This window comes from Staurois parvus, unplaced genomic scaffold (assembly GCF_062004578.1).
Source record: "Staurois parvus isolate SC_StPar_1 unplaced genomic scaffold, SC_StPar_1.0 ptg000541l, whole genome shotgun sequence".
Lineage (NCBI taxonomy): Eukaryota > Metazoa > Chordata > Amphibia > Anura > Ranidae > Staurois > Staurois parvus.
This window is the reverse complement of record NW_028318337.1, coordinates 1,373,732-1,625,786: the sequence shown is the minus strand read 5'-3', so window position 1 is coordinate 1,625,786 and position 252,055 is coordinate 1,373,732. Positions and strand designations below refer to the sequence as shown.

The following is a 252,055-nucleotide window of genomic DNA, read 5'->3' as shown; positions in this document are numbered from 1 at the left end:
GTGAGGAGTTAAACAGCATAGCAGTGGTCCATGTGAAAGATGGTGAAGCTGAAAGGGCGCCTATAAGAGTGGTGGTAACTCCTGAGGAGACTGGGTGCGATCCTTGTATCAAGCAAAGAAAAGAGGAGTTGTGTGACCCTCCAGAGTGATCGAGTGCCAATAGACCCTATAATTAGGGGTTCTATACATCTAGTAAGTGCATTGTGTGGGTGGTGGTATTGTGTGGTAGATATGAAGGTCACTTACAAGAGGCAGATTTACCAGTGGGTGTTGATTGCGGAGGGATGGTGGAACCCTCCATATTTGAACAACTGCACAAATATGGAGACAGAGCACTTTGCAGCACTGAACACTATTGATTCTTACATGTGGAGGAAGATTTAACAAACTGTGTTGGCAGGAACCTCCAAATGTGATTAGTTGCATAAATAAGCACATTGAGTGCTTTGTTTTACATTGCGCATGTCATATATTTTCCCAGATTAAGTATATATATGCTTATAGCACTGTATTTTTACTAAATTAAATGGTGGGTCATTAATGGACTAGCTACAGCTGCCTAAAAGGGGATGCCACAGTGCGGATCTGCATGTATACATTTGCTTCCTCCGGTTTACGGTGGGTGAGCTCCATTACCAATGTATGGCTCTTCTATTTGGTCTGGCATTGGCGGTAATATTTGGCCCTACTGCTACTCTGTGAATCTCGATCATAGGTTATCTGGATGATTTGGTCCTACAGGTAGAGACTTGGAATGTAGTGTTGAAATCACAATCTGTTAGCTGGAGTTCGCATGTATTCTTGATCTGCACAAAAATCGGTCTTGCACCCATCCTCATTTCCTTCTGGTGGTGCATGAATGTTCTGGGCCTTATGATCACCTACTTTGAAGTGGTCCCTTATGTACAACATCATACTAGAACTGTGCTGTGGGAGATCCTAGACAAATAGAATAAAGCTCAGGTGTCTATGGACAGGTAATTTCTTCTGTATCATCCAACAAGAGCATCATTAAACTGGTGGATTCACTCCCCTTTTATTCTTTCTGAAAAGTTCTTTCTTCCCCTGTCTTAGAAGATCACCACCAAGCCAATCTGTTCAGCTGGGGGGAGTGAGGGGTCATCTGTTGGTTCAGGGTCAGTGGTCAGGCCTGGTTCAAAAACCGCATCCTTTCGATCAACTTGTGCCATGGCATCTTCCACTATGCCTGGACTTCCTTTCTCAAAGGCCAATCTTTTACCCTGCTTTACAGTCACTTCAGCAAGGTGCTGAAAGACAAGGTAAATTCTGCGGTTAACTCCGCTATGGTTCAGGCTCCACTTCCCATTTCATGTATTATTGTAATTGGAAGGCTTATTTCATCTGATGCAAATCTTTAGATTTTCACCCTTTTAGATTTTCTCTTGCTTGCATTATGGTTTTCCTTCAATGGGTCGTTGACCAAAAAATGGCCCTAAGTAAGTACGGTTAAGGGTCAGATTTCCACCCTTGCCATACTCTTCCAACGTCCCCTGGATTCTTGCTCCTTGGTTTGTACCTTCAACCAGGGGGTTATACAGGTTGTTCCTCCTATAAGATCTCTGCTGATGCCATGGGATTTAAATTTAGTTCTGTCAGCCTTTCAAAAGCTTCCCTTTGAAAACATTGGGGAAATTCCTCTGCTGAGTCTTTCACACAAGGTAGTCTTCCTGATGTCCATCACTTCTGTGGGCAGGGTATTTGAACTGGTACCTTTTTCTTGTAAATAACCTTTTTAGTCATACAAAAGGATAAAATGGTTCTTTATCCTTGATTTTCTTTCCTACTGAGGCTTGTGTCAGCGTTTTACTTGAATGAGGATATTGTTCTGCAGTCCCTCTGTCCTACCTCCCACCCCAAGCATGTAACACTTCATTAGTTGGATGTAGTTCAGGTTGGTAAGGTCTATCTGAATTCTACTGCCTCTTTTCGGAAGACAGATTCCCTGTTTGTTGTCACAGAAGGTAGTCGAAGGGAGCAGGCTGTCTTCACATCTACCAATTTTAGGTGGATTTATCAGACTGTGGTTCAGGCTTATCCCATTTCAGGTTGGGGACTCGTTATTGCTCTTTCTACCTGGGTTCTAAGCGCCTTCTGGGCCTTTCATCATTGTGCCTTGGTCTCAGGTTTTAAGGCGGCTGCCTAGTCATCTGCTCACACTTTCATCAAGTGCTTTCAAATTGACATTGCTGCTTCTGTTGATGCTAGTTATGATTGTAAAGCAACAGTTAGGATTTACTGGGGTGTGGCTCTATGTTTTGTTTGGGCCTCTGTTTGAGCCCACCATCTTGCTCCTCACACTGCTTTGGGACGTCTCTATGGTCAAAAGAGCAAATTGGGAATTCCCTTCTTTTTACAAACAAAAAGACACACCATACTGTCAAGTCTATAAATAAACATTTTAGACAGCACTGCAAAATTAGAGCAGTACTTCAGAAATATTGGTATCTACTAACCATTGATCCTCCAAATTTGTCAAATCAACACCAAATATTCGGCTTCATTCACTAAAGCAGATCGCATGTAGTATTTAGGCGTCTGGACTAATTTTCAGAAAATATCGCATGCGAAACGGTCAATTCACTATGCTGTTTTGCGGTATTTACTCAAATCGTTTGGTACATACTGCATAAAAATGGGTTAAAGTCAATTCATAGAAGGAAATAATTAAATGCATGCTGTAATTAGGTAATGGTCCACGTATGTGGTATTTAAAGTGTTACTAAACCCAGGACCCTGCATTCAGTATATCTGGTCTCCCACAGTACACAGAGCATGGAAATGCAATAATTTTAGTAAATATAAACTGCTAAATACCTTTTCTCATCAGCAGTATATATCAGTCTTGCGACTTCTATCAGTGTCAAGCTGAGCGCTGGTTAAAGCTTATAGGAGTATTCATTCTCCTCTGACTAACCTATGAGGCTGCATAACCCCTGACCCTCTGTCTGGACAGGGCTCATTTCAAGGTCCTGGAGTGGCCTAGCCAGTCTCCAGATCTCAGCTATCTATATAGCTATCTATAATAGGGTAATTCTTCCCAATGACCACAAGTGTAAGGAGCATTCTTCACACTGACCATCACTAATGTATAATGAGTTGTAGTCATTTTTTAGCAGGGGTTCCCGGAGACTGGAAAGTTATTTCAAGAGTTCCTCAGTGTTGAAGAGGTTGAGAAAGGCTGCCTGAAAGTGTAACTAAAGGCAAAACCTTTTCATTTTGGATAGAGTAATGGGAGGGCTAAAACCACTTGTCAAGTTTTGTTTTTTTTTTGTCATCTGTGTCCCATTGGGGAAATTTACCTAGACTTCCTGTCCCTTTGCCAAAACAGGACGTTCCTGCAAATTAAGGGATCCCCCAGGTCACCAGAGCTAGTGCCCCCAGTAGAAAATGTCCCCTCTATTAATTTTCTGGAAACACCCAAAATTTGTGATTTTAATTTCACTTTCAATAATAATGGTAAACAGGACAAATAGAGATGGTGAGTCTCCCTAATAGGAATAGACAGCAATATAAACCAAATAGGTGTCCAGTACCTCTACATCATATCCAAAACAAAATAAGTTTTTCCTTTAGTAAATACAAAATATCTTTCTAAATTTTAAATATTGAATAAAAACCGTATAACACTAACATATATAAAATACCCTTCCTTCACCAATAAAAAGACAGAATGTTGTAGAAGAGCATTTATATACGTGGGTGATTTTTTTTTATACTATTTTCATTCAATATTTGACATTTTGTATTTGCTTAATTTACGGTACCTGTTTTTGATACACCACCTGTGTCCTGTGAAAGCAGCTTCCCTGACTGGTGTTCTTGTCACTTTTTTTTTTCTTTTGTATTGATACATATGCTGCAGGGACTGCACTGACTTGGCATATTTCTATGGTTTAAAACCAATTTTACCTCTTAATTAGCAATAAAAACTGATAGGGGTTCTAATTCTTTTCCACTGTATCTATCCCACTGGACATCGCATGAGATGAAATACCACATGGTTTCTGGAGATAAATACTGCATATAAAAACACCAAGTGGTATTTTACCGCATTTCTTAAAGTGGTAGATACTATTGCATGAAAGGAGCCCATTGTCTTTTGTAGAGGGTAATCACTGAATGACAGATTGGTGCATAGCCACTTTTAAGGGGTTCAAATGAATAGGGGGGATATGGGGAATGGATACCCAAAGAGGACCGATGAGGTAAGTGTCCCTAATGTAAATATATTAATACAGGAAAAAATATAATCTTACCCACTAAGCTGAAATTCATCCAGAGGCAATTTTGTAAACGGCACCACAGGGGGTTGTTTACCTCTTAAGCTCGGAGTATGGAGCCTGATATGTAGATAAGACCGAGTTTAATGTTGAATCCATGACCACATTGATGCAACTGAGATAGGGGGTAGCTCAAATTTAGATGTGTTGTGAATTTTCCAGGCACACTCAGAAGGTGACATCAATGAGGACTGTGCTTTGAGGCAGTTCAGGAAGCTTTATATTGTTTCCATCTCCTGTCACCACCATTGCCCCTTTTCTGTCCTTTAGCTTGCTTTGGACAGAATCCCACAAGATCCCAGAGGAAAATACTAGGATAAGAAAATTCTCCAGGAGGGAAACCAGGTAGAATCCCTGGGAGCAACTAGTCCCCCTGGTTTGAAATAATCCACCACTTTCAAATCCTCTTTACATTTCATATAGTTTTTTGAGCTATACTCATATTAATTTATGTTTACATTGTATTGTTATAATTTTTTTTATGTATGGCGTACATTGAGACAGTTCTCAATCATCTGACATTGGAAGTAAGGTGCTTTGGATGAGCTGCTGGTATTGGGGTTCTGAGTTTACCGGTATTTAAGAACACATGACTGAAGGTTTTGTTCTAGGCCTAATTTATGTTACTGCAGCTTTACAGCCTGCTATTGCGGCTGTTGGCATGTGCCAAAGCCTTCAGATCTGGGGTCGTCACATGAGGGATTCTGCTACTGGAGATACCGTATCAAGCAAAACCTGGAGGGTATCTGCATGCTCTTGGATTTTCAGTGGATGCTTTATAGGACTACATAAAGCAACTTTTGCATTTCGGGGGTCTTGTGTATACATACTGTATGTGCAGGATCTTATTTATGGCTGAAGTCGGTCAGCAGAATTATCCTGCTCGAAACATGTGGAACGGATTGCTTTTTGAGGGAGAACGTTTGTTTCTTCCTGCTTGGATGATTCAATTCAGTAGGTGGATGTGGGTGAGACTACTCTGTTGTGGTTTACAAAAGAAGGCTGAGCCTATAGTTCAAAAACCTGATGCTATTTCTACTTCAAAATCTCACAACTACAAGCTGGGATGCTGGAGCTTTCCCCTCTGCACTTTCTGCTTTCATACTTTCTCTTGAATCCATGGGAAATATTTATTCTTCTGCAAGCTTTACCTTCAGGAGTACTCATTCCAGAGGATTCTACTTTTCCACTTAATTTGTGGCCCTGCAGTCAAGCCTTTCTAGAACTCTTAAGCCCTTTATACACAGGCCGAATATCGACCAAAATTAGCTGGTACGGGTAGAACAAAATCGGCCAAGTTTCGGCCCGTGAGTGCAGCTGCCCATCTAACAGATGCCAATCTCATGACTGGCTTCTGTCGAACAAGCATGTTGAGAAACCTAGCAGCCGACCAGCATCTGATCAGCACTTGCAGTCAATGTCTGTGAGCACTGACTGTTGTGTTCTGGCAGGGGAGGGGTGCAGTCCCAGTCCCCCTGTCACAACAGAATAGCTCAGTGGGAGAGGTCGCTGTACTATCACTTGTGTTAGTACAGTGATTTTTTTTTTTTCATTCAGCCTGCTGGAAAATAAATAAAAAAAAAAAACAAAAAAAACACCCAGAGTGTACTAAGCTTGTTCATCAAGGTTTTGGGAGCTACTGCAAACTGGGGTAACCCTACAATAGGATACCTGGACGCCTTGCTTCTGAGGGTGCAATCTGCTTCTCTTCTGGAGACCAATGTGTCCCACAAGGTACATGTAAGGAGATATATCTTTAAACTGGCATCCATTTTATAGAATACCTCCATGTTAAAGATGTAACCGCTCAAGTTTCATTTCTCAGGAGTTGCTTTCATTTCTGTGTAAACAGATTTTCCTTATGTGGTACACCTCTGCTATTGCAAGTTCTGCTCTTCAGGTAACTATAAGAGTTTAATGCTTTTTTAGTTGAGTTTTGTAAACACCTCTGTGTCAATAGCTTCATTACACCGGATCCAGTGGTGAGAGAAATGAGGACAGATTGGCTACATAGACAGATACTGATCCTATCAGTACAGGCTCAAGAGTTTCAGATGGGTTGTGTAGTCAGATGTCAACCTTGGCCCAACCCAGGGGTTTGAATATTTAGGCCTGACCCTGGCTGCCATCCAAGCAAGATTTATCCTCTCTCTAGACAAAGGCCTTGCTCAGATCTGTCAGATCCCTCATTTCAATTTATTGAGGGTTGTGGGAAATATGGTAGCCTACATTGCGACTGTTAACTTTGCCCATTTTCATTCTGGGTTCCTTCAAGGGCATGTCTTAGTGGCATGGAATAGGATGACTCAGTTGTTGGATTCTGCAATGTCATTGAACCCCAGCATGAGACTCATCAGATGCTGAAAATAGGAAATTGTTCCTCTTTCGCCTGGAGGGTCCTGACAGCAGACACGAGTCTGTTGGGTTGGAGTGGACACTTTCTCAATGCAGGAAAATTGGTCAACACAGAAGAGGTCATTACCTATTAACATCTTGAAACTGAAGGTGATTCACCTTGCCCTGCTACATGGGTCAGTGCAGCTGTAAAACTTTACTGTTAGGGTCCTGGGTGCCATTGCCAGGCGGTCATGTATGTACTTCATCCAGGAGTCACCACGAGCTGGGCTGCTTTTAACCCAGAGGCGCATGAGGAACTGTCACCGATGGAGTACTCCAGATGTGGATAGGCATCCAGGTTCACTTTGAAACTGGACTGGTTTGTCTCCAGGACCAGGGTCCTCAAGCATTTGCCTTGGATGCTATGGTGACTCCATTGGACCTGTTCTCCCTAATTCAGGCTTTCCTGTTTGTTTGCTTTGCAGTATATGAGGTACTAATTCTAGTGTTTCTGACTGACTCAGTCTGGACAAGGAAAACTTGGTACTTTACATTATGAAAACGTTGCCAGACAACCCTATGGGATCTTCCAAGGTTGAAACCAAGGTCTTAAGAGTCAGGGGAGTCTCCGATTTGGTAAATCCTGCTCTACTACAGGCTTGATAAGCGATTTCAAAGATTTACTGCAGAACATAAAAATTTTCATTTTCTTGGTGTGAGACTATAGGATTCCTCCAAGTATGTCATTGGACACATCCTAGTTTTTTTTTTCCCATTATGGAATTGTCCTGGGATTCCAGAGCAAGGGTCAAATTATGTCTTTGGAGGTCCATTGTCTTAATCATACAGTACAGTACACATGCATAGTATTCATTTACAATGGGTTATAGGCTCATACTTTCAGGTGATTGGACACTGGCAGGCTCTTAAAGACATGTTACTGCTGTGTTCCCACTATAACTCTACGCACTCCGGGGCTGCTAAGGTGGTACAGGAGGGACAGCTATACAAGTAAAAAAAATTAAATCACAAGCACTTTGCTCTCTGATGAGCAGTCAGCATTTGGATCACTTTTCAGAGAGCATAGGACAGGCTGTGAGAAGGCATGTTTATTTTGCAGCAGGACAACGACCCCAAGCCAATGTCATTAAGAACTATCTTCAGTGTAAAAGTGATTGTTTGGCCCCTACAGGGCCCTAATCTCAACATCATGTCTGGGATTACATGAAGAGACAGAAGGATTTGAGGCAGCCTACATTTACAGAAATCATTGGTTAGTTCTCCAAGATGTTTGAAACAACCTACCTGACAAGTTCCTTCAAAAACTGTGCGCAAGTGTACCTAGAAGAAATTATGCGGTTTTGAAGGCAGAGTGGTCACACCAAATATTGATTCGATTTGGATTTCTCTTCTGTTCATTTACTTTCCATTTTGTTAATTTTTAAAAAATAAATAAATAAATATGAACACTTCCATTTCTAAAAGCATTCTTAAGTTACAGCATTTTTTTTCACACCTGCCGAAAAAACCTTTGGCAGAGTACTGTATATAGCCTGTGGCAGCTTTCCTTCAAGTTGTGATTCTTGTCCAGATTCTGCCTCCGGATACTCCACCTCTCAGCGTCTCTGTAGTTCAGAAAGTAGGCTTCATGAAATCTGACACACAGTTGTGCCTACTCACAGAGCATAGTGAATATGTCTCACTGAATTCAAGGTAGCAAATGTATAGAGATCTTTACCTCCAGAAAGTAAGTTTACAAACTTCAAGAGCATCCAAATTTTAAGGAGAAAGCTAAAGATAACTGAAATTAAATGTGGAAAAGAATATAATGAATTAAATATTGACCACAGCTATTCTTTAACCGCTTCCCCACTGCCCTATAGCAGATATACTGCAACAGAGCAGCAGGGGTATGCAAAATCATGTATATATACACGTAATTTTGCATTTCCGGGTAGGGGCCGTGCGCAAGCCATTCACGGCTAAGGCTCAAAATCATCGGGTCCCGGATGGTGATTACCGAGGATCTCCGATGGGGAGGAGGGCTGCTTTGTTAATTAAGAGTCCTCTTCCCTGTCGGCTCGGACACGCTGCTCTGGATGGCTGTGCACATAACTTACATAAATGCTATAACTTTCACATAAACCAATTAATTTACATGTATTGGGTTTTGTTTTTGTTTTGTTTCTTTAGCAAATACATGTAGCAAAATACATTTTGGTGTTAATTTATGATGACATTTTATTTTTTACTTGACATGTGTAAGAGGAAAAAGTCAAAAATATTGTTTTTCTCAAAATTGTCGGTCTTTTGTTTTTATAGCACAAAAAATAAAAAAACGCTCATGCAATCAAACACCACCTAAAGAAAGCTCAATTCGTGGGGAAAAAAAAAAGACGTAAATTTAATTTGGGTACAGCGTTGCATGACCACACAATTGTCAGTTAAAGGAATGCAGTGCTGTAATGCAAAAAAATGGCCTGGTCAGGAAGGGGGGTAAATCCTCAGGAGGGCAAGGGGTCAATGTGCTTGTAAAGGCTACATTTTTACCTAAAACAAAAAAGGTTTATATTTACCCGCTCTGTGCAATGGCATGGTACAGAGCAGCCCCGTACCTCCTCTTCTAGGGTCCCCTGCTGGCATTTTCTGCTCCTCTCCTGCAAGTGCCCCCAAAGCAAGGATTTTTTTTTTTTACCTTAATGTAGAGTTCACATTCAGCTAAAATGAAAAAATACCATCTTATAAGACCATACCTAATTTGGGCTAGAAAAAGAGGCTGTTGGCAGGGAATAATTCCTTAATGGATGGTGCGAGGTACCGTATATACCCAAGTATTTAATGTATGATTGGGCACATTTAATCTGAAAATGAGTCTTAAAGTGATACTAAACCCAGGACCCTGCATTCACTATATCTGGTCTCCCACAGTACACACAACATGAAAATGCAATTATTTTAGAGCAGAGCACTGGTTAAAGCTTGTAGGAGGAGTTTTCTTTCTGCTGCAGGAGGATGTGAAACCCTTGACCCTCTGTTTGCACAGTGCTGATTGGCCCTGTGATCGCATGCACTCTCGGATTCAGTCTGTATCAGGTGGTCATTTCAACAAGAGGGGCAGAAGAAAGGATCAAACAGCCTTTTTACACAATGTATATGATTAACCCCTTAGGTTCCACAGTGAGTATAACAAGCATGCTTTACTGCATATACAGACTGATTCTGCTTTCTTTGAGAATGTGCTTGGCACGAAACATGTCAGAAAGCTGCCCTCAGTATCTTTCTATCCACGTGGACCTCTTCTGTCTGGCCAACTGGCCTTTTTGCATATCCTGTGAGTTGTATTTTTTACCATTTCTTTGCATTTGAATAAAGTAATGCTGCACTTAAGATATTTTTGTCCTTTGGCTCTTTTTTGCTTGAGCCAATTTTCCCTAAGGAAATCATTGGATATTCCCCTGAGCTCTTTCTCCCTCTGGTGGTCGGTGAACACATCATAAGCCTTGGGATACCTGGTCTGAAGAGATCCAGGTTGCTGGCTCCCTCTGGTGGTCTACAATCAGAGCTCTGCCATTTGGAAATCCTGTTGAAATGCTGTGATAGATGTTGCAACTAGTCAGAACACCTGGGTCCAGATGCTTACACCTAGATCTCATCATCTACATGTTTTTTATATAGCGCTATCTGGTTAGTGCATATAATTCTCATTTCCTCACCATTGATGTCACGAATATTGTTCGTTTGCTACAAATAGACTGTCACCCATCTTCACGTTTCACTTTTGGAAATTTATTCATGAACTTATCTATGCACGGTGACTCGTAGCTGTGTGCGTTATACACTATTTTGCACACATGTAAGCCTATATGTCAATTTTGGAGTAATATACATATGTTTTTATTTTATATCATTGATAGGAGCGCTGCATGCTTGTTTTATATATAGATGTTATCCTAAGAGGTTTTACCTTTTTATGCTAAGCTGCTCCACGACACAGATCTAGCGCTCGTTTCTTTTAGATATTTGTAGACTGATTCTACTGTTGTGGGTTTAGTAACACTAGAAAGGTTAAGGAGGGTGTGCCATGGACCATTGAAATGTAATGCCTCAGACTTCTGAAGGTTTACATTAAAAGGAGGAAAGGGCAGTGTATTTATGGAATTCTGATAGTAAATTAGGTAGCAATAGGGTCAGCTACATAGTAAATTACAAAAACAGTAAGTCATCTGCACATCCTGTTACCTTATGTTGCATCAGCTTTGACCCTATGCTGTGAATACTGGCGTTAGATAAAGGAAATGAAGGGCTAGAGCTGCATAATAAAGATAGGAGGAGAAAGGGGTAGTGCAGTGATAGTGTCTTTAATTCTCTCACTGATGAGGAGTATTGTTCTACCCGTTCAAAAATTATCCCCAAAATCTGGGTACTGCAAAAAAGGTCAGCATAAAAGTCCAAGCCATGCAAACACCTTTTATGCATCAGTTAGGAGGAGGCTTGTGCTGAGTGCAATGGATAAGGCTCAGTGCTCTGGTTGTCTTTTGCTTGCCACTGGGGCACAAAATGTACCTGATCATTGTGAATACTTCTGTGAATTCGGGTATCCTTGTTGGACAATATTTTAGTAAACAGTTCAAGGTCTACATTCAGTATAAACTGCTTTTCCTCTATTTCAGAATCACTAAAATGGCTACCCTAAGAATGTTTCTTAGAAAAGGGTGACAATTGAATGCATGAACAAAGGGGTTGGCTAGAAGACCAGCAAACTTTATAAAGGACAATAAAGCCATCTGGCCGCAGGGTTTTAAGTGGTTTGAAGTCCTTTAGTACATTCAGTCATTCTTCTACTGTAATAGTTTCTTCAGAGACGATAGACCTTAGGTGTGAGTTTGGGCAAACCTGACGTGTGTGTGTGTGCGTGGACGTGTGTGTGCGTGGACGTGTGTGTGTGTGGACGTGTGTGTGTGTGGACGTGTGTGTGTGTGGACGTGTGTGTGTGTGTGGACGTGTGTGTGCGTGGACGTGTGTGTGTGTGTGGACGTGTGTGCGTGTGTGGACGTGTGTGTCGAAAGTTTGGGCACCCTGCAGAATTTATAGCATGCACTGCCCCCTTTGCCAAGCCGAGACCTGCCAGTGTCATGGATTGTTCTCAATCATCTTCTGGGAAGACCAGGTGATGTCAATCTCAAAGGTTTTAAATGCCCAGACTCATCTGACCTTGCCCCAACAATCAGCACCATTGGTTCTTCTAAGCAGTTGTCTAGAAAACTGAAAATAGTTGACGCTCACAAAGCTGGAGAAGGCTATAAGAAGATAGCAAAGCGTTTTCAGATGTCAATATCCTCTGTTCGGAATGTCATTAAGAAATGGCAGTCATCAGGAACAGTGGAAGTTAAAGCAAGATCTGGAAGACCAAGAAATATATCAGACAGAACAGCTCGCAGGATTGTGAGAAAAACAATTCAAAACCCACGTTTGACTGCACGATCCCTCCAGAAAGATCTGGCAGACACTGGAGTTGTGGTACACTATTCCACTATAAACAGATACTTGTACAAATATGGTCTTCATGGAAGAGTCATCAGAAGAAAACCTCTTCTACGTCCTCACCACAAAAATCATTCTTTTGAACTTTGCAAATGAACATATAGACAAGCCTGATGCATTTTGGAAACAAGTTCTGTGGACCGATGAGGTTAAAATGGAACTTTTTGGCCGGAATGAGCAAAGGTACGTTTGGAGAAGGGGCACAGAATTTAATGAAAAGAACCTCTGTCCAACTGTTAAGCATGGGGTTGGATCAATCATGCTTTGGGGTTCTGTTGCAGCCAGTGGCACAGGGAACATCTCACAAGTAGAAGGAAAAATGGATTCAATAAAATGTCAGCAAATTTTGGATGGTAACTTGATGCCATCTGTGAAAAAGCTGAAGTTAAAGAGAGGATGGCTTCTACAAATGGATAATGATCCTAAACACCTCGAAATCCACGGGGGATTACATCAAGAGGCGTAAACTGAAGGTTTTGCCATGACCTTCACAATCTCCTGACCTCAACATAATTGAAAATCTATGAATAGACCTTAAAAGAGCAGTGTGTGACAGACAGCCCAGAAATCTCAAAGAACTGGAAGACTTTTGTAAGGAAAAATGGGCAAAGATACCTCAAACAAGAATTGAAAGACTCTTGGCTGGCTACAAAAAGCGTTTACAAGCTGTGATACTTGCCAAAGGGGGCAGTACAAGATATTAACTCTGCAGGGTGCCCAAACTTTTGCAGACGCCATTTTTTTTTCTGTTATTTTGAAAGTGTAAATGATGGAAATAAAATCTAACTTTTGTTGACATATTATAAGAATGTCTAATCTGTAATTTGATGCCTTTTGGAGATTTTTCCATCTTTCCTTGGCTTCTTTATGCACATTAATACAAATTTTTAGCTGGGGTGCCCAAACTTTCGATCCCCACTGTGTGTGTGTGTATATATATATAATTTGTAGCTGGGAAGAGGTCAGAAAATTTTATTTTAATTGTGGCCATCTGAAAGCAGTGTATTTTCAAACGCGTATCAAATCCGGAATGAGAACAGTGGGAGGTGGAGAAGAATAACATTTCATTATTCAGACACCAAATACTGATCAGTTGTACAAAAGGTACAACACATCATGGGATTTCTAGCAGTGGATCTAGCATCACACTAAAACTGTCAACATACAAAAGTTCCCCCCAAAAGGGAGAATAATCATTAAGACATCACTCAAAGAAAGTGATCTGATTGGGATTTGAAGTAAAACTTGAATAAGGTCACCATAACCCCATCCACAGTATTCAAGAAAAAATGGCAACTCTACTCATCAGAAAGCAGTTTCTTTTTTATTCCTAATTTACTGAACGTAAAATGACAGCACACCGTTTGACTTAGTTTGTCCTATATCGAATATATATGACCCTGCTACAAAACACCAAAAGCACTGCAATTGGAGTGTCCTATGTGGGGAAAATTAAATTAAAAGGAAGAAGGGAGGCCTACAAAAAGGGGGAGAATGAGGAATTCTGAACAGCAGCAGACAACCACAAGCAGCATTGTACATCTTGTTGAAGTGGCGAGCAGCAGCAGTATACACGACTGAAAGGCCAAATACAAGTAGTGGGGTGTCACATCAGCCACAAAGAATTAGGCCATTCTATTAGGACTATGCAACAATTATGCAATTTCTACACTTCAATGACAATTCCCTGTGCCCTCCCTGAAATCATCCTGCATACGACAAACTGAAAGTCTTTCAGATTGGCCAATCAGTGATCACATGCAGAGTAGTAAGCAAGATGTCACTTCTGACATCATTGCTTACTACCTGTGAAATCTGTGAATGATCACAGAGGTACAAGGCTATTCACAACACCCTTGTACCATGTGACAAGCTGTGACCAATCGCAGCTCACACAGTAGTTCTCAATGGCTTCAAGAATGCAGCCAGAGAGGAGAAATTATTGCTTTTACAGCCTTTATATGGGTGTAAAAGCAATCAGTGTAAAAAAAAAAAAAAAAAAAAAAAAAAAATCATCACCCTCCACAAGTAGTACAGTGTCACCATGGTGACACTATGTAAAAAAAAAAAAACACAAAAAAAAAAAACAAAAAAAACACAAATATACAAAATTAAATAAAATTGTAAAAACAATGTTTAAAAATAATTTTTGGTTATAAACTAATTTGGGTTATTTATTTTTTTTACTAAAAAGGTAACGGAATAAATTTTGGCCATGATTTATGATGGAATATTATTTGCAAAATTTCAGAAAACCTTTTCCAAATTTTTTTTAACTTTTTCATTTACATAGCAAAAAAAAATAAAAATCCCAGTGGTGAATAAATACCACCAAAATAAAGCTTTATCTGTCTCAAAACAAGGCTAAAAAATTCATATGGGTACAGTGTTGCATGACACCGCAATTGTTATTCAAAGTGTGATAGCACTGAAAGCTGAAAATTGGCCTGGAAAGGAAGGGGGTAAAAGTGTCCGGAAGTTGAAGTGGTTAAAAGGGGAAAAATAAAATGGAAAAATTGCAAAAACGGTCTGGCCATCTGAGTTTAAAAGTGGAGCATGGGGTCTGGCAGCAAAAGGTTGATCTTTCCTTCCACCTCAGGCCTGTGGAGCTGCCCTCAATCTCACTATTGTTGGTAAGAGAGCTTTTATATCACCAGCTAGTGACCTATAAGAAACATAAAAAAACGAGAAGTTTCTGCTGGTTTACATGAAACGCAAGATCAATGCACAAAGGGGATCTCCTTTTTAAGAGTTCTGAGTGTTGGAACATCCAATGCTACATATGACATCTTGTAAGACAACAGGGGGGATGGGGAAACTGTTGAAAGAATGCATACATGCATGTGTGCATGCAGTAATGTGCAGTATAAGAGTAAAAGGGTCCCAAGAAAGCCACTGTATTTAAAAATGCTCAACTGCCCTGGCCTATGCACAGATTTTTTTTCAATTTTTCTTGCTAGTATAAAATCAAGGTCAAACAAGTATAAAAACAAAAACAAGACATTTACTAAAGCTTTTTTTTTTTTTTTAAACTTTTAATATCACTTTTCAAAGTGTTGAAAGCAACGATCCACAAAAATGAAGGTAAAACAGTGTTGATAGAAGATGGAAACATTTTACAAGGCATAAGGGCAAGTATCAAAATAATTACTATGCAAGAAAGAATTTGAAGAGTGTTTTTACAAACATCTGTTTTATTCTAATGTCCTCCTAAGGCAAGACGAAAAATAGACCAAATTGAGTTCTATTATACAAACTGCCAAGCACCCATATTTATATATTTATATAGAGATTTATATTATTCAATCCACACACTCATTGTTAAACAGTTTCAGAATGTCATTTTGAGCAGGTTATTAAGGCCAGTAACACAGCTATACTCTCTTAACACAGTGAGCTTTGGAATGCAGAAATCTGGCTAGCCGATAGCTTATGAAGGTTGAACCCGTATGCTCAATATGTTCATTGAAAAAAAAAATCAAAGCCATCTCCCTGGTCTTGTGCAAGGAAACAAACTTTGTAATCTTGTGTTATGAAAGATCTTTTTTTAATTTTGCAGAGTAAAGCGTTATTTTTCCTCCTTTTATATGCATGTTTTTTTTTTCTCCATTTCTCAAAAACAGTTCTTGTACAGGTGATTTCCATGGCTGATCCCAGCTGGAATATGCTCCCTCCATATGACTGCAACTGCACAGCAAAAAATCTAGCAGTGCATTTTTTTTATATTTTGGGAGGAACTTTCACCTGTATAAAAAATTATTAAGCCTGAGTGTCTGATATAAAGTGTGAAGTGGCAATGGACCCAATTTATTAAATTGTAAACGAATGCTCATTTTAAAATACTTTGGATGGCCGAAGTGCCTTGCACGTGATAAGGTATCTAATGAAAATCTAGGTTCACTTCCTGTATTGCCATATTGTAATAAATGAGACTTCCTTAGTCTCATTAATGAACATGTAAACTGGAGGGAAATGAGTTGTGTATGAGAAAAAGGATGCAGTTACACAGTGGAATAAACGGTTATCGCACTCCACATGGGAGTATTTGTGTGGTAGTGTGCTTTATACCACCTAAATTTTGAGAAAAGGACATGGTGTGTATAAGATAAATAAATGCATGCTTAAATCAGTGGTAGTACAAACAGCAAATGCATTATGCAAACTGCAGTCACACACAGCAGCCAGAATTTTATAAACACATAGGCCAATAGTTGATTTCTGACTGCTTCCTATGGATTACAGTTCTTTGCATTTAACTCGTCTTTGTGCTCCCTTACTGAACAAGCTCAAACATTAAAAATTCCTGTACCTAGCCAGCTTGCTAAATCTGAACAGAGATTTCTCTTTAACTGTTCCTGCTTGTGTTTACAGCCTAGTTTGATATATACACACATGTAAACCTCATAGATTAGACCAGGCATATGCAACATGAATCTCCAGCACTGGCATGTTAGGATTTTCACAATTGTTGGACGGTAATACTTCCACTGCAAGTCTATCTCTTCCGGGATGCAAATGCAACGGGCTGATGAAAGATTCTACAGGGTCACGGAGAACCAACTTCATAGATGTTAATAAAATTTTCATTCCTACAAATACTTATCTGTAATGTGTGGCAGCAAGTATACTGAAGGAGCAAAATGAAAGTTCATTTACAGGCATACACTTTAAAGCACCATCCTATTAGATAAAATACTATAGGAAATGTTGCCTGTCAAAAAACACTTTCATGTAGGAAGAAGCACCTTCCAAGATGAGAACAATCTTGTTTAATATTAAAATTCATTCTGATACATCTCTCTACCAGAGGCTGCATGATCAACATGCAAACATTTAAAATGTCTAAGCTGTGCTGAGAAATGAAACATTAAAAACTGTCGCATTCACTTAAAAATATGAAGAGGAAAAGGTTTGTTGCGTTAGTCTTGTAAATATGACTTTAGGCGCTGAATTAATACCAATCATGTAAAGGGCATGATACCACAACAAAACAAAAACCTGAAGACATAAATTAAGTAAAACCAAGCAGCAGGTTTGTAGTAAACAGCAAAGCAAAATGTAATGAAAGGAGAGAACCTAAATAAACTTTATAAGCTGGCTTTTGCCCTTTTTGGCAACTCCAGTTTATAAATAAATATCTGAAAAAATCAGGGCAATATTGCTTTAAGTCCCAAACAGCAGCCCTGAAGGGAAATTGTGTAGGAAAGAACAAAGGGAAGCATATGGAGACAAGACCTTTATGCTCTAAACACAAAATAATTTGTTTAATCCTAGGATGCAAATGCCAGCCTGTAGAAACTCTTATTCACTGACTAGAAGCAATGTGGAAGCTTGCTAAAACCTTTTTAAATCTACAACCAGCATTCAATAAGGCCAGAATCACATCTCTGTGGTATGTAGATGTACCAATGTTACACCACAGCTCATATCGCACCTGACCTTTTCAGGAACGCAACACACAGAAGTGCCTTACCTTGGTGTGTGTTAGATTGCCATTCAAACTTAATGGTGTGACAATGCACCAACACATGCATAGTGTAATACCGTGCGTGATACCGGAACACATTAAAAGCCTTAAAACACCTGTGCAAAAAAAAAAAATATACAAAAACCCACATTGCTCATCTCCTTCACCAATTCTAGTTGTCTGGTTGTATTTAAATTGCAGTTGAGCCATGCTTTTACTGCCTCCCAACTACTACTCCCTTTAGCTGCAAAGACAGCAACTGGGAGCGTACACATGCCGTGGCCAAGAAGCTTTGCTACACAGCCACGACAGGAAATATAGCCAGGTTCATTTCAAGGTAATGAACCGCATGCAATGCATGTGCTAGTATGGGGTTTAAGGCAGGAAGTGAGGAGGTGATACAACACCTTCTAATCACCTTTCAAGTGCTTTTTGAAGAACGATCCAAATGCAGATCTCTCTTCAAAGCCTAAAAGCAAGTGTGGACAAGCCCTAAGAGTCACCGACTTAAAACTAACACACAGATTAAAAAAGTCAGTGCTTTTGAACTGCATTAATTTTTAAGGTCCGTGCCTCCAAAAGTAATAAAGTTGGGCAGATCAGCTTGACAGCAAGATTTTCAAAGAGGCCAGCAATGGCAGTCTTCATATTCTTTCACTTTAGGTTCATTTTTTCAGTGTTGCCACTGAGCTGCATTCTCTCCTTTTTAACTCCTGCATATACTCATTAAAACTTACCTCTCCGGGACCATATTGGAAAGGACCTGGTTACATAAAGCGACTAGTTGCATGCCCCATGCAGGGCTTTCTTTTACTGGCATGGTGATGCAAAGGTGTTGCATGCATCCCTGTGCCAGCATCCCATTGCTGTCTATTGGATCACACAGCTGCTGTGTTCCAATATGACATGTACAAAGCATCTGTGTCCATTCAGCTGCATATCGCAATAGACAATAGGATGCAACACCAATACATCCCTGTTCAGGTAAAAGAAGGCCCTGCACGGGGCATGCAACTAAATCGACCCATGTGAAGGGACCCTACAGCTACTGAAGAGTGTTTGCAGAAGTATGTCAGATGCCTAAGTCCCCTGTGGTTCCATTAACCAGCCTGTGTCACTACAGGACAAACTATTAATGTAAGGGCTGGTGTGAAAACAGTTCAGGCATCTGACACCCCTGGAAAGGTGCAAAGACTCATAGTTTACTCCTTCAACATAGTACTGGAGAGGTAAATATGCTTTTTTTTTTTTACAGGGAGCCTACGGGAAAGAAAAAAAAACAAACCACATTATGGTGACAAGGGCTTCAACAAAGCGGTTTGGTGCTTGCTAAATGATTTGTAAAGGCTAGTTAAACCTGCTGCTTCTCAGACCAGCGTTCACAAGGTAAGATTAGGATTGTGTGTTTAGGGAATAACCAATTTACAGACATTAAGAGTTACATAAAAAATACTAATGAACACAGATATAAGACATTGCTAGACCATGTAAACGTGAAATGCTAAATGTTCCCCCAATAGTGGTGAAAGAAATCCTTTAAAGGACAAGTGCACTTAAAATCAAACCGTGTGTATCCTTTTAGCGCCTTTCCACTGACCTAGCCTAACCAACCCTCTCCCTCCACAGATGCATACTTACTTGGAACCTCAAAGACACGGCCTAGGGTGTTTTACATCCAGCCCTGCAAGTCTCACTCTTCTGGCTGCACTAGCACATTACAGAACACAGCTCTAAGTGTCTATTGGGCTGCACTGAACAGGCTCAATTAGGAGAGCAAGATTTATAGCTCTGGATGTAAACAAATACCAAAGCACAGTCATCGGATGAAGGAAAATATGCATCTTTGGAGAGGGAGGATGAGGTTTAGGTTAAGACAGAGGATAAGGGCACTTGATCTTAAAGTGCATGTACCCTTTAAATCAGATGGTGACCAAAAAAGAAAATAATGAACGAGCTGTCAGATATTAAACCTGGTGGAAAAAAAAAATACTTTCAAAAGAAATTAAAATGGAAATGGAACAGGAAAAGGTTTTCCAAAATAAGTTATAGCCTATTAAATATACATGTCCCAGGTTCATGGGGTCTGCATTATAGCCTGAAGACAGCGAAAATTGTACAAGTATATATTTCAATTCATCATAATTAAAAAAGGGACTTCAAAGTCAAGCTCAACTACAGTTTTCAGTTATGTGAATTACAAGACCTTGTTCTAAAGAGAGATTGTACACGTTTGGCCCCGATATAAGTTGTAATGAGATGTTTCAGATGCAAGACAGCATAACCATACTTTGATATATGTTAATATCTATATACATATAAATATGTACCTATACACAAATGTAATATACACACATTTACAATATAAGCATATGTATGCAATTTAGCTTAAATTATGCTTAAAAGAAAATCAAGTATTTGAAAAACAAAATCAGTCTTTAAATTCATAACTTACATAACCATTTTTACATCTACAAACAACTCTAGGCCCAACAGTTACTGTGCCTTAATAACCTGTAGTTAAACCATTCCTACTCCTTCATTCACACACATATAGCTGCCATATCATCTGGGAAATTGGGGAGACGGAGACCAACAACAAAAATAGGGAGGAGCGTTCAATTCTCTGAGCAGACAGACATCTGTCTTACTAGAAACGGAGGAAAATGTACTTTGGTAACATAGGTACAGAAGTCATCAATAAATTAAGCACACATTTCACCGACACAATGGATCCAAACGTTCCAGTGTGTACTGTTCAAAAAGCACCGCAACTTAACAGCACCAATTGACTGAGGCACAATCTTGTACGCATAGCACCAGTTGAATCTGCATTGAGGCATAATGACAGAAATCCTGTCATATCCCTCATGTGAATCTCAAATCCAAGTGCCAGTCCAATTTTCTGCTCATCTGTTGAGCTACGTCCTCCACAAAATTTAAAAAAACCCAAACTTACAAAAAAAAAAAAAAAATACAAAAAAATTACAAACTTCTAATATAAATAAGTGTACAGTTGTTTTTCCCGATCTTGTTGCAAGGATCTCATTCACAGTGGAATATGGGTAGGTGTGTCCTAGCGCAGAAATTGGTAAAAAGATGAAGTGATTTTAGCTTGAACCAGTGGTAGCTACAAAAGGAAGAATTGAGGGTAAAGTTGCCCTCAACTTGTGTTGAGCACCTTTTTTGTGATGGAAGGTGGACAAAACAAAAAAAAAGTACACATTAAAAAATTAGAAAAAAATTAGAATAATATAGCAGGTCTGTCTTTGCATAGGTGAATTCAAGTGAGGTAGATAATTAAATACCTGCAGAGAAGAGAAGGGGGTTAGTACACTGTCTTGCGTAACTGCATTTTATTTCCCATGCACATAACTGCATTCAACCACATCTCACCCCCCAGCAAAAAAAAAAAAAAACCCCACACACAGATACAAAATGATGGGTACAAGGGAGGACATAACAGGACATTTGAATCTATGCTCCTGTTGCATAAGGTTGGCAACCTCATTCTTTTCCACAGTGGATAAGTAATATACAGTGCCTTGAAAAATTATTCATACCCCTTGAAATTTTCCATGTCCATGTGAAATGGGCGATCAAAGGGGTAACTGTGTGCTGTGTGTTTTACTAGGGAAACATACTGCTGTGTATTTCTCTGTCGTGCAGAGAAATACACAGCAGGATGTTACTGCTGGCAGGAGAGAGACCTGTGTTTACACACAGGTTTCTCCCTGGTCAGTGATGCTAGGCGATCGCCTGGGTGCCAGCGGAGAATCGCCAGCCGGCACCCGGTGATCGTCATCTGTAGCCGCCAACAGTGGCACGGGTAGGGCAGCATGCGCCCAGTACCCGGGAATGCAAAATCACATATATGTATATATGTGACTTTGTGCAGCCCGGCCACCCTGTAGCAATACTTCTACTGTAGGGCAGTCGGGAAGCTGTTAAACTTCTCCACAACTTTACCCTGATCTGTCTGGTGTGTTCCTTGGCCTTCATGATGCTGTTCACTAATCTTCTCTAACAAACCTCTGAGGGCTTCTCTGAACAGCTGTATTTATACTGATATTAAACTACACACAGGTTAATTAGGTGACTCCTGAAGGCAATTGGTTCCACTAGATTTTAGTTATCGGTATTAGAGTAAAGGGGGCTGAATACAAACGTATGCCACACTTTTCAGATATTTATTTGTACAAAATTTTGAAAAGCATTGATCATTTTCCTTCCACTTAACTATTATCTGCCACTTTGTCTTGGTCTATCACATAAAATCCCAATAAAATACATTTACGTTTTTGGTTGTAACATGACAAAATGTGGAAAATTTCAAGGGGTATGATTACTTTTTCAAGGTTTGCTAGCTATATGTAATGTTTGAACGAAAACATAACTGGATTAAATATTTTATATATCTGTATAGAATTTATCCTGGTTATGTGATATCACCTTCAGATTCTGCCTCAATGAACAACCAGGGCAGGACAACATTCTGTGCAAGTATACTTACCCTGAAAAATAGTATGGCAAACACACACAATTTCTGTACTTACTGTAAAATCTTTTCTTGGAGTTCACTGAGGAACACAGCAGTTCATTGAGGAAAACAGTAACTTAGAAACAGGTTATATTGCCGCCTCCAGAAAGTTGGGACATCAGCAAACAAACATTGTAAGCCACCCCCTTATAACCCCTCTTCAACCTAGTATGTTTCAGAACAAACATAGGATCAGCCAAAAACACAAAGGCTGGAACCTGTCCTACACATCCCAACCCTTGGGTCAGATACTCCTTGGACACAGGATCAGCATCCCAACTGTTTAGACAAAGTGTTCTGTACATCTGTATGAACATAAGCTGCATGCAAGTCACAAGATTAGAAGTCTAACAAACTATCACAACTAAAGCACAATGCTCCAGACATTTGTTTCAGCTTCTGTATCAAATGAGAAAGTAACCCAGCAATGGAAGAATACCTTTTGAAGGAAACAACTCCTTCTGACATTGTTTAACTGATTAAAGTTACCACCAACATAGGAAGAAGGGTCACACTAGTCAATTTAAACTGGGATTTAAGAAGGAAGTCTGAAATCCTGAAAGGTGAGCACATCTTCAACCCATTTAGTGGTATTCCTGTTGAGGTGGATTAACTTGTGCATCCATGGTGGGAACAGACTGCCAATTTACAACTTCTCTCTCCAAGGGGGAACACTCCCAGACCAGGGGAGGGAACCCCTTAGGATTATGTGTGGGGACACACTGGATGCCTACAGCCATTGTTCACTTGCTGGGCTTCTCATATTTGTTTATGTGCCTTTAAGGAGGAATGGGCTCCCTCCAGACATACCTTAAATTTGAGTTAGGTGAGGCAGTGCAGCTTCCGCATATATTTGCAAATGTGTGCAATGCGCTTTTTTTTTTTGTTTGTTTTGCAGGCTAGCTGGTAACTGTGCTGGGAAATGTTCTATTTCTACTGTGCAATGGCCTACCATCTGCAACCAGAAAACCTAGTTAGACATTGGGGTGGTTGCCATTCTTGTATACCCTTCACATTGTTCCTAGTCTACACAGAGAAATGACTCAATCAGCAGGTGAAGCGCAAAGATGCTTACAGTTGTAGGAGCCCTAAAGAATCGAGGCTTGCAACAGCAGGCTCATTCACCAGACGCAGAGTAATGCACACTGCATCAATAAAGTTTCAACCTGAGTCAATTGCAGGAGCCTGCGGTGCCTCAAAAACAGCCTCTTTAGAGAGAGACTGTTGGGACGTGAATCAGAAGTCATAACATGGGCCCCAGCCCTGGCTGGATTTAAAAGCTTAGGGTAGTCACAGAGACTCTACGGGGCGTATAGAACCTCTGCAATCAGAGTGCACAAGTAGTTGAACACAGATAGAAGTCCACAGTTGACATGGAGGTTCTTTTAGACAATGGAGGGGCCTTGGCTGCTCCAGATGGAACCAACACTCCAATGATGCCATCCCTATAACAGGGGACCAAGGTTCAGGATTACAGGCGTCTGTTCCTTTTTGTAGATGAAGGTTAAAATGTCCTCAGAACCACTAGGGGAGTATGGGCTGAGGTCATCCGTGGCAGCAAGACTGTCCTATGTATCTAATTGAAAACATTTTGCGCCAGCACAGCGGCAATGCACCTAAAGTGAGACAAGGCCTCAATTACTGTCAAACCTTGGCAGGTGGTTCTGATTAGGGTTTCAGGCAGCTGGAGGCGACTAAGTCACTGTAGGCAAGAAACAGAATCACGCAGGAGATTCACATGGTGTTTCAGAAGCAGGAGCAGGAGCAGCATGGTGCTTTCTTCATGCTTGAATAGCAGGAAAGAGTGCAGAGCACAAACACACATACCTAAAGGATGACATCTATGCTCAGTCCTTTGGGCTCAACCCTGTACCATGGTAAAACTAGTGGCTGTGGTGGGAAAATTGAACAGACATCCCATGTGCAAACAGGAAGCTAGCTCCTTCACAGTGAACAGTCTTACTAAATGAGAACTAGGTTATACCTGGGGCTGTGCCATGGATCTGGACCTGGAAAGCACCATACTGCAGAACCCACTGACTGAAAGTCTCTAAGGTATGGCCTCCAAAGCTGTTGGTAAGGAGTGGTTGAATTGGATAGCTACTATCTAGAGACCATCTCAAGCAGCGGGGTAGCCAAAAAAAAAAAAAAAACACCCTTGATTAGAAGCCATCGTGGAAAAATATTCCACTAAGCCAGGGGTGGGCAACTGTGGCCCTCCAGCTGTTGTAGAATTACAAGTCCCATGAGGCATTGCAAAACTGACAGTTACAAGCATGCCTCCCAAAGGCAGAGGCATGATGGGACTTGTAGTTCACCAACAGCTGGAGGGCCACAGTTGCACACCCCTGCACTAAGCAATTGCAGGCTTGCAAAGAAAAAGGCATCCACTCTCCTAGGACCTTAGCAAACAGGCATGCTGGCTAGAGGTGCAGCTATATGGGGGCCGACTCACAATCTGTTTGCCAGTGTCCAAACCTTTTGTAGACAGCAGTATAATCCAACTTTCTGAACATCGGTGTCTCTCAATGGACAAGAAAGAAATACATAGTACCCTGATTTTACTAACACTATTCTCATCGGAAATCTTTTATTAATAACTTAATCCACCTTTGTGACCAAGTTTCAGGTTACACTGTGGCAAAGGGACTCTCAGAACCAAATGAGCACAAATAAATTTACATCACTGCACTTGTAGTCCGTTGCTTTCTTCCCTTTGCCCTATAATGGTAGGTCTGTATCTCTATACAGATCAAGGGCTAGGATGTAAACAATGCTTGTGCATTATTGCACCCGTGATGTGCTGATCATGGTTGCAGTGCTCTGCAGACATCAATACAAAAATTTAATAAATACATTTTTTTCTTTTGTTAATATGGTTGCCTTTTTGTATAGGTAGGCTATGCCTTTAAGATGTCCAATTATTTTCTGTTTCTTGAATGTTCTTTCGCATATTTACATACATTATGCCCCCCAACTGCCAGTTTCTATGCACACAAGATGTTTTGTGCATTCCTTCATTCAACAATTATGTATATAGTCACAGGCAAAATAGTTTTCTTATTAAAGGGTTAAAAGTGCAATAGTCAATGACAACTCATTTATATTTTTTATATTCAAAAAGAGGAAAAACAACACCTATGAATTTAAAGTGGCTTGCACTTTAAAGTGGAACTTTAGTCAGAATATCAAGCTAGACTGGACCTTTTTGCAGGTATAGCTATGTAAATCATTAAAAATAAGTGCCTATACTGTTTAAAATCCAGTAATGCACGGTCTTACATGGCTCTGCATTTGCTCAGCTACTCTCTATTTTTCAGCACTGTGATTTACTGCTGGCTCTGGGTTTCAGCAAAATGACAGCACTCAGCAAGAAGAAACAAACAATGCTGCAACATACAGCACATTCTAATTTTGGTGGCATAATTATTAATGTGGAAATGTATGTTCCATGCTAAAGAACATAATTTTTATCAAGTTGTTATGGGTCAAGTTCCACTTTAAAGGTGGAATTCCAGGCAAATAGCTTAGTGCATCGAACGTTTGGTACTTGACCTTTCAAAGTATTTACAGTCCTGTTAAGCCAGCCTTAAAATACCCAATGCACAGCTAGGGTCATTCTTGGCTCAGATTTAGTGCTTCCTACATCAGGTTATCTGAGGTGGTGATGCCAATTACTTGCCTTATGAATAAGCTGGAGGCATAGAGGTAACTTAGGGAGCTGCACAGATGGACCAGGAAAAAAGGCATGGTATTAGACCGGCTATGCAGTGTTGTGGTGTGTAAAACACAATGACTGGATGGAGCTGCAAATCATTTGGGAGGTAAATTTTAGGTGGGCATTTAAACTTTATATTTAGCTGTTTGCCTGAAGCTCCTCTTTATAAGATACCAATGTGCAATAATATTCAAAACTTACAACCCATCAAATACGCAGTTCCTTTCTTTCTTGCATAAGCAGTACATTTTTACTATATACTGCTGCTTAGCTGGGAAGTGTAGTTCACTCACCTCCTACTGTTCCACCAGTCACTCCAGGCGATGTGAAACTGGCCATGCCATGGGAATTAGCTAGACGGCCAACGGGGCCAGTCACATGTACAGGCATGGAGCTGAAGAGAGACTGCAGAACTGAATTGCTGGCCATTGAAGTGAGGCCACCCTGCAGTGTAAGCTGGGAGCCAGTTGTCAGGTTGCTCAAGAGATGGTGGTGTGTTTGGAGGGGTGTCGAGACAGGCCCCTTCCCATTCAGTAGGACCCCTGTTCCCTGTGACATGAATAAGTTGCTGCCTGCTCGTCCCTCCCCATCCCTTTCCCGACTGCGAGGAGCTTTGGAGCGATCAACTCTTGAACTTGGACCCCTTTCCTCTCTCTTTCCACCATCAGATGCCAACTTTTTACTCAGGAACAAGTTGCCCTCTGGTGCTCTGCCCACGTCTGCTCGGGTGTGTTCGCCAAGACTGCTAGCTGACCCTGGGCTCATACCCCCAGAACCTCGACGAGCCCCATCACCAGATGAATAATGGGAACTGCAGCGTGGGGATGAGGCAGGGCTGTCAGGGGTGCGGCTGGGAGCTGCATCAGAGATCGGGGAGAAGGTGGATTTCCATTTGCCTACACTCTCGCAAGAGGATTTTCTGCTGGGGTACGGTAGACCTAAAGTGGTGGAGGGGAAAGCAAGGATCAATATTGGGGGAAAAAGGGTTTGGTAAAAGTAAGGAGGAAAAAGAGTCAATGAAGAAAATCACAGGAATTTATTTTCAGACTTACCTCTTTCTCCTTCACTCCTTTGTGGGGAATCTTTGCTCTCAAAACATAAACCAGAGCTCTTCCTTTCTGTCCTGTTAGGAAAAAAAATTAAGGAAGTCAAGGGGAGTCAGTAACTTACAGCAATACTGTACCATACACAATTTTTTTTTCTATTCAGCTAAATAGCATTAAAGAGTTCCTTTCTCTACTAGTATTTTGGGATTTTTATTCACTGAGGTACTCTGTGTTAAGTACATTGATCCTCTAAATAGAGCACTGCCTTATGACCAGATTCATCAAGGATCTTTTCTCGATACCTATCTGAACAATACACCTGTTTGCAAAAATAAAAAAAAAACTTTGGTCTAGCAGTATGCAGCCCAATTTTTAGTTTTTTTTTTTTTTTTTTTTTTTTTTACAGAGCACCACACTGACTACAGTCCCACATCTACATTTCATGGCGGTGGCACATTTCAGCAGAAACACTGGCTTGCCAGGAAGTTTACAATGTTTTAAATATTCAACCCTGTGAAATTTAATGTATTAATATTAACTAAAAAGGGTGATTTGCAACCTCTTTATTCCCAAAAATAAAAAGCTCCTATCATGTATGGGGGTATCAACAATATGCTGTGAATTGAAAATAAAAAAAAATTCAGTTTATGTGGCTGGTTGCTCAGAATGCTGTAAACTAGTTAGGTCCTTGAGATCACAGAAATGAAACTATTCATTACTGTGTCTAAAATAGTGACTAGTCATGTTTAAAAAGTAAAAAAACGAAAGTCAGAGCTTACAAATTGGGGGAATGTGCAGCTGCTCAAAAACAATGTAGCCTTTTTTGCAGGCAAGTTGAGACTTCAAAAAGTACAGCTGGTACACTGTCAAGGATATAAAAAAGATAAAACTACAGAAGATACTAGCTGTACACCTGTGTGTCCAATGTTGTAGAAATGTACCAGCTTTGTGTGTCAAAATACTGAATAAAAAAATGTTCAAGCAACAGATACAGTCAGGTCCATAAATATTGGGACATCGACACAATTCTAACATTTTTGGCTATATACACCACCACAATGGATTTGAAATGAAACAAACAAGATGTGCTTTAACTGCAGACTGTCAGCTTTAATTTGAGGGTATTTACATCCAAATCAGGTGAACGGTGTAGGAATTACAACAGTTTTGTACCAGAGTGATGGGAAGAGAAGAGTATGGAGAAGGAAAGGAACTGCTCATGATCCTAAGCATACCACCTCATCAGTGAAGCATGGCGGTGGTAGTGTCATGGCGTGGGCATGTATGGCTGCCAATGGAACTGGTTCTCTTGTATTTATTGATGATGTGACTGCTGACAAAAGCAGCTGACAATCTGCAGTTAAAGCACATCTTGTTTGTTTCATTTCAAATACATTGTGGTGTATAGAGCCAAAAATGTTAGAATTGTGTCGATGTCCCAATATTTATGGACCTGACTGTATACAATTGTGCTTCACCACCAAGATGCTTAAGGCAACTGTGTGCTACAACAACCAGATAACCACAGCCAAACAAATAAATAAAATACAGTGAGCAATTAAGAGGTGCTACAAGTGAAAAGATAGCTGCTGCCTCGAATGTGCTAAAACTTTATAAATGCCCTCTCTTTGCAGAGGACACCAAGCTGTGCAGTGGAATAACATGTTTAAAAGATGTCTCCAATTTACAAGCCGACCTCAACGCACTGTTCGATTTGACAACTATGTGGCAAATTAAATTTATTATTGATAAATGTTAAGTTATGCACTTGGGGGCTAAAAACATGCATGCATCTTACATACTAGTGGGGTGTACAACTGGGGAAATCCATGGCGGAGAAGGATTTAGGGATTCTGGTAGGTCACAAGCTTCATAATGGCATGCAATGCCAAGCTGCAGTTTCCATAGCGAGTAAAATCCTTTCTTGTATTATAAGAGGTATGGACTGCAGGGAGAGATCATTTTGCCCCTGTAAAACTCATTAGTAAGACCTTGTCTGGAATAAGCAGTTCAGTTTTGGACACCAGTTCTTAAAAATGATATCAGGAAACTGGAAAAAATGCAGAGAAGGGCAACCAAACTGATAACAGGCATGGAGGAGCTTAGCTAAGAGGAAAGATTACAGGAACTGAATTTTTCTCATGAGAAGGAGATTAAGGGGGGATTTCAACTACATGTATAATATATGTACAGCAGGTAAAATAAGTATTGAACACATCACAATTTTTTTCAGTAAATATATTTTTCATGGACATGAAAGTTTCACATGTGAGCAACAACCCATGCAATCCATACATATAAAAAAAAAAAAAATTAAGTTCAGAAATTAAGTTATGTATAATAAAATGAAACAGGGAAAAAATATTGAACATGCTAACGAAATGTAATACTTTGTACAAAATGCTTTGTTGATAATGACAGCTTCAAGACGCCTCCTGTATGGAGAAACTAGTCACATACATTACTTAGGTGTGATTTTGGCCCATTCTTCCACACAGTCTTCAAATCTTGAAGGTTCTGTGGGCCTCTTCTATTAGCTCTGATCTTTAGTTCTTTCCATAGATTTTCTACTGGATTACAGTTAGGCGATTGGCTAGGCCATTCTAGCAGATTTATTTTCTCTCTTTGAAACCAATTGGCTTTGTGTTTGGGATCATTGTCTTGCTGAAATGTCCACCCTCGTTTCGTCTTCATCATCCTGGTAGATGGCAGCAGATTTTTATCAAGAATGTCTTGGTACATTTTTCCATTCATCCTTCCTTCAATGATATGAAGTTTACCGTATACTGAAAAAACAGTCCCACACCAGGATGTTCCCACCTCCAAACTTCACTGTTGGTATGGTGTTTTTGGGGTAATGTGCCGTGCCATGTGACCTCCAACCATGGTTGGTATTATAGCATCCAAAGAGTTAAATTTTGGTCTCATCTGACCAGTCTATATTCTCCCAGTATCTCACAGGCTAGTCTAGATGTTGTACAGAAAACTTTAAAACGAGCTTCAACATGCTTTTTCTTTAGCAATGGAGTCTTGCGTGGTGAGAAACATCTGGATTATGGCCCCAATAGTGCTCACTGGAACATTCAGAAGGTCAGAAATCCTGTAATCAATGCCATCAGTATGCTTTGCAACAATAAGGTTGTGAAGGTCTTGAGAGGTCATTGCATTTTATTACACATAACTTGATTTCTGAACTTGTTTTGATATCTTTGTATGTATGAACGGCATAGGTTGCTACAGATATGTAGGGAAAATTTCATGTCAATAGCACCTTTAGAAATATATCTACCTAGAAAAATGGTGAGGTGTTCAATAGTTATTTTACCCGCTGTATATGTTACTTGCTATATTTGAAAAGACTGTTTTATTTTGTATCCAATAAGATTTTTGTATTAATCATAGGTGTGAATGATGACTTGTGAATGATTTCTTTTCTTTGGTATATACAAAAATGAGACAAAGAAATGATTTCAGAACTTTTTCCACCTTTAATGTAACCTATAATCTTTACAACTCAGTTGAACAACAAACTGAAATCTTGTAGGTGGAGGGAAGTAAAAATAAAAAACTAAAATAATATGGTTGCATAAGTGTGCACACCCTTAAATACTTTGTTGAAGCACCTTTTGATTTTATTACAGTAGTCAGTCTTTTTGGGTATGAATATCAGCACTGCACATCTTGACTTCGCAATATTTATTTATTTCAGTATTTTAATTCAAAAAGTGAAACTCATATAGATTACACACAGTTATTAATTTCAAGCAATTCTTTCTTCTAATATTGATGACTATGGCTTACAGCTGGTGAAAAACCAAAATTCAGTATGTCAGAAATTTAGAATATTGTGAAAAAGTTCAATATTGTAGACTCATGGGGGTTTATTTACTAAAGCTGGAGAGTCCAAAATCAGACTCCCTTCTGCATAGAAACCAATCAGCTTCTAACCTCAGCTTGTTCAATGAAGCTTTGGCAATGAAACCTGGAAGCTGATTGGTTTCTATGCAGAAGGGAGTCTGATTTTGGACTCTCCAGCTTTAGTAAATAAACCCCATGGTGTCACACTCTTTATCAGTGAATTCATGCAAAACACCTGTAAAGGTTTCCTGAGCCTTTAAATGGTCTCAGTCTGGTTCAGTAGGTTAAACAATCATGGGGGAAAACTGCTGACTTGACAGTTGTCCAGAAGACAGTCATTGACACCCTTCACAAAGAAGAGTAAGTCACAAAATATCATTGCTAAAGAAGCTGGCTGTTCACAGAGTGCTGTATCCAAGTTCTGTGGAAGGAAAAGGTGCACAAGCAATAAGGATAACTGCAGCCTTGAGAGGATTGTGAAGGTCATTCAAGAATTTGGGGGAGATTCACAAGGAGTGGACTACGGCTGGCGACAGTGCTTCAAGAGCTACCACACACAGACATATCCAGGACATGGGCTACAACTGTAGCATTCCTTGTTTCAAGCCACTCCTGAACCAGAGACAACGTCAGAAGCATCTTAAAAGGGCTAAGAAGAAAAAGGACTGGACTGTTGCTCAGTGGTCCAAAGTAAATTTTGCATTTCATTTAGAAATCATGGTCCCAAGTTGCATGAGCAGGGGTGTGGAAGTTTTCTAAAAAAAAAAAAACCTACTTTTCCAGGGACTAAATCAGTGTCCCAATGTACTTGTCCCTCATGACAATCTACTTGTCCAGATAGAAAAATAAATAAATTTGAACCAAAACCGTATTTAAATCCGAGGTGCTCTTAGGAATGTCTGGGGCTTTTAAAAACGAAAGAGGGTTTATGGCGACTTACATTTTTTTCATGTTTTTAACATTGCACTGTTTATCTCCTCACCTCCCTTCCTGTCTCTAGCACTGCTCCCTGGGACTAATAGTGAGAAGAGACACCATGCAATGTAGTGAGCACCGATTGGATGCTCTTCAAGAAAGGGGGGTATCCAGCTTATCCTTTGCGCCTTTCACTGCCAGAGCCGATTTTGCATTTTTTGCACATCATTTAAGGCCTGAAGATTACACAAACCCCCAAACATAATATATTTTCTGAAAGCAGAGACCCGGAAGAGTAAGAAATAGTGGTAGTTCCAATTTTTTAAGTCATGCGATATTACCACAAAGGTCTAGGAAACAACATTTCAGTACAAAATACACTTAATTTTAAAGCACAAAAAAGCAATAAATTACCCAATTTTTTGGTAAAATATAAAAGATGAGGTTGCACTGAGCAAATAGATATCCAACAGATCAAACCTTAAATTTGAATGCACTTGTGAAATGGCGAACGTTAGTACCCTATATTTTCTATAGGGGACGCTTTTAAAGCCCCTTATAGGTCATCAGTTAAACGTTACGGAGGTGGTTTGGTGCTAGAATTACTGCTCTTATTCTGGCGTGTGCGGCGATATGCAACGTGTATTGCAATCGTCGTTTTCATGTGTAGGCGCCCCAGCATGTGCTTTTATGTTTGTACATGCGTGTATGTGGGGACCTCACATTTTTTATTTGGGGAGGGGTTCTGTGCGTGGTTTTAACTTGCATTTTTCACAATGAAAAATATATATTTTTTTTTACTGAACATTTTATCACCTATGTGATGATTTTTGGTGACAGGTTCTTTTTATTGATATATCCAGGATGCCTTCCCTATGCTCCACTGGATGTAATGCAGTGCACATCATACTGCATTACATTCTTTCCTGGCCTCAATGGCCGGGAAATCTGTCAACAGGAACCCGAAAGTGACATCAAACTCGCCTGATCTAAACCCATAGAGAATCTGTTTGGTATTGTAAAGGGGAAGATAAGAGACAGCAGATCCAACAATGCAGACAAGTTGAAAGCCACCATCAACACAACCTGAGCTTCCATAACACCTTAGCAGAGCCACAGGCCGATTGCCTCCATGCCATGCCGCATTGATGCAGTAATTCTTGCAAAAGAAGCCCTGACCAAGTTTTGAGTACATACTATACACGGACATAATTTTCAGTAAGCCAAAATTTCTGTATTAAAAAAATCCTTTTTTTCTTATTGGTCTTATGTATATTCTAAGATACTGTATTTTGGGTTTTCACTAGCTGTAAGCCATAATCATCAAAATTAACCACTTGCCCTCTTGAGGATTTACCCCCCCCCCTTCATGACCAGGCCATTTTTTGCATAATGGCACTGCGGTACTTTAACTGACAATTGCACGGTCAAGCAACGCTGCACCCAAATAAAATTTGCGTCTTTTTTTCCCCATGAATTTAGCTTTCTTTTGGTGGTATTTGATCACCTGTTTGGTTTTTTATTTTTTGCGCTATAAGCAAAAAATAATCGACAATTTTGAGACAAAAAAAAACAAAAAAGAACAATATTTTGGAATTTTTGCTATTAAACATGTCCAGTAAAAAAAAATTAAAAAAAAAGCGGACACTGTACTAATGGCACTGGGCAAAAAGGGGTTACTGTGATGGGCTATTAAAGGGTTAACTATGTGCTGGGAGTGTTTTACTAGGGGGCGGGTGTGTTCTTCACTATAAGCACACTGATCGGGATGGCAGTACTGTGCACTGCCATCCTGAGCAGTGTGCTTGAGCTGACAGGGAGGAAGATTGTTTGCAAACAAAATCTTCCTCCCCGTCAGAGATGCTCGGTAATCACTGGTTGCTGGTGGGTAATTACTGGCCGCGACCCCGTGATTGACATCCACGGCTGCAAATGGCAGCGCGGGTAGGGCTCTCACGCACCCCCTACCAGGAAATGCAAAATCACGTATATATACGTGATTCTGCACACAGGTGCTGCCCTGTGTGTTTGCATATCTGTGTTTGTCTCTCTCAATATCAAATAGTTAGTTTATATAAAATAGAATATAAACTAACTATTTGATGATATTGAGACACACACACACACACACACACAGAGAGATATGCAAACACACAGGGAGAGAGTGCAAGGCTACTCTACTGAGTTGAAGATCTTGCTGTATGCGGATGACATCCTACTACTGTCATCAACAGAGAAAGGCCTACAAGACAGCCTGGAAGTGCTAGAGAAATACAGTGCCACATGGGCACTACCTGTCAACGCAAAGAAAACAAAAATCAAGGTGTTTCAAAGGAAGAACCTTTACATTAAACAAAAGCACTCTTGATAAATCCCACAGCTATACATACTTTGGCCAAGAAATTAACTAATCAGAAATTTCAAGCCAGCCATAGAGGCCCTGAAAGACAAGGCATGCAGAGGCTTCACGCAATCAGGAGACAGCTCTACCACCTAAAACCACTGGTAAGAGTCTGGCTTAGAATATTTGATAGCGTTATCACCTCAATCATTCTTTATGGCAGTGAAGTTTGGGGTCCTGTCACCTACCCAGATCAATCCAGATGGGACTCCAGCCCCCCAAAAATATTTTATCTGGAATTCTGGAAGCGCCTCCTCAAAGTCCACCGGAGCACTCCCAACAGTGCTTGCCGGTCTGAGCTGGACAGATTACCTTTGCTTCTCACAGTACAGAAGAGGGCACTTTCATACTGGGGCCATCGACATAACAGCAGTCCTAACTCATACCACCATAGGGCCCTATTGACCAATAAGGACCATTCAGAGCCATGTGGCCTGCAACTACTCGAGGAAAGGAGAAATGAAATAGCAAACCAAGAAACTGTTTACCAATTACTGCAAATAAGACTACAAACTGGCCCTGTACTTGGAGGTGCTACAAGAAGCCAAAGACAGACAGACCCTGAGTTGGTACAAACTGAGTGCCCATGGCCTGGAAATCAAATCAGGATGGCACAAACAGACCTACAAGCCCAGAGAGAGTAGACTGTGCCAGCAATATGATCTGGAGAATGAGGACCACTTCCTGTTACAGTGCCCCAGGTACTCATAAATGAGGGACAATCCCGGACTTCACTTCTACTGAACAGAGGAGGAAACTCCAAATTCTACTGGGAGAAGAAGAGCCAATGGTGGAATTAGCTGCACAATATGTGACAGCATGCCACAGACAGAGGGACATGAAAAGAGGACTTCCCCTATCCCCCTTCCCATACAAACTGCTTTGGCAATGCTAAAATGTTATTTGATCCTGCCAATAAAGCTCATGTAAAGAGCGGGGGGGAAAAGAGAGCGGGCGAGAAAGAGAGCGGGCGAGAAAGAGAGCGGGCGAGAAAGAGAGCGGGCGAGAAAGAGAGCGGGCGAGAAAGAGCGGGCGAGAAAGAGAGCGGGCGAGAAAGAGAGCGGGCGAGAAAGAGAGCGGGCGAGAAAGAGAGCGGGCGAGAAAGAGAGCGGGCGAGAAAGAGAGCGGGCGAGAAAGAGAGCGGGCGAGAAAGAGAGCGGGCGAGAAAGAGAGCGGGCGAGAAAGAAAGAGCGAGAAACAGGGGAGCGGAAAAGAGGGAGACCAAGTGAGCAAAATCAAAAATCGCAGCTCTATGAAAACGCTTTGTTATTTCACCTGAATCGCAAGTGAATCGGACAGCAGCTGCTGACAGAATTCCACTAGAAAAGTGAACAAATTTGCACCGCTTATGTGTGACCCTAGCCTAAAAGATGCAGTGTGTATTTTAATTCAGCTTAATTAAAAAAAAAAAAGCACTGATCATGGCATTAAGCATTGCTTGTGATTATTGGGTCATTTCTAAACTGCATCCCATGAGAACATGCACCTATTATTGCTTGCAGGAGATAATCCAAAAGATTTGAAAATTGACTGCTCTGCAAATAGGTACTGATCCTTCACTCTTCCACGAGAAAAGCATCAGTCACAAATTGCAGTATATCCCGATACCAATTTGACATGATCAAGCAAACCTCTTCCTGTCTGTTTTATGGAAAACATCTCTGATCAGTGGCCAGCTATTTGAATATTAATCGCTTCCCATCTGCCCTATAGCAGAAATACTGCTACAGGGTGGCACAGGTGCACAAAATCATGTATATATACGCAATTTTGTATTTAGGGGGCGCGCGAGCCCTACCCACGCCACTATTCACGGCTGCGGCTGTCAATCACCGGGTCCCGGCCAGTGACTACTCGCCGTCGATTTCCTAAGATCTCCGATGGGGAGGAGGACTGTTTTGTTTACTAACAGTTCTCCTCCCTGTCAGCTCAGGCACACTGCTCTGGACAACAGAACAGTGTGATTACAGTGAAGCACACCGACATGGCCCCCTAGTAAAACACTCCCTGCACACAGTTAACCCTTTGATTGCCCCTTATGTTAACCCCTTCCTGCCCAGTGTCCTTCGTACAGTGTCAGTATGATTTTTTTAGCACTGATCACTGTATTGGTGTAACTGGGGATGTCAGTGACACCAAGTCAGTTCCCCCCAGTGTCAATGTCCACCGCAGCAGTCGCTGATCGCCGCCATTACAAGATAAAAAAAAAAATTCCAGTATACATACTGCCATTTGTAAATGCTATAACTTTCACCTAAACTAATTTACATGTATTGGGAATTTATTTTTAGCAACGACATGTAGCATAATACATTTTGGTGTAAATTTATGATGAAATTTGATTTTTGAAATTTTTTTTTCACTGGACATGTTTAATAGCAAAAAGTCAAAAATATTTTTTCTCAAAATTGTTGGTATTTTTTGTTTTTTTTCCCCTGTTTTTATAGTTCAAAAAATAAAATATGCACTCGCGATCAAATACCACCAAAAGAAAGCTCAACTCATGAGAAAAAAAAAAGAACGTAAATTTTATTTTGGTGCGATGTTGCATGACCGCAGAATTGTCAGTTACAGTAACAGTGCTGGAACGCAAAAAATGGCCTGGTCAGGAAGGAGGGTACTCAGGAGGGCAAGTGGTTAATGTGCAACTAAAGGCAAAGGTTTTTTTCTTTTTGGATAGAGTAAGGGAGGGTTAATAATACCTTTGATTTTGTTTGTCTTTTTAACCATCTGTGTCCATCAGGGAGATTTTCCCTTCACATCCTGTCACATAGCCAAAGCAGGAAGTGAGAACATCTCCTACCAAAGTAAAGGAACCGCAACGTGTCAACAGGGTCAAGAGAATTAATGTCCCCAATTGGAAGATTTCCCCTCTATTACCATTCTGGTGTCAACCCAAAATGTAAGATTTTCTTTTACTTTCACATTTGATGACAGTACACAGGACAAATCGAGAGGGTTGAATCTCCCTAACAGGGAGGCAGACAGCAATAAAAACTGACAGGTGTTCTAATCCCTCTCCTCAAACTCTAGAGTAGGGCAAGTACCTCACAGCTAAGCAACCATTTAAAATTATGTTCTTTTCTGATGAAGCTATATTTACCTTGAACTGTGAACCTCCTCATCAGATTCCATCTCATCTTCTGTTGTGAGAGGAGAGTAATGAACTCCGTTAGTCGGCATCAAGGGTTTCTCTTTTTTTAAAACTGGTGGTAATTCATGATCCTGGTATGGGGCAGGGGAACTTTTCAGCGAGTTTTCAGGAGATGAAATAGCAGTGATTTCCAAAGGTTGATTTATGTTATTTACCTGGAAAATAAGTAATATTTAATGACAGATAATCTAATAGTGTTAATAATTATAAATAAATGATTACCCATATACAAACATCCAAAGCACATTTACCTGTGTTTACAGTTCATCTGTTTTAGCTTTTATCTGGTAATCACTATTCTAAAACACTGACAAAATAAGTTTTTTGTACTCACTGTAAAATAATTTTCATGGAATCCACTGAGGGACACAGGAAGTCTACTACTCTTGGGTTATACTACCACCTAGAGGTGGACTGGACACTTGCAAACAAGAATAAAAAATTGTGGAACAGTCCAAAATAACCCTTCCTACCCCCAAGCATACAAGGGTGGAGTACTTTGAGCACAGATGGGAGAATCCTATTCATCACATATACCTGTCCATAAACATTTTGAGCATCCGTATAGGCAAATATAAAGTCTATGAATTAAAAGTTCAAATTATGCCAACACTATAGAGCAGCCGGTTCCAGACAAGCTAAAAGGGACTCTGTGGGCACAAGAACACAAAGGAACAGCACATCTAATGGAGGTGAAAAGGGTGGAAAAGTAAACTCCTCACAAAGATGCTTGTAGTCATGTCCAGCTGTGCAGTCCCGAGTAATCCCGTTGGGTGTCTCTGCAACCTTGTAATATGCCAGCAGCAGCACAGGTGGATTGCAGCGCTCGTGAAGGCTGAGGATGCTGTGGGTGAAGAGATGACATCCCTCCTGAGCATGCATGCTCCTTCTTTAGGCTATACTGGGGGCCATCTTGGATATGGTTTATATATCCTGGAGCTACGGAATCACTGCCCTCAAGGCACCAACATTAAAGAGACATCAAGAGGACACAAGCCTTATCATTTAAGAGGGCACAAGACAATTTCCACTTTGAAGTGAAAGACAAGATTAGGTAGGAAGGAAAGTCTGGGCTTCAGCACTAACTAGCCCTTATGTAGGAACAGAAAGGACGAAGTGCAAGTTACTCTAGTAAGAAATTACTAAACTGAATGGTTGTTTTAAACTTTTCTTTTTTAGTCTAGTATGCTGCTTTATTGTAATAGTAATCATTGTAACATACCATGATTCTCTTGTATGTATCAGTGCACATGCAAGTTACAGTGCCTCTTTGATCTTGGTGTCCTGGGCAGTGATTCCGTAGCTCCAGAATATATAAACCACATCCAAGATGGCCCCCAGTATGGCCTGAAGAAGGAGCACGCATGCTCAGGAGTGACATCATCTCTTCACCCACAGCATCCTCAGCCCTCACGAGCACAATAGGAGGCGCTGAAATCCACCAGTGCTGCCGCTGGCATATCACCAAGGTATTAGAGACACCCAGCGGGATTAGTCGGGACTGCACAGCGGGACATACATGACTACAAGCATGTATTCTCCTATCTTTGTGAGTTTACTTTTCCATGCATGCGCCGAAGGCGTGCCACTCCCTAACCCAAAAGTGATGTCATCCCTTCACCCACGGCATCCTCAGCCTTCACGAGTGGCATAGGAGGCACTGGAACCCACCAGCACTTCCGATGGCCCATCGCAAAGGTCCCAGAGACACCCTGTGGGATTACCAGGGACTGCACAGCGCAACTTACATAACTACAAGTGTGAATTCTATCTTTGCAAGTTGTTTACTTTTCCACCATTAAAGTGCTTTTAACTTGGTACACTTCGATGTGCTGTTCTCCTGTGTTCTTCTACTCCTAAGCATGCCTGTTTTGAATGAAGTCATGACTAAAGTATGATTATTAAAAGCAAAGGGGTGGAACCTGGGTCCCTCAATGCACTCCAAGAAAAGTATTTGATGGGGTAGACAAAAGGCCTATTTTCTCTCGTTCAGGAACAGAGAAAGTCATGTACTGTTGGGACGTCCAAAAAGTCCAACTAGGGGGTGGCCAAAAGCGAAGATTATGCAAAACAAGCCCCCCCCCCCTCCAAAAAAAAAAAAAAAAAGGAACTGCCAGCAGCCACCAGAAGGGCCTCATGTCTGAAAAATGGGCATCAGATTAAGTGTGAACATCTGCCTGGTAAAACTTGGAGAACATGCAAACAAAAAACCAAGTGACACCCTTGAAACTGTACCATAATGGAGAACAGCCCAAGAGGCACTTACAGATCTAGTGGGGGTGTGCCTCTACGGATTGACCTTTGATCCTCACAATCATAAGCTTGAATGGTCTGTCGGAGCCACGTAGAGATGGTGGAACAAGAGGCAGGTGTACTATTATGGGGACCATCACGAATGACAGAATCATTCTTTATGAAAGAAGCAGTGGCTAAACCGCAGCCTAAACTACATCCTGACATGTCCCAAGATGAAAGATGTCAAGTTGCACAGATCTGGAGTGAAACTGGGAAGATGAGACTGCCTTTTAATGGGTTTAATATTAGTTTTAGTTTCAGCATTAACAGACTTTACCCAAGTCTTCTTCCGCTGAGGAAAACAAGTACTCAGGGTACTGCTGGCATGTTTAAGAACATCCCTGAAGTGTTGTCCCTCTCAGGTCATGCGGAGCAGACGTTCTTTGTATGCAGGCTCTCAATTTAGCCAAAAACCCCTCCTTATATTTACTGACAGGAGACTCATACAAGAGATGAGACAGGAGATCAACAACCCATCTATGCTGTAATCTCAAGGCTGCAGGCATAGATTCCAAATGCTCTATGGCCAAAGGATAAACTGCCATATTGATCAGATCCCATGATAGCCTTAGACCAGTTAGTCAGGGTCTTCCAGATTAAGGCCATGGTCAAAGACCGGTTGAAATATAGGGCCTACCAGGTAGAACACAGCCCTAGAAAGGGCTTCCACCTGTTTGTTGGTTGAGTCCCTATAGCAGGTGCATCCTCCACAGGGATGGTAGACGTTTTGTTTAGCTGAGATACTGCATGATCCATAGAGGGACAGCCCATTTTGTAACAAATTCTACCTCAAACTAGCACAAGGCTAGCAGATGCTTCAGAGGAACAAACAGCTTGTCAGGATTATACAGCCTTCCTTAGGGGACTGGAAAACAGTGGGTACACCATAAGAATTGTGGTGGTTTTAAGAGCCCTAAGGAAACTCCAACTGAGGACAGTACTAATAGAGGTCACTTGCTGCTTCACCTGCACCACCATTTGACAGTAATGGCAGGAGACTTCAATTCCTCAAATGCAAGAACTGAAGAGACTCCACATCAAAGTCTTAGCAGCTGAAGGCTCAAAGACCACAGGCAGATCTAACAAATTATGCAGGGGAAGGCGCAGGAGCATACTTACTCATACATACTCTTGAGTCAGCAATGCAGACTATTTGGCTCAAAGTTATACATGACTCCAGTGATATCCTCCACAGATGGCGCAGAGGAGGTTGCCACACCTAACGAAGCCAAAAATTCAGATAATAGCATAGTATCTAGTAGAGGACACAATTCAAGGGTGACAACAGCGTTCAATTATTCAGTGTTAATCACCCTACACAGCTAATCCGCTGGAAATAAAGGGCATAGAGATGCCAACAACAAGGATAGCTCCCAGTAGTCGGCCCAAATGACTCACAAACCGGGAAAGTGCTCCGCGGCTAACTTTTTATCAGTGCATGAAGATCTAGAAAGCAACACATTCAAGAACCCAGTGCTCAAAGGCCTCATTCCAGGCTGGCACTGCAAGGTTGAAGAAAGGCTCATCTTGAAAGCCGCATATAGAGATCAGCCCAGCAGCGGTGCAGCATGTATCTTAATTGAAGAATAAACGGCTAGCAAAAAGATATAGAGAAAAGCTGCTCATCCTCCTAGAACAATAGAACAAAACGGAGGCAAGCTGGGAGTGGGAGGCATTTTCCTGGGCTTGCCTACAACTCTGAGTGTTCAGTCCTCCTGCAGGCAGCAGTTTAACCTGACAGTAGGAGACTTCCTGTGTCCTTCAATGGACAAAAAAAGCATTATGTATTTGAGGTTTACCCCCACTTGCTATCCAGTAAAACCAATGTCAAGGGGACACCAAGTGAAAGACAATCTTGCAAACAAAGCCCCAAATAAACAAAACAGATGTTCTAATCCTTCCCTACTTAATCCAAAACTAACAAAATTATTTTTATGTTGTTTACAGACATAAAAGGCTTTTATTTGGAACAATGTTTTAATACATACTTCGCAATCATATGGAAAAAATTCATTCGGATACACAATTATTTGTTACACAACAAACCTGTAAACTAGAGAATGTTGACTTCTAAACAGTACCCTATTTGAAAGGCTAAGTTCTCTTCTCTTTTTGGGAAAAAAAAAAAAAAAAAACCCCACATTTTTGCAGCAAAAAATGTGCATTTATTATTTTTTTTCAGAGCAGCATCAGTAGATTGTGGGTGCAATGTCAGGCTCCTACAGGCACTGCTTCCAGCTTTCCTGTCCATACCTCTGTACAGATTGTCAATTTGAACGCTGGAAGAAGTGTGAATGGACCACGAGAGCACTCAACACCATAGCTGTTCACTGAGAACTACAAGCCATCTGCCACTGCAGAAGATGGAACTTTTTCTCATGGTTTTCTCATTCACAGATTGCTGTGTGGGTGGAATTGTGCAGATTTTGAAATGTGACAGTGGGTATGGGGAGAGAATCCCCCACCCGCTGACACAGGAGTAGGAGATCAGGGGGCTGGAGCATGTTACATGTTAAACCCTAAATATGGGTGTAACGTATAACATGCTCCAAAAGGTGAACTTAGCCTTTAAAAAGGCACCATAACCAAAACATGTTTATTTAACAATATTTACCATTGAGTTTATACTCATTGGAGATCCTGAAGTATAGCCACTCAGTCCAAGAGATGATGGATGTGATCTACGTTTAGGAGAAACTACCAGGCTGTAGTTTCCTGCAGAGGACCTCTTGCGTCGGCTCCCTTTCTTTCTGCCATCCTGTCCCGGGCCACTCTCCATGCGAATAGTTGCTGTCAATGGACTATGTTTATTCGATGGTGACCTCCCTGAGGAGCTTCCACCGCTAGTTATAGTGAAAATTATTCGCCTCTTGGCCTCTACTTCTGCATCGCTGGCATAAAAGTCCCCATCCCCAGAGGTCTTACTTGGATCTGGAAACCCATGGGGACTATCAGACGTGGGATAGTGAGCAGGTGAGCGCTGAGAGGACTGCTGGTGATGTGAAGGGGTGGAACTTCTAGATCCCCCAGAGTTTGAAAGGGTGCCTGAATTAGAAGAATCATCCATGCAGTCAGTCTCTGATCCATGGCTGTTCAAAACTGGTCCATTAAGAGAGCTTGACCAGGTTGGGTAAAAGAAACCTAAAGTCAACAGAGAAAATAGTTTAAGTTGGGGGGGGGGGGAAATAAAGCAAAAAAAAAAAAGAACTTTGTACTCCATTTGCCTTTTGTAGTCATGAAAAAAATGGTTTCTGAAACAGTGTCCTGTCTATAGATTAGCACATAAAGATGCAACTGACTACAGAATATAACATCCTCTCTCAACTAGGTTCCCCCAGAGGTTGCTAAGGGTTCCTTGACCAATTTCTGACTTTTATGTGAGTAATTACGAAACACCAGTGATCTTTTTAGCCATCCATAGAGGGTGTTCCCCAAACTGATCTCAAATGTAAGCAGCTTTCTTTCCCAGTTGTCACACCTGTAATGCGACCCTTTTCAGATATTGGCCATACATTATACAATTTTCTTATTCGATTTCCTTTAGATTTACCTTCAGTTATGTAATGCAAGGGCTTGCCTGACTGCATACAAATTAAAAGTGTGTAGGCTTGACCCCATATTATATGGTTTGAGTAAATCTAAATTAAAATTGTACAAGATAATTGAATAATCTATAGCCAGCCTTACTTACCCAGTGACCACTCATATAAAAAGATATCCTTTTCCTTCTGATCACTAATCTAATAAAGCCCATCCACTCTGACCATTAATGGGAGGGAACAGCCTAATTTATCAGGTGTCACTATACTAACTTACTAATAATGGACCACTTCACTTACCACCAATACTATGGGCTATTTTTAGTTGACGATCATAGAAAGTGGGCATTTCTCCACTGACAAATGTGAATAAACACTGTAGTTTTTTTTTTGTCTGGATTTATTTTCTTCCCATTATTATTCATTTATTTTCAACATTATAACTGACTTTTTTTGTATAGAGCAGCCCTGGGTGACTAATACACCACATTCCTTATTCTTATATTGTAATTTACTGTTCCCATGTTAACGTACAGTAAGTTATAACATTATTAGCAGGCATTCCTTGGGACCTGAAAGTTATTTCAAGGGCTCAGCCAAGTTGAAAAGACTGAGAACGGCTGATACACAGGCATATGTATTAAAACCATTTCTTTAATAATTTGGTACTTGTGTACATGCACAATAGTGTGCAACAGTGCCTACTAATTGACTTAACCTTACAAAAAAAAAAAAAATGTAATCTTTAACAAGTCATTTTGCACACCTAGTAGATTTTTACAGTTGAAATCACGGGACAATATAAACAAAATGGTTTAAATGGCGCTAATGCGCCATTTAAACTGCCCTTTTATGCAGTGTGTACGACTGTACAGATTGCATTCACCCCCATCTAATTTGTAACAAACTCACACTACAGCACCTAATATGCATTACATCAGTGGAATGCTCATGGACATACACCAAAGTGTTATGGGTGGGGATAGCGCTTAGTAGACAAGTCCATTAAATTTTGAGCCCTTATCTCGTTTTCTGGCTTTTATGGCGTATTGCTGTGCAAGTTTGTAGCAGTAGCTATGTGACAAAGATATTCACAATTTCAGACTAGAAACAAAAATAAGGATTTAGAAAAATTTGCAATCTTGTAAACTGGACACACGTCAATTTTCAGGCAATTTTTAATATCTTTCAAATCACAAACAAAAAAAGGATCTGTATTAATGTAACTTATTAAAAACTTGCTATAGTAACCATGAAATGATTAAAACTGTAGGTGGCGGGTTGCCTTGATCTGTTCGGTTATTTTTGAACTCAAAAGCTTGTAGAAAGTGCTTATGAATGATCTGTAAGGTAAGCAATGAGCTTGTACTACACATCACAATCTAACTGTACGGTCACCAAATTGACCATAAACAATTTTGAATCACAAAAATAATTGAACAGATCAACACAATCTACAAACAAAATTTATGCATTACATTTTTATTAAAAGGCTTCAATTTTGTTTTCAAAATTTACTTTGAAAATGACTCAAATAACCGAGAGACTGTTGCCTGTAAGACTGGGATTCAGGATTGGGGAAAAGGACAATAAACTAGCAAAACAGCTTGTGATCTTTTAAAAAAGCAATATACTGCACATTACAATATGAATGTGTAATCTCATTTAGATTTACCGTGCGCTACAATGTGAAAACCAAATCAGATGGATAATAAATTAGAAATAGAAATCTAAAGTGGAATGACAAAAAAAAAGTGGAAAAGTCATCAGTCTCACACTGCCTACACACGTTACAATGTGTACAATGTTCTTAAGATTTACCAATAAATACAAAATGCAAAGGGCTACCTAATTAAATATAAATTGAATGGACTGCTGAGGATAGGCACTAGCATTACACAATTTTTGATAAATGTAATAGAAAATGTAGAGATTGTACAGAATATAATCTGTGGCTACCTATGGTAAGTGCTATGCAAAACAAACCGTAAACTTCAAGCTGATAAAGACAGTAACTAGAATTACAGTATATATCTGTATTTATATATCACAATTAGTAAGCAATGAATGGCTGTAAAAAGGGTTTAAACGTTAAAGAATATGCAAACCCTCACCTTGTAAAACTATTCATTTAGCCCTGGTTCACACTGATGCGGTACGGCACATTGTGTGTTGATTCGCACAGGAACTACACCATATTCCTGATCAAATGCGATTTTTATGTGGTACAAATTGAGCCATACATTTTGCATGGCTCAGACTGCATGGCATCCGCAGCGAAATAGTGCAGGACCCTTTTTTTGTCCACACCAGAATCAGATCGCATAGGTGTTCACACCCATGCTATCTGATTCTGCCCATCATACAGCGTTTTGCAAACCGATTTCAGGGTGTTGTTAACATACACACCCGCAGTGGTTCACGTGAAAGGGGTGAGACTAGGATATAGTGATGAAATCGCACGGAAACTGGTGCGCATTCCACACCGCATCAGTGTAGGGCTCCATAAACACTAGTGTTTTTTTAAACTCCTAGAAGCTGTTACTAACTTTTTTCCCCCTGCTCTTAGAAGCTAAATAGTGTTATCCTATGTATCCATGAACACTACTTTAGGCTATTAGCATTTCTTTTGAGCTTCAGCATCTAGGAGCATAAAAAAAAAAATGTTTTGTAGAGTATTTTGGAGCGTTTTTCCAGCAGAAAAAAAAATAATCCTAACAGCTTTTTTTTTTCATTTCTATGTGTACTGTAAAATTGCTAATAAAACGCTATTGCTCCTAAACGCTACTAAAAAAACGATATTACCAGCTTTTTTTCCAGCGTTTTTTGAGGGATTAAAAAAAGCTAGTGTGCATGGAGCCTTACACAGAAATGAAATGTATACATATAAAAACAAGATAAGAAAAAAAACCAAAAAACTTTCACCCTTATTGATCACAATCTGTTCTCAGCTGCATAAAGAGCTAGGGGAGGAGAAACAGCAGCACACCGGTCTTCCCAGTGAATGGCTGTGCAGGGGGAAGTGTGTCAGGACAAGCCTGATCATTGGAGGAGAGCAAACCAAGTTCCCAGAACAGCTATAGAACTGACCATTCTGTGATTAGTTTTTACTAGGCAAGCAATGTTACTGGCAGGAACACCAGGAATTTCACACAAAGGAAGCAATACAAAGAACACAGGATACTTTTTCATACACATACATGGTACATCAGAAACATCAGAAATATGAAATATTGGGTTTACATGTTCTTTAATATTTTATATTATGAACAAGTGTGAAACTTACCTGAGGTAGCCAGTGGCTTTGAGACAGCAGCATAACTGAAGCTGTTAGATGTAGCACCATATTGATTCTCCATGCTGGAGCTATCTCTGCTATTACAACCTGGACTGGGGCTGTTTCTCTAAAGACAAAGAAAGACGAAATTTAGATATATTAAATACATGCTACTGGACTTTTTCAATTAAAAAAAAAAATCTTATACTAGTCTGGTTTCATCAGAGAAACGAATGTGGTTTTGTAAATATTTTTTATATTAAGGCCATGACTATTAGAAATAAAAAAAAAAATAAACTTTTGATTTACCAGTACAGGGCAAAAGCTTCTTGGTATCATTAAACCTCGGCTATAGGAAGCTACCCTCTGGTAAAAAAAACAAAAAACACAAAAACCCCTCTATCAATCCCTGCTAGCCTCTGACCTCAGTCTTGCAGCAAGCGAGACATGTGTCCAGTCCCGTAGTGTATATTAGGAAAGAGATTTTATTAGTAAGTCAAAATGGCGTATTTCCCTGACCATACAGTATGGGACATTTTTAAACGATCCACTTAGCAATGGTGGAGTGAGATGAAAGGAGAGCCTTGCAAAAGCTTCAGAAAGCACACAGGGATTCCATGTAACAAAAAGGAAGCAATAGCGGAGGGGTAAATTCTTGTGATATGAACCAAATCCAGACATTGCAGGGAAATATCCTTAGAATGCTATGGAGCAGGACATAAAGAAGGAAGGACAATACAAACAAAACAGAACAGCCAAGGCCGAGAATTGTCCACTGACTAATGGTGCTCATGGCCAGATGTTGGCTCAGACTGGACTGGAGGGAAAACAGAATATGGCAACAAAATACTTCCTAAGCAAAATACGACTTCTAGGAGCAATGGTGGACTTTGCGCGAAGTTGACATTCTGGCCTTTATTCGGGTAAAGATGACAAAATACGAGGGGCCCCTGTCCCTCAGGACCATGGCTTCAACAGTAATGTCATTAAAGCTGGCAACAAAAAGGCAAGATAAAACATTGGACCTTGAGAAGAGAGATTTGGATTATCCAGAAGGACCCACGGAGCATCTGCCAGGAGTAAGTCAAACATCCACCTGGCCCAATTTGGTACAAAGAGGATCACCAAAATGCTCTTCATCCCGATCCTGCAAAGCAGGAGTGGTAGAAACTGGAAGGGTGGAAAGGGGTGCAGATCAGGAAAATCTGATCCCACAGAAACACCAGAGCATCCACTGGACCTGGTAACACACCTGTCCAATTTGTGCTAGAACATGGGTGCTCAACCTGCGGACCTCCAGCTGTTGTGCAACTACAAGTCCCATGAGACATTGCAAGCTGCTGACAGTTATAAGCATGATTCGCAGAGGCATGATGGGTATTGTAGTTCCGCAACATCTAAAAAAGGGCCACAGGTTGAACGCCCATGTTTTAGAACCTGGACACCAGTAGATCTACATCCTACATCTCCCATCTGTGGAAGAGCGCTTGAAATACTTCCAGATTAAGGGGCCTAACTCCAGTGCACAGGTCGGTTTAAGGCAAGACTGCAGGATCTACCACAGGAAGCACAGAATTACAAATAAAACTTTCCTCAACAGGATTCTGTTAGGCAAACCATCCCCCACCAATGAATGGACTAGCAAGGTCTTGACTGGTTTAGGGAATTTAAGTGACCCCATATTGGACACTTTAGGGTGAGCAAACTCAGGCTTCCCAAACACTAGGCAAGGATGTCCAGCACCAATAGTTGCTGCCATATCATTATTCATTTTGGGTAAAATCTCAGTAATAGGGGATTCATCCTGATCTGATGCCACACAGGGTGAGGGATCCTCTTTAATAGCTACCTCCTAAGGTACTATATCTCACTCAAGGGTAACATCAAAGAAAGATTGAAACTGAAGAAGAAGCTGGAGGGGCACAATAGTAATCTCTACTTACTATGGCCTCAATAACGCCAGAAATTCTGCCCAGGAAATCTGACATAGTGGAAGAAATTTCCTCTCTAGATAGGAAACTGGAGTGGCTGGAAGAACAGTCAAATTATCATAGGAGAGCAGGAAATTATAGCAAAGAGTACTATGACCCAAAACAGAAAAACTACTACCCCTAACAAGACTAAAAATGAGGCCTAAACTAGCAAGTCCATCTAATCCTTTTCCCTTTGCTTATGGCCCCAGAGGGGTACTCACAAACTCCGAAACAGTACTGGAGGAAGGGGAACACTGTGGTGTCACCTGTAGGTCACAGCAACCCATGTATTGTGATTCAAATCACCTAGGTGCCCATAGTGTAGAGCAGACAAGGAGATTCTGCTGGCTAGAAGTCCAAAGAGGAAGAGGCGGACATGCAAAAGTAGTAAATACCTCAGAAGCTTGGTGGCGCAGCTAGATTGTATGTGCTAGGTTGCATAGGCACGGGTGTACAAAGTGCTCCAGGGGACCTCACACAGGAGCAAAAAGCGCGACTCCTCCAAATTTGAAAAGCAAGAGCAGGTAAACTGATCCCCACCAGGAGTACCAATATTTATTCGGTGGCTTCCCTCCACCCCCAAGGGTGTTATTACTACAAGAACAGCCTGGGTTTTCAATGTTTAGAGGCCTTCTGCCATTACGCGCCATCTATGTTGTAGGAATTTGTCGTCCTCTTTGGGTATACCCCTAGAAAAGGGCTTTTCAGGGACAGGTCTTGCACCAGGCAGACCACAGGTCAAGACCTGTAAAGCACCCTGAGAATACTCCACATTTTGTTCTATCCACTGTGATCTTCAGATCTCCAATAGTGCTCAGGAAATTCTTTTGCCATGTACGAGATGTTTCTGTGCATAAAATACATACATATTAAGCCTAAAAAGTAATGAACTCGGGGAGAACAAATTACCCAAATTCTTTACCATAACTTCCCTTTGAAGTGAATTTTGATTGGATGTTACAAGTTTTACATGGCAATTTACCAAAAATTTCTGAATATGTTCCAAAAGGTTTTGATCTCCTAAAACAAGAAATGTTCAATTTATATAAGCAACTCCATCTCAAAGAAATTTACAGCTACAGATAACAAAATCAGCAACTGTGTGTGTGAAGAATTTGTTGTAATAGATCAGAGACCACTTTATGCAGATGAAACACAGTAGTGCTTTATTTTACTCTATAACACATAGAAAGTTTCAATAAAGATGCACTCTGGTGTTGGGATAGTAAATGAAAAGCTAAACCTAGCGTACATAGGCTTGTAAGATCAGCTGGAGTTAGTTTGCGCATTGTTTGCATAGTTCCTTTACAAGTCTTTGTAAAAGCATTGCAATTTATACTTCAACTACTTAAACCACCTGTTTCACATGTCCTTTACTGAACATGCAGTTTGAAGTTTTCTAAATAAACAAAATCACAGCAGTATTTAAGATGCCCATTTCAAAACTTTGATATTAAAGTTAAATAGTTGGGATATTACATGTAAATAGGCACACCTGCACATCCATTCTGTTTATAGCATGGCAATTTCCACACATTCAAGCAGGGGGTGTCACAGAATATGTGACTGGAAAAGTCATGTAAATGAAAATTATATAGGCAAACCAGCATAACAAGGCTTACACAGATGTCATTCCCAAAATGCTCCTACTTGCTGTAAAATCTTTGGAGGCTATTGAGGGGCACAGGAATTAATAAACTTTTGGATTATGCTGCCAACTGCAAGAGGTTGGGATACTGGCAACCATTCCTTGTATAACCTCTCCTCTACCCAGCATGCCTTAGGTTTTGTAAGAAAGCAATACACAGGGCCCACCAAAAAAAAAAAAAAAGCACACAGACGCACACAAAAACCCCAGAGGAAAAAGGACAGGTGTCCTTCAATGGACTTGAAGAAAAAAAAATTTTTGCGGAACGTACAAAGCAGCCCTACTGAGGGAAGGGCAACAGTCACTGACAAAACCAAGAAGGGACTTTAGATCACCTTTAACCCAGGACTTCCATAAGGATCGATACCCGAACTTGAACCAGATAAGGTGATGTTCCCTGCAAACCAGGGGAATCTGCCAACTATGGGAGGTAAGAATTTACCTGATGCTCAGACCAGGAGAGAAGACAGACAGACACTTGAAGATCAGCTAGACTACAAGCAAAAAAGTCCAAACCACATGCTCCCAAACCTTGGAATTCAGGAATGGGAGGTACCAGACCAAAAGTTATGTTTGCCTAGCCATTCTACCCATTTTGCATGAGGCATTCCAGAAAAGCAAGGATCTCAGAGAGCATTAACCCCAGGAAAAGCTAAATAATAATAAATAATAATAAATAATAATAAAGGACCGATGAGACTGATAACTCAAATAATAAACTTAAAGTCAACTTGACTGACTAATATAGGTAGAGAATGTGCAAAAAGTATACCTATGAGGGTAGACAGGAAAAAATTTATACTAAGAGCCCCAGACTAATGCATGTAAACACCAACAAGCAGAACAAGCAGAAAAACTGACTCACCTGCCACCAGGACAGAGGAACTTTGCCTAACCTGCCTAAACAGAAACACAACATGCTTCTAAGCATCATCTGATCCACCCTGAACCAGGGACGCACCCCCTGTGGTGAAGTGAGGGACAGTGACTTTAGCCAAACTAAGAGCAGAGACCTGATAAGAAACAGATCCAAAGGAAGGGATCTGGAGGAACTTCCTCACAATGCTGCAGATAAGCCACAAAAGGAGATGTACTGCAGTATTTGCAGCAGGATTCCTATGGCTGCTGTCCACTGACAATCTAGGGGAACAAAAAGGTCTTAGAGCAATGGTGTCTTTCCCTCATGCAGGAAATAAGGTGCAGTCAGATGCGCAAATATCTCTCATCCGCAGAGAACACTGGTTTAGGAGAATTAGATGGTAATAAGTCTCATCTCTGAGGGAGACTGCAGTTGAGAGCAGCACTATCAGGGTTGTCTGCAAGGGGAGTCCCATCAAACAGTTGGGGGAAGGGAAGCAGCACTCTACATGAAATCTACATCAAGGACTATGATCGTTATGACTATGCAGATGTTTTGCATTGAGTTTACATTCCCAGATAGCAAAGGTGGTCCCACTGGATTAAAGGGTGCAGACAATCTTCTAGAAGGCATCTGACTGCAAGTGTCCAAGAAGAGATGACCCTCTAAGGAAGGTCATCTAAATGCCTCACAAAGGGGATGCCAAGAAAGGCACTAGAATTGTCAAAAGGTCCAGAACTACAAGAAGCAGCAGGTGTTTCCAAAGGACACCTGGGTCATTGCTAAGGCAGCCTCAAGAGCATGTTAAGAGACCAGGTCCCTCACAGGATAAGTAAATCCAATATTACTTAGATATGTCAACTGCATCCCATGTACATAGAGTGCCCTATGCATTTCAACAGACACCAGTACTACTATATCAGACAGGTTTTGAGGCTTGGAGGGAGCCATCAATACTAAAACTTAGGACGTTTGCTCTAATAGCTCTAAAATGAGGGCCAACCCCTACAGTGAGCCAATTTAGTTATTTGTAAACAAGGATCTAAGCAGGGAATTCAACTATCAGCTGGAACCCAAAAAGCAAAGCTTCTATCCTTTTAGTGGTGTTACTGTTAACATGGATCTCAGGAGCATCCACAGGGGGCGCAGAACACTGGTTTAAAAATCCTTTATAAAAGGGGAATTGTTCTAGCACACTTTCAAGTGGGATCCTAGGAACTATCAGTTTCCAGTACACACGTAGAAATAATTCAAACAGTAGGTGTAGTGGAAACGTCTTTGCAGCTACAGAAGCACTAAAAGATCCAAGGGATAAAGCAATACCCTGCATATCCTCCTCAATTGCAGAAGGCTATGGTGACCCAAAACAGCCTTTCCTGAGATAGACCGTTGGGACTCTGAATAAGCATCAGGAGATACAGGTCCGTATTGTCAGAAGCAGTTGTGGTCAGACAAAGCTTAGAGCATGTCGGCAGACTGCTCCAGGAAAGGGGCGCAAACAGACAAAAAGGCTTCAACTCCCCAACAGAGATAAAGGAACCTCCAACGATCCTTTAAGAGGGGTCTCAAGTTCCAGATTATGGGTGTAGGGACTGAGGATTCTGGATAAAGGCACCCCGAACCAATAGGGTAATATGGGTTGGGGTCATTCATGGCAGCAGGACTGTCCTCTGTGTGTCTTTGGGAAGACATAACGCACTGTGTAGCAGCTGCTAGTGCTATTGAGGGGTTTGAATTACTGGAGCTGACCAAGTAATTGTAGGTGGGCAGTGGATCCTTACTACAGATCTAAATGATGCTTCAGAAGTATCACTGAATGAAGCCTTCTGTAAGCTGAAAGGAAAAAAAAAAAAAAAAAAGCAGAAAGCACATGCAGCAATCCACCCACTGACATCAGCGGTCCCATCTCTTTGCCTCAACCTCTACCTTTGTAAAACCGGTGGTTGCTGGAAATTTGGAAAGGCACTAAAGTCATGCAATTAGAGAGGTAGCTCTTCCAGTATCTCAGCCTTACTCTCTATGTGAGTCTTCAGGAGGTCAGGTAACACCTAGGGCTGTGTCATGGCACTGGCACCTGTAAAGTGATCTGTCCTGAAAATAAACAGTACACTAAAGTCTGGAAAGCAGCACAATGCAGAGTCAATTCCAGGATTTGGCTATGGCCTACAAAGATAATGCTAAGGAGCTAATGAAATGGATAGCAGCTACTGTAGACACTAGATCAAGCAGTGGTGTAGCAAGGTAACTTGACTGACATAAGAAGGAAAAACATACCAACTGTAGAAAAATCTTAAATAAAAGTCAAAGAAAAAAAAAAACTCCACAAATAAAAAGGATAGCAAAATTAGACTTTCTGGTAGAGCTGAAAGATGTCCAACCTACTAGGACACTAGAAAAAATTTAAGCATGCTGGGTACAGACGGGGTTATACAGGATCTGACTTAAGATTTTTCTGTTTTCAAGTGTCCCAACCTCCTGTAGGCAGAATTATAACCTAAATGTTCCTAAATTTGTACATCCCTAAATGTAGAAACCACAATGGGCTTTTAGAAAAGGTTATAAATAATACAAAAAAAAAAATTTAAATTTATGCATGCAAAAACCCAAATTGTGATCTGAAAATGAATCTTCTAAATAAATCTAAAAAGTCACTAAAAATCATCCAGTGTCCAAAAAATATTTTTCTTATGTAGTGAACTGTCCAAAGATATGCATAGTCATACACAGTTCTTCCTTGTTCCCATTCCCATATTACCTCAAAATAAAGAAATAAACAGTGCATTATCCTTATAACTTAATATGCCTACAAGATACCTCAGTGTACCCATGTGGGAAAATATATAAATAAATCAAAACACTATGTGCTACCAGTACTAAGTGACTGCAAACATGAAAATCTATCACAGCAAAAAAAAGTGAAAGTGAATGCACAAACAAAAAAAACAAAAAACCCAAACACAAGATCTCCAGTCCATCGATGTACCTTACCAAATTGACAAAAGAAACAGTACAAAACATGCTGCAAATCCTCCCTTCAATGGCAAACAAAATGGAAGATTTGAACTTATACACTCAAATAATAATGAAAAAGGTGACTTCAGTGATCCAAAACCTGCCATTCAGTGTACCTTACCAGAGGACAGGTAAACAGGGCTTACACTATACATTTTAGAAAAGGTTACCCATTTCACCATTCTGGCAGCAGAGACTGTTTACTGTAGCCATGGAACTGTTTTCTAGACTAAAGCAAATAATTACCATGCAACTGGGTAAAATCGCTAAAAATGTAATCAACAGCATAAAGCAAGCAGAAAATGTAATTGCAGGATCACCATACCTTTTCTACACGGCTGGGCAAGACAACACTAGCCAGAGGGATACTGACTGGCAATTTATTGGGTTGGACTGTGCTCAGTGGGATACTTATAGGCAAACTGGTGATTGTTTCAGGATTAGAAGGACTACGGTCTCTTGAGAGCTGAAAGAAATGCATTCAAAAGACATAAGATATGCTATTGGAAAAAAACAAAGAAACACAAAAACAGACATTACACTAAAGAACATTTGAAAAATAAACACTTGCTCATCAGAAGATTTATAAATTTTTGCTATAAATCATATCCAATAAAAAAAGTAATTCTTTATAATTTTAGGCCAAAATGTATTTCGCTACGTCTTTCGTACAAAAAAAAAGAAAAACAAAATTCCCAATAGGTGTATATTAATTGGTTTGCGTGAAATTTATAGAGGCTACAAATGATCATATATATAGTGGAGTTTTTTTTTTTGGTAATAGTAATGGTAGCAATCAGCGACTTAGAGCAGGACTGTGATAGTGCGGCAGGCATTTTGACACTGACATCACCAGTGACACTAATACAGTGATCAGTGCTAATAAAATGCACTGGCATTGTACTAATCAGGCAGAAAGGGTTAACATCTGGCGCAATTAGAGAGTTAACCGTGTGCCTAAATATGTGTAATGGGTGAAATATGTACTGTACAAAGACTGGCACATCCCTGCTGTCAGCAAAGAGATCGGTGTTGTTTACCAACACAGATCTCTCTTCTAGTACTTGCTCCGAAGATCGGGACGCACTGATCAGCATGTAAAGGAGCCAGTGACATTGTGGGTACCCCAGAAAAGCATAATTACGTATATATTCTGCGCAGCCGACCCGCTATAAAACTACTGTGCGCAGTCAGAAAACCGGTTAAACACGGAACCTTATTTTCTAAATAATCATCCTAAAGCACACTGCCTACACATACTTTATGGGCATTCAGACATTTAATTTACTTTAGGGGCTTCTAAATTCTGGGTGCACGATGAAGATGAATCAACCAACTTTCATGTTACAAAACCTCCCCCCTATTCATTACTCTATGTAACTGACAGACTGATATCTGTGAATATTAACCTCTAAGACAAAACAAGACACAATGATAATCATTGCTGCTCCTAACATCCACCTTTACCTGAAACCAATTTCTTGCTATGTCTTGTTACACACTTTGTCTTCTAGTAATCATTGCTGCTCTTAGGCTGGCCATACATTAAGCAATTTTCCTGACAGCTCCATGGAAGCATAGCTGGGTGAGGCTCCGCCCACCCAGCTGTGCTGCAATGGAGTCGGTCAGGAAAGGGAAATTATGGTAAGTATCTGTTATTCAATTTTCTTTCTTTCCTTCAACCAAAAGCAAAAAAAAGTCCAATGAAGCATTGTCCAATTTGCTCCAGCAAGAGAAAAACAAATGCTCTTTTGATTAACCAAAAAAAGGCAATCAGATTGTGGTTTAGGTGTTATACAAGGAAATAAAGGTGCATACTAACCATATTTTGCCTGCTACAAGACAAAAATGAAAAACATTTTTCTTTATACAGGTTAAATTACAAGTTATTAAGCCATTAAGATCAACACCTTGTCAGCTCCCCTCTCAACAGTTGCTTGGCCTCCATCAGTGTGATGTGATTCTCGAGGACTTAGCTGGATGCCATTTAAATTACCAGGACTTGTTGACATAAAGCTGTTCTCCTTAACCACCTCACACCTTAAAAACCAAAAACACAAATATATAATTAAACTCACTGGAAACCTTTTCAATGACAGCAATAGTCTAATAGGCTGTTATTGATTATGGGGTGGGGAGGATTTTGACTTACCTGTAAATTTTGTATCTTTCAGTTCTGTACAGGACACGGGGCAAAGTATTCCTAGACTGTGAGTTATAGGCTCATACCGTCATGGACACTTGCAGGGTTTCCATGACATGCCCCCTGGAGTACCTCACCTATAACCCTACCCAACTCAATGAGTGTTCAGTTATGTAGCAAGCAATGCAGAGTAACCAAAGCATGGAAGGCAGGGTGGTCTGTGTCCTTCACTGTACCCTAAGATTTGGGAAGTTAAAATTCCTCTCACCTTAATTGTACACTACAGGGCACAGGCTGAGTATTCATAGATCCTGGGACGTCTGAAAGCAACGTATGAGAAGGGTGGGCAACAACTAGGCAAACAGAAAAGTGCCAAAAAAACACTGAAGATCCTTTTTAAGATGCACCCATGCACTTTCTGGCGCCTTCAACTATGGGGTTCAGCAAGCTTTTGCGACCGGATTGCTGTAATGTTAGGTACAGTATGTTTCCACTACACCTAACAGCTTTTGTAGTAGTGAATAAAGTCATATAGTGTTGCGCTCCCAAACCTCCAATTAATATACTTAAATCACTCAATCTCTATCCTGACAATCATATAAAAAATATATAAATGATAAAAATATGTAAAAAATCATCAAAAAATATTTTCATCAAAAAATATTGAATTAAATTAATAAAAACCTCAATAATTAAAAATAATATCTGTGATTAAACATAAATTATAAATAATAATAATCTTATACTTATATCAATTCAAATAATCCATGTGCATAATTGAATAAAAACAACAGTGAAAAAGTAGTGAAAAAAATGTCCCATGTAATAAAAGTGACTTTGTGCTGAAAGACCTTCAATCTATATTGCTTATAAATCCGTGACTGCTTGTGAATCCTCCCAAAAGTGCAGATGTACGCTCACCTCCTTATAAGCCTGCAATTAGGCTATATATGCTTTCGGTTCTCCTCCTTTGGAACCTACTTGATTGGAACTCTTGCTTTGAGATATTAGATATCCGTAATTAACGATATGTGCTATGGGATGAATCCCTTCTCCAGAGGATACAACTCCTCTATATTCTCATCTCCATGCGACTCTCCACATAGAAAAAAGATCTCGACATGGTGTTTTATCTTTTATAAAGATCGGCTTTATTGGCTCAGAATATAGCACTCACATATGTTGTATTCAGACAATGGCAACACGAATGTGAACCGAATCCTCCGCTGACTGTCGGAGCTATGCACCCGTGGTCCGGCAAACGAACTGACTCCCTCCGAGTGACGTTAAGGTCCCACCCCCTAAATTTTGTATCTTTCAGTTCTGTACAGGAGGGGCAAAGTATTCCTAGACTGTGAGTTATAGGCTCATACCGTCATGGACACTTGCAGGGTTTCCATGACATGCCCCCTGGAGTACCTCACCTATAACCCTACCCAACTCAATGAGTGTTCAGTTATGTAGCAAGCAATGCAGAGTAACCAAAGCATGGAAGGCAGGGTGGTCTGTGTCCTTCACTGTACCCCAAGATTTGGGAAGTTAAAATTCCTCTCACCTTAATTGTACACTACAGGGCACAGGCTGAGTATTCATAGATCCTGGGACGTCTGAAAGCAACGTATGAGAAGGGTGGGCAACAACTAGGCAAACAGAAAAGTGCCAAAAAAACACTGAAGATCCTTTTTAAGATGCACCCATGCACTTTCTGGCGCCTTCAACTATGGGGTTCAGCAAGCTTTTGCGACCGGATTGCTGTAATGTTAGGTACAGTATGTTTCCACTACACCTAACAGCTTTTGTAGTAGTGCATTAAGAACACTCGCACCCAATACCCACTGTATCAGTAATATTTAGTAGCGTCCCTTACAAACCAAATATCTATTAAAGATGTGATCTTGTCTGCAGCTTAAACTACACAATAGCTATGTTATACCAGAGTTCTTAAAACCTGTCCTGGTCCAAGTAGATCTGTTTGTCAGTGTGGTTGTAAATGTACTAGCCAAACTACTAGTGCAATGATAAGACAATACTGACCTGTTGTACAGGTTTCTGGCAATCATACCTTTAAAAGAAACTTGCACTAAATCAACAAGTAGCCTGACAGTGCTGGCCTCTCCTAAAAAAAAAAAAATGCTAGTTGCCTGGTTTCAATAGCCTCTATACTTTTTGCATCACTGAGTAACAAGTATGCAAATGACTTAACTTCACTTGCTGCAGTGCCCTTTCTAAATCAATAATTATACTACTGATGCTAAACACAGCCAGGGAACCAGCACTTGCAAGTGGTAAGCAATGCCACTGGGAACTTCAATAAATGTGTACTTTAAAACCCTTTCAAATGCAGCATCAACTGATTACGGAGTAAAAACATTCATTAGAATATCCCCGTACTGGAACAAAAACATTCTACTTTGGGAATATATGAAAATACTGCAGGATCTGTAAATTTTTGTTTCATATTATTATTATACAGGATTTATATAGCGCCAACGTGTATATATAACAAACCACCCTATAACCAAGCCTAAAGTGTAACTAAAGGCAAACCTTTTCGTTTTGGATAGAGTGGAGAGGGATTAGAACACCTGTCTATTGCTGTTCGTGTCCCCGTTAGAGAGATTTCCCCTATTTGTACGGTTTACTGGTTTCACTAAAAGTGAAAGTAAAAGAAAAAAATTGAGTTGACATCAGAACACTAATAGAGGGGATATCTTCCACTGCAGACACTAGTTCTGGTGACACACTGGGATTCTCTCTTTGAGGGATTGCCTCTCACTTCCTGTTTTGGCTATGGGATAGGAAGCAATGGAACGCAGAAGGAAAACAAAGTGATGGGGGTTATGAAACCTCCCTTACTCTATCCAAAATGGAAAGAAAAACAGTTTGGCCTGTATTATTGGCACTGTTTTGTTTCCGTTCTTTATTCAAGTATATAAAATACAGTATCTAAAACAGGGATCTCCAAACTTTCTAAACAAAGGGTCAGCTTACTGTCCTTCAAACTTCAGGGGGGCCGGAATGGCAAGTGGGTGTTAAAAAAGGAAATGACAGGGCTTGTAGTCAGTGGAAGGAGTAATAGTGTCCCATCATTGGTATTGGTTGGAGGAATAGTGCCTAATTGTTTATATTAGTGGGAGGAATTGTGCCCCATCATTGGTATCAGTGTGAGGAAAAATGCCCCATTGTATAGGAAATGGTGCCTCCTTGTTGGTGTGAGTGGGAGGAATAGTACCCCGAGGGTCGGATAGAGGCACGCAAAGGGCGGCATTCGACCCACGGGTTGCAATTTGGAGACTACTGATCTAAACACACCACACTATTATTCCAAAAACATTCTTAAGACTCCTCCTAGAATCTGAAATGAACAAAACATATTAAAAGCTCCAAATATCAAACACTTGTACAGTAAACAAGATATAGTCAGAGATGGCCCTGCATGCATGTGGGGTGTAGTCTAAGTTTAGCTCTAAAATGGTCCCCTGCACACAAAGGTTTTCAAGATCTCAGACTATTATCAGGTATATACCGGTTATGTACTGAGCATTACTATTAAAAAAAAAAAAAATCTTGCCTGTAAATTAATATCTTGGAGTGTGTTATAGGTTTGTACCTTCAGGTGACTGGACATTGACAAATTTTAGAGGACACACCATTAGGCACTGGATGCCAGGGAATTATCACTGCATCTGATGCCAGTGCTAATGGATCCTTGGTCCTGGCCAGAAGTAGCTTGTTATTGAGGCTATAACTGGAGGCCAGGATTTTCATCTAACATATTAGGCTGAAAATGTTCCCCATGGTCCAGACAGTGACAGCTAAGGTAACATGTCTTCCAATTGTCCACTCCTTAGATGTGGATAGGAGGGATCTCTGGATAGTGTTTCTCCCTCCATTAAATGATCTGGTTTGTTTCCTTCAAGGATATATGACTCTTGATGCCCCCTTGTCTGATTTCAGCCTGTTTGGGTGCCTTAACAGAATGGGGGCCCAGTGTTGCAGAGCCATCCTCACTGCTCTGAGCTCCAACATGTTGATGGGGAGCTCGGTGTCCACCAATAACCATGTGCCTTGAACTGAGGTACTCCTCCAGAGCCTGAAACACTGGAATTTGTTTTGATTACCTGTCATTGATCTGGAAGGAAAGGCATCCTCGTTGTTAAGGCAAGGCTGGAGATTCACCAAGCTGGGGAATTCCTTGCTTGGCTTGACAGGGGAATGGGTTGGTTGAGAGAAGGAGCTTGCTTGCAAAAATGTTGTGTTGGAGAAATCTTGACTGAAATTGGCCAAAATGAACAGCCTCAAAAGAGGCTGTCATGAGACCAAGAACTCTATTAGAAAATTTCACAGAGGGATGACTCTTTGACCTCAAGTCTCAAAAGTGAGCTCTGAGATAAAGTAGTTTCTTCTATGGAAGGGAAGACTTTTACCTGGAATGTTATCTAGTATCAGACCCAGGTATTCCAGGCAAAGAAAAGGTTGGAGGGTGGAGTTTTGGAAGTTGATCAGCCAATCGAAAGCTTGAAGAATCTCAACTGTCCTGTGGACATTTGCAGATAGCTGGAACAGAGAAGACCACTTCAGAAGAAGGTTGTCTAGATAACCTGTGACCTGGATGCCAAGTTCTTAAGACAAGAGAAGGTTCAAGATCCTTTTTGAATAATATGAAAGCAGTGGATAAGCCAAATGGCAGTGACACAAACTGGAAGGGAGTGTCTCATCCTGCAAATCGTAGAAGGCACTGATAAAATGGATAAATGGGAATATATGGATATAAATCTTGAATGTCTACAAATCTCAGATATTCTGCAGATATCAGGAGAAGCAATAACTGACCCTGCAGATTCAATGCCAATGTTCGGAATTTGAAGTCATTTGTTGACAGACTTTAGGTCCAGGATAGGATGAATACCCACCAAAGTCCAACAGAGAAAAAAAAAGAAAATCCTCAAACATAAAATGAACTTTATGGTTTTATCAATGGCTGCCTTATAGTCTGTTACTACTGTGTTAGTGTTAAAAGAGCTCGATTATTTTAGAAATGAAAGCAATTATTGAAGGTAACATGCTACATGTAGAATACCTATATAATCGTGTATAACATACAGTACCTCTCCAACTCCTGAAGAAGTACTTATGAAACTCAGCGAGCTCAACCCCATCACCAAGCACAAACATCCGATGGCCGCACATCCAGTAAAATCACCTTCATTTCTTATTATAGCATATTCCACAAATATGACAGGGAAACAGGACTCCAGCTAATGTGTTTCACGCTCCACTAGCACTTAGTCACAGGTCAAGCAACAGTGATAGTCTATCTTTTAGATTTTGGAATACTATGATGATGTTGAGATGATGGAGGGATGTATAATATATTCCAGAACTGTGTCATCCTTTTATTTTTTGTGGATTTATAAGTTTTAACATGCTTCTAATGAAACTTGCATTTCATTAACATGTTTGACCTCTACTCAGTACCTGAAAAATCCTCAAAATTTTACTTTTTTGTATGTTTAACATACAAGGAATGATGGTATTTCCCCACTAAGGGACAAAACACACCCTTTTTTTCCCAGAAAGTTAAGATACATTCAAACAGTTTGATTATCAAAGAGTAAAGCACCTTCTGCTTAGGATTAGGACAAAGATGGCAACACAATGTCCTGATTTAGGTGGGCAAAAAAAAAAAAAAAACACACACCTTAGGCAAGAGGGTCAGGGCCTCAACACCACCTTAGCCTGGTGAAGAACCAGGAAAATGCAGCCAACTCTGAGATCTTGAAAGCTTAAGAAGTGGAAACTAACTTAGCTCTTAAGGAGCGACAAGAGTCTCTCAGGGAGATTCAAAAGGAGAAGTCTGCAATGCAGACTAGACCAATTTAAGGTCGCAGGGAAACAAGGGGTGTCACAAAGGCAGAACAATCTGTAGGACACACTGCTGACAGGATTTTATGTAAGAATGAGATGCAATAGGTCTTTGAAATAGAATGACCAACGACAAGATTTGTCCCTTGACAGTGCTTAAAGTGTTTTTATTTTTTAAAGAAAAAAACTAAACATAGAGCAGCCTGATCCTCCTCTTCTTGGGTCCTCCCTCCTGTTGGGTGCCCCCAAAGCAAGCAGAGCTTACTATGGGGCACTCACTGCTCCATTCACATATGGATCAGCAGCTCGGCCCTGCCCCCTCTCTCCTCATTGGCTCACTGGCTGTGACTGACAGCAGTGGGAGCCAATGGCTCCTGCTTCTGTCTCAGCCAATGAGAAGAGGGAGTCCCAGGACAGCCGAGACTCCAGTGCACATTGCTGGACTGAGTGGAGGCTGGGGGGGGATGCTGCCCACAGAAGGTTTTTTAACTTTGTGCATATAATGCATTAAGGTAGAAACCTTGAGCCTTTAGCACCACTTTAAAGCTAAAGATACCTTCACACCAGACTGGAGAAAGGCCAAAACATATGTCCCACAACATACTGTCAGAGATGAAACTTACGAGCCTCAAACCAAGCAAAAAAAGCCTTCCATGTATGGCAACCAGATGAGGCCATTGTTAGGCCATCAAAACTGAGTAAGTCTGTGAACCATTTTCTTTTGGCCCAATTTGGCAAGATTAGACTACCTGGAACATTTTCCTCTCTTTAGCAGATATCAATTAAGGACCTTCATCAGAAGGGAAATAAACCAGCTTGAATTGGGCAAAATGAATCACCAATGCTGAAGAGAGAATCTAGAGAATCTCTGGTCATGGCTATGAACTTCAGCTTGTGTAACCTGAAGTCCATGATATCAAACATCTGCAAAATTGTCCACTTTAGGACTGAAGACAGCCAAGAGAAATGGAATGCAAGTTACTGCCCAGGAGAGTATTAGACTTATCTTTTAGGGGAGCTTGACTTCCAGTGCCCCCCCTGATGGTTTATGAAGATTATGTGACATGACATTGTTCGACTGGACCCTAACTGGGTGACTTTGCAAAAAGGAAGTCCAGTCCATTTTTGGGAACAAAGTTCCAAAATGTTAATGGAATATGTCAACTTTTGAGAACAGGTCCCCTGCAGTCAGGAAGTAAATTTTACCCTAGCCCATAAGGCTGGCATCTGTTGGTACCATCTTCCAGGGCATGTGAAGAGACACCTTGGGACAATTCCAGGGCTGGTTTGGAGATCCACCATTTCAAGGAGAGCTTTCTTGTTTCAGGTTATATGCTGGACTGATGAGGTGTGAAGTATAACTGGGCAAAACGAACTGCATCCAAGGAGACAGTGATCAAGCCAAAACCCCCATGCAGAAGCGAACCGAGGGGTGTCGTCCTGACAAAGGACTTCATTGTGGGAAGGGGGGGGGGGGGGTTATGTAACCCTAAGAGAAGAAAGTTTATGGCATTTGGCTGTGAACAAGATTAGATACAGGTACCCCAAATGGTGAGGGCTAGATAACATACTTTGGAAAGCTGATTATCCAGCAAAATTTTTGAAGGAACTGACAACAAAATATATGGCTGAGGAGTTCTTCAACAAGAGTTTGTCCAAGCAACCTGTGACATGCATGCCCTGGGTCTTAAGAAGAGCCATAAGTGGGGCAAATACTTTCAGAAATACTTGGAATACAGAGGAAAGACTGAATGACAGTGCTACAAACTGGATGTGTTGATTTCACACAGCAAAATGCAGAAAGTGTTGATGTGAGAAGATGGGGAGGTGTTCATAGGCATCTTGTATGTCTCCTGATGGCAGACATTCCCCTTGTCTGAGAGAAGCAATAACAGATCTTGTTTATTCCATCAAGAGATTTTAAGTCCCCATTTTGCTTTGGGACTGAATAGGTCTACAATGAAAAAAACTGTTCTGCTGAATAGCTTGCACAACAACATTTTGTGCCTGAGGATGGTGCAAGAACATCATTAAACCTTCTCATGGTTTAAGGCTGACAAATTGGAACATAAAAAGCAAGGAGGGGGTAGAGATAGAAGTTATTTTGTTCCCCTTTGAAATTACAGATTGGGCCCAGAGGATTGGCATGGCTTGGATCCAGGCTTAAGGAAACACAGGCATCTTCCTACTCTGATGAGTGGGGTTGACTCCTCATTGTATGGAGGGCTTATGGGCAGGATTGGTGGACTTGGGCTCCAGAGCTTGTGGCAAAAGGAAATGTTAGGCCTTTGGTTTTAAGTTTATGAATAGGGACCCTTTCTCTCTCTGGGGAGACAGAAAGGGTCTCTTTAGCTTAGCAGAAGCAGTAACTGTAGGAGTGGGAGTCCTAAGCTTTTTCTTGGGGGATAGGAATACCTTAGCCCCAAGTGCCTTGCTTGATGGATTTAAGAGATTTTCCAAATACAGTGGAAAGAAATAGTCCTGTAAAAATGACAGGTTTTTGAGATGGAAAAAAAAAACAAATCTAGAATTGATTTATCTAGGTCTGATTTTTTTTTTTTACATCTTTAAAATGTTACCTATACTCTGTGCAATTCAATTAAAAACAAATTAAAATGGTCAGGTTGCAAAAAAAAAAAAAAAAAAAATTAAAATAATGTAGGCATAGGGATGTGGCTCTGAGAAGAATCAACCAGTCACATTCAAACGGATGTTAAATAGTAGCCAGCACACACCTGCTATCAGTGAAAGACTGACTAAGCCTAAATAAAATTCAGCTGTCTTAGTAGTATTTTTCTCACATTTACTATGTAGCTTCTTACAATAAAAGCCATGGTCTGCAAAGAGCTTAGAAAGCATCAAAAGGATCAATCTGGAGATGGTGCAAAACTATTTCCAAGGCATTAGCTATACCATGGGACACAGTGACTCACCACCAGTGAGAATGTCACAGTTGCTATTCACCATGTGTGCCGTATGAGCTGGAAGCGTGCTTTTGCAAGTGCCCAGGAAAAGCACAGGATCTCAGCTCCAGCGCTGGGGTCTATCAAGAGGGCTGCCTCTGCCGTGATGCCTCAAGAAATAGGCTGTCTGTTCTTCCCCAGCTGGCTCCCATGCAAGGCTATGCCACAGGCCCACCTCAAAATGGCCACCACTGCAGACAAGAAAATGGCTGCCGAGACTCCATTAAAATGGCTGTCAAGATCTCATTAAAATGGCTGTCCCAACTACAGGAAAATGGCCAATAAGAAACATGGTCGGCTGTACAGCTGTCTCAGACCTCCCCCCCGGGGAAAACCCCACAGTGTCAGCCTGTGCTAAACTGGAAGAGACCCCTCTGTGCCCAGGAAGTCTAAATCAGTAGGAAGGGTGAGAGGATCAGCCATCCCCCCAGGAGGGGATCAGTTGGGGGAACCCCCCCGCCCCAAAGAGCACTCATGTTCCCCTGGGTCAGGGTCTGGTAAGGATGGGGAAGGGCAGCTACTTACTAGTTCAGCAGAGCGTGTAAGTAAAGCTCCTATGACAGATCCACCTCACCACCTTAGTGGGGGGCTGTTGAAGAGGGTAAACACAAACTCCAGTACCCGATCATGTGTGTCCATGCAAGAAGTTTAACTCGCTGGCAACCCCAGGCCAAGATGGGGCATTTGCAGCCAACCCAGTGTGTAGCCAAAGGCCTGTGTGCACTTAATTGCCAGATTGGAGTGACCACTTGGATTTAAAAATATCCAGCCCAGCTGTTGATTGATTCTCTACAGAAAAGCTGAAAAAATTAAGGAAAACAAAAAAAAAAAAAAATCAGTGGGGCTTCAAGTCCCAGCAAGGAACTAGGTCCATACTCTTGAACAGTAGGCAGAAGAACTGGTGGCCTATGCAGTGAGAGGGGGTTTTATGCACAGAGAATTGCCCATAGGAGGTGCCAAGCTTATTCCTGCCTTGTGTCCTACTCCTGGTAGGAGGCATTATAAAACCCTATCAGCCATGAAAATGATGAGAAGAGAAGCTGTGTAAATCAATGAACGAAAGAGAAAGTCTTAAGACTTAGCAAGCCTTTCCCTGCCCGTAGAGGCTTGTTTAAACTGTGCTGAGTCAGGTGCTGTTCAGCAAACACATATACTGTGTCCACAGTAGAGGGCATTTAACAAAAAGCAGTAGTTTGTACTTCAAAAAAAATGTAGGCAGTTAAACTCTGTCTTACCTAGTCCACACCACTAGACACTATTCGATGTCTAGGTTTCCGAACCCCTTGAGATAGTGGTTAGACACCATGCTGATATCATTGGTTTTAGGCGTGGCACCAGGGAAGACAAGATTAGCCTCTATGCTGATGATACTTTATTATATCTGGGTGATACACAGCACTCTCTAGTTGCTCTTATGGATTTGATCTGTTCCTTTGGCAGATTCTCAGGCTTTAGAATTAACTGGGACAAGTCAGTTTTGCTTCCACTGGAGCAGGAGTTGCTCCCTACCACGTCTAAGATTCAGGTTGTTGAGTCCTTTAAGTATCTAGGTGTTTTTATTCATCCTGTGGTATCTAGATATTTTGAGTTGAATTTAGCTCCGCTGCTCACTAAATTTAAACAAAAATCTGCCTGTTGGTGTCGGCTCCCCCTCACGGTGGTTGGCCGCTCTAACTTGATTAAAATAATATGGGCCCCCTAATTACTATACATTTTGCATAACTCCCCCACTTGGATCTCTCAAAAAACTGTTTGGTATAAACAGATTGATGCCCTGTTCCGAGAACTAATCTGGAAGAAAAAATCTCCCCGAATTAAGCTTTCCAAGCTTCAGCTAGGATGGGATTCTGGTGGCTTAGCAATTCCCCATGCTAAGATGTATTTTTTGGCTGCCCAGCTTCAGCAATTTTTGGGGTGGGATACGCTTGATTTCGCTGACCCTATTCAAGCAATCTTAGTATCTGTTAGGTCTGACTACTCTCTGATTTCCCAGTTGGAGGCTGCAATGTTTCCTTCATCCCAGTGCTCTCCCACTGTCTCTATTTCATCAAGTCTAGTCTTCTGTTAATAAAGTTACTGCAGTGGGAAGGTTTTACTGATAGTACCCCATTATGAAAACTTCCACCTTTTGGTGTTAAAGTCGTTTTAGGCCCTTCAGCTAGAATTTAATATCCCGACGCAGGAGTTTTTTCAGTATTTGCAGTTGAGACATGCACTGGCTGCCCAGACTCATACCTATAAAATAGTGGAGAAAACAAAAACACCCTCCATTTTACGGATGCTCAAAATGGGTTGAGGAGGGGTTGGGAGAATGACTTGGGACCCCTGCTTGAGGAGTTGTGGGAGCGGGCGCTGCAGTCCCTCCCTCTAGTGTCATTGTCGCCAACGCAGCGTCTTACTCAACTTTTTATACTTCATAGAGTTGATCATACCCCAGCTAAATTTTATGGCTGGAATCGTAGAGATACTGATTTATGTCCTAGTTATGACAGAGGTCTGGCGGATCTTATTCATATGTTATGGAGATGTCCGAAACTTTCTAGGTATTTGCTAGACATCGTCTCCCTTATTTCCTCCATTTATCAAATTCCCTTGACCGCGGAGCCTAAACTATGCCTGCTTAATATGTTTGACGAATTTAGTATACCTACGGAGCTGATACATTGTTACTAGGTTACTCTATATAGCACAGAAATGGATATCGCCTAGCCCACCTTCTGTAATAGAGTGGAAATCTCAGGTTAACATTGTTATTTCCAGGGAAAAACTTATATTTCAACATAAAAAGATTGTATTAAAAAAATTTGAGATTATGCGGGGCCCATGGCTGGCTATACCTGGCCTGTCTCCGCTACATATGATTACTAATCAATTGTTTTCCCTATGATTATGTAAGACCCTTAATAATAGTGTACTTAAAAAATGTGGTGACTGGCGTTTATTTGTTCACATAGGGGATGGGAGCAGCTGGATACAATGGGAAGGAGATGTGATATTCGGTCAACTTGTGTTGGTTTACTTGTTGTAAGTCATATGTCCACATGGTGTGGATTTTTCACTGTATGACCATTGTTTTTGTAATACTGTAGTGTGCTGCGCATACATTGTGCGTTTGTTTTTGTGTCTGTTGTAAAAAAGAAAAATTTGTGTTCCAAACTAAAAAAAGATATGATTTAAAAAATATATATATTATGTCTAGGTTTCCCCAATCAATGGGGTCTTGGGACTGGAAACCATACAGATGGACAAGGGCCCTGAACCTGTAAAGCACCTTGAGGTCAACTATGTGCATTCCAGGATAAACGTCCAGCGCAGGATCCAGTGCCTGAGGCAACAATTACAGCCTGTCCCCATTACAAGTACAGTACAGGTCCAGGTACAGTCCCCCAAGGTACACATTGAACATAATCTGTCCAGAAACTGAAGGCGCACAGAATGGTAGGGGTTATATGGGTGCGCTGTAGGAGGGGGGGGTTTAGCTAGTTTTTTACATCAGCACTTGAAGGTAGCCTACAAATAAACCATGGTCTAATAGGAGTCCTGTACTGTATGATTAAGAAATACTACTTAAATCTTTTTTCATCCTGATGGTGACAATGATGGATCAGCCAATTTTAGTCTCAACTGGTTGGGCACGTGACAAAGTGACAATGCAGGACAGGAAATGGAAATCAGAGACCAATTGCTGTCACATAACAGGATCATTATTAGAAGGCAATATTTTAACTGAAGCAGTCATTTAGAGAGATTTAAATGACTCTTGGAATTACATTAACCACTTCAATACCGGGCACTTTTACAACCTTCCTGCCCGGGCCAATTTTTAACTTTCAGTGTTGTCACACTTTGAATGACAATTGCACTCTCATGCAACACTGTACCCATAAAAAAAAAAATTGTACCTTTTTTTCACACAAATAGAGCTTTCTTTTTGCTACTTAATCTCCACTGAGTTTATTTTTTGCTGAACAAAAAAACCCCAAAACTTTTGAAAAAAAATAAATTGCGTTTTTTCTTCATTTGTTAAAAAAGTTTGCATAAATTTCTCCATAAATTTAGGTCAAAATGTTTTCTGCTACATTTCATTTCATTGGTGAAAATACCCCAAATTAGTGTATTAGTTTGTAGGAAAGTTATAAAGTCCACAAAACATGGTATATATATCTGACAATCGATCAATCCTGATGTACTGACGACCCATCTAATTTCTTGAGGCCTGAAAATGCCAGGATAGTACAAATACCCCCCAAATTACCCATTTTTGGAAAAAATTGTCACCAGTCCAATACAGCATTATTATATAACTGGTGTGGCGGTGATCGGGGACACTGTCTGGTGACAGTATTTAAAAACAAAATAAAGATAATTTAATTTTTTTTTCACATTTTTCTATTTTTTGTTTTTATTACATTTTTTTTTTTTACAATTTTTTTTTTCAACACACTGTGACCAAAGCAATACAGTGTTGCACAGTAACATTTAACTACTCTGGGCAAGTGATCAGGATTTATTTTATTTATTTTTTTTACACACATTACGACTGCCAATACTAATGTATTTAATTGATATTTGCAATCATTGTTACTGAATTAAACTGATTCAGTCTTTTGTGATTAGCTGTGATTGGGCAAAGCTCATCACATGATACAGATGGGCTGAGATTGGCCCTGCCTGTACCATGTGACTGCTTTGACCAATCACAGCTAACAAGACCATTGTATACAATGGATGGCATGACAGGAAGCCATCCATTGTATACAATTCACATGTGATCTGCTGTGATTGGTCACAGTGGTCACATGACACTGGCAACAGGCTGGTGTAGGGAAATGTCTTCGGCTGTGTCCCGTGGACAGAGCAGGTGACAAATACTTGAGCGGTTCCGTCTGACAGGACATCATATGATGCCTAGTCAGAAGGAGGAGTGTCCCGCCCGGCCATCAATCTGTTATAGGCCGGGCAGGAAGGAGTAAGCATGTTACATACTATGAGGTTAAAGCAGAAATCAGGTTAAGCCAAAAGGTTTTACAAGCTTTTTCCCCCCTTTCATTCAATTACATTAGCAGCATCCAAAAGTCTTAGCAATCAATATTGCATAAAGGTTTTGCAAATATTTAGCACCACTGATGAAACGTTCTCAAAAATCACAGATTGATCCAGTTTTTCAAAGCACCTGAAAATATAACTCAAGATTTAACCTAGCATTTCAGAAAGGTTGATATGTGACCTGTAATGAATAACAGCATAAGCAAGTTCTGCTTATAAAAGCACTACGATCAATGAGCATAAACATACTTCAAGCAAAATTTCTACTTGAAAACAGAAGAAAAAAAAAAAAAAAGTAGTTACATAACATCACCTGTGACTGAAGTCTGCATTTCTGCAGTTAGATGTTGGCTCTTGATTTAAATGACGCCTCATAGCTATTTTAGCAGGTGAGTATCGGGTGTAATCTGGTTGGGATTGTCCAGCAGTCCTCTCTCCCTTGTGTCGTGATAAATGTGTTGGTGTATTTGAAACAATGTCAGAGTGATCCATGTGGGAAGGAGTACTCTCTTTTGAGCAAGGCCTACTTCCACCATTGCGACCTGAATGGTAAAGCTCGTAGTGCAATGCATGACCGTTTGTGGAGAGCTCTGGGCTTAAGCCATTAGGAATGGAGGTCGAATGGAGATGCACACGTGCATGTGACGCATCAGTGGAGTAGCGAGCACCAAAATTGCCCTTAGAGCGACTGTTGCTTGGCGGAGGATCATCTGGCAAAGTGGAAGACTTCAGCTGAAGCAGCTCATGTTGCCTTTGTAATTTCTCCAACTCGACAATACTAATCTAAAGAAACATAAAACAGACATATTTTACATATTTCAGATAAAACTTTGTTTTCAACCCAAGAGCAACTACATAAAGACACCACAACTTTAAAGTCTTACAGACCTATTATTTCATCTCTTCTAACTTGGGGAAGAACAGCAAAAACCAAAACCCTGTCAAACTGGTGAATCTGAGCTAAATATGGCTGCCTTACTACTTCTCTGTAGTCCATACCTACTGAAACATTTTGGCCCCTTTCACACGGGCATTCTGTGTGTCTGTATTTCATCTGTCCGTTTACGGATGAAAAATGGGTCACCCATGTATTTCTATGGACTAGACGATAATCTGTTAACGTCTGCATCAGTTAAATCCGTTTTTTTGAACGGAACAAATATTTTTCTTCCGTAAAAAAAAAAAATTGCGGCATGGACAAAAACCTGATGTGAACGAACGAAAAATGGATGCAAATGGACATATAGTCTGCATTGGTAAAGGATGAAAACCGGAAGTGAACTGATGGAAAACGGAAGAGAACTGATGAAAAATTGATGAGAACTGATCCGTTTTTTTTCTTGGAAAAAAAGTGACTAAACAGATGAAAAAAACCTGTAAAAGGGTAAGGCCCCATGTACACGGGACACGGACTGCTGGAAAACGTAGATCAAAAACCGTCTGTTTAGCGTTTTCATACTGCATTTATAAGCGTTTGGGTTTAGAAGCGTTTTTTTTAAGATAACCTCAGGAGACCTTCAAAAATGTAGTACTGAAAAACAGTAAAAAATTAACTATTTCAGACATTGTGAGAGAAATAGAGAGCAGAAGCAGAGAGAGTGGTATTTGTTGAGATTAGCGATTTTTTTTTTTTTGTGGCGTTTGGATGTGTTTCAGCTCATTTCTCTGCAGAAATTATTGCAGCATATTTTTTAACGCAAAACCTTAAAGTATGGTGTGCCAGGTCCATTTGAGTACCAGGAAAACACTTTGCATGCATTTTTCATGATGAAAAAAAGGCTCTGGACAGCATTTGGAAATGGAAGAGTTAGCTGCGTTTACAAGCATTTTGCGTTTGAAACGCTGATAAAATCTACTGCAAGTTTTCTGCGTTAAAAAAAAAATGACAACTCAACTTCCTGTAAACGCGGATGTGTACATGGACATATAGGAAAACATTAGGGAGAGTTCAGGGGCTGCTGAAAAAAAACTCTGAACAGCTCCTAAACGTGAGTTTACCAGCTGCAGTGTACATGAGCCCTAACAGTATGCATGGAAGCATATGTAAGCCTCAAACAGATAAAAGTTGCAATATTTTCACTACATGCTGCTACAATATCTACATCCTTCAGCACCACTTGTTTTGTTTTAGCATTAGGTCTGGTGCATTAGGGAGGACAAGTGCACAAAGTCTACCTCAGGCTGGTTATTCTCAGAGGCAAAAGGTAGATTATGCCCACTTGTGCTCACCTTGTGAGCAGGTCCTAACATTATTACAGGAGGAGTAGGCCTGAAGGATATAAACAATACAGCAGCACAGTACAATGGGGACATCATGCATGCCTGAGACTCCCCCCTCCCCAGCTGTGCTTTAAATTGAATACAACCATGAACTGGGCCAAAGCTCATTAAGCCCACTGTGGTTAATTTCACAGTTCACAAAATGTTTGTTGCATCATTAATAGATCTACATATATTCAAGTTGCAATAAACTCAAGATAAAAACTAAAATTTTCTATATCTTGTGTAAATCGGGCTTTCCAGACTAATTTCTCACCTGGATAAGGGAACTCTACCACATGCAACAAGCTCTTATCAAGTGTTTGAGCTTTCATTCACCCATTTTTCCCCATCCATGACCATGCTCCTCAAGGCTGCCCACATGCAAGTAGTTTGTCCTAGCCATAGAACAGCTCATCTTTCTACAAGCTCAAAAACTAAATATCCAGGGCATAGATGTTGCTGGTTTCCATCATAAGCATTGCTTGATCAGACAATTTAATAATGTTCCTGACTAACCCCATCACTTAAACCATTACAAAAAATGCACAATATATCTCTACTCCACATGGTAAATATTAAAAATACACCAAACAAAAAAGTGCACAATCCCAACACTTTAAACTATTACATAAACCCAAACTAAATGCACCTGCAGCATTACCCCACTCAATATTTCACTATATGATGAATACCAACATCAAATCACAGAGTGGTGAATGATATTGGTATTCACCATACAAAACAAAAGATTGCCTCTTTCTGGTCATAATCAGATAAATCCCAACCATCCAACTTGGTCCAATCACTTCAATGGTCCTAGGAATTAAATGGATGTGTTACTTATCTCTGTATCAACAAGGCGTGGAAAGTTTTTGAAAAACTACATGTCCAAGGGACTTAATTTTTTTTTTAGGCAGAGGTGCTTTTAGGAATTTCTAGGGCTATTAAAAACGAAAGGGGCTATATAGTGACTTTTACGGTTTTTTATTTGTTGCTAGAAAATTTCCTAGAACTCCTAAACATTTTGTTTATAGCAGAGGCCCTAAAGAATTAATTGGTGGGGTTTTTTTTTTTTTTTTTTTAATTTCACACTGCACTGCACAGCGGTTTTTCAAACACTTTTTTTTAAATACACTTTTTTGGAATTTTAATGCAAAAAAAAAAAAAAAAATACATAGCCCAATTGTTTGGTAAAATATAAAAAAGATGAGGTTATGTCAAGTACATAGATGCCAAACATGTCATGCTTTAAAATTGCACATGCCCATGCAATGGCATTAAATGGCATACATTTTACTATCCATAGGTGCCGCTTTAAAAGCTTTCACAGGTTATCACTTTAGATTCACAAAGGAGGTCTGGTGCTAGAATTACTGCCCATGATCTGATGTGCACGGTGATACCTCGTGTGTGTGTGTGTGTGTGTGTGTGTGACAATTGCTGTCTGCTTGCATGCGGGACTGATGCATGCATTCGTTTTTGCACGCAAGCACGGACAGGGGTGCTTTAACATATTTTAAATAATTTATTTTGACACTGTCGCTTTCATTTTTTTTTTTTTCAAATCGCTTTTATTGCAGTCACAAGGAAAGTAAACATCCCTTGTGCCAGCAATACAGTGATAGGTACTCTTTATGGAGAGATCTGGGGACAATAAGACCCCATATCCCTCCTCTGCCCTGAATATAATTTGATCACACCAAGATCGGTGTGATCAAATGCTTTCCATTTTAAAAAATGGCACAGTTTTCATCTTGGAAAGTGATGTATGCTCATCGCTTCCTGTTTCCTATATCATAGAAATGGACAGAGTGGTGCTGGTCTTTGTCAGTCTTTATGGTCAGCCAGCGGAAGCAGCAGCAGCAGCTGGTTGTTTGGGTGTCCTGGATTGGACAGACTGTCTCCCCTCCCACTGGATGGGACTCTGACAGTACAAGGTTGCTGATAACTGAATTATAACAAAAACACGTTTAAAAAAATTTAAACAAAATGAAAAATATATAATAATCTGAACATAATAATCAAATAATACCAACAAAAATAATAAATATAAAAAATGTAAATAAAATAAAAAATATATATCTGCAGATAACAATCAGATTACAACAGAAATAAATAAATAGAAAATAAAAATATCAAAATAAATAAAAATATATATTTTATATAAATTAAATAAAAAAATCAAAAATAATTTAATACATAAAATCTGCAAAAATCTATAATAAACAAGATTAAAAAAAAAAAGTATCTATCTATATCTATCTCTATATATATTTCCTGGACCTCTCCATGTCAGGCTACCGTGGGTCAGCTCCACCCTCTCTGACCCCTCCAGGACAACCTCTTTCCTAGCCTATAAGAGCAGCTGTCTGTGAGCTGGCTGACACTTGTGGTCCATATCTCAGCAGGTCTATGGGCTGGCTGACACTTGTGGTCCATATCTCAGCAGGTCTGTGGGCTAACTAACTGGCATCTGGGGCTGGTAATCCCCACATTCATGGCAGCTGTGTTTGTTCTGGCTACAGAGCAGGCTAGGTGGTACACCTGCCAAGATGGCAGGCGCTGAACTTCCCGGGTTGCCATAGAGCTGCTGAGACGCTCTGTGACACAGGCAGCTACTGCGTTATCTAGAGGCTCTCTCTCATGTTGCTGCTTCTACAGATGCTGCTGTGTCTCTATGAGCTTCACCTGTTTACCTAATCACTCTACTACTCCAGCCTGGTTCTTTCTGCTGCATTGTTCCCTCTTGGTCACCTCAGCTGTTTACCTTGGAAGCATGCACATGTATTAGGACTCTGAGATGTGGTTAGGTTATATTCCCCCTTAGGCTGTTAACTAAAAGCTGCAGCTTCAAGCACTGAAGATCTAATGGAGAGGTACTTTTTTCCGTTTGTTAAATATTTAAATTACTTTTTTGCTACTTTAAAAAAAAAAAAAAAAAAAAAAAAAGAGTGCTATCTGTGTACCTTTTTGGCAGAAAGAAGACTCCAGCGCGGAATAAAGCGTCTGCCAAGAGCTCGGTCCTAAACAATCCTTTCTACTGTTGTCCAGGACAAGATGCTTCACCAGAACAGTCCAGGGTGGATCAAGCATCCACCAAGTGGTCGTTCTAGGATGCCATCGCCAGTGGCCCAATGCAGTTGTACGAAAATGAGACAAGGAAAATCATATCACCAAAACGCTTCCAAGAAGAGTAAATCCTCTGGCCAGCACAGGAAAAGGTCTTCTACCTCTTCCAGAGCCTCTTCTCCAACCCACCCTGAAGTGGTGGCTTGTTGGGACTGTTCAGCTGAGGTATTGCCAGGAGAATTAGTGGGCATATCCTATCTTAGGTAGGGGGCATGTGACAAAGCTGCAGATGCGCAGCAAGTAAAATTGTACATTAGAGACACAGCAAAAAGAGTTCTTCACCCAAAAGACAAGAAAAAGAAAAGAAAGTATGTCAAAGGGATGGCAAATTATGAAATACAGTTCCCAAAGTAGTCACCTCTTTACAGAGATTGGCTAGCCACATAACACTTCCACTTGAAGGTTCGGTGACTTTTATAGATCCAATGGACCACAATATTGATACAGATCTGAAGGAAGAGGATGTAGTGTGGCAGGATTATCCTCTATGGCCCTTAAACTGTGGGTGGCAGAAATGGAGTTCCGTGGTTCAGGAGAAGTGCAATTCTTTAGGATAGCTGTGGACTTCATTGCTGAAGCGACAGTGGATCTAATCAGAATGACAGCACGTTAATGGCTCACACAGTAACACCAAAAGAGCCTTACGGCTAAAGCATCGATCTGCTGACAATGCCTCTAAACACTCGATTCGGTTTGATGGGAAGCCCCATTTTGTCAAGACCTTTAAAGCTGCCATTCCGCAGGTATCCCGTGGCCTTATCCTGCAGGAGAAGAGATGGGAACGTCAGTCCTTTCACTCTTTCAGAAGAGTTAAGTATCGTCTCAAAGAAGCCAGTGCCATTTTTCAGACATTGGAAGAATGTCAGTGCAGCATTTCCCAAGGGAGTCAAGTCCAAATCAAGCCAGCCAGTTAGGTCTTCCATCAAGGCCTTCGGAAGGAGTCTCCACCCAGCCCTCTCAAGTTGGAACAAAATCAACTCTATTCAAGGAGGTCTGGGTGGAAGAAGTGGAGAATGCTTGAATTCTGGATATCATCCGAAGTGGGTACCTGCTAGAATTTGAAAAAAGGCCCCTCAGTATTACTTCGGGGGAATTCGGGTCCCAATGTGTCCAGATAAACTGAATTGTTTGCACACATATATTAAGGAAATTGTTGACAGCTTAAGCTATTTTTTCCTTTACCAAGACAAGAATGCGACAAAAACAAGTGTTCCTCTTTGGTTCTGGTGATCAAGTCCTCAGGCTCCCTGAGACCAGTTCTATGCCTGGAATATCGGAATTCCTCTATGAAGGCCCCTCCTTCCAAGATGGATTCCTGGGAGGCCATCATTTCTGTAGTAAAAGTCAGAGATTGGATGGTCTCAGTGGGTTTGGCAGGCACCTACCTGCATGCCCCCATAGTTCTTGCTGATTATCGCTTTCTCAGGTTTGCGTACAAGGGGCACTTTTCCAGTTTGTTCCTTGTACCGCTCCCAGAACCTTAACAAGGCTGCTGTCAGCCATCATAGCTGTTATGAGACTCAGGGGTCTTCAGATATTTCATTACCTCGATGACATGCTTCTGTTGGCCCTGTCAAGTTGTCTTCTGATGGATCACGTGCGTCTATCCTGTAACACGCTCAAATGCTTTGGGTGGTTAATCAACCATCAAAAGAGTCAACTGCAATCAACACAGCTCCTGCTATATCTTTCTCCCCCGTAAGAAAGTCCAACAGATCCAGACTCGGATGAGGGGAATAATGAGCAGGCCTTGCTTACTGGCAAGACAGTACATGCAGTACCTGGACCTTCTGTTATCCACCATCCCAGTTGTTCCTTGGGTCAGATGCTGAAGAAAGAACTTTCAATTCAGTTTCCTTCACTAGTGGGATCATCATGTATTGAACCAGAAGATCCTCAACCAGGTCCGATAGCCTGTTTATTAAACTGAGGGACGGTTTTGCGCAATCGGAAGGACAGTGTACCTCTCGAGCCTCCTGAACCAGGCTGGTGGGTTGGGGGAGCCCACAGCCATGGTCACCTGGTTCAAGGTCATTAGAAGAGGCAGACTACGCAGAGTTCATATCTGCCTAGAGTTAGTAGCTTTCCCATTCACTCTGCTAGTGTTCCAGTATTTGTTACGCAGAAAAGTGGTGAAGATGTGTTTAGAAAATCGGACTACAGTGGCTTACTTTTCCTGTGAAGCGTGCACACAAACCTTGCCTCTCCTGAGAGTAGCATTGTAGCAATCGTGCACATAGCTCTTTCCTCATCCCCCCTCCCTCTCTGTTGAGTGACATGTGGTCTGTTTGATGCAAAGATCATAGGCAGCAAACTCATTGGGGAAGTCCTCGAATAGAAGAGGTGAACAAAGCGACCGTTTCCCCGTAAAAAGATCACTCAGACATGAAGAATTACCACATGCCGCCCAGCCACTGTAGAAATACGGCGGCAGGGGCAGGCAAAACCACGTTATGATAAATGAACCAGGCATACATGCAACTCAGCAAAATACAAAATGGGGAAATCCCCGCAAGGTGCTGCCATGCATGAGCTGAGTGACTAATTTTAAAAAGAGGAATTCTGACTTAAAATTTTACTAAACCCACAACAGTAAGATCACTCTGCATCTGTAAAGCATGCTTGTTATACTCTGTGGAACCTAAGGGGTTAATCCTCTGCACTGTGTAAAAATGCAGTTTGATCCTGACTTCTCTGATCCTCCCTTTCTTCCAGTGCTCCCATCTTATCTCCTGATAAGACATATCGTGTGGAGACACTGCACATGCTCAATTTGGTGCAGTGGTCCTGGGTTTAGTAACACTCACTGTAAACTGCACATCTTGAAATGCTGTACAGGCAACTTATTCAAATACCATGGCTATGGGCGACTTGTACCTTAAGGTTACTGAACACTGGCAAGCTTTTCTGTCCATGAGAGAACCTGGTTTGTTTGCTTCAAGACAGGCAGGCCCGTACCCCCTTGAGGGTTAATATATGCCACTATGGTGACAATGACTGCACCCAAATTGGGTATCCTTTTAGTAGGGGGGGCCAGAGCTGGAGGAATAACTTGACTGAGCTCCAAGATGCTGATGAGGAGTTTGGTTGCTTGTCTTGACCATGTTTCCTAAACCATCAAGGACTGGAAGACTCCTCTTAAGTCTGACAGACCTGTGTCTGTTGTAAGAACTTTCTAAATGTAGGGAAGGAAAGATTTTTCCTGGTGATTCACCAGGACCAGAAGTTCTTGTTTGGCTAGCTAGGAGCATAGATAAGTCCAGAGAAAGCCTTTCTATATGCTGATAGTGTCTTGAAAAAGTATTCATATTTCTTGAAATTTTCCACATTTTGTCATGTTACAAACAAAAACTTAAATGTATTTCATTGGGATTTTATGCAATAGACCAGCACAAGGTGGAACATAATTGTGAAGTGGAACGAAAAAGGTTTTCAACATTTTGTACAAATAAATATCTGAAAAGTGTGGTGTGCATTGTTATTCAGCCCCCTTTACTCTGATACCCCTAACTAAATTCTAGTGGAACCAATTGCCTTCAAGAGCCACCTAATTAGTAAATAGAGTCCACCTGTGTGTAATTTAACCTCAGTATAAATACAGCTGTTCTGTGAAGCCCTCAGAGGTTTGAGAACATTGGTGAACAAACAGCATCATTAAGGCCAAGGAACACACCAGACAGGTCAGGGATAAAGTTATGGAGAAGTTCACAGCAGGTTAGGTTATTAAAAAATATCCCAAGCTTTGAACATCTCACAGAGCACTGTTCAATCTATCATCCGACAATGGAAAGAGTAGGGCACAACTGCAAACATACCAAAGACATGGCCGTCCACCTAAACTGACAGGCCAGCCAAGGGCAGCATTAATCACAGAAGCAGCCAAGAGGCCCATGGTAACTCTGGAAGAGCTGCAGAGATCCACAGCTCAGGTGGGAGAATCTGTCCACAGGACAACTATTAGTCGTGCACTCCACAAATCTGGCCTTTATGGAAGAGTGGCAAGAAGAAAGCCATCGTTAAAAGAAAGCCATAAGAAGTCCTGTTTGCAGTTTGCGAGAAGCCATGTGGGGGACACAGCAAACATGGAAGAAGGTGCTCTGGTCAGATGAGACCAAAATATAACCTTTTGGCCTAAAAGTAAAATGCTATGTGTGGCGGAAAACTAATACCGCACATCACCCTGAACACACCATCCCCACCGTGAAACATGGTGGTGGGAGCTTGCTTTTCTTCAGCAGGGACAGGGAAGCTGGTCAGAGTTGATAGGAAGATGGATGGAGCCAAATACAGGGCAATCTTAGAAAAAAACTGGAAGGTAACCCTCAACCCCGGTCTCAATGACCCTAAACATACAGCCAGAGCTACAATGGAATGGTTAAGATCAACGCATATTCATGTGTTAGAATGGCCCAGTCAAAGTCCAGACCTAAATCCAATTGAAGATCTGTGGCAAGACTTGAAAATTGCTATTCACAAGCACTCTCCATCCAATCTGACAGAGCTTGAGCTATTTTGCAAAGAATTGGCAAACATTTCACTCTAGATGTGCAAAGCTGCTTGGAATGTATCCAGGATCAGAGCCAAGTATTCTAATCATACATCATAGGGGGGTTGGAGAGCAGATTTGTTGAAATTGATCACCTAGCCTGTCTTTTTGACATTAGCTGAGAGCTGCAACGTAGATGAATCCTTCAAGGAGGTGGTCATCTAGACAGGCTGTCACTTGAACGCCCTGAGTTCTGAGGAGGGCAAGTAAGGGTGCTAAGGCCTTTGTGAACACTCTGGGAGCATAGGATAGGCCGAAGGGCATTGCCACAAACTGAAGGTGTTGTCAAAGTAAGAATAGTTTACAATTGGCTCCCTTTCACCTGGTCTCTGACATAGCTACAAGTGAGGGTTTTTCCCTGTGGGGTACTCGCAGAGAAGACTATGGGAGATATGATAAGTGTGTCTGTAAGGGGTACGTAATATCCCTGCAATGAATCCTTGTGGCAAAAGGGCATGAGGGAGGGCTGAGTACCTTTATAGAGGCTCTAGGCAGAAGTGGCAATAAAGTGTGTGACTAGTGGTGTGCGCCTCTGATCATCTACCTGAGACTGAGCCATGAGTGGCTGAATTTTAGATTTTAGCTTTTAAGTTTGAAAAGTATGTACTGTCAAGTGAATTCATTCCAAACACAGCCCTGATTTTACAGCAACTATTCAAGATACAGGTTGACCCTGTCTTACCTGTCCACGACAGTGGACTGTACAGTTGCAAGAAAAAGTATGTGAACCCCTTGGGATTACGTGGAGTTTTGCATGAATTGGGCATAAAATGTGCTCTGAACGTCATCTAAGTCACAACAATAGAAGAACACAGTCTGCTGAACATAATACTACACAAACATTAGATGTTGCCATGGTTTAATTGCACATAACATGTAAACATTCACAGTGCAGGGAGGAAAAAGTATGTGAGGCCCTAGCTTAATGACTTCTCCCAGAGCTAATTGGAGCCAGGAGTGAGCCAACCTTGACTCCGATCAGTGTGATGATATTGGATGTGTTGCTGACAGCTGTCCTGCCCTTAAAAAACACACACCTGTTTTGGGTTTACTGGTTTCAAGAAGCACTGTCTGATGTGAACCATGCCTCGCAGAAAAGAGCTCTCAGAAGACCTACGATCGAGAATTGTTGACTTGCATGAAGCTGGAAAGGGTTACAAAAGTATCTCCAAAAGCCTTGATGTTCATGTGTCCACGGTAAGACAGACTGTCTACAAATGGAGAAAGTTTAGCACTGTTGCTACTCTCCCTAGGCGTGGTCGTCCTGTAAAAATGACTGCAAGAGCACAGCGCAGAATGCTGCATGAGGTAAAGAAGATTCCCAGAGTGTCAGCTAAAGACCTACAGAAATCTCTGGCACATGCTAACATTTTTGTTGACACATCTACAATAAGGAAAACATTAAACAAGAATGGAGTACATGGGAGGACACCACGGAGGAAGCCATTGCTGTCCAAAAAGAATATTGCAGCACGTTTGAAGTTTGCAAAAGAGCACCTGGATGTTCCACAGCACTACTGGCAAAATATACTGTGGACAGATGAAACCAAGATTGAGTTGTTTGGGAAGATCACACAACACTATGTGTGGAGAAAAAAAAGGCACAGCACACCAACATCAAAACCTCATCTCCACTGTAAAACATGGCGGAGGGAGCATCATGGTTTGGGGCTGCTTTGCTGCCTCAGGGCCTGGACGGATTGTTGTCATTGATGGGAAAATGAATTCCAGAGTTTATCAAGACATTTTGCAGGAAAACGTACGACCATCTGTCCGCCAACTGAAGCTCCGCAGAGGATGGGTGATGCAACAGGACAATGACCCAAAGCATACAAGTAATTCAACAAAACAATGGCTGCAACAGCACAGAATACGCCTTCTGGAGTGGCCCAGTCAGAGTCCTGACCTCAACCCGATTGAAATGCTGTGGCATGACCTTAAGAGAGCGATTTACACCAGACATTCCAAGAATATTGCTACACTGAAACAGTTTTGTGAAGAGGAGTGGTCCAAAATGACTCCAGATCGTTGTGCAGGTCTGATCTGCAACTACAGGAAACGTTTGGTTGAGGTTATTGCTGCCAAAGGAGGGTCAACCAGTTATTAAGTCCAAAGGTTCACATACTTTTTCCTCCCTGCACTGTGAATGTTTACATGTTATGTGCAATTAAACCATGGCAACATCTAATGTTTGTGTAGTATTATGTTCAGCAGACTGTGTTCTTCTATTGTTGTGACTTAGATGACGTTCAGAGCACATTTTATGCCCAAATCATGCAAAACTCCACGTAATCCCAAGGGGTTCACACACTTTTTCTTGCAACTGTATATAAAGTACAGGTGGTGTACAAGTATCGTGCAACATAAAAAATTGCAACTTCCACCTTTTTTCTACAGGGCCTCAGGTTTTGAAAATGCTGTAAATAGCAGTTTGGGATTTAACCTCCTTAGCGGTTTTCCCGAGTGTAGCTCGGGGTAAAATTTCAGCACCAAGAGCGGTAACCCCGAGCTACACTCGAGCTTACCATGCGGCGTTGCTCAGGGGGTCCCTGCAGCACTTACCTTGTCCTTCGCTCCCACGATGTGTCCCCTGCAGCGTCCCCGGCCATCTCCTCCGGCCGATGCCGGCATCCGGCTTCCGTATGCCGGTCCCTGCGACGTCGGGACGTACGGGCGCCGGAACCGACGGGAAATTTGAAATTTTTTAAAAATGTCATTTTTGCTGTCATTGCTGTTTCAATGCATTTCACATATATTTTGTCCCTACTGCTTTGTCCTGTGCCCTGCCTGCATTTTGACTGTTCTTTCTGCCTGGAAACTTAGAAAAGTCCATGGCGTCCAAAAAGCGTCCCTTTACGTCAAAAGTGGTTTTAGAACAGCGATAGTAAATCAGAACCACTTGCAGAATTGAGTGATAATGATTCGTGGGGAAATTCGTCATCAGACACTGAAAACGATTTTGCGACTTTGCTCAGCGATGTGCGAATTTGCCTCTGTATTTCAAATTTCAGTGTTTTTGGTTTGATTATATTATTGAATTAAATTTATTATATTATTTTTTATGATTATTTATTAAATTATAATTTATGATTTTGTGTTTCAAGTTTTATCATATCCGGAATGTTTACTAGACTCTTGTTCGTACAGATTTCAGTGAGTTATTCCTAAAAATTACAGCCTACAATAAAAAACTACATATTTCCATGCAAAAAAAAGGGTACTGCTTTCAGCAGAAAAAAATCGGAAAGAATCATACCGCCGAGGAGGTTAAAGTACTTTCCCAGAAAAAAAAAAGCTAATTTTAATATAAGAATTAAAAAATGACCTAGTAGAAAAATGGTTAAGCTTAGCTGTATAAACTGAACCACACAGTGAACTACGTATCCTCAAAGGCTGCTAAAATGGCATGGCCATGATGATAAAGTTGTGGTTTGGAATTTTTTTTTTTTTTTTTTTTAAACTGCTACAGTACAACCATACCTGTAATTCCAAGCAGTGCTTCTGCTTCTCAGAAATCTGGTTTTTCAGTGCCAATTTTTCCTTCATCAAATTTTCCAGGGACAGCGTATTCCAATCCAGCTTCAATTCTTCACAACGTGCCTTCAACTGAAAAATACAAAGCTACTTTAACCTCATAAAAAAATGTTTAACATTTTGGTAGGACAAGTTATCTTTTTCCTATAATTTGTTCGTAATGTAATGCCACATCTTACTCACCAGCTGCAAACTGCAATTTCTAAGTTCACCATTTTCCTGCTCTAGCTGTCGGCTCTGTTCCTTCAGTTGTATATTGTGAGCAGAAATCTCCTTTTGGGCTTGAATGAGATCACTGTAAGTAAGGGCCTTGACTCCCAGCTGCAAAGTAAAAAAGCAATGTCAAGTATGAATGAGAGAGGAGAGGCACACATCAATAGGGACCATGAGCATTTCATTGCAACACTATCTTTTTTTTTTTTTTTTTTTAATGGGGTGACATACTTCTTAACTGAGGCAAGTGTAATTTTGTAGCATGTTATTGAATATATTTCAGATACTGTTGCACTTGCTTACAGGAAACGTGCAGTGGTTTTGTAAATTCTTCCTATTTACTATGACCATTATTAAAAAATACATCCTTTTGGGCTGAACCTGGTCCAACCATGTTATCAAACAGCCTGAGCTATAGGGATGCTTGGAAGGTCAGAGAAGTCCAAAAATAGCTTTTACGCGAAAAGCAGAGATCTGTATATAATTTCAGCTTCTTAAGGGTCAGTTCAAACCACATGCAGTCCAGTGCGTTTTTTTTCTGCATCAAAAATGCATGGCTAGTAGGTCATATGGCTTCCAAAGGCATAGTTCACACCACTGCAGTTAATTCCAGTGTGTTCCAGTTTTAGAAAAATGTACATTATGCACTAAATTATACTGGAATGTGTCAAAACGCATAAAAAACTGCACTGGAACACACATGTCCTTAATAGTGCAACTTCTGATGGGATTTGAGTAGCACAGAATCTCATGACAAAGGAAATCACATTGCATTCAACGGTGCCCTGAGATTTCAGCCCCATAGTCTACGTTAAACACTCACAGACGTTGCATCAGTATTAGATAAGAAGAACCTTTGGTAGGATAAGGTTTTTTTTTGTTTTTTTTTGTTTTTTAACCCTCACCTCTCCTCCCAGGTCATCCTTTCTGCCTAAAGAAATTCTCCTTCCTAGCAGATTTCATTCACACCCAAGCATAGCAAAAACATGCATGAAAGCAATGGGTTGTATTCAGAACAAAAAAAAAAAAAAATTACTGTTTACCTAAATTGTAATGCATTTTTTGGCGCCCATGTGCAAGAGCCCTAATATTTTAATATTCATGCATCCTTAGGATATAAAAGTAATACAAAAAACAAATGGTTTATCAGTCTACAATACCTCATCCAGCTTCTGTTGAAACAGTTTTTTGATTTCTTCCTTTTGAGCTTGGCAATGTGTAAGTAGTTGTTGGGCAGTACCCATCAGCTGGGAGTTTTTCTCCTAAAAGTTTAAAAAAAAAAAAAAAAAAAAAAAAATCTGTCAGTATAGAAAAGATAGACACATTAAAAACTACTGCTTCAAAGTTTGCTAGCAGAACATGCAATGCCAGCGAAAAAAAATTATGAGCATAAAGAAAAAGTGGAGGTTCAGCTAAAGGACATACCTTTTCCTTCTGTAACAGTTGCTGCAGTCCAGCTTTGTACTGGGGAGTCTTCATGTAAGACATAAGCTGCAGGTACTGTACCCTAAATGAGTCTGTGACAGAAAAGAAATCAGTGAAGAGCTGCACATGAATATAGGTTAAACACGTTAAAAGGGTTTAACAAGCTCAGAGAAGAGCTCTCCTGTATTTAATACTTAGAAGAAGATAAACCTGTGGATTTAGAGACTACTCCTGGAGAAAGTATTTCACAAAAGGAACATACTACCCTTTATTCCAAAAGAACAGCAGTAAAACAGGTAATGAAAAAAGATGGAATGTTTGCATGACTGGAAAAAGCAGTGAAGGCTAATGATATTCAAAATAATCACAAAAGATGGCCAAAACAAAAGCATATAGTGGCAGCAAGCAATAATCTACAATACTCAGAATGCAATAAATATACCAAAAAAAAACAAAAACAAAAAAAAAACCCCCACAGGATAATAGTACAATTTCCTGGCCGCATTTTACACTGCTCCAAAATAACTAAGTATTTTGAAATCGGCCCTGCTCAGACTCAAAAATACAACAATGGTCCTGTTAATGAGGCTGCTTTAAAGACAACTTTTAGCTACTAGCAAAAAGGGTTGCCTTTCACAAATGGACCTACAAACAGCAAGACACAAAATTACAAAGAGTGGGTGGTATCCTATATTGATAAGATACTGAATTCCTAATAAACTCCTAGAAATAGAATTTTTTTTTTTTTTTTTTAAACCTACTTCTACCTTTCTCAACAATTGATACTTGCTGTCTTCATTCACTTTCTTTTTTCCTCAAAAAAAATGTCAGTGCTTAGACACATACTTAATGCTGTCAAATAACAAATCCGCTTTCAAATGGAAGAGAAACAAAGCTTCTTCAGTAATAGACTGGTTACAGGTAATGGACCAAAGACAACAAAATACATACCAGGACAGGGCAAACTATAAACCATGATAACTTACTTCCATTATTACTTAAAAAGGTAACAATGAATACAAATACAATGAATATAACAGCCCATGTGTCTCCTTCTGGCATCAGGTCTGTCAAATTCTCTTGCATCTCCAAACTCTCCTATGCTGATCCTCATTCCTTTGTTCTCTCCCTGCTCATGCCTTCCTATCTCTACCTTTTTTCGCAACATTCTTAACTCTTATTTCTCAAACAAATCAATCCCAAAGCTAAATTAACCGTTTTGGGAATAGAAAGCTAAATGTTCCTGTAAAGCAGATGACACTCCATCGTGCTATTATTAATAGAGGCATGCATTCTTGTTTTGGCTAAGTCTCTCCTAAAGCTCAAAGGTACCTTTGTTGTACATAAGATAAATGTAGGGTGCAAAAAAACCAAAAAAAAAAAAACGTCTTATGTCTGTTTAATTGTGCTACAGGCTGAAACTCCAAAACCCTATAGCAGGCTGTAAGGACCACTGCTCTTTGTGCTCTTTAGAGGTTCTGGCATGCACTCCATACCCTCATCACATTTTACAGCTACTGCATTCCCCACTACCCCATTATTCTGCATCCCCCGCCACTCCCAAACCACCACTTACATCCCCCTGTATTGCACCCTCCACATGCCCCACTACTGCACATTCTGTATCCCCCCCACTACCTTACATTCTGCACATTCCACCCTCCCATAGCCCACCTTCGGTAGTCCCATTAGACCTCACTCAGAACCCTTTGCGTACCCACTCAGATAAATCTAACAAGAGTGAGGTATTGAAGAAAGAAAAACAACCTTGAATAATTCACACAAATAAAAGCTCATTGATAGATTTTCCTACCAAGAAACCCCCAAAAAACACCAAAAGCACGAATTTGGCATCGGATTTTACAGAATACTGAAAGAATCACGACTAGTACACCAAGCTTACAGATTGTAATGTGATTATAAAAAGGACACATTTTGTAATTGTAAACAGCCATTCAGCTGCACTTTCATTATGGTCACATCATTATGCTACTGGACACTTGTAGCCTGCAAATGTTGCAGTGAGAAAAGCAGAAGGAAATGTACAAGGAAACAACTAAATTAAACAAAGGAGTGCAGGAAAATATACAACTAAAGCTATGAGTAGTACAGGGTGTAAACTATCAACTAAAAAAGCACAATACAGGATAAGGGTTCTTACAATAAATACAGGATTATTACAGAGCAATCAAAACTAAAATATGTAAAAAAAAAATAAAATATGACAAATATTTGGATAGAATATTATGAAAATTTAAAGAAATATCTAGCAGGAATATATACAGAAATATTGTAGAATATAAAAAGAAAAATTAAATGCAGAGAGAGAAGAAACCATGACAGAAAAAACTGGGAGAAAAGTAAATTAAAACAATGAGAGAACATGTGGGCAGACTCCATGGCAGTTAGCCTTTGCTCAAGCCTTGGTAAAGAAGGCTAACCACGATCACCCGAGAGGCTCCACTGCGGAATGCAGCTGCTAAACGGGGAGGTGACAGATAAGGGTGAGGCCAGAAGCTTCAGCAGCGAAAAATGCTGCTAGAGAAAGGCAGAATGTCAGACATTAAGCACATCTCTTACATTTAAAACGCCTCAGTACAACTGAACTATATATATACACAAAATGTCACTTTGCAGAAATAACACCCATCGTCACAAACCTAAGCTGCCTTATTGACAATTGTGGCAAACGTCACCCCAAGAAGTCAATGGACTCTTCCAGAAACAATTCGGTCATTGTATGGCTAGTAGAGCCATTTTGGTGCGTCAACTATTATTGTATGATACAGATTAAACACCTTTCTAAAGAGTCTTGTCACAAAATATCAGTTAATCTTCAACAATTAGAGCGGAACTAAACCCCCCTCATTTAGTGGTTTTCCAAAACAGTTAGGATCAGTTCACATATATTGCTGTGACCAGTACTAGAAGCACGCCAGTCGTCGTCATTAAGACAAACCGAAAACTTGTTTTTTATGTATCCTATCCACATGGAAATGCACCCTGAAGGTGTGGTGCAGTGATTTGCACCAATGGATTTTATCGTAGCATTCTACGTGTGATTGCATGTCACTGTACAGCTGTTTACTGCAGCCAGGACAGCTGCCACACACTAAACCACTATGGTTTAGTGTGCAGCAGCTGTACAGGGCAGTGCAAAGAGGCCAATACATTTAAAGCATGCCATGAATTATAACTGTTAAGGTTACTAGTGGGCTTATGTTAAACCTTAACTGAACTGTCAAGCCATCAAATGACTGGTGTCAGAACTGATAACATGTACAGCAACAAGGCAAGTTCAGATCAAACAGGGGCTAAGATGGCAGCTTTCTTATCTGTAAAGAATAGGAGGGTTTAGTTGCGCTTTACGTCACTTTCCAAATCTTCCTTACAGCTCACCATTTGCAATGTTGCCAATAATCAAAGCAACACAAGGAAATACCAGAGCTTACACAGAAGAATGCTGTTATCCATATTAACTACTTCTTGAAGGCATTGATCTCCACTCTAGAGCACAAGATAGCAGATTTATGCAACAAAGGCCTGTTGTAAAATTCTTACCAAGCAGCTTCTGCAGTGCTGGCGGTGTGTGAAAAGACATCAGCTGGTTGGAAGGTTGACGCTGTGCTTTCAGAGGTAGCTGATAATGGAGACTTTGAGGTGACTTGCAGGCATCTACTAGAAGACAAAAGAAAAAAAAAATCCCCACTGTATTTGTTACTGATTTAAAGTTGCATTTAGTGTACAGCAGATACATTTATCAGAATAAATATTGTTAAAAGGTACATTGAACCAAAAAAAAAAAAAAAAAAAGAAGAAAATTCATATGTTTTGACAAGTTTTTGTACCCACCGTAAAATCCCTCTCTTGAAGTCCACTGAGGGACATGCAGTCTCAAGCTGGCAGGTTATACTGCTGCCTACAGTAGGAATGGACACATGAAAAATACCATGCCTCAATTTTGCAGGAAAGGAGCAAAGAAAGCATGAAAATAAACTGAGGGGTAAAACCTGTGCCCCCCAGAGAGGAAAAAAAATTTTTTTATCAAGTAAACAATTCTATTTTCTCGCTCATCCATCGTGTTGAACTGCTTTTGGATGTTCCAGCAGTTTAAGAAGGGTGAGCAACATAACAAAAGAAACAGTGCCTTCTGGCTAGAGAAGACCAGAGAGGAGTGTCTATAATGGGTTTACATGGTGGCCTTTGAAGCACTGAGAAAACCTGATTCTGATTACACAGTCACAGGGGAATGAAAAGAAGAAGCTACATGCAAGACACCCTGTAGAAAAGGTGAAAGATCAATGGTCTCTAGAAAAAAAAAAAAAGAAAAAAAAGACAGACCAGGTAGAAGCATTGGAAGTGTTCAGATCTAAATGCTTGTTCAGACTCAGCTGCAGGATAGAGCAGATTCAATTCACAGAGAAAATCTTAGGACTCACGCCAAATGTGACTTCCATGCTCGCTAATAGCCCCTATAACCTTTCACGTTGTTTCTAGGACTGGAATCAGATACTTCAAGTGAGAAGTCTAACCCAGTGATTAATTTTAAATGTTCAGGATCCGCCTGAACAACTGCAACTCCTGGACAGTAAACGCCTATAGTCACAGCCAGTGCCAACTGGAGATTGTTTAAGTAACCCAAAGTGGGGATGTGCCAAAAGTGCAGCAGGGCTAAGATTAGGGTGAACAGCACATAAGAAGCCAAAGGGCAGGGCCACAATTGGATATTTTAGGGGCATCAAAGCAAAACATAGAAAATGTTGATGTGCTGAAAAGATTGGACATGCAGGTGCGCATCCTTGATGCCAACAGAAGTTTGAAAATTGCCCTGGTGAAGGAAGACTAAAACAGATATAGTGAAGGACAAGCACAATTCCTGCATTTAGATAAAAACAGCATTTTAAGATTCAAGTTGAGATGCATACTCTTTTGGTGTACTGGAACGATGAACAAGGTGGTTTGAAACACCTAAACCCATTCACCCCAAGAACTGAGGCAATGACCGAAAACCCAAGTTAGTTCAACGGAAATCTACTAATCTGTGAGGCGGCACTTTAAGGTTGGAGGGGAGAAAAACCAAGGAGGGTTAGGGAGAGAAAAGCCAGATTGTTGAGATGCAAGTTGTTTAGTTGCTGGTAGCATCCTAGATAGATTGTTGCTAGAATCCATCCAAAGAGGCATATACAAGAACCCTGCACAGTCCAGCACCTTGATCAAGGCAAACACACGAGTAGTGACAGAAGAAAGATGCAATAGCAAAATGAGAACGCTTTACCAGACCGTCAAGCCAGTCTGGTAAATTAAAGTTATTTATTCACATGTACTATAAGCAAGAGACCGTTTGCAATAATGGAGGAATTTCTTTCAAAGGGGGATTAGGCACCTTTCACACTGGTGCACTTTTGCCATGCTAAAACGCATCTTTCCAGAGCGACAATAGCACAGGAATAATTTTTCCGTTTACATCCTATGTAGCTGTTCACATCTGCGCATATGCTGCATTTTAAAAGTCTGCATACTGCATCTTTGGTGGATTGTGTAAAAAGCGCAAATACGCACCTTCCATAGAAAGCAATGCAAATTGCATTAAAAATAAAAAATAAAAAAAACACTTGCTGTTGCATTTTTGGCATGTTTATGGGATCTTATGTCCAGGCTGCACAGGTGCATGCTAAGAAATGTGAATGCGTTGCATTGACATTAAGCTCAACATACTAAGAGAGCTTTTGACAAATGCATACCACGATTTTAAGAGCACCCATAGGAAAAAGCCTTTAAGCAGCTCGTCATGGTCTGACTAGGTACAAAAACAAGTCCATTGATTACACCTATTCAAGAGTAGAGCTGGCCACCACAATAAGGAGAAAAATTCTCCAACTTGTGCATAAAAGTAGCATAAAGTATGCATATAATATACATCTAAAAGGATCCTGACCTAATGAGAAGTCCAGCGTACCTGTGTCAGATTTAGCAGAAGAAGGGAAAAATGTAAGTTAATGACCATATGCAGGAGCTGGTCCTCAGCAGACAGCTGCAGCAGAACAGAAGGAGTACCCTTCACACAAGATCCAAATGGGACTAAATCCTGCTTGCACAAGTATAGCAACCTCACTTCAGCTCACCAGAGATTGTAGTGAAGATCAACGGGGAAGGGGGTGGTGAACTAAGCGTGAATGTATGTGCAACCTGTAACAGGGCTTTGGCCAATACCCAGCCCTTTAAGGGGCCTATGTATAAAACATTTGTGGTGTGGATGTGACAAACCGCTGTATTTTTGGCTAATATGTACTTCCTATATTGCGGCCATTGTGTGTTTTTCCCCATAAATATATCAATCAGGGGTAAAACATTAAGGCCACTAGAATATAAGAGAAATCACAGCGATTTTCATTCTAAATGTGCAGATGTTTGTTACATCCACATAATGAAAGTTGTGTGCGTAGACTCTCTACTTCCTTAAAGAGCTGAAAGGGAATCCACCAATTGCTCAGAAGCAATGGGGTGAAGCACTTTTAACACTGTGTAGAGATGCATGGAAACAATGGCAAAAATAAATCTAGAACAGCTATTGTAAACGAACCTGGATAGACAAATAACCAATTCTCCAAAAAAATGTGACATTGGTACACCAATTGATCCTCCAAAGGGACTACTGCCATGCACTGAACGTGAAGTCGCAGGACAGTCCATTACTAAAGCCTAGGGCAGTGGTCGGCAAGCCGCGGCTCGCGAGCCACATGCGGCTCTTTACACGCTTTAATGCGGCTCTTGTGTGCCGGGCGCCCGCTCCCCTCCCTCCTCTTGGGCGGCAGGGACTCTGCAGCGTGATCCAAAAAAAAAACAGCCAGGGCAGCGCGCTCAAATGCAATGATTGGCCAGTCTCGCTGCCACTCACATCCTGATAGCCAGTGATTGGCTGTCAGGATGTGTGTAGGCGGGGCAGCGTGACGAACGTGAGAGGAGCTAGGCTCCTCTCACAGTCCGCCCTGAAGACTGGAACGGCGCGGGAACACGGCGAGAGGAACGCGCGGAGCAAAGGTAAGTGAATTGACACAGGGGGGACTTGGCTTACTACTTACTTACTACTACTATATGAGGGATGAATTAATATGGGGGATGAATTACTATAGGGGGGATGAATTACTATATGGGGGATGAATTACTATGGGGGATGAATTACTATGGGGGATGAATTACTATATGGGGGATGAATTACTATATGGGGGATGAATTACTATAAAAACTTATTGAAACTAAAAACAGTGCACCATCCTATGTATTTTCAGTTTTAAAAATGTGGCTCTCAAAATAAATTTCAATCGTGGTTTTGGCGAGATTTGGCTCAGTTGAAAAAAAAGGTTGCCCACCACTGGCCTAGGGGAATAAAAGAATACTGCCTTTTGGGGTAGCAAAGGATCGGAGTAAGTAAAACAGCTTTTAGTGGTCCCTTTAGACAAAAAGAAGCATTTAACCTCTGCAATGCAGGGGCAGTGCCAATGCAAAAGATAATTTTTCCCCTTTCTGGAGATGGGCTTTCAGGCCTCATTCACACAGACTGAGAAGCTGAAAATGTACCCAGTGTAAAATCCCTGGAATTTTCCAAAGCCAGGATGCGGCAGGTGCCTTGTACAAACTACCATACAAGGGAACGGCTGTTTGCAACTCTTGTAAACGCCAGTGCATCTGTGCATCAGGACGCCTACATACTGACAACTGTGCGGCATTGGGCAACTATGTGGCAAATGAAGTTTAATTTTGATAAATGTAAGATTATGTACTTGGGGGCTAAGAATATGCATGCATCATACATACTAGGGGGAGTACAACTGGGGGAATCAATGGTGGAGAAGGACCTGGGAGTTCTGGTAGATCACAAGCTTAATGACATGCAATGTCAAGCTGTGGTTTCTAAAGCGAGAAAAATCATCTCTTATTAAAAGAGGTATAGACTCCAGAGAGAGAGATATCATATTACCCCTGTACAAATCATTAGTAACACCTCATCTGGAATATGCAGTTCAGTTTTGGGCACCATTTCACATAAAGAACATTCGGGAACTGGAGAAAGTACAGAGAAGGACAACCAAACTGATACGAGGCATGGAAGAGCTCAGCTGTGAGGAAAGATTACAACTGAATTTATTCTCTCTTGAGAAGAGGAGATTAAGGGGGGGTATGATCAACATGTATAAATACATCAGTGGTTCATATAGTGAACTCGGTGTAGAGCTATTCACCCTGAGGTCATCACAGAGGACAAGGGGGCAAGCTACACATCTGGAGGAAAATAAATGTAATCTCCAAACACGGAAAGGTTTCTTCAGAGTGAGAGCTGTGAAAATGTGGAATAGACTCCCTCAAGAGTTGGTTCTGGCCAGCTCAGTGGATTGCTTTAACAAAAAGGCCTGGATTCTTTCTTGGACACACAGAATATAACTGGATACTAACATTTATAGGTAAGATTGATCCAGGGAATATCTGAATGCCTCTCGGGGGATCAGGAAATAATTTGTTTCCCCTGCAGGAGCAAATTGCATCATGCTTTGCTGGTTTTGTTTGCCTTCCTCTGGATCAGTTGTGGGTGTAGTATTATAACTTTTTTTTTCTTCTTTTTTTAATGGTTGAACTGTATGGACTTGTCTTTTTCCAGCCAGTCTAACTATGTAGACAGACATTCACTTGTATGACAGGCTATACGAGCCACCTGCAGCACCAGAAGCGCAGAAAATTGCCTGAAATTTACTCTAGGCATATTTTCATCCTCTCGCTTTCAAAGTGCATGATGCCTAAAAAAAAAAAATCTGTTAGTATGCCTCTGAAAGCTTTGTCACGGTTGTAAACTTACTAGAAAGACATGTTAAAGATTTTATGATAGCTGTTTAAAGTTGCTAAATGCTTGCTGTATATATTGTTCTTCAGACAAGTATCTATAAGTGGAAGCTTCTATTAAGTAGCAGCCTCCTAGTAAGAAAAATTGAAGAGTTGCTCAAAGAAGGAAAAAAAAAAAAAAAACATGTTCTACAAAATTTATAAAGCCCCCTCAACACCAATCTAGTCTAGCAGGAGTACAGTAATTCATCTACTCACCCTGAGGGCTTGACTGTGTTGGCGACTGAGGTGGAGGACCATTTTGTAGATGTAGGACTTCCAGTACAGTTGGTGATTTGGAGGATTTGCGATCACCATTAGGTTGAAGCAGCTTCTTCGGACGTCCTCTTTTCCGACCTGCCATTTTTTTGCCCTTCTTGGTCAGTCTCTTACGAGCTTTGGCAGGTGAAGTCTTTTTCACAGGAGCTGGTTTTTCCTCCTCAGTTGCAGAATCCTAAGGCGAAAATAGGGAATAAGGTTTTTCTTTTTACTACTAATGAAATTCTTCTCTTGTTAAAGTGGTTCTGGCAGGTTACAGAAATCAAGACAAAAAAGGGACATGGATATAGGATCTACAAGTTGCATTTAAGCAGTGTTTTTGAAGCCTCTTTACTTCCCTTTAATGCGTGTCATGAATATTACAATGGGCACCACACAATGCAGTACACACCTGTGCATTAGCGTTGTGTTAATTAGGCAGCTTGTTGCAGTCATGAGGCATTGCTGTTTATCGGCCACCTCCTTTAATTTCAATGGTAGCCTCCCTGTAATGAGCATTACTTCCTTCTTCATAATCAACACATATGTGAACAAGCCAAGAGCTCTCTTTTGAAGGGACCTATTGTCTTGATTTCTTTATAAGCGGACTGGCCGCAAAAGTGTCAAGCTCTGCCTAAAATACTAGTTTAGGATTTGTAAGTCACTAAGGCAGCCCATAGATGAGTCAGTTTTTTTTTTTACGTTCAACCTGAAGGTTGAAAGAAAAAAAAACAAAAAACTGGCACTATTCCCCCACACACTTGATGTGGATGGGGAAATCTTTCCATCAGAAGACACTTATCATTGTTGTAGGCTATAGCCTGCAACGCTGATCAAGCAGGGAAAATCCAACAGGGTGGTTGTACAGAAGTTGATCTGTAGAATGACTTCTGTGCAACCTCCTCAAGCATACATGGATTACAACCAGACAAATTTTGATCTATGTACAGCCAATTTAAGCAGAATCTCATTCTCATACAGCACTGACATATTACCCAGTCCTGGGAGGTATGCAGACTCAATTAAGGTGTCCATTTATGAAAGCGAAAAACCACAATCCTGATGATCGTGGTTGATCTCTTATGTGTACCAGTTCATGTAGCTGAGAGGAGGAGCGCAAGAAAGGTTTATGAAATATAAATCTCTATATAGATATAATATATACAGATAGGTAGATAGATACACACACAGCGGGTAAAATAAATATTGAACATGTCACCATTTTTCTCTGTAAATATAATTCTAAAGGTGCTATTGACATGAAATTTTCACCACATCAGTAACGATCCATACAATCCCTGCATACAAAGAAACCAACAGTGCAGAAATTAGGTTTTGTGTAATAAAATGGAATGACAGAGGAAAAAGCATTGAACACGCTAACTCAAATTTAATACTTCGTACAAAAGCCTTTGTTGGTAATGACAGCTTCAAGATGCCTCCTGTATGGAGAAATCAGTCACATGCAGTGCTCAGGTGTGATTTTGGCCCAGTCTTCCACACAGTCTTCAAATCTTGGAAAGTTCCATGGGCCTCTTCTATAAACTATGATCTTTAGTTCTTTCCATAGATTTTCTATTGGATTCAAGTCAGGTGACTGGCTGACTGGTAGATGGCAGCAGATTTTTATCAAGTATGTCTTGGTACATTTTTCCATTCATCCTTCCTTCAGTGTTATGAAGTTTGCCAGTACAGACTCACACCATGATGTTGCGACCTCCAAACTTCACTGTTGGTATGGTGATTTTGGGGTGATGTGCAGTGCCATTTGACCTTTAAACATGGTGCGTATTATGGCATTCAAAGAGTTCAATTTCAGTGTCTCTGACCAGACTATATTCTCCCACTATTTCACAGGCTTGTCTAGATGTTGTGCAGCAAAACTTTAAACAAGCTTCTACATGCTTTTTCTTCAGCAATGGAGCCTTGCGTGGAGAGCGTGCATACAGGTCATGGCGGTTGAGTGCATTACTTATTGTTTATTTTGAAACAATTGAACCTGCTAATTCCAGCTCGTTCTGAAGCTCTCCATAAGTGGTCCTTGGCTCCTGGACCACTCCTCTGTCAGAAATCTTGCGAGGAGCACCTGGTTGTGGCCTGTTTATGGTGAAGTTATGCTCTTTACGATTACAAATTATAGCCACACCAGTGCTCACTGGAACATTCAGAAATTTAGAAATCCATCTGTAACCAATGCCATCAAAATATTTTACAATAAGGTTGCGAAGGTCTTGAGAGCAATTTGCTTTTACCCATCAAGAGATGTCTCTTGTGTAACACCTTTTTATAGGCCATCAGTTAAGACTAAACCAGCTGATATTAATTAGCATTGATTTCAGCTGGTGTCTTGGCTTTTCATGCCTTTTTGCACCTCCCTTTCTTCTTGTGTTCAATACTTTTTTCCTGTGTCATTCTATTTTATTACATATAACTTAATTTCTGAACTTATTTGTTTTGGTTTCTTTTTATGTATGGATTGCATGGGTTGTTACCAACATGTGGTGAAAATTTCATGTCAATAGCCCCTTTAGAAATAGATTTACTGAGAAAAATGGTGACGTGTTCAATATTTATTTTACCCGCTGTGTGTGTATCTATCTACCTATCTGTATATATTATATCTATATAGAGATTTATATTTCATAAACCTTTCTTGCGCTCCTCCTCTCAGCTACATGAACTGGTACACATTTTGGTGTGCTTTTTTATATCCATTTTAGCCCATTTTTTGTGTGTGGATTTTGGCGTTTCTTAACACACAATTTGGCTCATCACCCCATTCATGCCTGTGCATTCCAGTGGAATCTGCAGAAACAATTGTTTTTGTGTGCATTCCAGAATGACATGCAAAACACGTCACGCACTGCAATTGTTAATGGCAAAAATGTGTGTTCAGAAAAAGCTTCAAAATACATGTTAAAATAAGTGCTAAAATGCATGTTAAAAACCACACACAAATAAAAACCTGCGTGAAAAGGCGCATTATAGAAGCACCAAAGTGCCTGTTTAAGTGGCAAAATGCACATTACATATCCCGACTAAAGGCATGCTAAAAACCCGTGTGAAATGTATGTTAAAACGGACCAAAATATGCATTTAAAGAAAGTGCCGCAAAGCACATAAAAAAAAAAAAAAAAAAAAAAAAAAACAGAACACCAAAATGCGCATTAAAAACACACCAAAATGCTTGTTTAAAAAAAAAAAAAAAAAAAAAAAAAAGCACCAGTACTTAATGCTTTTTTTTTTTTTTTAAACTTTTCCTTTGTTTTCAGTAGAAAGACATCTCTCTTCTGAGAACAGAAGTTCGAGCTTTACACACAGGTCGTTAGAGGCAATGATCTTCCTCTAAGAACTGAGCTGAGGTAAATTACCTCTGTTTAACAGACGTACACCTAAGTAATTATCCCTTGGTTTATCTAGCAACTTCGTATTCCTACTATATTCAGGCACTGAAAAATTAGCATGGTCAAATGAAGAGAAGCCAGTTAACCAATTTAAGTATTTCGCATAAAGGAGTAGGTTTGAGAATTTACCAAACCATGATACCAAAAAAATTCGCTGTAGAAACTCCAAGCAAATAGCTAGCTGCTGAAAACTTGCCCCAAAACCCCAGGACTGCTTGCCACATCAATTTTCATCCAGATACTTACACACTATATTTCATTTCTCACCTAGCCTTGAAAAATAGCCTGTTGTCTGTGCTCTAATTAGGATCAAATTTTTGGATTTCAGTTAATACAAGCAAAGGTTGTCTACCTTAATCTCCTGAATTTTTGTAGGGGTGGTTGTATTGCTCTTTCCTTCACGTTGCTGCCTTCTACGAGCTGCTTCCTGTTCCTCCTTGATAAAGAAAAATTTGTTTGTTTGTTTTATAATAACTGAAAACTCATTTACTTAAATGGCTAATGACTACAAGTCAACCCTCTGAAGAAACAGTTCACTATTTTGCTTTCTGCATAAAGTATACTGAATGAGATTTCGACTGCTACACAACATAATTACAGCAGCATACAAATAATCTCTATTCTTAAAGGGGAACTGAATTCAAGAAGCTCTGCCCAAAAAGGCAGGAAAAGGGAAAATCAATAGTCACCAGTATTTATGGTTTATTTCTGCAGCTCTTTCCCTATTACCGACTTGCAATGAATGCTATATTCGGCATGGTGTCCTTTTGTAAAGTCAGCCCTCTTGGTAGAGGAGCAGGATTTTGCTTCCTCGTGTCAGAGCCTCCAGCAAGTACACTGACAGACACAGTAGTGACATCATTGCGGTTCATCTGCTGTGCGCAAATTCTGCCATGGACTGTTAGTTCCAAGAGATTTGAAGTGAGATTTGGTCTCAGATCAATCTCCTACATACTTTCACATACCACAAGAAACACAATGCTATTCTTTAGGAGGAACTCCAGGAAAAACTAAACATTTTTTCAGGGTACAAGCTCAATATGCATTCATCTTGCAATGGTCTGAGATCAGCAAAGTGAATGATATGCACATAAAAATTAGTAAGTTTATTGAATAGGGCAATAAAGAGCTAAAATGTTGAAGTAAATAATGCTCTGTGTCACTAACAATTAGAAAGCAATAACATACTATAAGAATAATATAAGCACCATGAAACATACCCTGAGTTTTGGATTTTTCAGACTGGAAAAGTAGTTTTCAAGCTGTAAAGATGAAAATAAAAGGTTGGGACATGTTATGGCAACATTGGCAATAAAACGAAATATTAAAACAATAGAATAGAAGACAAGTGAAACTGTGAAGCGACAATTGAATGTAGGAGTTTCACAAACAGCAAGAATAATGAAATCATTTGCAACTGCCTCACATCACTGCTAACTCCTTTGTGACAAAAGATAGTTAATGCCTAGGTGCCCAGTCCAAATTTAGCTGTGTCAACTTATCTTGGTCAATAGGATATCACTGGTAGGTCTACCTTTCAATTAAATTATTTTTGAATAAAGCAAATGTATGACAGTTACACGGTTAACTAGAAGTCACTGCAACTGAACACTGCAATCTGAAAAAGAAAGTGTATTTGCAGGCTGAAGGCTTTTACTTTTATTAGCTGCTAAAGTGGTCACATGACTCGGAACCGCTATTGCTGGTTTTGGATTGCCAGTGGCGAACCCGGCTGTTGGCGACAGTTGGGATTGAGAACCAATTGTTTGCGGCTAGCTATCAAAGGGGAAAGATGTTTATTAAGGTATCCCTGCCATGGAGCATTGTGTAGAGGAACGTTGCTAAACAGACTGCAGACAAAAAACAGGATTTTTGTACTTAATGTAAAAAAAATTTTTGGAGCTCAAAAGAACCCTGGGGAACACAGGGTTAATTCTGATACAAGGAGTGGAGGGTTAATTCTGACACAGGAGGGTTATACTGCTGCCTACAGGACACTGGAGACTAGCAAACCATGCAAATAGATATAACCTCTGCCACTCCCAACTCCAGCTTTGTGGAAAAGCAGTAGTAGGGGTGGATCATAAAGACAGAAGTGAGACTTTTTTTTTTTTATAAAATGTTTATTAATTTATCAACCAAATACAAATCACAGTCACATTTCTATTAAAAAAACATCCAAACAATATCTTCCTATTAGCATAAGTTATTTAGATCCCTCCCTCTTCCCCCCCTTCCAACCCCACCCCTCCCCCTCTCTGCGTTTTCTCTCTTCTCCTTTACGCCAAACATTTCTATTATTTCTAAAATCCATTTCAAGGGGTGTTACATCCTCATATATTTCACTTTTTCTCTATACTCTTCCCATTTTTTCCACTTTGTATCTCCATCTTATCTATATGCATATAATACAATCTTTCTGTCCTGCAGATCTGATTCATTCTGCCCATCCAATCCTCCTCTGTTGGCACCTCCTTTTTTTTCCAAAACCTAGGTATCAAGCTCTTCGCTGCACTCATAGTGCCATATCCCCAAAACCTTATATAATTTCACTGGGAGCTCTGTGATATGCAGAAGACATAGCTCTGGGTCTAATCCAATATTAATTTTAGTAATTTTCCTTACTAGATAAACTATTTTCCGCCAAAACACCTGTATTCTTGGGCACTCCCACCATATATGATACCACGTGCCCACCTCTCCAACACAATAGTGAAATCTCCCCATTCAATTTATGCTCTATATTTGGTGTGATGTGCCATCTTACCAAACACTTATAATTTATTTCCACCTCCCGCATACTGATATTTTCGTGATTTAATCTAAACATTTTACTTCGCTCCTCCTCATCTATTTCCCTTCCCTCCCATATCTCTTTCCCATATCTCTATATATATTTTGTGTCAGTGTCTAATTCAATAAATATCTTATATATTTTTGCAATTCCGTGTCTCCCATCCCCCCGTGCTTCTAACAATCTTTTCAATGGATTCCACTCTTTTCTAGTTCTCATAGGCTTTGGGAGACTCTCGAAGAAATGTTTCAGTTGGTAGTATCGTAATCCGTCCATTCTATTGAAAACTTCTCCCTTTTTTTCTCCAGCTCTCTATATGATCCCAATTCCTCACCAACCATTATATCTCTCAATTGCGCCTCCTGTTTTATAATCCATTTCCCTGCGGTATTTTCCTGCCCAGGGGTAAAATATTCCGTATTCCTTAGTGGCATTAACTGTGAATTAAAAACCCATCCCTTTTGTCTGTGTAACATTTCCCAAACTCTCAAAACGTTAAAAATGTACTTACTTGTGTTAGCATCTAGTCCCCTATATTGTGCAGGCACCCATATAATCTTACTTAAATTTATTCCACTCAGTGTATTTTCAATTTTGACCCAACTTTTCTCTGGATTATGAGTCCAATCAAAGATTCTCGCAACTATCACCGCTTTATAATATCTCTTAAAATCTGGTACACCCAAACCACCTCTTTGCTTCTAGTCAACATTTCATAGCGTATTCTAGGTTTCTTATTCCTCCATATGTATCTTATTATCATTTTTTTAAGTTCTTTAAAATATGCCTCTGGAAGTTTGATTGGAATCATTTGAAATTTATATAATACTTTGGGCACAATTACCATTTTTATCACGTTTATACGACCTATCCAGGACGGGTTTCCACCTCCCACTCTCTTCAACTCCTCCTTAAGCTCGTTTATTAGTGAAATATAATTAACTTTATACAGATTTTTAATTGAGGCTGACAGTTTTATCCCTAGGTATTTTAATTCTTTATCTCTCCAAACAAATGGGAATTCGTCTTGTATTTTTTTTCACTATTTTTAAGGTTTATATTTAAGATTTTCGGTTTTTGTCAGGTTAATTTTTAAATTTGATAATTCCCCATATTCCTTCAATATTTTCCTTAAATTTGGAAGTGACATCCTAGGATTTCCAACATAGAACATCAAATCATCCGCATAAGCCGCCACCTTATGTTCTCTATCTCCTATCCATATTCCTTTTATAGCTATGTTCTTCCTTATCGTAGACAACAATGGCTCCAATGATAAAACATACAACAGTGGGGATAATGGGCAACCCTTTCTTGTAGCATTTGACATCCCGAAAAGCTCCGATCTTCCTCCATTAACCATGATAGTGGCAGTAGGCTCTCTATATAACTTTCCAATCCACTTTCTCATTCTATCTCCTAACCCCAACACCTCCAAGGTAATCCCCAACTCACTGTATCAAATGCTTTCTCGGCGTCAATTGACATCAGTACCATTGGGGTTTTCCCTTTTTTACCTTCCTGTATAAGCAACAGTGATCTCAAGCAGTTGTCTCTACCCTCTCTCCCCGGGACAAACCCCACCTGATCCCCATGTATCCACTCCAGCATCAGATCCTTCAGTCTATTTGCCAAAACCTTTGCATACAATTTAGTATCTACATTCAGCAGTGCTATTGGTCTATAACTTGCACACTGCGAGGGGTCTTTATCTTCCTTATGAATTAAAACTATATTAGCCTGTAAGGATTCTCCCCTTATTTCCATCTCATCTCCCAAAGCGTTCATATATATCTTCAATTTGGGTATTAACAGCCCTTTATATTTTTTATAATATTTTACCGTATATCCATCTGGACCCGGGCTTTTCCCCACCGCGGTACCTTTTAACGCTGTTTTTATTTCCTCTAACGTAATTTCTGCTTCTAGGGAGTTCAATTGTATTTCACTTAATTTTGGTAGACCTGCCTCTTTTAAGTATGTTCTTCTTTTTTCTCTATTTACTGTTTGTTTTTTTAATGTATCCTGGGGTGTAATATTATAGAACTCATTATAGTAATCCTTAAATACTCTAGCGATGTCTTTAGTTGAGTGCACTAGTTCACCCTTGGGATTTCGTATTTTTTCTATATAATTCCTACTTTTCTTTTTCCTTAGAGTTCTCATTAAATACTTTCCCGGCCTATCTCCCCATCTATACCTTTCACTTATTACTTTATTAAAGACTCTTCTTTTTTCCTCCTCCATTACATTCTCTAGTTCTTCTTTCTTCTTTATTATTTTCTGCATTATCTCCTTAGACATTTCCCTTTTATGAGCCTGTTCAAGATCATATATTTCACTTAGCAGTCCAATTAATCTTTTCCCTCCTTTCTTTTTTGCCCCTATTGCAATGAGTAGTCCTCTAATGTAGGCCTTGTGGGCCTCCCACACCGTTGCAACCGACACATCCTCTGTATCATTCTCCTCAAAAAATCGTTTAATTTCCATCTCGATCTTTCGAACGATCTCTTCATCCAGAAGGAGTGCCTCATTTATCCGCCATACAAAACCTCCTCTCTACCCCATCTTGACTTCATTGCAACAGGGGCATGATGTGACAGAGTATTTCCTCCAATTTTTACTTCTACTACGGACTCTATGAATCGGTGTTCTACCAATATATAATCCAATCTAGAGTAAATCTCATGTACATGTGAGAAAAAGGTATAGTCTCTATCTTTCATATTCCTGATTCTCCATATATCCACTAGTTGACATTCATGCATCAGTTTCTTTAATAATCTCAAGGACCTGCTCTCCTCCCTCCTCACATAGGAAGTAGAATCCATCCGCGGGTCCATACAGACATTAAAGTCCCCAGCTATTATCAAACAACCCCTTTTGAAGTTCATCAGTCTCTTCAATACTCCCCTCAAGAATATCTCCGGTTTCTTATTTGGGCAATATATACTAGCTATTGTACACTCAATTCCCTGCAATTTACCCCTCAAAAACAAAAACCTTCCCTCCGGATCAGTTATTCTCTTCTTAACCTCAAACCTTATATTCTTTGCGAAGCATATAGCAACACCTTTTGCTCTTTTAATTGGTGAATCCGCATAATACCATGTCGGGAAATATCTAGTCTTCAGCCTGACCTTTGACTCCATCTCTAAGTGTGTCTCCTGTAAAAATACCACCAAAGATGTTCTATGTTGTAATTCTTTAAATAACCTAAATCTCCTCCCAGGACAACACAACCCCTTTACATTATAGGTTATAAATTGGACTTCTTCCATCTTACCCTACTCCTCTCAACTCCTTCTTCCTCCTACCCTTCCTCTTTCTTTCTTCTCTTATCCCGCAGAGTGTTGCTACCCCACTACTCTTTTCCCTAACCATATCCCTCCACCCCTCTCCCGATAGCCCCCTCAACCCCTCCGCCCCCTCTCCCCCCCCTTCCCCCCTTACTAGGCCTACTATTTGCCTTCTAATCATTTGTGGCCCTAATGCCACGTTTGATTTTTAACCCTGGGGTTGGGCTCTGTCCATGTGCGGCTCACCTTCCCTCCAATGTCCCCCTGTCATTTCTCTATTTCTCCTTCTAACTAGCTGCCATTCCTCTTTTCTCATAGCACATATCCCTCCTTCTTCCTCCTCCCATCCTGGAATCTCTATTCTCTGGATATTAAGTTTATCAAAAAAGTCTCTCAGTTCCTCAGGAAATCTCAGGTATGCAGTGACTCCATTCTTCCATCCAATTAAGCATGTCGAGCTACTCCATCTATATTGTATATTCTGTTTTTTCATCTGTTCTAGTAGTGGTTTCAATGATCTTTCTCCACAATGTCTCAGCTGTCAGGTCTGCAAAAACTTGTATATTTTTTCCTCCATATAGAATACTGGTTCTTCCTTTTATCTTCTTCCATACCTCTTCTCTGTCTCCATATTTATAGAATTGTACAACTACATCTCTCGGTCTCTCTTCCACCCGATCCCGTTGGAACCTTCCTATCCTATATACACTGTCCAATTCAAATGTCTCAGTACTGGGCTTATCCATAATGGAGTTTAAAATTTTATATACTGTCCCTCTTAGATCTTCTCCTTGTGTGAGCTCCGGGACTCCTTTTATCCTAAGATTATTTTTCCTATACTTATTACCTTGTATCTCCAACTTATACTGCAGCTTTTTTTGTTCTTTCCTCATCTCCATTATCTGATTTTTTAATTCTGGAATAGCTTGAGCATGTTTAATTTTTTCTTCCGTTTCTTCTACTCTGGATAATAAATGTCCCAAATCATTCCGAATAATCCCCATCTCTTGTTTAATAGATTTTTCCAAATTTTTAAACAATTCTGCCATCTCCTTTTTATTTGGGATTTGTAGTTCTCCTTCATTTTCTCTTAGCTCTGTTCCCTCTGATATTTGTTGACTATTATTATCCAATTCCACAGAAGACCTGACGCTCTTATCCAAACTGTTTTCCATTATGCTCCTTTTATATGCCCCCTGAGATCTTTCTGGGGTCACATTTCCCTGGGATGTATATTTCCTAATCGTTCCAGATTGGGAGTGCTTGGGACCACTCCCTTTACTATTTTTACTCTTCATATTTCCTGTAGATCCAGTCCCTCTTCTTTAAGCTCTAGGGCATGTGCTATAATTAGTCCCTTGGCAAAGTTCAAGTTTCTTCCGTCCCCTTGGGAATCCCCCTTTTCCTCTATATATTCCTCCCGCTTCAACATAATCAATATACAGGATCAATATACAGTCCAGCCACTCTCACTCACCCTCCTTCCGACTGCTTTTTCAGTGAGGTGGTTTTTCAGTTTCATTATCCGCTGTTCAGGATTCACTCCTGTCTTTATTCCCTCTCTAGGGGGATTCCTCCGGGTCACTCTACTCTTCCTTCACCTGCTCTCCTTTGCAGGTAGCAGGCAGGGTGTTTCTCTGTTGAGCCGGCGTCTCCCCGACTCCTTAGGATGCCGGCCGGCTTTTTCCTTTCCTGCCCTACAGGGTCCCACTCCTAGATGTTCGCGCTCGTGGCTGTCAGTGAGAAGCCGGCGCCTCCCTCTGCCTGGGAACGCCGGCCGGCTTCTCTTCCTCCCAGTACTCCCTTGTGGGAGGTCACGTGACCGCCTTGTGGGAGGTCACGTGACCGCCTCGCGTCCTGCGGGCTCCCAGCAGCCCGCTGCCTCGGACGGGAAGCCCCAGCCGTCCCACTGCAGCGGTCCCAAGACGCTCCGTCCTCACTTCTCCGGCAGGATCCCACTCACAGGTAGGGTTTCACGGGCATCTCCAGCAGCATTCACAGGGCACATTGAGGGGAAGGTGGCTGCCTTGCGGAGAGAGCTCACATCGCTCTCTCCCCTGCCGCCATGATCAGGCTCCTCCCCTCCAACCCATGACTGACAGAAGTGAGACTTGTGTCCCCTAAAGAACTCCAGGAAAATTATTTTGTGGAAAGTACAAAGATCTGGTTTTCTTTATCATTAGGGAATACTGGGTTAATTCCAATACAAAGGGGACATCCAAAAGTCCAATTGAGGGCAGGGCAACTGAGCAAATGAAAAGCAAAAAAGGCCTGACAAACAGTGTAAATTGGAGTAGTAGCAGCTCAAAGAGTGTACCTGAAGGACCTTATATCCAAATCTGGAGTCAGAACAGGGCTGTACATACGCCTGATAGAACTTAACAAGCGTGCTAACAGAAGACCAGGTGGCAGATTTGCAATCTGAGAAACAGATGTCTAATGCTGAAAAGCCCAAGAGGCACTCACTGATCTAGTGGAGTACACCTTGACAGAAAAAGGTGGAACCTTTTTTTTTTAAAATCGGTAGCTTGGGCAGAGCTAACACAAAAATGATTTCTCTTACTAAGCTTTTCAGTGACTGAGTGCTGTATTGTACGGTAGCTGCATGTGCTACATACAGTATGCAGCGTTGTGTTCCACAGAACTACTGATAACTTCCTGTCTGCTTCCAGAACAAGCCGAATCAAGCAGACTTCTTCATATGCCTACCTTTCCAGCTCGGCCATAGAAATGTCTTGTATTCATTGATCAAAATTCAAGGCTTCCTGAGAGTGGCTGAGAAGCACTCAGCCCAACTCAACATTCATTCAGCGTCAAGACAGGATGCTGTCAGAACTGCAGCAGAACAAAGTGCAGCATTTTGTATGTATTAGATTCTACTACAGTATAATGCAGCGCTCCCAGCACCAAGACCGCGGTGTCACTGAGAGCCCCGGGTCCCGTTCTAACGATCGGGACCCGGGACTCCCGATTCCGGGTCACATGATCGCTGTGATAGCCTCTGATTGGCTATCACAGTGATCAATCACTGTGCAGCCCGGCCCCCTTGTTTTCTCTCTCTCTATGAATGGAGAAGAGAGATACATTGTATCTCTCGAACTCCTGACATAGAGAGATAAAAAAAAAGTTTGTAAAAAAAAAAAAAAAAAAAAGATAAATAAATATTAAAAAATAAAAGAAAAAAAGAAAAATACCTAGATCAAGGTTTGATCTAGTTCAGTACCAGGGTTAGTGTTTGGGTCAAGGTCAGGGTCAAAGGTCAGGATTTAAAAAAAAAATTGGTATCAGTGTCAGTTAGTGTTAATGTCAATGTCAGTGACAGTGTGTTTTATGTAAAAAAATAAAATAAAAAAAAAAGACAAAAACAAAATGCGCACTGTTGTTTCTGGACTGTACTACGGGTACAAACAACAAATAACATACACATACAGTTGCAAGAAAAAGTATGTGAACCCTTTGGGATTACGTGGAGTTTTGCATGAATTGGACATAAAATGTGCTCTGAGCGTCATCTAAGTCACAACAATAGAAGAACACAGTCTGCTGAACATAATACTACACAAACATTAGATGTTGCCATGAGTTAATTGCACATAACATGTAAACATTCACAGTGCAGGGAGGAAAAAGTATGTGAGGCCCTAGCTTAATGACTTCTCCCAGAGCTAATTGGAGCCAGGAGTGAGCAAACCTTGACTCCAATCAATGTGATGATATTGGATGTGTTGCTGACAGCTGTCCTGCCCTTAAAAAACACACACCTGTTTTGGGTTTACTGGTTTCAAGAAGCACTGTCTGATGTGAACCATGCCTCGCAGAAAAGAGCTCTCAGAAGACCTACGATCAAGAATTGTTGACTTGCATGAAGCTGGAAAGGGTTACAAAAGTATCTGCAAAAGCCTTGATGTTCATGTGTCCACGGTAAGACAGACTGTCTACAAATGGAGAACGTTTAGCACTGTTGCTACTCTCCCTAGGCGTGGTCGTCCTGTAAAAATGACTGCAAGAGCACAGCGCAGAATGCTGCATGAGGTAAAGAAGAATCCCAGAGTGTCAGCTAAAGACCTACAGAAATCTCTGGCACATGCTAACATTTTTGTTGACACATCTACAATAAGGAAAACATTAAACAAGAATGGAGTACATGGGAGGACACCACGGAGAAAGCCATTGCTGTCCAAAAAGAATATTGCAGCACGTTTGAAGTTTGCAAAAGAGAACCTGGATGTTCCACAGCACTACTGGCAAAATATACTGTGGACAGATGAAACCAAGATTGAGTTGTTTGGGAAGAACACACAACACTATGTGTGGAGAAAAAAAGGCACAGCACACCAACATCAAAACCTCATCCCCACTGTAAAACATGGCGGAGGGAGCATCATGGTTTGGGGCTGCTTTGCTGCCTCAGGGCCTGGACGGATTGTTGTCATTGATGGGAAAATGAATTCCAGAGTTTATCAAGACATTTTGCAGGAAAACGTACGACCATCTGCCCGCCAACTGAAGCACCGCAGAGGATGGGTGATGCAACAGGACAATGACCCAAAGCATACAAGTAATTCAACAAAACAATGGCTGCAACAGCACAGAATACGCCTTCTGGAGTGGCCCAGTCAGAGTCCTGACCTCAACCCGATTGAAATGCTGTGGCATGACCTTAAGAGAGCGATTCACACCAGACATTCCAAGAATATTGCTGCACTGAAACAGTTTTGTGAAGAGGAGTGGTCCAAAATTACTCCAGATCGTTGTGCAGGTCTGATCTGCAACTACAGGAAACGTTTGGTTGAGGTTTTTGCTGCCAAAGGAGGGTCAACCAGTTATTAAGTCCAAAGGTTCACATACTTTTTCCTCCCTGCACTGTGAATGTTTACATGTTATGTGCAATTAAACCATGGCAACATCTAATGTTTGTGTAGTATTATGTTCAGCAGACTGTGTTCTTATATTGTTGTGACTTAGATGACGCTCAGAGCACATTATATGCCCAATTCATGCAAAACTCCACATAATCCTAAGGGGTTCACATATTTTTCTTGCAGCTGTATATGGTATCGCTGCGATCGTCAAGAACTGGAGAATGTATTTTGGGTTGTTCTTTGGTGGTAGGTTATGGTCGTAACAAGAAACACACAGTTAAATTTAAAAAAATGATTTTTTTTACTATTTTGGCCCAGTTTTCCTTTAATAATAAAAAAAAAATTAGGAGCTATCCATGACCATTTACCACCAAATGAAAGCCCAATTTGTCCTGAAAAAAACAAGGTATAATCCACCTGGATGTACAAAGTAGTTGTGACGATATGTACGGTTTTACTAACATGTCAACGTTGCAGAATTGTGCTTAGGCATTTAGATTTGTTTTACCCTTAGGCGTGAAGGGGTTAAAAAGAAGAGGGCTAGAGGGCCCCTGGACCTGAGGACAAACCTGCTCAGCTTGTTGCTCACACAGGAAGACAGACCCAGTGCTCCCCACCTGCAACAGAGGTCCTTAAACATCTTTGTTATAAAACAGCAATGACTTTGTGGGAGAGGAGTCGTGTCAAAGCAGCGTGGAGATTTGCTAGTCTTTGTGGGATTTTGGCAGGCTTTACAATATGAAGAGGGGCAGAGATAAAGTGTGAAATTCAAGCCTTTAGCCGCTGGACACTGTCTACTTAAGCAACATAGATGCTTTTGGAGCAGGTGGTCACAAATGCCAATAGACGTCCCCCCAATTTGAGAAGTTGGGGCATCAATGCGAGGACGACTTATACGCAGGCTTTACTGATGAACTGGATCCCAGACTTAGGTTTGGGCCTAGAGATCTGGGAGAAGCGAAAGGAACCCTTCCTGCAGAGGTAGAAGACCATCCAAAACCTAGCCTCTTTTGCTGAGGCAAAAGGGTGCCTTTCCCTCCAGGACTTCCGTGATAAAATTGTCCAGAGACACCCCAAAAAAGGACACAAAATCAAAGGGCATATGCATTAAGTTTTTTTGCAGTAATGCTCAGCAGAAACCCATTCTAGATAGCAGGTGTATATGTGCGGTTTCTCATAACTGCTGATAGACGTCTTATGCTGGGGAAGGGGAACATTTTTATTTATGATTTATATTTCAATATTTTAATTGAAAATGGCATAACAGTGACAAACATACCATTGATACAGAGGTCAGTTTTCAAAATTGACACAGAAAGCCACAAAGACCTCTTAAATCAATCTACTTAATAAGAAAGAGAAGGAAAGAGGGTAAAAAAAAAACAAAAAAAAAAAAAACAGGAAAGCAGAGCAAAGAAGGAGGGTCAGCCCAGGACTTGCTAAGGGACCAATATACAGTTGTGTTCAAAATAATAGCAGTGTGTTGAAAAAAGTGAATACAGCTCAAAATCCTTCTAATAGCTTTGATTTCCATACACACAAATGCATTGGGAACACTACACATTCTATTCCAAATCAAAACATGAAGAAAAATATATCAAATTTGTGTTGTTCCTCTAAAAAAATTGAAGAAAAGTGAATATTAGACTGTTCAAAAAAATAGCAGTGTTTGTATTCTTCTTTACAAACTCAAACATTCACTATATAAACTGAAAAATGTTTGAAGATTTTGCTTTCCTTTGAATCCCTTAATGAATATTTCGTTGTATAAGCACTGTTTCTGAGAACTGCTGTACATCTGTGTTGCATGGAGTCAACCAACTTCTGGCACCTGTGAACAGGTATTCCAGCCCAGGATGATTGGACTACATTCCACAGTTCTCTATTTCTTGGTTTTGCCTCAGAAACTGCATTTTTAATGTCACCCCACAAGTTTTCTATTGGATTAAGATCCGGGGATTGGGCTGGCCACTCCATAACGTCAAGCTTGTTGGTCTGGAACCAAGATGTTGCACGTTCACTGGTGTGTTTAGGGTCGTTGTCTTGTTGGAACACCCATTTCAAGGGCATTTCCTCTTCAGCATGAGGCAACATGACCTCTTCAAGTATTCTGATGTATTCAAACTGATCCATGATCCCTGGTATGCGATAAATAGGCCCAACACCGTAGTATGAGAAACATCCCCATATCATGATGCTTGTGCAACCATGCTTCACTGTTTTCACAGTGTACTGTGGCTTGAATTCAGTGTTTGGGGGTCATCTGACAAACTGTCTCCGGCCACTAGACCCAAAAAGAACAATCTTATTTCCACAAAATGTTTTTTTTATTGCTCTAAGTGTAATATTTATTAAGAGCCATGGCTCAAATGGCTTGGAGCACATGCCAGTTTTCCACAGCCAGATTGAAGCATATATATTGGCTGCACAGACTGGTGCTGGGATACAGGCACCTTAATGTGAGTGCATTTTTGTTCATCATTTGAACCATGGATTTTAAAGCGGAGCCCCACTCAAAAGGGGAAGTTCCGCTTTAAGCCTTTGTCCCCCTGCACCCTATTTAGGATTGGCACCTTTGGGAAGCGGGGGGAGGGCTGGGAGAGTGGATACCCGAATTTGACAGGTACCCTCTCCTACTTCCACTGCAAATGCCTAAACATGTAGTCCTCGTTTATGAAACCGGAGCTTTTATTTCCTCTCTTGTGTTGCACCGCTCAGTCCATGTGCCCAGAAGTCCAGCTGCCCTAACCGCGGATGTTTGGGCTGGTTTCTTGCCAGGTCTGTGACCTCACATCCTGCCCAAAAGTCTAGGGGATAATCAAGATTTTTTTTTTTTTTTTACCAAATGTGAGACCAGCCTTTGTGCTCTTTTTGGTCAGCAGTGGCATTTGCCTTAGAAATCTCCCATGGATGCCATATTTGCCCAGTCTCTTTCTTACTGTCAAATCCTTAACACAGACCTTAACTGAGACATGTGAGGCCTGAAGTTCTTTAGATGTTGTTCTGGGTTCTTTCACGACCTCCTGGATGAGTCGTCGTCGTGCTCTTGGAGTAATTTTGGTAGGCTGGCCACTCCTGGGAAAGTTCACCCTTGTTCCACGTTTTTTCTATTTGTGGATAACTGCCTCTCACCGTGGTTTGCTGGAGTCCCATAGTCTTGGAAAAGGCTTTATGACCCTTTCCAGACTGATACATGACAATTACTTCGTTTTTCATCTGTTCTTGAATTGCTTTAGATCACAGCATGTGCCGCTTTTTGAGATCTTTTAGCTTGCTTCACTTTGTCCGACAGCTTCTATTTAAGTGATTTCTTGATTCAACAGGTCTGGCAGTAATCAGGCCTGGGTTTGGCAAGTGAAATTAACTCAGCTTTCCAAAATATGTGGTTAACAGTTCACATTTCATTCATGATATAGTAAGGGGGAGGGCAATTACTTTTTTTCACAAAGCCAGACAGGTTTGGGACAGCTTTTTTCCACTCCATAAATTAAATTGTTTAAAAACTGAATTTTTTATTTACTCGGGTTATCTTTGTGTATTAAAATTAGTTTGATGATCTGAATCATTTAAGGATGACAAATATGCACAAAAGTAAAAAACCAGGAAGGGGGTAAATACTTTTTCACAGCACTGTATACAAGACAGCTCCCTCTGTCAATCACTGTTAAGGCCGCCGGCCTTAACATGAGTCATGAGACATGAGTCCTTTACAACCAGTGACATCACTGACCCCATTCACTTACATGATCGGGAAGCCCTGCCCATGTAAGCAAAGTAGCAGGGAAAGTTTAATAAAAAATTACAGCGTGGCAGTTCCCTCTGTATTCACAGTAGGCACTTTGAGTATGGTATGAATTTTAAGGGCGTACCCCACAAAAAAAAAAGTGTGAGGTCTCTAAGAAAATCCATATCAGACCTTCAAGCCAAGTATGAAGCCTGGCTGGCCATTCAAATAATAAAAACGCTGTAAGCTTGAAATAAAAGGAACCCAAACATTTGACAAGTCCTTCATTGAAAAAAGAAAATCTCCAAATACATGTCACTCATCTATCGTCTATCATGTCGTCCAGCGATACAGATCCATCTCAGTCTCGAATGCCCAATGGGAAGAAAGAAAAAAAAAAAAAAACACACCACATCCGAGACATGGGATTTTGATGACATCCCTGACCATATATATGGTTAATGACATCACCTGGTGGACCCTGTTCCCCTTGCATACAACAGCTGTCATCCACCAGACTTGTCATTCAGCGGGTAACAAGCAAACGCACTACACAGTTACTTTTGGTAGGTTGGTGGACATTGTGACGGACATGGATCTGCCTTGCCCGCTGTCATCCTTAACCGCTGACAGTGGGAAGCGGTCATGTGTAAAATCTCTATTGTATAAGATGTTCGGTGAGTAAATTCTTGGGCTTCCAACCCTATATATTATGTAGTGGGCAAAGTGTACCAGACAGGCTAATCCCTCAAGTTGCTGCTGCCTTTACAATAGCCACTGCTCCCACTGCCTTGAAGTATGCTGTAGGACAAAGGTAGGCGGAGCTGGCATTTTTTTTTTTTTCAAATACAGCGCATGGGCAGTCTATAGCTGGGAACCATGGGAAATGCAGTGAGAAAAAAGTGGTGCATGTGACAGGGAATGAGACAAGACAAAGCAGTGTATCAGGAGTACACACAGGGCACTAATGAAGCATTTAAAATTATAGATATTAGAAAAGAAAAATAATATATGCAAACAATGGGATCCTGACAAAAGCAGAAATAGTCCTGCTTTCTTTTCAAGAGAAAAGACAAGAAAAGACATCTATTCGCCAAAAACATCAGAAAAAAAAAACAAAAAAACTGGAGCTTGATGGGAGTGGAAGGGGTTATATCTGATAACAGCTTTTTTGCTAGTAACTAATCTCCTGTTCGCAGCAGAACACTCTTGCCACAGAATTAACCCAATTGTTTCTGTGCATGTACCAAACATATAATATTGGCTACTTCAGGGGTTAAAAAAAGGCAGATGTATCTGCTCCTTGCTGTCAGCATCTTAAGGCAATATTTAATTTTTAAAGTTTTTTTAAAATAGTAGAATATATTTTAAATAAAAATAATACACTGCAACATTTATTTACTATACAAACACATGGTTCTTTCTGTCCAAGAAACACAGCAATCTGTATACTTGGAAGTGTTCACCATCACCACTGTTAGAGCCCGTGTACATGGGCTTTTTTGTGCTATAAATGCTTCTTTCAATACAAGTGAATGCAAAAGCTGCTTATAGCAATTAGGCTTGGGAGCAGCTCAGATGTAGGTCAACTACACTTGTCAAATTTTAAATTATCTCGAATGCCTCCCAAACTTATGTCGGTTGCAAGCAGACCTGTTAATGTGCTGAATCTGAAAAAAGACCCAAGCTATGCAAGAGCCTATTAGCTTAGTCAACTTTCAGGAGTTTCAATTAGTGTTCTGAGGCCACATATGCAGGTTTTTTTTTTTTTTTTTTTTTTAAATGTGTTGCAACTTGCATCTGGCAGAATATTTTAGTGTTTGTTCTAAAAGTGAAAAAAAAAATCCACTTTTTTTATTTTGGGGGGAAAAAGAAAAAAACTTGCTACTTTAGTTCTTTAAATGGATACAGTGGGGCAAAAAAGTATTTAGTCAGCCACCAATTGTGCAAGTTCTCCCACTTAAAAAGATGAGAAAGGCCTGTAAATGGCATCATAGGTAGACCTCAACTATGAGAGACAAAATGAGAAAAAAAATCCAGACAATCACATTGGCTGATTTGGAAAGAATTTATTTGCAAATTATGGTGGAAAATAAGTATTTGGTCAATATCAAAAGTTGATCTCAATACTTTGACCTCTGTCATTGCCAACAAAGGATATATAACAAACGTTTCCTGTAAGTCTTCACAACGTTGGCACACACTGTTGCTGGTATGTTGGCCCATTCCTCCATGCAGATCTCCTCTAGAGCGGTGATGTTTTGGGGCTGTCGCTGGGCAACACAGACTTTCAACTCCCTCCAAAGGTTTTCTATGGGGTTGAGATCTGGAGACTGGCTAGGCCACTCCAGGACCTTGAAATGCTTCTTACGAAGCTACTCCTTTGTTGCCCGGGCGGTATGTTTGGGATCATTGTCATGTTGGAAGACCCAGCCACATTTCATCTTCAATGCACTTGCTGATGGAAGGTGGTTTGCACTCAAAATCTCACAATACATGGCCCCATTCGTTCTGTCCTGTACACTGATCAGTCGTCCTGGTCACTTTGCGGAGAAACAGCCCCAAAGCATGATGTTGCCACCCCCATACTTCACAGTAGGTATGGTGTTCTTCGGATGCAACTCAGCATTCTCTCTCCTCCAAACACGACGAGTTGTGTTTCTACCAAACAGTTCTATTTTGGTTTCGTTTGACCATATGATATTTTCCCAATCCTCTTCTGGATCATCCAAATGCTCTCTAGCAAACTTCAGACGGGCCCGGACATGTACTGGTTTAAAGCAGGGGGACACGTCTGGCACTGTAGGATCTGAGTCCCTGGCGGCGTAGTGTGTTACTGATGGTAGTCTTCGTTACGTTGGTCCCAGCTCACCGTTCTTGTGATCAATTTGACCCCACGGGGTGAGATCTTGCGTGGAGCCCCAGATCGAGGGAGATTATCAGTGGTCTTGTATGTCTTCCATTTTCTAATTATTGCTTCCACAGTTGATTTGTTCACACCAAGCTGCTTGCCTATTGCAGATTCAGTCTTCCCAGCTTGGTGCAGGTCTACAATTTTGTTTCTGGTGTCCTTCGACAGCTCTTTGGTCTTCATCATAGTGGAGTTTGGAGTGTGACTGTTTGAGGTTGTGAACAGGTGTCTTTTATACTGATATGTTCAAACAGGTGCCATTGATACAGGTAATGAGTGCAGGACAGAGGAGCCTCTTAAAGAAGAAGGTACAGGTCTGTGAGAGCCAGAAATCTTGCTTGTTTGTAGGTGACCAAATACTTATTTTCCACCATAAATACTTTTTTGCCCCACTGTAAATCCCACCTGAAAGGCACAACAGGAAAAGTAGAATGATAAAGTAACTCACTAAAGTCCGGTCTATGGTGTGCAGGTAATAGGAAACTGGCTTCCCGGTCCAAGAGACAGAACCCTTCAATGGTGACAGTTCTACTACTCTCATTATTGTGCCGATATCTGAAAAGGGTCAAAGATGTTGTTAGGTATGGAAAACATTTTAAAAGGAAAAAAAAAAAAAAAACACATCTGCACATACTAAATACCTCAAAATTTTGGATTAGGGTCAATGACTGTCAATCTCCACCATCACTGAGGACCAAACACTAGGAAACACTACGATACAATAACTTAACTGTTGATATGCTATAGCGAGCTGGAGCTCTACACTACATCTGTGAGTCAATTTTCTCTGTTAAACTGTATGTAAAACTTGAGCACTCATGCTCAGCCTCTGCTGCAGTATACACATATCCATAGGAAGTTCATTGAAAAAGTCCACAGGATGTAGACAGCACAAAACAAAAAAGAAAAAAAAAAGAAAAGAAAAAAAAAAAAAAAACCCGCAAAATCTATTCCTTAGAGTCCAAAGAGGAACAAAGGAATACAGAATGTCAGGTTATACAGCAGCCTACAGAAGGCATATAAAAAGCAGTAGCAAGAACAAAGCACACACAGAGGGGTGGGACCTGTGTTTCTCAACAGACTCGAAGAAATCAAATTTATGGGATTTTCAAAAAAATGTTTTTCTCTCATCCACTGAGAGACACAGGAATTCAAAAAACAGTCAGTATGTCTGAAAGCAGCCCAACTGTAGGGTGGGCAACAACCATCTACAGGCACAAAAAGCAGGTACTGGGAACTGTCAACATTCAGAATAACCAGAAGGACCAACACCCAAATCTGAACCAGATAAGGAGAAGCCCCCTTATGGGTAGGAAGGGTTGTAGACTACCAAGGGAAGAACTCACAGGACTAATCTGATGCTAAAGACCAAAACAGAAGTCATCACTGCCAAAGGGGAAGGGCTCCACTTAAAGCAACACTGAACCAACAAGTGGCTGTGAAAACCAAAAAGCCTTACTTGCGCTACCAATCCTTAGGATTCAGAGAAGGAAGGTTCCATTATAGGAATGAGGTTGTATGACCAGGCAACTAATCTCACAAAGTAGATATTCCAAGAATGTGAAAACCATCACAGTAATTTATTAGCCAAAATGTCATTGCGCTTTCTCTGCAGTGTGGTCAAGAGCAGTAGAAAGACTATTAACCTGAAGAGACTGAACTTTCACACCAGTGACTTCTTGGACCATGGTGAGCATCTGGATGTCTCTCCCCAAGCCCAGGACCTAAGCAACAGAGAAAACGACTAAAAAGGACTTAGAGCCAACAACAGAAGAGACCATGTTTAGAGAGTCTCTCTCACAATGCCCTACAAATCCTTGAGGAAGGAGGAGGAAATTCACGGACAGTTAAAGGGTCCAATGGCAAAAAGGGTGTAGACCACTTTAGTGAGGATTTACGCTGAACAACCTCACCTTGATGACTGATCAAAACCAGTACTAGACACCTGCCCTATCTAAGCAAAGCCTGCAAGTGTTAAGTCCTTTAGAAAGGTTGTACCATGGGGGATTCCAAAGTACTCAAAAGATATAGAATTCTTCCAAACAGTAGTGGCAGTCCAGATGGAGAACAACTCCAGAAGCAGAGTCCTCAACTGCACAGAGTTACACTGCTGTGTGTAGTAGCACTAGAGGGAGAAGTGAGGGGCAACTTGAAGGAGGTGCTAAACAAGAGGTTAGCCTTTAGCCTAAAATGGGGGCACTGAGCACCAAACACCAGTATGGCCAACTCCCCAAGAATCAGTCTAGATGGAGAAACTGCTAGATGTCTGTAGCAAGCCACAAGCACTATGATCCAGACATCTGCTCCAGCCACTCTGAAACATGTGCTTACCCTTTTGAGGTAATCTACTAATCCCGATAAGGTTCGATAGATTAAAGTGAATCTAAAGTCAGACAAGCTAACAGCTACAGTCTGCGGTGCCTCAAAGCAGACTCTGCAGAAGATGGTGCTGGAGCATACTAAGAGCGTGAATTGGCAAAATTGACCAATAGCTAAGTGCAAACAGCTAAGAAGCCCTGAGTAGACACAGAGGTCCCTGTGGATATGGGGGAGATCCAAGCCTCACCCACACAGAACTGAGGAACACAACGCTGTATTACCATAAACGATCCCAGAACACAGGCATAGTCCCCTCTAGGGACATGTTAACACCTTGGAACTACTAGTAGAGTATACCTCTGTCTGAACTAAAAATGTTACATCTGCACAACAATAATGCAATTAGGCCCAATGCTTCAGGTACTCACAAACCAAGGCACTGTTAGGGGAACAGTGCAAATAGATTTGCAGTCTAGAACTCAGTGTAGAGTTATTCACCTTGAGGTCATCACAGAGGACATGGGAGCACTCTCTATGTCTGGAGGAAAAGAAATTTAATCTACAAATACAAAAAGGTTTCTTCACAGTAAGAGCTGTGAAAATGTGGAATAGACTCCGTCAAGAGTTGGTTCTGGTGAGCTCAGTGGATTGCTTTAAAAAAGGCCTGGATTCTTTCTTGGATACACAAAATATAAACGTGTTACTAACATTTATAGGTAAAGTTGATGCAAGGAATAACCAATTGCCTCTCAGGGGATCAGGAAGTAATTTTTTCCCCCGCAGGAACAAATTGTATCATGCTTTGCTGTTTTTTTTTTGCCTTCCTCTGGGTCAACTGTGGGTATAGAATTATACTTTTTTTTTTTTTTATTGAACTGGATGGACTTTTTTCAGCCAGACTAACTATGTAACAAAACTGACTGGAAGTCTGCTTTAAGAAAGCAAAACAAAGCCAAGCACTAACCTACATAACTCATTCATGGATAGTGCTGTGTGAAATTTATATTTAGGAGAGAGCAGTTAACAAGTAAATTACAGGTAGGTGAGCTATTCATTCACTATCCCTAAAAGAAGACAATTTAGGGGCTATGAAATATTACATGGGGTGGGTCAAATCTGCCCTAGTCTTTCTGCTAAAATTCAAGTTTATTTACATCCTAGACTTCAATTCTTCTCCTTGACCTTTATGCAGGTTGCTGGGTCATCTTTAAAGTGGAACTCCACCCAAAACAACTTGATTAAAAAATAATGTTCTTTAGCTACCAAAATTAGTGTATGCTGCATATTGCTCTAGTTTCTTCTTGCTGGAGGCTGCCATTTTGCTGAAGCCCAGAGCCCTTGAGCAGCAGTAAATCTTTAGGCTGTCAGCAGATCGGCCTCTAGTGGCTCTGATTTGCAGCACAGTACCTAAACATAGAGGGCATCTGAACATATGCAGAGCAGGTAGAGACAGTGTATTACCAGATTTTAAAAAGTTTAGGTACTTATTTTTAATGCTTTACATAACTATACCTGTAAAAGAGGCCTGAAGTGATCTAGCAGGCCTTAATTTTCTGTCTAAATTTCCACTTTAAGCACACAGTATTTTTTCAAAATAATATAAATTAAATGACTCACCACTGAGGTTTCTACTGTTAATTCGAAAGTTGAGAGGTGCAAAGGGTTTGGAGGACACAATTCTACCACCTGAAATGTAAGTATGAAAATTTAGCTTTCAAACAAGCTAAAGAAATAGTGAAGCTGTCAATTATTAAAAAGTCAAAATGTTATTTGAAAGCTCTTTCCGTCTATAAGATACACGTAAAAGTCAGTGAGATATCACATATTAGAAACTGCGTAGTCTTGCCATTTACCGTTCCTGATCTCGAAACGAGATGAACTCTGAGGAGAGTGCTATAGGTAACCACAACAGATTAACATTTGGAACGAAGACCACTTGAACGCAATATCAATGATTACCAATGATACAGGATCACCATTATTACAAACATATTTCTATTAGCTTTCTAATATACAATGTTAAATGCCATAAGGTAAGGTAATAACTTAAAATAAATAAGATAATGAAAATGTATGACTCAAAAGGAGATGAAAAAAAAAAAAAGTGAAAATGTAATGTAGTAAATCAGAATAAAAAGGTATACAGATACAAAAAACACAGAAAACATTTATAGAAAGACCTAAGGATTGCACACAGAACAGAGCCAAATGTCACTCAAGAGAGCAGTACACTAATCAAATTGTGCTCGTGTCCCCCCGTCCCCAATGCAAAAAAAAAAAAAAAAGTTTTAATCTGCCATGAAATAAAATGTTTAAGAATTTAATAAGCAGTGTTGGTTCATATATATATATATATATATATATATATATATATATATTTATTTATTTTTTTTTTTTTTTTTTTTTTTACAGCAGAATTACAAATTAAGGAAAGTTACTACTATTGTGATTGCTGTACTTTCCAACTCACATAAAAGAATATCATAACATACTTCTAGTGTATAATCTACCAGTGTGTTCAGCAAACAGTATGGCAGCAAACTGCATTATAACAAATATACTGCAAAGTGTGGTTATCCTTTCTGCCATGCCCCTCCAACCCATCCCCAAAATGTACTTGTATTCCACGGTTGCTCCTCCCTAAAACAAGGAAGTGGACTGCAGCTGTGCAGTCAATCCCTAAGAACTTCTATGAGGCCATCTCCTGAAACTGAAGATACTCCTACAAAAGTCTATGGGGTTTGACTGAAAGGCACAGCCAACGCAAAGAGGATTTAATCTGCAGCATGACAACATTGTAGTACGCTGCAGCATACAGGTGAAATTACATCTGGGGGTGGGGTGGGAAAAGGTGGACAGAAGTGAACTTTAAATACATCTTCTTCCCCACAAAGAGCATTATTACATAACACTCCAGTAAAAATTAAATTACACAGAGTGCACTTACTGACTACACTATAATGCAAACACAAAATGTGCTGTTTTTACTTAATTTCCATCACACTGCAAAGCCATAATCTTTAAAATCTGCATGCCCTACAGCTAGCTAGACAAAGACCAAAACATAGGGAAGAGGTTCTTCACTGTGAAGAGGTGTAGATCAATACATTACCTTCCTTCATGTTGGCAAATCTCTCCTTTAGCTGGTGGTCGACCTCAGGACCAAAGGCAAAATTATTCACAAAAATAACACTGCAAGATAACAGTAATGTTACTTCTGGAAATACCATGATGTTCTTGTCCAACCAACCACAGGTTCCCCGTTAAGAGTGAAAAAAGTTGCAAAGCATTTTTAAGTCAAGCACAGCTATCACCAAAGCATTATGCTAATCAGTACCTTAGTTTTGCATAGATCCCAATAATAAAATAACTTCAATTAAAAATGACAGGTTGCAAGCAAAGACAAGTGTGCTGGAGCAGTAATATATCTCAATAGTCATGCACAGTGCTATAAAAATACTTAGTCATAAAGACATTATAAATTCTCTATTTTTTAGAGCCCAAATGGAGCCTCTCAAGTTTTGGTAAGGGATAGCACCCCTATCAAACTTGCCAAGACAGGAAGTGATAGAAAAATCTGATTTATACAGTTGGGGCATAGACAAACAAAAACTTTCAGTAAAATAGGGACAGGAAACCTAAGTGAGGTTATTAAAATATGTCTTCCTGTCCTAGTGAAAACAGGCTCTTTATTTCTCCTGCGTGTTGACACAGGGACAGGAAAGTGAGTGGAAATCTCCCACACAGGGATACCCACAGCAAATAGAAAAAAAACATAACTATTATTTCTTCTCATATAGATGTCAAAATGTTTTGGCAAGAGTTGTGCCTTCAAATATATTTCTATATTATATTTACGTTTTCTACATGTAATTATCCATACTACTGAGGTTTTTGGAATTTGTGTAAACTTTACACATATCACAAATACTCAAAATCACTAAAGTGGATCTGTGCCCAGATTATGCACGCTAAAGTATTAACATCTAAAAAAAGTAGGACCGCTATGAGAGCAATTAATTTTCAAAGTTCAAAACACAGACATTGAAATCTTCGTTTTTTTTCCTATCATTGCAAATCCTGGCAGGTTAGCAACCCTCTAATGTAAACCTCTAGAGAAACAGTAAAAGTTGGCAAACACCATAAGTTTTCTTTCCCATTCAGCCCAGCAGGTTGAATAAAAAAAAAAAAAACTCAGCAACTCAAGAGGAGGTTGCTGTACTAACTATTCTAAGCACAGAGGGGAGATCGCTGTATTATTGTGTTCTTGACAGGGGGACCGCCCTCCTGCCAGGACACATCGGTCAAAGCTCTCAGCCATTGGCTGAGGATCGGATGCCAATCAGCTGCTGGTTTTGCAGCATGCTCGTTTGACAGAAACCAGTAGTGAACATCACAGAGGCAGTGGTTTCGACTAGTGATTTTCAGCTTCTAGATCTACACTGGTCCAAGCTGGACTAATGTAACTGCATAAGAAAGCCATAACTAGAATTCTTTTTTAAAGCAGCTACAGAGGTAAAGGGTGGCTTGTTTTAAAGCTCCTTTAGGCCTGGTTAAGACTAGTGGCTGAGCCACGTTTTTAGTACCCCCCCCCCCCAATCCCGAGCTACAATGGCAGTGTATAGGGGTGTTTACATACTGTGATCACGATGCTTTACATCATGACTGTGGCAAGAACTATTCAATTTATCGCATGTACATATACAGCAAATATGGAATTGCCACAAATAACCCGCAACCACGTCCAATGCATGTAGTTGTGGTGATTTTGTTCAGCACAAATTGGTTTAATATAGGAGGTGAGGTCACATCACCTGTCTCTCAATCGCCTCTGAAAAGCAATCCAAGCGCAAATTTTCAGAGGTGCATCAAATTTAGACAAACATGTAACCTAGCCTTATCAAGAACATGTAAACAGTTTAAAGTATATCTAGAACCAAAAAAAAACGTACTTTGGATAGAGTAGGGGAGGTTAAAACTCAATAGTATTTTTTTTTTTTTTTTTGCCAATTAAATGATGTCTTTAGGTATAGTTTAATATCCATAGTCTGGGTACAGATGCACTGTAAAAAAGACTAAATAGATTGAAAGCTACATAAGTACACAGGCTTGCATTAAATTCTGTCTCAAAACACTCACCATTTAAAATTAAAAGAATATACTAACATATTACAGGGGAAATTAGACACAATTAGGGCGCACGCACATTTAGGTCTTAAAAGTAACGTGGTAAATAAAGTAACATGGTAAATAGAATGTTTTACTGCACATTACAACCAGAGAAGTGAATAGCTTGCACTGCAGGCTAAGTAATTTTCAATGGCACTCCCAATCATTGTTACAGTAGTGGGCAACATGCCAGCACACCACAATTCAAAACATGGATTGTGATAGCAAATTTAAAAAAAAAAGAGTCATGTCCGGTTTCTATAATGAATTGGGCCTGCCCTAATGCAACACACATACGCTCAACAGCCCAAAGAAATCTGAACGGGCCCTTAAGACTACAACCACACAGCCGTATTAAAGTTACTGATCATAAAGGCAAGATCTCGATGGCAGAAAGATCCTGAGTAAAAGATGCAAGTGTGGTCAAATGAAGTGCATGCATTTACAAGTAATCATGGGCATGTACTTATGTGTAAATCAACTCTAAGTTTGAAAATTTAAATGACGTGTTTACGCACAGTTACATGCATATACACATTATTTACTAACTTCAGATTTGGATTGTACAGATCTGGATGCAGCGTAGCTTTATTGATCTTTATGCACAGTGTGCAGGGGCCCATAAAAAAAAAACAGTGTTCAGATCTCGGGGGGGGGGGGAAAGGGGCTGTACTGATGAAAACACCATTGTATTTATGGCCATGTGCATGAGCCCTAATAGTGTGCAATAATATAAGGACAGAAACTGCATGGCAACTAGTCACAAGCTAATCAAGTATAGCTAAATGTCCACATCCTAAAAGGTTGAAGATATACAATGCTGACATGCACCTTGTGTTGGCTATCCTTTCTCTCCACTCTTCTGACAGGAAGTCTCCACGTTCCAGCTAAATATAATAAGACAACCATCATTACTTTTCAGAAAGTCAAGATTGGAAAAAATAAAAATACAGTGGAACCATTGATAAAACCTTCTAGAATAACAAGTTTTAATGCAACATAAGCTAGTAACACAACCCATGATGTGCTATACTTTCTAAGCTGTGACCTTGCACACCTAAGCACAACCCCATGCAGTGATAAAAAGCAAGATGATAAAAAGAGTTAAGCATGTCACAAAGGCAAGTGAAATTAAAATGTATGCATTCTGTAAAAGTAAAAAAATAAATACATCTGAAATGTAGTGTATTAAATTTTCCATCTTTCAAAGAGGTATAGATGCCGATGATATCCAATACTTCCGAGTGTGCTGGATAGCGTGCCCCTTGCTGTGCTTTTTGGTTCTTCCAGCCTCCTTCTAGTATTCAGCAGTGATGCAGCAACAAGTAGAAGGAACCACAGCTCAGACTTTGTTTTTTTTCTCAAAATAAGGTCAAGTTAGAAGAAACCTGCATTGGAACTGAGACTCACCATAAATTGCCCTAAGTAAAAGTGTTACTAAACCCACAACAAATCAGTCTTTTTATGTAGTAGAGCATGCTTATTATACTCACTGTGGAACCTAACAGGTTAATCATCTGCATTGTGTAAAAAGGCTGTTTGATCCTGACTTCTCTGCCCCTCTTCTTGTTGAAATGTCCACTCTGTTAAGACAGACTGAACCCGTATCCCTTCTGCACATGCTCAGTTTAGTGTGTGTGTATTGCTAGAGAGGTTTTTTCCTGGGAGAGTGCATGTGATCAGCATAGGGCCAATCAGCACTGTCCAGACACAGGTCAGAGGTTCTACATCCTCCCAGAGCAGAAAGAAAACTCCTCCTACAAACTTTAACTCTGCTGAAGTCACAAGACTGCTCTAATTGCTGATGAGAAAAGGTATTTAGCAGCTTATATTTACTAAAATAATTGCATTTCCATGTTGTGTGCACTGTGGGAGACCAGATATAGTGAATGCACGGTCTTGGGTTTAGTAACATTTTAAAATGGATCTTTAAATCCCCCCCTGCGCAGACAGCACTTTCTCAAAATAAAATCGGTGCTTTGGTTCCTAATCGGGGTTGTCAACCAGCTCCTCCCATTGTTAGCTAACAATGCTGAACAGAGGAGACAGGGTTCTGACAGTGCACAGAGGACTGGGGTGGGGGAGAAAGGCAGCCTGCACATCTCTTGTCCCCTCTGAATGATGCCGACAGCACATCTGTAGCCCTCCTTGCAGCAACAGCACAGGCTAGAGGCTACCAAGCTTTTTCTGAGATAAACTAGTGTAGTAGCACTGAGCAGTGCTCAGCCAGGGTCCATTTTGTTCTGGGTGTGAGAGGGCAAGTTCCTATCCCACTGCTGAAACAGTGCTGAGCATTGTATGTAGATGAGGCTACATACAGTCCCATACAGTGAGAGCCACTATATGTCTTATGCAGGCCATAGACTGGTCGTTTATTGGCAGAATTTTTGTCCACACGAAAAATCAGCCGATATTTTTTTCCCAGTCTATAGCAGGCCAATGAAACAGCAAGGTGTATGCATAAAGAGAGTACATCCCATGAAAATGGTTGACTTTTTTTCAACATATGTGATCTTTATTCAAATGGTGCATACAAATAAATGTGACATTCCTGGAACAAAACTACAGTACATGGTTTATTTTTCAATTTAAATTAAGAAAATAAACAGATTTGTCATGTTGAATGATTAGAACCCCCTAGGTGATATGCAGGTGGAACCCGTTTTAATAAAAATTTCAGATACTTAGGCCTGGTGGTCTTTGCTACTGACACGTGTGTTGTCATCATGCAGTGATCAAGAGAGCTTTCAAAAGCCCTCAGAAATGAGGCTATGAATGCATAAGTTCCCTTTTTAAATATAAATAATAAATGAACATCTTTTTGCAGGTTATCCCTGATCATGCAATGCACTGCACTCATGATCAGGGATAACAGGTGTCATGCAGGACTCCTGCAGACTTGTCAGTGTATCTGTGTGCTCGTACCTTATACGAGCAGGCAGATACACACTGACAGGAAGACACAAATAACTACCAGAGTTCTCAACAGTGCCATGGTAGTTCACTGAGAACTACAAGCTGACAGCCGTAAAGGCTGTCGGGACTTGAAACTCCCCATTCACAGAATGTGACTGAATGATGTGGCCGGGTGGGTGAAGCCCCGTATGGACCCATTTTTTTCTGGGTTTTTTTTTTTTTTTTTAAACTTTTGACAGCTATCGGGGGGAGAAGAACTGAGTGCTGGTGCTACAATTACATGTTACTCCCTGAATATGGGTGTAACATGTAACATGTTTTGAAAGAAGAACTTCTCCTTTAAAAAGATTGCCAAATTTGAAATAATTCAACTTATCCAGGGTTATTGGAATACATTTCTACCAATTGGTGATAAGATCCAAGGTATCCCGATCCCTTTGGATCCCTGGTTCACATGGTTTCATTGTACAGATAAACCCACAGGCTGATATAAAAAGATCTATTACACTCCATTTGCTTAATGCAGCTAAATGGTAGACTACCTTATGACATGGAAGATCTGACAGCATATATACAAGAAACACAAACTAAGTGCAATTAGACACGAGCATGTTGGTTCTTCTTTAAGAATACTTTTATATTTAAACAGATTTAATGTCCTCATGATATCTTCTTACATGTGTTCAGTGACGATTTGTAGGTGTCTATACATTTGTGGGTAGATTCTCTCATACTTTTTTTTTCAGTCTTTGGGGTTGTTGACAGAGCAGATGAGACTTGTACATACCTATGTGTTTTGGTTGTCTTTTTTTTTTCCTCTCTTTTCTTCCTCTCCCTTCTCCCTGAGTGGGAGCATATGCTGCTCTAAAACCTGGAGCTAGCCTTCTGCACTGATGGTGTCTTTCCCATCTATTCCATATGCACAAATGCACCCCCATACCATCATAGATGCAGGCTTTTGAACTGAGTGCTGATAACAAGCAGGAAGGTTCTTATCTTCAGTCCAGAAGATACAGCATCCTTGGTTGCCAAAAAGAATGTCAAATTTCGATTTGTCTGAATAAAGAACAGTTTTCCACTTTGCAACAGACCATTTTAAATTTATCTTTGGCCCAGAGAAGGTGGCAGCATTTCTGGATCATGTTCAGATATGGCGGCTTCTTTGCATGATAGAGCTTTACCTTGCATTTTTGGATGGCATGTTCACAATGATTTTTGGAAGTATTCCTAAGACTATGCAGTGATGTCCATCACATAATCATGCCTGCTTTTAATGCAGTGCCACCTGAGGGCCTGAAGATCAAAGGCATCCAATATTACGTTTCGGCCTTTCCACTTGCACACAGAGCTTTCTCCAGATTCTCAAATGGTTTGATATTATGTACTGCAGATGATGATATATTTAAAGTCTTTCAAATTTTACATTGAGTCACATTATTTTGAAATTGTTTATCAAATGTTTCATAGACTGGTGAACCTCTGCCTATCTTTATGTCTGCAACACTTTGACTCACTAAGATGTTATTTTTAAACCAAATCATGATACTGACCTGTTGCCAATTAACCTAAATTAGTTGCCAAATATTTTTCCAGCTCTTCCTGGTTAGTACCACTTACTTTGCCAGCTTTTTGTTGCCCTATCCCAGCTTTTTTAAACATGTTGCTGCCATCAAATTCAAAATTACTTTTTTTTTTTTTAACTTAATCGTACATTTTCTCATTTAAACATTTCATGTTTTCTATGTTCTATTGTAAATAAAAATGTTTTGGTTAATTATTTCTTTTAGATTACATACAATTCAGCAGAGCAGGTTTAGGGGGTAGGAAAAAAAAAAACCAGGATCTTTATCAACAAAAATTAATTTTCATATTAAAATTGTTCATATCACCCCAAGCTCCATTTCGATAAAAACCTTTGAAAAGAGTACCACATTACATGAATGAAATTCATGTGCACTTACTGTATATTCTGAATGTTTCTTCCCATACCATTTCATCCACTTTCTAAACTCTTTATCCATTGACTAAAAAAAAAAAAAAAAACAATTTTTAGGTCACAATAAAACTGGACACAATTATCAAAAGGTCACAAACATTAACAATTGAAAATAAAAAGTTTGCAAGGTTTCAACCAGGTCTCCTTTATCAAACTTTAAAAGGATCTGTATTGTCACAGAACACTTTCTTTTTAACCACTTTCCCTCCGTCCTATAGCAGAAGTACTAGTACAGGATTTGCATTTCCAGGTAGGGCGCGTGCGTGCGGGGCCCCAGCTGGCTATTCCCGGCTGGCACTCGACAATCGTCATGTAAAGCTGACAGGGGAGAGATCTGTGTGTAAATACATGTCTCTCTCCTGTCAGCATGCTTTGTATCTCTCTGCACTGGATCGCGATGGGGCTCAGGTAAGTATTGGGGGGGCTGGAGGCACTACTGCACACAGAAAATTTTTTACCTTCATGCATAGAATGCATGAAGGTCAGAAAACCTTGAGCCTTTACAACCAATTTAAAGCTCATTTCCAGGGACAGAGTCCTGTACTTTATTTACAATTTTTACTTTTAAAGGCCAACTATAGGTTCCAAAATACTTACCTATCTGAATCATGGAGAGGAAGTTCAAAATCAGAGGAGGCACAGAGGACCATGTTAAATTAAGGTGAGCTTTTCTGGGTTTTAGGGGCAAAAGAAACACAAATACGATTGGGTGGGCACAGGTAAGGGGTAAATTGGATTTTTGTACTTGCTGTAACTTTTCTTGGAGTTCATTAAAGACAAAAGCAAACTATTATATTGCAGGTTACAAATTCTTAGCTGTTTCTCAGACGTTCAAGCTCTCCAGCACAATGTATCAGCTTACATTTACCACTGGTAGGGGCGATTGATAGATTAACCTTTATTTAATCATTTAAAACCTTTATTCAAAAAAAGGAAAAATACTGTTTGCTGTAACTGATTATAATGTTTTAGCTGGGGTTTGGCTTCAGCTTTTTATTTGTATTTAAATATGCAAATACATTTAATACTCCCATCCCCCCCCCAGAATGACAATGCAGCTGTCTGCTGTGCCCTGGGGTCATTCCTCCAGAGTGGTGTCTCACCAATACAGGTGGGATATTACTGGCTAAATCGCCAGAAGAAAACAGAGGGGAAAAAAGCCAAAGAAAAATTGATGCAGCCACCACATCTAATGACTGGTAAGCTGCAAAATAATATACATTTGTGGTTTTTGGTTTAATACTGCTTTAAAAGGAACACAGAATTCAAAGATAAAAATTCAGTTGTACTGATGCCTACAGGAAGAGACCAGCCTGATAAAATCTCATCCATTCCCAGCATACCTCAGTTTTGTAACAAGCAACATCACAAGCAAAAACTCATAACAGACAGGATCAGTCCCGTGTTTCTCAAGGTCCAAGAAATTAATTTTACGGTGAATACAAAATCCAGTTTTACATTCTGGCTCATTAAGGGACATGGAATTTAGTGACAACCAGGAAAACCAAAAGCAGTCTAACGAAGGAGCAGGCAAAACAAACAAATCTCCAAACAGACCAAACTATACATATTAGAAAAAACTGGTAACAATCAGCAGCTCAAGAGCCACCTGAAAGATCTGGCTGGCAGCAGATGAGAATCAAACATCTACCAGGTAAAACCTCAAGAACATGGGAACAAAAGACCAGGTTGCATAAAACTTAATAGGGGACTCATTCATGAAATAAAACAAGAGATAGCCACTATTCCATTTACACAATAGTGCAGAGCTGTCATCATGATCTCTAATCACTTCACAAATAGAGGATTAGTGTGTAACAGGAGTTTGCCACTGATGTGACATTGGTGGAAGCTACAGGCTGTTCCCTTATCTTTAGGTTCACATTGACAGCATCAATAAAAGCCTAAATGGTCTAAGCCTGGGGGTTTTGGTGGCTGCCAGAAACTCCTCAGGGACAACTTTATCAGGCAAGGATTTGAGAAAAACTCATCAGCAGCCAAAAGCTCAGAGGCCAAAGGCAAGTGAGGTGATATGGCAGGAGAAGGTTTACGCGTAGCCTCTGTAGTCAAAATCAGCCATCAAAATTACAATTCAGCCCATAAAATCCTGAAATAACTGGAGAAATCCTATCAGGTGAACAGAGTAGGAAGCCATGCCCAGGGGAGCCAAGGAAGAATATGAGGACAGTAATGACTCAAGTAGGAGATAACCTATCAGACTTCTGGTGTCAGGCCCTTTAGGGAGAACACTGCAGATCAGTCATAAATGTTAGTGGATGGTGAGCCAAAGCAACCTGACACAGACTGCTTCTTGTGTGTTTAGGATCTAACATGTTGCACCTCAATTAGTAACAACTTTGCTCTAATACAAGGTAAAACCTTAAGCATTCACGAACAGACTGATGGAAGCAGAAAAAAGTAGAACATCGTCATTTGTGACCAGGTCACTGACCTCAACAGCAAGGATAAATGGAGGTGAAGCAGTGGTGGGAAAGAGTCACCTCACGCTGATGGCAGGAAAAGGAACACAGAGTACCCGCATGACACTTCATCTAACATGGCACTAAAATTCTCAGTGTTAGTAATAAAGGAACCCAACAGTTTTAATAAAGTAGCTGCTGGTATTTGGGCCCACACAACCTACTAATGAAATGAGTCTTTTAAGACTGGGTCACAGCAGAGGCTGTGATCCTGATAGCAGCGCAAAGACTAGCTCAAGCAGCACGTAAATGCAAGTCTTGACTGTAAAAATAAAAAAATTAAAAAAAGCATGCTGGGGAATGGAGAGTTATAAGAGGCTTGTCACCATTTTCGTATTCCATTGTTCCAATCATCCTTTAGGTGGCAGTATATACCCACTGTAGTCAAATCCTGTGTATCAATGAACGAAACCAAAACCAGTTTTGGTTTTCTTCAACAGATAGGCTGCATCATCAACTGCTAACTTAGTAAAGATTACCAAATCACATTTGTAAATGCAGAATTAAAATATGTTCACTAATTTTCTGTAAAATATTTCACAAAAATAAACACAGAATCACAGCACACAAATACTGTTAGCAAAACGTCTACTAAATTAAAGTAAAAATATTAATAAAGGTCCAAAATGTAGAGAACAGTGATCTGAAAACAAATGAAAACCAAAGATATGGGAAATAAAAAGCAAGCGACTAACTAAAAAATCCCTTTGGGCAGATTAACAATGTTGCATTACAGTAACACCACCTGATGCACCTTTGAGCACTGTGGTGTATGAAAGGCACCCCCCAACACACCTTCACTGTAGCACACAGCAAGGCACAGCAATGTGTTGTCAAAAATGGTGCATGCACCTTTTTGTAGATTTGGTGCACAAGACAGTCAAATGAATGGATTGCCTAAACACAATGAACAACAACACGCATTAACACACCGCATGTAACGTTGCTGATAGACATTTGAAGTGATAATACCAGATGTGGCACAAGTTAAAATGAGAGTCACCCCCTTAAACTGTTAACACCTCTGTTGAATCTCACCTCAAAACAGCACAAAAACAAAAAAGTTGATTGTCCTGCACTTACGCACTGAAAAGGGAGAAAACCAAAGTCAAAGGGATACCAAAGTCAACATATGTCATAGACCTTAAACACTAGCTTCAACTATTTTGTGGCTGCAATGTCAGGCTCCTGCAGACACTTCCTCCAGCTTTCAGCCCTTACGTCTGTAAGGGATTTCAGTTAGAAAGCTGTAAGAAGCATAAATCTTCCAGTGCATCGAAGCTCATAGTTCACTTAAGAACTACAAATATGTCTGCAGTGGTGGGGGACGAGACTTGTAGTTTATTCAATCACAAATCTCTGACTAAATAGCAGGGCTGAGTGGGTGGAGACCTGCACAGTCACACAGAATTTAAATGTCACAGCAGTTGTGGGGGGAGGGGTGCTTAGGAAAATGCTATATGTGACACCCAAAGTACAGGTGTAACATGGCCTTAAAAAAACACAAGAGTGACAGCTATACTTGTAGCAAACTTGCTCATCAGAGATGGATGTGGAGTTCCTCTTTTTTATTAGAAGTATTCCTCAACCCTTTATTCCCTACCCCCTCCCTTCCTGAGAGGCACAGGGACAGATGTGTAGGTGTTAAAAGTTGCTGGCAGGCTGGAGCAGCAGGGGGCCCAGCGCTCCAAAGCCTCCCCATAGAGACAGCAGACACTCTGTCCCAAGAACCTGTGTAGGCTCACACATCATAAAACAGATAAGGCATCTTCTCCCAGGAATTGAAAGAGATTGTAACCTCATAAAACCTAACAGTTAAAGGTGACAGAATGAAATGAACATTCCTCAAGTCAGGTTTTTCCCCCTATGTTTCATGTCATGGATTATGACAGATGTTGGTTCTAGATCAGAGTTCGTCCGACTGACCCCTCCCAAAATAGCGTATTGGCCAGTATTCAGAGCCACCCCCCCCCCTGCAGGGGGACTTTAAAAGACAGGCTGGCAAGCCTAAAGAGTTAAGCTAAACACATCTCCTAAATTTTAACATCGTAACAGCAGGAGATCAAAGACCCTTACCGCTCTGCAACTTGGATCTGCTTACCTTAAGGCTTAACATGGCAAGTAACTTAACCTTTTAACTTCTTCCTGTTATCTCTTTGCTGTGCGGTTTCCTATTTTTTATATATAAATATATATATCTAGTTACATTTTCTTTGTAAATATTTTATTGCACCTGTTTGACTCTTTTAGTAATAAATCTTTCTTTCTGAAAGTGTTAAACTGTTTCTAAGCGCTTACTTGCAATTCACGAATTCCTGCCTTTTGAAGAGACGCTACTGTGTTTGTTTAATCCTCTGCCCAATCGGCCTGCAGTGACCGTATTGGACAGGCGACTTTTCAACCATTACAGTGTATATTTTATAAAGAGAGTTTCCCCTTTCTCTGTACAAAAAGTGGTGGTGGCAGTAGAGGGTTAGTTGCGTAATTAACCTGACCCAGTAACAAGCGCATTCAAGCTGCAGGCACAGATTGTAGACCATTAGCTGGACAATTGTTGTGCAGGGTGCAGCTGAGTGATGCGTTGTTACGAGTGTCACATCGCGGTTTTAGATTGACCGGTCCGGTCCTTTGGTCATGAGTTTGGTGAGAAGGTCTGGGGTCTGACGTATTACTGTTGGTCGCGGGCGTGCAATTGTTGCATGTTGAGGGTGGCGATCGGGCGACCGTGACATGTTGTTGGCAGCGTACGTGGGGTAATTGCATTAAGAGCTTCAGTGCAGTGTTAAAAATTGGCTCTGCACTGAAGGATTGTAACCTTTGTGGAAACAGTCCTTAGAAACAAGCGGTGCATATTTTACACACACACACACACACACTCGCAAAAATCTTGAAGAGTTGATTAGTGATCTAGTGGAGTATGATATCCGAGCAGATCAGAACTCGGGGGAAAATTGAACATGAAGAAGTTCCCGCTACCCACATTTCCAGTGGCTCAGAGGCGGCCTCACAGGATAGGCATACAGAGACTGACACTGGAAGATCGCCAAATGTTATCGCCACACCACCGCCTGAGCGTGCCAGCACCGGAGTGCCTGTAACCAGCAGAGACTCTCCTCAGATGAAGGAAGCCCTGAAACGTGTTATGGAGATGGATCCTATGGCATACTTGCAGTTCCTTGACCGCCAGGCTGAGAGAGCGGCAGACAGAGAAGCTGCGGAACGCCAAGCTGAGAGAGAGGCGGAGCAGAGGGAAGCTGATCATCGGCACGAGCTGGAGATTGCAAGGCTCCAGCCACAGCGACCGGGTCAGAACCTCGGGCCCTAGATCACAGGGACGCCACTCTTTCCGTCGGCGCAGCCAAGTTTCCAGTGATGGAAAAGGACAGTGACATTGACACCTACTTATTGTCGTTTGAAAAAAACGTGCCATCAGTACCATGTACCCCCAGCTCAATGGGCTCGGTACCTGACACCAGGGCTACGAGGCAAGGCCCTGGACGCGTTTGTTGAATTGCCAGAGGGGCAAGATGATGATTATGAACTTTTAAAAGATGCCATCATCCGGAAGTACCAGATGACCCCGGAAGTGTACCACAAGCGGTTCAGGTCCATGCAAAAGGGACCTGGGGACTCTTACACGGATGTGGAAAGTCGCTTACGCACCACATTCCGACAGTGGACTAAAGGACTGAAAGCGGATTCCTATGAATCTTTGGAAGATGTCATGATACGAGATCAACTCTTTCACATTTGCCCAGCAGACAGTTCGTCTTGGAGAGGGAGCCAGCATCTACTAAAGCTGCAGCAGATCTGGCAGATACCTTTGTCCACACACGGGTGCCTGACCCTCGCAAGGCTCCTCCAAACAGCTGGAAAGGGGGAAAATCGTCCCTAGCAACCTCTCCTACTTCGGTGAGTCAAGCTTCTCCTCCGCCCACACCTGCAGCGCTTGGAGCCAAGCCATTCCTGCCTGACACCCGCAGATTTTTCACCTGTGGGAAAGCCGGACATCTCAGGATGCAGTGTCCTGAGCAGAAGCAGACGACATCATCTGGCCAGCAACTCTTCTTCTGTGCTGTTCGTTCGCAGGAAGATGCGGGTAACCCCCACCAACTTGCAGCCCGTTACAGTGGGCAACCGGTCTGTAACTTGTTTCCGGGACACCGGGGCAGAAGTCACCTTGATCCGGCCAGAGCTGATTGAGCCAAGGAACCTCATCCCAGGAAAGTTCCTTACCCTCACAGGAGTTGGGGGGACCTGTTCACGCATACCCTGTGCAAAGGTATTCCTAGATTGGGGTGCGGGAAGGGGGATGAGAGAGGTGGGGGTCTCAGATGAACTGCCCACACCTGTTTTGTTGGGTGCTGCTCTAGGCACTCTTGTTTCGTATTATGCCCCTGCAGAGAAGACCTGGAAGGGCCCCCTGGAACTCTCTGGACAAGCCAAGGTACTGTGGACAGATATTGGGGTAATGTCTGGGCCACCGGTGGATGGACAGAGGGAGGGGGCTGGGAATAGAGTGGGGCTACAGGGTTCTCCCTTAGCTGGAGAACGAGAAGAAATCCCCTTGCCTGGGGAGGTATCGAACTCATGTGTCATTGATATTATAAACGTGACTGTTGATAATGGGTGTAATGACAATGGGGAGGATATTAATAATGTCAGCAACATTGATGGTAATGTCAGTCATGTCGTTGATAATCATTGTTAGCATTACCAACCATACCATCAACAGTACTGACATTATGATATTCATGATGAGACAAATTATGTATTTTCACTGTTGGGGGTCATCCACAGTGCTGTGACGGGGGCAGAGGTGCAGTCTCTGGGGGCCGAGCAAGGGGATGGTCTGGATAGGCCTGTTCCTTGCCCAGGCCCAAAAGATTGTGCCTTGATAAGTGCCCAACCGTTGGCCTTGCATTATTATTATACAATATTTATAAAGCGCCAATAGTTCGCTCAGCGCTGTACATTACAGAGGGGAACAGAACATGTGACAGAACAATACCAATACAATGCAAAACATGAGGGGATCGAGGGCCCTGCTCTTACGAGCTTACAATCTAGGACTAGGCAGCCGGCTGGGACTTGTAGTTCCACGCCTCCGGCACCACTGAAAAGGGATTCCCAACGGAGCTTCAGAAGTCCGCTAGCTGTGAGTTGCCCTGTTAAGAAGGGTACACAACAGCCGGCTGGGACTTGTAGTTCCATGCTTCAGGCAGCCCTGAAAAGCAATTCTCAAAGGAGCTTCAGAGGTGAGCTAGCTGGGACTTATAGTCCCACGAGCAAGGCAGCTCTGGAAAGCCATTTATATGGAGATTTAAGTCCAGAGCTAGGTGTGAACTCCCCTACTGGGAAGAGTCAACACAGGCCTGACAGGACTACTGGCCTAGTCACTGGGGGCTGGGAGCCTGTTATGTGATCTCATGTGTCCTGGTGTGTCAACAGGCAAACGTGTCATGGGCAGTGCCAGCATGCTTGGATTACGAGTGCAAGGGGGGTTGATGCTTGGATTACAAAGAGGGTTGCAGGGCCCAGATCCAATCACCCTTCCTTGCCACTAAGGTTCCGGAGCTGCTGGCCAGGCCTCTGATAGATGGTGTCTGGATCCAGAAGGTGCAGGCTGACTGGGCCACAGAGACCAAGGGAATGGCACAGTCGGGAATCCAGGGGTCAGCTAGAGTCTGGGCATTCCCGGTAGTCGTGGTCTTCAAGCAGGATCCGATGACCAGGCTTTTTGAGGACCTTGGACATCTGAGCGCCAGCCCTGTGGTTGTGGCCTGCCCCATGCCCAGGGGCCATGAGGTAATGGAGCATCCAGAAGGTGCCTGCTGTTTTTCCATCATGGACCTGAGCAAGGGGTATGGGCCACCTTCTCTAACGCAGCAGGCTCAGGACGATCCAGCCTTCACTACCCCATGTGGCTTGCCTGAATCCACAGGGAAAGCTAGTTGGGGTTGAGAACGCACCGACCGCCTCTCCAGCGATCAGGAATGGCCCGCAATGCGGAGTGGAACCAGGTGCAGTTGCCCACTTTAGGGGCCTCGCAGTGTTTAGCCTTGTCTGGGAAGAGCCACTTGGGCCCGTCACTAGGCAGGAACCAACCGCCCGTGCCCAGTCTGAGAGTGGAGAAGGGTAGCTGTCAGAGGGGCATGTCAGTGGTTCAGTGTGGGAACACCCCGGTAAGAAGAGACCCCCAGAGATCTGGGCAGGGGGAGACTGAGGCAGTTGAGGCCTGGTCTGCTCCCCAGGCCAAAAAGCAGGTTACGTCAGTCGTGGGTGCAGCTGGCTACGGTAAGACGCCTGGATGCGACGATCATGACTCAGCTGGACCTGTGACTGACCTAGCAGACAGGAAACTGGAGGAACTGGTGTCCTGGATGCTAGCAGGTAACGAGGACTGTCCAGCTGGGATGAAGGTACCTGTGGACACCACTGGGAGGCGAGGTCCAGAATTCACCTGTCCACACAGGAGCTACTACCTTCAGGCCAGATGTAGTCCTAAGCCTGAGGAAGAAGACAGGAGAGGGAAATCTCCTTCTCTACCTCGACAAGAAGCTACATATTAATATGTTAGCAAATGACACCCCTGAGCCGAAGTGTTTTGTTAACAGGTGGGCACCCCAGCAGTTGCCATGGGATTCGGAGAGCCACAGCCGACTGGTGCCCACCCGTGACCACTCACTTGGTCGGCCCAGCAGTGTTGCTGGGGAGAACGGCTTCCTTTTCAGACGGAATTCGGTTCTCCCGCAGTGCAGCGGTACCAGGCCGACCCAATAGGAACCTCTGGACAGAGGTCGGTTGCATCAGGAGGCGACTTGTAGTCCCCTCCCTGGCAACTACCTGAGGGGGAGGAGTAGCATTTTCATTGTAAATATTTTATTGCACCTGTTTGACTCTTTTAGTAATAAATCTTTCTTTCTGAAAGTGTTAAACTGTTTCTAAGCGCATACTTGCAATTCACGAATTCCTGCCTTTTGAAGAGACGCTACTGTGTTTGTTTAATCCTCTGCCCAATCGGCCTGCAGTGACCGTATTGGACAGGCGACTTTTCAACCATTACAGTGTATATTTTATAATGAGAGTTTCCCCTTTCTCTGTACAAAAAGTGGTGGTGGCAGTAGAGGGTTAGTTGCGTAATTAACCTGACCCAGTAACAAGCGCATTCAGGCTGCCGGTGCGTCGATTGCGTTCCATTAGCTGGACAATCATTGTGCACATCGCGGTTTTAGATCGGCCGGTCCTTTGGTCACGAGTTTGGTGAGAAGGTCTGGGGTCTGACGCCGCGAGCGTGACGGATTATTGTTGGTCGCGGTCGTGCGATTGTCGCATGTTGGTGGCGGCGATCGGGCGACCGTGACAATACTAAATTTCCTGTTTGGTATCACCAACACCTGAATTTTACTTCATACACAGGGTAGCAGGCCATCATCAGCCCACACAGAGCAATCCCAGATGCGTTATGCAGGATCAACATACTGCTTGATCTCTCCAGCTCTACTTTACCAAAACACAGAAATTTAAACTGCTCCTTGACCATACTGGAAAAACTGGAGCAGTTAAAGCATGCGGACATGTAACTGAATAGAAAGAGCAGATATTGTACCTACACACACCTTCAATTGCCAACACTATTTCAATTCTTGAACATGGTGGAAACACCCAATCTTAAACTGGCTAAATTTCCTGTTGGGCCCAAACCCACCTCTGAGTCTTCCTCCCAGACTTCCACAATGCAGCAGATGGCATTCCAGGCACTCGGGATCTGCCATGTGTCCAGACAGCTCAAAACTGCAATGGCATCCTCAATGATTGCTGACAAAACTCCAACATACAGCCTTTGCAAATAACTAACTTTTGCTCTCAGACATCTACTTTAGTAGACTGACAATACAAAGCAAATTCTCTTGCACATAGGCCTTGGTTCAGTGTAGACGCGAATAGTCACACATGGCCTTGCTGCCCTCAAGGACTGGGGATGTCCTGGATTAACTACAACAAGAAAAAGAGGACGCACCATCCTAATGCATTATCTTCAGGATTTTTATTTTAAAATAAGTAGAGTTTCTACTTACTCGCATGTAAAAGAAGCCCCCATGTCCCTGAAGGCTGGCGTGTTTCGAAGGATGTCCTTCTTCCTCGGAGCCTAGCAGCAAACGGTTTTTTAGCCAGCTTTATAATCTAATGAATCTAGGGCTCTACTCTCAGTTTCCACACTTAAGGAAGATAAACAATATACTAATTCCCTGATGGCAAAAAGTCAACATGACCTCTGTTCTTTAAGGCCTTTATGGGTCAAGTCTACGCCATGTACCAAACATGCTATGCACTGACCCAGTTACCAAAAAGCGGGCCTTGTAACTGTATTTCAGTAATGGATTGTTACTTCTGTCTCTATGGCCTTCTTAACAACTTACGTATACTGACCAAATTTCTTAGATCCTGTGGTTTTCTAAAAGCCAAGGATAATCACAACTGATTAAAGCAAAACACGGGTCAAAACTTATTTTCCCATGCAGTGGGGCTTGACTTCTTTTCTTTTGTGAACTTGGTAATAATGTTGATTCAGTGTTGCACGTTTCTCATTAGCCCATTCTACACGCAGTAAAGTGAAACAAGAAGAGAAACACAGTGCCTCTAAGTGTATAGACTGTAAGATGTTTTAATGGTAAAACATACATTTAACAACGCACATATGAATGGTGGTAAGTAGGCTCATAAAGGGTTAAAAATGCACAGCGCCTGTAGTTAGGTTCAGGAAACAATGAGCAAGGATGACGGCTGGACAGCAGGGAGCGCTGGAGAGGTGTAGGTGGAAAGCCTGATGTGCAAACCTGGCAAGTCTCTGCACTCTGGAGCAGCGGCGATGGCGTATGACATCATAAGCATGCAACACATTTCTGAGCATGCGGGGGATCCGTGGACTGGCAGGCTCATTTCTCAAGCATAAGGGGAACACTGACACACAGGTGCCTTATATTAAGCAGAGGGAGGTGTAGAACAGAATGGGAAATACATAGTAAAGGATGGGGGGGCCAAAAGGTGTCAAATAAAAACGGGAATGCAAAGCAGAGGAAACAATGAATGGGACCATGAAAACTATTTTTTTTTACGGTTTTTGGCTAGTTTTCCTTTAGTAATGAAAAAAAGAAAAAAAAAAATCAGGAGATATTCATTACCATTTACCACCACATAAAAACCCAACCTGTCCTGAAAAAGAAAAAAAAAAAAAACCAACACAAACACACTATCTATAATCCACCTGGATGCACAAAGTAGTTGTGATATGTACAGTTTTCCTAACACATGTCAAAATTGCAAAAGTGGCATTAAGATTTGTTTTACCCTTTGACGCGACCCTTAAACATTCTCTAAATCCACCCACCTTGAACATAAACTTTATCCTTTAACCTTTTACCCAAGACTTACCCCTAATCTCAGGCAAAATGGATACTATCATGACAATGCAATGTTGCATTATTAAAGGCATATACATGTTCATGAAAATACCAGATAAAATACTAGATAATAAAATTATGCAATGAGAGTCATTGGATTTTTTTTTTTTTTTTATGTGCCAGGTTTCTCATGCAAAACCTGCTTCAGAATCAAATGATTCCACATCACACACACTGCAGAATAATGGGTTATCAGACACCACATTAAATACAAACTGCTGCAAAAGATAACAAACTTACTTCTGCATATTTGGCTGGGATGTCTGCTTTTTCTATTCCATAATGATGTTTTCCTCCAGTGGCTGCAGCAACCTGCAGGACAACCTGCCCAACACCTAGATTGGAAGAAGAAGAAGAAGAAAAAAAAAAGGTTTAGCTCTATTAATGCAACAAATTAGGAAGTAACTCACAAGAGCAAGCTGAAAGGATATCAAGAATCAAAATATCCAAAATTATCCATCAAGCCTGAAGATGGAAGTATTTAAAACTACAGTATTTTTGCTGAATGCCTTTAAATTCTATAAGGGTCAATATGCTATTTAACAGGTCAAATAAATACAATATATATTTTCTTCTTTTCTATTAATGAAATAAGGAAAAAAACATGAATATTGACACTTGCCTCATAATTGTTAATGCTTCCAAATTTCATTGCTCCTCCAGCCCACATCAAAAAGGCTTGGCGCTGCCATTTTTAAAAATGACATTGGTGGCCAGCTGCTTATTAGCTTTTTGGGCCGACCTACTGATGAGTATTGTCAGATCTCATGTGTGCATTTATTTGTTTTTATGAATCTACTAATATACTTTTCTTTTTCTTTTTTAGGGAAGGGGAGGGGGTGAGGTCCACTTAAAGTGTATTTCCAGTTTTGCAGCCAAATTAGGATAACATCCACTTTGTTACTTGTATCCTCATTCACATAGTATAACTTCACTTCAGCTAATCTTTTTTTAGATGCTCATTTCTGGAAAATCCAGCAAAGAAAAAACCTACAGTTATGTTTATAGGGAGGCTGGAGATCTTCGTTTGTCAAAATGACTGTCTGTGCTGGATTATCTCTTCTCATCAGTCGTGAAATAGAATTTAACACTGTATGTCCTCACAAAGTATTACAGATTTAGAAGCAGGTCTCCTGCACTGAAGGTTAATGAGGGTCAGCTCAGTGTTGTCCCCAGTCTATGTGGGGACACAGACAACGAGACTGTATACAATTGCATGCAATCTGTCATCACTCTTCAAAAACATAGGTCAGTAATATTTAAATATTCTTTTTAACACGCGTTAAATCTACACTTTTTGCAAGAAAATTAATTAAACCTACCAGACAAATACACATTTTCTGAAAGCAGAGGCCTTGTAGAATAAAATGCTAGCTGTTGCAATTTTTATGTTTAACAACATTTGCAAAACTGATCAAAACATACGTTTGGGAAAAAATACACAAATTAATTGGCACAATATGAGACTTATGGTAAAATGTAAAAGATGGGGCTGTGTTAAAGTGTACTAAACCCACAACAGTAAAATCAGTCTGTATATGCAGTACAGCAGGCTTGTTATACTCCCTGTGGAACCTAAGGGGTTAATCCTCTGTATTGTGTAAAAAGGCAGTTTGCCCCTGATTGCTCCGATCCTCCCCTTGTTTAAGAGTCCACCTATCTCCTGATAAGACAGACTAAATGGTAGGAATTTTACACATGCTCAGTTTTGTGTGTATTGCTAGAAAGTTTTTTTTTTTTTATTGGGAGAGTGCATGTGATCAGCATAGGGCCAATCAGCACAGTCCAGACAGAGGTCAGGGGTTTTGCATCTTCCTAGAGCAGAAAGAAAAGTCCTACCAGCTTCAGCTAGTACCTGGCAGATAGAAGTCACAAGACTGCTCTAACTTCTGATGAGAAAAAGTATTTAACAGTTGATATTTACTAAAATAAATGCATCTCCATGTTCTGTGTACTGTGGGAGACCAGATATAGTGAATGCAGGGTCCTGGGTTTAGCAACACTAAGTAAAAGGGATACCAAACGTGTCAAGCTATAAAATTGCACATGCCTGTGAAAAAGTAAACAATTCCCAGAACTGTCCATATGAAGCTTTTAAATCCTTTAAATTCTAGAGCTGATCATGAATTATGACCCCAGAATTATTGCCCTCCAATGGCCGCAGCAATACCATACATGCGTGGCACAAGCACTGTTTACACATGTGGCTTTCAAGTCGATTTACCTTTGCATGTATGAATGTGGCAGCAAGGGCTGCTTTTACATTTTTATTTTATAAAAATGTATTTAACACTTTTTTAAATTTAAAGTGTTACTAAACCCACAATAGTAAAATCAGTTTGTATATGCGTAAAGTATACTTGTTATACTCCCTGTTGAACCTAAGAGGTTAATACTCTGCATTGTGTAAAACACTGTTTGATCCTGACTTCTCTGATCCTCCCCTTCTTCCAGTGTCCCCCTCATCTCCTGATCAGACATATCGTGTGGAGTCACTCTGCACATGCTCCGTTTGGTGTATATTGTTTTTTTTTTCCTTGGGAGAGTGCATGTTATTAGCACAGAGCCAATCAGCACTGTCCAGAGGTCAGGGATTCTGCATCTTTCTAGAGCAAAAAGAAAACTCCTTGTGACGGGAGTGACTTTTGGGAGTGGGGGGACCTCTGTATCATCTCCCCAAATCATTATGTTTAACCCACCCTGTGCCTGTTTAAGGGGTACAGGGTGTGTATGTGAATGTCTGAGTCTTGTGTATAGTGTGTGTTCCTTTGTCTAGGCCACATGGCTGTCCATTGTCTGTTTGCCATGTGCTACCCCCCATTGTGCTGTGCCTTCCTGTCCAGCAAACTATTATGGGATGTACGGTTTGTGTATTGGTGTGGGGGTTGGTCAATGTCCTTTGCCGCATGGCTGCATCCCATTGTTCTGTGTCTTGGGTTGGTTGGGGTGGATCCCTGTAGCCCTTCCCACTGATAGGGCGGGCTGATGATGTATTTCCTGTTCCTGGTTGTGTTTCCCCGCCCTCTGTATATATTCTGTGTTTTGTGTTAAAATAAAGAGTTGGCTTCCTGTTTTAGGAAGAGATGGGTGCTGTCTATTTTCCTGAGGGATTTCAAGGGTGTGGTCCGTGGATGGTGTTCGGATGGGGGAAGTTGCAGTATAACGGAATATACCCAAGTGCGGTCGGGTACCGGATCCGTTACACTCCTCCTACAAGCTTTAACCCGTGCTCTGCTGAAATCACAAGACTGCTCATACTGCTGATGAGAAAAGGTGTTTAGCAGTTTATATTTACTAAAATAATTGCACTTCCAAGTTCTGTGTACTGTGGGAGACCAGATATAGTGAATGCAGGGTCCTGGGTTTAGTAACATTTTAACTTAAACTAAATAAATTAACTATTGTCATCACAAAGGGTTTAACAAGTCTCTATGTGATAGCATGGGCAGGTTACAGGTTTTCTTTATGAAGGACATAAGAGGGTCTATTACACCCTTAATGTCACTGTTCACCACTGCAGCTAAATCAATGAGATTGTGCTTTACTAACCACTTCCCTGTCCACATTAGCAGCTGAATAACAGCCCTTGACCCCTGAAGTGAAAAAATGTTCGGGGTACAGATTTGGTACTGTAAAAGTGATCAGGTGGTTGAACATATCCAAGCTGTACAGTGCACCCCCTCAGGGTACAAAGGTCATTGACAAAGGGAAGGCAGGAAAAAGTCCTCAGCAAGTGAAAAACAGGTACAACCTTTGGAAAGCAGGAGGGCCAAGGGACAATAAACCCCCATATCCCTATGCAAGGCACTCGCAATATGGGAGGTGAAAGTGATCAACCCTCTGAGATAGCATGAATAGGGGGAACATCCCGCACCCCCTCAAAGAAAGGCTTCCAGAGGACCGACAGTGGCAACCAGGAGGGCACAGGAGGTGCCACATGGCGAACCCTTTGGATGATGGTATGAACAAAAGGAGTGTGCGACCATGGTTCGCAGCAGAAACCCGACCGTTAATGTTGCCCCAGGTAAGCTTTTGTTGAAAAAGACCAAAACCCGAGGCACCAAAAGGGGTGTGGATGGACACCCAGAGCCTAACACCAGCTGATGTAAGCCTTCCACGTGCAACGATAAATCTCCCAAGGGGTAAATCTGTATGCAAACACAGCCAGGATCACTGAACCCAGAAACAACCGTGCTCAGAGAACTAGGTGTTTAATAGCCATGCAGTCAACACCAGAGACGGTAACCAGGGCAGAAGATCGATTCTTGGTACAACACAATCTACACGAAGGGACCATCACCAGGAAGCATCTGCAACCCACCAGCCACCAGAATGACTGGAATCCCTTCAGCCGCTACTCTATGCTGCTGAGGAGGAAGGGACTGGAGAGGGGAAACCGTCCCGGTGTATCCGCCAGAAGTCCCTCACTCTCGCCACTAACCTTGGTTAGTCCTTCCTGTTGAGGTGAGGCATCAGCAGCTCCACATCCAAGATGCCCCAGTGCAGGGAGATCTGACTAAACACGTCCGGGTGTAGGAACTACTCTTCCTTATCCAGCGTCTGTCAACTGAGGAATTCCGCCTACCAGCTCCCCATGCCTGGAATGTACATGATGAAGAGAGCAGGTATGGGATGGTCTGTGAAAATACTGGCTTGCCTATAGCAGAGAGGGGGTTTATACCAGCTAAGACTACTAATTGGTGATGCCAAGTTCTTTTTCTGCCTAGTTTCCTACTTCTGTAGGAGGCAGTATAACTTTTTAGTGAAGAATAGAAGAGCTGCATCTGTAAATGGATGTAAGAAAAAAAGTTTTTATGGAAAGTAAAAAAAAACTTTTTTTTTTTTTTTAACTGTACGGTAAAAGACAAAAGGATGAAGTAATTTAGGTACATTGGGATGTACCTAAATTACTGTACATTGGGATGTACATTGGGATTGTGCAGCTCTACAGTAGCGCAGCATCAGGTGTCCTTGCTTATGCCCCATTTTGCTATTAGAACAGCCCATTCATTTCAAAGGCCCTTCCCAACATATAGCAAAGCAGTATTGCTTTTTTGTGAATGTTCTTGACTGGGCATAAACACATGACTGGCTTGGCACATTTGAAGTGCCATTAACAATGAATGGCATTGCTTCCCATTTAAGATTGCATGATTTTGCCCACAGTCATGGACAATAGCATGAACACATGCTGAGGGGTGGGCAACACAACTAAAAAGCCCAAGAACACCTACAGGTTTCAGGAGGTAGCTCAAAAGAACCTACAAAGGCATCGGAAAAACCTTACAACAGAAGTCAATATCAACGAAGGCCTGAACATCTGCATAGTAAAACTTAATATGTGAAAAGACTGGGTTGGCAGCCTGGCAAATCTGGAAAACAGATGCCTGATGCTGAAAAGCCCAAAAACCACTAACTGATCTGGTGAAGTGAACTTTGATGGGGAAGGTTTTTCAATGACAAGTTGCTGAATCCACCTGGCGATAGTGGAATGATAAGCAGGGTTGTTACCTACGGGGACCTTCAAGAATGAAAACCTTTAAACAGACTGTCTAAACAGAGAGAGAGACTCAAAAACACAACATACCACAATACCTGGTTAAGGTGAAAGGAAAAGAAACTCCACTGGCAGTCGTGGTAAAAAAACAAACACAAAAAACAAAACCTAACATCAGTTGCAGGTATCCAGCAACATGCTTGAAAAATCTGTATACAAAAAGGCATATGGACCTTAAAGGATAAGTTCACCTTTGGGAAAATGTTACATGTCCCTCCCATTTTTCGGGTGGAACATGTAACAAGTAGGGAGGGATGCAACGAAATTTTGGCCACCTAAACAGAACTGTCAGACTGTCTCCTGCATAAAGCTGGTTAGCCTCAGTGAAGAGACAGGGTGACAGTTCTTATATAGGTAAGGGGCGGGGCCATCCAGGGACAGCAAGCATGTGACATGGGGTGGGGTCACTCGGATGATGTCCCTGGATGGCCCCGCCCCTTACCTATATAAGAAATGTCAGAGAGACTGGCTGCACAAGGCTGGTGAGCCTCATCTAGTGCGGAACGGTTTTTCTTTTTTTGGGTCGCCGTGACATCGTGATTGACGTTGGATCTACTTCGGGAGACATTGTTTTATTAAAGGACTTGTCAAAGACCCTGTACTGTGGTTTTTTTACACTACAATTTTGCTTTTTTTGTGAAGTAGTAGCGGGACCATGTACTGCATACTCATTCATGTAGGGGAGGGGGCGGGATCTGGGGACCCCCTTGTTAAAGGGGGCTTCCAGATTCTGATAAGCCCCCCGCCCGCAGACCCCCACAACCACCGGCCAGGGTTGTGGGGACAAGGTGCTTTTGGGGGGGAGCCCCCCTGCCCCAAAGCACCGATGTTGAGGGAATGTGGCCTGGTATGGTTCAGGAGGGGGGGGGACGCTCGCTCGCCCCCCCCCCCTTTCCTGACCTGCCGGGCTGCATGCTCGGATAAGGGTCTGGTAAGGATTTTAGGGGGAACCCCACGCTGTTATTTTTCTTTAATTTCGGCGTGGAGTTACCCCTTAATAACCATACCATACCCAAAGGGCTTGGTATGGATGGGAGGGGGGACCCCACGCATTTTTTTTTAAACGTATTTATTAGTAATTACTTCTGTCCCTGCAAAGCTGCGCGATTATATTTGACATTAAAAAGTATAGAGGTTACAACATTGTATCTATTGTATCTATTTGCATCCATTTTGGATATAGATGTTTTTATTCAGATACAAATAGATACAATGTTGTAACCTCTATACTTTTTAATGTCCAATATAATAGCGCAGCTCTCCGCAGGGACAGAAGTAATTACTTCGCTATTATATTTACCAGCCATAGATGGGCGAAAATCGGCCGATTTTATTTTACCGTTGGTGGTAACGTCAGCTGATTGAACAACTGAATTTTCTTATCTATGGCCTGCATTTTTCTTTCTTATTCTTTTTCTTCTTTTTTTTGAAGGTCACGGCTCATGCGCATATTTTTTGTCGGTAAAAGATCGGCCGATTTGCAGATCATTGCCGCAAAAATCGGCCGATTTTTATCCTAATTTACCGATAAAAAAATGTGCCAAAATCCCAAAAAACGGCCGACCAATTAACCCACTAACAGCCAGAAAATTGGCCAATTTTTTTTTTACGGAAGAAAAATTGGCCGATTTTAGACCCATCTAGAGCAGGCCATAGATGGATCTAAAATTGGCCGGTTTTTCAGCCAAAAAAAAAATAGGCCGATTTTCGGGCCGTTAGTGGGTTAATTGGTCAGCCTTTTGGGGGATTTTGGCACATTTTTTAATCGGTAAATTTGGAAAAAAAATCATCCGATTTTGCCGATCATTGCTGCGAAAATTGACCGATCGGCAAAATCGGCTGATTTTTTTCCAAATTTACCGATAAACAAAATGTGCCAAAATCCGACCAATTATCCCACTAACGGAAGAGGCCCTTGTCCCCATCAACATAGCGACAAGGTGCTTTGGGGGGGGGGGGGAGCCCCCCTGCCCCAAAGTACCCATGTTGAGGGAATGTGGCCTGGTATGGTTCAGGAGGGGGGGGACGCTCGCTGGCCCCCCCCCCCTTTCCTGACCTGCCAGGCTACATTATCGGATAAGGGTCTGGTATGGATTTTGGGGGGAACCCCACGCTGTTTTTTTATTTAATTTCGGCGTGGAGTTACCCCTTAATATCCATACCAGACCCAAAGGGCTTGGTATGGATGGGAGGGGGGACCCCACGCCGTTTTTAAAAAAAAAAATAATTTTATAATTCCCTACAATGCTTTTACATTCAACTGCCAGTGGGGAACTCTGCCGACAGCTGAAACATGATAAAATAACTCATGCGGGATTTTAGCAGCAACAACCATGTGTTAATGTTTCAGCTGTCAGCGGGGTTCCCCACTGACAGCTGAATGTAAAATAATTCCCGTAAATTAAATTAAAAAAAACTGCGTGGTGTCCCCCCTTCCATTCATACCAAGCCCTTCGGATCTGATACGGATTAAGGGGTAACTCCACGCCGAAATTATTCTGATAAGCCCCCCTGCTCCAAAGCACCCCCCCCATGTTGAGGGCATGTGGCCCATAATAAATAAAAAATGGCATGGGGATATAAATTCCAAGAAAACTTTCTCTTTTAGCTGGGTGAAGTGACAACTGAATTTCTGAGCTATAGTGAAGAAAAAAAAAAAAGAAAAAAAAAAAAAGGAGAATTACATTTAAAAAGCAGCACCATAATAAATAAAAAAATGGCATGGGGTCCCCCCCAAAATCCATACCAGATCCTTATCCGAGCATGCAGCCTGGCAGGACAGGAAAGGGGGGGGGGGGAGCAAGCACCCCCCCCCCCTTTCCTGTCCTGCCAGGCTGCATGCTCGGATAAGGATTTGGTATGGATTTTGGGGGGGGGGACCCCATGCCATTTTTTATTTATTATAGTGCTGGTTTTTAAATGTAATTCTCCCTTTTTTTTCTTCACTATAGCTCAGAAATTCAGTTGTCACTTCACCCAGCTAAAAGAGAAAGTTTTCTTGGAATTTATATCCCTAAAGGAAACAATGTTTACTTTGAGTTTATTAAAAGATACAAAGTTTTTGTAACTTCGGGGAAAGTGAATTCTAAGCTTGTGAACTATAGTGAAGAAAAAAAAAAAGGCTGGCATTTGCATTTGAAAATCAGCGCCGACATACACTTTGTATTGCGAAAAAAAATTATTACCAATTGTGTAGACCGAGGCATTATTTTCAATGGATTTTCATTCGTAAACCAAAAATTCCGTTAACCGAGGCGTTGGTAAACCGAGGTACGCCTGTATTAGTATTGCAATCCTTTGTATTGGGATACATAGAACCAACATACATCTGAATTGGTAACATAGCACAACATTTGTGTCACATTGGGGATATCTGGCTAGTTACACTGACCTTGCCCAGGGACCTAGGATTGATTCACACCACAGAAATACAGGCAGGATTAGTGTTCAACAGCTCTGTGGATTAGTGGTTAGCACTGTTGTCTCACATCACTAGGGTTGTCCGTTAGAATGCCAAACAATGGGATGAGATAAGGGCCTGGACTAATGATTGATTTGATAATGCTGGATTGCACTCAACCCCCTTTTGGGAAAGTTTGTCAAACCATGAGAAGAGTGAGCGAGAGAGAGAAGGATTAAAAAAAAATTAATAAAATAATGACATGGAGTCCCCCCCCCCAAATCCATAACAGACCCTTATCCAAGCATGCAGATACCGCATGCCTTCAAAGATTTATTTCCTTTGTTGAACTGCCTGCTTGGTTCCCACTTGATGCGATTTAAAATTGTGCTTTTGTTTCACCGTATTTTCTGTAGATTTACCAATGAGTTATTGAATTTTCAATTGTGTTTTGCACTGCGGTTTCTATTGTAGTCTATATATGAAATCGCTACAAAATGTTGAAAAAGGTAGACAAGAACGACGTTTGAAATTGTGCTGCAGCAAATCGCTTACGTTAAGACACTCACATCCACATTCATTAGATCGGATATCAGGTACAATTTCAATTCCCAAATCGCACCTGAAATCGTGCACCCTGGATGCGACTTGCATGACATGCGACTTGCAAATCGTATGCCAAGACGCACCCTATTGTCTGCTATTAGAGCAGTCACATGGGTGTGTTTCCGACACTGATTTCTAAAGTAGTACATGTACTACTTTTGTGGTGATTTGCATAGATATCTGTGTCAGATTTCTTGCAAATCGCAAGGAAATTGGCATCTTCACTGTACGTCGCACAATTTCTAAATCGGCTTTGATGTGACCGGGGTGTAAAGCCTTTTTACGTTTGATTTCCTGAGTGTTTTTCCGATTTATGGGAAATGCCACATACTAGCAAAAGTAAAAGTGAATTGACATTTTCAGTATTGCATGTGAGATGTGGTCATGTGACTGCCTTAACTCATGCGATAATCTGGTGTGAATTGTGCCCATAGGGCCAAGAAATATTGCCAATAGGGTTCCCTTTTACATTCAATGTTCTGTTGTATGCTGCACAGGTACACTTCACTGTGGCTTTCTTTCTGACTCTGATTTGTGGGGCCTGTATACCAAGGGTTAACGCAGGTGGGAAGAGAATTAATCAGGAGCAAACACTTTCTCTGACCAAATGAATGAGTGGTGGGTGTGGCCTACCTTATATAAAGAGATGCAGTAGTGGCTGATTTTTTCCCTTGTACAGGCGCATTATTTCTGCAAGTCCTTGTCTGTGGTGGTTTGGGGAGGAAGAGATATTGTGGGGAATTGCCCCAGGCCACACGCACACTGTATTTTGATGTGGGCTGTAAATGTTTTGCATGTTCTTCCTTCTAAGGTGTGTTATTGTACAATGATTGTGTGTTTATTATCTTTGCGTTGTAATCCTAACACATGTCAATTGCTCTGCTCTTCCAAGTTTGCTTTATTTAGAATGAAATGCAGTTTTCAGACAAACATGATGAGAAATGTATGTGTGGGGGATTTGGGGAGGTGGGAGGTGTTATTTTGGCACATATGCATTTTTATATTGAGTTCTGCAGCTTGTTTTGTGGATAAGCATAAGTGATTCACATTAACAGTTTCCTGCTGTAACCTGTGAAAGCACAGTTCATTAGAAGTTTAGTCTTTTAGATTGTAAACTCTTATGAGCAGGACCGTTCTATTTTAGCAACATCAATCCTGGTTTGTTTGTGGTTTTTTTTCACCAAGATATTGAATGTACCTACTTGTTGTTGCTGTCCTAATAAATGTGGAATGTGTATTTGATCAATAAACATTTGGACTATGTATTTTTGGGGGATTATTTGTTCTAGTTGAATGTAGCACAGTGGCTAAATGGTTAGCACTTCCACCTGGCAGTACTAGGGTTGTTGGTTCAAATCCCAACCATGGCACCTCCTGCCTGGAGTTTGCATGTTCTCACTGTGCCTGTGTTTCCTCCAGGTACTCTGGTTTCCTCCCACTCTCTAAAGACATGCTGGTAGGTTAATTGGATCCTGTCAAAATTGGCCCAAGTATATGTATGAATGTACATTAGGGCCCTTAGATAGTAGGCCCCTTGAGGGTTAGGGACTGATGTGAATTTACCACATATATATGTAAAGCGCTGTGTAGATTGACAGCGCTATATAAGTATCTGAAATGTACTAGCACCCCTAACACTTATTTTTGCTAGCTATATAACATGCCCAAATCTTCCTTGTTAGAGCGCACATGTGCAAGTATGTCCAAAATAACAAACCAAAAGCCCCCTATTGCACCACAAGGCCATGTTATGTACCAATGAATAGGTCGTGTTCAATGTCCAGCTAGCTATTCTTTTTCTACAATCCTATTAACAGTAATAAATTAGGCCCCCAATTTGTTGACTTTGGGCCTTTACAGGCAAGTATATATTTGCCAATGTCATATACACAGTATAGCTGCAAGCATACATTCACCAATGCCAAATCCACAATAGAACTGCAAACATAAATTTGCGAATGTTATATACACAATGGAGCCGCATGTAAAATTGCTATGGTGCACAAATGAAGCCAAGACGGCTGTTGGAGGCGCTAGAGCAGCTGTCATACCGGAAATGACGTCATGACGTTGGCGGAAGGACGTTTGCACACACCAGGAAGTGGTAGTGGAGAGTGTTAGTGGATGGGAGTGTAGTTAGGAGAGTTTAGTGGTAATTTGCAAGTCTATTTTTCAGTTTTGTGAATTGTTCTTTTGTGGAATTCCAGACCACATCTTGACATGGCGAGATCGCTGTTCTCCACCAAGGAGCTGATCCTCATTTGCCGGGGAAACATTACGAATAATTGTATTTTCAGTTGAAAACATGTCCAATTCCTAAATCCATTGAGGTACATAGCAGAGGTTCAAGGTTCTTCCTAACTATACAGGTGGCACAGATACAAGCATACACCCAGGGCCACTGTTAGATATCACGGGGCCCCGTACAGCATACCTGACAGCCCCCCACCGCCAGAGAAAATATCCAAATTATATTTATGGTAAAAATACACTAAAAACATTGACATAATTCCAACCATATTCCTGTGAAATCTAAATGATAAAACTGTACCGAGTTCATAAATAAAGCTGTGTGTAATTGAGGTCTTGGGGCTCATGGGTGCTGTGGCCTGTAGAGTGGGAATCAGTGTTTTGTTTTTGTGGCTATCGCCGTTTGCAGGCAACCTATGTTACACTATGGAAATGCTGCAGGTCATAATTTGACAAGCATATGGGTGCAGGTGTATAGCCCTGAACACAGACAGTGAGCATTCAGGGCCACTTCCCCACGCCTTCACACCTGTCAGATTAAAACCTGTGTTCATACAGCTGCTATGTCCCCATAGTGTAACAGGTGGCTCCAGCCACATGAACAACCCATTCATTCATGCTGTACAGGCCAGAGGACCTGTGTGAATGGGCATTTTTTCACTTTTTTTTCCTCAGCTCATTAATTTCAATGGCCTGCCTAACGTGTGGGAACATGCAAAAATACTGCAAGCATGTTATTGTAAAAGTGTGTTGCACCTAACCGCACAGTAGTGTGGTGCCATGCGTTTAGGTGGCTGTGAATGCATCTGTGTTTACTAGACATGTGGAGGTGCAATTAAGTTTTCATCATGGTACCTGCGCACATCTGCAGAGGGCATTGCATTTCTTTGCTGTGCTGGACAATGCGTGCTCTTGCATGCGTTTCTGCACCACAAATGGTGTGAACAAGTCCTGAGGGCCAGTTCACACTACAGAAACAGTCTAGATGTGTTCCAGATGCGTTTTTGCATGCACTTTGATGCATGTTTAGCTTGTTCCACTGCATTTTGGATGTGTTTTTTGTGTGTTCCAGTGCATTTTAAATGTATTTTTGGTGTATTCCAGTGCAGTTTGGATGCGTTTTTGACGTGTTCCAGTGCCTTTTTTTTATGCATTCCAGTTAATTTTTTTCCCCTCTTTCTAAAATTTAACCATTAGCCGCCCGGCCAATGGCCGTTTGGCGGCTTCAGATGTGCTCCTCCATTCCGGGTGCACGCCATTTGGCGTGCTCCCGCACATGCGCCGTTTTCGGTAATGCAGAGCAGCGCAGCAGCGGTATCTGTCACGGGCCGTGCACCTCGGACACGGCCGATGACAGATCCAAGTACCGGCTCCCGTTGCTGGTACCATGTGACCTGCTGTGACCAATCACAGCAGGTCACATGAGTGGTATACATGGATGGCTTCATTCATGATGCCATCCATTGTATACTAGTGCCTAGCTGTGAATGGTCACAGCTAATCACATGCACATGTCATGTGATTAGCTGTGACCAAATCACAGCTAAGCACAAAAAAAAAAAAAAAAAAAAAAAAAAAAAGCTGAATGAATCGATTTCATTCAGGTAAATGCTTGCTTATAGCAAAATAATTCTTTGCTATAAACAAATTGTGTAAAAAAAAAAAAAAAAAAAAAAAAAAAATACTGATCACTTCCCCAAAGTAGTACAATGTTACTATGGTAACATTGTACTATTTTGGTCATAGTAAAATATGAAAAAAAATCTTAAAAAAAAAAAAATGTAATAAAAAATTAAATATAAAAAAATTTAAAAAAATTAATATATATATATTTTTTTCATACTGTCACCAGTCAGTGTCCCTGTTCACCGCCATGCCAGTTATATGATGACGCTGTACTGCACTGGTGACAGTATGTAAAAAAAAAAATTGTGAAAATAATTTTTTAAATTTTTTAATTTTCGGAAAAATTATGACAAAAAAATACAACTTCAAAAAACTCGCCATGCCTCTTATGAAGTACGTCAGACTGTCTACTCTGCAAAAAGGGGTCATTTGGGGATATCTGTACTATTCTGACATTCTTGGACCTCAAGAAATTAGATTGGCCGTCGGTACTTCAGGATTGATCAATAATCAGATCTATACCATAGTTTGTGAACTCTATAACTTTCCTACAAACTAAAAAATACATCCTAATTTGGGTTATTTTCACCAAAAACATGTAGCAGAATACATCTCGGCCTAAATTTATGAAGAACAATTATTTATTTGTAAACCTATAATAACAGAAACAAAGAAAAATGTGTTTTTTTTTCAAAATTTTTGGTCTTTTTTTGTTAATTTAGCAAAAAATAAAAACCCCAGCAGTGATTAAATACCACCAAAAGAAAGCTCTAGTTGTGTGAAGAAAATGATAAAATTTTAGTTTGGGTACAGTGTTGTATGACCGCGCAATTGTCATTCAAAGTGTGAGAGCGCTGAAACCTGAAAAATGGCCTGGGCAGGAAGGTGTAAAATTGCACAGTATTGAAATGGTTAATTAGGGACATTTTAGTGCGTTCCAGCGTGTTTTACCGCGATCCAGTATAGTTCTATGCATAAACAATGCAGCCTGTTTGACTTTTTTGGCAGCACCTGCAACACACTGGAACTGCAAGCGCTGATGTGAACTATGACATTGACAACCATATAACCTTCTTTCTGTGCGTTTTGGATGCACAAAAAGCAACTGAAACACAAGTAGTGTGAACTGGCCCTAAAGGTTATTATAGGTCAGGGAACGGGACCGACCAGGAATTGTGAATTCAATCAGACTAGTGGTGAGATACAATCAGGAATCATATAATATTGCCAGATCTGAGCTGCAGGCGATAGGAAATGAGGCACATTAACAAGATCAATAAATAAATAGTTAAAAAAAGAGTGAGGCGGGGATACATAGATCTGTAGATGGAACAGGTGATGACAAGGGGGGGGGGGGGGGGGGAACAGGTGATGTGACAGGGGGGGGTGGGGAACAGGTGATGTGACAGGGGGGGGTGGGGAACAGGTGATGTGACAGGGGGGGGTGGGGGAGGGAACAAGTGATGTGACAGGGGGGGGTGGGGGAGGGAACAAGTGATGTGACAGGGGGGGGTGGGGGAGGGAACAAGTGATGTGACAGGGGGGGGTGGGGGAGGGAACAGGTGATGACAGGGGGGGTGGGGGAGGGAACAGGTGATGACAGGGGGGGGTGGGGGAGGGAACAGGTGATGACAGGGGGGGTGGGGGAGGGAACAGGTGATGACAGGGGGGGGTGGGGGAGGGAACAGGTGATGACAGGGGGGGGTGGGGGAGGGAACAGGTGATGACAGGGGGGGGTGGGGGAGGGAACAGGTGATGACAGGGGGGGGTGGGGGAGGGAACAGGTGATGACAGGGGGGGGTGGGGGAGGGAACAGGTGATGACAGGGGGGGGGTGGGGGAGGGAACAGATGATGACGGGGCGGGTGGGGGGACGGGGTCAAATTGTATAAGGAGAGAGGTTTAAGAGCTCGTTCACACTTGACTTGATTTCTAACTCTTGCCAAACGCCCCTATTGTGTTTGATAGGTGTTTGGGAAGCATTTTTTACGCTCCTCAAATGCTCCCCAAACGCCCTATGTGCGGGTTTGAGGCATGTGATAAGCATTTACCAAGCGTTAAAACTGCACCACAAATGCCTGTAATGAAGTTAAATGGTATTGATGCTCCGAAAATGCCTCGCAACCACACCGCAAACGTCTGCCAGGCATTTGAGGAGCGGCACCATAGACTTGAATGGGAGGCTTCAACTCCTCCTGACTCGACAGGAGGCGCCAGTTTTGCCATGATGCAATGCTAACACTTCAGTGTGAACAGCGCTGTGTGCTGCCATGTGCAGAATTTTCATAGGTGTTTGAGAAGCATAAAAAACACTTCCCAAATGCCTGTCTGATGCCTGCTGACAAAGCTAGTGTGAACGCAGCCTAAGAGAAAAGTTGTAATGAAATATAAACAGAAGGAAAATTGAAAAATTCAAACTTGTCAGAAGACAACGTAAGATTCACTCCCTTTCCACTTTCTAGTCAGTAGCCAAAATCTTAATTAATTGATCTATATTCCTGGCACTGACAGAACCCTGGAAATTGATCTCCATATTAGAGCATTCACAAATGTCAAGGAGCTTACAATCTAATGCAGGCCATAGATGGGTTGAAAATCAACCAGAAAAAAAAAAAAATAAAAAAAATAAAATAAAATCGGCCAATTTTTGCACCATAAGTGGGTTAATTGGTCGGCTGTTTAATCGGGGTTTTGGCACATTTTATTTTCTATTGGTAAAGTATGGAAGAAGAAGAATTCCAGACCGCTATTATATTTTACATGAAAAGTCTTGCGGTTGCAACAATGTATCTATTTGTATCCGAATAAAAATATCTGTATCCCAAATGGATACAATGTTGCAACCACAATACTTTTCATGTAAAATATAATAGCAGAGCTCTCTGCAATGGACAGAATTAAAAATGCCGGCCGTAGACGGGACGAAAATCAGACAATTTTTTTGCTGTTGGTGGTAACGTCGGCCGATTGAACGACCGATTTTCTGTTTTTTTACATATACTAGGCCCAATTAACCTAACAGCATGTCTTTGGAGTGTTGGCAGAAACACACCCGTGCAGAGAAAGCATGCAAACTGAGATGCAGCCATGACTGGGATTAGAACTCATGACCCACATGCTGTAAGTTCTGAGTTCTAACCACTAAGCCACTGTAGGAGACAGAGTTTGAGCTGCAATGTAGAATAGTTATATTGTTTAAAAATAATGATAAAGCGAGCACTGGTAAAATTATATAGACTACTAAAATGGTATTACACAAGATCAATATATATATGAAGATATGAAGGTAGCAGCTAGCACTCAGGGTATTGGTAACAGTCCCAGAATAGAAATAGGTTAAAATAATAGTGCAATGCTATAAATGCATGTTATCAATCATCAACGCATGTAAAATCCAAAAAGTGCAATAATTTATTTATTTTAGGTACTTTTACAGTGCTGTCAATTTATGCAGTGCTTTACACATATATTGTACATTCACATCTGTCCCTAACCCTCACGTGGTGTACAATCTAAGGTCCCTAACTCACATTCATACACTAGGGCCAATTTGGACAGGAATCAATACACCTACCCCCATGTCTTTGGAGTGTGGGAGGAAACTGGAGTACTCGGAGGAAACCCATGCAAGCACAGGGAGAACATGCAAACTCCATGCAGGAGGTGCCATGGTCAGGAATCGAACCCATGACCCATTTACTGCAAGGCAGATGTGCTAACCATTAAGCCACTGTGCTGCCCATTAATGATGATATAAACTGGTAAATGGTGCTAAAAAAGTTCATATAATCATTCCTGAATAATGGAATGTCCTTTGTGTCAGAGTACCAACTCAGAGAGTGCCTATGAATGGCACGTGTGGTTTATCCATGACGAACAGTAGTGCATGAACTCGTGAAAAGTAATCCACCCTTGGGACGTGTGTATTACACTATTAAGCACCTTTATGGCTCCTGTGGCTGAGCTAATTCCTCCCCTTACCATTTTGGCACCCACGCGGATGGATGGATGGATGGAGCTGGATGACTAACCCATAGCTGCCAGCATACCGCTGCACCCCCCAGATGTGTGATGCGTATAACCCATGCGCATTAATACCTTAACATAGAATAGTTACATGATTAAAGAGAAGGAAGCTATATCATTATCTTGAGAACTTAGAACTAGACATTCCAAATTATTTGAGATATAAGTGTGAAAATGTTTAACATTTGAAAACAGAATGTATGACATTCATTAGTAAATGCAATAGTTGTCTGATCATTTTGGAGAAACCGCAAAAAAAAATAAAAAAATAATATAGGTGTAGTTTTTATGTTACATTCTAAGTATTCTCTTATGCAAACAGGAAAACGGCAAAGTCCGCGCTTGTGCGCCATCTAGCGAACATATCCGGTATTGCACCTAAAAATGTGCCAGATGCGATTCCACATTTACTAATAGTAAAGTAGAGGTTCGTCAATTGAGATTGCTAGACACCTCTCAGAAGACTGACAGGTCTTGATTGATTTACTTGAGTCTGCCTGAATGTTCAGAGTCTGCTGGTAGACTCAAGTCTTAGTAAATCAGGGCCAATATGTCAGTGATAGTTTTTAAATTTAACTATCGGCTTTTTTTTTCTTCACTATAGCTCAGAGAATCAGTTGTCACTTTCCCACCAGCTAAAAAGAAACAAACTTTCCTTTTAGTTTATTTCCCAAAGTTTAAAGAAACAAAATTTTTCCTTTACCTCTGGGGAAACAAAGTGACAGCCAATTCTGTGAGCTAAAGTGAAGAAAAAAAAAAAGCCGGCAATAGCATTTAAAAATCAGCACTGACAGTGTGAGAGCCAGTGAGGGAGCCTCTCTGTATACACTGCTCCTCCGCTGCCCCCTCCTTGCACACTGCCCCCCTCCCCTCTACAAAGAGGACCTGTCACTCATATTGGTTCCCTATGTGATAGCAATAAAATCATAAGTTTAAAAAAAAAAAAGTTGGAGCCTCCCCTTCCCCACATAACGCAGACATTTCGGTTTGGTTTTCGGCCACATGCATTCTGAATTTTTGGTATCTATTTTGGAACCAGAATTTTCATTTTGGTGCACCACTAGTAACATGTTCCTGAGATCCTGCAGCACCCACCCGATCACCCTCCCTCCCTGCCGAACTAGTTCATTTTTTAATAACAGCGCAGCAGTGTGTTCTGTGAATGGATGGGCTACAAGTCCCAACTGCATTAGCGGCTGTCAGCTTGTAGTTCTTGATGAACTACCACAGCATTGTGAGTGCTGCGGAAGTTCATGGAGTCTTCCTATCAGAAGTATCGGCTTTCCCGTATGGGATGTACGAGTAAGCAAATAAACTGAATGCATGGAACTGCATGGAATCTGATCTGCTGATCACTGGTGCAAAGCTTTACATACTCCTACTACAACAAATAAATGCACATTTGTTCACCTGCAAAAAAAAAATGTGCATTTATAATTTTTTTTGTAGAAAGGGGAACTTATCCTTTAACCACTTGAGCTCCTGAGGATTTACCCCCCCTTAATGACCAGGCCTCTTTTTGCTACTTGGCGCTGCACTAATTCAACTGATAATTGCACGGTCATGCAATGCTGCACCCAAACGAAATTTACGTCCTTTTTTTCCCACAAATAGAGCTTTCTTTCGGTGTAATTTGATCACCTGTGCGCTTTTTATTTTTCACGCTATAAACAAAAAAACACCAAAAATTTTGAAGAAAAACAATATGTTTTATTTTCAGCTATAAAAAATATATAGTAAAATCAAAGTTAGTTATAAATTTAGGCCAAAATGTATTCTGCTACATGTTTTTGGTAAAAAAAATCCCAATAAGTGTATATTGATTGCTTTGTGTGGAAGTTATAGCGTCTACAAACTATGGTAAAAATACTGCAATTTACGCCATTTTTCTGCTATACAGCGCTGCGCTAGTTTAGCGGACAATTGCGCGGTCATGCAATATGATACATAAATGAAATTTACATCCTTTTTTTCCCCACAAATTGAGCTTTCTTTCGGTGGTATTTGAACGCCTGTGCGGTTTTTATTTTTTGCGCTATAAAAAAAAAAAGGCTGACAATTTTGAGGAAAAAGAAACAATATTTTGGACTTTTTGCTATAAAACATGTCCAGTAAAAAAAAAAATGCAAAAATCAAATTTAGTCATAAATTTCTGCCAAAATGCATTCTGCGACATGTCTTTGCTAAAAGAAAACCCAATACGTGTAAATTAATTGGTTTACGTGAAAGTTATAGCGTTTACAAATGGCGGGAAAGATACTGGGATTTTTAGGGTTTTTTTTATACTAATAATGGCGGCAATCAGGGACTTATGGCGGCAATCAGGAACTTATGGCGGCAATCAGGGACTTATGGCGGCAATCAGGGACTTATGGCGGCAATCAGGGACTTATGGCAGGACTGCGGCGGACATTCTGACATTGGGGGGTACTGACTTGGGGTCACTGACATCCCCAAAAACACTAATACAGTGATCAGTGCAAAAAAAAAAAAAAACTGACACTGTACTAATGGCAATGGGGAGGAAGGGGTTAACTTTATTTTGCAGGGAAGGGTTATAGGAGTGAGGGGAGTGTTTTACTAGGGGGCGGGGGTGTGTACTGGGCGGGACAAGGCTGATCGAGAAAGTGAAACTATTCTTTCTCGATCAGCTCATCCTAGAGCTGACAGAGAGGTGACAGAGCACAGCTGCATCGCCGGGACATAGCCGCTAATGAGCGGCTGTGACCCGGCTACTGACATCTGCGGCGGTGATCCACAGGACAAATAGGGCGGCAACGCGCCTCGCGTGCGCCCCCTATTTGTTTACAAAACACACGTTTTAAAACGTGGTTTTGCCTGTGAGTGCCGCCCTGCCACCGTATATGTACAGTGGCTGGGCGGCATGCGGTTAACTGCTTGGCAACCGCACTATAGCTGAATGATGGCTACAGCACGGTTGTCCAGTCCTGGGAGAGCGTCATGACATCCTCCCAGAATACGCCCTCCCGCGCACCCCCACCAATCTCCGTGATCGCGGTGTCCCATGGACACAGCTGATCACGTGATGTGGTAAAAGGCCAATCACAGCCTGTCACAGCATGAGGTAAGTATAGTACTGCCGATAACTGGCACCTGTCAGAACAGATCAGCACTGATCATCAGTGCCCACCAATGCCTGCCTATCATTTCATGCTTTTTTTGATTATAGCGTAAAAAATAAAAGACCCAGTGGCAGTTAAATATCACCAAAAGAAAGCTCTATTTGTGTGAAAAAAATTATAAAACAAAAAACAAAAAAAACTTTCATATGGGTACAATGTTGCATGACCACGCAATTGTCATTCAAAGTGTGACAGCGCTGAAAGCTGAAAATTGGCCTGGGCACAAAAGGGGGTATGAGATCCTGGTAGGCAAGTGGTTGTAAAGGCTCAAGGTTCCCTACCTTCATGCATTCTATGAATGCATGAAGGTAAAATACCTTCTGTGTGCAGCAGCCCTCCTGTCTGGTGGTCAATCACAGACAGTGAACCATTGAGGAGACAGAGGGGGCTGGGCGAGCCGCGGCTCAGTATGTGAATGGACACACGGAGTAGCAGTTCAGGAGTGTGCCTGCTCAGGTGCCCCTACAGCAAGCAGCTTGCTATGGCGGCACCCGACAGGAAGCACCACTGCACTGGGCAGTTAAGTATAGACATGTTTGTTATTTTTTTTATCACTTTAGTATCACTTTAATGCAAGTCCTCTCATTACTACGGCTTTCTACACTGGGTAGCAAATTTAGATTCAAAAGATACAAGAAAACTCCTAGCTATAAATATAGCATTTTATTATTGCATTTACACATTACAATAGTAAAAATAATATCTAATGTATCCACTGCGCCAGTGCTGAAGATAAAGGAAACTAAATACACTACACTAGATAAACTTCAAATAGGTATACAAACTAAAATAAATGACTAACAGAAAGAAACATTAGCATAAACACCAGGGCAAAGTTGTGAAGCCAGTAAAGTGCAACTAAAGGGTAAACTTTTGTTTTGGATAGAGTGTAAAGAGATTAGAACCCCTGTCAGTTGTTATTGTCTGTTAAGGAGATTCATGCTCTATTTGTCCCGTTTACCATTTTCACAGAAAGTGGTGAAAAATCCAAAATTTTGGGCTATCACCAGAACAGAAATAGCAGGAAGATTATCCAATGGAGACGCTAGCTCTGCTAACCCAGGTGACAACCAGGGATTTCCTAGCTTTGGAAGGAATTCTTCTCACTTTCTGTTTTGGCTATTGGACAGAAAGTGAATGTAAATATTCTCTATGGGACAAAGTTGTCAAAAAAAAAAACCTGATAGTGGTTAAAACCCTCCTTAACCACTTCCCGTCTGGCCCATGTACATAATCGGCCGGACGGAAGCCCACAAATGGCGCCCACATTTTCAGCCTGGGAGCGCGCGGCACCGCCACCCGGTGCCCGCTGTGTCCTCCGGATCGCTGTATGGGATCTGTGTGTGAAGTCCCCATCATGTGATCACTGATTAGCCAATCAGTGATCACATGAACAGTAGTAAGCAAGAGGTCACTTCCTGACATCATTGCTTACTACTAGTGAAATCTGTGAATGATCACAGAGATAACATGGTACAAGGCTATTCACAACAGCCTTGTACCATGTGACAAGCTGTGACCAATCACAGCTCTCACAGTATTTCTCAATGACTGCAAGAATGCAGTAAGAGAGAAGGAGAAATTATTGCTTTTACAGCCTTTATGGATGTAAAAGCAATCAGTGTAAAAAAATAAATAAATCATCACCCCCCCACCAGTAGTACAGTGTCACTATGGTGACACTGTACCGCTAGGGTGACAGAATGATAAAAAAAAAATGTAAACAAAGGTTATGAAAAAATTATAATTTTTGGTTATAAACTAATTTGGGTTATTTTTTTGTTTTTTTTTCACTAAAAAGATAGCTGAATACATTTTGGCCAAGATTTATGAAGAAAGATTATTTATTTGCAAAATTTTATAAGAAACGTTTTTCAAAATGTTGGGACTTATTTATATAGCAAAAAAAAAAAAAAAAAAAATCCCAGTGGTGAATAATACCACCAAAATAAAGTTTTATCTGTCTCAAAAAAATGCTAAAAATTCATATGGGTACAGTGTTACATGACCGCACAATTGTCAAAGTGTGACAGCGCTGAAAGCTGAAAATTGGCTTGGGCAGGAAGGGGGTACAGGCTACGGACTTGAAGTGATTAACTATACAAAAAAAAAAAAAAAATGAAAGAAAACGTTTTGCCTTCAGCTGTTCTTGAAAAGTTTAAAGCTGAGCGACAAGATGCACGCACACTATAAGTTTTGTATACAGTTGTGTACAGTGCAATAAAATTGAGAACTTACCACTCCCCAAGTCAACAAAGAGATCATCTTCTGTCATCTTTATTTCATCAATCATTTGAGCTACCAAATCGAAAGAAGTCTCGCCATAAACTTCAGGGGAAAAAGGCTCATAATTATTAAGCTTCTCTGGGTCAGTAACAGAGTGGTTGTAGACTTGCTGCAAAATGTGGCGGAGAAGACCTGTGGACGGGCGGGTGTTCAATTTCATGGGCTGAGTGGTGCCTTTCCACTAAGGGAAGAGAAAGAAAATCAAAATTATGCCTTTTCCAGTAAAACCAAAGAAAAAGAATGGATGAAAAAGGTTATAAACAATATATGCTGTCTAGGAAGATTCCTGAAAAAGTTAACAGCAGGCCCCCAGTTCTTGAAGAAGTGACTTAGCAGAAAGAATGTGCATTAGGGGAGCTCCCAAGGGTATTTTGCAACAGACAATATGTACAAAAGAGTGTTCCTGAGACTAGGACAGGACAGGAAGTGCAGAAAGGGTGTGCGAAGGGTACAGCTAGGGAGCAGAATGTTAAACAAATGAGTTCTGGAGGGTATGAGGGTGGACAACATACAAAAGATACAGGTGTGGAAGGTATGAGGAGGGGCAGTATATGCACATGAGAGTGGAGGGCAGGCAATGTATACAGTACAGGAATGCTGGAGGGTACGATGCTGGGCACTATGTAACTATAGCAGCCAGTATGTGCAGCACAGGTGTTTAAAAGTGGGAAGTATGTGCAGTAGAAGAGAAAGAGGGCAAAAAAGAATATGTAGTAGAGGACAGGCGAAACTAGGGACGGTAGTGGTATACACAAGAGGGCAGTGCACAGAGTATGAAAGGAGGCAGTATGTAGAAAAGAAGCATGCATGGGTATCCTGTTTAGCAGCAACAAAAACAACATTCCTAGAGCTGGCTCAGGACCCCCAGAGCAGGCTGTTTTTGCACACATAGCTAATGTATGTTCTCGAGTCCAGGTGTGATGGTGGGTTAGCCAGCATATGCTTACTGATGTATGGCAGCGGGAACATTGGGCTCGCCAACAATTGTTAGGGAACAGTGATTAGGAACACAGAAACACGACATATGGCTGTATATACAATGAACCTTTCTTTGCAACAACTTTTTATCACTTTACAAAGTAAACCCTAACTGAATCACATTTACTTTGCCAAAGCAAAATACATTAATTTAATTGCCATTTAAACAAAAAAAACTTCCAACTTTTATTCTTTGTTGCATGTTGGCAGTTATAACCTTCTGTAGCCACTTCCGGTCTACATGCATCGTATCACAGCCATCTGCCCCGTACGGTCATCCCTGCACACAGGAAAGTCATGGAAATTTCAAATCCCCAGACCTGAGGAGAGAAAGCTGCTTCATAGGTCTGGGAATATGAAATCCCTGCACGCTTTCTCTCCTTGCAGGGATGACAGTATAAGTTAGAGCATGGGTGCCCAACCTGTGGCTCTCCAGCTGTTACAAAACTATAAGTCCCATCAAGCCTCTGCCGTTGGGAGTCATGCTTGCAACTGTCAGCCTTGCAACACCTTGTGGGATTTGTAGTTCCGCAACAACTGGAGGGCCACAGGCTGAGCACCCATTAGCTAAACAGAGTGGAGAGAAAATTTCACCTTTTAAGTTGCATTACTGAAATAAATGAACTTTTGCACGATATTCTAATTTTTCGAGTTTCACCTGTTATTGGTATCGGCGCATCCCTAGGTATAACATTTGTTGCGCTACTACAAATGGAGGGTTAAAAGATGTTAGACTTCATTTTTACTGGAAACCAACTTGGGTAAACCTCAGTCATGCAACAATAAGAATTTCTCTTATGAGGATTCTGTTCTCCTGGGAGGCAGCTGATGCAACTTGTGATAAAACTGTAAGCAGACAAGGTGATGCGATAACTTAACTATCAAAGCCAGCTCTAGGCAATATGAAGCTTTGTAGTAGCTGTGGGACATCACTTTACAGTCAGACTTCTCTCAAAGGCAAACCTGTATTTTTATTTAGACAACCTTAAAGTGGTATTAAACCCAAACACTAAAATTGTAATACATTGCAGCTTAACCAAATCAGATGTGGTGGCTGCATTAGTTTTCTACTCTAGGCTATTTTTACTCTATTTTCACCTGGTGATCTGGCTGGTAAGACACCTCTTGTATTAAAGTGCAAAGGAGACACCTTTGGACAACAGCACTGTCAGTCTGGGGATGGTAATGTTTGATGCAGAAGCAGTTTTAGATACACTAAAACTGAGGCTGAACTCTAGCTGACACGTTTTAGCAGTTACAGCAAAACGTTTTGTTCCTTTTGGTACATGGGTTTTAGCCACATGAATAAAAGTAGACCATTGTAAGCACTCCTGTCCATGTTAAATGGTTTATCTCAACCCTCTAAATGCAACATCTGCAGGACAGCTTGTTGTGTTGAAAAACAGACTTAATGGCAAGATCACTAGGTGAAAAAAAAAGCCTAAAAAAAGAAAATTAATGCATCCACCATATCGAAGAACTGGCAAACTGCAATAAAATAAATGTTTGCTTTTGGGTTTAATAACGTTTTGACACAATTCAAACAAGTCACCATAACAAAACTGGACAATTTAAAAGTAGACATATGCTGACAAAAATTTCAAGTATTTAACAGTCATGTGTAATAAATTATAGCTTCACCTTTTGAACTTAATAAACCTGTATTTAGAGCATAACATTTTCAGCTGCTATCACATTTTAAATATTGGTCATCGACCATTTACAGGGATCAGTGAATGAATAAACAAGTCCCATTTTCCATCACAGCAGACAGACTGTTTCAATTAATTGTGAGTATGCTAACAGAAGCACAGGCAGAAAGCTGAAGGGAGACTATGCAAAAGCCTACCATTGGAGCCAAAATCCACGCAGAGAACATGGAAGACAATATAAAGGAGGGAAAAAAAAAAATGTATAGGAATGATGTAAATCTTACCAATTGGTGTATACTATCAATGGCTCGGTTGTACTTTTCACACAGCCGTTGCATGCTCTCAAAACTGTAAACATAATGGAAAAGTGAGATCTACCACAATCCAAAATAGAGAATTACAATTATCAAAATAAATTAACAAAAAAAAAAAAAAAAAAAGAAAGGATTAATCCAGGTGAATCGGGTACAAAATAAGCCAAGATTATTAACCTTGCAAAAATGGAACACACACACTAATCTATCTAATCCTATAAAGAAAAGATTAGTATACTTACCTATTTTGAAGATGCTCTGGTCCGGTCTCCAGCAACAGCTTCTGCGTATATTGGCTGGAAATGACATCACCAACAGGCTTACTATGGGGAATCTGTTGTCCGTCCTCTACACAGAGGCCACTGCTGACAGCTCATCCTGGGACCAGACCAACTTCAGAATAGGTAAGTATATACATTTTTTTTTTTTTTTTTACAGGGTTAGATAGAACAGCATTAGAATGGTGGGGTGGGTGGAAGGTTTAGCCTTAGTTATATTTTGCTTGAAATTCCACTTTAAGAGTTAAACAATCTACCATAAATACTACCAACTGTGCAAAAACTAAATTGCAGCACCTACTTACAGCAAACCTTTCCTGAAAGAAACATGTTGTCATTGCGGACCTTCTGAAAATCATAGATTCTTGACTGACATGTTTACTAAAGGCTTTAGTAATTTCTGAATCACTGACCTGGAACAAGTGTACAGACCAGAAAAGTCATCATAAATTCAGATGTTTCTATGCATGCTTGTTCTGGGCTAGCAAGACCAGGACCAGAACCTGAAGATGACAGCCCTGCTCACTCGCCAGCAATCCTTCCAGATCCACCACAATACTCAGGTGATGCAACTCTAATAGCTCGGTTCGCTGATTTACTCCAACGCGAACTGGATTGAGCTACTTCAAAATTGGCAGCTGACCTTAAACAGGATTTTCAGGATTTGGGCCAACGCCTGGACAGTATCGAGTCTAAAGTTGATGCGACAGTCCATAGTGTATCCCAAAATTCCAATATGATTACCGACTTGCAAGATTGCTTGGAGGAAGCTTACTCTAAAATTGATGATTTGGAAAAACGGGCTAGGCGCTACAATTTCCACATTCGAGGGCTCCCTGAGTCAGTTAAAGAGCTCACTAGCTGCGCACAAACCCTCATGCGGTCTGCATTACCCGATATCGATGATCTTCACACTGAAATAGATCGTATTCATAGAGCATTGAATCCCCCCCCTAGACAAGGTGGGCCTCCTAAGGATATCGTAAAGCCTCACTTTTTTCAGGTCAAGGGAGCGGTTATGAAGTATAGTAGGGAGACTCCGGACCTGGAGTTTGCGGGACATAAGATACAAATTTTTGCTGATGTCTCTCTGACCACCATCCAAAAACGGTGATCTCTTAAGCCTCCACTTTCCCACTTAGTGCAGAAGGATATATCCGGTATCGATGGGCCTACCCTTTTCGCCTACAATTTAATTTTAATGGAAAGCCTTATGGGTTCTCTACATTCCAGGATGGCGAGGACTTGTCGCTTCAACTGGGCATTATCTCCCGCAGTCCTACATCCCACTCCCCAGCAAGATCGGCTTCTCGACCTCCGCCACTTTCACCATTGTGGACTGCTCCAAATTCTAGGAAGACGGGGTCACGGAAATCAACCGGGAAGACTTCTTGAATTAACATATCCTTTTACGGGTTTTTTTATGCGATTTCTTGATAGGTGGTGGCTTCTCCATGGCTCCTTGGGAACATTGGCCACCGCTGCTCCAATGTTGTGGGAGGATTGGCGGGGGGGGGGGGGGGGGGTTAGGGAGGGGAGCTTGGGGTTACCTCACATCTGTCTGCTGATTACAGTATCTGAAGGTTCGGTTATTTTCTTTTTTTCTGTATTACTATTTGATATGTTATTGATGGGTTATTGTTGGTGCCGGGGAGTGTCTATGCGCCCTCCTCGATTGGAAGACTCTTACCTGAGTTGTTTTCTCTGGGTAGATCCATTCCATTGCAGGGCTATAGCTCTGCTATTACTGGTACGCAGTTGGATTTGCTTATATTATTTTGTGTACTATCACTGGTTTACTTGACATGAGGTTTTTTTATATTCTGAATGTCTCCTCTTCTCTCTAGTTTTCCTCCTAGCCGCCCCCCCCCCCCTTTATTTTTTTTTTTGTCTCTTTCTTTCCTTTTCTTGTTTTCTCTTTTTTTTTTCTCAGAGTCAGCTGTCAGTATATCTGGATTCTTCAGACCATTTCCATGTCCCAAAAGGAGGATCTTATATGGTTCCTTAATTGTCGATTATGTCTTCCCTACGGTCTAATAGCGGAACTATCCGTCTACTTCCTCACAACGTTCAGGGGCTCAATTCCCCCCCAAACGTATAAAGACCTTTAATTCATACCGCTCTTTTGGGGCGGACATAGTTGCTCTGCAGGAGACACATTTTCCCCCTTCATTCTCCCCACGATATGTTCATAAAAATTATCTTGTCTGTTATTTTGTGAATGCTAAACGGGGGGTTACCCTTGCTTGTCTCGCCGATTGTCCTTTATCGAATCTAAAATTATCCGGGACAGGGAGGGGCGGTATCTTCTGGTGAAAGGCCACTTAGGGGGGACACTTACTTTTCTAATCTATTACACTCCAAATACCAACCAGGTGGAATTTTTTCAATCCTTATTGAGCTCTATGGCTAAGGAATTTGAAGGCGATGTTATTCTGGCCAGTGACTCTAATTTAGCATAGGATCAGATTTTGGATCGTTCCCGAACCGCCATGCTTCAGCCCCCTTCTAGATAGAGCCGTACGTTGGCCCAGCTACTGTATCGTTATGACTTTGTCGATGCTTGGAAAGAAGCTAACCCAACGTCTCGACATTACTCCCATTATTCTAGGGGTCATAATTGTTGTTCTTGCATTGACAATATATTTCTTCATACACACTCACTCCCCAGACTCCTCACTGCTAAAATTCTCTCCACGCCTTGGTCTGACCATGACCCGATTTCTATAACATTGTCATCCTGGACACTTGGCAAGACTATTACTGGCATCTTAATGAATCTATTTTGGGTAACCCCTCCTATTGTTGGGATGTCTCCTCACACTTACAAGCATACTTTGAACTTAATAAAGCAGAGGATACGAACCCGGTGATTAATTGAGCAGCCCATAAGACCTCGGTTACGGGGTTTATTATTCAACTCTCCTCACGAATTAAAAGAGCACGAAACTACCTACTAGCCACCAATACTCAATCATATACTGACTTGGTTGCCCATCATAAGCAAAATCCCAGTCTGGATTTGCTGCTTAAACTCGATCAGGCTCGATTAGAACTAAATCTATGTCTTACTACCACTGCTGACAAACAGCTATGATGGTCTAACCATAAATTTTTTACTTGGAAGGATAGACCTGGCACCTTATTGGCACGCAAGTTGACTCCCAGATATTCCCAAACGGCTCTCCCTAAATTTAGATTGAATAATGGAACATTATCTCAAGATCCTGGTAAGATCCTCCAAAAATTTCATTTTTACACTGAACTTTACAGCTCGCCTCAAGGAGATGCTTCTTCGCCTATCGACACCTTTTTGAGCGCTGTTCCTCTTCCCTCTCTCCAGGAAGCCCATAGGGAGTCGATGGAACAGCCTATTTCAAGCAAAGAAATTAGGAGTGCTTTGAAGTCTCTTGCCCCACATAAAGCCCCAGGACCAGATGGTCTTCCTCATAACTATTATAAAGTTTTTCCTGATATCCCGATTCCCCATATGGCTCTTTATTTTAATTATCTACGGGATGGGGGACTGGTGCTCCCTGACAAAAACAAGGCATTTATCAGTGTCATACCCAAACCCCTCAAGGACGCCTCTATAGTCTCTAATTATCGGCCTATCTCCTTAATTAATTGTGATCTAAAGATTCTTGCTAAAATCCTAGCCTTGCGCCTCCATAAATTTTTGGCCCTGTATATTCATGATGATCAGTCAGGATTCATAAGTGGTCGACAAACATCGAACCAAATTTGTCAGACTTTAGCCCTGCTGTCAGCCATACAATCCAATTGGGACAAATCCTCACAGAGGGAAATCCTATTGTTATCATTAGATATGGGCAGCAGAGTGGCTAAATGGTTAGCACTTCCACCTGGCAGTACTATGGTCGTTGGTTCGAATCCCAGCCACGGCACCACCTTCCTGGAGTTTGCATGTTCTCCCTGTGCCTGCGTGAGTTTCCTCCGGGTACTCCGGTTTCCTCCCATACTCCAAACACATGCTGGTAGGTTAATTGTATCCTGTCTAAATTTTCCCTAGTATGTATATGTATGAATGTGAGTTAGGGACCTTAGATTGTACACCCCTTGAGGGTTAGGGACTGATGTGAATGTATAATAAATATGTGTAAAGCGCTGCGTAAATTGACGGCGCTATATAAGTACCTGAAATAAAGAGTTTGACAGTCTATCTTGGGACTATTTATTTCAGATGTTAGATAAGTTTGGTTTTGGCCCTTATTTCATGACATTATTACGGGCCCTATATTCTAACCCGTCAGCTCAAGTCTCCATTTGCGGATATAAATCAGCCTCCCTTTTGAAAGAGCGAGGAATTAGACAGAGATGTCTTCTTTCTCCACTACTGTTTGCTTTGGCAATGGAATTACTTGCGATTGCTATCCGCTCTGATCCCACCATCTGAGGCATCCGCTGCGGTCAACGGGACCATAAATGCGCCCTATTTGCTGATGATGTCCTTATGTACACATCTAATCCTCAGACTTCTTTACCCGGTCTCCTCCACCTGTTTCATCGTTTCTCGGAGGCCTCTGGTCTTGCGCTTAATTCCTCTAAAACAACTGCCTTAAATATCTTGTTACCTGACTCGGAGGTTCGTCACCTTTGACTTCCAGTGGGCCTCTCGTTCTCTCCCTTATTTGGGGACCATCTCACGAAACCTATTTCATCGTTATATAAGACCAATTATCTCCCACTCTTCAAACAACTCAAATCTGACTTACTAGAATGGCAGGATCTTCCACTTTCCTGGTTTGGTAGAACTATTAAACTGACCTTTTTGCTGAGACTATTGTACTACTTTAGGACATTACCGATATGGTTCCAAAACAGGAACTGTTACTATTACAAGCAGCAGTCTCTAGACTTATCTGGAGGGGAAAACGTCCTAGGGTTAACAAGTCAACCCTGTTTTCCCTAAAGAAGCATGGCGGTTTGGGACTTTCTAATCTTTTGGCCTATTTTCAGGCGGCTCAAATAGCACAGTTATCTTGCACTACGGTCAGGGGTTACGTCCCCCAGTGGATTGGCATTGAGGCCTTATCTTGCCATCCTTACGCTATTGGTGCTCTCATGTGGCTTCCTAGTCGATTGCGTCCTCCTATTCTATGTACTACGTTGTCCTATTCGCTAACGGTGTGGGATAGATGGCGAGCTCCCAAACCTTTCTTCTTCCCCACATACCCCACTAGCTCCAGTTGTTTGCAATCCCGAGTTTATTCCTGGCTTATCACAGTCGGTGTTCCAATGGTGGATGAATAAGGGTTTGCTGCGTATCGAAGACTACCTGGATGGGCTTCGTCCTCCTCTCCAGTGTTTTTTGACAAAGTATCAGATGCCTCCTGGGGAATTGTTTCGCTACTATCAACTTATCTCATTTATCACTAGCAAACTCAAATTAATCATAGAACCTTGCACAATCAATCCTTTAGAGGTCTCCTGTGGGGCAACTGGGATGATGAGGGGTCGTTTGTCCATTGTCTATACTTCCCTTGTTGATCCACTCACTAAATTATCTTATATGACTCAATGGGAATGGGATTTGAATAGCTCACTAGACCTGGATACTTGGCGGAATGCGGCCCATACTTTATCAAAGATCTCGGTTAATACTGTTCTTATCGAATCCAATTATAAAACACTACTTCGTTGGTATCTGGTTCCTATGCACCTTACTAAAATGCACCCTTCAGTATCACCTAGTTGCTTCCGACACTGCAGACAAGAGGGCACTATGTTCCATATCTGGTGGAAATGTCCGGTAGTGATTAGGTTTTGGATCTGAATGTTGAATTTTATCTATTTGGTAACAGGAATTAATATTCATAGATCACCGGAAGTGGCCTTATTTCATTTGCTACCCGCTCACATTCCCAAAAAAATCGACTAAATTAATTCTTTACCTCTTACTGGCAGCACGCATTACCATAGCTAGAAGTTGGAGACAATCACTAATCCCGCTAGACGGGGTTAAACATAAGCTTAATTGGATAATGGTAAATGATAAAAACTTACAAGCATTGTCAGTAATGATGCTGCTAGATTTGAGGTGACATGGGAATCATGGATCAGATATATCTCTATTACTTAATAGTACTGCAGCTGACCCTTTCTCTCTCCCCCCTCCCCCTTGGGTTTGTGGTTTGTTTTTTTTTTTCCTCTCTTTCTCCCCTTCTCCCCCCTCTTTTCTGTCTTATCCTAGATTTTTTTTTCCGATTTCTCTATTCTTAATCCTTTTTTTTTTTTTTCTTTTCCCTGAATTGGTTTTTATACTTTTGGTACAATTTCTATGGCATTCCCATGTTCAATGATTGATGGAATGTTTGCTACCTGGTGGAGAGTGTTCTCTGTAAATGTCATTGACTAAATTTTTTTTGTGCTTTTTTTTGTGCTTATATGTTCTATGAATATGTTTATACACTCCATTTCACCATATCGATGGAAAATGTTTCTATTTCTGTGTATACCACTGTATACCAATTTTTCAATAAAAATATTGAAGTATAAAGTTTTTAGCTGTTCCTCACAACTGAGGTCCTCCAGTCCTCTTATTAAGCTTTGTTGCCTTTCTCTGGACACTCTCCCATTCAAGCATATCTTTCCTAAGAACTAGTTGTCAGAGCTGGACATTTCCTATTCGGTACGCAAATTAAAATTAATACCAATTTTTTCACACAAATAGAGCTTTGATTATATAAATGAAAAAAAGAAAATTTAGAAAAATATATATTTTCTACTTTGTTATAAAACATCCAATTAAAAAAAAAAAAAAAAAAAAAAAAAAAAAAAATAGATTTCTTCATAAATGTAGGCCAAAATGTTGTTTTCTGCTACAGGTCTGTGGTAAAAAAAAAAATCCCAATAACTATATGTTAATTGGTTTGTGTGAAAGTTAAGTGTCTACAAACTTTGGTATATAGATTTGAAAAATGATCCATCCTAAGGTACGGATGGCCCTTAAAATGTTTGTAATGTGTGTATTAGGGAAGGCTCTATATTGGCATGTACGTTCACCTGGTGATGGGTGCACCTGCTCAGCTATGCGGCCACATCCAGTTTGATGGGGCGGTCACATACATCTACCAGCTTACCATTTACAAGCTGTGCCGTGCGCGTCCGGCGGTGCTGTGGCATCTTAAAGAATAAGTTCACCTCACCTTGCTTAACATGTTACACCCATATTCAGGGTGTAACATGTTACGATCGGGCCAGCCCCAGCACAAACCCTATTGTGACAGCTAGTGGGGGATCTCCTCCTCCTTCCTAGATGTCACAATTAAAAAAAAAAAAAAAAACACCCGATCACGTCACTCATTCACAGTATTCTGTGAATGGGAAAACAAGTTACGACAGCCTTTGCAGTAGTTGGCTTGTAGTTTTCAATGAACTATCACGGCGCTCCACAGCGCCATGGTAGTTCATTGAGCCTGTCAGTTGTATCTGCATGCCCATACGGGATGTACGAGCACACAGGTCAGAAGGAGTCCTGTATGGCAGATGCAATGCTTTAGAGCAGGGGTGGGCAAACTTTTTGACTTGAGGGCCGCAATGGGTTCATATATTGGACCCGGGGGCCAGACCAAGAGTAGATGAATGATGTGTATGTGTCATCCATAGTAAGTATAGTAGTATTCCCCCATAGTAAGCATAGTAATTCATCCCCCTATAGTAATTCATCCCCCATATAGTAATTCATCCTCCATATAGTAATTCATCCCCCCTATAGTAATTCATCCCCCCTATAGTAATTCATCCCCCCTATAGTAATTCATCCCCCCTATAGTAATTCATCCCCCCTACAGTAATTCATTCCCCATATTAATTCATCCCCCATATTAAGTCCCCAAGTCCCCCCTGTGTCAATTCACTTACCTTTGCTCCGCGCGTTCCTCTCGCCGTGTTCCCACGCCATTCCGGTGTAGCATGAAAATCTGTCTCCTATGAGGATCTGTCCCCCTCGACGTATCTGCGCATGTGCCAGTTTCAGGCATTAGCAGCCGATCGGCGATCTCCGGCACATGCGCAGATACGTCGAGGGGGACAGATCCTCATAGGAGACAGATTTTCATGCTACACCGGTCTTCAGGGCGGACTGTGAGAGGAGCCTAGCTCCGCGGGCCGGATTAAAAGGTCCGCCGGGTCGTATACGGCCCGCGGGCCGTAGTTTGCCCATTGCTGCTTTAGAGGCTCCAGCAACAAAAAATAATAAATGCACATTTTTTACATGCAAAAAAATGTGCTTTTATTTGTTAAAAGGTTAACTTATCCTTTAAGGGCTTATTGACACCATAGTGCAGAGACATCAGTTTTTCTGCACATGTTCTGTAAGGGCACAACAAAATCAATTGTTGTCTATATATCCTGTTCACACCACAACACTAATATGACATGCAGATTATTTCTGTGCAGGAATCTGCAACGTGTATCAAACGCACATGAAAACGGATGTCTCTGCAAGTGAAATCCGGATGCCAGTTTCCATCAGTTTTTCTGCACGTATAGTGTGAACGAGGCCTAACAGCCTAATTTAAAGCTTCTATTAATGGAGGAGGGGGCAGAAAGGGTGGGCACAGTCCAGTACTCTGGATGAGTGCCCGTCACTCTCAACTCCAATAACCCACGCCGCACAGAAAGATTACAGTGACAGGGTTGGAAGGTTGGAAAGTTTTTCAATAAACTTAAGGGGTGTAAAACCCAAAAATGCCATATCAGAGCTTACAATAATAAAATATGGTGACTGAATTAATTTTTTTTTTTAGGCTTTTGTCTCCCTCTGTTTTCACCTGGTGATTTGACCAGTAACACACCTCCTGTAATAAAGTGCCCCCACTATGGATTTAGGAGAACAGGGGCACCTTTGGACAGCAGCATTGTCAGTCTGGAGGGAAAGAAGTGTTAGATGTACTAGAAGAATTAGATACACTAAATTTGAAGCCAAACGCCAGCTAATAATTTATAATCAGTTACAGCAACAGTTTTTTCTTCTTTTGGGATAAAGGTTATACATAAGTAAAAGCCTAAAAGAAAACTAATACAGCCACCACATCTAGGAATTAGTAAGCTGCTTTTGGGTTTAAAACTGCATTCAATAACTACTGTACATCTGTTCCCTTAGCTAGTTTTTCTCAAACTGATCACATAAAAAGGTGTTCATTTGTGGTAGTTCAAGGGCTAAACTTAATTTTCACATAATGTTGACATACCACCTCATAGGCTTACTTCTATCCAGGAGATCCTGGACTCAGCTCCGCCTTCATGTTTTCACAGAGCTTATATGTCTTGGCGAATACATTTTAACTTCTCTGATGTTCCTAGTAAAACAGGGTGCTGGCAATGATTGCAACATGAATTCCATCACAGGCATGATGGGGGGGGGAGATCCCATCTAGACCCGAATCCTCTGCAAATTGAGAATTTAAATCTTGCTCTGGGCTATATTGTGGCCCCAGATTTGGCACCTGCTGTCTTGGCTACCATCTGCTTTTGCTTGGCATCATGTCATTTCAGGTTACATATATGTAAAATTAAAAAGATCTGGGTTTTTACAAGACATATTTATAGAAATATAGTATGAAGAGGGAGCTCTGTTCACATGTGTCTGCACATGCAGGAGTACAAGTTACACCCTTTTGGTAATCAAAGGGAAACCAATGTATTTTCAGGTAATACAACTGCAATTTATTACTTTAAAATCTTAATGGAAAGTACATTTTGGTGAGACATTTTTACATGATTTATACTCCAATTTCAAGAATGTAGTTCATATACAGATTTGTTAATTTTTTCTCAGGTGAACTGGACATGTGCCAGTATATTCAGCAGGCCTGCAGGACAATCAAATATATATATCTATCTACATATATTCACAGGCCATTTTATTACATACACCTGTTCAATTGCTTGGTAATACAAATTGCTAATCAGCCAATCACATGGCTGCAACTCAATGCATTTAGGCATGTAGATGTGGTGAAGACGACTTGCTGAAGTTCAACCCCAGCATCAGAATGGGAAAGAAACGGGATTTAAGTTACTTTGAACCCACGTGGCAAGGTTGTTGGTGCCAGATGGGCTGGTCTGAGTATTTCAAAAACTGCTGATCTACTGGGATTTTCATGTTCAACCATCTCTAGGGTTTACAGAGAATGGTCCGAAAGAGAGAAAATATCCAGTGAGCGGCAGTTGTGTGGACAAAAATGCTTTCTTAATGTCAAAGCAGAATATGCTGTGACATTCAGATGGTAGGGTCAGAATTTGACGTAAACAACATGAAAGCATGGATCCATCCTGCCTTGTATCAACGGTTTAGGTTGGTGGTGGTAGTGTAATGGTGTGGGAGATATTTTCCTGGCATTAGCAAGGTTTACCAAATAAAGTGCTGTGTGCGCAAGTACGTACGTACAAGTGTGAAAGTTACTACATTGTTCGAATTGAAAGTAATGTAACATTCATTTGCTTCTGCTGTGTGATGGGAAACCTAGCTAACCGGTGGGAAGCCTCACTTTCATCATTAACTGTGTGCTCTGCTAGTAATACGAAGTCCTATATTTGCTGTGTCATGAGGTACTGTATAAAAAGGTTATGACGGCATATACAGTTTCCAGGAAACCACCATTTGATATGCATAAGTGTGGGTCAAAATGGTCAACTAACCGAAAGAGACATAAGAACATTGTGCAGGATTGTAACCCGGAATAAGTAAACAACTGCTGCAAAAGTGACTGCTGAGCTCAATCTCAGTCCCATGAAGACATGTAGTCACGTTCAAACACAAACTTTTGACGCAAGAATAAGATTTTCTCTACTATAGGCTCTGCATATAGAACAACAAATGACAATGAAAATGCACATCCTTTGCAAAACAAGGTGCATGTAGAAAGTTTGTGATAATGCCTTTGAGGTTTGAAAGTTAAAGCTAGAAGCCGACCGTTTGCCATGAAGATCTGCTTCAGATTATGGCTGCTCTGGAACTTTGTACATTCTCCTCAGCATGTTTACAGACATATGCAGAATAAGCGATTTTTAAGGAACTACTTTCCAACTTTCTCTAAGGGCATGGCTGTTGCAAGGTGCTCCTCTGTGAGCTGGAATATTCATACAACTGACCAATAGAATAGGCTTCAGGCTCGGAAGGGGAGGGTCATGTGAAAATTAGAGGCTTTGAGGCTACAATTAGTTGTCCGTCAGCCAACCAGGAACTGAGGGGGTTATGTACTAAAACTGCAAAATGTAGTGCAGGTCTGCAAAGAAACAAATCGGCTGCCAGGTTTTATTGTCTTTATATATTTGGTATCCACAGATTCAGTCACTTAATGGAAATAAGCAAGTCATGGCAAGTACTTTTGATTCTGCAGCACAGATCCACTACCAGCGTTGCCGCTAGGAGGGTACAGGCAGTGTCGGAAAAATGTAGAAGGGGGTGGGACAGCCTGTCAGGTAGGCTGCCTGGGAATCTGTTGCTGAAGGAGATGCTGGTCACAGTATTTGGAATCCACCACCACTGTTCCTTATGTCACTTATCTTTTCACTGTTAGACCTCCCCTAAGGCTTTTTGAAACAGACTCAATACTCACTTAAGGGTTTTATCAGGTGTCAAAGTGGAAGGAAAAGCTTTCATACATATTACTACCCATACAATCATAAGCCATAAGATACTTACATCTGTGTATTCTGATTCTAACTTTTTTTGTACTTTTAAAAATTTTTTTAAATATAGTCCGTCTGTCACGCGATATAAAGGATACGGCTTTATTTTCGGCCTTCCACTGCAGGGCGTGTCCACCACCTCCCTATTGTCGTTATATCTGGAAGTGATGTACAGAGGCTGCAGATATCAGCATTGAGGGCTAGCACCGTCACATATGAAGGGACGTACCCCACTACCTGTTGCTCAGCAGCGTTTTTAGTGCCCCAACGGTTTAAGATGTGACGGGCGCAGTGTCAGACCCCAGCCCTTCTCACCAACTTGTGACCAAAGGACCAGCCAATCTAAAACCGCGCTGCCACTTGCATAACAATGCCACTCTCAGCTGCACCCTGCACAAATATTTTCCAGCTCACTGGACCCCAATCTGAATATATGCTTTGTTTTATTATACCTTGTCCCTGTCGGGATTTGTGAATTTGTATGAAAAAGTGGTTTCAAGTGGGATGTATGTTTTACTGTCATTCTGGAATGCTTTTCATGTCCAATGACAGACTGATTTATAGCTTTACGATCAGGCCAAGGCAAGAGTCTGACAGACATCATGGAACCAGCTAATTGGGTTTACAACCATGAAGCATATCCAGCTGTGCCCACTGCACTCCTGAACTCAGCACACACACACAGACCACTTTCTTTGCAAGGGGAGGGGGAGGCTGAAAAGAGAGATAATATTTGCAGAGTATGATACAAGATGGTAGATCTTTAACAAAATGGTTGTCCGCGTCCAATCGCCACCTAAGAAAGTGCCCGTGAGGTGCCACATTCAGCTCAACAGGCAGACCATTGTAGGTACAGAACTGGAGATTGCTGATTGTCACGCTTAAACTACGGTTTCAAATTCTAACAACCAGTGATTCAGAAAATATGTAATATAAAAGTTTATATTATTTGACATACCAGTCATACGCAAACTGAATGGAATAACACTTTAAATTAGTTGCAGGAAGGTCACTCTCAGTTATCAAAGCAATGAAAAAAAAAAAAATCATCATGAGTACCTAGGATTCAAACTTACCTTTTGGTGTCATAGTCAATGAGTACATAATTTTCCATGGCCAATTTAAGGTCTGGGATTTCCTCACAGACCCATCTGGAAAGAAACAAAAATAAGTATATGTATATAGCTAGATTCTACATACTCAATCATTTTAAGACATACACATTTTAAATTAAATTTAAAAAATTTAAACAATTTAAAAAAAAAAGTAAAAAAAAAAAAGTTAAGTTAATTGTGCCTAATCAATACCGTAAAGACAAATCTGTGCTTTTGTTTAGTATCCCAAGCAGCCCCTCGCTGGCTGTCCTGAAATTCCTATCTTGAGGTGAACACTACCATGCAAGTAGCACCCGTTTTGTTTCCCACAGACCCACTCGTTCTCCTTAGGAAGTAAGATTGCGAAATGAGTTCAGCATGTCCCCCATTCACCATAGCAATTATTTATTTATTTTTAGAGTAGTCTAAAACAGCGTTTTTCAACTAGTGTGCCGTGAGATATTGTCTGGTGTGCCGTGGGAAAAATTGCAATTTCATCCGTAACATGTGGCCTCGGCTCACAAATAGACCAATCATTAGAACAGCAATGGGCAAACTACGGCCCGCGGGCTGTATACGGCCCGGCGGACCTTTTAATCCGGCCCGCGGAGCGTTATACTGTCAGGATGATCTGTCCCCCTCGACGTATCTGCACATGTGCCGGAGATCGCCGATCGGCTGCTAATGCCTGAAACTGGCACATGCGCAGATACGTCGAGGGGGACAGATCCTCATAGGAGACAGATTTTCATGCTACACCGGAACGGCGAGAGGAACGCGCGGAGCAAAGGTAAGTGAATTGACACAGGGGGGGCTTGGGGACTTAATATGGGGGATGAATTACTATGGGGGATGAATTACTATATGGGGGATGAATTACTATGGGGGATGAATTACTATATGGGGGATGAATTACTATATGGGGGATGAATTACTATATGGGGGATGAATTACTATATGGGGGATGAATTACTATGCTTACTATGGGGGAATATTACTATATTTACTATGGATGACACATACACATCATTCATCTACTCTTGGTCCGGCCCCCGGGTCCAATTATAAAATACTTTATTATTTCATAATAAAGAAATTATAAAATAATTTCTGTGTGTTTGATTCCTATTCAAGAGAATTACTTTATATATAGTCAATATAGGCACAGAGGTAAATTTTTTTAACATTTTCTAATGGTGGTGTGCCTCGTGATTTTTTTCATGAAAAAAGTGTGCCTTTGCACAAAAAAGGTTGAAAAACACTGGTCTAAAATACCCGTTTAGCCTTTTCATGCCCAGGGGTCACTGAAGCCTAGATGTCCAGGCCAAATTTAGCACGAGTTAACATGGCAGCTATCATGCCTACCTAAGAAAAAATAAATAATTTTACAGGGACTTATGGGTTTTTTTTCCTCATTTCAGCAAAAAAAAAAAAAAAAAAAAACCACCACAGCTGCATTTTTTAAATAAACAAATAGTGTAAATGTTTCACTGTTAAATTCATTGTTAATACTATAATTAAATCAGTTACAGTATTAGACTATGTATTGTATACAGTTAACTTAGAGGCAGGTTTGCTGGGTTCCTACTCAGAGCTCAGCAACCTGGTGTACAGAGGACCTCAGTCCAACCCTAATATCACCTCCCACGTGAAGACCACCATTCTTGTTTGGAAGCAAGTCACGATGGCTACGAGTGTTAATTCTCCCCACACACCACCCCCCCTTTGGGTGAACCCTCCTTAGGCTCATTTGCAGTCTGTACCAGACCCACAGGTCTTGGCTAGGTATGGTGTCATATCATGCCTGAAGGACACCTCCTCAACTTTGATGAGTTGAGACATCAATTTCATCTACCCTCCTGGATGTCCTTCAGGTTTCTACAGCTCAGGAATGCAGTACAAGTGCAGTTTCCTGGCCCCATCACCTTGGCCTCTCATTCAGTAGAAAGGCTTTTAACTGCCCAAAATATAAATAGAGCATTCTCTTTCATTTACTTTAGAATCACAGCTGGAGACAGTGAAAAATCTACTAACTTATATAATGTGTGGTATTGTGACCTGCTTACTCTGACTAGTGAGGACTGGGAGGAGGGGCTCGAGCAATACCTTGCCCTGATTATCTCGGCTAGAGATTGATTAGTTCAGCTTAAAAGGTCTTTAATGGAGTGTATTAAACCCCTCAGAGACTGTCAGCCATTTACCATATTACTCAAGCAAATTGTCCTAAATGTCATGGTGGGGAACTTCCTTCACTGGTCATGAACAATCATTCAGGGCTTTTGGTCAGGGGTGGTTGCAGACATAAACAGGGTCAGTGCTATAGCTATTACTCTGAAGCCTTTAGGCTCCATGCACACGAGGTGTTTTGATAACGTTGGTAACTTAGCTGTGCAAGGTCACATTAAAAACAAGTTTTTCAGCTTATTTTAGTGGTTTTGCATTTGGGTTTAGCAGCGTATTCCCACGTTTGCATTTTTTGTAAAAAAAAAAAAAAAAAACACATCCAAAAATGCCTGTTTACGGCATTTTGCCGCGTTCTTCAGCGTTAGAGCAGAAACCTCTAGAAACCCACTAGTCCTGGGTTTTTTTTCCAGCCAAAAAATGTCCCTGCCAAGAAACGTTGATTACAGTCTGTGTGCATGGACACATAGGATAACATGCTGGAGGGTTTACTAGCTCTAGATAAAAAATATCAAAAGCCAAAAACAGCAGCTGTAAAAACGTCCAGTGTGCATGAGGAGTTACTATTGTTGTTGGGCAGAACTGATAATCTCCATGCTACCTCCCATCAGCAGCTGTTTCTATTTTATGCTGCATACTATATTAGAAAGACAATTATCTTTAAGTGGAAGATAGCAGACCCTCCAACAGTGTCAGCTTGGAGGTCTATGATCAATGCAGTCCTTCCTTTTTATATGGGTTATGCCCTAAAAAATTTGCAAAAATATGGTCAGCTTTGGTAGATGCTGGGAACCTTACGTTTGATTGATATATTGAGTTTTCTTGGCTTTTTCTACTTTCCTTAATCTCCCCCACCCACCCCACTTCCTATCTGCTGAGATACCCTCCCCCATATCTCCCATCTCCACCCCTGTTTCCTTTCCCTTTCTCTTTGCACCTTTCTATTACTTCACTTCTGGGAAATAATTTCTCGTCCCTCATTTCCTCTGACTTTTTTGGGTATATAATATTGGAATAAAGAGAACTGTGTCCTGTTGAATATGTTACTATCTGTAATAGGCCATGGATTTTACGACACATGATTTGCAGGATCCCTTGGATATAAATGTCTGTTTTCATTGAAGTAATGTATGAGCTTATCTTGTATTGTTTGCCCCATCCTTTTTCTGATGCACATGTGTAACATTACATTATGTTCAATAAACGCTGTTAAAAAAAACAAAAAAAAAAAAAACACACAAACCACAAAACTATGTACACTACCAGCTTCAGGATAATGTGATATCTGCAACTTCAAATGTTTTCTTCCCTTCAATGAAGTCACCAGTCTGCTTGTGATTACTAGGTCATAGCAGACACAGTAACCACATGATCAGGAACCTCTCTTGGCTTGTCATTTGACAGCTAGCGGCCATGCACAGTATAAGATGCTAGCTGTAAAAGTGTCACCGTAGATTAGCATTCTCTCAACGCTGTAATAGTTCCAATAACTTCATTTCCCCACCTGGTAAAGGATTTTTTATTAATGTACCAACTCTGGCACTTACCTAATAGTTTCAATAATTTCATGTGCAGCATCATGGTGCTTATCCTGCAAAGACAAATATATATTTGTTAAAGTAATCCATTTTTCAGTGGTGCTCCAATTCTGTTAGTGTTTACTAAATATTACAGCTTTGCCCCTGCATGGGGCACACACATTGCAAGCAATAAAACTGGCCATACCATAATACAATTTTTTTGTACAATTTTCCTTTAGACTTCCCAAAAAACATAATATAAAAGGTCAAACCTAAACAACACTTTCAATTTGTATCCAATCAGGCAGACCATTGCACTACATAAATGAAGGTAAATCTAAAGGAGATTGTACAGAAGGTTTACAAAAAAAATATATAATACATGGACAGCCTTAAGAACAACAGTTAAGATTGTTACCAAAAAAAGAAAGTGAAACACACACACACACACACACACACACACACACACACACGTGTGAGCACATTGCATGATCTTAACTCAAATGCAGTGATTTATTAAAAATATTCATATGAAATTAGGAGACAATTCATACTTTTTGCCTTTTTCATACCTACTGAAGTAATTTAATGCTATTTACACAGGAATTTGGGGGCTGCTGCATCCCAACTGACAGCTTTGGTACTGCCTGAGTGGGGATGCGTGCAACACTTGTGCATTCCTGACCCTCGCATGGGGCATAAATATATGTGCTCCGTGTGAACGGTGCCATAAGCAGTTTTTAGTTTTGGGCCAAGACGGGCTTTACAATAAAAAAAAATTTTTTTTTAAAGAATCAAAACATTTAAAGGGGTTCCAAAGGCTTAAGGTTTTAGAATGCATGATGATAGAAAAACCTGTGTGCAGCAGCCCGCCCCCCCCAAATACTCACCTAAACCCTCTCTCGATCCAGCGATGTGCACTGGAGTCTCAGCTCCCCCTCTTCTCATTGACTGAGACAGAAGCAGGAGGCATTGGCTCCCAGTGCTGTCAATCACAGCCAGTGAGCCAATGGGAAGAGAGGGGGTGGGGCCAAGCCATGGCTCTGTGTGTGAATGGACACAGTGCAGCAGGTGCCCCAAAAGCAAGCTGCTTGCTGTGGAGCCACCAGACAGGAGGGACCAGGAGTGCCTGTGGGGGACCCAAGAAGAGGAGGATCCAGGCTGCTCTGTGTTTAAAACCACTGTACACAGCAGGTAAGGATATATGTAATATTTTTCCCTAAAAAATAAACCGTTAGAATCACTTTACATCTATGCACGGTTTATTAACCCAAACACAGCTAAAGAAAGATGTGTGTGTTTATTTTTTTTCTTGCTCAGTCCTACTGGCATTTTACTTACCAAAAATCAATAATAAACCTCAGTCAAGAGGAAGATTGAAGGCCCATGCAGTTACCTCTGCTGTGATGTACTGCGTTACCGCACTTATGTTCTAGCACACATGTTGCGGTTGGGCAGCCTATTCGTTTTAAATGGGCTGCCAACACACTACACTGCAGGTTTTAATGGATCTGCATCTGTTTTTACAATGTAGTACATCTGTGTTCCATTGCAATGAAAAGGTTTTGAGCGGCTGGCAAAATGCACTGGAGTGTCATTCAAAATGAATGACAAAGCAACACACAAATCAATATGATAAAATACAATGGAAATGCACATTTACCTCAATGCATAAATGTGAATAATTTCAAAAAGGCATAGCAATGCTCCTTGCAAGCGAGCCACAACACACTTGTGAACCATTTGTGCATTATGGTTTGCTACATTAAAGTGTGAGGTCCATTGCCAGCCCATTCAAAATTAGTGCCTTACTCTAAAACATTAGTGTGCAAAACAGTACCTTAACGCACCGCAAGGAAATGGAGGTCTTAAAGGGCCCTTAAAAATAAATGGCATTGCAACAATTTATAGTCGCCTGTGTGTATTCTCTAGAACAAATGTGAATTTGCCTCATCCATTAAGGAAAACCTTTTAAAATACTTGAATGCAGACTTTCCCAAGTTGCCTTCTAAAATCTACCCCAGGAGATAAGAAAAAGACCTGAGTCCCAAGCAAATTCTGACATTTCTCAAAAAACATGTAAAAAATCAGGAGGTTTTGCTAGAAAATTAGCTAGAACTCCCAAACATTATTTTTTAAAACAAAGATCCAGCAAAAAAAAAAAAAATTTTGGTTGTTGCATTTTTTTTTTAAGTTGCACAATATGTTTAGGAAAAAATTATAAGGGCAGGGGGAGGGGCCCGAACATGGTGGCATGCCCATGAACTAATGGAGGGATAGTGGAGAAACTCCTCTTACCTGCCTTCCTGCTGTGCCTTCTCGGGCGGTGACTAGTGGACTGGGAAGAGGAGACCGTCTCTACGTCACTCGGCGTAGAGTCCCGCGGGGCGGTGGATATGCCCACGGAACAGGAGAGGATAGCCTGGGAACTGCTGCAGTATCGTGTCCTGGAGGGGAGCCTGGTGATGAGCAGTGGAGAGTGCGGGAAGCTGCACCAGTGCTGTCAGAGGAGTATGCAGAGATCTGACAGAAGCCAAAGAGAGACAGGGGAAAACAGGACGCCCGAAGTATCGTTCCACGGAGGGTGTCCCCCTTTTTTACAAGCAAGGACCAGAGACACCTGGCAAGTTAAAACACCCGCTCTTTACACAGGACACTTGATGAAGAGAAAGAATTGAAGCACCCCTCATGTGGGATAAGGACAGTGGTAGTGAGTTTCCGCAAGCAAGTAGCGTAAATCATTCTTTTCTTCCTCCGATTACATCAATACGATATGTATGTACTGGAGAAGGGTGTGTTAAGCCGTTAGAAGATGCTCTAATGGGGTCCTGGGGATAACAAAGGTGAGGAGAGGAAGAAAAAGGGGGTCACCCAGGGGAAATAGTAGAAAAGGCACGAGAGGCTAAATTCTATCAGAAACTAACCTATGTTATATCTAAAAAGTGTACTAGCTGTATGGGAAACAGAAGTGAGCACTAAGCTGGACTCTCTAATCAATCTACAAGTGATCGCTGACACTGGAGCTGTGGAACTAAAAAGGGCCAAGAGTGAAACCTGCTTAAAATTTTGTAACAATATGAAAAATAGACCAGTAAAAGGAGGAGGGTCAAAAACTCCCCAAGTGAGCACATCAAAAGGAAATATATTCCTCCACAAGGAAAAAGTCAGGAAGATCACACCCCAGAAAAACAACAGGAAAGAAAGGGAAAGCATGAACTAGGAAACAAAAATGAAGACCAAAACATATCACTAGGAGCATCGAATATTGATCAGGGCAAAGAATTAAATAATACGGAAAGCGGAATGGACTCCAGAGATACAGAAGAACAAAGTTCAAGTTAACAAAATACCCACGAAAAACAAAAATGGCTGAGATGAAAAAACTAGAGAAATCCCTCAAGAATGAAATGGCCGTATTACATAATGACTTAGAGCAAGTACCATACCGACTAGAAGAATCAGAAGAAAAAATAGAAATACAAGCACAAAGTAATTATGAAGTTAGAAATTCATATGGAAGACATGTGCAAAGAAAAAAATTTGGCATATAGATTAGAATATCAAGCGAATAAGGATAGAAGAAATAACTTGAGGATCCAGGGTCTACCAGAAGCAAAATCAGGGGAAGACTTAGTAAAAGAAATGAGGAAATATTTAACCCAATAATGGGTAGGCCAATGAGAGAACAACTGAAGGTGGACAGAGCCCAGAGGATTAAACAGCCACAAGGAATTGCATCAGAGGTTCCTAGAGATGTAATTGTACATTTTCATCACTATGAAGATAAAGACAATATCTGGAAGAAGATGTGCAGAACCCAGAAGTAAAGTATGGAGGAGTGAGCTTGCAGATTTTTGCAGATAAAGCATCAGAGACTTTAGCTAGAAGGTGAGCTTTGAAACCATTACTGGACTTGATGAGCAAGGAGAACGTTCGATATAGTTGGGGTTTCCCAGCATGCCTGATCGGATGGAAAGACGGACAATTGGCAAGGCTAAGGTTTCCAGAGGACTTAAAGCCCTTCTGTGAAAGACTGGACTTATAGTAGACATTCCAGGATGGCCCGAAGGGACCAGGGTAAAGTGCAGAACTTAAGAAGAACAGGTGGCAACGGGTCCCTAAATAGAGAAGGAGATGGAGAAGTCCTAGCGTAGTGTACATATGAGAGAACTTCTCTGAGATGAGAATAGAGAAATGGTCTATTTAACCACTGATATTGCTAAAGCATTCCAAAAATATTACAGTAAGTTATAGGAGCTGAAATCCAGTAATCTGAAAGAATCTGGAGTAAGAAAGGAAAAAAAGCAGTTATACGTAAAAGAGGCCAGATTTCCTAGGCTGGAGGAAGAGAGGTTATTAGAATTGGAAAGACCAATATCGCAGGAGGAAATTAATGGGGCACTGATGAGTACAGCTGTATGAAAGAGCCCGGGACCAGATGGTTTCACGTTGAGATATAGGAAATTCTAGGAGCAACTTGTGCCCAAAATGTGCGTGCATATGAATGCATTGGGAGGGGAGATGGAGATGAGGGAAGAATCGTTACAGGTATATATTACAATTATACCAAAAGAAGGGAAAGATCCATTCCAATACGCCAGCTATAGACCCATAATCACCCTTATATAGAGATACAAAATTATACGCAAAAGGTTACGCAAAGGTTCTACCAAGCAGGATGAAGGTATTGATGCCAGATTGGATCCATATAGACCAGATAGGATTTGTGCCAGAACGGGAAAGCAGAGATAATGAATTAAGATCATTGCACCTTCTGCAACAGAGTAAGAGGGAGACAGTGTTGATGTCAATTGACGCTGAAAAAGCCTTTGACAGGGTGGATTGGGGATTTATGATGGATACACTGGAAGTTTTGGGAATTGGACCTAGGATGATTCAATGGATAAAAAAGTTGTACAGTTTCCTTCAGCAGTGGTGAGGGTTAATGGTGTATTGTCAAAATGTACAATAGAACAAGACAGGGGATGTCCACTCTCTCCACTGCTTTTTGTTATCTCTGAAACCTCTTTTAGCAACGGTTCGAAAGAGTATAAACGTAAAAGGGAATCTCGATAGGGAATTTAGAGCATAAAGAAGAAGTCGCCTATGCAGACGATATACTATTTTAGATCGTAAGCCCCAGAATAACACTACCCAATTTATTGAAAATTTTAAAAGATTATGGGAAGCCATCAAATCTGAAGATAAATCCCTTCAAAATCAGAGATATTAAATATTACAGTTTCAGAAAAAGAGAAACAGATCCTACAGAAATTTTTTCCCCTTTGTATGGAAGGAAAGAGGATTAAGTTAGTTACTTAGGAGTAAAGCTTACCCCCTTCTGGAAAAATCTTTATCAGAGTAACTATAACCCATTAATAAATGAATTAAAGGAAGAATTGAAGAGATTAGCTATTGGATCACTCTTCTGGGTGGGTCGTATAGGTGGGTGGGTGATAGTCCCAAAGATTCTATACAAATTCCACATGCTCCCAAGAGAATTACCAGGATCCTTTCTTAGGATTATAAAAAAGATAACTAAATATATATATGGGTAAATAAAAAAAACAAGAATCAGTTAAGTATTGTGCAGGGATAAAGAGAATGGGGGTTTAGCAATGCCAGATTTTCACGAATAGCAGAGTGGATGTATAATATACAAGGAAAAATTTGGGTAAAAATGGAAAATACATTAAGTGGGTCACATTTGGATAAGATAATTTGGATTCCACAAAAGTTTCGGAATCTTACAGAAAATAGGAGCACTTTAAACACGAGATAACACTTTAACACGTTATAAGAGAGTGGGACAGATTTTACAAGCAAATGGGGTTGGAGTATAATTCACTGTTAAAACCGCTGGAGGGAACTGATTTTTTTCCTCCAGGGAAAGAATACTGTAGGTAAATGAATAAAAGATAAAAATGCACATTTTAAATATATCACGGAAAAATTAGAATTATGTTTTTTTGTAGATTTAAAAAATAAGATAGGATTATTTTGTAAATTAGATGAATGTAGGTATCACCAATTGACCGCAGACACGAAGGGCGGTGGAGAACATGCATCCATTGGAACGTTTTATTTAGTCAGGAAACATGCAACCTCTTGTATCTATAAAATCCTTATTAACATTCCTGGATGCATTTCTCCATCGTTCTGAGGAACGTGGGAAAAAGAGCTTAGATTAAAACTGGAAGAACAAGAAAAAAGGAAAAATATTGAAAGTAACACATGGTGCTGTAGATGAGGGTAGTGGAAATGAACTATAAATGTTTAGTCAGATGGTACTGTACACCTACTGTGCTACATAAACAACGAGCTCAGAGTTCACCTTTATGTTGGAGGGGTTGTGGGAGGGAAGGTACTATAGCACATATATGGTGGGAGTGTCCTAAAATAAAGGAGTTTTGGCAAGAAATACAAAAATTCGGAACAGGAATTAAAAATACCAAACAACCCTTGGGCCTGTATATTGCATAACTTAGATTTTACAGTTAAACATTATAAGAACATCATATTTAATTTAATAAATGCTGCTAAGGGATTGATACCTAGATTCTGGCAGAGACAGAAAATCACCAATATAAAAGATTGGATAATCAGAGTGGAGTAAACGTACAGGATGGAGGAACTGTGCCATATTGGAGAGGATAACGTTAGAAAGTTTAGAAAAATCTGGGAAAAACGGATAAGCTGTAAAACAACTAAGATGCTTAGAAGTAGGAATGTAGAAGATGGAAGGGGGAAAGACTGCAGGTTTTTTTTGTGTGGTTTTGATACTTTCACCAAGTGGGGTAGCAGGTGGAAGACAGACGATAGAGGTTATTTGAGGATTTGTGAAATTGTGATATGGAAAATGTGTGAGTTTAATAATTGAAATAACGGTTTTAAAATGTTAAAATTAACAAAAGATTATTAAAAAAGGAAAAAATGATTGTTAATGAATTACCCAATTTTTTGGTAAAATATAAAGGATGATGTTACACCGAGTACATAAGTATTTAAAATGTCACTCTCTAAAACTGCATATGGAACAGCAACAAACTATGGTGCCTAAAAATCTCCGTAAGCGATGCATTTGTAAAGATACTGGAATTCTCTTGCTTGGATGATCAAAAAAAAAAAACAAAAAAAAAAAAACAACCTCACATGTGGTGCAATTACCAATCACACGTGTGTGGGACTTACATACACATTTTATTATTACTACTACAGGATTTATATAGCACCAACAGTGTTCTCCGTGCTTTACAATTTAAAAGGGAGACAATACAGAAACGATACAGTTGAATAAAAAGAGCATTAGGAGGGGCCTGAACCTTGGAGTTTACACCTGAGCACAGGGAAACAAGGGCACTATAACAAAAACAAAAAAAAAATTCTTGTTCATTATTTTCATTGAATAAGTAAAATAACGTAACATGTTACAGTTAACAGTAGTATATGGGATTCACACTCACTGTAAATACAAATTATCAAGGTAAATGGAACAAGGCAGAACTATGCTGTGAAGATTGACTGGTGTTACTCTAAATTAGACTTTAGGAACTTCCAGCCCCCATGGGATATACAGAATATGTGCAGGAAAAACATAGGTATCAAAAATGTACAAGCAATCTAAAGTAATTGGGGTGCACAGTATATCTTAAACCTATAATGAGAAACTTCCAAGAATAAGGAAGGAAAGAAAGAAAAGTTAAAGATGATGAAAGAAAAGGGAAGCAAAGAAGGAAAGGTCAGCTGTCTGCTTTTAGCTAGGGCTGTCCTTCATACATTAAGTTGGGGAACACAGTGGCTAAATGGTTATCACTTCTGCCTGGCAGTACTAGGGTTGTCAGTTTGAATCCCAATCATGGCACCACCTGCCTGGAGTTTGCATGTTCTCCCTGTGCGGGTTTCCTGTATGTATGAACCTTAGATTAGGTTCCTTAGATTGTACACCCCTTGAGGGTTCAGGACTGATGTGAATGTACAATATAGATATAAAAGCGCTACGAAAATTAACGGTGCTATATAAGTACCTGAAATAAATAAGTTAGACTAATAAGTCAACGTTCCAAGAAAGAAGTATCACAACAAAGTGGAAAAAAAAAATGTCCACCTTGAGGTGTTTAAGGATCGCAACACCTTGGGTAGCATTTATTTTAGGATCATTGTTTTGCATAACGCTATGTTTCATGTCCAGGATGCTTAGAGACGGGGTCATCCAAGCTTTAGTTATTGTTGGCAGTCAGGACCTGCGGGATGAGTTTTAGTTTGGCTCTTGGTATGTCGAGGGTGCAATGATTCAACAGGGCAAAAGGTGGGATCGGGCTCGATTGTGGCCTTACGAAACTAGATATTTTAAAAAATTTGGGTCAGAATGTTTTTTTCACTGACCTTTTATTTTTAATTTGTCAACTTTACTGCTATCACAAGAAATGAACAAACGCAATAGCAAACAAGAATAACAGGTCCTCTTTATGAAGAGATCTGGGGTCCATTAGACATCAAGATCTCTCCTGTGCCCCAAAAGCATCAAACTGAGATCAGTTTGATCAGATGCTCTACAATTTAACAACTGCTTGTAAACATCAAACCGAAACTAAAAGTGACAAAATACCAGTCACGTCCAGTTTCTAAACATCACAGAGCAGGGGTGGATACAGAAGTACCTTCTTCCCCTCTGAATGCACAGGGATCCAGGTAGATGAAGTACTGGGCTCTCTAATCAAGCAGGAGAGGGTAAAGGCAGAGGAAGGGGATGGGGGCTACAGGGAGGACCCTAAATTCTCCCTGATTATGCATCAGTACAGCTGCTCAGGTCACTTCTACATGAAAGCCGACAGCATCAGGTGCGCGGCGCTGGGGGCACATTCTGGGAGGGCGTCAACTGGACAACTGTGCTGTAGCCGTCATTCGGCTATAGCGCAGTTGTAAAGTGGTTAACCATGTTGTTTACTGTCAAGGACTAGGCGGCCGCTGGCATCTTTGACAACTGGCTAAAGTCACATAAAACATAAAATGCATAAAAAATGCAAAAATAAATGCACCAAAAAAAAGGTGTGGGAAAAAAAAAAAGCAAACTGCACCCAGAAAATGCATCAACAAGCATCTGCATACATGTGAACCCCCGCCGACCTGCGGTTGCCCCGATTTGATCCCCAAGGAATCAATCATCTGATGTAGGCCAATGATGATTGATGGATGATCGATCCCTGTCCTATCAGGGATCTACCTGTGTTTACAGTTACACAGGTAAAGGAAGTGATGAAATCTCTCTGGGCACATTCCGTCCCAGAGAGAGAAGAATCAAGACATTGAGTAAAACAGCACACCTTTTCACAGTTAGAATGCTTTAGAACACATTTATCCCTTGATCGCGTATGCATTGATTGTGGATCAAAATCTCTGTGCACAACAGTTTATCGCCACCAACCCACATTCAAACCTTGCCAGACCAGTCTCATGGAAATCCATTATGGTTTCCAAATTTAAAGTTTTTTGGGGCCTAACCCTCAACATGGGCATTACTACAAAAAAATTAATTGCGGTTGTATTGGTCCACAGACCCGATTCACCATATGCCCGTGTTCTCTGCTGCCATGGCAAGGCATAGATAGAGTATAATGCGTTTTATGCATTTCAATAACACACTTTTGTCCTCGGGGTGACCCTGAATTTGACTGGCTCCACAAAATTTGCCCCTCGTAAGTCACCTTAACAAAAAATTTGCAGATGTCTATACTCCCCAGCAAAACATCTGCGTTGATGAGTCCCTCATTAATTTTTCTGGCCGCCTTGCATTCCAACAATTTTTCTCTACAGCAAGCATGCCAGATATGGGGTCAAGATATATAAGGCCTGCGAGAGGGCAACAGGAGAGATAGAGATATATATATATATATATTTTGGATTTACGAGGGAAAAGATAGTCACGTGGAGCCCCCTGAATGCCCAGAATACATGGGGAGCAGTGTCAAGACAGTTTGGGACTTAGTGTCATCCTTTTTTCATATGGGGTACCACTTATATGTGGACAATCTTTATTCAAGCGTGCTACAATCTTGGAATTGGCGTATATGGCACTGTGCGACCTAACCGCCGGAGCTTCTTCCAACGGCTTGTAAATACCAGTCTTAGAAAGGGGGAAAAAGCCTGCTTAAGAAATGAGGACCTGCTTGCAGTGAAGTGGAAGAACGGGATGTTTTTGTCCTGTCTTCCATTCACGCAGACATGACCATCCAAATTGCCATGGCAGCTGGTGTTGTTGAGAAGCCCCTCTGTGTCCACCACTATAACCTTAACATGGGAGGGGTGGACTTCAATGACCAGATGATGAAGCCGTACTTAGTTTCCTGAAAAGCCAGACGCTGGTACAAAAAAAAAGTGTGTTTATTTATTTCAATTGGCTCTATATAATGCTTTTGTGCTTTACAAAGCAAGTGGACAAAGTGGATCCTTCCTAAAATTCCAGGAAGAGATCATCATGGCCCTTTTGTATCCAGAAGGTGCTGTGGCCCAAACCCAGATGCAGTTAGTTTGCTGCATGGGAGGCATTTTCCCAATGTCATTCCTGGTACTCCAACCCAAAGGACACCCCAAAAAAGAAGCCAAGTCTGTAGCAAACATGGAATTAGGCGTGACACCCATATTTTTTTGTCCCTCCTGTCCTGGCCAACCTGGTCTCTGCCTCAAGGACTGCTTCCGTCGCTGCCACACACTAGTGGAGTATTAGTATAGAGTACAGCACGGAACAGTTCAGGGCACATTTACACAGGGTCTCGAAAGATGTTAGATAGTCAGGAAACTGGCCATCGCATTTTGAGAGACTCTACAATTTGTTTTAAAAATTAAAAGTTCTCAGCCTTACCTGAGAAACCATCGTACGATTCCGGCGCTGGGCATAGAGATTAGTGAAGGAAAGATGGCCTTGGAGGACCGGAATGATGTCACTTCTGGTTCCGGCCAATTTTGTTTTGTTTTTTTAAAAAGCACTAGATCTATGCTTTTTTGGATCTAATGCTTTACATTGCAGAGGAGAAATATGGGGTCTTATTGACCCCACATCTCTCCATAAAGAGGACCTGTCACTAATTATTTCTTTCACAAGGGATGCATGCATTCCTTGTGATAAGAATAAAAGTGATTACAATTTTTTTTAAAGGGATAGTGCAAAAACAAAAAAATCCCAAATATTAAATAATAAAAAAAAGTTTCAAGTGTCCCCGCCCCCCTGTGCTTGCACGCAGTGGTGAACGCATACGTAGGCCATGCCCACATATGTAAACTGTGTTCAAGCCACACATGTGAGGTATCACCACGAACATCAGAGCAAGAGCAATATTTCTCACACTAGACCTCCTCTGTAACTTTACACTACTAACCTGTAGAATTTTTTAAAGCACCCCCCATGGAGATTTTTTTTTTTTTTTTTTTTTTTTTTTTAAGTACCGCAGTTTCACAAGCATGCGCAATTTTAAAGCGTGACATGTTGGGTATCTATTTACTCGCCATAACATCCTCTTTCATATTATACAAATAAATTGTGTTAAATATTTTTCTTTTTTTTTTAATAAAAGTGTATTTGTTTCCAAAAAAATATATATAACATTTTTTAAAAAATTATGCATTCCGATTTCGATGTTCGGCCAAGTGCATTTTAAATCTTCATTTTCGGCACCAGAATTTTCATTTTTGTGCACTAGAGATTTCTTCTTTTTTCCCCATTCAGCCCTCTGGACTTTGAGTGGTTATACCAGGATGATGCCAGAAGCTGCAGGCATCATCCTGGTATCATATTTTTTAAGTCGGCTATCACCTTTCATGCAAAAGCAATCCTAGTGTCTAATTAGCTGCAGGATTACTTTTACAAGCAGCAGCAGAAGATGCTCCCCACCCTCCCCTGCTGCCTTCCACGGCCTTCTCGGGCAGTCCCATGCCAATGGGAGAACAGGAGAATGCAGAGAGTGTTTCTGCCAGCTGACCATAGAGCTGACTAAAGATGATTGGCACCATTCTGGTCTCCATAGTGTAAGAAATCGGAAGCTACGAGCATTTCACCATTTCATCTTGGTGAGATTAGATAATGTAAGGGCAGAGGAGATATTTAGAGTCTGAGAGACACCAGAGTTAGCAAAAAAATAAAAATATGACAATGCCCGTGCTAGTATGTAAACAACGGTTGCACCACGCACATGAGGTATTGCCGCGAATGTCAGATAAAGGGCAGCAATTCTAGTAGACCTCCTCTGTAAATCTAAAATGGTAGCTTGTAAAGGCTTTTAAAGAGTTGCCTATAGATACTAAAAATGGAAGCAGATTGTCGCCATTGCGGGGCATGTGAAGTTTTAAAGCATACCATAATCTTTTATATTTACCAAATAATTGGCCAATATATTGTGTTTTTGTGCATTAAAAGTGTAAATACAAAAAAAAAAAAAATTTTTTTTTAAATTTGCATTTGAAAAAAATCACTGCACTGGTGACGTAAAAAATTGAAGCACCCACCATTTTATTCACTAGGGTGACTGCTTTAAAAAAATATATAGTAAAGTTTGGAAGTTCACAGAAATTTCCTAGCAAAAAAATACTGAATTTTTTTGCATGTGAACAAAAAGTGTCAGAAGAGTGAGTGATGTGTGGTATAAACCAGGGCTGTGGAGTCGGTAGATAAATGTTCCGACTCAGACTCCTCAGGTTTTTGTACTTCGGACTCCTCTGTATTAATATGCGAATGTATTTTATACATTCCTTGAAGGAAAAAAAGGCAACATACATGTCATTACCACAGGACTACTGGCTGGGAAGCCAACAGTCTACTGTATTGAACAGTTTAAGCAAAAGACGAACACAATGAAAACAACAAAGTTTTATTAATTTTTTTTGATTAATTAATCAAGTGGCTGGATAGTAGCAGCAGGCATAAACATCAGGAACAGGAACTTTACCAGTCCAAAAATACAAACCACATTATTTGGTTGTTTTAGAACAAAAACAAAGCTTATCTATATGAACCAAAAACAAAATCTGTAAAACCTAGAAATGGTTTATATTAATCTTGAAATGGCTTAGCAAATGCAAATCAATTCAATGTAGAGTTCTAAGGAAGAGAATTGCCTCTGCCAGATCCTCTTTCATAGAGGCTCTTAAGTCAGACTTTATTATTTTTAGGGCTGAAAATATTCTTTCGACACTGACTTGGGTGGGTGGCATTGCAGTAACTATTCTGGCCACATCACTAACGATCTCTGGATAAACAAGGCTGGCTTCAACAGTAAGTTTTGATGAGCGATCATACTTTTCAACTTCTTCTAGTGCTTTATAAAACTCCTGTTGGAATTTTTTTATTTGGACATTTACTGGTTCTGTAACGCTTAGTGGGAGGATCCAGGAAGGGGCATTTATTATAAAACATGATTTCCCTAGTCGAATCCCATAGTCATGTTTAAAGTTTAAGCTAACAATCGGAGTTTAAAAGTTTTTATAGTCTTAGCTAAATGACAGCAGTTTTTCCAATGGTTTACAGCTTCAGTCTTGAACTATTGACCCTCCATTCCCTTCACTTATACAAGGGTCTCTAGTCCTGCAAAAAATATATTTACTTACCGTATATACTCTAGTATAAGCCGACCCGAATATAAGCCGAGGTACCTAATTTTACCACAAAAAACTGGGAAAAACTATTGACTCGAGTATAAGCCGAGGGTGGGAAATGAGGCACCTACCAGTCAATGTAAAAAATTGGTGTCAGTGGGAGGAATAGTGCCCCATCGTTGGTGTCAGTGGGAGGAATAGTGCCCCATCGTTGGTGTCAGTGGGAGGAATAGTGCCCCATCGTTGGTGTCAGTGGGAGGAATAGTGCCCCATCGTTGGTGTCAGTGGGAGGAATAGTGCCCCATCGTTGGTGTCAGTGGGAGGAATAGTGCCCCATCGTTGGTGTCAGTGGGAGGAATAGTGCCCCATCGTTGGTGTCAGTGGGAGGAATAGTGCCCCATCGTTGGTGTCAGTGGGAGGAATAGTGCCCCATCGTTGGTGTCAGTGGGAGGAATAGTGCCCCATCGTTGGTGTCAGTGGGAGGAATAGTGCCCCATCGTTGGTGTCAGTGGGAGGAATAGTGCCCCATCGTTGGTGTCAGTGGGAGGAATAGTGCCCCATCGTTGGTGTCAGTGGGAGGAATAGTGCCCCATCGTTGGTGTCAGTGGGAGGAATAGTGCCCCATCGTTGGTGTCAGTGGGAGGAATAGTGCCCCATCGTTGGTGTCAGTGGGAGGAATAGTGCCCCATCGTTGGTGTCAGTGGGAGGAATAGTGCCCCATCGTTGGTGTCAGTGGGAGGAATAGTGCCCCATCGTTGGTGTCAGTGGGAGGAATAGTGCCCCATCGTTGGTGTCAGTGGGAGGAATAGTGCCCCATCGTTGGTGTCAGTGGGAGGAATAGTGCCCCATCGTTGGTGTCAGTGGGAGGAATAGTGCCCCATCGTTGGTGTCAGTGGGAGGAATAGTGCCCCATCGTTGGTGTCAGTGGGAGGAATAGTGCCCCATCGTTGGTGTCAGTGGGAGGAATAGTGCCCCATCGTTGGTGTCAGTGGGAGGAATAGTGCCCCATCGTTGGTGTCAGTGGGAGGAATAGTGCCCCATCGTTGGTGTCAGTGGGAGGAATAGTGCCCCATCGTTGGTGTCAGTGGGAGGAATAGTGCCCCATCATTAGTATCAGTGGGAGGAATAGTGCCCTATCCTTGGTGTCAGTGGGAGGAATAATGCCCCATCATTAGTATCAGTGACACCAATGATGCGGCACTATTCCTCCCACTGACACCAATGAGACTTGCTGACCCCTGTTGCAGTATGGTGCTGCTGCAGCCAGCATATGTGGTTGCAGCAGCACCTCTGCACTGCACACTTACCGGCTTTTCCCTCACTCGATTTTCGCAGGCCCGCTCGGCTCCGCCTCCTCGTCCGTGATTGGCCGCCTGTGTACCTTTCCTGAGCTACAGTTCTGGCGGCCAATCACCGGTGAGGAGGAAGAGCCGAGCGGCAGGAGTGAGGGAGTGGCCGGAGTGACGGAAGGAGCAGCGCTTCCTGGATGGATCATCGTGGGACCGGAGCCAGGTAAGAGACAGCAGCCCTCTGCCAACCCCTGTACGCGCCCCCCTTGACGGAGCCTCGCGCCCCCCTGGGGGGCGTGCCCCACTATCTGCAGATGTTGACTCGAGTATAAGCTGAGGGGGCCGTTTTTCAGCACAAAAAAATGTGCTGAAAAACTCGGCTTATACTCGAGTATATACGGTAATCCCTTATCAGTGAGAGGCTAGGTTACCCATGGACGCTGCGTTCCCTGTAACAGCAGAACACAACACTATGGAAAGTATAAGTATTGCCGCTGCTAATTGTGCGTTGCGTGCCATATAGTGAAGCACATAAAAAGCATGCTTCTTCACAGTCCCTTAACGTGTTCGTTTTGCAGTTACGTGAGGCACTGCATGCATTGGTCTTTATTCTTACAGTAGAGAAGTCATTCATTATAACTTTTTGTGAATTGGGACATTTAAACTTGCTTTTTTTTTTAAATTCCAATCTAAATTTAATCGGAGTCGGAGCATTGTTTGCCGACTCCGACTCCAGGTACCCAAAATTTCCTCCGACTCCACCTCCACAGCCCTGGTATAAACTTCTGAGATAGAGTGTGTGTGTGTGTATATATATATATATATATATATATATATATTTATTATACACATACACACACAGTTAGGTATACATCTATCTATCTGTACATCCAAATTGGAGAAAGGGTTTAGGAATTACAGCTCTTAAGAGTAGCCATCCCCCCTTTTTCAAGAGGCCAAAAGTAATTGGACAATTGAATCAAAAGCAGTTTCATGGCCAGGTGTGGGCTACTCCATTATTTCTTCATCAATTAAGCAGGTAAAAGGTCTGGAGTTGATTCTAGATGTGGTATTTGCATTTGGAATCGATTGCTGTGAACCTACACCGTGGGTTCCAAGGAGCTGTCCATGCAAGTGAAACAGGCCATTGTAAGGCTTCAAAAACTAAACAAATCCATCAGAGAGATGGCAGCAACATTAGGAGTGGCCAAATGAACAGTGTGGTACATTCTAAGGAAAGAACGCACTGGTGAGCTCAGAAACATAAAAGGCATGGACGTCCACGGAAGACAACAGTGGTGGATGATCGAAGGATCCTCTCTATGGTAAAGAAAAACCCATTCACAACATACAGATAAGTGAAGGACACTCTTCAGGAGGTGGCTGTATCATTGTCAAAGTCCACAACCAAGAGAAGACTTCACGAGAGCAAATACAGAGGGTTCACCACAAAGTGCAAACCATTCATAAGCCTGAAGAATAGAAAAAGCCAGATTAGACTTTGTCAAAAAACATCTAAAAAAGCCAGACCAGTTCTGGAAAAGCATTCTCTGGACGGATGAAACGAAGATTAATCTGTACCAGAATGATGGGAAGAAAAAAAAGAAAAAAAAGGAAGGAGTGGATCAGGATCCAAACCACACAACGTCATCTGTTAAACATGGTGGAGGCAGTGTGATGGCATGGGCATGTATGGCTTCCAGTGGCACTGGATCACTAGTGTTTGCAGAATTCATCCGGCTGCTTCTGTCACATCATCAACAGTGTTTAGAGAGATACTGTTAGCCCAGATTCAGACAAATGCAGCAAAGTTGATTGGACGTCACTTCACAGTACACATGGACAATGATCTAAAACACACTGCAATAGCAACCCAGGAGCTTTTGAAAAAAAAAGTGGAATATTCTGCAATGGCCGAGTCAATCACCCGATCTCAACCCAATTGAGCATGCATTTCACTTGCTGAAGGCAAATCTAAAGGCAGAAAGACCCACAAAGAACAACTGAAGACAGCTGCAGTCGGAGTCTGGCAAAGCATCACAAAGTAGGAAACCCAGTCTTTGGTGATATCCATGGGTTCCAGACTTCAGGCAGTCATTGCCAGTAAAGGATTCTCAACAAAACATTAAAAATGAACATTTTATTTAGGGTTATATTAATTTGTCTACTTACTTTTGGTCCCTTGAAAAAGGGGGGGTGGCTGCTCTTAAGAGCTGTAATTCCTAAACCCTTCCTCCAATTTGGATGTACATACCCCTCAAATTAAACCTGAGAGTGTGCACTTCCAGCCCATATCCATTATATAACTATAGCTTGAATCTGTTTTGTTAAATACATGAAAAAAATCTAAAATTGTTTGTATATGTATATATAAATAACACCAAAAGAAAAAAAAAGACAAAATTTCATTTACATACAGCATTGCATGACTGCGCAATTGTCAGTTCAACTAGTGCAGCACTGTATAGCAAAAGAAGGCGTAAATTGCAGGTATCTATACCATAGTTTGTAGATATTATAACTTACACACAAAACAATCAATATACACTTATTAGGATTTTTCTTATAAAAATCATGTAGCAGAATACATTTTGGCCTAAATTTATGACGGAGTTTACTACATATTTTTATAGCCGAAAGTAAAAATAATTGGGGGGTTTTTTTCAAAATTTTTGGTATTTTTAAGTTTATAGCGCAAAAAATAAAAGCGCACAGATGATTAAATATACACACAGTGCAGCGCTTATTATATGCTATTCAAAATAATGTGATATATTCTTCTCAATATTGAACAGTGAAATATAATAGTGAAAAAATATTTTTATATATAAGTGCACAACACTCAATCCTCCCTTTTAATCCACACTTGAGGGATCCAATATTCTTAAAACATAAAACATGAATCCCCTCTGTGGGGACGTAAATGATACAAACAGTGCTAAGTGTCACACACGACACTTAACAAAATACAAAAAACAATAAACTGATAAACCCCCAAATGGAATAGTAATAAAGCCCAAAATTAATCATATATAAATTCATGCTCCAATTGCAATCGCATGCAAGTGATGTGTGTAGGTGGTCACAGAATTTGTGTCAATCCTTCAGTGGCCAAAATGCCTCCTCACCTCCTTGCATTGACCACAAAGGGCCAGCTCGCTTATGAGATCACACCGATCCTCATAGGAATAGACTTCTCACAGGATCCACCTCAATGGTGGTATACGCTCCTCTTTCAAAGCCTTCTCCACATAGGTATCAGCATAACCTTACTCTGGCATTGGTCATCAAGATAATCGCTGTCTTCATGTCCACAACTATCAAGGAAGTCAACAGCTGAGAGATCACTTGGTTTGTTGTTTTATTTGTGATTCTCTTTGTTGTTTCCGGCCTCATCCACAGAGCGGGGAGGACTCCTCGCCGGTGACTGAACCTTCGCCAGGAGCAGCACTGCCCAGTCGACGTTGAGCGGACTGTTTTTATATGTAAGTGTTGTGCACTTATATATAAATATTTTTTCACTATTATATTTCACTGTTCAATATTGAGAAGAATATATCACATTATTTTGAATAGCATATAATAAGCACTGCACTGTGTGTATATTTGTTATTTGTACTTATTGGGTTTAAGTTTTAGTGTTAGCAGCTTAAGGTTAGGGCTCCATTTAAAAGCAGGAGGATCCATCTAATACAGGTGATTAAATACCACTTAAAGAAAGCTATATGTCTGGAAAAAAAAAAAATTTCATTTGGGTGCAGCATCGACTGCACAATTACCATTTGAAATAGTGCAGCGCTGAATAGCAAAAAAAAAGGCCTGGTCAGGAAGGGGGGGGGGGGGTAATTCCTCAGGAAGGTAAGTGGTTAATAAACACAAAACTGAATGGAACTCCGCTTTAAGCATGCTTCATGAAAACCTTTCACCCATTCTCAACTGGGCTGCATTATCAACTGAAAAACATTCAACCTGTTACCACTGCATACAGATAGGAGAGCTGTCCACTCAAGCAGATAAGGCTAAGGCGCATGTGGGTAAAATAAACACACACGAGAAAACATCTACTGCATTTATACCTAGACACCAAGACACAAATTTAGGAGAACACTCAAACTTTTAAAATCTTGCTTGGTTCCCCATATAAGGTATGAAACATGATGTCTATTTTAAGAACACCGTATCCTCAATGAGGAAATGTGAAGACTTTGCCAGCCAAGAGGTTAGGTTTGTGAAGTTCATACATCCCCCTCTAAGGGCTAAACGATTTTATGGCAATTTTGATATACTCCTAAGTGATTCAGCATCTGGTTGGATACAACCTTATTTGCATAATATTGAAATCAATGTAAGAGGTTAAATCACTTAGTAGTAAGATTAAAATCAACCAAAGCTATTTAGTCCTGAGACAAGAATGTATAAACACCACTGTGCGCGTCATACATTGCTTGAATAGCTGAACTGTGATGCTCATCACTTGACAGGGAGAAAAGTTCACATCAGGGCAGAGAGCAAACACAAATGGATCTATGATTCAGAGCTATTTGCTTTGCGTTACGTAGTCCAAGTCTACAGAAGTGTAGTAAATGTCCAAACATACTGTGTATTTTCTGCACAACAATCTCAAAGCATCTATAGCAAAAGGACAAAACAAAAACAAACCAACAGCAAAACATAGGCAATTTGAGAGCTACTGCTTTCATAAATGGCCTAACTTTAGTGTTCTAGTCAACCCTCTTTACTACATGCTTTCCTAACTGTTCCACGGTCCAGCGGTGTCCTTTTTTCACCGGCCGTCTTCTCTCCCTGGCGCCGGTATCTTCAGTGTGGGCACCCAGCTGTGACAGCTTGCAGCTTTAGAGCCGGGTGCTCACTGCGCATGCGCAAGAAGCACTGCGCTTTGTGAATGGCCCTGTAGTCTTCTAGGACCTGTCACGGGTCCCACAAGACAACAGGGAGGACAACTCTGCAGAAGTGGGAGCAGGTATTCCCCCCCCCCCCCCACAGGTCCGCAGTCCCTGGTCACCTCCGGTACTAGGTCCGCAGTCCCTGGTCACCTCCGGTACTAGGTCCGCAGTCCCTGGTCACCTCCGGTACTAGGTCCGCAGTCCCTGGTCACCTCCGGTACTAGGTCCGCAGTCCCTGGTCACCTCCGGTACTAGGTCCGCAGTCCCTGGTCACCTCCGGTACTAGGTCCGCAGTCCCTGGTCACCTCCGGTACTAGGTCCGCAGTCCCTGGTCACCTCCGGTACTAGGTCCGCAGTCCCTGGTCACCTCCGGTACTAGGTCCGCAGTCCCTGGTCACCTCCGGTACTAGGTCCGCAGTCCCTGGTCACCTCCGGTACTAGGTCCGCAGTCCCTGGTCACCTCCGGTACTTGGTCCGCAGTCCCTGGTCACCTCCGGTACTAGGTCCGCAGTCCCTGGTCACCTCCGGTACTAGGTCCGCAGTCTCTGGTCATCTCCGGTACTAGGTCCGCAGTCCCTGGTCATCTCCGGTACTAGGTCCGCAGTCTCTGGTCATCTCCGGTACTAGGTCCGCAGTCTCTGGTCATCTCCGGTACTAGGTCCGCAGTCTCTGGTCATCTCCGGTACTAGGTCCGCAGTCTCTGGTCATCTCCGGTACTAGGTCTGCAGTCCATTGGTTCAGAATATTTTTTTTCTTGTTTTCCCCATTTAAAATCTAGGTGCATCTTATGGAGTGAAAAATACGGTAATTTTTAATATTCAAAGCAAACTCCTCCATCCATGTCGCCATGGTTTATTTTGCAAGTCATTTTGAAAAAAAGTCTCCCTAGCAGTTCAGGACACAGCCATCTTAAGTTGGAGATTTATGCAGCATTTGCTTCCTGGAATTCATCTGCTCTTGGACCAGGCCTGTATGCAAGAGGGTGTGCTTCGCTGAGAAAACTCAGGATGTATGACATCGTTTTGCTGAAGGCCTAGAAACCAGGAACTAACCGAATGGGGGAAAAAAAAAAAAAAAAAAGGTTTAAAACCAGTAAATAGGATATACTTTCCTAACCATTAAAATAGTCAGTGTTGATTGAGAGTTTAGTTCTGCTTTAAAGGATAAGTTTACCTTTTAACAAAAAATAAATGCACATTTTTTTTTTTTCTCAGGTAAAAATATGTGCATTTACTACTTTTTATTTTGAGAGCCTAGAAAGCATTGCAGCAGCGATCAGATCACTGGTGCCATGCAGGACTCATACAGTCCTGTCAGTGTGTCTGAGTGCTCGTACCTCATATGGGCAAGCAGATGCACACTGACAAGAAGAATCCATTAACTACCACAGCACCATGGTAGTTTATTGTGAACTGCAATGCGACTGCGGATTACAATTACCAGTAACGGGGTATCATTGGTCATAGCGATCACATGATTACAATGTAAACAAGCAGTCACAAAAGGTTTCCATTCACAACTGCTTGCTTAGTGTTGTGATTGGCTACAGCTAACCACATGGTAAAGGTAGCCAGGTATCATGTGATAGCTGTGAGCCAATCACAGTATGTCAACAACTAAGCTGCCATGAGTGTTAACCCATTCATGACAGCTGATAATATTGCTTATAGGGCTAGGCTCTCACTCATGCGGTGCTCTGAGTGAGAACCTAGCCTTATAAGCAATATCATCAGCTGTGATTCGCACAGGAACCGCACCGCATTCCTGGGCAAATCACATGTGAATTGTGTGTGGTGCGATCGGAGCCAAACATGAATGGCTCAAAATCGCACTGCATCCACACCAAAAAAGATGCAGTACCTTTTTTGGGTCCGCACTAGAATCAGATCGCATGGATATTCACACCTATGCGATACAATTCTGCGCATCGCGTTTGGCGGACTGATTTTGGGGTGTTAACATACACACCCACAGCGGTTCGCAAGAATGGGGTGCGATTCTGATGCAGTGCAGAATTTGTACAGAAAACACTGAATTACAGACCGCATCAGTGTGAACCCAGGCTAACAGTGAATTTCACTTGAATGAGTAACCGAGTAAAAATAAATAAATATGGTCACCAGTCGTTATCCCTGATCACCGTCAAACCAGTCATATGATGACGCTGTACTACACTAATGACTGTAAAAATAAAACTATTTTCACATTTTACAAAAAAAAGTGACAAAAATTGCAACTTGCCACACCTCTTACTAAATACCTCAGACTGTCTACTTTCCAAAAAGGGGTCATTTGATTGATTTTTTTCTATTGTATATGTCTGAAAAGAAAGCAGATGTTTTTTTTGTTTTCATTTATATAATTAAAAAAAACAAAAAGAAAACCTCACAAAACTCAGTGGTGATCAAATACCACCAAAAGAAAAGTTCTATTTGTGTAAAATAAAAAGATATCAATTTCATTTGAGTACAGTGCTGCATGACCCCTGGTCAAGTAGTTAAGCTTGTAAAAGGGCCTGTAACAGCCCAAAAAAATGCTTCAAAATAACTAGGAATACACTCTGCTCAGGTGTAAATACTGGCTTAAATCTAAATGAGTACAGGTAACCCGTTATTAGACTAGGTTCACAAATAACCGCTGAGGTGTGGTTTGCTTTATAGGAGAACGTGTCCTGCATTGGGCAGCTTAATCAAAAGGAATAAACTGTTACGCACCTTGGCAGCCCAGAAGCCAATCCTATACCCACTGCTGCAGGTTAGCCATGTCGGCATGGTGCTTTGAGATTTCAAATAAATTACATTTATTGCACCATCACATGTCGATTGCTTTGCGGTTTCCACAATGTAAAATTGTGAACAGAGCCAAAGTGTATACACACAAAAAAAAAAAAAAAAAAAAAATGGTTTGATGCACACTAAGGGCTCATGTACACTGTAGCTGATGAACTCACGTTCAGGAGCTTTTCTGTGTTTTTTCAGCAGCCCCTGAACTCTCCCCAATGTTTTCCTGTGTCCATGTACACAGTCATTTACAGGCAGTTGAGTTTACAGTCGTTTTTTTGAATGTAGCAAAATTGCATTTAGGAGTAGATTTTACTGGCGTTTCAAATGCCAAACACTTGTAAATGCGGTTAACCGCGTTTATAAGCGTTTGCATTTAGAAGCGTTTTTTGACTGGTCCATATCCAGGGCACAATTCACTAAGCGGTATCCTACCGCACCCAAGTATGCGGTAGGATACCACATAGCATTTAAAAATAAAACAAAAAACAAATTTGAATCCACTAAAAAAGGCTACTAAAATACAGCATGATTTTAGCAAGTCATGCGGAATTTTAGTAGTGAAGAGCATGCATCATGTTTCAGCTGTCAGCAGGATTCCCACTGACAGCTGAATGTAAAAGAAAAAAGAAAGAATTGCCGGCAATTCAAAAATAATTTTATAAAACAGCGTGGGGTCCCCCCTCCCATCCATACCAAGCCCTTCGAGTCTGGTATGGATTTTAAGAGGAAGCCCCACGCCAAAATTAAAAATAAAGGCGTGGGGTTCTCCCCCCCCCCCCCCCAATACCAGACCCTTATCCTAGCATGCAGCCCCGCAGGTCAGAAAAAGGGGCTGCATACCAGGTCACATGCCCTCAACATGGGGGGATGCATTGGGGTAGCGGGAGCTCCCCCCCCCCCCCAAAGCACCTTGACCCCATGTTGAGGACAAGGGCCTCTTCCCCAAAACCCTGGGCTGTGGTTGTGGGGGTCTGCGGGTGGGGGGCTTATCGGAATCTCCAGATCCCCCCACGTGAATGAGTATGGGGTACATGGTACCGCTACCCATTCACAAATTTAAAAAAAAAAAAAAAAGCTGTAGTGTGACAAAAGACAGGAGTCATTCAATAAAAGAACGCCCCCCCTAAGTAGATCCAACATCAATTACGATGTCCAACACCGCTCCGGGAGAAAAAAAAAAGAAAAAAAAAAGGCTCTACTACCGACCCTGGCCCCCAGCAGTCTGCTCAGAAGCGGGTTTGGCAGTTGTTAAATATGTAAATTATTAAATTTCATATATGCAAGTTGTTAAATTACATATTTAAGAACTGTCAAACCAGCTTCTGAGAAAACGGCCGGGGGCCAGGGTCGGTAGCGGAGCCTTTTTTTCTCTTTTCCGGAGCACCGGCAGACATCGTGATTGACGTTGGATCTACTTCAGGGGACATTCTTTTATTAAAGGACTTGTCAAAGAATGACTCCTCTCTTTTTTCATACTACAGCTTTTTTTTTTTTATGAATGGATAGCGGTACCATGTACCCCATACTCATTCACATGGAGGCTTGGATCTGTGGGCCCTCTTGCTAAAAGGGGGCTTCCAGAGTCCGATAAGCCCCTCGCCCACAGACCCTCACAACTACAGCCCAGGGTTGTGGGGAAGAAGCCCTTGTCCCCACAAACATGTTGGAGGGCGTGTGGTGTGGTATGGTTCGGGGAAGGGGGGGGGGGTCACTCGCTCACCCCCCCCTTCCTGACCTACCGGGCTGCATATGGATTTTGGGGGTGGGGGGGGGAGAGAGAAACACCCCCCGCCATTTTTCTTTTCATTTTGGCGTGGGGCTTCCCCTCAAAATCCATACCAAACCAAAAGGGCTTGGTATGGATGGGAGGGGGGGCTCCATGCAGTTTTTTAAAATTATTTTTTAATTGCTGGCAATTCTTTTACATTCAGCTGTCAGTGGGAATCCCGCCGACAGCTGAAACATAATGCATGCTTTTCACTATTAAAATACCGCATGACTTGATAAAATCACTCCTGCGGTATTTTAGTAGCCTTTTTAGTGAACTTACTATTTTTCAGTGCGTTCTGGGGATTTGGGAGGGTCTCCTGAGGTTATCTTTTAAAAACGCTTCTAAACCGCAAATGTGCATAAAACGCGGCTAAACGCGGTATGCAAAACGTGGCTAAACTGAAGTTTAACCAATGTTTTCCAGCAGTCAGTTTCAATCGTCCAAAAGAGTTTTCCCAAACGCCCAGTGTACATGAACCCTAAACATAATTTATGTCTGATAATAGTTTTGCAACATTTGTCTGGAAGGAATATAAGCAGAAGGTGTGTCTCATGGTTTATTCAGCAGACACATATGACTCACTGGGTGTTGCTGGTTTGACTGTCATATCTTCTACTAATGCTGCAATTAACTAGGAAAAGCTTAACCATTTCAGTGTTTCACATGTAATACGGTATAAAGACAGTATTCCTGTCCCAGTAAGAGCACATTGCCAATGAAAGGGAAAGTATTTGTATTTTATACTTGCAATCTTGCTGTCCAACAGTAAACTAAGACTATTCAAACTACTCCTCCCACCTTTCTAATACCATTTCTGTATTAGAGCTCCAAAGGAAGGTTCTCGTTTGATTACTTCTGTTGGGCCACTCTTGTGGGCCCTGTAAGACCATTCAGAGAGTGCCTTGAATTTTTTTCAATGAATGCAAAGTATTCTCTGATTTCATGAGGTGGAAAGCAGGAGCAACAACATCACAATCTTCTTTTCATCCCAGGGACAATAACAGACATCCAGCAAGGAGAAAGTCCAGATGATTGGGCCCACACACAATGCCTTTATGGCATGCTGCTGTAACATGGGGAGGGCTGTGCTGGCACGTCACATGTAATGTGCCACCTGTTCAGGCACTGCTGTCTGGCCAAGCTGGAGGACACCAACATGTTCACACGGGAGCCAGTTGCGGTTAAAGCAGCATTAAACCAAAAAACAAGAAATATATTGCAGCTTACCAATCTAAATGTTCATTTACACCCGCTTTGAAATTTTAGATGGCATAGACAGCCATTAATGCACCTATCGCACTAAGATGTGTTGACGAATTTTGCACTTTTTTTTACTCATTTGCACCACGTTAACTTCTTGGTGCCAACAGTAAGCAAATATAAGGCCTCACTTTGGCTGGGCCTTGACGCCGAGAGGCCGCACATTTGCATACACAACATAAACAAACATGTGCTGAGAGCACGCGCCCTGCGTGTTTACTGGCATGCTTCCTGGCTCCACACAGAAAGGTTTTCTGACCATGTGACCACTATGACAGCCAACCGTAAACTCCGCTCTGCCTCCCAGCGTCACATAACCCTTAGAGAGCCGAGAGGCGCCATCGTCAAGAGGGTTAAATAATGCTTTCCAGACGGTTCCTCTATGTTGGTTTTCTAATGTATGGATTCTTTTACTATCTTGGCAAGTAATGCTTTCTAAATGCATCTCAAACATACTGCAAAACACCACCAGAGCATTTGTAGCACGTTTGCATTGACATGAATAAAGAAATTTGGGGATCAGTAAAGCCAGAGGAACAAAAACATGTCAGGTAAATTTTGGTGCAACACAATGCAAAGCGATATAACACTGTCCACTATAATGCGCATAACAGACAGGAGCATTGGCAAGCGTTCATGAGGCTTTAAAAACACAGATAAAACGTCAGCTTTTGACGCTAGTGTAAACTTAGCCTTAATGTGGTACCTGCATTTGTTTTTCTTTTGGGGGATCCTTTATGATTTCCTGGTGATCCGGTCAGTAATACACTTTATCTTAGGGTGACTCCACTCTATGAAGAACAATGGGGCCACCCTCAGGCAGCAGCACTGTCAACCTTGGGAGAGGATAGTGTTGTGCCTAATACATACGATGACAACATCCCTTGTGATAGTTGGTGCAATGGCAGGTCCTCTTTACTGAGACATCTAGGGTCTATTGGACCCCAGATCTCTCCTCTGCCCTTAAAAGCATCTGATCAAACCAATATCTCTTTGATCAGATGCTTTCACAAGCCAGTAATGGCTCGTTTATATCCTAGTGAAACCAGAAGTATCCATATAAGGATTTTGTCACATTTACAGGTCTTTATGAAACACTTTATATTCCAGTTCTTGTTAACAGATCTTATGTAAACAAAAATAAATAACTACATCTTTGTGCAAGAGGCCTTAACCCCTTCACAGCTGTGCAACACATATGCAGGGTCCAGGAAGTGGACTTTATTCCTGGGCGCCCAATATTCCCTCACGTTCCTGTGCTGGAAGCATGCCCGATCCTGCACTTCCAGCACTGAGACCAAGCTGTCAGTGACAGCTGGTTCCAATCGTTAGTAGGAGACATGGAGCTTTCAATACCATGATCCCTGTGTTAGCCTCTGAGTGGCTATCACAGTAATCCGACTCTTATGGCTCGTCCCTGTGTTTCCCAGTGCTAGCGCCAGTGTTTTAGGTAAAAAAAAAAATTGTTTTATATTTAACGTCCATGCAAATGCTCGTGTCAGCATCATGATGGTTCTTGGCCCTACTACAAGTACAAAGAACAAATAATGCACACATGTGGTATCGCTGAGATTGTCAGGAGTAGGAGAATTTATTTTGCAGGTGGTTTGGTAGTGTGCCATGGTAATGGCATAAAAACATATGCTATGTATAAAAAATAATTTTTATTACCATTTTGGGCCAGTTTCCCTTTCATAATAAAACAAAATCAGAAGATATTCATTACCATTTACCACCAAATGAAGCACAATCTGTCCATAAACAAAAAAACCCGACATGGCATAATCCACCCCCATACACTAATCATTTGTAATGATCTGTATGGTTATACTAACACGTTAAAAGCGGCAAAATTAGGTTTTGGGCATTAAGCTTTGTTTTGACTCTAGTCATGACAGGGTTAACAAGATAGGTTCTCATTCTTACAATGGCTCAGTCATATCTGGTATACATGCTCCTAGATCAGCAGTAGCACCTAAATTGGAGGGGGAAAAAAAAAACCTTTATATTCTATACCCAGCTAAAATACCAGTTTTAGATGTAAACCACAAAGAAAACCTCACATGATGTCTATCACAAAATATCATGCCTGCTCAGACTTCCTGCGTCAACATGAATATTGGTTTGCTTGTCTAAAAAGGCAGAATCTTCCAAATAAGGCAGAATGTTGACGCCTACACAACTGACTTTTGTCTTTAGGAAAAGAGCCATCAAGAGTCTTTCAACTGTAGTTACTTCTGTGGGTTGCACACACTTTCCATACATTACACAATCATAATTTTAAAGTAGAAATAAAAATAATAAATCTCAGCGACAGGAAAATAATAATAGCTCTGGGTGGATCAACAATTCACCTCATAGTAGAGCATTAATACTCTAAGCTCAGGTGACAGTCACATTGATAAAGAGAAGAAAAACACCTGAGAAAAAAAAAACAAAAAAAAAAAAACTTGGGGTTAGAAACAGATATACAGTTAGGTCCATATATATTTGGACACAGGCACAAGTTTAGTTTTTTTCAGGTATTTACCAAAACATATTCAAGCTATAGTTATATAATGGATATAGGCTGAAAGTGCACAATATCAGGTTTAATTTCAGGGTATGTACATCCAAATTGGAGGAAGGGTTTAGGAATTACAGCTCTTAAGAGTAGCCATCCCCCCTTTTTCAAGGGACCAAAAGTAACTGGACAATTGAATATAATCATAAATAAAAAGTTTTTAATATTTTGTTGAGAATCCTTTACTGGCAATGACTGCTTGAAGTCTGGAACCTATGGACATTACTAAAGACTGGGTTTCCTACTTTCTGATGCTTTGCCAGGCTCTAACTGTAGCTGTCATCAATTGTTCTTTGTTTGTGGGGCTTTCTGCCTTTAGTTTTGCCTTCAGCAAGTGAAATGCATGCTCAATTGTGTTGAGATGATTGACTCGGCTATTGCAGAATATTCCACTTCTTTTCCTTCAAAAGCTCCTGGGTTGCTTTTGCAGCGAGTCTTGGATCATTGTCCATCCGTACTGTGAAGCGCCATCCAATCAACTTTGCTGCATTTGGCTGAATCTGGGCTGACAGTATCTCTCTAAACACTGCAGAATTCATCCGGCTGCTTCTGTCTTCTGTCATATCATCAATCAACACCAATGACCCAGTGCCACTGGAAGCCATGCATGCCCATGCCATCACACTGCCTCCGCCATGTTTTACAGATGACGTTGTGTGCTTTGGATCATGAGCTGTTCCAAGCATTCTCAGCACTTTTTTCTTCCTGTCATTCTGGTACAGATTAATCTTAGTTTCATCCATCCAAAGAATGCTTTTCCAGAACTGGTCTGGCTTTTTTAGATTTTTTTTGGCAAAATCTAATCTGGCTGTTCTATTCTTCAGGCTTATGAATGTTTTGCACCTTGCGGTGAACCCTTTGTATTTGCTCTTGTGAAATCTTCTCTTCATTGTAGACTGACATCGATACGCTCACCTCCTGGAGAGTGTCCTTCACTTGTCTGGATGTTGTGAATGGGTTTTTCGTTACCATAGAGAGGATCCTTCGATCATCCACCACTGTTGTCTTTTATGGACTTCCATGCGCCTTTTTATGTTGCTGAGCTCACCAGTGCGTTCTTCTTTCCTCAGAATGTACCAAACTGTTGATTTGGCCACTCCTAATGTTGCTGCTATCTCTCTGATGGATTTTTTCATTTTTGAAGCCTTGCAATGACCTGTTTCACTTGCATGGACAGCTCCTTTGAACGCATGATGTAGGTTCACAGCAATAGATTCCAAATGCAAATACCACACTTCGAATCAACTCCAGACCTTTTACCTGCTTAATTGATGAAGAAATAATGGAGTAGCCCGCACCTGGCCATGAAACAGCTTTTGATTCTATTGTCCAATTACTTTTGGACTCTTGAAAAAGGGGGGATGGCTATTCTTAAGAGCTGTAATTCCTAAATCCTTCCTCCAATTTGGATGCACATACCCTCAAATTAAACCTGAGAGTGTGTACTTTCAGCGCATATCCATGATATAACTGTAGTTTGAATATGATTTGGTAAACACCTGAAAAAACTAAAAATTGTGCCTGCGTCCGAATATATATGGACCTAACTGTAAGTGTGATATTTGCAATCATGCTCCAAATGGGTAATGCTGGTCTTTAATGTTTCAGTGCCGATTCACACATGTGCGGTGCGATTGAAGCTCAGGTTTCACACCTAATTGATACAGTAGTTGGTCAGCAGGTCAGGTTTACATCAGGTGCAGGACAGGATTTTATCCAGTTCACATCTGATGGTTCTAGTGGTACAAACTGCATCCAATCCACATATATGTGAACAGGCACTCAATGTTCTCACTGCTAGCACATGAACATGCAGCCAGGGAAAGTACAATTCTGGGCCAGTTTACCAACACTGGCAAACTTGTGCCAAGAGAGTAGGCAGTTGACATAACTACCACCACATTTTATGCAAATTCTGTGGACAGCTCTTCATATCTTTCACATGGCTCCGCTCACCATATCCAAAGCAAGACCAACAAACAAGGACAATCACACAAAAACCGGCAAAGTAATTCAAATGATCTTATCAAGTTATTAACTGCAAGCAAACACCCTGGGAAACATATCCTACAAGTCTGATTGCCACTCCATGTACATTTTAATATGCCACCTCTACTCCTTTTCATATTACTATCCTGTGTTCCAAAATCTAATTCTTTACCCCTCTGCTCCACCCCAAAGCTTATACATCTCACCTGCACTGCTACCATCTCCCTACTACTGCTCTCATCACCTCCTGCTGATACTTTACTCACCTGCTGACCCTAACACCAGGACAGGAAAGCATGTGCACTCATATACATCCCGCTCCCACCCTACTTTCCTCACCCTCCTTCTCCTAACCTCTAGGGATGGCTCTTCAAACCTTGGTCCTCCACTATCTCACCCCCACACCAGGCACCCTCTTTCCTCTGGGAATAGCTGCAATCTGCTTAATTTAATATCAATTCCCGTGTTCCTAAAAACCACCCTCTCTTTTTCATGTGCACTCTGGAATGCCCGCTCTGTCTGCAATAAGCACACATCTGGCCATGACCTTTTCGTCTCCCACGCCCTTAACCTACCAGCAATTACAGAAACCTGGCTTCCAGCAGCAGATTCTGCTTCTCCTGTAGCACTTTCCTATGGAGGCCTTCTTTGGACTCACTCACCCAGACCCAGGTGGTGGAAAGGTGGTGGAGTTGGTTTGCGTCTATCCCCACTGAGCACCTTTCAAGTCCTCCATAATATTCCCTCTCTATCCTTTTCTTCTTTCGAGACTCACTGCATTCGGTTGTTTTCTCCCATTTCTTTGTGGATTGCAGTGATCTACCGGCCACCTGGACTGGCATCCCGCTTTCTTGAAGACTTCTCTGCCTGGCTACCCTACTTTCTCTCCTCTGAAATACCCACCATCATTCTTGAAGATTTTAACATCCCCATTAATGTGAACAACCCGGCTACATCCCAACTCTTCAACCTAACCTCATCTTTTGCCTTAACACAATGGACACAGTCCTCCACTCACTCTGATGGGAATACATTAGACCTTGATTTCTCCCATCTTTGCATTCCCTACAACCTCACAAACACCCCCTTTCCTCTCTCTGATCACAATCTCATCACCTTCACAGTGTCCTCATCTTCAAACACTTAAACCTCCAAGCAGCAAACAATTACCTGCAGAAACCTTCACAACTTTAACCCTTCTCTTTTCTACTCTGCAACGGACCAACTCTATGACAGAATCTCTCCCCTGTCCTGCCCTGACCTGGCCACTGCTGTCTACAACAGTTCACTTTCATCCACATTAGACTCACTTGCTCCTCTAACCACACGAACCATCAGGCCCCGACCATTAAAACCTTGACAAACTGCCGAAACAAAAAATCTTAAGTAACATAGTTGTGCGCTGGAGCGAATGTGGCATAAAACCAAATCACACCAAGCTTTCGCCCTATATAAAACTGCTTCCTAACATACAAATCCTCCCTCCATGCTGTCAAACAAGCCTACTTTGTCACTCTCATCAATAGCTTGTCATCTCTATGCTGATGACACACAAATCTCTCTACTCCTCAACTCACCCCTTCAGTCTCTTCTTGCATTACTAACCTAAGTGACATATTGGCATGGATGTCACTCCACTTCCTCAAACTCAATCCTTCCAAAACTGAGCGCTTAGTATTCCCTCCAGCCCGTGCCCCATCCCCTGACTTCTCCATCAAGACCAATACTACAATCATCAGTCCCTCCCCTCATGCCAGGGTACTAGGTGTATTCCTAGACTCCTATCTGTCCTCTCAGCCCCAAATCATGTAGACTTCACCTCCGCAACATCTCCAAGATACGGCCGTTTTTAACCTCGGAAACTACTAAGCAACTTATTCACTCCCTTGTTATCTCTCGCCTTGACTATTGTAACTCCCTCCTCATTGGCCTACCTCATCGCAGGCTATCCCCTCTTCAGTCTACCATGAATGCTGCTGCCAGACTCATCCACCTTACTAACCATTCTGTATCTGCCACCCCTCTCTGCCAATCCCTCCACTGGCTTCCCATTGCACAACGGATAAAATTGAAAACATTAATAATATATAAAGCCATTTATAACTCTGCCCCAAATTACATCACCGATCTTGTCTCCCAAATATCACCCAAACCGTACTCTCTGCTCCTCGCATGACCTCCTGCTTTCTAGCTTCGCATGCTCGTCTTTAGAGCTTCCCCCATCCTCTGGAACTCTCTACCCCAATTTATCAGACTATCACTTACTCTGCACACTTTTAGGCGATCTCTGAATACCTCTCTCTTCATGAAAGCCTATCCTGCCCTCAGCTAACAATGGTATCTTCTACTCATCGTACCAGTCCATCCCCCACAGTTACTACCTTTTGTACCACTAGCCCCTCCCTCTTAGATTGTAAGCTCCAAGGAGCAGGGCCCTCCTAACCATATTGTATAGAACTGTATTGTTGCTGTATTGTCTGTTATATTGTAAAGCGCTGAACAAAGTGTTGGCGCTATATAAAATCCTGTATTATAATAATAATCATCATCACCATCATCTTTCACCTCATGAGTACTGAGGGTTGGAAAAAAAAAAAAATAAAAATTATATATATATATATATATATATATATATATATATATATATATATATATATATACATACATACATACATATGGCTGCTAAAACATCCATATCGAACAGTTTACAGTGGGCATATCAACACCAACCTGCAACATGGACTTCGCTTAAGCACTCTTCATTTGATTGCGCGAAAATTCCTCATGAGAGATACAAGTCTAGTACATGTACTAGGTGAAAGTGGACCAGCTAGCTTCCTAACAGAGGCAGCAGGGACTAATCTCATATTGGTTTCTCTTTAACCAACCACGTTAACTTGAATTCTACAAGGGGAATTTTGCAAGGGGACTTCTCATGCTGCCTTCTAAAATTCAGGAGCTTACATTGAAAGAGCACCTGTCATTTTAGAACCATCATGGCAGTGCCTGTTAGCGGGCATCCACTCACCTGCTGCCGCCATGTCCCTCCCGCATCACCAGCCATCCCATTAAAGTGAATGGGACTGTCAGTGAGTCAACAGCGGGTCAGGGGAGAAGCTGCTGCGGGACAGAGATGAGAGTTGCTCTTTAAAAGTTATGATAAAAATCCAGCTTTTTCACTAGCAATTTAAATCAGGATTTAAATCAAATCCACCCTGTTTTAAATCAAGTGAAGTTACATGATTTCAAAGGCGTATTCAGTGTGAACCTGGGCTTAAGCAGAAAGGAGCTGGGTAAATAATGCACATATTTATACTGTTCTTTGGCACATAAACAACATAAAAGAGCATAGTGACCACACAACCTCACGGAAAGGCCTACTGTACTCAAAATGGCTTCATGTATTGTACTGTAACATGAAGACCTTCACAGTAGAAAGAACCACATAAATACAATAAACATATGCTGGGGAGAACTTTCTGCCTTGCTCACATACAGTATATTGTGGCGGTGGTGACTAGCATTTTTCTACAATGGAAGAACAGCAGTCACTATTGGGACACACAATTATGTGCACTGAAACACAGCATAGAGCTGCGATAAAATGCAGACCTGCTGCATTTTAACACCGCACACAGAAAGCACCGCATGTCAGTACAGCAGTGTAACTGAACATCACTTCAAATAAAGTTTGTACAAAAAAAAGAAAGAAAACCGCAGTGTGAAGCAGAAAATCTGCCGTCACACCATCCCCTACCACCAACTCACTGCAGCTGAAATAGAGCAATGCCTACACAAACTGCTGCGGTTTAGTGTCTGGGCAGTGTGAACTGGCCCTAAAACGTGTAAAAAAATAAAAAAAAAAAAGTAACATCCCTGCATTGGTAGATGACGGGAACCATTTACGATAATCCTACCAGTTTCATTCACAGGAAGTGCATCTGGTATGCCCAAATGTGAGGTATTTCGTTTTCTGCTGGATGAAGCCTCTACAACCAGAACCCCACCCAGTCATCCATGTACAGATACAAGGACCAATAAAACCTAAACATAATTAAATGTAATACATTTCATAAGGTCCTAAATAGGCCAGACCTAGCAGTAAATGAAAGGATAAGTTCCCTTTTTAGAACAAGGTTCACTCCTATTTAGGGTGTAACATGTGCCCCCAATCCACCACGAGATTTTATGTACTTAGGTGGAACACTAAATTTCTTACAATTTAAAAAAGTCCCTGGATGTCTCTCCTGTGCTCCACTGAATCTAATGCAGTGCAGATCGCACTGTATTACATTCTTTCACGCAGATTCCGGGTCAGCAACAAGAAGATGAGGAGAGGAGACATATGTCTGCTCAGCTCCCTCCCCCCTCTACCTGGCAGCACCCACCACGCCAGTCCCAGGCCCTGCAGGTAAACAAGCGAAGCCTGGGATACAAGGCAGGGATGCCCATAAGCAGCTGCCAAAAATGGTTCCATCTGACAGCCAGAAGTCAGTTTGTCAGATATATACACTCTGCCAGTGGCTGCAGCCACTGGGAGTATGTGTAAAACCCCCTGCTGTCAGGTCCATACAACATACGGACCTGGCAGCGAGAGGGATAAGCCTAGGGATGGGCTGTAGCCCCAAATATAAGCACAAAAGTCCCAATTAACCATAGGCTATCACCTCTCCTTCCTGTAAAAAATACTTTATTCAAGGGTATAATGTAGTAAAGTAAACCTAGTACCTCTACACACAAATGTAAAATAAGTGTAGGAATGAGTTAAAAGGTTGGAGCTTCTGCTTGCCTCTGAGCTGCTGGCACTCTGCTCTGCATGTTGAGAAATGTTTAGGGCTACAGCCTCTGTCTCCCAACTGCCACACCAATGGCAAACCAAACACATGGCACACATTCACTGCAACTAGTGCAAAGGCCTGATGAAAAACCAAACCATTTCAATGTTCCTCTCAACCACTTGCCCTCCTGAGGATTTACCCCTGCTACATTTTGCTATTAAACATATCGAGTAAAGTAAAAAAAAAAAAAATCAAATTTCGCAATACATTTACACCAAAATGTATTCTGCTACATGCCTTTGCTAAAAATGACGTGTAAATTAATTGGTTTATGTGAAAGTTACGTCGTTTACAAATGGTATATATACACAGTGGAATTTTTATTAAATTTTTACTAGTAATGGCTGCAATCAGCGACCTATAGCGGGACTGCAGTGGACATTCTGACACTGGGGGGAACTGACTTTGTGTCACCGACATCGCTAGTGACACCAATACAGTGATCAGTGCAAAAAAGAACGGACACTGTACTAATGTCACTGGGCAGGAAGGGGTTAACATGAGGGGCATTCAAAGGGTTAACTGTGTGCAGGGAGTGTTTTCTTAGAGGGCCGTGTGTGTGCTTCACTGTATTCACACTGGTCTGGATGGCTGTGCATCCAGAGCAGTGCGCCCAAGCTGACAGGAAGGAGGACTGAGAGTAAACAAAAAGGCCTCTTCCCAGTCGGAGATCTTCGGAAATCACCGGGCACCAGCTAGTAATTAACGGCTGAGTGAATGACAGCCGCGAATGGCAGCACGGGTATGGCGCATGCTCTGCCTACCCAGAAATGCAAAATTACGCCTATATACACACACACGTGATTTTGCGCACCCGTGCCACCCTGTAGCAGTATTTCTACTATACGGCAGACGGGAAGCAGTTAAGCTGGAGAAAACACAAATACAGTTGAGCTCAAAAGTTTGCATACCCTTAGAGAACTGGTAATATACAGCATATAACACTTTTAGATAAAAAAAAATAAAAAATTAATGAGCAGACAATAAAAAAAACATTTCTTATGGGATTTATATTCAACTGTAGGTCATAACAGAATGACACAATCATAAAACATAACACCTGCACTCTATTGACTCCCCCTGTGCACAATAGCTGATGTAATGGACACAATAATGAGTAAAAACAAATCTAACCCAAAATATACAGCGCTTAAAACAAAACATGGTAACAAGTACACAAATTACCGTATTTGCCGGCGTATAAGACGACTTTTCAACCCGTGAAAATCTTTTGAAAAGTCGGGGGTCGTCTTATACACCGGTATACGGCGAGCCAGTGTCAGGGCGGCACTTTTTCGAGGGGCGGCGCCACCCCCCCTCCTCCTCCAACAGACACCAAGTACAGGGGTGGGCAGAGGGGCTGCTGTACTTTACCTGGCTCCGGTTCCGGTCCCACGACGATCCGGTCCAGGAAGCGCGGCTGCTCCTTTCAGTTCGGCCGCTCGATGGTCCCGCCGCCCGCTCGGCTCCGCCTCCTCACCGGTGATTGGGCGCCAGCACTGGAAAGGCACACAGGCGACCAATCACCGGCGAGGAGGCGGAGCCGAACGGCCCCGCGAAAATCAAGCGGCCGAACTAAAAGAAGGAGCAGCCGCTCCTCTCCCCCACTGACACGAACGATGAGGCACTGGTTCCTCCCCCACTGACACCAACGATGGGGCACTGTTCCTCCTCCCCGCCGACACCAACGATGGGGCACTTTTCTCCCCACTGATACCAATGATGGGGCACTATTCCTCCCCCACTGACACCAATGATGGGGCACAATTCCTCCCCCACTGACACCAACCATGGGGCACTATTCCTCCCCCCCACTGACATTAATGATGGGGCGCTATTCCTCCCCCCCACTGATACCAATGATGGGGCGCTATTCCTCCCCCCCACTGATACCAATGATGGGGCGCTATTCCTCCCCCCCACTGATACCAATGATGGGGCGCTATTCCTCCCCCCCACTGATACCAATGATGGGGCGCTATTCCTCCCCCCCACTGATACCAATGATGGGGCGCTATTCCTCCCCCCCACTGATACCAATGATGGGGCGCTATTCCTCCCACTGATACCAATGATGGGGCGCTATTCCTCCCACTGACACCAATGATGGGGCGCTATTCCTCCCACTGACACCAATGATGGGGCGCTATTCCTCCCACTGACACCAATGATGGGGCACTATTCCTCCCACTGACACCAATCATGGGGCGCTATTCCTCCCACTGACACCAATGATGGGACACTATTCCTCCCACTGACACTAATGATGGGACACTATTCCTCCCACTGACACTAATGATGGGACACTATTCCTCCCACTGACACTAATGATGGGACACTATTCCTCCCACTGACACCAATGATGGGGCACGATTCTTCCCACTGACACCAATGATGGGGCACTATTCCTCCCACTGACACTAATGATGGGACACTATTCCTCACACACTGACATTAATGATGGGGCACCATCATTGGTGTCAGTAGGAGGAATAGTGTCCCATCATTGGTATCAGTGGGAGGAATAGCGCCCCATCATTGGTATCAGTGGGAGGAATAGTGCCCCATCATTGGTATCAGTGGGAGGAATAGTGCCCCATCATTGGTATCAGTGGGAGGAATAGTGCCCCATCATTAGTGTCAGTGGGAGTAGTGCCTCATCATTGGTATCAGTGGGAGGAGTAGTGCCCCATCATTGGTGTCAGTGGGAGGAATAGCACCCCATCATTGGAATACCATACCATATTGAAATCAAATCTGATGTTTTTTCATTTTTATTTGGTGTGCGTTGGAAGAGGGGTAGTCTTATACGGCGAGTATAGCTCAAACCCTATATTTTAACAGGAAAAGTAGGGGGTCGTCTTATACGCCGGCAAATACGGTAAATGACCCGTTCAAAAGTCTGCATACCCTTAGTTCTTAATACAGTGTATTGCCCCCTTTAGCATCAATGACAGTGTTCAGTCTTTTGTAATAGTTGTCTATGAGGCCCGAATTCTTGCAGGTGGTCTTGTCAAAATGCCTCCAGGTCATGCAAGTCTTTGGTCGTCTTACATGAACCACCCATTTGGGATCTCCCCAGAGCAGCTCGATGATGTTAAGGTCAGGAGACTGATGGTTACTGCAGAACCTTCACTTTTTTCTTCTGTAACCACTGGAGAGTAAACTTGGCCTTGTGCTTAGGGTCATTGTCGTGCTGAAAAATCCAAGAACATCCCATGAACAGCTTTCTAAGATCCCATTGCTTTTAGAGCTCACACCCCCCAAAACATCAGTGAGCCACCACCATGCTTCACAATGGGGGATGTCATTCTTGTTACTATAGGTCTTTGTTGATCCCTCTTCAAACATAGCACTTATGGTTGTGAACATTATTTTTGTCTCGTTATGGCAGATTACATTGTGCCAGACGCTGCGACGTGTGACAAGGTGTTGTCGGGCATATAGTAAACAAACATTTTTCTGGCATTGGCGCAGTAAAGGCTCCTTTCTGGCAACTCGTCCGTGCAGTTCATTTTTGGTCAAGTATTGTACTGTGCTCCTTGAAACAATCGCACCATCTTTTTCCACAGCAGGCTGTATTTCTCCTGAGGTTACCTGTGGGTTTTTCTTGGCATCCCCAACAATTCTTCCAACAGTTGTGGCTGCAATCTTTCTTTGTCTATCTGATCCTGGCTTGGTATCAAGAGATTTCTGAATTTTCCACTTTATAATACATTACTAAACAGTACTGACTGGCATATTCAAGGCTCTGGATATCTTTTTATATTTTTTCCCCATCTTTATAAAGTTCCATTACCTTGCTATGCAGGTCTTTTCTGCTCCCCATGGCTCAGAATCTAGCCTACTCAGTGCATCCACGTGAGAGCTAAGAAACTCATTGACTATTTATACTCAGACACTAATTGCAATTTAAAAAGCAACAGATGTGGGAAATTAACCTTTAATTACCATTTTAACCTGTGAGTCACCTTATGTGTCTGTACCAATGCCAAACATTCCAGGGTATGTAAATTTTTGATCAAGGTCATTTGGGTGATTTCGGTTATTATGATTTAAAAAAAAAAAAAAAGGGTCAAACAACTATGTGATAATAAATTGCTTCATATAATTACTATTCTTAAATAAAAGTGATTTTTGGCACAGTAATTTTCAATGTAAAAAAAATAAAGCATACGCTACTTCTACAAACACAAAAATGAATGCTGATCTCAAGGTTTACTGTCACTTTAAATAGTTTTTTGGACCAAACTAATTATTTTCTGCTATAAGTGCTTTATTAACTGTATGTAGGTTCAGCTACATAAAGCACACAGTGGTGTGCTCTGGCTGTGAGACAGAGATGTCCCATCTAAAAACAGTCAGTCTGAGCAGCGCTCAGTTATTCAGAGGCAGCTCTGTGTTCTGTGAATGAAGAGGTGGGCTGATGATAATCTCCAACTAAGCCAATCAGAGGAAGCTCTTTATTCACAAAACCCAAAAGGTGCCCATGAATGGCTGAGCACCGCTCAGACCGACTCTCTTGTTCACATTGCTATGCACACAGGAGCGTATTTACCACAAGGCACTTGCCTAGAGAAGCAGCATTAGGGGGGGGGGGGTGTCTAGTGGAAGGCTCTCCCGGGTGGGGGGCAAGGATGTTGTTGGTCAATGTCAGCATTGTCAAGTTCTCTCCACAGGAGGGGGAAGGGGGGGTGATGTTGGTCGGTGTCTGTGTGGGCAGACGATTTTTTTGTGTTGCCTAGGGCAGCACAAAAAAAAAAAAAAAAAAAAAAAAAAAAAAACTTAAAATACACTACTGTATGCACATCTAAAAGGCATTCAGACCCTGCCACTTTCCTCGATAGAGCCCTGCAAGCGCAGTAGCTGATCACCAATGAAAGTCACCCCCATTTATATTTCTTCAGAACAAAACGTTAGGAATCAGCAAACATACTTTTGTTAAAAATCCATGTAATGTTTATACATCACCCAGAGGAGAATGCCTTTTTTTACTAATAAAAGTGGAGTTAGTCTAACTTTGTTTTATACCTTATGTTGCTAGCATTAGTAAAAACAGATAGGTAGGTATATTATATTTGTTAAAAAAAAGAAGAAGTTTTTAAAATTTCTTTAGTAGCTTCCTGGTTACTGTGCCAAGCCAAAATGATGTCATCCATCCCAGGGCTCTTAATTTTTGCCCTAGAGCTCTGTGTTAACACACAGCTCTGGACTGGGATTCGACACAGCCGGTCAGCAGCTCCCGCCCATGAATTATTGGCTGGGATCTGCTGACAAACTCCCACTGTGTCAAATCACAGCGGAGTAGGTGGGTGAGAGCACAGACACGAAACCCAGAAATAGGCGGCAATGTACAGGTACAATGCTGTGCCTATAGAAGCCAATCCGTCACAGTATATGTACTGCGACATGCGGTTAATAATAGTTTCACCCAAACAAGGATACGAGAAGGATCAAACATCTCAAACAGTGTTATTTCACCTTATTTAACTATTACAAGGGACTAAAAAACCAACTATGCGATAGGTTTGGGCAAGTGATAGGTACTCTTTATGGATACATCAGTGGATCTGTTAGGAGTCCCAATGTCTCCCCTGCCCTGCAAAGCAACTAACCAAGCACAGATCGTGCTTATCGGCTTCCCTGGCTATAACAGCCAGGAAATGACAGCTCTGAAACCAAAAGTGACAATCATTGCCGCTTCTGGCTTAAAACGGAACTCAACCAAAACGGGGAAGTTCTGCTTTAATGCATTGTCCCCCTGCATTGGCACCTTTGGGGAGCAGGTACTCGAATTTGATAGGTACCCGCTCCCACTTCCGCTGCAATCGCCTAAGGCGACTAGAAGCAGAAGTTCTTGTCCCCCCCTGAAGTCTTCTGGGACACATGACAAGTCCCAGAAGACTGAGGGACCATTCACAAAGCGCAGTGCTACTCGCGCATGCGCAGTGGGAACCCGGCTGTGAAGCCGCAAGCTGTCACAGCTGGGTGCCCACAGTGAAGATGCTGGCATCAGGGAGAGAAGACAGCTGGTGAAACCAGCCATGGTGAGGACATCACTGGATCGTGGGACAGGTAAGTGTCTGTATTTTAAGTTAACAGCTACAGTTTTTGTAGCTGCTGACTTTTTTTTTTTTTTTTTTTTTTTTAAATCAACTGGAACTCTGCTTTAATTAGTCGCAGAAGAGATCAAGAAACAAAAAGGTCCTCCTTCTCCTTTGTGAAACCCATCCCAGCCTCTCCAAGCTATGGGAGAGCCTGGGAACCACCACAAGGAGCAATGAGAGAAAGCTGGCCTGTCTCTGTACCGTACCAGTGATCAAACAGCTGTAAAAAAACATACTATACCAAGATCATGGCTACAGCTATAATTGTTGACAGGCTGTATATATACACACAGTGGTCAGCAAATGGTTAAAGGAAATCTATGGTCACAACACACACTTTCATTTTATAACAATACAAATGATAGTTATATCTGAAAATCCAATTTAAGCTTACTTGGGGAAAAAAAAAAAAATCTCCTTTCAGGTTTTAAGTTCTGCCTGTCTGCTGTCCATCTGTTTACACAACTTCATGGATTCTCTGCATGCTTTTCCTCTGCTGTTTACTTTCCGTTTCTAGGGACTACATATCCCACAGTAACTTGCTGCCTGCAAGCAGCGATTCCTCTAATGACTTCACCTCTTGAAACTTCTCCTCTCGGCATCAATGTAGCTTAGAAGGCAGGATCTGAATTCTACTGCGACACAGCACTGCCTCCAACCATTGGGCATAGTGAATATATGTCACAGAATTCAAAGTAAATGTGTGGGGAGCTTCACAAAGTTCACAAATGTCAAGAAGGTAGAATGAGTAGAAATAATTGGCATGCAATGTAGAAAAGAAAATATTACTTTACATTTGACCAGCTTTAAGGTGGCAATAGACCACTCATTTACTTTTCCTTCAGCCAGCTGGCTGAAAAAAAACACCTCCATCCACACAAGTGAGGTGGATGGAGAAATCCACCAACCAGAACACTGTATTCTGCCGCTGATCGACATGTTAGCCCTGGTTCACACCAGATCCGACTTTGAAATTGTGCAACTTCACTTGACAAGTCGCACGTCAGGGCAACTTCAGGTATGACTTGGAAGACATCTGTGCAACCTCTACCTGAATTCGCAAAAAATAATGCAGGAACTACTTTCAAAATCGGTGCGACTACAGATCTGAACAGTTCCATTGCAGACAACAGGTTGCAACTTGTCATGAATCATAAGTCACAGCGGTATGAACCACTTCTGCTGAGCAAGGACGGCCACAAATTGATTGAAATTCGGCTGGTCACTGCTGAACTAGATGACTTTCAATCAGTGTTGGCTAGCTTTACTTTATAATATCCCATCTTAATAAGGATGTTAACATTTTTTAGTCTGATGGTTCTTATTTTTAATTTCCCATTAGTATTACAGTTTTAATTGTACAACTACAGTGGATATAAAAAGTCTACACACCCCAAGTAAGCATATTAGGGTTTTTGAAATAGAAAAAAAATCTAGACTAGGATAAATCACTCTTGAATGTGTTCCATCTTGAATGTGACCTATAATCTGTACAACTCAACCCCCATCTTTAAACAGAATAATAGGAAAGAAGGAGCGCCCAATGTCCAAAGAATGCAAGTTTGATGGTAGATTAAGAGGCATTTATTGAGATTTAATGACAAGTACATCAAAACACCACATTTCGGGAGAAAGGACTCTCCCTTTTTCAAGGTTATTGTACAAGTACAAAAAATAGTTTCAGTACAAACATCTTTAAACAGGGAAAACATAAAAATAAAACTTACAATAATGTGGTTGCATAAGTATGCACACCCTAAATACTTTAAGCTTCTTTTAATTTTATGACAGAGGTCAGTCTTTTGGGGTAGGAGTCTGTCAGCATGGCACATCTTGCCTTGGGAATCTTTGCCCACTCCTCCTTGCAAAAGCGCTCCAAATTTGTCATTGTTAGGGCATCTCCTGTGCCTACTGGTTAACCCCACTGATTTTCAATTGGATTCAGGTCTGGGCTCTGGCTGGGCCATTCTAAAACTGATATTCTGCTGGTGAAGTCAGTCTTTTGCTGTACCCCCAGTACTGTATGCTTTGGGTTGTCCTCAAGGTTTTGTACCAAAATTGACTGATATTTGGAACAGTTCATAAGTCCCTCCACTTTGACTAAAGCCCCAGATCCATCTTAAGAAAAATGGCTTCAAAGCATAATGCTGCCATCACCATGCTTCACTGTGGGTATGGTTTTTTTTTTTTTGCATAAGTGCACAGTATTGGTTTTGTGCCAAACATACTTTTTGGAATGACCAAAAAGTTAAATCTTGGTCTCATCAACCATAACACATTTCATTTTCCTACATGCCTTTGGCACACTTGATGTAGATTTTCACAAAATGTAGTTGGGATTGGAATTGGATATTTTTCTTAGTAAGAAAAGGCTTCCATCTTGCCACCCTAGCACACAGCCTAGATATATGAAGAACAAGGGGGAGACTGTTGTCTCATGTAGTGCACAACCAGTACTTTCCAGAAATTCTTGCAGCTCCAATAAGGTTGTTGTACATTTCTGGCAGCCTCTGGGACCATTTTTTTTTTTTTTTTTTTTTAGGAATGTCCAGTTCTTGGTAATGTCGTCGATGTACCATATTTTCTACAATTGTTTATGATAGTCTTCACTATGTTCAACAATATATCTAATGTCGTGGCAATTTTTTTGTACCCTTCTCCCAACTGATACCTTCCAAAAGTGGGATCCCTTTAAAGCAAAAGCCATGGTCTGCAAAGAGCTTACAAAACATTAAAGAGGAGGTTCTGTCTGTAAAAATAAATAAAAGTCTGCAGCTACAAATCCTGTAGCTGCAGATTTTTAATGGACCATTACCTGTCCAAGGATTCAGCATCGACCTCACCTGGGCTAGTTCTTCACTAGCCTCCAGGTTCCTGGCACCAGCATCCTAATTGTGGGCAGCCAGCAGTGTGGTTCTTAGCTTCACAGTCGGCTGCCCACTGTGCCTGTGTGAGCTGCGCTGGGATTTGTGAATGGTTTTGCAATCTTCTGCGAGGTCACAGAATACTGTGGGCAGGGAGAACTTCTGCTTGGATTGCCCAGGTGACCTGAGCAGAAATCTGTCAAACTAAGTACCCGCTCACCCCCCACCCCTCAAACATTACATGCCAGGTTAGGCAGAGGGGGTGGAGGATGTCTTAATGCGGAACTTCCAAGTCTGGGTGGACCGCTGCTTTAAGTAGCAACTGTGTAAAGGTCTGAAAAATCCTACTTTATATGAACTTTATATGGGCTTAATCAGAGTCACTCATTAATGGCAGGTGTCTACTGACTACTATTCAATATCAGTTAGATTTTGATTGGTAATGCACACAAACAGCCACATCCCCAATTACAAGAGGGTTACACTTAAGCAACCATGTTATTTTTTTTCCCCCTACTAAACATTTTCAGGTTTTTTTTGTTTTTATTTTTCAAAAATTGGACATGATTTATCTTGGACTAATTTTTTTTACATCTCAAAAAACCTGGCATTTTAAAAAACAAACAAAATAAATACAAACACACAAAACACACAAAAAAAAACCCAAATAGCAACAAAACGAAAACGGCCAGACTCGATGGACCACTCAGTCTTTTTCTGCGGTCACTTTTCTATGTGTATATGTTTTACATCCACTGTATAATACACACTCTACAAAAGCCAACGTTCCTAGCCAAATACAGTAAACAATGCCACTCCCACCCAGTTTCTTATCTACCTCCCCCAACAGCTTTGGCTTCCCAAGCTATCTGCAGCCCAGCCAGCAACAACATATTGCCCAACTGCCTGCACCCATTTTCCCCAATACAAGACTACATAAAATGACATGCTGAAGGACATTGCTGTGGCTACTCCTGTTCAATGCCAGAAAATAATTCAACTTTGAAAAGACTGAGGCACCAGACATACAAGTTTAATGTCACTGTGGTTAACCACTGGCTAACATACATATATGTTTCCAGTTTAAAGTGGTATACCAGGATGATACCTGCATCCTGGTATTGTTTTTTTTTTTTCTACAAGCGATTTAATTTTTTTGTAAAAGCAATCCTAGTGGCTATTTAGCCATTGGATTGCTTTGGTGGAAGGGCCCCCTCCTGCTGCTCTATGGTGCCTCTCCAGGTTCTACTGTCCCACCGGGGAGCCAGGCACTGAAGCCGGCAGTTCCACCGGATTACCATAGAGGTGATCTGGGACCGGAACACAGACCCAGCGGCGAGTCTTTCTTCACTTCACCAGCCATTACCGACAAAGGAAATCTTCGCATTGAACAGATCTGGGTTTTACCCGAAACTTTCAAGGGCAGATGAGAGATGTGGAGTCTAATAGACCTCAGATGTCTCAGTAAAGAGGACCAGTCACTGATTATTTTCGCAAGGGATATTCCCATTCCTTGTGAAAGTAATAAAGAAAAAAAAAATTAAAAGAAACAGTGTAAAAATAAAACATAATGTAAATCACCCCTGTACCCCCCCCCCCCGTGCTTATGTGCAAATGCAAACACATACTTAGATCATGTATGCATACATAAATGGAGATCACGCCACACATGAGGTATTGTTGCAAACGTTATAGCAAGAGCAATAATTCTAGCACCAGACCTCCTGTGTAACTCTGAACTGGTAACTTGTAAAGGCTTGTAGCCTATGGAGTGTTTTTAAGTACCTTAGTTTGGCATCATTCAGTGAGCATGCACAATTTTAAAGTGCGTTTTAAAATTGTTTAATGTTAGGTATCCATTTCCTCTGCATAACATATTTTATATTTTATCAAACGATTGGGTATTATATTGTGTTTTTGTGCATTAAAATTCATTCAAGTGTATTTTTCTTTTTTTTAATTGAGTGTGAAGAAACGCTGCACTGTTTGACATAAAAAATTGCAACAACCACCATTTTATTCTATAGGTCCTCTGAAAAAAAAAATGAATTATGTAATAAAAAAATAAAAAGTGTCAAAAGCGGCCCGTCAAAAGTGGCTAACAATGTTTTAATTTATTACAAGCAAGCACAAATCATACAAGTCTGGCTTAGTTTAGTAAAGTGCAGCAACCATGACTGGAAGCATCCACAGAAAACCCAGGTTCAAGAAATAGATAACTGAACAGGATTTTTGTGTCCATGATTGATATGGTTGGGGATAGGTAAGAGAAAGGATGTGCATGAAAACGTTTTAAAGCAGAACTAAACCTTCCTCCCCGTTACAGCCAAGGAAACTGCCCTCTTAGCCTCTGTTTATTCTGCAGTTGCCATGATGCTGCACATTATCAGCTATGACACCAGCCATTTGATGGCTTGACATCTCGACAGAGAATGGGAAACTGACAGTTGTTCACTGCATGTCTTAAAGGATAAGTTCACCTTTTGGACAAAATAAATGCATATTTTTTTGCAGAAAAAAGTGGATTGATTATTTTTGTCGAAAGGAGCCTGGAAAACATTGCACCAGCTATCTGATGCCATGCAGGTCTCCTGCAGACCTGTCAGAATTTTGCTTGCCATACGGGATGTACGGTCAAGCAGATATACTTGCAAGAAGCTTCAATGAACTTCCATGGCGCTCCACAGCGCCATGGAAGTTCATTGAAAACTACCAGCTGACAGCCACTATGGCTGTCGGGACTTGTAGGCACTCATTCACAGAACTCTCTGAATGAGTGACGAGGCCGTGTGGTGGAGTTGGGGGGGGCGTCAAGCACAGCTGCAGCTATGGGAACGTTCCATGTTCCACCCTAAAAACAGGAGGAACATGTAAAATGTTACAAAGGTGAAATTATCCTTTACAGGCTAAATACACCTTTCAGAACATGTTACACCCATATCCAGGGTTCAATAGGTTACTAAACGAGCAGCCCCTGCACCCTCCTATGACCCTGTTGTGACAGCGGGCCAGGGATCTTCTCCCCACTCCCGCTGTCACAATTTTAAAAAAGTGCAGGGCTCTGCCCACCCGGCCACAACATTCACAGAGTTTTGTGAATGGAAGAACATATCGGCAACCATTGTGATTGATGGATTGTAGTCCTCAATGAACTATCAGGAAGCTGATAAGCGCTTCAGGTAGTTCATTGATTCTTCCTGTCATTCAGTAACTGCCAGCCTGTGCAAGGTATGGCCAGACAGCTACACCAACAGTCTGCATAAGCCTTGCACTGCACCTGCAAAAAGAAGTGCGTTTGTTAATTCTCATTTAACCACTTGCCTACCGGGCACTTATACCCCCTTCCTGACCAGGCCAATTTTCAGCTTTCAGCGCTGTCACACTTTGAATGACAATTGCGCGGTCATGCAACATTGTACCCAAATAAAATTATCATTTTTGTCACATAAATACAGCTTTCTTTTGGTGGCATTTATTAGCTGCTGGATGTTTTATTTTTTGCGCTATAACCGAAAAGAGCAAAAAATTTGAAAAAAAAAAAGTTTTTCTTTGTTTCTATTATAAAATTTTGCAAACAGGTGATTTTTCTCCTTCACTGATGTGCGTTGATGAGGCTGCACTGATGGGCAGGCACTGATGGACAGCGATCATCAGTGCCCTGATGATCGGTGCCAATACCTGCTCTGACAGCTGCCGGTTCTGGGCAGTACTTTCCTCATGCTGTGACATCGTGAGGAAAGTGCAGCTGATAACTTGCAATTGCATTTCCCGGTGATCAGTGTGTCATTAGACATGGCTGGACATGGCCTCACGTGGTAAAAGGCCGCTGTGATTGGCTTTTTACGACATCATGTGATCAGCTGTGTCCGTAGGACACTGCAATCACAGAGATCACCGGGGGCGCACAGGAAAGCGCGTTCTGGGAGGACGTCATATGACACCCTCCCAGAACTGGTCGACCGCAGTGAAGCCATCATTCGGCCATCTGCAGTCAGCAAGTGGTTAATAGTTAACTTCTTTAAATGTAAAGCAGGGTATACACCAGCTAGGTGAAAGAAAAAACGCCACAGCTCCCTGCATCAACACAAGCGATGTTCATGTAGGGATCTCTCCTGCTGTGTCTTAGGTGAATTCTGACAGTGGGAACTCCGCTATCACAATACATTGATCAGCCATTGGCTGCAAACACCGATCAAATACTGGATTTCCAACAGCTCCGAAACACATAGACTGAAATTTGTGTGGTTCATGCTGAACTGGCTACATTTCAGTACAAGCATACCCTGCTTAACTGTTTTTGAAAACAGTTCAAGGAGAACGTCACCTTGGGGAACACTAGATGGAACATGGAACATGCTCCTAATGCTGCAGCCGCTGCCTGATCCCCACCCCCTCTGTGACAGCAGTACAGGGAGAAGTTCCCCATACTAGCTGTCAGTTTTAAAAAACAACATGGCCATGTGGGGCACCGCCCACATGGAAGCATTATTCATTCAGAGATTTGTGAATTAATCCACTACAAGTCCCAACAGCCTTAGCGGCTGTTGGCTTGTAGCTCTCAATTAACTACATGGCGCTGTGGAAGTTCACTGAGTCTTCCAGTCAGTATATCTGCTTGATATACTCACAGGTCTGCAGGAGACCTGCATGGCACCAGTGGTCTGCTGATCGCTGGTTGAACTCTTTACAGGCTCCTACAAAAAAAAAAAAAAAAAAACAAATACATACCCGTTTTTTACCTGCCAAAAAAATGTGCATTTAATATTTTTTGGCAAAAGGTGAGCTTATCCTTTAAATCAATGGGTTTTGTTCCACTTTGGTTTGGTAAAGCAGAACTTTGCTGAAATAGGACGTTACGTTCTGCCTTTTTGCCATCAATGGAAACATTTTTCTGGGAGCCGGTAGCTATTTCTAACCGGTTAAAACAGGGGTGGGCAATTATTTTTCCATGGGGCCACACAAGAAACTGGGGCTGTTAAGGAGGGCGGAACTTGTAAAAAAAGTAGATGAGGGCGGAACTTGTAGGAAAAGTAGATGAACTACAAATTCCCAGGAGACACTGTAAGACTGACAGCCACATGCATAGCTCCCAGAGGCATGATGAGATTTGTAGTTTTACCATAGCTGGAGTGTAGAGGATGTCTACCCCTGCTTTAGACACTATAACCTGGGAGTAGGAAACCCAAGCACTTCTGCTGCAGAGTAAACTACCAATCCCTAGTGAAATTGTAGAACTGAGAGCCACAGGCATGACAGGATTTGTAGCTTCATAACACCTGGACTGCCAAAGTTGCCTACCCCTTTTATAAACAAACATTCAAACTAGCATGGGACCTCCGCTTTGCAGGAAGCTGTGTACTTGCTGGCTAAATAGGACAGTATGCCCTCCTCTGTGAATACATCTAGCAAAAATCTGAGTCTGGGGTAGTCAACCTCAGAGCACATCAGCTGCTGTGGCGCTACAAGTCCCATGAGACATTGCAAGAATTTGACAGCCAAAGTCAACACTCCCAAAGGCATGATGGGAATTTTAGTTTCACAGCTGGAGCGTCCCAGGTTGCCTTCCCCTGCCCAAAGTTTACTAATCCCAAATGAACACTAAATTACAGATCATCAGAAATACCTGTAGTCATACTACAGCAGCTGCCAGGCATGGGCACATTTACTTCATTAAGAAAGTTTCTCTCTGGCCCTTTAAAACATTACCGCGCACAGGGCCTGTGGGACGGAAAGGGAAAAGAAAAAAAAAAAGAAGGGGGAGCAACAGTTGCTATCGAGCGGGTAAACGCTGTGTGGTTTGTGATTTCTCTCCCCCCCTCCACCCTCGCCAATAGAAAATCAAGATCTTATTAACTCTTTGAAAGCCTGGGGCGGGAATGGATAAAAATAGATCGAGCAGACAAAAATCACGCTGGCAATAAAATGGGTATATAAGCAATAGGTAACATTTATGCATTCGAAATGTAATATTTTAATGCTAAAGAAGCATCTGCCAATGCTAGAAATGCATAGATCTACCAGCTTGGAAATGGTAAGCTGGTAAATCTATGTGACAGCCCCAGCAAACTGGATGTGGCGGCAGAGCTGAGCAGGTGCACCCATCCCCAGGTATTGAAGACGTGAACGCACATACCAATATGGAGCCTTCCCTAATACACACATTACAAACACACACATGAACACGCTGAGCCTTCCTAATGCTCACATTACAAAACACACATGAACACGCCAAGCCTTCCTAGTGGCCAATGCACATCTATAGGAAAGGGCTGGGTGCCCTGACTCCAACACTGACATAAGCTCATTAAGCACTTTGGTGCCCTGACAATACATAGCAGGAAGGGTGTTCCAGGGCTCAGTGCATGTCTTAGTCACCTTCCATAAGCCTTGATGGCAATTACATAACCCAAATGCCAAGTTGGCACACTCATACATGACAGCCACCAACCAGGCTACGTGCTGCCATGGCAAAACACACAAAAGTCACCTTACAGGAAACCCATTGCCATGGTGACACAATGAACCCACATGACAAAACACGCACAGTAACCTACACACATCCAGAGCTGCTCCCACAGAACGTGCTGGAAAGCCTGTTAACATATACAGTCAAATACGGAAAGAATGTCCCACACGGTGCCTGCTCAGAATTATTCATCGTCTACAGGCGTTGGGAATAGTGTGCTAAGAAAAGGGCCATCCAGCAGGCACACAAAAGCTACCCCCCTCCCCTCAGCTCCCTCTCTGCGGCCTTCCCCATAGCAGCAATCCTCGTACTCACGTAGATAGGCAGCGGCCACGGATAGATGGCAGGCTCGGCTCCCACCGGCGACTTGAGCCTGAGTTCTAGCTTCTCGCCCATGTCCTGAGAGCATACTAATCCCAAAGGCGACGGCCCAGCGGAGTTAACACTGATATAATCCCAGGACGAAGCTCGGCCGCTCTCCCCCCCGCCGGTCCCGGGATATTATCGCCTCTCCCTCACACTCGGCGGTTTCACTGCGCCATCTTGGACCCGGCGCCAAGCAACAATGAGCCGAGGGCCGGGTCAAACCAACGAGGAGGGGGGGGGGACGGTAAGGAGGAGCGTTAGAGATACACGCCTTCCGGGGGAATGAAATAAATAATTTAGTGAAGTGTCCTCATATGGCCCCTTGGCCTTAAATGTGAGGGTTGTGGGCAAATAGTGAGGGGCAGGCGGAGCTATTTTGGGGATAATATAGGCGACCACGAATCTGGTGGAGTGAGTGGGTGCGCCCGTGAAGGACGAGGCATTACATGCTTTGCTACACGTTCCCCTACACAGCAATGTGGCTGCTGGAGGGCAATGGACTGTACCAAGTTCAATTGACGGGCGAGAGGTATGCACTTCAAAGGAAGAAAAACCTGGAATTTACAGTTACCAAGTCCAAACTACAGAAATCTATGTATGGAGGTAGAGCACACATCATAGTTATAGTGCCTTTGTGCTCCAGTGCACAAAGCAAGGGAGGAGGGTCTAGGAAGAAGCAAAGGAAGCATGTCCTATATGGCTGAAAGATGGCTTGGAAAACCTAATGCCTAGTACACACGATGAGAAAATCAGAATTTAAAAAAAACCGCTTTCGGAATGAGCATCCAATAATCTATTCGTTAGTACACAGCTTTCGAGAGGTGATCGCAGCAGTTCGTGCGAAAATATCCAAAAGGATAAGCACAAAATGTTTCTTGTAAGATAACAGAACAAACGATTTTTGTTTAGTCAGTACAGTATTTGTGCATAAAAAATGGAGTGACCAAGACCACGTATGTTTGTAAAGAAAGACTACATTAACCCCTTGGCGCCGACGCCTCCCAGCCCTTTAAGGGTTTGGGAGGCAGGCGGGGGTTTTAGGGTCATGTGACCGCCATGATTCGCTGTCACGGCAGTCACATGATCAGGAAAGGTCCCGATCGCAAGAGAGGATCAGGACCTTTCTGTGAGTACCGGACACGTGTGCTGGGAGCACGCAGGGCACGCGCTCTCAGCATATATGTTTTTCTTAATTGCACACAAATGTGCGGCCGCTCGGCGTCAAGGCCCAGACGCGGGGAGGCTGCACATTTGCATGCGGCTGGCGCCAAGAGGTTAAAATACAATATATTACTTCAGGGCTCAACAAATCCAGAAATCACAGACTGGGTATCAGTCTGCCCACTCACCGTCGGCAACTCCCAATGCCCCCGACATGCAGCTCTGGGCGCAACCAATCTTCCCCTGCTGGTCCCCATAGTTTTCCTGGAAGCAGGCCGTAGGCTAGGCTGGAGTCCTATCTCCGGCCCAGAGTGAGTGACATAGTCGGGGGTGGCCAGGCTCCTCCTCAGGTGGCTGCTATCCCCTCCCCCACTGCCCGAGTAGGGTCCAAGGATGAACGGCTTCTCTCTAGGGTAGCTCTGTTGGCTCCTCTGTTGCCTGCCGTGCCCAAGCCACATCACTACTAAGCTGGCCTTCCACCCCTCGGAGGTCACCTGGTGTGCACACAGTGCAGGAGGTGAGGGGGTCGGCAGGAGGTGAGGTAGGGAGCCGGCGGCCTGTGTGGCCTCCACCTGACGGAGCGGGAGAACTGGCAGTACTCCCTGCAGGAGCTTGATGAGGTGGCGGTATTCTGGTGGAGGACAGAGAGGAGGAGCTGCCTGGGCTGTATGTTCCCCTGCTGTGCCCCGGGGACCGGTGAATCTGGGACAAATATGCTCCTTCTTTATCTGCCTGGGCTCCCACATCAATTGCAATGTCACCGGGTATGTATGTGTAATGTTACACATAGGACCAGACCTGGGGTGTATACAGGGGGGAGGACTAGACTCCGGGCATATACAGTGCATATAAAAAGTCTACACACCCCTGTTAAAATGTCAGGTTTCTGTGATGTAAAAAAATTAGACAAAGATAAATAATTTCAGAACTTTTTCCACCTTTAATGTGACCTATAAACTGTACAACTCAATTGAAAAACAAACTGAAATCTTTTAGGGAGGGGAAATAAACCTAAAAAACTAAAATAATGTGGTTGCATAAGTGTGCACACCCTCTTATAACTGGGGATGTAGTTGTGTTCAGAATTAAGCAATCACATTCGAAATCATGTTACAGAGGAGTCGGTACACACCAGCCATCATTTAAAGTTCCTCTGATTAACCCCAAATAAATTTCAGCTGTTCTAGTAGGTCTTTCCTGATATTTTCTTAGTCGCATCCTACAGCAAAAGCCATGGTCCGCAGAGGGCTTCCAAAGCATCAGAGGGATCTCATTGTTAAAAGGTATTAGTGAGGATAAGGGTACAAAAGAATTTCCAAGGCATTAGATATACCATGGAATACAGTGGAGATAGTCATCATCAAGTGGAGGAAATATGGTGCAACAGTGACATTACCAAGAACTGGACATTCCTCCAAAATTGATGAAAAGACGAGAAGAAAACTGGTCTGGGAAGCTGCAAAGAGGCCTACAGCAGCATTAAAGGAGCTGCAGGAATATCTGGCAAGTACTGGCTGTGTGATACATGTGACAACAATCTCCCGTATTCTTCATATGTCTGGGCTATGGGGTAGAGTGGCAAGACGGAAGCCTTTTCTTACGAAGAAAAACATCCAAGCCCAGCTAAATTTTGCAAAAACACATCTGATGTCTCCAAAAAGCATGTGGGAAATGTGTTATGGTCTGATGAAACCAAGGTTGAACTTTTTGGCCATAATTCCAAAAGATATGTTTGGTGCAAAAACAACCCTGCACATCACCAAAAGAACACCATACCCACAGTGAAGCATGGTGGTGGCAACATCTTGCTTTGTGGCTGTTTTTCTTCAGCTGGAACTGGGGCCTTAGTCAAGGTAGAGGGAATTATGAACAGTTCCAAATACCAGTCAATATTGGCACAAAACCTTCAGGCTTCTGCTAGAAAGCTGAACATGAAGAGGAACTTCATCTTTCAGCATGACAACAACCCAAAACATACATCCAAATCAACAAAGGAATGGCTTCACCAGAAGAAGATGAAAGTTTTGGAATGGCTCAGCCAGAACCCAGACCTGAATCTGATCGAAAATCTGTGGGGTGATCTGAAGAGGGCTGTGCACAGGAGATGCCCTCGCAATCTGACAGATTTGGAGTGTTTTTGCAAGGAAGAGTGGGCAAATATTGCCAAGTCAAGATTTACCATGCTGATAGACTCATACCCAAAAAGACTGAGTGCTGGAATTAAATCAAAAGGTGCTTCAACAAAGTATTAGTTTAAGGGTGTGCACACTTATGCAACCATATTATTTTAGTTTTTTATTTTTACTTCCCTCCACCTAAAAGATTTCTGTTTGTTGTCAACTGAGTTGCACAGTTTATACTGTAGGTTACATTAAAGGTGGAAAAAGTTCTGAAATTATTTTTTATCTTTGTCTCATTTTTTTACATCAGAGAAACCTGACATTTTAACAAGAGTGTGTAGACTTTTTATATCCACTTTATAGAGGGGGAGGTCAGGACAAGTGTATATATGCAGATGAGGGGAGAGGGATGTATACAGGGAGGAACCAGGGTATATGGGGGGGGGGCAGGGCTTGACAAATCCCAGGTGGCCATGGTGACCAGAAACCATGTCCCAGAAACCTGGGCTTCCGCCAGCCCACTCACTGCTGGCACCAGGCACGAGCAACTCCCATTGCCCGATGCCTCGGACATGAAGCTCCATTCTTGGGCCAGCTGATCCAGCTCAAACATCCAAAAAAAAAAAAAAAACATCTGTGCTGCTTGCCCGGATAACCAACAGTAAATTGTGGAATTGCCACTTGGCTTCACTGCTATACCTATCCACAGGGATATAAAATTCATCTACAATCACCTGTTATATCCATCTCACGTGTATGGGCTCAGGGGCTTATATGCATGTAGACCTTGTGGTGCTGTAACTAAATTGATATATCCCAATTCTGGGACAACTACCCACGGGGAATACATGCATATAGGAAAATTGATGTCCGGAAGTCTTTATTATGACATTGTTTTAAATTTTGTTTGTATCTTTACATGTATGTTCTGGTTACTGAGCACTGCGTGTCATTTCAATTTTGCTGTATTGCAAGGTGGTTTTTGCTAAGAATCAATAAATATTTTTAAATTGCACAGACTGATACAAGCTTTGTTTGCTGCCGAATTAACCACTTGTCTCATACGGTGGGCTATACCCACTCATGTGACTACTTTGTTCCCTGTGTATTTTTTGGTTTAGACAGCAACACTTATTAAGTGACTAGGCAATCAGTGTTCCAAATATTTCTCTTCTATTTATTTTTGTTTTTCATTATACTTTAGCAGTCTCCTGATTAATGATTTTAACCGCTGTTTTGCGAACTTTACCATCACCAATGAGAATGGCTTTCATAGTAAGACCCATTGGCCATACATTGCCCTTTGCTTGAGGGTCTCCTACTTGAACATTTCGTTTCTCCACTTTCCCCCCCCAAAATCTTGTTTGGAGTGATAACAAATACTCTTGCTTCCAGCATTTCCAAAAGGTATCAGCAAGGTTCTGAACCTGCTTCCACTGGCATTTGTAAAGGTCTCTTAGGGCTGGTTCATACTATAGAAATGCAGTCCAGATGCGTTCCTGATGCGTTTTTGCATGCACGTTTTAGGCGCTTTCCAGTGCATTTTTTTATGCATTTTTGACACATTCAAGTGCGTTTTTTTTATGCATTCCAGTTAATTTTTTCCCCTCTCTTTTTCATATTAAATAGGGACACGTACGTTTTTAGCACATTTTACCGCGTTCCAGTACAGTTCTGTGCAGAAAAAATGCAGCATGTTCTACTTTTTTTTTCTGCAACTGAAATGCACTGGAACTGCGAGCACTGATGTGAACTATGACATTGACAACCATATAATCTACTTTCTGTGCGTTTTGGATGCAGAAAAAATGCAACTGAAAGGCATGTAGTGTGAACTGGCCCTTAAAGTGAACTCACCAGGTGGTGCCAAGTCTCGGTTCACGCTACTACAACCTGAAAGTTGTGTGACTTTGCCAGGCGACTTGAATACTACTTGAAGCGGCTTTCAGGGAATGCCTGGGTAATCTTCCTGTAATGTTGGAGCCAAATCATATCAATATAGATGAGGATCCGACTTGGAGGTGACTTCTATTAAAGTATATGGGCACAAGTCGGATAGAAGTCGCCTTGAAGTAGTACAGGAGCCTTTTCTAAAGTCAGAGCGACTTCAGTAGTGCTAATTAAAACAGCTTTCATTGACTAACATGGGATTTCACTTGTCATGCGACTTGGGGTCTCACAAGTTGGATCCCAAGTCGCAGCAGTGTGAACCGAGTCTAATACTGCACAAGCCTTCTGAGCCAAGAGCATTGCTGGTGTAAAAATTTCAGGTCTCTTGAGGTCTGTTGAAATGGAAACCAATGGGCTAGCATTCATTATGGCTGTAACTTCAGCCAACATAATAGTAAGGAATTAATGCAACAATCAAGTGTTTTTGTTTTGCATCAACAATAACTTTAACTCTTGTTAGACACATTTGATAATGACTCTTTCCGCTTGCAAAAAATCTGATGGACGGCTTAACCTTTTGCAACAATATCGGCCTTTACATAAATCTTTTGAGTGCTGTTGGAAAATGATCTATTGATTTGCATAAATGTTGCTATACCTCTCACCACTGACTTCCAACTTGAGAATCTATGTGAGCCCAACCGGTGTTCATGCACTTTAGCTGCCGAGGCTGTCACTTTAGGTCTGATCTCACTGTCAGAATTTGGATCAGTAAGGTTAAATACCTTGACTTCAGGTCTCTTGCTTGTATCTGCATGGCGATGAAAACAGAGAAAGGCTGTAGTAGCTGCTGACTACAATGCAACAGATAAATGTAAAAGTCACAGAAATATATACCAATTATATGACCAAAGTCATAGGACTGCTGTGCCTATGAGAACCATACCTTGAAACATTAGAAGTCGGCAAGTGTTAGAGTTAGAGTTAATGGGAAGTTGTTAAGGTGGTGAGGTTAATAGCTTGCCTGGTCAGTATGTTGGAATAATAGTGGCACACACGACCCAGGCAAATGCTACAATACAATGGCAACAAACAGTAATTTGTAATAATACATAAAGTATACCCATGGCATGTGTGAGCAATAAATCATTTACGTGACAATTTTGTGTAAAAAAAAAAAAATGTCATTTTCGAAAAACTTGTGGCAAAAAAATAAATTGCTCTATTGACTCAACATGCCTCTTAGCAAATAGTTTGGGGTGTCTACTTTCCAAAAAGGGGTCGTTTTGGGGGGTGGGGGCATTTTATACCCAGCATTAGAAGTTTATGCCACACATTACTCACTCTTCTAACCACCTGAAGACCAAGCCTTTTCTGACACTTTTTGCTCACATGAAAAAAATCTGTATTTTTTGCTAGAAAATTACTTTGAAACCCCAAACATTATTATATATTTTTTTTAAAGCAGACACCCTAGTGAATAAAATGTTGGGTGCTGCAATTTTATTATGTCACATAGTACTCGCACAGCGAGACCCATATCTGGCGTCCCATAACTGGCACGCTTGCTGGGGAGAAATTGTTTGAATGCCAGAAAAATGAATGAGGGACTCATCAATGCAGATGTTTTGCTGGGGAGTATAGACATCTGCAAATTTTTGGTTAAGGTGATTTACAAGGGGCCGAATTATGTGAAGCCGGTCAAATTCAGGGTCACCCTGAGGACGACAGAGTGTGTTGTCATTGAAATGCATAAAACGCATCATACTCTCATATCTATGCCTGGCCATGGCAGCGGAGAACACGGGCATATGATGAATCGGGTCCGTGGACCAATACAACCGCAATTCATTTTTTTAGTAATGCCCATGATGAGGGTTAGACCCAAAAACACATTAAATTCGGAAACCATAATGGGTTTCCATGCGACTGGTCTGGCAAGGTTTGAATTTGGGTTGGCGCGGATAAACTGTTGTGCATAGAAATTGCTTTGATCCACAATCAATGCATACATATTTTCTTTGAAAAACAGCTCCAAAAAATCAAGGGGAGTATTTAAATTTGCTGTTTCCACCTGAATTCCGGGTTGGGCAGTGAATGGGGGAAGTACGGGTGCTGCAGAATTTGTGGGCTACCAATCAGGATTTGTAAGCACATTCGGAAGGATACTAGGGGCTCTACGGGCCTTTGTGTGAATTCTTGGTGGCTGCGGGACACTACTTGTGCTAGCCACCACACCAGCTTGTACTGCACTTATGTGACTCGCCACGTCACCAAGTAATACTGCAGTGCTGGTATGTATAATACCAGGGTGGACTAGGCCGCTGGTGCTCGCCAGTTCACCAAAAGATGGAGCGTCACTAGTACTGGCACTCTGCTGCATATGAGAGTCATCATGCATTTGTAACATCTCAGCAACCTGGGAATGGGGTTGGGTACATCTAATCTTAGCAGGGACCTCTTCTCCATCATCTGAGCTATCTGTCAGGGTGCCACTGCTGTCTGCAGGTTCATATTTTGAGGCTGATTGTTTCAGTGAGTCTTCCCCTTCGCTCTCACCTGACATGCTCAGAATCCTATAGGCCTCTTCTCTAGAGTACCTTTCCATTGACAATTTGGCCACTAAATGTATAGGTACCTAGTGTGACTCATGGGAAAAAGAGCACCTGGCTGTCAGGGACTGCTTGAACCGCTACAAAAAAAATTTACCTGCAAGGGCTAACAGAGATCAGGCCTGGTTCTGCGAACACTGCGGTTTTGTGTGCAATGTATTGAGTAACAGTGACCTACTGACACTGCACTTGCTGGGGGAGAAGGGGGGAGGTAAGCGTAGGGGCTAAACGCAGGTGCTGGCAGGTGCCGGGGCTGATCCCGCAAATGCTGCGTTTCTGGGGACACTATGCTAATGTGAATGCTGGTATATTGCTGATCTGATCAAAGATATTGATCCGTACGGACACTAGCAACGGAGGTTTATTGTGTATGTGAGATGTGTTCCTGGCAATCAAGGGGTTAAATGTGATTACTGGTGTACTGATGGGCAATCTGACACTATCTGGGAGGGGCTTGAAAACCACGGGAGCGCGAATCACGTATATATATACGTCATCTTGCGCACCTGTGCCGCCCTGTAGCAGTATTTCTACTATAGGGCGGAGCGGAAGCGGTTAAACGTGTCCAGTAAAAAAAATTTAAAAAATCTAATTTTGTCATAAATTTAGGCCAAAATCCAAATACGTGTAAATGAATTGGTTTACAAAATTATAGCATTTACGGCGATCAGCGACTTATAGAGGGACTGCGGTGGGTATTCTGACACTGGGGGGAACTGACTTGGTATCACGGACATCCCCAGTGACACCAATACAGTGAACAGTGCAAAAAAAAAAGCACTGACGCTGTACTAATGGCATTGGGCAGGAAGGGGTTTACAATGGGGGCGAAGAAAGGGTTAACTGTGTGCTGGGAGTGTTTTACTAGGGGGCGGGGGGGTGTGCCCAGCCATCCAGAGCAGTGTGCCTGAGCCGATAGGGAGGAGGACTGTTAGTAAACAAAATAGCCCTCCTCCCCATCTGTGATCTTCGGTAATCACCGGGCGCCAGCGGGTAGTCACAGGCTGGGGCCTGGAGATTGTCAGCTGCTGCCGCAAATGGCGCAGGTAGGGCGCATGCGCCCTACCCAGCAATGTAAAATTGCGTATATACAGTGGGGCAAAAAGGTATTTAGTCAGCCACCAATTGTGCAAGTTCTCCCACTTAAAAAGATGAGAGAGGCCTATAATTAGCATCATAGGTAGACCTCAACTATGAGAGACAAAATGAGAAAAAAAATCCAGACAATCACATTGGCTGATTTGGAAAGAATTTATTTGCAAATTATGGTGGAAAATAAGTATTTGGTCACCTACAAACAAGCAAGATTTCTGGCTCTCACAGACCTGCACCTTCTTCTTTAAGAGGCTCCTCTGTCCTGCACTCATTACCTGTATCAATGGAACCTGTTTGAACTTGTTATCAGTATAAAAGACACCTGTCCACAACCTCAAACAGTCACACTCCAAACTCCACTATGGTGAAGACCAAAGAGCTGTCGAAGGACACCAGAATCAAAATTGTAGACCTGCACCAGGCTGGGAAGACTGAATCTGCAATAGGCAAGCAGCTTGGTGTGAACAAATCAACTGTGAGGGACCGCCGAGCGGCACCACTAGCACTCCACCGGTCAGGCGTGCCCAGAGCGCGGAATCTAAGCCCCAGGGTACTTGTTCACCAGGGCCCCTGATGGTGGGGATGGACTTGTAGTACCCTGAGACCAGGTCGCCTCTACTGAGCACACCTGTCAGTGGTAGGGGTGTCCGCCAGGGGTTCCAACCAGGGAGAGCCAAATGTGAGGAGGTCGGGTGACCCTGATGGGATGGATGGATGGATGGCTGAGCAAGTGCGTAGTCAGACAGGCCGAGTCGGTAATGTAGAGGACGGTAAGGTACAAGGGAGCAGGCAGAGAATCGTCGGGTCACACGCCAGGTCAGCAACAGGAGGTCAGATCTACAGAGGGGCATCCAGGGAGAGAGGTCAGGCAAGCAAGGGTCTGGGCAGGAGAAATCAGCAAGGTCAAGAGCAATCCGGGTCAATAACTTACAGTATACAGGTTCACAGGATCAGGAATGCAGGTAAGACCAGAAGGCAACGAAATGACAGCTCAGGGACCTTTAAATATCCCGCCCTGCGCTGCCATTGGTGCCCAGCGGGCGGCCGCGGCTTCTACTGCGCATGCGCGAACTCGAACGCCGCGGCCGGCCCGGACCTAGTGCCCGTGTACTGGGAGGAGCAGTGCGCCTGCGCCGGGACCATCGAGGGACGGATCGCGGGGATCCCTGACATTGCCCCCCCCCTACGGGCAACCTCCGGATGCCCACCCGATCTCTCCACCACGGGTGATCACAAAGAAACCTCCGGACAAGCCTAGGCGCATGGACATTATGGGCTGGTTCCCACGAATTGTCCTCAGGGCCGTAGCCCTTCCACTTGATGAGAAATTGGGTCTGGCCCCCCCTTCGACGGCACTTCAAGATTGCCTCCACCTCAAATTCCTCTTCCTCTTCAACCGTTACGGCCTCCGGGGGCCTGGATTCCCGTTCCGGGAAGGCATCAGGGACTACCGGTTTCAACAGGGACACGTGGAAGACAGGGTGGATCTTAAGTGTGTCAGGGAGAACAAGTTCATAGGCCACCTCATTGACCATCCGTTTGATGCAAAAAGGGCCTATGAATTTAGGTCCCAACTTCTTCGACGGGCAAAGCATCCTCAAGTTTGACGTAGCCAGCCAAACCTTCTCTCCGGGCTGCAACACCAGGTTCCCTCTTCGCTTCCTATTGAAAGCCTTCTTATAGTCTTCTTGGGCTTGACGGATGGCTTCCTGTAATTTCTTATTGTTGGAGGTGAAGAAGGTCAGTGCATCCTGCGTCGCTGGAATCGGGCATTCCGGGACCAAGTCCGGGAGGAAGACCGGATGAAACCCATAGTTGGCGAAGAACGGGGACTGCCCAGTTGCTGAATGGCAAGCGTTGTTGTACGCGAATTCTGCCAAAGGGAGGAGTGGCGCCCAGTCGTCCTGAGAGAATGATGTGTAGCATCGCAGGTATTGCTCCAGGGTCTGATTGGTCCTCTCGGTCTGGCCATTGGTCTGAGGGTGAAATGCCGAGGAAAGAGACAGCTTGATATCCAGGGCTTTGCACAGCGCCCTCCAAAACCGCGAGGTAAACTGCACCCCTCGGTCCGAGACGATGTCTTCGGGAACCCCATGCAGTCTAACGATCTCTCGAATAAAGACTTGTGCCGTCTCGGCTGCAGATGGAGTCTTCCGTAAAGGGATGAAATGGGCCATCTTGGATAAGCGGTCCACAACCACGAGGATTGCTGTGTGATCCAGCGAAGGAGGGAGCTCGACTATGAAGTCCATGGAGATTCTCTGCCAGGGCCGTTCAGGGATGGGCAATGGACGTAGCAGGCCCCATGCCTTGTTCCTTGAAGGCTTGTTCCGCTGGCAGATGACACAGGAGCCCACGTAGATCTTACAATCCTTGGCCATGTCCGGCCACCAGAAGGAACGCCGGAGAAGTTCCAGGGTCTTGACCGGTCCAAAATGTCCTGCCAGTGGGTGGTCATGGCAATGTCCCAAGACTAAGGTTCGGGCATCCTCTGGCACCACAATCCGGTCCTCCCTCCATAGGAGTCCCTCCTTGTTCTGGAGGGGGGCCCCATCGGAGGTAGACATTGCTGTGGACGCCCTCAGGATCTCGGAGCGAAGGTTTGTCTGAAGGGCCAAGAAATTCCCTGCCGGAAGAATAGTGTCGGGCACTGGGATCTCCTTGGTGTCCTCATACATGCGCGATAATGCGTCAGGCTTCGTGTTTTTCGAGCCGGGCCTGTATGTGATGTGGAACTGGAACCTCGAGAAAAACAATGCCCATCTTGCTTGTCGTGGGCGTAGACGTTTGGCCGTCCTCAGATATTCCAGGTTCTTGTGGTCCGTGAATATCAGGATGGGATGGGAGGCACCTTCCAGCAGGTACCTCCATTCCTCTAAAGCGGTTTTGATAGCCAGTAGCTCGCGATCCCCAATGTCGTAGTTCCTCTCCGCCGGGGTAAGTTTCCGTGAAAAGAATGCTACTGGGTGAAGTAATTCCTTGGCGCCCTTCCGCTGGGAAAGGATGGAGCCAACCGCGTTTTCAGATGCATCTACTTCTAAGATGTAGGGCAGGGAGGCGTCGGGATGACCCAGAATGGGTGCCGAGGTAAATAACCTTTTTAGTGCCTCAAAGGCTTCCTGTGCCTCGGGCGTCCATCTGAATCGCGTCCCAAGCTTAGTTAGTTGAGTGATAGGGGAGACCAGACCCGAGAAGTTCTTGATGAACTTCCGGTAGAAATTTGCGAACCCAATAAAACGTTGGACACTTTTCCTGTCCGTGGGTTCAGGCCAATCTAGGATCGCTGAGACCTTCTGAGGGTCCATTGCGACCCCCGTGGTGGAGATAATCAGACCCAGGAATGTAACGCTAGCCTGTTCAAAGCAGCATTTCTCTGCTTTAGCGTACAACCCGTGCTGCCGCAACCGCCCCAACACCTTTGTTACATGTACCCTGTGCTCCCCCAGGGAGGATGAGAAAATCAAAATGTCGTCTAAGTAGACGATGACAAAGATGTCCAGGAAGTCCCTAAAGATATCGTTTACAAAGTGCTGGAAGGTGGCTGGCGCATTGCATAACCCGAAAGGCATGACCAGGTATTCAAAATGGCCGAATCGGGTGCGGAAGGCCGTCTTCCACTCATCCCCCTCCCTTATGCGAACCAAATTGTAGGCTCCCCTTAAGTCCAACTTGGTAAATACTACCGCAGCCTTTAAGCTCTGGAACAATTCAGGTACCAGAGGTAATGGGTAACGATTTTTAATGGTGACCCTATTCAGCTCCCGATAGTCAATGCATGGCCTCAAAGTCTTGTCCTTCTTTTCTACAAAGAAGATCCCTGCACCTGCTGGGGAAGTGGAGGGACGGATGAATCCCTTACGGAGGCTATCCTCAATATAGTCCTTCAGGGCCCCTAATTCCAGCTCAGAAAGGGGAAAAATTCGTCCGAACGGGATTTCAGAACCGGGCAACAGATCAATTGGACAGTCATATGGGCGGTGGGGGGGTAGAGCATCTGCTCCCCGTTCACTGAACACGTCAAGGAACTTGCGATAGGCTGCAGGAACCACTTGTTTCAGACTGTCATCCCCCTCAGAGCACAAAAGAACCTGGGGGACCCCCGGGCCCGAAGTTCGACACAGTTCCCGACAATATGGGGAAGGGAACGAGACAACCCCAGTTTCCCAGTCAATTTGGGGGTTATGGGCCCGCAACCAAGGGAGCCCCAGAATGACTGGGAAAAGGGGTGATGCAATAGCATCCAGGCGGAGGAGTTCCCGGTGCTGACCGGCAATGGAAGTCATAATGGAAGGGGTCTCCTGGTTGACTACTCCTGACTTTATCCGGGAACCATCAGCTAAAAAGATATGAAACCCCTTCTCCTTTGGGCGGAGGGGAATACCCTGCTGGTGAGCAAAATTGATATCCACAAAACAGCTGCATGCCCCCGAATCAACTATGGCCGACACCTCCACGGTCCTTTCGGAAAGCTGAAAGGAGAGGGGAACAACTAAGTACTGGGACGGGGTCATATCGCCAACAGATAAAGAAGATGAAGTGAACTTACTCAGTTTCTGCGGGCAGGAACGCACCATGTGACCAGCTTCGCCGCAGTACAGGCACAGATTCTGGGAGCGTCTGCGCTGGCGTTCCTCAGGCGATAGTTTAGGCCGAGCCAGGCCTAGCTGCATGGGTTCGGGGGCATCTTCAGCCGGCAGGTTCTGGATGCTTGGCTTAGTATGTGGACCGGATCCCTGAAATGACCCCCAGGGATTTCCGCGACCCTGACCAGACCTCTCCAATCTGCGCTCCCGTAGCCTACGGTCAATTTTAATAGTGAGTGCAATCAAGTCCTCTAATATCTCGGGCACCTCTACCCGGGCGAGCTCGTCTTTCAGAGCCTCAGATAGGCCCATACGAAACTGGTGTAAAAGGGCGAACTCGTTCCAACGAGTGTCACCCATCCAGCGCCTAAAGTCAGAGGCGTATTCCTCAGCCGTCCGCCGACCTTGTCGGAGTGTGTATAACGTGGCCTCGGCCGAGGCCGCCCGTTGTGGGTCATCATATAAGATGGCCATAGCGTTAAAGAAGCTGTCGACCGAAATCAGGTGAGGGTCATTGTTTCCCCTTAGTCGGTGGGCCCAGTCTTGGGGTTCACCCTGCAGCAGGGAGACAACAAACCCCACTTTCACTGACTCTGTCAAAAAGGTCCGTGGCTGTAGTTCAAAAAAGAGAAGACAAGAGTCACGAAATGACCGAAAACGTGTGCGATCCCCATGGAAGCGCTCGGGTAAGGGTACTCGGGGTTCCGCCATAGGGAGTGATGTGGGAGGCCCAGGAGCCGGCTCGTGGGCTGCTGCGACTGGAGGTGCAGGAGCCGGGGCCTGTGAAACAGGAACAGATATGGTGCAGGCCTGAAACCGATTCTCGATCTGCAGACATCTGTCCTGTAATGTGTTTACAGCTTGCGTCAGGGTAGACAGGTGCCTGCACACCTCGTCCAACGGGGTGAGTCCTCCTCGAGGCTCAGTCATGGCCTTCTGGTACTGTGAGGGACCGCCGAGCGGCACCACTAGCACTCCACCGGTCAGGCGTGCCCAGAGCGCGGAATCTAAGCCCCAGGGTACTTGTTCACCAGGGCCCCTGATGGTGGGGATGGACTTGTAGTACCCTGAGACCAGGTCGCCTCTACTGAGCACACCTGTCAGTGGTAGGGGTGTCCGCCAGGGGTTCCAACCAGGGAGAGCCAAATGTGAGGAGGTCGGGTGACCCTGATGGGATGGATGGATGGATGGCTGAGCAAGTGCGTAGTCAGACAGGCCGAGTCGGTAATGTAGAGGACGGTAAGGTACAAGGGAGCAGGCAGAGAATCGTCGGGTCACACGCCAGGTCAGCAACAGGAGGTCAGATCTACAGAGGGGCATCCAGGGAGAGAGGTCAGGCAAGCAAGGGTCTGGGCAGGAGAAATCAGCAAGGTCAAGAGCAATCCGGGTCAATAACTTACAGTATACAGGTTCACAGGATCAGGAATGCAGGTAAGACCAGAAGGCAACGAAATGACAGCTCAGGGACCTTTAAATATCCCGCCCTGCGCTGCCATTGGTGCCCAGCGGGCGGCCGCGGCTTCTACTGCGCATGCGCGAACTCGAACGCCGCGGCCGGCCCGGACCTAGTGCCCGTGTACTGGGAGGAGCAGTGCGCCTGCGCCGGGACCATCGAGGGACGGATCGCGGGGATCCCTGACATCAACTGTGGGAGCAATAATTAGAAAATGGAAGGCATACAAGACCACTGATAATCTCCCTCGATCTGGGGCTCCATGCAAGATCTCACCCCGTGGGGTCAAAATGATCACAAGAACGGTGAGCAAAAATCCCAGGACCACACAGGGGGACCTAGTGAATGACCTGCAGAGAGCTGGGACCAACGTAACAAAGGCTACCATCAGTAACACACTACGCCGCCAGGGACTCAGATCCTGCAGTGCTAGATGTGTCCCCCTGCTTGAGCCAGTACATGTCCGGGCCCGTCTGAAGTTTGCTAGAGAGCATTTGGATGATCCAGAAGAGGATTGGGAGAATGCCATATGGTCAGATGAAACCAAAATAGAACTGTTTGGTATAAACACAACTCGTCGTGTTTGGAGGAGAGAGAATGCTGAGTTGCATCCAAAGAACACCATACCTACTGTGAAGCATGGGGGTGGTAACATCATGCTTTGGGGCTGTTTCTCTGCAAGGGACCACAGGGACCAGGACGACTGATCCATGTACAGGACAGAATGAATGGGGCCATGTATCATGAGATTTTGAGTGCAAACCTCCTTCCATCAGCAAGGGCATTGAAGATGAAACTTGGCTGGGTCTTCCAACATGACAATGATCCCAAACATACCGCCCGGGCAACGAAGGAGTGGCTTCGTAAGAAGCATTTCAAGGTCCTGGAGTGGCCTAGCCAGTCTCCAGATCTCAACCCCATAGAAAACCTTTGGAGGGAGTTGAAAGTCCGTGTTGCCCAGCAACAGCCCCAAAACATCACTGCTCTAGAGGAGATCTGCATGGAGGAATGGGCCAACATACCAGCAACAGTGTGTGCCAACCTTGTGAAGACTTACAGGAAACGTTTGACCTCTGTCATTGCCAACAAAGGATATATAAGAAAGTATTGAGATGAACTTTTGATATTGACCAAATACTTATTTTCCACCATAATTTGCAAATAAATTCTTTCCAAATCAGCCAATGTGATTGTCTGGATTTTTTTTCTCATTTTGTCTCTCATAGTTGAGGTCTACCTATGATGCCAATTACAGGCCTCTCTCATCTTTTTAAGTGGGAGAACTTGCACAATTGGTGGCTGACTAAATACTTTTTTGCCCCACTGTATGTATATATATATATATATATATATATATATATATACACACGTGATTTGTGCTCCCGTGGTTTTCACGCCCCTCCCAGATAGCGTCAGATTGCCCGTCAGTACACCAGTCATCACATTTAACCCCTTGATTGCCAGCAACACGCTCATACACAATAAATCTCCATTGCTAGTATAGTGTCTGAAACGGATCAATATCTTTGATCAGATCAGCACTATACCAGCGTTCACATTAGTATAGCGTCCTCAAAAACGCAGCGTTAACGGGATCAGCCCCGACACCTGCCAGCACCTGTGTTTAGCCCCTACGCTTAACCCCCCCCTTCTCCCCTAGCAAGTGCAGTGTCAGTAGGTCACTGTCACTTGATATATTACACACAAAACCGCAGTGTTCGCAGAATCAGGCCTGATCTCTGTTAGCACTTGCTGGTAAATTTTGATGACTCTCATATGCAGCCTCTTAGATTGTAAGCTCCCAGGATCAGGCCCTCCTAACCCTCTTGTATTGAACTGTATTGTTGCTGTATTGTCTCCCGTTATATTGTAAAGCGCTGAGAAAACTGTTGGCGCTATATAAATCCTGTATAATAATAATACCAGCACTTCAGTATGACTTGGCGATATGGTGAGTCCTATAAGTGCAGTACAAGCCGGTGCGGTGGCGAGCACAAGTATTGTCCCGCAGCCACTAAGAATTTGCACACAGGCCCGTAGAGCCCCTAATATCCTTCCGGATGTGCTTGCAAATCCCGATTGGCAGTCCACAAATTTTGCAGCACTTGTACTTCCCCCGTTCACTGCCCAACCCAGAATTCAGGTGGAAATAGAAAATTTAACTACCCCCTTGATTTTTGGAGCTGTTTTTCACAGAATATCTGTATGTATTGATTGTGGATCAAAGCAATTTATATGCACAACAATTTATCGCCGCCAACCAAAATTCAAACCTTGCCAGACCATTCGCATGGAAACCCATTACGGTTTCCGAATTTACTTTTTTTGGGGGCCTAACCCTCAACATGGGCATTACTAAAAGAAATTAATTCCAGTTGTATTGGTCCACAGACCCGATTCATCATATGCCCGTGTTCTCTGCTGCCATGGCCAGGCATAGATATGAGAGTATAATGTGTTTTATGCATTTCAACGACAATACGCTCTGTCATCCTCGGGGTGACCCTGAATTTGACCGGCTACACAAAATTCAGCCCCTCGCAAATCACCTTAACCAAACATTTGCAGATGTCTATACTCCCCAGCAAAAAATCTGCGTTGATGAATCCCTCATTCATTTTTCTGGCTGCCTTGCATTCAAACAATTTCTCCCCTGCAAGCGTGCCAGATATGGGGTCAAGATGTAGAAGACCTGTGAGAGGGCAACAGGCTATACTTATACGTTTCGGTTTTACGAGGGAAAAGATAGTCACGTGGAGCCCCACGGATGCCCAGACTACATGGGGAGCAATGGCAAGATAGTTTGGGACTTGGTGTCATCCTTTTTCCATATGGGGTACCACTTATACGTGGACAATTTTTATTCAAGCGTGCCACTATTTAGACATTTGTACAATCTTGGAACTGGCGCTTGTGGCATAGTGTGACCTAATGTGTGTCCACCATTAGAAGTGCATGGATGCAGGGCGGTATATTCTAATGGTGGGCATACCACACACTTTTTTTGGTAGAGATTTATTCTCTTTTTTTCATTCACTCCACAGGCTGCATAAAAAAACAAAACAAAAGAACGTAGCATATATACCCAAGGACGACCAGCGAAGTACTGGTACATCACTGGACTTTGAGTGGTTATACCAGGATAATGCCTACAGCTGCAGGCATCATCCTGGTATCATTTTTTTCAGCTGGTGATCAGCTTTCATGTAAAAGCAATCCTAGTGGCTAATTAACTGCAGGATTGCTTTTACAAGCAGAGGGAGACAAAACCCCTTCCCCCTCCCCCTCTGCCTTCCACGGCCTTCTCGGGCAGTCCTGAGCCATAGGGGGAACCTGAGAATGCAGCCGGTGTTTCTGCCAGCTGATCATAGAGCTGATTGGAGACCAGAATGGTGCCAATCATCTCTATAGCCTAAGAATTTGGAAGCTACGAGCATTTCATCACTTCAGTTTTGCAGGATATAAACAGCACCATTTGTAAATTGGGAAAGCATTTGATCACACCGATTTTGGTTTGATTAGATAATGTAAGGGCAGAGGAGATATCTAGAGTCTGATAAACCCCAGATTTCAATTTAAAAAAAAACAATATATGACAATGCCCATTGAAGTTATAGGGGATATTTGCACTCCCTGTGATAGCATTAAAAGTGATTAAAAAAAAAAAATTAAAAGGACAGTGTAAAAATAATTAAAAAAATCAAAATAACTTTAAAAAAAAGTACCCTCGCCCCCCGCGCATGCGCACACCTGCGTTCATGACCGTTGACCCTGTGCCAGTATGGAAACAGCATTTGCACCATGCATGTGAGGTATCGCCATGAACGTCAGATCAAGGACAGTAATTCTAACACTAGACCTCCTCTGTAAATCTAAAATGGTAGCTTGTAAAGGCTTTTAAACATTGCCCATGGATATTAAAAACGTATGCAGTTTGTCGCCATTGCACGGGGCATGCACAGTTTTAAAGCATGTCATGTTTGGTATCTATTTACTTGGCATACCATCATCTTTTATATTTTACAAAATAATTGGCGAATATATTGTGTTTTTGTGTATTAAAAGTACAAAAAGGGTATTTTTAAAAAAAATTGCACTTGAAAAATCGCTGCGCGAGTACTATGCGCCATAAAAAATTGTAGTACCCACCTTTTTTTTTCACTATGGTGTTTACTTTAAAAAAAATATATAATGTTTGGGGTTTAAATTAATTTCCTAGCAAAAAAGACTGATTTTTTTCATGTGAACAAAAAGTGTCAGAAAAGGCTTGATCTTCAGGTGGTTAGAAGAGTGAGTGATGTGTGGCATAAACTTCTAATGCTGGGCATAA

General features: G+C 41.9%; 1 protein-coding gene across 3 annotated transcripts; it reads right to left on the bottom strand.

Moving 5' to 3' along the window:
- Nucleotides 1–15,353: 15,353 nt before the first annotated feature.
- Nucleotides 15,354–233,004, bottom strand: DOT1L (DOT1 like histone lysine methyltransferase). 3 transcript variants are annotated; one of them, XM_089690752.1, is made up of 28 exons: nucleotides 232,761–233,004; nucleotides 182,061–182,104; nucleotides 178,315–178,389; nucleotides 165,273–165,336; nucleotides 162,311–162,539; nucleotides 139,706–139,800; nucleotides 127,490–127,552; nucleotides 123,444–123,499; nucleotides 120,556–120,635; nucleotides 119,061–119,129; nucleotides 115,573–115,679; nucleotides 98,755–98,796; nucleotides 97,887–97,970; nucleotides 94,092–94,326; nucleotides 88,566–88,682; nucleotides 85,005–85,096; nucleotides 84,740–84,841; nucleotides 83,550–83,687; nucleotides 83,313–83,438; nucleotides 70,209–70,678; nucleotides 55,789–55,918; nucleotides 54,204–54,344; nucleotides 46,396–46,513; nucleotides 42,185–42,711; nucleotides 37,225–37,430; nucleotides 26,954–27,024; nucleotides 26,195–26,839; nucleotides 15,354–20,951 (listed from the first exon to the last, which is right to left on the bottom strand). In XM_089690752.1, the coding sequence occupies exons 1-28, from the start codon at nucleotides 232,839–232,841 to the stop codon at nucleotides 20,944–20,946; spliced, it is 4,215 nt and encodes a 1,404-aa protein (XP_089546878.1). In that variant the 5' UTR covers nucleotides 232,842–233,004; the 3' UTR covers nucleotides 15,354–20,943. The 3 variants fall into 3 exon arrangements, with proteins under 3 accessions (XP_089546878.1, XP_089546879.1, XP_089546880.1); XM_089690753.1 differs by having other exon boundaries at nucleotides 88,566–88,679; XM_089690754.1 differs by lacking the exon at nucleotides 26,195–26,839.
- Nucleotides 233,005–252,055: the final 19,051 nt, after the last annotated feature.

Bases quoted from the DNA above. Each gene is read 5' to 3' on its own strand.
- DOT1L (XM_089690752.1), bottom strand. From the start codon at position 232,841: ATGGGCGAGAAGCTAGAACTCAGGCTCAAGTCGCCGGTGGGAGCCGAG. The intron at 139,801-162,310 runs GTAAGTTCTCAA...CTTCCAATCTAG, and splicing joins CTTTGTTGACTTGGGGAGTG to GTGTTGGGCAGGTTGTCCTG. The intron at 123,500-127,489 runs GTAAGTGCACAT...TATTATATTTAG, and splicing joins AGAAACATTCAGAATATACA to CTGGAACGTGGAGACTTCCT.